The 213,541-nt window shown below is 42.7% G+C and overlaps 4 protein-coding genes and 1 pseudogene across 5 annotated transcripts; 4 read left to right on the top strand and 1 right to left on the bottom strand.

The window, feature by feature from the left end:
- The first annotated feature begins 11,364 nt into the window (after positions 1 to 11,364).
- Positions 11,365 to 17,626, top strand: LOC120055324 (V-set and immunoglobulin domain-containing protein 10-like). 2 transcript variants are annotated; one of them, XM_039003209.1, is made up of 9 exons: positions 11,365 to 11,708; positions 11,887 to 12,195; positions 12,736 to 13,041; positions 13,349 to 13,497; positions 13,621 to 13,771; positions 14,703 to 14,987; positions 16,540 to 16,653; positions 16,895 to 17,108; positions 17,301 to 17,372. In XM_039003209.1, the coding sequence occupies exons 1-8, from the start codon at positions 11,657 to 11,659 to the stop codon at positions 17,062 to 17,064; spliced, it is 1,536 nt and encodes a 511-aa protein (XP_038859137.1). In that variant the 5' UTR covers positions 11,365 to 11,656; the 3' UTR covers positions 17,065 to 17,108; positions 17,301 to 17,372. The 2 variants fall into 2 exon arrangements, with proteins under 2 accessions (XP_038859137.1, XP_038859130.1); XM_039003202.1 differs by having other exon boundaries at positions 11,366 to 11,708; positions 16,895 to 17,053; positions 17,301 to 17,626.
- Positions 17,627 to 18,736: 1,110 nt separating this feature from the next.
- Positions 18,737 to 26,034, top strand: wsb2 (WD repeat and SOCS box containing 2). Its single transcript, XM_038988438.1, has 9 exons — positions 18,737 to 19,038; positions 21,447 to 21,615; positions 21,794 to 22,005; positions 22,111 to 22,242; positions 22,390 to 22,493; positions 22,641 to 22,837; positions 22,939 to 23,028; positions 23,111 to 23,227; positions 25,331 to 26,034. Exons 1-9 carry the CDS (start codon positions 18,999 to 19,001, stop codon positions 25,539 to 25,541), a joined length of 1,272 nt encoding a protein of 423 aa, XP_038844366.1. The 5' UTR covers positions 18,737 to 18,998; the 3' UTR covers positions 25,542 to 26,034.
- LOC120051653 lies at positions 25,932 to 44,273 on the bottom strand (annotated as a pseudogene).
- Positions 44,274 to 44,452: 179 nt separating this feature from the next.
- On the top strand, positions 44,453 to 45,381 carry LOC120043846 (glycine-rich RNA-binding protein 1-like). The gene has a single exon (XM_038988450.1). It carries the CDS (start codon positions 44,537 to 44,539, stop codon positions 45,008 to 45,010), a length of 474 nt encoding a protein of 157 aa, XP_038844378.1. The 5' UTR covers positions 44,453 to 44,536; the 3' UTR covers positions 45,011 to 45,381.
- Positions 45,382 to 47,782: 2,401 nt separating this feature from the next.
- On the top strand, positions 47,783 to 205,502 carry ksr2 (kinase suppressor of ras 2). The gene is given in 20 exon segments (XM_039003191.1): positions 47,783 to 47,959; positions 60,794 to 60,934; positions 62,077 to 62,227; positions 75,264 to 75,811; positions 117,879 to 118,044; positions 163,604 to 163,673; positions 165,414 to 165,497; positions 166,133 to 166,198; positions 167,109 to 167,223; positions 169,024 to 169,192; positions 169,638 to 169,679; positions 170,409 to 170,481; positions 175,200 to 175,257; positions 175,534 to 175,705; positions 177,391 to 177,586; positions 184,887 to 184,983; positions 194,061 to 194,194; positions 200,402 to 200,536; positions 204,369 to 204,498; positions 205,356 to 205,502. Coding segments are annotated over 20 exon segments (2,871 nt in total).
- The last annotated feature ends 8,039 nt before the right edge of the window (positions 205,503 to 213,541 follow it).

The raw sequence follows: 213,541 nt of genomic DNA, 5'->3' as shown, positions 1-213,541 counted from the left end.
CAATAATGCAGTTCAAGAAATAGAGTTAAGAAAATATTTACTCAATAAGCTAAAAAAAATAAAAATTTAAGTAACAAAACAATTACACACACACACAAAAAAAAGGCTATATACAGGGGGTACCAGTAGAGTCAATGTGCGGGGGTACAGGTTAGTCGAGGTCATTTGTAAAGTGACTATGCATAGACAATAAACAGCGAGTAGCACAGTGACAACCCCCCCAACCCTGTTTGATTTTACAATGTAAAAAAGGTCAGGGTGGCCATTTGATTAATTGTTCAGCAGTCTTATTGCTTGGGGTAGAAGCTGTTAAGGAGCCTTTTGGTCCTAGACTTGGTGCTCCGGTACCGCTTGCCGTGCGGTAGCAGAGAGAACAGTCTATGACATGGGTGACTGACTATTTTTGGGGTCTTCCTCTGACACCGCCTAGTATATAGGTCCTGGATGTCAGAAAGCTTGGCCCCAGTGATGTACTGGGTCGTACTCACTACTTTCTCACTACTTTCTGTACTCACTACTTTCCTTATGGTCGGATGCCGAGCAGTTGCCATAACCAGGCGGTGATTCAACAGGTCAGGATGCTCTCGATGGTGCAGCTGTAGAACCTTTTGAGGATCTGGGGACCCATGCCAAATCTTTTCAGTTTCCTGAGGGGGAAAAGGTGTTGTCATGCATCTTCACAACTGTCTTGGTGTGTTTGGACTATGATAGTTTGTTGGTGATGTGGACACTCTCGACCCGCTCCACTTCAGCCCCGTCAATGTTAATAGGGGCCTGTTTGTCCCTCATTTTCCTATAGTCCACGATTGTCTTGCTCACATTGAGGGAGAGGTTGTTGTCCTGGCACCACACTGCCAGGTCTCTGACCTCCTCCCTATAGGCTGTCTCATCGTTGTTGGTGATCAGAGCTACCACTGTTGTGTCGTCAGCAAACTTAATAATGGTGTTGGAGTCATGCTTGGCAACTGCGGGTGGGTGAACGAGTACAGGAGGGGACTAAGTATGCTCCCCTGAGGGGCCCCAGTGTTGAGGATCAGTCTGGCAGATGTGTTGTTTCCTACCCTTACCACCTGGTTGCAGCCCGTCAGGAAGTCCAGGATCCAGTTGCAGGGGGAGGTGTTTTAGTCCCAGGGTCCTTAGCTTAGTGATGAGCTTTGTGGGTACTATGGTGTTGAACGCTGAGCTGTAGTCAATGAACAGCATTCTCACATAGGTGTTCCTTTTGTACAGGTGGGAAAGGGCAGTGTGGAGTATGATTGAGATTTAGTCATCGGTGGATCTGTTGGGGCGGTATGCGAGTTGGAGTGGGTCTAAGGTTTCCGGCATGATGGTTCCTGATGTGAGCCATGACCAGCCTTTCAAAGCACTTGAAGGCTACTGACATGAGTACTACGGGTTGATAGTCATTTAGGCAGGTTACCTTAGTGTTCTTGGGCACAGGGACTATGGTGATCTGCTAAAAATATGTTGGTATTACAGACTCGGACAAGGAGAGGTTGGCCAGTAAGGAGAATTAAGTAAAACCACAGGTCCAAATCCCGATCTCCATCCATGGCTAATTTAGGAAAGGGACAATTTTAGCTATCTAGCCACTGGACAACTTTGTATTGGTGTGCCAGGACCATTCACAGTTGAGCTTGCTCAGTTCAGCTCAACGCTGGTTGGCTAATTTGTTATACTTTTTTGTTAAGGGGAGGCCAGATTCCTGGCTGACTTCCCTTGCCTTCAATGCTACGGGTGGCAACAATGTCATATTCGTTTGAACCAGACAGAATCATATAGACGGCCTATACGTACCGAGATAGAGGGGCGCTGTTTCGCTCGCTCGGGTGCTTTTGTCCTGTGATACATTCAGCCTCTTGAGAATTGAAGGAAAATTATGAAACACAGAAAGATGAAAGATAAATTATTTGATGTTTTCAAAACATTTTATTTGTCAAATGTTTTGGGAAGCCTGGCTTCCCTTGGCATCCATGAATACATGCCACTGCTGTAAAGTTTGGTGGAGGAGGAATAATGATCTATGCCTGTTTTTCATGGTTCACGCTAGGCCCCTTAGTTCCATTGAAGGGAAATCTTAACGCTACAGCATACAATTACATTCTAGACGATTCTGTGCTTTCAACTTTGTGGCAACAGTTTGTGGAAGACCCTTTCCTCTTTCAGCTTTAAAGAGGTGCCATTCCCCAGGTGCTCTCATTTGTTGGCTTCTGTAACCGTAAAAGCCTTGGTTTCATGCATGTTAACATTAGAAGCCTCCTCCCTAAGTTTGTTTTATTTACTGCTTTAGTACACTCTGCCAACCCAGATGTCCTAGCGGTGTCTGAATCCTGGCTTAGGAAGACCACCAAAAACCCTGAAATTTCCATCCCTAACTATAACATTTTCAGACAAGATAGAACTGCCAAAGGGTTTGGTGTTAGCCTGCAGAGCTCTGTCTTACTATCCAGGTCTGTACCCAAACAATTTGAGCTTCTACTTTTAAAAATCCACCTTTCCAGAAACAAGTATCTCACTGTTGTCGCGTGCGATAGACCACCCTCTGCCCCCAGCTGTGCTCTGGACACCATATGTGAACTGATTGCTCCCAATCTATCTTCAGAGCTCGTGCTGCTAGGTGACCTAAACTGGGACATGCTTAACACCCCAGCCATCATACAATCTAAGCTTGATGCCCTCAATCTCACACAAATTATCAATGAACCTACCAGGTACCACCCCAAAGCTGTAAACACGGGCACCCTCATAGATATCATTCTAACCAACTTGCCTTCCAAATACACCTCTGCTGTTTTCAACCAAGATCTCAGCGATCACTGCCTCATTGCCTGCATCCGTAATGGGTCTGCGGTCAAACGACCACCCCTCATCACTGTCAGACGCTCCCTAAAACACTTCAGCGACCAGGCCTTTCTAATCGACCTGGCCCAGGTATCCTGGAAGGATATTGACCTCATCCCGTCAGTAGAGGATGCCTGGTTGCTCTTCAAAAGTGCCTTCCTCACCATCTTAAATAAGCATGCCCCATTCAAAAATGTAGAACCAGAAACAGATATAGCCCTTGGTTCTCTCCAGACATGACTGCCCTTGACCAGCACGAAAACATCCTGTGGTGTTCTGCATTAGCATCGAATAGCCCCCGTGATATGCAACTTTTCAGGGAAGGTAGGAACCAATATACACAGGCAGTTAGGAAAGCTAAGGCTAGCTTTTTCAAGCAGAATTTGCACCCTGTAGCACAAACTCAAAAAAGTTCTGGGACACTGTAAAGTCCATAGAAAATAAGAGCACCTCCTCCCAGCTGCCCACTGCATTGAGGCTAGGAAACACTGTCACCACCGATAAATCCTGCCGTGTCTTTGGCTATGCCGGATTAAGTGATATGACATGCTATTCTATAAAATCGTTTCTCCGCAATTAATATTACCTGATTGAGCTAATCATGTAAATGTAATTAACTAGAGAGTCGGGGCACCACAATAATATTTATAGAGCTGTTATCTTCCGAATAAACTCTTAAAGACCTAGTAATATTTTACATCAATAGCAGTCAATATTAATCGTCACCTTAATTCAGTCTCATCTGAAAGTTGTAAATTCTTGGTTATCTTCACGAACCCTGGCTAACAAGTTGAATCAGCAATACAAAATTGGGTTAAATGATTTATTTACTAAATACCTAACTAATCACACAGAATTACATATACACAGAATGAATCATACCTTGATTACAAATTACGTCATAAAGGAAAACGTCCCTAGCGGGCGGAACAGATATGACAGCTAGTTACATAAAAGAAAAGGGGGCTGGGTTCATAATCTTATGAAAACCCAAATCTCTCATTTGGAAGCTAAAATTACATTTAATCTCTTCACCAATAATTTTATATTCAAACATTTAAATTGAACAACAATTCCATGTGACTCCGATAACTACAATGTGCCGACTTTCCACTGTAGAGTTTGTCATTCTATCATTGATCAGAATGTCTCAGATGACAACCAAACTGACATCATATTCATTAAGTATCACCGCATATGTTCAATTGGTCGGATTACCAGAATATAGTTCATTTCCCCCCCACCTTCTGATGTTCCCAGAATCTCTATGTTAACCAAAGGATTTTCAAATGTCACATCAGTAGGGTAGAGAGAGGGAAAAGGGGGAAAGAGGTATTTATGACTGTCATAAACCTACCCCCAGGCCAACGTCATGACAATCCACTATAATTGAGAATTTCAAGAAAGATTTTAATACGGCTGGCCATGCTTTCCACCTGGCTACCCCAACCCCGGTCAACAGCCATGCACATCCCACAGCAACTAGCCCAAGCCTCCCCCATTTCTCCTTCAGCCAAATCCAGATAGCTGATGTTCTGCAAGAGCTGCAAATTCTGGACCCCTACAAATAAGCCGCGCTAGACAATCTGGACCCTCTCTTTCTAAAATGATCTGCCGAAATTGTTGCAACCCCTATTACGAGCCTGTTCAACCTCTCTTTCGTATCGTCTGAGATTCCCAAAGATTGGAAAGCAGCCGCGGTCATCCCCCTCTTCAAAGGGAGAGACACTCTAGACCCAAACTGCTAGAGACCTATATCTATCCTACCCTGCCTTTCTACGGTCTTCGAAAGCCAAGTTAACAATCAGATTACCGACCATTTAGAATCCCACCGTACCTTCTCCGCTATGCAATCTGGTTTCAGAGCTGGTCATGGGTGCACCTCAGCCACGATCAAGGTCCTAAACGATATCATCGATAAGAGACAATACTGTGCAGCTGTATTCATCGACCTGGCCAAGGCTTTTGACTCTGCCGATAAGAAAGTGGTGATTAGACTCAACAGCCTTGGTTTCTCAAATGATTGCCTCGCCTGGTTCACCAACTACTTCTCTGATAGAGTTCAATGTGTCAAATCGGAGGGCCTGTTGTCCAGACCTCTGGCAGTCTCTATGGGGGTGCCACAGGGTTCAATTCTCGGGCCTACTCTCTTCTCTGTATACATCAATGATGTCGCTCTTGCTGCTGGTGATTCTCTGATCCACCTCTACGCAGACGACACCATTCTGTATAGTTCTGGCCCTTCTTTGGACACTGTGTTAACTAACCTCCAGACGAGCTTCAATGCCATACAACTCTCCTTCCGTGGCCTCCAACTGCTCTTACATGCAAGTAAAACTAAATGCATGCTCTTCAACCGATCGCTGCCCGCACCTACCCACCCATTCAGCATCACTACTCTGGACGGTTCTGACTTAGAATATGTGGACAACTACAAATACCTAGGTGTCTGGTTAGACTGTAAACTCTCCTTCCAGACTCACATTAAACATCTCCAATCCAAAATGAAATCTAGAATCGGCTTCCTATTTCGCAACAAAGCATCCTTCACTCATGATGCCAAACATACCCTCGTAAAATGGACTATTCTACCGATCCTTGACTTTGGCGATGTCATTCACAAAATAGCCTCCAATACTCTACTCAGCAAATTGGATGCAGTCTATCACAGTGCCATCCGTTTTGTCACCAAAGCCCCATATACTACCCACCAGTGCGACCTGTATGCTCTCGTTGGCTGGCCCTCGCTTCATACTTGTCGCCAAACCCACTGGCTCTAGGTCATCTACAAGTCTTTGCTAGGTAAAGCCCCGCCTTATCTCAGCTCACTGGTCACCATAGCAGCACCCACCCGTAGCACGCGCTCCAGCAGGTATATCTCACTGGTCACCCCCAAAGCCAATTCCTCCTTTGGTCACCTTTCCTTTCAATTCTCTGCTGCCAATGACTGGAACGAACTGCAAAAATCACTGAAGCTGGAGACACATATCTTCCTCACTAGCTTTAAGCACCAGCTGTCAGAGCAGCTCACAGATCACTGCACCTGTAACTTAGCCCATCTGTAAATAGCCCATCCAACTACCTCATCCCAATACTGTATTTATTTATTTATTTACCTTGCTCCTTTGCACCCCAGTATCTCTACTTGCACATTCATCTTCTCTACATCTACCATTGGATGCATCTTCGGCACATGTAAAATGGCGCCATAAGAAATGGCAGCAGTTTTACGGGCGCCCAACCAATTGTGCTATTATGTGTTTTTTTCACGTTATTTGTAACTTATTTTGTACATAATGTTTCTGCAACCGTATCTTCCGGCAGAAAAGAGCTTCTGGATATCAGGACAGCGATCACTCACCTCGGATTAGACAAATATTTTTTCAACAACAAGCAAGACTCACATGATATTCTCCAAACACCCGGCAGGGCCGACATCCCAGTAATTCACAAGAGGAAGCGACGCAGGTACAGAGGACGAAGAGCCGAATGCCTTGTCAGGACCCGCAGAAGGCGAGTTGGAAAGCTGCCGTTACCGTCAATATTACTCCCCAACGTGCAATCATTGGACAATAAATTAGATGAGGTACGACCACGAATATCCTACCAATAGGACATGAAAAACTGTAATATCCTATGTTTCACGCAGCTAGCAGGATATACGCTGCACCGGCAGGATAGAACAGCACACTCCGGTAAGACGAGGGGGGGCGGTGTGTGCATATTTGTAAACAACAGCTGATGCACGAAAACTAAGGAAGTCTCTAGATTTTGCTCGCCTGAAGTAGAGTATATTGTGATAAATTGCAGGCCACACTACTTACCTAGAGAGTTCTCATCTATACTTTTCGTGGCTGTTTATTTACTACCACAAACAGATGCTGGCACTAAGACCGCACTCAGTCAGCTGTATAAGGGAATAAGCAAACAGGAAACCACTCACCCAGAGGCGGCGCTTCGAGTGGCCGGAGACTTTAATGCAGGGAAACTTAAATCAGTTCTACCAAATCTCTATCAACATGTTAAATGTGCAACCAGAGGGAAAAAAATTCTAGATCACCTGTACTCCATATACAGAGACGCGTACAAAGCTCTCCCTCGCCCCCCATTTGGTAAATCCGACCACAACTCTATCCTCCTGATTCCTGCTCACAAGCAAAAATGAAAGCAGGAAGCACCAGTGACTCGGTCTATAAAAAAGTGGTCAGATGAAGCAGATGCTAAACTACAGGAATGTTTTGCTATCACAGACTGGAACATGTTCCGGGATTCTTCCGATGACATTGAGGAATACACCACATCAGTCACTGACTTTATCAATAAGTGCATCGAGGACGTCGTCCCCACAGTGACTGTACGTACATAACCCAACCAGAAGCCATGGATTACAGGAAACATTCGCACTGAGCTAAAGGGTAGAGGTGCCGCTTTCAAGGTGTGGGACTCTAACCCGGAAGCTTAAAAGAAATTCCGCTATGCCCTGCGACGAACCATCAAACAGGCAAAGCGACAATACAGGGCTAAGATTGAATCGAACTACACCGGCTCCAACGCTCGCCGGATGTGGCAGGGCTTACAAACTATTACAGACTACAAAGGGAAGCACAGCCGTGAGCTGCCCAGTGACACGAGCCTACCAGACAAGCTAAATCACTTCTATGCTCGCTTCGAGGCAAGCAACACTGAGGCATGCATGAGAGCATCAACTGTTCCGGACGACTGTGTGATCACGCTCTCCGTAGCCGACGTGAGTAAGACATTTAAACAGGTTAACATACACAAGGCTGCGGGGCCAGAAGGATTACCAGGACGTGTGCTCCGGGCATGTGCTGACCAACTAGCAGGTGTCTTCACTGACATTTTCAACATGTCCCTGATTGAGTCTGTAATACCTACATGTTTCAAGCAGACCACCATAGTCCGTGCCCACGAACACAAAGGCAACCTGCCTAAATGACTACAGACCTGTAGCACTCACATCCGTAGACATGAAGTGCTTTGAAAGGCTGGTAATGGCTCACATCAACATCATTATCCCAGAAACCCGAGACCCACTCCAATTTGCATACCACCCAAACAGATCCACAGATGACGCAATCTCTATTGCACTGCACACTGCCCTTTCCCACCTGGACAAAAGGAACACCTATGTGAGAATGTTATTCATTGACTACAGCTCAGCGTTCAACACCATAGTACCATCAAAGCTCATGAACTAAGCTAAGGAACCTGAGACTAAACACCTCCCTCTGCAACTGGATCCTGGACTTCCTGACGGGCCGCCCCCAGGTGGTGAGGGTAGGTAGCAACACATCTGCCACGCTGATCCTCAACACTGGAGCTCCCCAGGGGTGCGTGCTCAGTCCCCTGCTGTATTCCCTGTTCACCCACGACTGCATGGCCAGGCACGACTCCAACACCATCATTAAGTTTGCAGACGACACAACAGTGGTAGGCCTGATCACCGACAACGACGAGACAGCCTATAGGGAGGAGGTCAGAGACCTGGCCGGGTGGTATCCCTCAACGTAACCAAGACTAAGGAAATTATTGTGGACTACAGGAAAAGGAGCATCGAGCACACCCCCATTCTCATCGACGGGGCTGTAGTGGAGCAGGTTGAGAGCTTCAAGTTCCTTGGTGTCCACATCAACAACAAACTAGAATGGTCCAAACACACCAAGACAGTCGTGAAGAGGGCACGACAAAGCCTATTCCCCCTCAGGAAACTAAAAAGATTTGGCATGGGTCCTGAGATCCTCAAAAGGTTACAGCTGCAACATCGAGAGCATCCTGACCGGTTGCATCACTGCCTGGTACAGCAATTGCTCGGCCTCCGACCGCAAGGCACTACAGAGGGTAGTGCGTAGGGCCCGGTACATCAAAGCTGCCTGCCATCCAGGACCTCTACACCAGGCAGTGTCAGAGGAAGGCCCTAAAAATTGTCAAAGACCCCAGCCACCCGTCATAGACTGTTCTCTCTACTACCGCACGGCAAGCGGTACCGGAGTGCCAAGTCTAGGACAAAAAGGCTTCTCAACAGTTTTTACCCCCAAGCCATAAGACTCCTGAACAGGTAACCAAACAGTTACCCGGACTATTTGCATTATATGCCCACCCCCCCAACCCCTCTTTTACGCTGCAGCTACTCTCTGTTTATCATATATGCATAGTCACTTTAACTATATGTAACGGATGTGAAATGGCTAGCTAGTTAGCGGTGGTCCGCGCTAATAGCGTTTCAATCGGTTACGTCACTCGCTTTGAGACCTTGAAGTAGTGGTTCCCCTTGCTCTGCAAGGGCCGCGGCTTTTGTGGAGCGATGGGTGACGACGCTTCGTGGGTGTCAGTTGTTGATGTGTGCAGAGGGTCCCTGGTTCGCGCCCGTGTCGGGGCGAGGGGACGGTCTAAAGTTGTACTGTTACATTGATGCTGTTGACCCGGATCACTGGTTGCTGCGGAAAGGGGGGTGAGTGTAACGGATGTGAAATGGCTAGCTAGTTAGCGGTGGTCTGCCCTAATAGCGTTTCAATCGGTTACGTCACTCGCTTTGAGACCTTGAAGTAGTAGTTCCCCTTGCTCTGCAAGGGCCGCGGCCTTTGTGGAGCGATGGGTAAAGATGCTTTGTGGGCGACCGTTGTTGATGTGTGCAGAGGCGCCCGGGTCGGGGCGAGGGGACGCCGTAAAGTTATACTGTTACATATACATACATGTACATACTACCTCAATTGGCCCGACCAACCAGTGCTCCCACACATTGGCTAACCGGACTATCTGCATTGTGTCCCACCACCCGCCAACCCCTCTCTTTACGCTACTGCTACTCTCTGTTCATCATATATGCATAGTCACTTTAACCATACCTACTAACATACTACCTCAATAAGCCTGACTAACCGATGTCTGTATATAGCCTTGCTACTGTTATTTTCAAATGTCTTTTTACTGTTGTTTTATTTCTTTACTTACCTACACACACAGACACACACCTTTTTTTGCACTATTGGTTAGAGCCTGTAAGTAAGCATTTCACTGTAAGGTGAAACCTGTTGTATTCGGCGCACGTTACAAATAAACTTTGATTTGATTCCAGTGATTAATTGCTATATTGTAATTACTTTGCCACCATGGCCTATTTATTGCCTTACCTCCCTTAGCTTACCTCATTTGCACACAATGTATATAGACTTTTTTTCTACTGTATTATTTGACTGTATGTTTGTTTATGCCATGTGTAACTGTGTTGTTGTATGTGTCGAACTGCTTTGCTTTATCTTGGCCAGGTCGCAGTTGTAAATGAGAACTTGTTCTCAACTAGCCTACCTGGTGAAATAAAAAATTATATATTTAAAATGCCCCCATGGGAGATCCATACAGAAATGGTTTGTTGAGATCGGTGTGGAAGAACTTGAATGGCCTGCAGAGCCCTGACCTCAACTCCATCAAACACCTTTGGGATGAATTGGAACGCCAACTGTGAGCGAGGCCTAATCACCCAACATCAGTGCCCGACCTCACTAATGCTCTTGTGTGGAAGCAAGTCTCTGCAGCAATGTTCCAACATCTAATGGAAAGCCTTCCCAGAATAGCGGAGGCTGTTATAGCAGCAAAGGGGGTACCAACTCCATATTAATGCCCATGATTGTGGAATGAGATGTTCGACGAGTAGGTGTCCACATACCTTTGGTCATGTAGTGTAACTGTTAGTTGTTTTTTAATAAAAATGTAACGTTAAACGTTAACGCCCTAGTTGTACATTTTCGGTGAAAATCACTACAATACATGTGCTTTAGCTGTCACCCTGGCCTGATATTGGCTACACTAGATACTTCCCTACTGCGGGCACGCGAACAAGGTGTCCTGTGTTGTCGGCTTGCAGCGTATACTCTTATTGAGCAGTGTAGACTCTATCATGGTGAAATCCAGATAGTTAGGCCTACTACCATCTGTGTAGGCTACTATCCTACTCGAAATAAAATCAAGTGGGATGGAACAAATTGGAGATGGGGATCAAATCCAGATGGTGACCAATACTTATTGTTATTTTGCCTTCGCCCTAATCACTTTACAAGTTTTAAATAAGTGCTAGATAACTAGATTTAGCCAGATAACCAGCACTATGCGGCAATCGCGCCGCCATGAATTTCTGGATGCTAAAATTCTAATAGTTCGCCTAATTAAAGTTTGTGACAAAACAAGCAGTCATTGTGTAGAGATTCATTTTGCCATCTTAACCGGTGAGAAATATATTTTCCATAACCTAAAATATAGTATTTTCAGCAGTTTGAAGTTGGTGTACAAAGCCGAAAGTAAAAGATGCAAAAACGAAACAAGACCGGGAGGCATAGAAATAGAGCACATAGAACACATAATTGTTAGACTTGCTGTCAATGAGAATGACATATCTATAACTCTGATGTCTATGTGAATTTGGTCTGGTCGCACAAAAGGTTACATATTGCAGCTGGGTAGGGCTTATCGGGACAACTGACTGAGCCGTTTTGTCTACACACTCGACTCAGCTACGCGACATGCGTCATCCATTTGGGCACTAGGCGTGTCCATAATGCCTCTCCCCGAGTAAACAGCCAGGTAGTCAAATAGGTTAAAATATGTAGCATGTGGCAGTTCTATGGAAAAGAGACATGTTGAATTATGGCCTATGGATCTATTATTTACTCTAAGCAGTCTCATGTAAACTACGTGTAGAGTTTTCTTGTGTCATAGCACGTACAACAGGTAGTCAGGTTAACTGCTGACATTGGCAACCAAGCTTTTGTTTAACTTGAAATCAGGCTATACAGCAGGAATAATCATGAAGGCATTCTCAGTTGCAATTTTTCTTCTTCTGTTCATTCATCAGACAGGTGAGTGTCCACTTGTGACCTGTTTATGAATAGACTATGTAACCTAAAAGGTGGACTTAGCCTAATAAGTGATACAGTGAAATTCGTTTATATTAGGTCAATGTTTTTGATCTATGTGGTGCTCACTTCTACTATTTGATAATTGTCTCTCATCTCTTGCTTATTGTTTTTATGAAAGCTGCAGCAAATGGGCGCTCAGATAAAACTACTGTAATTAAAACTCTGGGGGCGAATATTCTACTTCCGTGTTGGAACACTGCGATGAATGCGACTCCCTCCTTCACGCGATGGATGAAGAATGGACAGTTTATCATTGGCCGTAATCATTCCATAATTCTAACACCTTCAAGTGAAGCGCACCTGACGATAATGTACAATCAAAGCTTGTACATCAATGGACTAGCTTTATCAGATGAGGGGATATATCTTTGTGATTCCTTACCCCATGACAACAACACTCAAACAAGTCTGACATTGCAAATAGTCAGTAAGTATATGTTTTCTAATGTAACAGTGTGTGTGTTGGTGTCATTCTTGTATAATGAATTGTATATACATTACATTGCCAAAAGTATGTGGACACACCTTCAAATTAGTGGATTTGGCTATTTCAGCCTCACCCTTTGCTGACAGGTGTATAGAATCAAGTATTTTGGTCTATTGCCCTGGCTCCAAATTCCTTGAAACGGGATCTTCGGGAATATTAGCTGCAGTGGCTAGTTTTGTGGATAACAGTTACTGTAGTAGTATGTCCATGTATCCTGTAGCCATTTGAATGAGCATGATAAGACGGTATTTGCGGGTGATCTTAAATACTGTACCTTGAAGAGCGTTGAACTGTCTGATATTAACCAATAAGGACTGAGAAGGATCTCTAAAGAGAATGCCTTGTGTGTATGTTGTGCTATCAGTCCACATTGCTCAATAATGAAACATTGTAACAATGCTTGATTGTTGCATAATGTGAAGACTGTATTCAAGTGGAAAGTGTATGCCTACTAAACCACCTTATGTTGACCTCTTACAGGTGGTCCTGGCAATGGCATCACAGACATCCACCCAGCCACAATCCTTTCCAATGGAACCCTCATCGTCCACAAGGGCTCCACCATGTTGTTCAACTGCTCCAGCTGGTCCTATCCCTCCCAGCGTCTGTCCTGGGGGTTTCAGGGTGTGGTGTCCAGAAATGACTCTCTGACAGCGGGCAGTGGGTCCTGGCTGGACTTCAGGATAGAGGACATCCAACCCACAGCTCAGGGGAACTACACATGTAGAGCCCAGAACTCAGTTTCCCAGAAGGAAGTTGGCTGGAGCAAAGAGCTGCTTGTATACTGTAGGTGGCTATAAGGGTAATAGACTCACTAGTCTCTGATACTGGGATCTGTCTTCTGTGATTGCCATGGGCTTAGTGATAATAAAATGAAATAAAATCTCAATGTCAATACTGTTTTGTATATCTGCAGTTGCCACTGGCTATATACCTGGTACCAAATGGTGCCCTAATTGATTAGATTAACCAAAATAATAAATATTATTATCATAAAAATCTAAATGGTACCTGATTTGTTATTACTGTGTAATTACTCAAATACCAAATCAATTCTATACCGTAAAATGAACTGCTTCCATTTCTCCTCTAGATTCCCCAGAGAAGCACCCGGAGTGTCAGTGGAAGATTGCGAAGGACCCGTCCCATGTCCAGTTTAACTGCAGCTGGTTTGGAGGCTACCCCTCTCCCACGTTACTCTGGGGGGAGAAACATCAAGTGCCAGCGAGCCAGGGGAACCAGGTGTTTATTTGTGTGTTTTTGGGGGGACAATTTAAAAACACAATTTAATGGGATACAATGCATTTAAAATCATTGATGGTTACACAAAAGTGTAACAATTTATTTCCATTGTGGTCCTCTTAGGTGGCTGGACAGCTAATGGAGTCAGAGGTGACAGACCGTCTAGTGGTAAATCTGAACAGGTCGTTGTTGTTCGAAGGGCAGACGCTGAAGTGTGATGGGTATCATCCTATGATTAGTACAGAAGACGAGAAGTTCTGCTCCTTCACGCTCAGTAAGAAATATAAGAGACACCCTGCAAACTAGTCAACATCTGCTATGCTTTATGTTTACTTTTCAGATTTATGGTTTTCTGTATTGCAAATACTGTAGAAAGACACCCTGAGACGTATCAATGTTTAGTTAACTTCAGTTCATGTCAACTCTTGTTTATTTCAGCTTTTAAACAACTGTATGGTTTCTGCAACTGTACAAAGCTCAGAATGATAGCCAGGTGTGAAACCATTCAGTGGCACACAGCAAGTGTGTTTTTGCAATTCCAGAAAGGCGTGCCGAGGGATATTTTGAAGCGTTATCTTAGCACCGTGAAAGGTTACTCATACAATGAAAAAGCGCCAAAGAACCTCTTACTCAGCCACACCTCTCCAGTGTGTGTGTGTGTGCATCCTTATATCTAATATAAATGTTTTTGTTTTTTTTATCCGTTATTTTAACGGGTAAGTTGACTGAGAACACATTCTCATTTACAGCAACGACCTGGGGAATAGTTACAGGGGAGAGGAGATGAATGAGCCAATTGTAAACTGGGGATGATTAGGTGACGGTATGAGGGCCAGATTGGGAATAAAGCCAGGACACCAGGGTTAACACCCCTACTCTTACAATAAGCGCCATGGGATCTTCAGTGACCACAGAGAGTCAGGACACCTGTTTAACATCCCATCCGAAAGGCAGCACCCTACACAGGGTAATGTCCCCAATCACTGCCCTTGGGATATTTTTTTAGACCAGAGGAAAGAGTGCCTTCTAACACTACTTCCAGCAGCATCTGGTCTCCCATCTAGGGACTGACCAGGACCAACCCTGCTGAGCTTCAGAAGCAAGCCAGCAGTGGGATGCAGGGTGGTATGCTTCTGGCTCAATTGTAATTGTGTGTAGTTATATCCCTGGCCCAGTCTAACACCCTGTTTCTTCTCATCTTCCAGAGTCTCCCTATCCTGAAGGGGAACCACTGGTCACAGCTCTCGAAGGCACCAACATCACATTAACCTGTAAAGAGTCCAGCTCCCTGCCTCCAGCCCTCACCACCTGGCAGAGGACAGCCCAGCAGGAGGACGTGGTACCCAGCCCCAAGTATGTCCTGTCAGGACAGGGCCCCACCTTCAACCTCACCATAGTCAACATCACCAAGCAGGACGAGGGCCTCTACTTCTGCAGGAGCGAGAACCCACTGATGGTCCGCGAGCTGGAGATCTATTTAACAGTTAAAAGTGAGTTAAGACTGAGTTGAGTGTCGGTGCGTCTGTGTGTGTGCATGCACCTAATTTTCCTTCCTGTAAGAAAATGTGGGACTATGGGAAATTGTATAGAAAACTTATCTAGAGATTGATTATGGCCCTAGTGATAATTTGTTTATAATCATAAAGGCCAGGTGTTGGGGATCTTTATCAGAACAAAACCATTTGTGAACATGCTTAGTGCATCACTGCCTGGTATGGCAACGGCTCGGCCTCCGACCGCAAGGCACTACAGAGGGTAGTGCGAACGCCCAGTACATCACTAGGGCTAAGCTTCCTGCCGTCCAGGACCTCTATACCAGGCGGTGTCAGAGGAAGGCCCTAAAAATTGTCAAAGACTCCAGCCACCCTAGTCATAGACTGTTCTCTGCTACCGCACGGCAAGCGGTACCGGAGCACCAAGTCTAGGTCCAAGAGGCTTGAAACTGCTGCTCCAGTTTCAACTGTTCAACCGTTCTGCCTGCGGCTATGGAACCCTGACCTGTTCACCGGACGTGCTACCTGTCCCAGACCTGCTGTTTTCAACTCTCTAGAGACAGCAGGAGCGGTAGAGATACTCTGAATGATCGGCTATGAAAAGCCAACTGACATTTACTCCTGAGGTGCTGACCTGTTGCACCCTCGACAACCATTGTAATTATTATTATTTGACCCTGCTGGTCATCTATGAAAATTTGAACATCTTTGCCATGTTCTGTTATAATCTCCACCCGGGACAGCCAGAAGAGGACTGGCCACCCCTCATAGCCTGGTTCCTCTCTAGGTTTCTTCCTAGGTTCTGGCCTTTCTAGGGAGTTTTTCCTAGCCACCATGCTTCTACACCTGCATTGCTTGCTGTTTGGGGTTTTAGGCTGGGTTTCTGTACAGTACTTTGAGATATCAGCTGATGTAAGAAGGGCTTTATAAATCAATTATATTTTATTCTAAACAGCTTCTACCCCCAAGCCATAAAACTCCTGAACATCTAGACAAATGGCTACCCAGACTATTTGCATTGTCCCCCCCCTCCCCTCACCACTGCCACTCTCTGTTGTCATATTTGCATAGTCACTTTAATAACTCTACCTACATGTACATACTACTTCAACTAACCGGTGCCCCCGCACATTGACTCTGTGCCGGCACCCCCCTGTATATATATATATATTTTTTTTTATTGCTGCTCCTTAATTACTTGTTACTTTTATCTCTTATTCTTATCCATATATCTTTTTTTAAGCTGCACTGTTGGTTAGGGGCTCGTAAGTAATCATTTCACTGTAAGGTCTACTACACCTGTTGTATTCAGCACATAACATTTGATTTGTAATAGAGGTATAGACACAGAAGACCATACTTATAAACCAAACCTAACAAAGGCAGGTGCAGAAAGGTAGCAAGGCAACACCTTCTTTGGAATGTCGATAAACCTGTTGCCTCTCCTTGTGAGAGATTCTTGTACATTCATGTCCCTTTAGCGACATGTATGCATGCCTAATGAGAGACTAAAACATGTCTAATCTAGTTTTTTTTCTTTTCTTCTCAGCCTCATCTCAATACACTGGAGCAATCATTGGGATATTCCTAGCCATTTTGATCGTAGGATCTGGGATTGTTATCGCTAAAACAGTATATTCCAACCGTGACCGAATTTGCCTGGGTAAAACCTTTTTTCCCCATGAATTGCATTGTCCCTTTTGTTACGAGAGCTTTTAAGTTAGCTCATCTGCCTTTGTTTATTATTGTGTAATTTCATGAAAGGTGAAAGAAAAAGATCCATCAGCCTAACCTTAAAGATAAGATATACTTTGATGATGACTGACTTGGAAAGTTACTGACTTGCTAAAATATATATTTAAATATTAACAACCAAATTTGAAATTGATACTATTTTATTACAGGTAATGGATTTGAGCGAATGGAGGAGGAGAGGGAAGATGTGTTGAGCCTGGTAGAGTCCGATGAAGAGGTGTTTCCTGAAGCAGTACCCAGACTGCCACCTCTATCTCTGACTAATGGACACAGCACTACACTTGTACAAATACATCGAATCTCATCCAGTAAGACATGATTCCAGCTGCTTCCTGCTTGTAAAAGAGGGGATTTCCCACTGGGGTACTAGCTGCATATATTTGTTTTGAAAAGGTGTAGGCCTGTTCTATATTACATTATGAAGGCAAGTAATGTGATTGTAATGTTGTAATTGCATGTATCCGTAATATACAGTGGATAGAACTGTAACTATTCTGTTTCTGTTTTGTATTGACCTCATACTGTATATGCAGCTCAAACCCATCTCTTTTTCAGATGACCATGAAGATGAAGAAATTGTTGAACATCCATTACAGCTAGAAAATACAGATATGGAAGAACTTGTCACATTTTAGGTGTTGGAAGATTACATAAAAACAATGTTTTAAAGAATATCAAAGATAACATTTTACTACCTATGAAACTGTGAAAAGATGTGTAATTATTGGTGGTTGGCTTTCACAGTAGCCTATGTAGATGTATGGGTCAGCTTTTTATCATCCATTTCACTTTTTTGTTTTTGCTTCAGGCTAATTAATTGATAATTAACAGGGTTATTTAAATGAATTGTTGCCATTTGTCTCAATAAATGACATTTTTCACAAGAATGTAACATTTCATAACATTTTGTATCACTCAAACACAAAATAAACCTGAATAAAAAAGCATAGGCGGGGTGAGTTGCACCCCCATTTGCCCTCAGCACAGCCTCAATTCGTTGGGGCATGGACAAAAAAAGCATTCCACAGGGATGCTGGCCCATGTTGATGTCAATGCTTCCCACAGTTGTTTTAAGTTGGCTGAATATCCTTTGGGTGGTGGACCATTCTTGATACACACGGGAAACTGTTGAGCGTGAAAATTCCAGCAGCGTTGCAGTTCTTTACACACTCAAACTGACTGGCACCTACAACCATGCCCCATTCAAAGCTACTTAAATGTTTTGTCTTGCCCATTCATCCTCTGAACGGCACACACGCAAACCATGTCTCAAGGCTTAAAACTCCTTGTTTAACCCGTCTCCTCCACTTCATTGTCACTGATGAAAGGGGATTTAACAAGTGACATCAATAAGGGATCATAGTTTTCACCTGGATTCACCTGGTCAGTCTATTTCAGGGGTACTCAACTCTTACCCTACGAGGTGCGGAGCCTGCTGGTTTTCTGTTCTACCTGATAATGAATTGCACACACCTGTTGTCCCAGGTCTAAATCAATCCCTGATTAGAGGGGAACAATTAAAAAATGAGGAGGCTTCGAGGTCCAGAGCTACATTTGAGCGGTCTATTTCATGGAAAGCGCAGGTGTTCCTAATGTTTTGTACACTGTTTCGCTCTTTCTTTCTCTTTTTATTAATGAACAACGTATACAATTTACAAGTTGGAATGAGCAGGGGTGCAACTTTAGTTTTAGAAGTGGTGAGAACATAATATTTATTTTTGTATCCAGTTGGATAAACACTCCAAACAGCCTACCCGACGTTCCGAGGCGCCCGCGTGGTCCTAAAGTTCACCGTTGCCCAATTTTGTATCACATTACAATGATTAAACTGGGGGGGACAAAAATGCAATTTCAAAATGTGGGGGTGACATGTCCCTGGGAATGAGTATGCTTATCGATAGACCAAACAAGCCCAAAACGAGTCCATGTTACTTAATAGAAAACAAGGGCACGTGTGGCAAGGTAGCCAATCCTATCGCATTGGAGGGATGGAATTTTACTGTACAGGAAATCAGATGAATTCTTCGTTGACTTACATTTCTCTACCGAAAGCTTTAAAAAAAATACTATTTGGCTATATCACGTCATTTAGCGATCCGAATATACAGTATGCGCTCTGTTTTTCTCTCGGAATATGGCATTTTAACATGGGATTATTGACTAGACGGCATTGTTAGATAATCAGGAAGTATAGACAGTAACCCGATCAAGAATGTGATAACCTGCTTCCGTCAACATCTACAATTTGCAAAAATGTGTTCATTGAAAGACAACATTCGGCGCATACGGCCAGGTACGTTCCATTTTATTTATAGGACTATAATAAAACTATATACAGGTAACTGCCAAAATAAAGGAAACACTTGAGTAAATTCGGGTTCTGGCGGTTCTGTTATGGTGTGGGGTGCATTTTGCTGGCATGGTTTAGGTCCACTGAGGGCAAGGTAAACGCCAATAAATACATACACAGCCATTCTGAGTGATCACCTTCAACCTATGATTAATAATTTCTATCCTGGTGGGAATGGTTTCTTCCAGGATGACAATGCCCCCAATTCACAGGGCACAAGTGGTGGTCAGTGAATGATTTGATGAGCATGAAAACGATGTAGACCTAGATTCACCTGCGGGACGATTTTCTCTTGAGCGGATGGTCAGGAGACGGGGACATAATTACCAATAATTTGTAGACTGCAAATTGACCGCAAGAAGCCCACACACATATAACGTTTAACTAAAACAATAATTTCAAACATTGCTTTCATGTATGATCACACATATCTCTGTATTATGGGGGGGAATACTTTTGAACAGATTTCCAAAATTAAAATCACTTGGAGCTGATTTGCTGGTATGTTTTGGGGGGGGGGGGGCAAAGAAAATGTGCGCTGCCAGTTGGGGAACCCGGATGTAAACCATATGCCATGATCTCAACTCAAATTAACACTTTGATTCTTGTGTAAGAATGGTGTAGTATCCCTCCAATAGAGTTCCAGACACTTGTAGAATCTATGCTAAGGCTGTTCTGGCGGCTCGTAGGGACCCAACACCCTGTTAAGGCACTTTATGTTGGTGTTTCCTTTATAGCTTTCAGAAACAGTCAATCCCATGTAGAAGTCGGGAGAAACGAAAGGGAAAAATTGCCAACTGAACAGCTGGCGCACTAACAAATATACTCAGCAAAAAACAAAACATCCTCTCACTGTCAACTGTGTTTATTTTCAGCAAACTTAACATGTGTAAATATTTGTATGAACATAACAAGATTCAACAACTGAGACATAAACTGAACAAGTTCCACAGACATGTGACTAACAGAAATGGAATAATGTGTCCCTGTACAAAGGGGGGGTAAAAATCAAAAGTAACAGTCAGTATCTGGTGTGGCAACCAGCTGCATTAAGTACTGCAGTGCATCTCCTTCTCATGGACTGCACCAGATTTGCCAGTTCTTCCTGTGAGATGTTACCCCATTCCTCCACCAAGGCACCTGCAAGTTCCCAGAATTTTTTTGGGGGGAATGGCCCTAGCCCTCACCCTCCGATCCAACAGGTCCCAGATGTGCTCAATGGGATTGAGATCTGAGCTCTTCGCTGGCCATGGCAGAACACTGACATTCCTGTCTTGCAGGAAATCACGCACAGAACGAGCAGTATGGCTGGTGGCATTGTCATGCTGGAGGGTCATGTCATGATGAGCCTGCAAGAAGGATACCACATGAGGGAGGAGGATGTCTTCTGTCTGCAATGACAACAAACTCAGTCCGATGATGCTGTGACACACCGCCCCAGACCATGACGGACCCTCCACCTCTAAATCGATCCCGCTCCAGAGTACAGGCCTCAGTGTAACGCTCATTACTTCGACGATAACCGCGAATCCGATCATCACCCCTGGTGAGACAAAACCGCGACTCGTCAGTGAAGAGCACTTTTTGCCAGTCCTGTCTGGTCCAGCGACGGTGGGTTTGTGCCCATAGGCGACGTTGTTGCCGGTGATGTCTGGTGAGGACCTGCCTTACAACAGGCCTACAAGCCCTCAGTCCAGCCTCTCTCAGCCTATTGCGGACAGTCTGAGCACTGATGGAGGGATTGTGCATTCCTGGTGTAACTCGGGCAGTTGTTGCCATCCTGTACCTGTTCCGCAGGTGTGATGTTCGGATGTACCGATCCTGTGCAGGTGTTGTTACACGTGCGATCAGCTGTCCGTCCTGTAGCGCTGTCTTAGGCGTCTCACAGTACGGACATTGCAATTTATTGCCCTGGCCACATCTGCAGTCCTCATGCCTCCTTGCAGCATGCCTAAGGCACGTTCACGCAGATGAGCAGGGACCCTGGGCATCTTTCTTTTGGTGTTTTTCAGAGTCAGTAGAAAGGCCTCTTTAGTGTCCAAAGTTTTCATAACTGTGACCTTAATTGCCTACCGTCTGTAAGCTGTTAGTGTCTTAACGACCGTTCCACAGGTGCATGTTAATTCATTGTTTATGGATCATTGAACAAGCATGGGAAACAGTGTTTAAACCCTTTACAATGAAGATCTGTGAAGCTATTTGGATTTTTACGAATTATCTTTGAAAGACAGGGTCCTGACAAAGGGACTTTTCTTTTTTTGCTGAGTTTATGTGGAGTATTCACTCAAATATACTGTATTACGGTAGTCCAACAACATACATTTTTTCTATTCTAACTTCTCGCCTCACAGCTTCCGATGGGCTGATATTGGAATTGAAATCCGCCCACCCTCCATCGCTGGAGGGGCGCGCTGGCTGCGAGACGTGGAGCGTTGATTTCTCTCCAGATGGATCCTGGTTCGCATGGTCCATGGGACACGGGATTGTGTGGGTGATTGCCTGGCCGCTTCGGCATGATAAGTATGTAGAGCCTTTAAAGACTATAGGCCTGTAAATATTCCTCCTTCCTTCCATCCATTCTTCCTTCCTTCCTAACATTCTTCCTTGCTTCCTCATTTGAAGGTCTTGATGTTATTCATCAGCTACTCTTGAGTTTTATTCTTCATTTGTTTACTGTCAATAATGCTTGTCCATATAGGGTCAATAGGGTTGAGATTGCCCTAGAGAGCAACAGACAGGACAAGACCCTGAACTGTGGTCAGACAGTGTGGGGGCTGGCGTTTGGACCACGTCCATCAAAGACACCAGCACCTGGAGAAAAAGCAGCATCCTGTGAGAGAGAATCATCCAGACTGCTTCTGGCAACTGGCTTAGACAATGGAGTGATCAAGATATGGGATGTTGTAACTGGTGGGATATCCAACTTATGACATTGCTCTATTTCATTTATTGACCACATGATGCCGAGTCTCTAATGTTAACGTGCAACTCACAGTGCCCTGATTAAATTTCCAGGTCAGCCTCGGTTCGACCTCAAAGGACATGAGGGTATTGCAAGGGACCTGGTCTTCACTCCCAACGAAAAGCTCACCCTTGTATCATCCTCTCGAGACAAAACCTTAAGGATATGGGATCTAACCCAGAAAGGTCAGCTATTGTTATACATCTAAAAATCATTCCTCCAAAGGACATTTCTCTCATCTTCTTCAATGCAGAAATTCATGGACATTTTTATTGCATATGGAATTGACCTTAAACTTCTATATACTGTATCTTTTTCTCTGCCCTCCATAGGTGAAAAGGAGCCACATGTCCTCTCTGGCCACAAGGACTGGGTCAGCTGCTGTAGTGTCTCACCAGACTGCAGCATGATCGCATCGGTCGGCAGGTTTGACAGAGTGAGTTGCCCCTCAGCAGAGGATTCTCCAAGAGAACCACAATAGTTGCTGAAACCGCACTGGAAAGGAAATGTCTGAGCCAGCAGAGTTTGGTTTGACTCAGCATGGTAGTATGAAAAGGCTATAAAAGTTTTTTTATTTTACCAGATGGTGTGTCTATGGAGCCTGCGGTCGTACACCTTCATCAGGAACTTAACGGGGATCAACCACAAGACATTCTACCTGTTAGCTTCCTGTGACTTCTCTCCCGATGGGGCACTGCTCGCCACCGCAGCCTTCAGTGGTTCCAGTTGGTGGATCGATCTGTGGGACCCCTACACTGCACAGAAATTGTCTTCTCTAATGTACATCTCTGTGTGGATAATGGTTTGATATGTGTAGCAGGATAATGGTGTGATATGTGTGGTGCATTAGTTGACACATTGTTGCTTTTTCTTTCCAATAGGGATTGCTCTGAGATGTATGGACAGAACCAAATCTCATCATTGAGATTCTCCCCCGAGGGTTTGCAACTGGCCATTGTTACTGAAGACAGGTAAGAGTTTAGTTGAGAGCTTTGCACCCTCAACAAATTTAAAAGAGAAAGTGCTAGGCCTTCTGTTTCATGTGTTTCACAGAGCCCTCCAGATGTGGGAGCCAGGACAGAGGGGTATGGTGATGCAGACCAAGGAGGACCGTACCTCCAATGGGCTGTGCTGCAACTTCCATCCACAAGGGGGAGTCGTAGCCACAGGGTAGATTTACTTTACTGGCTCATTCTCATTAGAATAACTTGATACAAACATGAGCCTCCTACAAATCAAATCAAACTTTATTTGTCACATGTGCCGAATACAACAGGTAGACCTTACCGTGAAATGCTTACTTACAAGCCCTTAACCAACAATGCAGTTCAAGAAAGATATTTACCAAATAAACTAAAGTAAAAAATAATAAAAAGTAACACAATAAAATAACAATAACGAGGCTATATACAAGGGGTACCGGTACCAAGTCAATGTGCAGGGGTACAGGTTAGTCGATGTAATTTTGTATATGTAGGTAGGGGTAAAGTGACTGCATAGATAATAAACAGTGAGTAGCAGCAGTGTAAAACAAATGAGGGGGTCAATGTAAATAGTCTGGGTGGCCATTTGATTCATTGTTCAGCAGTCTTATGGCTTGGGGGTAGAAGCTGTTAAGGAGCTTTTTGGTCCTAGACTTGGCGTTCCGGTATTGCTTGCCATGCAGTAGCAGAGGGAACAGTCTGACTTGGGTGACTGGAGTCTTTCACCATTTTTTGGTCTTTCCTTTGACACCACCTAGTATATAGGTCCTGGATGGCAGGATGTTTGGCCCCAGTGATGTAGAGCAGTACGCACTACACTCTGTAGAGCCTTACGGTCAGATGCCGGGCAGTTGCCATACCAGGCGGTGATACAACCGGTCAGGATGCTCTCAATGGTGCAGCTGTAGAACTTTTTGAGGATCTGGGGACCCATGCAAATCTTTTCAGTCTCCTGAGGGGGAAAAGGTGTTGTCCTGCCCTCTTCATGATTGGCTTGGTGTGTTTGGACCACTAACTCATTTTAGATGCATCCAAGCTCTGTCAGGTCTGGATATAATCAACTATGAATTATAAGGGTAGAGTTAATAACATTGGAGATGAGGGAGACAATACCCCCTTATTTTACACTGATATGAGACTGTTGAAAGCAATTTCCAGAGGGCTTTGTGAATACGGTCCTAGGAATTTGCCTTCACCTGTCTCTCATAGCAGTGCAGATGGGGGTCAGGAAACAAGGAAAGAAAGCTCCTTCAGATGCACCTCTAAGATCCTGGCCGTATCCGAATAACCGTACTTGCGTTTTCTAAATCGTAGGCATTTTAGGTATGCGAAAAAATGTAGTTTTATAGGTTTAAATGCCAGGATGTCATACTCATTTGGGCTTTTCATCCAGTAGAATTCGCTGCACACTATTAAGGGAATCGTCTTTTGAGACCCATGTGTGTCTGACATAGGTATGCAAAGGGAGGGTATATTACTGGAAACTTTCAGTTTACCAGTAAACTACTAGAATTTTGGTGTCTTTCAAGGATTTTATATAATATATCACAAGACATCTAGTGGCCCTTTTGAGTACTTCAGATTATCACAGGTGTCTGTAATTATATATAAAAAACATTTTTTACACATTTATTTTACTGTCTTTGTATTCAGTACACTGTTTTGGCGTCAAACTGGTGGCAGTTGTGAAAAAAGTCATTGTTGATAATGCCATTGTTAGTTAGATGCTTTTTTCATTAATTAGGCGATTTGTCTCTTGAACCATATGGTCTATCTACTAGAAACTCATGGACAATATGGACACAGATATAAAAAATGAATCATATATGAATACAGTTTTTAAAAGTTATTCAAGTATAAATTACCAAAGTTACGATAGATTGCCAAAAAATGTATGTTAATTACCAAAGATTCCGGTAACTATAGTAAATTACCAGTAGCTTTGCAACCCTAGTCTGACGACTGATAATCAGCTGAGGGGACGCGCTGTACCAAAATAAACTGTTGTTGGGAATGAATGCAATTGCGCATTAGATGACACATTCTTAGTAGGATGAGCCTAGTTTGCTGATATTAGTTGCTTACTACATACTAAACCGTACATTCTAAATAGTATTTAGTATGATTAGTACACAGTATGCAGTTTAAGTAAGTAGTGGGCAACACAGATTTTGGACACGACACCCAGTGTTGTTGCATAGAAATTAGTCTTATTTAGTTAGCATATCCATATAGGAAGGTTAAAACGAGGCAAACAAATTGGCTAATACCCTGTGTGTTATTGTTGCAGGACCAGAGATGGCCACGTGAGGTTTTGGATGGTTCCCAGGTCAGTGCCCAGTCTGTGCCACCTGTGCCGCTCCGTCCTGCGACACTCAGTCTCCACACACCAGGTGGAGGCCCTCCCCATACCACGCAGGATCCTGGAGTTCCTCACCTACAGAGACATCCCGGACCACTCAGAAGCACAATCTGACCGCTCCTCGGATGAGGAGGAATAGTGTCTTTGGGAATGGGTGGAGGGAATGTTTCTGGACTCCATTTGTAATGCATTTGAGTTGATGGATGTATTGACTGACTAATGATGGAACAGTCAAAGGAGGAGAGCTTATTATTTGCCTCGTTTACAAATGCATAAAAAGTTGGTGGGAATGTTGTCTGACTGAAATGATGGGACTTTTTAGGACCTTGAGTGGAGTGGATACTTTGTGGTTTACACAAAATCAGTCATGTCTGATCAGCTATTTGTCCAAGGAAATCTCTCAGGATGTCAAAATGGAAATTCACCTGGATGCAATTAGCTAGTGATTATACACAAACATAGATGAACTTAAAAAAATAAAAAAATACTAACATACTGGCTAATTTACATAAATTGCACCAAACAAATGGAAGTTACTAGATCTATATTTTGTGCTACTGATATATTATAGTATGTAAAGTGACATTTGTGTAATTTTGATGAGAGTAAATATACATTTTGTATTGTGTAAATTGGTCTATTAAATCATAATTCCATGACAGTCTAAAAAATACATTAATTACAATTATATTAAACAGAAATTCAACTTAATGTACATAAAGGAATATTGAGCAAACGGGGACAACACAAGTGTGTTTATATGACGTTAGTCTCAAGAGTTCTCTCCCCTCACGCTTTCATTGATAAATGTTAAATTTTAGTGAACAGGGTACGCGGGCCTTTTGTCCTAGCCCAACACTAACACACCTGACTCAAGTAACCATGGTCTTGACCAGCAATGTATTAATTGCATCAGGTGTGTTAAATATGGGCTGGAACAAAATCATGCACACCCCGTAGCTCTCCAAGAACTTTGTAGGTGACCAATGTGTACTAGATCAGGGGTTCTTAAACTTTTTCACTCAGGCCCCCCCTTCCAGCATTGGGGAACATCCGCCCCCTCCCGCGTTTGCGCCACGTCTACTTCTATGGGCACAAGCACTGTTCATGACACAAACTGTTCACACCCGTCTTGTTGGAGAGAAAATGTTGCAAGTTTAAAGCTTTTTTTCCTGCAATTCAAACATTTTGTCAAGAGGTGCAGAGAAAATGTTGCCGTTTTCAATCATTTTCTTGGAATTCTATAAAATGTTGCCATGTCTAATGTGTATTTATGTGATTTGAGTCTCAAACATTACAACAAAATCTATGCGCTAAAAAAACGTTAGCTGACATGGACATTTCTGACAAGTTATAAATAGCTCTAAGGTATGCAATGACTGAAATAACAAGAGGAAAATTGATGATGCACTACCCATTTTTGAAATTGCATCTTGTGCGTTCTACAATTACAACTTTCATGAGTAAGTTGAAAGCTGCACTGAGTTCCTGAAGAAAGAAAAAAATATTTTTTTAAATGTTGGGGGGGCGTGAGCACAGTTTGGGAAGCACTGTACTAGATGGTTGTGACTATTTTTGGACCGCTGGTCTGGGTGGCATCATTGACCCAGATCTCTCTCACTGCCTGAAAAGCCGCCACCATCGAACTCAACTGGGTCTTCTCGTTGGGTCCCGAGGCCAGCCGGTACCTATAGGAACAAAACACATTATCAAAAAAGTGTAACATATTAGTCATCCTAATTCACATTTAACAGATGCTGTTTTCCAAAGCGACTTACCCAACAAATTGTATATAAGCAACAGCAATACCGAAGACACATAAGCACTTACTCAATATCTGCCAACTTGATAAGCAAACCCATCCGAAACACAGGATGAAAGTCCACTGTAAGAAACCAAAATACATGGTTAATTTATACCAAAGAAGTGTTTTAAATACCTCAAAATATTGCATTGTAAACTGAACAGGTGTAGCAACGTCACGCATTGATCCTACGCCTCAGACCGACAGCATCGATGATACGGAACATTCAGCCGGGATCATACCAGTATCTCGATACTCGTTAGTATCATGGCAAGGAAACAAAACAAAGTGGATTTAACTTCTTCAGGAAAACAGCCCTAAAGTTGGTCTGGTTTTTTGGAGTCATATTTATTTATTTTCTAAGCTATAGCACACAACATTTTCCATAGGTTTTTAAAGTACCAAAGAGTTAGGTCTGCTTCATGGGAAAAAATAAATAAATAAAAATGTACGATACTGATATCGTAACAGCCCTAGTAGCTATGCAACTATACTGAATTAATGTATCTACCACACGTGTGCAGACGGTCGCATGTTTTTTGGGAAATGTACACATACAATTCAATGCATACCTTGGATACCTTTAGAAAGTATTCAGACCACATGACTTTTTCCACATCGTTACATTACAGCCTTATTTTTAAATTGATAAAATTATATTTCCCCCATCTACACACAATACCCCATAAATGACAAAGCAAAAACAGGTTTGAAATTGTATCTAATTTTTTACAAATAAAAAACAGAAATATCATATTTACATAAGTATTCAAAACCCTTTACTCAGTACTTCGTTGAATCCCCTTTGGCAGTGATTAGAGCATTGAGTCTTCTTGGGTATGACCCTACAAGCTTGGCACACCTTTATTTGGGGAGTTTCTCCCATTCTTCTCTGCAGATCCTCTCAAGCTTTTCAGGTCTCTCCAGAGACGTTTGATTGGGTTCAAGTCCGGGCTCTGGCTGGGTCACTCAAGGTCATTCAGAGACTTGTCCCAAAGCCACTTGTTTTGCCTTGGCTGTTTTGCCTGTGCTTAGGGTCGTTGTCCTAACAGTCTGAGGTTGTGGGCACTCTGGAGCAGGTTTTCATCAAGGATATCTCTGTACTTTGCTCCCAGTCCCTGCTGCTGAAAAACCTCCCCACAGCATGATGCTGCCACCACCATGCTTCACTATAGTGATGGTTCCAGGTTTCCTCCAGAAGTGATGCTTGGTATTTAGGCCAAAGAGTTCAATCTTGGTTTCATCAACTGAGGGACCTTATATAGACAGGTGTGTGCCCAATCAATTGAAATGTCCACAGGTGGACTCCAATCAAGTTCTAGAAAGAGCTCAAGGACGATCACTGGAAATAGGATACGAAATTTAGATCAGGTGTGTCTCATAGCAAAGGGTCTGAATACTTGTGTAAATAAGGTATGTTTTTTCCCCCACACATTTGCACACATTTCTAAAAACCAGTTTTCGCTTTGTCATTATGGGGTATTGTGTGTGGATTGATGAGGAAAATGTTTTATTTAATCTATTTTCAAATAAGGCTGTAACGTAACAGTGTGGAAAAAGCCAAGGCGTCTGAATACTTTCCGAAGGCACACACAGAACGCACTGCAACTGCCTCTGCAACGCTGTAAGGCAAATGCAGTTTTCCATTGGAAATGAATGTACTTCTGGTGTACCAAAACGCAATGGCGCTGTCGGTCTGACCCCCCCCGCACACCATCCTTGTCTGACCAGGAAGGACACCTTCTTCCAATCAAAATATATGAAATCTACAATCAAGACAGGGCTGAGGCATCAACCAATCTCCTTAAGTCCCAGGAGACACCTCTCCATGGGGGAGAAAGATCCCCATTCTTCTTCAATGGCTTCACTTCATCCAAGAAGACACCCAGCTAAGAAAGAACCCTGCCGTCAAATGGCCAGTTTGAATGTAAAAGGAATTAGCTTCGGTGGAGTCTGCCCCAAATGCTTCCCAATCAATAGTGGGTCCTTTACGTTTGCACGATGAAGAGACGTAGCAGAGTGAAGACCCTGGGTAATATCAAGGGACCAGACTGCTACAATGAAAATACACAAACTTACAAAACGACAAAGAGTATTTCTGATAGCCATCGTAACAAATTACTAGTTAGTCTTTCACTTTGTGTAATGTAATTAGTCTTTCACTTTGTGTAATGAATTTCAGATATTTTCAAGCAATCATGAATATTAAGTTATTGCCATGTCAATTTTGGTATGTACGGAACCACAAGGAAATTACATGAAATTTAAATAGGTTTTGTGACTGCACAAAGAAGGTACAGACCGTTATGGATATAATATATTATGAACAGAACCTAACTAAACCACACCTTCTTTCACACCTGGACTCAAGTGAGTGAGTGAGTGATCTGACGCTTGGCCAATCAGACTTCAACACAGATGAATAAGTATACAAGTGGATTGCCTTATTTTCCTCAAATGCATTGGTGTTAAGCTGTAGGCCTAATCTTATGATTTTGTGTATTGATTAATGTACTGCAGTTTTTAGGGACCGGAATGCTACAGTGAAAATGCTAATAGATCATTAGATCATCTGGGCTTCCGAGTGGCGCATCGGTCTAAGGCATTGCATCTCAGTGCTAGAGGCGTCACTACAGACCCTGGTTTGATTCTAGGCTGTATCACAACTGGCCGTGATTGGGAGTCCCATAGGGCGGCGCACAATTGGCCCAGCGTTGTCCGGGTTAGGGTTTGGTCAGGGGTAGGCAGTCATTGTAAATAAGAATTTGTTCTTAACTGACTTGCCTAGTAAAATAAAGATTTTAAAACATTTAAAAAATGTATGATGTACCACAGACGAGCCATTCTCTCTCAACTTCTTTCAAATCTATGCCTCTGCCTACACCTTTTGCCAAGTGTTGCACCTGTGCTGCTTTAGCGTAGACTACATGGAGCTATCCCATTCCTGTTTTCCATTCAGAAAACCCCATTCTTTTATTCTGTATCATTTTACAGTTTGCATTGTTTGTTTGTTTTATCTTTCAATAAATGTTGCGTGTTTACAAGCATGTGGTTCTGGTACCAAACAGTTCAAAAGAATTTACGATGCCTTCAGAATGTTGGATGATAATTGATAAAGATTCATTTAAGACCAGATTTTTTCATAGCCTCAGATTATGGACAGTGCCCCGTATATTTCATAACTAATAACCAAACCCCTTATCATCACATTATCACCATTGTCTCTTTATATATCGAGGGACACCTCTTTAATATACCCTACAGAAGTATATCAAATCAACGTATCATAAAATTGACTCGAATTATAAATAACTATAAAGTCCTCTATGGTAAGGCCTGATGAAGCTGCCAAGATGGTTACGTAAGAACAGAAATACATAACCTCAGAAATAAGACAATTATTCATAATCATAAAAAACTAAACTAAATTTCGCTATATTGTTCTTTTCAATGCTAAATCGTAGCAGTAGTGGTGTGCACCGGTAGCCATGGCAACCGTGAGGGGTCTCCCAGGACACCAGACCAAGAAAACATCTAGTCACAGTGCAGATAGTGTCAAATTCTGGCCTGGTAGGTCTTCTGTCATATACTGTGTCTGTTTAGAATAGATCTACCAAATATACCATGACAATACACATTGCCTTCAGAAAGTATTCACACCCCTTGACTTTTTCTAAATTTTGTTATGTTACAGCGTGAATTATTTTTATTTTTTTGATTTTGTGTCACTGTCCTACACAAAATACCCCATAACGTGAAAGTGGAATTATGTTTTTGGAAATGTTTACTAATTAATTTTAAATTAAATAAATGATATGTCTTAAGTATTCAACCCCTTGGTTATGACAAGCCTAAATACGTTTACGAGTAGAAGTGTACTTAACAAGTCCTAATAAGTTGCACGGACTCACTGTGTGCAAAAATAGTGTTTAACATGTTTTTTGAACGATTACCTCATAAAAAAAAGTATCTGTACGGTCCCTTAGTCGAGCAGTGAATTTCAAACAAAGACTTAACCACAAAGACCAGGGAGGTTTTTCAATGCCTTGCAAAGAAGGGCACGTATTGGAAAATGGGTAAAAAAAGCAGACATTATTAATAACCCTTTGGATATCAATACACCCAGTCACTACAAAGATACAGGAATCTTTCCTAACTCAGTTGCCGGAGAGGAAGGAAACTGCTCAGAGACTTCACCATGAGGCCAATGGTGACTTTAAACAATTTCATGGCAGTAATAGGAGAAAACTAAGCATGGATAAACAACATTGTAGTTACTCCAAAATACTAACCCAATTGACAGAGTGAAAAGAAGGAAGCCTGTACAGAATAAAAAAATATTCCAAAACATGCATCCTGTTTGCAATAAGCCACTTAAATAAAACTGAAAAAAATGTGGCAAAGAAATGTACTTTATGTCCTGAATACAAAGCATTATGTTTGGGGCAAATCCAACACAACACGTCACTGAGTACCACTCTTCATATTTTCAAGCATGGTGGTGGCTGCATCATGTTATGGGTATGCTTGTCATCGTCAAGGACTAGGGAGTTTGAGGATAAAAATAAACGGAATAGAGCTAAGCACAGGGAAAATCCTAACGGAAAACCTGGTTCAGTCTGCTTTCCAACAGATACTGGGAAAAAATAAAATCCCCTTTCAGTAGGACAACAACCTAAAACACAAGGCCAAATATACACTGGAGTTGCTTACCAAGACAATGTTCCTGAGTGGCCTAGTTACAGTTTGACATAAAATTAGCTTGAATATCTATGGCAAGACTTGAAAATGGCTGTCTAGCAATGATCAACAACCAACTTGACAGAGCTTGAAGAATTTTTTAAAAGAATAATGTGCAAATATTCTACAATCCAGGTGTGCCAAGCTCTTAGAGACCTACCCAGAAGGACTCACAGCTTAATTGCTGCCAAAGGTGATTCTACGCTATACTGAGATATGACACTATGTGAGATACCACATATTGGAGATATTATGCTAGATTGAGATATTACCCTATGTGTAGATTGTATTCTCAGATGGCCATTTTGCTATTTCTAGACACTGCATGTAGATATACAATGCATTGGATATATTGTTATTTGAAAGAGCTGCTTTAGAAAAACATAAATATACCCATTGTGGAGAAAAACAAGCATGTTCTTATGAAGATAGTATGCTAAACATAAATTGTGATAATACATATGGTTGTGAAAGAGAATAAAGGATACGGTTGTAAGCGGAGGTGAAGTCCTTGTTTAGGGACCAGCCCAGAATGTTGGCTATGTCTGATCGTAGTGGGTGACCAGTGCAGGTGTACACATTATCCTCTGTCACCTTCCCATATGCCATGCTGGTGCTCTGAGAAATACATGGGTGAGGAATCAGTCAGTCATAAAATATAACACAAATAAATTCACTTTAAGTAGATAGTACAATCTATATCTGTATTATATAGCTAATACTAGTGGTGAGCACCAATATTGATACTGTTTGATATCGATAAGAGAAAGGCATATTGTGATATCGGTTTATTCTTCCTGTGAAAAAAGGAGACTGGAGGAGGCTCCAGTCTCCTTTTGACCTCATTTAACACTCAATTTACTTAACAAAAGGTACATCTCAATAGGTGGTCCAGGTATGATCTGACACCAGTGGGTGGGCCTTTCCTATTTTGTCCTCTATTGTTCCTCAAGCAAGTGGGAGGCCGATGACATCACATCGGAACAACTCCTTGAATGCCTTACTCCTTAAAGTTTGCAGTTGTGTCTAAAAAACACTATTCTGCTCAAAACATATTGTTTTACCTTTAATGTGTACATTATTTAGGATATCGCTTTTCAACAAAAATATCACCTTGTTTTACTCCAATGTTTGTAAACAATGTAAATAAAAACTGTATAGCCTCAAAACATGATTAAAACTCAAATGTTGATATCATGGATGGTTAGTCCTTGCACCCGTAGACAGCTCGGTCTATGAATTCGACAGTGGTTACATTTATCCAGGCCCATCCCTCAGCTTTTTACCAAAACAGAGGCGGGGAAGAGCTTTGTTATTTTGAAATGAAGGATTCTAGCTTTAACCTACACTGTTCTGTAAAAAAAGTATTAATGACTGTTCCTGTATGCACAAAACCCTCTCACAGACCTTCTCATAAGGCAGGTTCTTGAATTAGCATATTTAATTGCCTGCTGATGGGCCATCAACTGTGGGCTTCCCATTGTATTCAAACTGGTTAGGTAGGTTTATGCGACCAGAACATTTTACACCTGTCCCAATGAGCAATCCACAAGCAGATGTCTAGACTTTACAGAAAAGTGAACATTCACACAGTTGCAATGTATTCTTTTTAACAAACTGATACATCAATATGAAATCGAAAAATGCTACTGATATCGATATTCCATATTGGTGACCATCACTAGTTAATACATGCATTAATTTTCATCAGCAATAAAAACTGAACACTGTGACGCAATTGACTACATTTAGCTACACACTGGTAATACGTTTTTTTCCGTACCTGCCGTATGTTGAGTGATCTTCTTATGTCTCCTGATGATAGGGTCACAATAGCTTGTATTCCATCTGGAGTTATATCAATGCTGCAGGGACAAGATCAGACATACATACGCCTCTGATTAAAAGGCAAGAATAAAACCCAGCACACAGTGTCTTTCTGGGACACTAAAAGCCTGCCCCTCCAGATACCCTCTGGCCTCTCTAGACCCCTTCACCTCTCCTGTTGGATAGCATACTCCAGCCTGGGGATCATCTGGTCCTGAGACAGGACGGAACCTGGTGCGTCTGGACTGCAGGGCCGGGATCATTTTAGACAGGTAGTTACAGAGCAGACAGAACGCGTGTTCTCTGTGTATTTCTCAATGACTGTAGGAGAGGAAGAGAGAGGTAGAGGGGGAGGAGATAGATAATGGAGAGGAAGCAAGAGGAGAGAGAGGAAGGGAGAAATGGATGTCAATGTTTTGAAAATCAGCGGACATAACCTAACCAAAATATTAACCCGCTGTTAAATCAGTGAGATCTATTACAAGCAATTGCAGCACATTAATATTGTAAATCATTAGCAGTAATAACAGGGTAATATGCAGTATCCCCCTCCCAAATACATTCAACATTTTGTTTGTCGTCTCAAATCTCATGTAACAGTAAGCACATCTTTTAATCAGTGAGAATGACTGGAAATGACTGGTTAGCTGGCAGGCAGCTCATTTGGCCAGTTGGTACACAGCAGGTGAGCACATCAAAACAGATGGTTACCTCGCCGCAATGCAATCTGGGCATCCCGGGTCATAGCATCGGCCTCGTCCAGTATCACCAACTTGAAACCCTTCCTGGAAGACAAAGACAAAAAAATAAACACACATTTTGTGAATTGAAGTAAGGGTTGCCTGTGTAGGATACGGGGACTTTAAATAATAATTTGTGTACAAATCAAATCAAATTTTATTGGTAGCATACACATGGTTAGCAGACGTTCTTGCGAGTGTAGGGAAATGCTTGTGCTTTTAGTACCGACAGTGCAGCAATATCTAACATGCAATCTAACAATTCCACAACAACTACCTAATACACACAACTCTAAGTAAAGAAATGGAATAAGAACATATACATATAAATATATGGATGTGCAATGACAGAGAGGCAAGATGCAATAGATGGTATAAAATACAGTATATACATATGAGATGAGTAATGCAAAATATGTAAACAATATTAAAGTGGCATTATTAAGGTGACTAGTGAACCAATTATTAAAGTGGCCAATGATATAACGTCTGTATGTAGGCGGCAGCCTCACTGTGTTAGTGATGGCTGTTCAACAGTCTGATGGCCTTGAGATAGAAGCTGTTTTTCATTCTCTCGGGCCCAGCTTTGATGCACCTGTACTGACCTCGCCATCTGGATGGTAGCGGGGTGAACAGGCAGTGGCTCGGGTGGTTGTTGTCCTTGATGATCTTTTTGGCCTTCCTGTGACATCGGGTGCTGTAGGTGTCCTGGAGGGCCGGTAGTTTGCCCCCAGTGAATCGTTGTGCAGACCGCACCACCCTCTGGAGAGCCTTGTGGTTGTGGGCTGTGCAATTGCCATACCAGGCGGTGATGCAGCCCGACAGGATGCTCTCATTGTGCATTTGTAAAAGTTTGTGAGGGTTTTAGATGACAAGCCAAATTTCTTCAGCCTTATGAGGTTGAATTACGCTTTTTTCACCACACTGTCTGTATGGGTGGACCACTTCAGTTTGTCCGTGATGTGTACTCAGAGTGCTCACTCTGCTGTTTCCTGAAGTCAACGATCATCTCCTTTGTTTTGTTGACGTTGAATGAGAGGTTGTTTTGCTGAAACCACACTCCGAGTGCCCTCACCACCTCCCTGTAGGCTTTCTCGTCGTTATTGGTAATCAAGCCTACTACTGTTGTTTCGTCTGCAAACTTGATGATTGAGTTGGATGCGGGCATGGTCACGCAGTCATGGGTGAACAGGGAGTACAGGAGGGGGCTGAGCACGCACCCTTATGGGGCCCCAGTGTTGAGGATCAGCAAAGAGGAGGTGTTGTTTCCTACCTTCACCATCTGGGGGCGGCCCGTCAGGAAGTCCAGGACCCAATTGCACAGGGCGGGATTGAGACCCAGGGCCTCTAGCTTAATGATTAGCTTTGAGGGTACTATGGTGTTGAATGCTGAGCTATAGTCAATGAACAGCATTCTTACATAGGTATTCCTCTTGTCCAGATGGGATAGGGCAGTGTGCATTGTTATGGCGATTGCATCGTCTGTGGCCCTATTGGGGAGGTAAGCAAATTGAAGTGGGTCTAAGCACTTCATGATGACAGAAGTGAGTGCTACGGGGCGATAGTAATTTAGTGCAGTTACCTTTGCCTTCTTGGGTACAGGAACAATTGTGGCCATCTTTAAGCATGTGGAGACAGCAGACTGGGATAGGGAGAGATTGAATATTTCCGCAAACATACCAGCCAGCTGGTCTGAGCATGCTCGGAGGACGTGACTAGGGATGCTTTCTGGGCTGGCAGCCTTGCGAGGGTTAACACGTTTAAATGTCTTATTGATTCCGATTGGTCAGACCAGCGTTGAATATTTCTTAACACGGGTACATCCTGTTTGATTTTATGCCTATAGGAAGGAGTAAATTGGAGTCGTGATCAGATTTGCCAAAAGGAGGGCGGGGGAGGGCCTTTTATGCATCGCGGAAGAAAGAGTAGCAGTGATTCAGAGTTTGCTGATAGAATTTAGGTAGCCTTGTTCTCAAATTTGCTTTGTTAAAATCCCCAGCTACAATAAATGCAGCCGGAGTATATATGGTATCCAGTTTGCATAAAGTCCAGTGAATTTCATCGAGGGCCGTGGTAATGGCTTGAGGGGGGATATGCACGGCTGTGACATTACCAGAGGAGAATTCTCTTGGGAGATAATACGGTCGGCATTTGATTGTGAGGAATTCTAGGTCAGGTGAACAAAAGGACTTGAGTTCTTGTATGCTGTTACAATTACACCATGAGTCGCTAATCATGAAACATACATTTCTTTGTCCTTGCTGAAAAGACTGGGGAAATGATTGCGATGTGGTAGCTAAAAGACCTACTTCTCTAAAAGGATTATTGTTAGGGATTGTAACGATTTACCGATATGAGCCCAAACCGATCCAAAAGTCGCAAGCGTCATCAGAAAATTAATTCAAACATTATGAATCGCCAGTTCACTAAAATGTTTTACTCATTTAATTGTACCCCACCTGAAAATACCTCTAATCTTTTGTGACTGAATTTATGCGTCATCTCAACCATTAGCCAATATTGAATTAAGCATGTATATGTGTATGACAGTCACTGATCTCGAAGTCAGATAACAGCTGTGCGCACAGAGCATAGCTACTCGTGCCAGCGAGAGGTAGGCACATCCCTGATCTAATATTCGTACATCTGTGCAGCACCTTCCGCATTCAAATGCTTGTAAAATGGCTTTCGCAATATCAAATCATAGGCTTTATTAGTTGGGTGACAACCAATGTAATTTGCTGGGTCATTGTTACCAAATGCGGTGTAGAAAATTGTGTTTTACCAGTGGAGTTGTGTAGGCTAGGCTAACGGAGTGGACGCAACTCACATCTAACTGCTGATTGTGGCTTTTCGATTGGCGTGTTCACCATAAGCAATAGCTTTGGTAGTTGTGCTTTAAACAGTCAGTGCATTGGTCATTTGCACATGAACAGGGTAAAGTTGTAATTTCACAAGAAAGACAGCAATCATTTTTGCAAGCTGCACTCGGTTGGAGCGGGAGAAGAGCTCTCCTCCATAAAGTTTCAAAAGGTCAAAACCCTTCACTTTTGAGAAGGGCCGAAATCCAAAGCTGGTGTACCAAAACGCAATGACGCTGTCGATCTGATTGAGGCGTTAGAGCAGAGTCGCCCCCCCACCGACCTCGTCCACACCGTCTGACTAGGAAGGACACCTCAGGTAGCCTAGCGGTTAGAGCGTTAGGCCATTAACCGAGCCAACAAGGTGAAAAAACTGTCGATGTGCCCTTGAGCAAGGCACTTAAATCTAATTTGCTCCAGGGGCCCCCTACTACCATGGCTGACCCCATAAAACAACACATTTCACTAAACCTATCCGGTGTATGTGACAATAAAACTCCTCAATTCACAGGAGACACCTCTCCATGGGGGAGAAAGAACCCCATTCTTCTTCAATGGCTTCACGTCATTCAGGAAGACACCCAGCTGAGAAAGAACCCCGCCGTCAAATGGCCACAGTTTGAATGTCAAAGGAATTATCCGTGGTGGAGACTGCCCCAAATGGTTCCCAATCAATGGGAGGTCCTTTACGTTTGCACGACAAAGAGATGTTGCAGAGTGTAGGCCCTGGGTGATACCAAGGCACTGGACTGCTAAAGTGAAAAACTGCAAAAAAAACAACAAAAACCTTATATTGTACTTTTTCCAAAGTACACAGAGTTCCAAAGAGTATTTCTGATATCCATCATAACAAATGAATAATTGTGTAATTATGCTATGCCTCTCACTTTGTGTAATGAATTTCAGATATTTTTGAGCATTCATGAATTTGAAGTTATTAGCATGTCAATTTTGGTATGCATGGAACCACAAGGAAATGACAAGAACATTGAAATAGGTTTTGTGACTGCACAAAGAAAGTACAGACTGTTATAGCCATAATACGTTATGAAAAGAACCCAACTAAACCACACCTTCTTCCGCAACTGGACTCAAGTGGGAGTGATTGATCTGAAGCTTGGCCAATCAGACTTCATCACAGATAAATATCTGTGTTATATTAATTGGCTAAGTCAAAGCTAATTTCTAAAGATAAATATTGACATATTACTTGCTAAAAAAAATGTATCTGCTAAAATGGCAAGTGAATCAGTGGGTGATGGGGATTTCAGATTGCCTGTCCCCCACCTAATCTGATAGTGATAGATGCTCAGTCTGCCCTAATGCTCAGCTCAGGTTCATACACACACCATACACTGTGAAGCACTCACTCACACAAACAGTGTCACTCAGCTCAGAGAAGTCAGATCAGATAGATCCAGTTTAGAAAGGCCCAGCTCCTGAGCGCCATCAGCATTTAATATAGAATGTAAAATGAATGTGTTCATGCAACAAATGTTAGTGCATCGAATCGTTTTGAATCCCGAACCGAATCGCATTAATTCCTTCCACTAATCAAACTGTATTTCACTGAATCGTTTCAAACTAAAATAATTGTTATTTTATCGTATCGGAACCCATGTATCAAGATGCGTACCGAATTGTGCTTGAAAGGAAAGATTCACATCCCCAATTATTATTGTCTTACTTGAATATGGTCCTGGTGCCGGCAAAACTCAGGATGGGTCCTCAAACAACATCAACACCTCGGTCGTCGGACACGTTTAACTAAAATAAATGCATTAACATGTAAGAACAATAATTTGTTATAATAACAGATACAGTGCATTTGGAAAGTATTCAGACCCCTTGACTTTTTCCACATTTTGTTGCGTTACTGTAAGGACCGACGCCAGAGATGAGAAGCAGGTACAGGGAGTTGAACATTTAATACGGAACAGACAGGTAACAGGACAGGAACAACGTCAGCACACGGGTATACAAAGACATACAAACATTAATGCAGAAGCAGGGAACAGAGCAGGGAACCAGACAGATATATGGAAGGTAATTACAGAGGTGATTGAGTCCAGGTGAGTCCAATAATCGATAATGCGTGTGACGGGGGAAAGGCAGGTGTGTGTAATGATGATAGCAGGAGTGCACAAGGCTGGGGAGCCTGGCGCCCTCGAGAGCCAGGGGGGAAGAGCGGGAGCAGGCTTGACAGTTACAGCGTATTCTAAAATTGATTAAATTGTTTGTTTCCCTCATCAATCTACACACAAAACCCCATGATGACAAAGTGAAAACAGGTTTTTATACATTTTTGCAAATGAATAAAAAATAAAAAACAGAAACATCATATTTACATAAGCATTCAGACCCTTTACTCAGAACTTTGTTGAAGCACTTTTGGCAGAAATTACAGCCTTGAGTCTTCTTGGGTATGACGCTACAAGCTTGGCACGCCTGTATTTGGGGAGTTTCTCCCATTCTTCTCTGCAGATCCTCTCAAGCTCTGTCAGGTTGGATGGGGAGCGTCGCTGCACAGTGATTTTCAGGTCTCTCCAGAGATGTTAGATCGGGTTCAAGTCCGGGCTCTGGCTGGGCCACTCAAGGACATTCAGAGACTTGTCCCGAAGCTACTCCTGATTTGTCTAGGCTGTGTGCTTAGGGTCGTTGTCCTGTTAGGAGATGAACATTCACCCCAGTCTGAGGTCCTGAGTGCTCTGGAGCAGGTTCTCATCAAAGATCTCTCTGTACTTTGCTCCGTTCATCTTCCCTTGATCCTGACTTGTCTCCCAGTCCCTGCCGCTGAAAAACATCCCCACAGCATGATGCTGCCACCACGCTTCACTGTAGGGATGGTGGCAGGTTTCTTCCAGACGTGTTTGGCATTCAGGCCAAATAGTTCAATCTTGGTTTCATCAGACCAGAGAATCTTGTTTCTCATGGTCTGAGAGTCCTTTAGGTGCCTTTGGCAAACTCCAAGCGGGCTGTCATGTGCCTTTTACTGAAGAGTGGCTTCCGTCTGGCCAATCTACCACAAAGGCCTGATTGGTGGAGTGCTGCAGAGATGGTTGTCCTTCTGGAAGGTTCTCCCATCTCCACAGAGAAACACCTAAGGCTGTCAGAGCGACCATCGGGTTTTGCTCTGACATGCGCTGTCAACTGTGGGAACTTATATAAGCAGGTGTGTAAGTTTGCAAACCATGTCCAATCAATTGAATTTACCAGAGGTGGACTCCAATCAAGTTGTAGAAACATCTCAAGGATGATCAATGGAAAAAGGATTCACCTGAGCTCAATTTTGAGTCTCATAGCAAAGGGTCTGAATACTTACGTAAATAAGGTATTTTTTTTATTTGCAAAAATTTCTAAAAACCTGTTTTTGCTTTGTCATTATGGGGTATTGTGTGTAGATTGATGAGGAAATACATTAATTTAATCAATTTTAGAATAAGGCTGAAACGTTACAAAATGTGGAAAAAGTTAAGGGGTCTGAATACTCTCCGAATTCACTGTAAATTGGAACATAACATTGATTGCACCCGAGAACATTTCTTTATGCCCCACACTAACATTAAATGTTAAGAATCAGTCTAGCTGACTGGAAAACATGACAACCCTCAAGTACAGTGTTATGAGCGTTACATTTATTTCTGATAATTCTACTGTACCTGGAGGTCCATAGAAGAGATGCGGCAGTCTGTCCTCACTCATAAACTTCTGGACTGAAGAAAGCCAGGGTTGTTACATAGAACTTATGCAAAATATGTTATAGTTCATTTGAGCATGAAAACATTATTTGGAATACATTCACTTGACCATACAATTGAATTGTTGCTGGAATGGATAAGGGTCAGGTTTTCAACAGTAGTTCCATCCCTGCTGTTTCAAAGACTAACAAAACCATACTTACTGGTGCTTAATATGTCCTTTTGAGAAATCAAGTCATCTAGGGTCTGTGGCCTGTATTTCTCAACCCTACAAATATGTACAAAAATGTCAGCCAGCATCCGCGCATAGTGGCTACATTAGAGTCAGGGAAGAGGTGGTGGGAATAGAGAGCTACATTCCTGCTGAAAATATGAAAAAAAAAAAAATGTGTCCCACAGATTAATTCAAACGGTTGTCTTTCTGTTCAGCATGCATTATCTATTGTATTAAAAGCACATCTTTGTCGTTCTGCTTCAAGTTCAGTAGCCTACCTTTCTTCTCTTTTGTTGGGTGTGCGAGATCATGTGCACCTATATGTGTGGTCTCACTTAAATAGTCTGTAGACTAGGCTATATGGGCGGAGAAGCACGGCGCAGTTGTCTTTAACTTCCTAAATATGCAGGGCTTTTTATGCCATGTAAATCCTTGGGCGGGCCTCCTAAGTGTTCTTTTGGGTCACTTAAGTCCAGATAGTGTAAAAATAAATAAATAGAAAATATTTTGGATTGAAACACTTTCATTGTCAACATTAACGACTACAATAAAGTATGCAGAAAAGATAATGGACCTATATTTTGTGACCATTTTTTTGTGACTCCCCGGATTTTGTATTAAACTTTCTTAGTGCCCAACAAGCTTGCTATGCCCTTAACCTTGTTCTGAACACCTCCAAAACAAAGGTCATGTAGTTTGGTAAGAAGAATGCCCCTCTCCCCACAGATGTGATTACTACCTCTGAGGGTTTAGAGCTTGAGGTAGTCACCTAATACAAGTATTTGGGAGTATGGCTAGATGGTACACTGTCCTTCTCTCAGCACATATCAAGGCTGCAGGGTAAGGTTAAATCTAGACTTGGTTTCCTCTATCGTAACCGCTCCTCTTTCACCCCTGCTGCCAAACTAACCCTGATTCAGATGACCATTTTACCCATGCTAGATTACGGAGACATCATTTATAGATTAGCAGGTAAGGGTTCTCTCGAGCGGCTAGATGTTCTTTACCATTCGGCCATCAGATTTGCCACCAATGTTCATTATAACACACATCACTGCATTCTATACTCCTCTGTAAACTGGTCATCTCTGTATACCCGTCGCAAGACCCACTGGTTGATGCTTCTTTATGAAACCCTATTAGGCCTCACTCCCCCTTACCTAAGATACCTACTGCAGCCCTCATCCTCCACATACATGACCCATTCTGCCAGTCACATTCTCTTAAAGGTCCCCAAAGCACACACATCCCGGGGTCGCTCCTCTTTTCAGTTTGCTGCAGCTAGCGACTGGAACCAGCTGCAACAAACACTCAAACTGGACAGTTTTATCTCTATCTCTTCATTCAAAGACTCAATCGTGGACACTCTTACTGACAGTTGTGGCTGCTTCGTGTGATGTATAGTTGTCTCTACCTTCTTGCCCTTTGTGGTGTTGTCTGTGCCCAATAATGTTCGTACCATGTTTTGTGCTGCTGCCATGTTGTGCACTAGGCTGCAGTGCGTTCTGTGTACCCCATGCCTTCAATATTTTCAGCTCGTGTGTGGCATTACCATGCGGTGGTACAGATGGAAGTAAAAGTTATCCATTGGGAAGGACCATACAGAGGCCAAAATTATCATGCCGATTGTGTAATTACGGGCAATGGAAATGTGTATCTTGTAAGAATGACACTGGGACAATTCCTCATTAATACACTTGGGTACCCGCAAACCGGCCAACTTAATGGCGTGCAAAATCAATACACACATAACTGTTCTGTGCATAATTTAGCATGCCATCATGCTGGGCAAGCTAGTGATTTGAAATCAGTACTCTATATGAAAACCACCAGTTCAATTTATTGATGTTGCTAGAGATGAATGTGACAGAAGAATATAAATACATTAATTGTTGTAATGCGCCCTTGTACGCGCCAGTCTGTTGGTAGCTCTGCCAGCCTATGAAACCTGTAAAACGACCAAAGAATAACGTTCATCTGTTCTAATATTAGCTTTGGTCGAACAGGGCTCAACTGATCTTCGCCATGCTGCAAACGTTTCTGCAACCTTGCGAAGCACGTGTGTGCATCACGTACGGAAAATGGGGGTTAGACATCCGGCAAAAACAACATACTGCAAAACGCATGTGCATCTGCAGGACATATAGCGACTGCGCCCCTTGCCACGCCCACCTAAATCCCGTTTTGATTCAGAAAAACATTATATGAATATTAATAACACATATATTTTACTCAGCCTGCAAATTGTTCCGCTTCTAAAGGTTATGCAAAATGTAGCTCAAGTCAAGTGTTTGCTCTCCTATATTTCTTCGCAACTCTACTATCTTTCAAACTACGTCTACCCTATTGGCTGATATAGCCCAATAATACCGATAGCCTAATACATTTGACTACGTGAGAATCTCTTTTGAGCATTTTGATCCCGACTAAGGGTTGAAAATTTTCTGGGACCGGGACTGCGTCACATACATTTAACATAACATTGCGGGACCGCGGTCGGGCAAGGGACCAGTTCTTGCTTGAGCTGGTGGGTGTCGGACAATAAGTCAGCGGGAACGGTACGAAAAGTAACGTTATATTCATTGACATCTTACATGCATGGTAAGATGTCCATGACAATAACGTTTACAAGTCAGCGAAAATACACATCACACACAAGCGAAACATTGATTGAAGTTCGGCGAGCTACAGTACCTAAAGGTTTCCACTAGATAACACAACCACAGTCATTACACAGCCACAAAATAAACATTGGCTTAGCAGTGTGGTTAGGTCTAAAATCATTTTAAGAAGATAAATTGTCGAAATGGGCGGGGTTTAGCCAGAATGATGACTTTGTGGCTGTGTTAACTAGTGACGACCCTAGCTAAATCCTGCTAAACGTAACGTAACTACCTTGCTGGCAACACGTAAACTAGCTAGCTAGTTGATTCAACTTACCACGGCAAATTTCTTGACTGCAACGGTATCTTGCTAGTCGATGCCATTTGAATCGTTGATTTAGTTAGCTAGAAAAGAGTGCTTCACTAATCGGCAAAATTTTCTTGGCGCGCTCCACTTCAACAAAATGTGCTTTACGTCACGAAACTGAGTTTACGGCAGGTTTGCAACCAATCGCATCCGTTGATTTAATGTGGGCGGAGTCAAATTAATCTTTATAATATTTCGCGGCAAGCCTCCATTTCTTTTCCGACGACGTGCCTCTCCAAGCAGCAGCTTTTCTCGTTCTGTTCGTAAAAGACAAAGAAACATGTCCGACGAAGGAAAACTTTTCGTCGGTGGCCTCAGCTTCGACACCACAGAGCAATCTCTTGCGGAAGCTTTCTCCAAGTACGGAAACATCGCTAAATGTGATGTCATCATGGACAGAGAAACAGGAAGGCCTCGTGGATTCGGCTTTGTGAAGTACGACAATGCCGAGGATGCTAAGGACGCAATGGAGGGAATGAACGGTCAGTCTCTTGACGGCAGAACCATCCGTGTGAATGAGGCAGGTCAGGGTGGCGGTCGTGGCGGTGGAGGAGGCGGTGGATTCAGAGGTTCCCGAGGCGGTGGTGGATATGGTGGCGGCGGTGGATATGGTGGCGGCGGTGGTGGCCGTAGCTATGGTGGCGAAGACCGGGGCTACGGAGGTGGTGGCGGATACAGGAGCGGCGGAGGTGGTGGTGGTGGAGGCCGAGGCGGTGGATACTCCTCCGGCGGTGGCTACAGGGACAATAATTAGGGCCTAGGAAGGCTACGGGTACCTCTTGAGGATCCTACAGGGACAGTTACGACAGCTATCTATGCTGTAAACGAGTAACACTCCGATTCAATATCATTTGGCTGACCCTTCAAGAAATTTCCGTGTTGACCGAAAGACTTTTGTTGTAATCTTAGTCCTATTCTGTGTTTAAGTATCTAGCTCGAGCATCTTTACATTTAGCCACGTGTGTCGGCCATTGATTTACAAACCATGTTCATGGTCTTGCCCAATAACATTCCACCTGGGGGCGATTTTGTACTTCTGGTCTTTGTATCATCAACATTGAATATTATTTTTTGTTGTCAATTGTCTTCAGTGCGCCTATTAAAATGATTTGTTGAAAAAAAAAATCTCACCAGTCATTAATGAAGCCCTTTTGCCATTTCAAATTAACGAAACAGCGTTGATATATGATGTATTAACGGTTTTTGTGCATTCATTTATTCACTGCAGATTACCACATTCAAGAGACCGGTCCTTTAGCGACGAAAATGATTACTCACTCGAAAGTAGTACATGGGGTAAATTCTGACATGGTCATATTTTAGCTTAATGACCACGCGGTGTTCATGATTTTTACATACTCTTGACGCCCATTCTCAAACAATACGAGCCTCAATACGGAAGTAAAGCGGAAGTGGTCATCACTTTCAGCGGGACTAGGGTCATTTTCAGTTAGAAACGGAATAGCAAAAACACGCCAGACGCCACTCATGTTTTGATAAGATCGTGTTTGTCTTGTTTCCTACCGAAATGCCAAAGGCTTTTAAAGTTAAGTTAATCCTTTCTTTCTAGAGTGCATTGGTGTGGAAAGGTAACCACACGATTGACTTTCTTACATTTAGTTGTGGCCCCCCTGACAGTTTCCCCTAGTTACCAAAGGCAAAATTGGGTATATTGTGACCATGAATGCAAACAAATTGCTATTTGGTCCTTGGTGACGTATGTTAGTGCAGTTAAGTTTCAAAACCAATTTTATGAAAAATTCTAGACCACAATGTATACTGCCATTTGGATTGTACAGAGGTATGCTAATTATCAATCAATAGTTTGGGGATAACTGGCTCACTGAAATTACATGCAAATGTAGCCTAGTAGCACTCTTAGATGTGCTCTAATCAAAAACTGAGTGACATGTCTTTTAATATGGCAGTTGAATTAAAGTATTTAAATCAAGAGACAAAATAGGTTGCCAAAAATCATTAACCCAGAGATTTTGTCTTATTGTTGGGGGCTTAGCCTACAATAAACCTTTTATGATTGCCTGTTTGTGCTTCATTAGCTGTATTTCTGGTCACATACTGTACATTAGGCACAACACAGACTTCATTCTAGAATTCACTAGAAACTGCACAACATTGTAGTGTAGCCTTTAGAAGCCAAGTATCTCTCTTTTTAATTGTGTGATGAGGGATTTCCAGCAGGCAGCACAACACACAGCACCATGCCTGTTCAGTCCAGCAGTGAGACACAATGCTGTCTGATGTCTCTGCAGGTGATGGGGGAAATGTCATAAAAATCACTGGTTCTCCACTACCTGCCTCATTCAAGATGACACTCACTTGTAACGCTCTATCGCCCCCCTGTTTATTTCCCCCCACCCACAGAAGAGAAAGAGCTGTCATAAAGTATAATTCAGTGAGAGATGTTGGCCTGGCCTACTCAGGCTCACTCAGTGTTCTGTAATTTAATTTGGACAGACAGGCAATAACTGTTGCAGTTCATTTGGAGTATACAATTGTAACAATATGTATGGTTATTGTGTGTGTGTGCAGTGGAGGGTAAACACAAGTACTTTTTTTGCACAACAGCTTGCTCACCTTTTGTTAAAAGAAATTATTAAAAGTATAGAGAACTTTTTTCACTGTGAGCAGTGATCAGTTATTTTTTTACTACCACATTACTGTGTGTGTGTGGATTGACCAAGATACAAGTAGCCTTAAAAGGGCACATGTAGAAAAGCCTAGATAAAACAATTATCCCAATTCGGTTTGGTGAAAAATGACATACTGACTGACAATACATTACAATTATAATGTGGAGCTGATGATGGAACCTACTGGTATGAAGTTAAAACTGAGTTCACGCTCACTGCACTGATATAATCTCGCGATAACTCCTCCCACACGCAGCATCACTCGTTGGTGGTGCCCCAAACAGTGCCCCTCCCACCTTCTCCCGCAGCTTCCATGGGCAATGCTGTTGCTGTGGATTTGATTGACTTGAAACATGTCGGTGTGGTGGTGGGAGCGAACCGGGATGCAGCTGCTGGCATGTGTGACGGGTAGAACCTGTACCCAATCCACACAGCATCACTTTTAAAATGATTATACGAAGCTGCTTTAGTGTTATTGATCAGTTATGATTTTATTTTAAATGAACAAACAGAACGCTGACTGGATTTATTAGATAAGGCTTGATCGGTTGTGTTCTGACTTGTATTTCTGTTGAGGAGGTATAGCCTAGGCTATCTGCATAATGTGTTTGACGATATAGCCCTCAGCATCAGTACCAGGCTCAATCAGAAACACCTTGATGAACCACAACCTGGAATACAAGGACTATTACAATGAAGTCGACTTTCACATAGATCACATCTCGTTTCTAAACCAGTGTATATAATAGATTATAACACCACGTTGGCTGGCGTTTTGCAGGGTACTTTATTACATGGAGCTATTTCCACCTTTTTGTCCCCGAGTAGAATATTTTTGTTGAAGTACACATAAAAACGACCACTGCTCGCAAACTATGGACGAGGAGAATATGACAAAAAGCGACGAGCAGCATTTGAGTTTGCAAAAAGCTTTGCAGCAGTGCGAGTTGGTTCAAAATATGATAGACATAAGCATTTCCAGCTTGGAGGGTTTGAGGACTAAATGTGCCACATCCAACGACTTGACACAAAAAGAAATACGAACGCTGGAGGTAAGCAAAAGCACCCATTCTGTAGAATGAATAGGCTACGGCTACATTGAGGCTAATCTAGCTATGCGTTTTGATCAAAATCAACGTGGGGTTGGTTGTCACGTCTGTCAATCAACATCAATGTACATTATTCAATGTCGTTGAAACGGTTGACTACTATACAATTGGAATACTGTGTTATTTATATGTTATATGCCTACAGCCTAAATGTGTTTTATGCAGTGTAATAAATCAAGAAGCTGTAGCTGCAGTGAGCGAGCTGTTGTGGGCTTGCGCATTCTGCAGGTGGTGGAAAGAAGGTGGAATGTTCAGCTTTAGCACCGTGCACTCTTCTCCACCCGAATTCTCCATGAGAACGTTGAGAACATTAATTGTGTATGATTTATATTATTATCGTCATCATTGCCATTATCATCAGCTCGCGCTTCTATCATCAGCCAGGCTATATGGCCACGACTGTTATGCAAGTGTGTATTAGTGAAATTGCTTCAAATTGTCATCTCATTTAATTGGCCCACAGGGTATTCCGTAAATTGCGTTATGTAATGGCCAGGATATTATCCAAATCCAATGTTGTGTTTTTTATATCAAAACATAGATATATTTGTTTGTCAAGTTAATAAAATAGGGTCTGCATACCCTGTGTACATTTCAGATGCACTTAGGCCCCAATGTGGTTTAGACTACGTAGACATTCCCTGGTGTGTTCCAGGCGGTGATTTCAAATGGAACTATATAAACCGAGGCCCAATGTGACGGGACTTGATGTGTGTGAGTAAAATAGGGAAACTTCATTATCCTAAACATGATGAGATGACATTGGCCTGCAATAAATGTATAATGACGTTTACGTGACCACAGATGAAGGAATAGTATGCATATACTGTTTGTTTATTAACTTAATCATGTAGTGTCCCTTTCCCCACTGATACAAGGGAAACAAATCCACATCTGTCACTCATATGGACTTCATATGTATATAGGCACACCATTTTACAATATACTTTTAGGGATACTGTAAGTAGGCCTAAAGGCTGGAGTTGAATTGAATTTCAGAGTGGTGTAGATATTGAAAACATACAGTATGGCCCTATAACTAGGCCTGCAGTATGGCCACAAAGGAACTCATTAGCCTACATGTTAGTGTGAATAGAACATGCTGAATAGATACCATGATATGTCTAGCTGTCACAATTATTTGATCTAACAAAAGTTCACAGTGTGAAGTTCCTCACTACCTAGCTACCAACCAAAAACACCACTTTGAAATGTAGGGCTAATAGTTTGACTCAGCGAAACTGTGCTGTGTCATGCAGGTATCTTCAGTCAGGAAAAACATGGTTGCATTAAAAACAAAAAAAATGATTTCTACCATTGACATGGGGCCCCTTAAGGCCCATTTAGGTGTAGTGTATGTGCAGGTGTTTGCATGCACATTGTTTGGGCCTTCTGAGGCAGAGGGCACAGTAGATGATTTACATAAAGTTGCTCTTCTTCCTGATTAGTTCTAATAGCATTTCATTAGCATGATGTAATAATGTATTCACAAGTGGTCAAGCAGTTGCCTGTCTCGCAGGCTGTTGATGTAAAAACTTTATGAATACATTTCATTGACTTATTTTTTTTTTTATTGATTGATTGATTGTGTTGGACAAAAGCTTTAGATTGTATACATTAAGAGGACAATCTGCGATTGGTACATCCATTTTTGGACTTTTCAATTAATGACATACAGTGCCTTCGGAAAGTATTCAGACCCCTTTACTTTTCCCACATTTTATTACGCTACAGCCTTATTCTAAAATGGATTAAATCGTTTTTTAACCTCATCAATCTACACATAATACCCCATAATGACATAGCAAAAACAGGTTTTTAGACATTTTTGTATTTGGGGAGTTTCTCCCATTCTTCTCTGCAGGTTGGATGGGGAGCATTGCTGCACAGCTATTTCCAGGTCTCTCCAGAGATGCTAGATTAGGTTCAAATCCGGGCTCTAGCCGGGCCACTCAAGGACATTCAGAGACTTGTCCTGAAGCCACTCCTGCGTTGTCTTGGCTGTGTGCTTAGGGTCATTATCCTGTTGGAGGGTGAACAGTCTCAGGCCCTGAGTTCTCTGGAGCAGGTTTTCATCAAGGATCTCTCTGTACTTTGCTCCGTTCATCTTTGCCTCGATGCCGACTAGTCTCCCTGTCCCTGCCACTGAAAAACATCGCTACAGCATGACGCTTTCACCACCATGCTTCACCGTAGGGATGGTGCCAGGTTTTCTCCAGACGTGACGCTTGGCATTCAGGGAAAAGAGTTCAATTTTGGTTTCATCAGACCAGAGAATCTTGTTTCTCATGGTCTGAGAGTCTTTAGGTGCCTTTTAGCAAACTACAAGTGGGATGTCATGTGCCTTTTACTGAGGAGTGGCTTCCGTTTGGCCACTCTACCATAAATGCCTGATTGGTGGAGTGATGGTTGTTCTTCTTTCTGGAAGGTTCTCCCATCTCCACAGAGGAACTCTGGAGCTCTGTCACAGTGACCATCGGGTTCTTGGTCACCTCACTGACCAAGGGCATTCCCCCCGATTTCTCAGTTTGGCCGGGCGGCCAGCTCTAGGAAGAGTCTTGGTGGTTCCAAACTTCTTCCATCTAAGAATGATGGAGGCCACTGTGTTCTTGAGGACCTTCAATGCTGCAGACATGTTTTGTTACCCTTCACCAGATCTGTGCCTAGACACAATTCTGTCTCGGAGCTCTACAGACAATTCCTTCGACCTCATAGCTTGGTTTTTGCTCTGACATGCACTGTCAACTGTGGGACCTTATATAGACAGATGTGTGCCTTTCCAAATCATGTCCAATCAATTGAATTTAGGTTAACTCCAATCAAGTTGTAGAAACATCTCAAGGATGATCAATGGAAACAGGATGCACCTGAGCTCAACTTCAAGTCTCATAGCAAAGGGTCTGAATACTTATGTAAATAAGGTATTTACTGTCTTTTATTTTTAATACATTTGCAAACATAAAAAAAAACTGTTTTCGCTTTGTCATTATGGTGTATTGTGTGGAGATTGCTGAGGAAAAACATTTATTTAATGAATTTTAGAATAAGGCTGTAACGTAACCAAATGTGGAAAAGTGAAGGGATCTGAATACTTTCCGAAGGCACTGTATACCCATAATTTTTTAATAATATAGCTGTTGTACCCCTTCAAGCCCTAAATATAAACTTGTTTTACTCCATTGTTTGTAAACAATGTAATGTTAACAAACATTGTAGGCCTAGCGTAAAAACATAGTTGAAATACATGTCATGGAGTCCTTGCATCTATGGCTTTGTCTATGACATTGGTTACATTTCTCCAGCCCCATCCCTCAGCTTTTTACCATAACAGTGGCAAAAAGTGGTGGCGGTACAGTATGCTTTGTTATTGTTTGACCTGCAGATTGCCCCTTTACATTGTCTCCTCCAAGTCGGGTCAAGTGTGTAGACTCATTGGCAGGTGACTTATGCACTTATAGCATAATCATGCACCAGTTGCACCCCGTAGATCTTTGCTGCACTTGTTGCTTCTTTGTCGAATTTCAGACAAAGTCCTGTGTTAACCCTGATATATGCATTATTATAGAAACGACTATTTCGAATATGAAAGCATCTAACCATTGCAATTTTGGGATATTACTTAATTAGTCAAATGTCCACCTGCACTGTTCAATACATTGAACTTGTTCGTACATCACAGGTTTGAGGAGCTTTGGGTTCACTTAGATTTTTTAAAACTTTTGCACAAAAGAGCTGTCTTGACCTTTTGTGCAATGCTAATTTGAAGGACAACTTAACCATTGTTAAACCAAAGTTATCATTGTACAGTACAATTCAATGCAATACAACTTCTGAGTGTTTGGATGGCTCATCTAATGCACTGTGGGGCGGTTTCCCTGACAGATTAAGCCTATAGTCCTGGACTATATAGCACTTTCACTGGGGATTCTCCTTTGAGCTTGCTTTTTAGTCCAGAAACAGGCTTAATGTGTTACAGAGTGTGTTTCGCAGTATCTCTCTGTTTTAATGTAAGATGCACGTGGGACAGGTTTGACTATACTGTATCTCAGATGCCTTTTTTCATCATATAAGATTTTGATTAGGTTCTCAGAATCACTTTTATTCGCCAAGCACATTTACATATACCTGGAATTTGACTCAGTGAATTGGTGCCGCTAGCAAATAGACAACTGTACAGACAATACAGACAGAACACAGACAGATGAATTTACACAAATTCAACAAACCGAATATACAATATAAACACAAACATAAAACATACAAATCTAGAGTATAGGCTGATTTACAGTGAGGATATACAATTTGCAGTGGGGATATATTTATATATGCAGAGGGAGGGGCGCTGCCATGACGTGTATATATCCAGTGCATATACAGTGTTGTGCAGAGGTGTATAGTGAAGTCGTTCGTTTTGCAGGTCAATGATGGCAAGGTGCAGTGTTCGGCACAGAGTGCAAAGTCTCTTTATCCCTATGAGCCCGATGGCCGGTTGGGTGAGGGCCACAGCACAGGGGAAGAAACTGTTCAGGTGGCGGGTGGTTTCGGTCATGATTGACCTGAACCATTTGTCAGAGGGGAGTTTTTGTAATAGGGGATGTCCGGGGTGGGCGGGGTTGATGATGATCTTTACTGCACGCTTCCTTGAAAACTCCTCACCCTAGTTATGACCAGCACTTTCTCCCTAGTGTAGACAACAAATGACTGGCCTTAGCCATGGGATCAGGTAACGTATCAGCTCTCCGTAAACCCAATTGTAACCATAACCTTCGGCGCTCAAACACACTCACTGGGACCTAGGATTAGTGTGAAAAGACAACCTCCACACAAACCAGTGTTTACTTCTGTTTCTCTGGTGGTTCTTGACTGCTACTTACCCACTTTTGCCATTCATCCCTTGAATAACGGAGTCTTCTCCTATTGAAAACAAGCTTTTGACCTAGTCCTAAAAAAGTAGCATTGGACAGATTATGATTCATACACCACTATCCATGCCCATGAACAAGAGCTTTAAAACGTTTTTGTACAACTAAAGATTTGGGTAGAAACTGTCTAACCCAAAAAGTATTCTCATGACAATGCGAACACAGGAACAAGTGTCTATGAATCGGGCCAAACTCCTTAGAGATCTACTGACATATAAAAGATTCACATGGGGAGGTTTAGTGTTTTAGACTTAGATAATTCAATTTATGTGTGTAATGAGTTAGAGATAGCAGTCCTCCTTCCTCCCATGAGAAATGTCATGAAATGGAATATTGCTAGATTGTTTATGTTTTTGTTGGTGAGTATCCATGTCAAATATTTACTTTAATGACACTTGCTCTATGCACTGTATTGTACAATAGCTTAGACCTGTTTCAGTAATTGTAGTGCTAGTGGCTAGTTGTTGCAGTTAATTTAAGAATGTATTTTGTAGTGCACTGTATAGGAAATAGGGTGCCATTTGGGACGCAAACATAGCTTCACCAAAGGGACATAACCATAGCTTCACCAAAGGGACATAACCATAGCTTCACCAAAGGGACATAACCATAGCTTCACCAAAGGGACATAACCATAGCTTCACCAAAGGGACATAACCATAGCTTCACCAAAGGGACATAACCATAGCTTCACCAAAGGGACATAACCATAGCTTCACCAAAGGGACATAACCATAGCTTCACCAAAGGGACATTTCATTATTTACGATTCAGACTTTGTTTTCGAATGGTTAAAAATGGAAATAGATGGTAATCAGTGTGTTTATCAATATCAATCCATGCCATGGGCAGTGTAAAGTGGAGAGATGTACCATCGTTCAGTTTGTCCAGGAATTTGTTGTTGTTCTATTGATATATTGGCACAGCCAGTATAGGACATTTAATTGAGAGTGAATTATCTCAAATTGCTTTGAACAAATAAATAATAGTTTCATAAAGGCCTAGAGAAATTCTGTTTTGGTTTAAAGTTTATACATTTTGACCAGGTAAGTTTACATAGAACACATTCTCATTTACAGCAACGACCTGGGGAATAGTTACAGGGGAGAGAACGGGGGAGGAATGAGCCAATTGGAAGCTGGGGATGATTAGGTGGCCATGATGGTCAGATTGGGAATTTAGCCAGGATGCCAGGGTTAACACCCCTACTCGTATGATGAGTGCCGTAGGATCTTTAGTGACCACAGAGAGTCAGTACACCCGTTTAACGTCCCATCCGAAAGACAGCAGCCTACACAGGGAAATGTCCCCAATCACTGCCCTGGGGCATTGGGATATTATTTTCTGGACCAGAGGAAAGAGTGCCTCCTATTGGCCCTCCAACACCACTTCTAGCAGCACCTGGTCTCCTATTCAGGGACCGACCAGGACCACCCCTACTTAGCTTCAGAGGCAAGCCAGCAGTGGGATGCCGGGTGGTATGCTGCTGGCAAAGTGGGTAGAGACCTTTAATGTGGTTCTGCAAATACACCAGAAGTCACTGTCATTATTTTATATATCTAACTTCCTGCCGTATATCCTGTTCACGGAACTGATATGGAAATATTATTATAACCATTATTTGCAGTAGTAGGGATTAGAAGGTCCTGTGTAGATTGTATTTTCAACCAGCAACTACCAGGAAATAACAATGATCACATTTTTTCACACTTTTACAGTGTTAGTTTCATCAGCTGTTGTCCAATATTACACTGCTCAAAAAAATAAAGGGAACACTAAAATAACACATCCTAGATCTGAATGAATGAAATATTCTTATTAAATACTTTTTTCTTTACATAGTTGAATGTGCTGACCACAAAATCACACAAAAATTATCAATGGAAATCAAATTTATCAACCCATGGAGGTCTGGATTTGGAGTCACACTCAAAATGAAAGTGGAAAACCACACTACAGGCTGATCCAACTTTGATGTAATGTCCTTAAAACAAGTCAAAATGAGGCTCAGTAGTGTGTGTGGCCACGTGCCTGTATGACCTCCCTACAACGCCTGGGCATGCTCCTGATGAGGTGGCGGATGGTCTCCTGAGGGATCTCCTCCCAGACCTGGACTAAAGCATCCGCCAACTCCTGGACAGTCTGTGGTGCAACGTGGCGTTGGTGGATGGAGCGAGACATGATATCCCAGATGTGCTCAATTGGATTCAGGTCTGGGGAACGGGCGGGCCAGTCCATAGCATCAATGCCTTCCTCTTGCAGGAACTGCTGACACACTCCAGCCACATGAGGTCTAGCATTGTCTTGCATTAGGAGGAACCCAGGGCCAACAGCACCAGCATATGGTCTCACAAGGGGTCTGAGGATCTCATCTCGGTACCTAATGGCAGTCAGGCTACCTTTGGCGAGCACATGGAGGGCTGTGCGGCCCCCCAAAGAAATGCCACCCCACACCATGACTGACCCACCACCAAACCGGTCATGCTGGAGGATGTTGCAGGCAGCAGAACGTTCTCCACGGCGTCTCCAGACTCTGTCACGTCTGTCACATGTGCTCAGTGTGAACCTGCTTTCATCTGTGAAGAGCACAGGGCGCCAGTGGCGAATTTGCCAATCTTGGTGTTCTCTCGCAAATGCCAAACGTCCTGCACGGTGTTGGGCTGTAAGCACAACCCCCACCTGTGGACGTCGGGCCCTCATACCACCCTCATGGAGTCTGTTTCTGACCGTTTGAGCAGACACATGCACATTTGTGGCCTGCTGGAGGTCATTTTGCAGGGCTCTGGCAGTGCTCCTCCTGCTCCTCCTTGCACAAAGGCGGAGGTAGCGGTCCTGCTGCTGGGTTGTTGCCCTCCTACGGCCTCCTCCACGTCTCCTGATGTACTGGCCTGTCTCCTGGTAGCGCCTCCATGCTCTGGACACTACGCTGACAGACACAGCAAACCTTCTTGCCACAGCTCGCATTGATGTGCCATCCTGGATGAGCTGCACTACCTGAGCCACTTGTGTGGGTTGTAGACTCCGTCTCATGCTACCACTAGAGTGAAAGCACCGCCAGCATTCAAAAGTGACCAAAACATCAGCCAGGAAGCATAGGAACTGAGAAGTGGTCTGTGGTCACCTCCTGCAGAACCACTCCTTTATTGGGGGTGTCTTGCTAATTGCCTATAATTTCCACCTATTGTCTATTCCATTTGCACAACAGCATGTGAAATTTATTGTGAATCAGTGTTGCTTCCTAAGTGGACAGTTTGATTTTACAGAAGTGTGATTGACTTGGAGTTACATTGTGTTGTTTAAGTGTTCCCTTTATTTTTTTGAGCAGTGTATATCAAACACAGGAAAATGCATTTTTACTGCACTGGGCCTTTAACACGTGTGCTTAATGAACATGGGCTGAGTATTGCATAGATGGATCTCACTTTTTGAGAGTGCAGTTTTGGTAGTTGGTAGTTAATCCAAACTACACTATACAGAGCATTCAGAAAGTATTCAGACCCCTTCCCTTTTCCCACATTTTGTTACCTAACAGCCTTATTCTAAAATTGATGAAATAAAAAAAAATCCTCATCAATCTACACGCAATACCCCGTAATGACAAAGCCAAAACAGGTTTTTAGAAATGTTTGCAAATGTATTAGAAATAATAAACAGAAATACCTTATTAAAATAAGTATTCAGACCCTTTGCTATGAGACTCGAAAATAAGCTCAGGTGCACCCTGTTTCCATTGATCATCCTTGAGATGTTTCTACAACTTGATTGGAGTCCACCTGTGGTAAATTAAATTCATTGGACATGATTTGGAAAGGCACACACCTGTCTATATAAGGACCCACAGTTGACAGTGCATGTCACAGCAAAAACCAAGCTATGAGGTCAAAGGAAATGTCCGTAGAGCTTCGAGACAGGATTGTGTCGAGGTACAGATCTGGTGAAGGGTACCAAAACATTTCTGCAGCATTGAAGGTCCTCAAGAACACAGTGGCCTCCATCATTGTTAAATGGAAGAAGTTTGGCTGAGAAACTGAGAAAGCGGGGGGAATGCCCTTGGTCAGGGAGGTGACCAAGAACCCGATGGTCACTCTGACAGAGCTCCAGAGTTCCTCTGTGGAGATGGGAGAGCCTTCCAGAGGGACAATAATTTCTGCAGAACACCATCAATCAGGCCTTTATGATAGAGTGGCCAGACGGAAGCCACTCCTCAGTTAAAGGCACATGACAGCCCACTTGGAGTTTGCCACAAGACACCTAAAGGACTCTCAGACCATGAAAAACAAGATTCTGTGGTCTGATGAAACCAAGATTGAACACTTTGGCCTGAATGCCAAGCGTCACATCCGGAGGAAACTTGGCACCATCCCTACACTGAAGCATGTTGATGGCAGCATCATGCTGTGGGGATGTTTTTCTTGAACCCGATTAAACATCTCTGGAGAGACCTGAAAATAGCTGACAGAGCATGAGAGGATCTGCAGAGAAGAATGAGAGAAACTGTCACGCCCTGACCTTAGAGAGCTGTTTTATTTCTCTATTTGGTTTCGTCAGGGTGTGATTTGGGTGGGCATTCTATGTTTTCTATTTCTTTGTTTTTGGCCGAGTGTGGTTCCCAATCAGAGGCAGCTGTCTATCGTTGTCTCTGATTGGGAATCATACTTAGGCAGCCTTTTTCCCACCTAATGTTCTGGGTAATTATTTATTTTCTGTGTGTGTTTGTGGCGCCACGGTTGCGTCACGTTTGTTTCTGTTAACCTGTTCTTTTTGTGAAGGTTTCACTACGATTAAAAGAAATGTGGAATTACATGCACGCTGCGCCTTGGCTCATCTATGAGAGGGAGTTTGAAGACAGTGAACGTGACAGAATTACCCACCACAAAAAGACCAAGCAGCGTGCGCCAACTTGGAGGACAAGCTGGACCGGGGAGGAGATATTGGCAGGGGACAAGACCCGGTCACGGAAGCCTGAGAGGCAGCTCCAAAAAATCTTTTTTGGGGGGCACACGGGGAGATTGGCGGAGTCAGGGTTTAGACCTGAGCCAACTCCCCGTGCTTACCGTGGGGAGCATGTGACCGGTCAGGCACCGGGCCATGGATCATCACTGGAGGCGTCATGCCATGGATCATCACTAGAGGCTTCGTACGTGGAGCCGGAACAGGTCTCACCGGACTGAGGAGACGTCCTGGAAGCCTGGTGTGTGGAGCTGCCACAGGGCTTACCAGGCTGGGGAGACATACCGGAGGCCTGGTACGTGGAACCGGATACACTGGGCCGTGGAGGAGCACTGGAGGTCTCGAGCGTAGAGCTGGCACAACCTGTCTTGGCTGGATGCCCACTTCCGCCCGGCAAATGTGGGGCGCTGGCACAGAGCGCACCAGCCTGTGAATGCTCACTGGAGACACAGTGCGTGTCCGGTCCGGAGTCTCTGGCGACGATCCACGGTACGGTTCCACGGAAGCGGAGGGATCAGCGTGCGGAGCGGGGGCTACGTCCCGAACCGGAGCCGCCACCGAGGATAGATGCCCACCCGGACCATCCCCTATAGAGTCAGGTTTTGCGGCTGGAGTCCGCACCTTTGGTGGGGGGTGGTACTGTCACGCCCTGACCTTAGAGAGCCATTTTATTTCTCTATCTGGTTAGGTCAGGGTGTGATTTGGGTGGGCATTCTATGTTTTCTATTTATTTGTTTTTGGCCAAGTGTGGTTCCCAATCAGAGGCAGCTGTCTATCGTTGTCTCTGATTGGGAACCATACTTAGGCAGCCTTTTTCCCACCTAATGTTGTGGGTAATTATTTATTTTCTGTGTGTGTTTGTGTGCGCCACGGTTGCGTCACGTTTGTTTCTGTTTACCTGTTCTTTTTGTGAAGGTTTCACTACGATTAAAATAAATGTGGAATTACATGTACGCTGCGCTGCACCTTGGCTCATCTAGGACAGGGAGTTTGAAGACAGTGAACATGACAGAAACTCCCCAAATACAGGTGTGCCAAACTTGTAGCGTCTTACCCAAGAAGACTCGAGGCTGTAATCGCTGCCAAATGTGCTTCAACAAAGTACTGAGTAAAGGGTCTGAATACTTTTTATTTTATTTTTTATTTCACCTTTATTTAACCAGGTTGGCCAGTTGAGAACAAGTTCTCATTTACAACTGCCAAGATAAAACAAAGCAGTGTGACAAAACCAACAACACAGAGTTACACATAAACAAATGTACAGTCAATAACACAATACTTATGTAAATGTAATATTGCATTTTTTTGTTTTTAATACATTTGCAAAAAATTCTAAAAACCTGTTTTTGCTTTGTAATTATGGGTTATTTTGTGTAGAATAATGAGAAAATAAACTATTTAATCAATTTTCAAAATGTGGAAAAGGTCAAGGGGTCTGAATACTTTCAGAATGCACTGTATATAGAAAAGTATGTGGCCACCCCTTCAAATTAGTGGATTCGGCTATTTCAGCCACACCTGTTGCTGACAGGTGATTAAAATCGAGCACACAGCCATGCAATCTCCATAAACAAACATTGGCAGTAGAACGGCCTCACAGAAGAGCTTAGTGACTTTCAACTTGGCACCGTCATAGGATGCCACCTTTTACATCAAGTCAGTTCGTCAAATTTCTGCCCTTCTAGAGCTGCCCCGGTCAACTGTAAGGGCTATTATTGTAAAGTGGAAATGTCTAGGAGCAACAACGGCTCAGCCGCGAAGTGGTAGGCACACAAGCTCACAGAACAGGACCGCCGAGTGCTGAAGCGAGTAGCGCATAAAATCGTCTGTTCTCGGTTGCAACACTCGCTACCGAGTTCCAAACTGCCTCTGGAAGCACAAGAGCTGTTCGTCGGGAGCTTCATGAAATGGGTTTCCATGGCCAAGCTCGCCACCGTTGGACTCTGGAGCCGTGTAAACGCGTTCTCTGGAGTGATTAATTACGCTTCACCACCTGGCAGTCTGATGGATGAATCTGGGTTTGGTGGATGACATGAGAACTGTACCTGCCTGAATGCATAGTGCCAACTGTAAAGTTTGGTGGAGGAGGAATAATGGTCTGGGGCTGTTGGTTCAGGCTAGGAAATCTTAACGCTACAGCATACAATAACATTCTAGATGATTCTGTGCTTCCAACTTTGTGGCAACAGTTTGGGGAAGGCCCTTTCCTGTTTCAGCATGAAAATGAGGTCCATACAGAAATGGTTTGTCGAGATTGGTGTGGAAGAACTTGACTGGCCTGCACAGAGCCCTGACCTCAACCCCATTGAACACCTTTGGGATGAATGGGAACGCCGACTGCGAGCCAGGCCTATTCGCCCAATATCAGTGCCCGACCTCACTACTGCTATTGTGGCTAAATGGAAGCAAGTCCCTGCATCAATGCTCCAACATCTAGTGGAAAGCCTTCCCAGAAGAGTGGAGGCTGTTACAGCAGCAAAGGGGGAACCAACTCCATATAAATTCCCATGATCTTGAAATGAGATGTTCGACGAGCAGGTGTCCACATACTTTTGGTCATGTAGTGTATATTATTCCATTGTTTTGGAGGTCATTAAGTCTTTGTAAACAAACAATGTATAGCTTCACAATATGTTTTATTGAATGCAGCCTACTTCAAACCTGTCCCAGCTGTTACATCTATTTGAACAATTCCAGAGATAGCACACCTGATTCAACTCATCAACTAATCATCAAACTAGTTCAGCACTACAACATATTTGTGAAACATCTGGGGGTCCCAAAAGTGAGATTTGAAAAGTACTGCTCTAATGGACTAGGATTCCATGCATCCATAGCTATCCGAAACTTTTGGTTGTGCTCCTCCGTCTCTAACTCACACATGTCCCTCTGTCTCCCCCTGCAGGGAAAGCTGGTGAAGTACTTCAGTCGCCAGCTGTCCTGTAAGGTGAGAGTGGCCTCACAGGAGGACAGCACTGAGCTACAGGACTTCCCCAGACTGGGACACTGGTTCCGCATCGTCAACCTGAGGAAGGAGGTCACTGAGGTACATTGATTTACATCCACGTATCACTATCATCGCAAGGAAAGCCTTCTTACAAATAGCCGATGGTCTGCACAATTTGTGCAAGTAAGACTAAGGGAAAACAAGAAAATAGTTATGTTTTTAGTATTGAAATTCCTCTGGCAATAGGATGAAAGACACTATATGGGTCTGGGCCAGGGGTGTTACCCTGGTAGTGTAGCCGATGTGAAATGGCTAGATTAGTGCTCTATGCAAGACAGAGGCTGAAACATGACCTTTTTCATGGGAGACTTTTCTTAACATTGAATAAAACATAGGACTAGAATAAGGCTCAGACGGCATTCGCTTCTCTTCATGAGGATTGAATGGATCTAAATGCATAACTGCTATAGGCCATACATTCAGGTAGGCTGCCACCAACAAGGTTGCGTGTTGTCATAAATGCGACATATCTGTGCAGAACACTTCTATATGGGAAAAATCAAACTGACGCATTAAAATAATTTGAAAGAAATGATGGGGTGCAACATGGTAATGTCAGGAATTTGACACAAATATGTTAGGTATAACAGTAGGCTATAACCACTTGATCAAAAGATTCAAATTGGGATTTCAGCAATGTAATAATCAAGACTTTATTTGACAAAGGAGAAAGATTTGTTGGGGCAAGGAGAGGGACGGAAGCAACACGGTTACAATAGGAATGGAGCCACTCAGTGTGACTAGACCAGGGCCTGTATTTACCAAGTGTCTTATGGTAGGAGTGCTGATGTAGGATAAAGGATTTCCAAGTCCATGTAATGATAAGCATGTAAGAGGCAAACCTGGTCTTATATCAGCGTTCTCTGATACTCTTTGTAAATACGGGCCCAAATTTACTCTTTGTAAATACGAGTGTTAGTAGTCTGCTGGTCTCCCTTTAAATTAGTGTCTGATTTAGACCTGGGAAACCAGGTATGCTGACTCCCTGTGTGGGAGAAATTTAAACCTGCAGTCGCTATTGCCTGCCATAACTGGAATTTGACTCATAGTACTTGAGTGTTACCCAGGGTGCCAGTCTGTTTCTGCTTTTTTTGCCAGCTCCTTATGGAGTTGTCCATGACAACGGAGTAGGCAAAAGTACAAACAGATCTGGGACCAGGTTACTTGTGTGTGTTCTGTAGGAGATGGATCCGGGCGACGTGACTCTGGTGGGGCTGCTGGAGATGAGTGATGAGCAGGTGTGTGAGGCCATGGAGAGGTTCGGAGCCAACGACGAGGAGTGTGCCCGGCTCAACGCCTCTCTGTCCTGCCTCAGGAAAGCCCACCAGTCAGGTAGGAACCCGACACACACGAAGGGAGGGAGAGAGAGAGGGAGGGAGGGAGGGAGGAAAGGCGAGAGGGAGGAAAGGCGAGAGGGAAGAAAGGCAGACAGTGGGGACAAGTCAGGTAGGGCCCTAACACATGCAATCGCTGAGGAAGGAACAGAGAGAGGGAGGGCACTCTGGAATGTAACCGTGACTCTTCTCCAGGTTGTTATTGCCTCAGCAAGGCCCACAGCCAGTTCTTGGCAAGCTTTCAGTGAGTGTACTATACAGTAGCCTCATACTACCATCCTGATCTCGCGAGCTTACGTATGTTTCTCTACAAGCTACACGAAAAACATATTTATGCAGCTCGTGAGATCAGGATTGTAGTACTAGGCTATCTATACGTACAGTTCATGAGGAGTTTTCATAATATGGTGAATGTCGCCCCCTGTTGACCAGATTTTGCAGCACATTATAAATTCAGTAGGATGCAGTCTCAGAAATGTGCCTTCAGTGTGGAAACTGTCAAATAAAACATTTAGAAGTGGGTCATTGTTTGATATGGGGATATTATGTGTTTGTTCACAATGAGGGCTGGAGTTTACAATGAATGGTAGGATTGAATCTGTTGATTCTGCTAGTTTATTGTGTTGTGTTAGTGCTGGACTAGGGCAAAATCCTGCAAGGTTCAAATAATACAAGGCTTGATTTGGCAAAAGCCCAGAATAGAACAGAAAGGGAAATATCTAGAAAATATCTTGGAGATAAATGATCGATATTGAGTCATTAATAACTCTTGCCATTATTGTATTAATTAAGCATTAGTCTCTCTGCCCTCATATACTGTAACAACTAGAGCTAGTCAACCCCTTATCTGTGACTGAGTGATATTCTCATAGTAGTCTTGTCTCCTCATTCCTCTCCATGGGTGTATCTCAATTGTTAAAAGGCTCTCCTCGCCTCCTTTTCTTATCTCCACCGTGGTAAAATAATCAGACAGGTAAAACATTTTGCTTTCACCTGTCCAGTGTTTTCAGATTAGCATAGATGAAGGGTGGATACGAGGAGAGGAGGCTGCTGTAGATCAGTGGTTCCCAACCAGGGTTACTAGGACCCTGGGGGTACTTGGCCTATCCACAAGGGGTACTTGAGAAGATTAATGAGACCATAGGCCCACTGGTAAAATGCACATGAGGGGGTACTTCAGCGGTACTCAGGGCAGAGCAACATTTTGTTGGTGGTACTGTAACTGAGAAAGGTTGGGAACCACTGCTGTAGACTATTGTGATGCACACTCTGAGCACACAGGGCATTTAGTCCAATGCTACTTTGTCCAATAGAGGGCAGCACAGACCACGTGTTTATTTTCTGAACTGAGCAGCATAGTGTTGTAGTGTTGCGGGCTGAACAGAAGGGGGCACTAGACCATCAGGAAACCAGCACTATCACTAGGTTTGATAACAAGGTTTGATAACCTGTCATGTTATGCGTGTGTGTTCCTCCTACACACACATACACACACGCACACACACCTACATGTTTGAATTAATGCCCACCAGATGTGTCTCTCATATGTTTCACTGGGAATACTTTAGGACATGTTGTCAAAGCCAAGTTGAGCATAGTTGCATTGTCACTGCAGTGTTCTCCTCATTAAAGCCATAATACACAGACCGTTTTCTTTTCTCCAAATGAAAAAAAGACTGCAGATCTTGCTTCAGGAAAACCTGTTCACGTACCAAACTGTTGTCAGATAACACAACGCCCCGTCGGCCCAAATGCTCATCATCGGCTCACTTCCCTTCTCTCCTTTGATTCTACACACAGCTAACTCCAGTAATAATAATAATAATGAATTGGATTTATATAGCACCTTTTTACCAATTGAGGTGCACAAAGTGCTTTACATACTGTAGTAAGGGGGAAACACACCTCATTCACCACTAATGTGTGGCACCCACTTGGGTATTGCACGGCAACCATTTTTTGTTCCAGAACGCTCAGCTAGCATGGTGGAGCGGTAAGGAGTGATATATGTCAATTAGGATTGAGGGTAAGGTTAGGTGGCCATGATGGAATGGGGCCAGGTCACCGGGGTTAACACCCCTACTTTTGTGTGTGTGTGTGTGTGTGTGTGTCATATATGTGTATCCAGCCACTATCTCACCCCAGCCCAGAGCCTATTCAACACCCACAGGTTACAATGAACCTGCCTACTGCCCTGCGTAGGGTGCCATGGGATTTTTAACAACCACAGAGAGTCAGTTTAACATCCCATCCGGAAGATGGCACCCTACGCAAGGCAGTAGGCAGGTTCATTGTAACCTGTGGGTGTTGAATAGGTTCTGGGCTGGGGTGAGATAGTGGCTGGATACACACACACACACACACACACACACACACACACACACACACACACACACACACACACAGACACACACACACACACACACACACACACACACACACACACACACACACACACACACTGGTCTGGCCTGGTCTGTGTGTCTGTTCCTGAGGCATGATTAGATTGCAGCCGGTAGCTGATTGGCGGCTGAGTTCTGACTTCCTCCACAGGAGCCGGCCAGGCGGTAGGACGCCCATACAGGGTCCAGCTGGGTGTGTGTGTCCTTGTGTTTGTCCTTCTTCTGTGTGTATGTTTTGTGTGTCTGTGTGTTTGTCTGTCTCTCTCTCTCTCTCGCTCTCTGTGTGTGGGTGCATGCGTGTTTGTGCGTCAAGCCTGAAAGATTATCACACATAGGCTAGGTGTATACATGAAATAGATCCAACCCAGCCCAACTCACCCCAGGTATACATTAGATAGCAATGCACAACATGGATAACTAAGACTGTAGCTCTGTGTTATACAGACAGTTCCATTAGAAAATGCTGCTACTACTGCTGTGCTTGTTCTCCAGTCCTCCTGGTTCACAAAGGCAGCACAGGCGCTGGACACACACAGGCACACACACACACACACACACACACACACACACACACACACACACACACACAGACACACACACACACACACACACACACACACACACACACACACACACACACACACACACACACACACACACACTAATGGGCTCTTTTCAAACGAATGGCTGGAGAGAGGTGTGAATGTAATAGCAACACCACACACTGCGCTGCTGCTATAAGGGCCACTCATACTCAGAGCGAAGGGGAGAGAAAGGCCTATTCTATCTCCCAGCCTCAGCCCTTTCTTTAAACCTGAAGGGAAAGAATATAACCACCACTACACCATCACGCTCAGCCACCACTTTTAAATATTACATTTTTAAATGATCTGAGAGGAACGGGGTCCGTTGGGAGGATTCGTCATCGTCCTCTATGGAAGCCTGTCTTTGTAACTCCTACGCAGAACATGAGTACGCAGAATATTCTCTTGCCTCGAATCACATGAAAAAGTAATAATTGTCACATTATTTTGTAATGACTCTTAAGGCCATCGCAGACTTTGTTGGCCAGCACTTCTGTTTTTTTGACAAGACAGTGACTAATAAAGACTTTGCGGTGTACAGGATTTGTAACCTCACTCGGACTCTTCAGCTTGAAATGTCTCCACCCGCACAGCTGAATTGCTAGCTTTTTGGTGGCGTAGCTGGTTAAGATGTTTGCAAAGGGATGGTAAACGCCCCACTGGGCACACTACATCATTTCAATGTGGCTAATTGGGTCATATTTAGTTGAGACGTTGATCAATGAGATTACAACCTATATTCACCCACTGAAAAAGACAGCTAAAAGTTAGATGAATATCCAATGTGTTGGTCTAAAAGAAAAACCAAATTCCATTGGAAAAACAATGTCAGATTTTTGGTTTAGTTGTCACCAAAATATCTATTACTGCTCTTTCAACCATTTTAAAAGCACAGCAAAGTTAAAATGTTTAGATATTAGAGATACTCTGAGATACTCTGAATGATCGGCTATGAAAAGCCAACTGACATTTACTCCTGAGGTGCTGACCTGTTGCACCCTCGACAACCACTGTGATTATTATTATTTGACCCTGCTGGTCATCTATGAACATTTGAACATCTTGGCCATGTTCTGTTATGATCTCCACCCGGCACAACCAGAAGAGGACTGGCCACACCTCATAGCCTGGTTCCTCTCTAGGTTTCTTCCAAGGTTCTGGCCTTTCTAGGGAGTTTTTCCTAGCCACTGTGCTTCTACACCTGCATTGCTTGCTGTTTGGGGTTTTAGGCTGGGTTTCTGTACAGCACTTTGAGATATCAGCTGATGTAAGAAGGGCTTTATAAATACATTTGATTGATTGATTGATTGTTCAATGCCATAAGAGATTCTGTGCAGATTATTACCTTTAATTGTGACGATCTCTACTGACCTGCGCTTTATATGATTAGATAAGAAGAAATGTAGTTACTGTAACATCAAAATGTGGCCGTGGATGTGTTATTCATTTTAAGGTTGAATGTTACATTAGTTTGTAAGATAGCCTTAACTTTAGGCTATCTACTGTAATCAAAGGTAATATTGAGTTGTGTTTGGTTGACAATGCAACCACATATCAACATTTACATTTATCTTCTGCTTGGATAGTTCCATCTGTGCCACTGACTTAGTCTGGATTTAATTCCAGTTTGTCTACAAATTAATAATTGATAGGTTCGATTCAAGTCTCCATCTCAACCAAAAATCTAAGTTATAGAATATGACTAAATCAAATCAAACTTCAAATGAACTTGAAAAAAACTTTTCTTCATATGTTGATATTTGTTTGCGTTGACAACCAAATATAATTAAATATCCCTAAATATCATTACATTTGAAATCAACCAGAGGTTGAAACCCTAAGCATATTGTATTGTCTATTTTTAGTTGAATTCTTGGTTTAATTCCAACAATTGCTGTTGATGACTTTGCAAATGCTATATACAGTTGAAGTCGGAAGTGTACATACACATACGTTGGAGTCAGCAAAACTTGTTTTTCAACCACTCCACACATTTCTTGCTAACAAACTATAGTTTTGGCAAGTCAGTTAGGACATCTACTTTGTGCATGACACAAGTAATTTTTCCAACAATTGTTTACAGAAAGATTGTTTAACTTATAATTCACTGTATCACAAATTCCAGTGGGTCAGAAGTTTACATACACTAAGTTGACCGTGCCTTTAAACAGCTTGGAAAATTCCTGAAAATTATGTCATGGCATTAGAAGCTTCTGATAGGCTAATTGACATCATTTGAGTCAATTGAAGGTGTACCTGTGGATGTATTTCAAGGCCTACCTTTCAAGGCCTACCAAAGTGCCTCTTTGCTTGACATCATGGGAAAATCAAAAGAAATTAGCCAAGACCTCAGAAAAGAAATTGTAGACCTCCACAAGTCTGGTTCATCCTTGGGAGCAATTTCCAAACACTTGAAGGTACCACGTTCATCTGTACAAACAATAGTACGCAAGTATAAACACCATGGGACCACGCAGCCATCATACCGCTCAGGAAGGAGACGCGTTCTGTCTCCTAGAGATTAATGTACATTGGTGCGAGAAGTGCAAATCAATCCCAAAACAACAGCAAAGGACCTTGTGAAGATGCTGGAGGAAACAGGTACAAAGTATCTATATCCACAGTAAAACTAGTCCTATATCGACATAACCTGAAAGGCCGCTCAGCAAGGAAGAAGCCACTGCTCCAGAACCGCCATAAAAAGCCAGACTACGGTTTGCAACTGCACATGGGGACAAATCGTACTTTTTGGAGAAATGTCCTCTGGTCTGATGAAACAAAAATAGAATTGTTTGGCCATAATGACCATTGTTATGTTTGGAGGAAAAAGGGGGAGGCTTGCAAGCTGAAGAACACCATCCCAACCGTGAAGCACAGGGGTGGCAACATCATGTTGTGGGGGTGCTTTCCTGCTGGAGGGACTGGTGCACTTCACAAAATAGATGACATCATGGGTCAGGAAAATGATGTGGATATATTGAAGCAACATCTCAAGACATCATTCAGGAAGTTAAAGCTTGATCAGAAATGGGTCTTCCAAATGGACAATGACCCCAAGCATACTTCCAAAGTTGTGGCAGAATGGCTTAAAGACAACAAAGTCAAGGTATTGAAGTGGCCATCACAAAGCCCTGATCTCAATCCTATAGAATATTTGTGTGCAGAACTGAAAAAGCAAGGAGGCCTACAAACCTGACTCAGTTACACCAGCTCTGTCAGGAGGAATGGGCCAAAATTCACCCAATTTATTGTGGGAAGCTTGTGGAAGGCTACTCGAAACGTTTGACCCAAGTTAAACAATTTAAATACTAATTAAGTGTATGTAAACTTCTGACCCACTGGGAATGTGATGAAAGAAATAAAAGCTGAAATAAATAATTCTCTCCACTATTATTCTGACATTTCACATAAAATAAAGTGGTGTTCCTAACTGACCTAAGACAGGGAATTTTTACTAGGATTAAATGTCAGGAATTGTGAAAAACTGAGTTTAAATGTATTTGGCTAAGGTGTATGTAAACTTCTGACTTCAACTGTAGGCCTAAATATCATAATTGATGTGTGATGAAGTATGGTAACATTTTACTTGCTCCCTTGACTTCGATAGCAAAGGTGAATCTATTTAGTTTTTAAGGGGAGATTTCTCAACAATCATGCTCATTGCTAATAGTTAGTAATAAATATCAAAGCTAAGTAGGGCTGGGCTTGGTTAAAACCTTGGATGGGAGTCTAAAGGGTAGCAGTTGATAGATCAATCCTCCAGTAGGAGATGCTGCCCAGACTGTCTTTTCTTCTTCTGATAGTGTGTATAAAAAAAATCTGACATTGTTTTAAAGGTACAAATTCAACATATATATAACATTTTATTACCATGATGACATAATCCTGTGGTTGAAATTTCACCCTCGAAGAACAGCAGTTTATGTTGATGACTTTTTAAAAATCCGACGTATTTTCCACGTAGATTCCACGTCACAATACATTGAGAAATTACATTGAACCAACGTTGATTCCACCATTTTGTGCCCAGTGGGGTGTGTTTGCGAGACAGAGGTCCCGCGTTTCAGTCTCTGTGTGAGCTTGTTAGTGGGGAAGATGTATGGTTAAGGAAGTACAGTGATGTCTGTCACAGTTGCATACATAAAAAGGTTTTAAAGGTTCAAATAGAGAAACGTAACGCATAAATGCATAGTAAAAAGTGAGCTAAGTAATACACTTAGAGCAAATGAGAATGTCAGCTATTAAGAACACTTAGAATAGTTTATTACGTTAAAAACAAATGCAAGGTGATTGTCGCTTTCAACCAAGCTCTTGGTTTGTATTTCAGCGCACAAGTTGCTTTAGTAATGACTCATATTATTCCAGCTAGGGGCTCGTCAGTTGGTCCTCTGTGTTGCTGCAATATCCACACATTCTATGACCCAGCATGCCCCTCTTCACGCACGCACGCACGCACGCACGCACGCACGCACGTACGCACGCACGCACGCACGCACGCACGCACGCACGCACGCACGCACGCACACACACTGTAAACCAGACATCCTGCCTTGTCCTTACTAATAGTATTGATCTAGCCCTAACGCTGAGAGCTAAGTTTACATGAGAGAGACAATTCGTGCCCTGAAGTTAGTCTCAGATTCAGTATCTGTCCTCACTCATCTTTTCATCATTAAACGGACTGTCCCCACGCTTGCCATGCCTTAAGACCGGTTCAATTACACTCACCATTAATTGGCTTCAAATGCCATCTTTGAGTATAGAAAAAAAGGAGAGGAGGAGAGAGGAGAGGAGAGCAGAGGCGTATGGGAGAAGAGACAAGGAGAGGAGATGACAGTACAGGAGAGGAAGAGAGGAGGAGTGAATGGGGAAGGGAAAGGAGGGAGCAGCGAAGAAAAGTGGATAAGAGGAGAGGGAAGCATTATGGTAGAAGAGGAGAGGAGGAGAGGGAAGGAGTATGGTAGAAGAGGAGAGGAAAGATGTATGGTAGAAGGGATGAGAGGAGTATGGCAGAGGAGAAGAGGAGAGGAGGAGAGGGAAGGAGTATGGTAGAAGAGGAGAGGAGGAGAGGGAAGGAGTATGGTAGAAGAGGAGAGGAAAGATGTATGGTAGAAGGGATGAGAGGAGTATGGCAGAGGAGAAGAGGAGAGGAGGAGAGGGAAGGAGTATGGTAGAGGAGAAGAGAATAGGGGAGAGGAGAGCAAGTTTCTTCCAGTTATGAGAGGAGAATGAAGCGTGAGAATAAGAGAGAGAAATGAGGGGATGTTCACAGATGCCAGAAGGTGGAGCAACAACTTTTAGGTTACCTATCATCTGGACAATGATAGATTAGTTAGCCAACATAAAGTGCTGTCTAGCTACTGATGATGCCGTAAGAACCACCGTCGTCCACAGTCATCCCATTCAAAAGACAAATTAAAAAACAATCCTTCCAGGGATTCTTCCCGAGGAGCATATGGCATCCTTTCACAAAGGGTTTATCCCAAATGCCACCCTATTCACTACTTTTGACCAGAGCCCTATGGGCCCTATGTAGGGAATAGGGTGTCATTTGCCATGCAGCCTTATTATGGCAGTTTAATGGACCAGATAGAATCCCAGTGGCCTTTCTCTGCCATTTACCACACAACAGCCAAAGCCTGGTCCTAATTAGTCCAATTAGTATGCTGTTAACCACCTTTTCTCCCAACACTCTCCCCATGTAAAGATCTCCTATTGACAATGGGGATGTATAATGTGTTGGCCATTTACCAAAAATCATTATCTTGGATAATTACTCATACAGTACATCTCCTCTGACTGGTGTATTGTTGGGCTAAAGTGTTGTGAAGCACTATGGAGATAATTCAGGCTACTGTACTGTATAGGGCCTCTGCTACTGCAAAGTGACAACACAGAAAAAACTGGCTGCACATGCCACTCTACAGACAGATGGAACCAAAGTACTAGAATGAATGGGCTTTGGAACATTTGTGAGCTATGGGGACTCATAGGGTGCAACATAACGTAATTGTAAGCTATGGGGGAGTCTGGTTGGGCAATAGGGAGCCCCATAGAGAAGGATTAGATGGGATAAAGAAGAGCTAAATAATGAACAATATATATATATTTTGTTGTTGTTATTACAAGTGAGATCACATGAACTAACTGCAGTCAAGTTCTGTTACAATTTTGATAAACCATTTGCTAAGACTCATATTGAATTTTATGCCACTGTTCTATCTATTACTGCATAGATTGTCTGAGACTCATCTCTTACCAATCAGAGGATCAAAGCCATTGACTAATTTCCCGACAATGGCACGTTACCAGAGATACTTTGGAGGAGATGGGTTACTCCATTGGAATCGTATTAACAGCCATTTTGTAAGTTGCCCATGCGTCATTAATAGGCCGCGTGGTGCATTCTGGGCGATTCTGGGATAAGGAGAGCACTCCTTCAAGGAGTGAATGGGACTCAATTGGGCGTAAACTCAAAAACCCAACATTAGCATGAATTTCGTGAACAAGTACATTACACATCTTTTCTGAGATGTGAGATAATTAACTTGTTGTAATATCATATAGCTTTGGAATGGTGACATTAGTTACTTTAGAGGAAAATAGGCAGATTTCTCAACTGATAGCCTGACTTTGAGAAGGGATTGTGTGACGATTAGCTTAGCAACTGAATGATGCAGCATGACAACATGAATGCGATTGGTCGACAGTGTGATGGGTGGGGTGTTATATGTTCCTTCATTCATTGCCCAATAGGATTCTTATCTCCTCCAGTCTCTATCTCAGGCTTTACACACTTGTGTTCAGGTTCTGGCCCAACTCATTGGTTTCTGGGATGAATCAGAATAGTTTTTTGAATGTGTTCACATACACACGACGAGGAGATAAATTCCAGACTCATCGTGGAGAAGAAGCGTTAGTGGGCTTGGCGTTTGGCCAGAGCGAAGTGGATGGGTAGCCGAGCAAGGAAAATACTAGTATGGTTAGGAAAATTAAAGGGAAAATAAGCAGTTGAAACAATAACAAAGCGATTCCCCGCCCCTGTTTCGGTAAAAAGCTGAGGGATGGGGCTGGAGAAATGTAACCACTCTCAAATTCATAGACAGCGCTATGGATGCAAGGACCATGTTTTGAGGCTATAAAGTGTTTGTTTACATTTACTTTGTTTACAAACATGGGAGTAAAACAAGCTTATATTTTGGGTTCTGATGGGGTACGACAGTTAAAACAAAGCTCGTGTGGCATTAATAAATGATACTCTTCAAGAATCAGTGGGTACATATCATTAATGGATATATTCAAAAATGGATGTAGCATCTGCAGATTGCCTCTTTAAGTCATTAATGAGGCAATGTTTTTATGTATCTGATTACACTCCATTGTCTCTCTACTGTATAGGCCTTCCCAGAACTGTCACTTCACAGGGTTCTAGCCCTGACAACAGAATGAAAAGACTCCAGGGAAATGGATACTCTAAGACGTGGACTATTCACACTATTCATCAGTTACATGGATGTCTGCAAACAATATTGGATTATGCAGGTCTTGTGTTTAATTAATGGCTGGGCTGTGATTTGATCTGAAGCCTTTGGTAATTTGACTAAAATCCTCCTCAGTATTGCGGGCTTTGTGTGTGTGTGTGTGTGTGGGGGGGGGGGCGGGGGGTGTTTCGTCATCATCTATATTTACAGACCTAGTGTCAGTTTACTGGCATTCAAGGGTGAAGAAGGCTCTTTGATGATTTCGAAACATTTCAAGTGAGGAGGTGCCAAACTTTTTAATTTTCGAGTGGCTTGTTTGTCGTACGTTTTTGCTAATGAAGGAGGCTTGATCGTGCGCCCTTCTATTCCTTTCTGAGCAGTTGAGGAGCGATCCGTCTGGTTCTTTTCCCGTTGCATCCCGGTCTTGTCTGAATAGTTTGGTGCACTGTGCAGCACACTTTCAGAGTCCCCACAGTGTGTCCTTGCGTGTGTTTGAAGTGCAGGAAGGAGGCTGGTGCCTCTCCAGGAGAGAGTAGAGCACAGAGGTACTCCATTAAACAGGCCGTCTCCCAATACCACCCCAATACCCCTGTATACTGTTTAACCCCGTATACAGTTCTCCTCGATCATTAGAAGTCTCTCTCATCTCAGGGGTTAACTCATGTGGCCTTGCTTATGCATGCAGTTGATTCATATGCAACACTATGAGTAACTATGTGCAAAGTTGTATTATTGTATGTTGAGACTGAGTGCAGCACTGATAGTGATTGTGTGTAGGAGATCCATGCAAGCAGACAGTAGCCTATATGATCAGATCGTAAAACTTTCCATAGTGTTGTTTATCTGAACAACAGATCATTACGTCCACCATAGAACTGCAATGACTAATTCTAATGTCCAGTGCAGTTTGAACTCTGGCCTGGCTGTAAAATACCCCTCTAAAATACAGACGGGACCACTAGTCGTGAGGGATGTCTTTTAACAACCAACCCGTCTCCCAGTCCCAGTCTGTGCCTATGAGTGGACACATCCCTTAGGACTCCTATAGTCTATGTACACTGAGTGTACAAACATGAGGAACACCTTCCTAATATTGTTTTGCACCCCCTATTGCCCTCAGAACAGCCTCAATTTGTCAGGGCATGGAATCTACAAGGTGTCGAAAGCATTCCACAGGGAATCTGGTCCATGTTGACTCCGCACAGTTGCTGGTCCATGTTGACTTCCCACAATTGTGTCAAGTTGACAGGATGTCCTTTGGGTGGAGGACCATTCTTGATACACACAGGAAACTGTGGAGTGTGAAAAAACATTTCTTGACACACTCAAACCGGTGCACCTGGCACCTACTACCTACCATACCCCGTTCAAAGGCTTTAAAATCTTTTGTCTTTCCCATTCACCCTCTGAATGGCACACATACACAATCCATGTGTCAATTGTCTCAAATCCTTCTGTCTCTTCCCATTCATCTACACTGATTGAAGTGGATTTAACAGGTGACATCAATAAGGGATCATAGCTTTCAGCTGGTCAGTCTTTGTCATGGAAAGAGCAGGTGTTCCTAATGTTTTGTACACGCAGTATATACTGTACTCTACTATGCCGGGGACACTGTTTGTCTCTCGCTGTGCGTGGTTGGAGTGTTGTGCGTGGTGTCTGTGTGTGTATACTGTACTGTCCTGAGGAGTGTCTCAGTCAGACGCGGAGGGAACATGTACATTCGTGCTGAAGATAAACATTGATCCCTGACCTAAGACGAGAGGCCCTAAGAAGACGCTTAGTCGCTCACTCTTGTTACTTCAGCCCTCTCCCTCTCTCTCTCCTCTCCCAATGTGTCTCCCTCTACTCCACATCTCTCTATCCCTCTCCTTGTCCCTCCAGAAGTCTCTGGTGGGCTTGTTTTAAAACATCACAGGGAAGAAATACTCCGAAGGAATACTTTTTTTCCTTCAAGACTTTCGGGAGAATGCATAGGCATTAGTGTTGTTGAGCTAATTCGGATACTGCGTTCACATCAGAGTTGAGTTTTAGAGACTGTGATTAGTACAATGGCTGGGTCTCAGAAAGAGAGAGGAAACAAACAATATTTTCGCCATCTTTTTATCGAATCAATTAAACGTTTGTTTCCTTCTCTTTTCTTTCAAGAACAACTCGAGGATGACTCATTGCCCAATAACGGAGGTGAATATTTCCATTTAAGCTGAAAATATAATTTCTCTCTTCTCTGCTCTCCCAAACCAAACTCCTCTGTCTCACTTATTCAACATGAACCTCATCTCCAGCTTATCATCTAATGTTTAGGGATCAAGGTGGCTGTGGTTAATCAAGCATCACTCTCCTCTACTCCTCTCCTATCTGAGCCCATGCTACAGTACATCTGCTATTGATGTCAGATCCATGCTCTCTCGCTTTTTTGCTCTATCATCAGGCCATTTCTTTCTAATCAAATTTGAGTTTTTATTATCCTTAAATGACATGTATAAATGTAAATAATTAAGCAGAGTCAAGGTATCAGGTAATTGTTTGTGGTTAAATGTTATCTGTAACATGTTCCTCCTCCACAGCAGGCAGCCATGCCAAGCAGGACTGGTCCATCCAGTGGCCCACCTCCGAGTCTGGCAAGGAGAACACTCCCTTCCCCTCTCCAGAACCCAGCCAGTGGGTCCGCTTCCAGCTCTCCCAAAGCCCCATGGTCCAGGCAAAGTACAACCAGCAGCACCACAGCCAGTGCCACAGCCCCCAGTCATTGCTACCCTATCCGTATGGCCCCTATGTCCAGCCAGACCGCCTCACCGTGGACAGCCACCTGGGACTGGGGGCCTTCCCCCCCATGGACACGGGTCATCGATCCCTGCCACCCTCGCCCCGTCAGAGGCACTTTGCCCACACCCCTCCCCGGACTCCACTGGTGGTGAACACCATGACCCCCCCGGGCACGCCCCCCATGAGGCGCAGAAACAAGGTGAAGGCCCCCGGGACGCCCCCACCCCCCAGCCGAAAGCTCATCCACCTGCTGCCGGGCTTCACGGCGCTGCACCGCTCCAAGTCACACGAGTTCCAGCAGGGCAACCGCATAGGCCTGGAGGCAGCTGACACGCAGACACTCAAGTGAGTCTTTTTTTATTTTAATTTTTTTTACATCTGGATCCTTTAGGTTAGAAACCTATTTTGCAAGGCACCACACAGGGTGACCTGCCCACATGATACAACAGCCATTTTGAGTAAATTGTCAGTAATGGCAACTATTGTGATAAAGTGTTTGACTTTTGTGGGGCTGTTAGTCGACTACAATAACAACAATTGTGCTTTTGGTTGTGATTTTAGAGCAGTTTGTTTGTTGTACCAACAAGTTTGATTCTGCTGGGGGACAAGGGTTTCAATTAGTTTATGGATAAAGAGAGAGAGCTTGCAGTCAGTACAATAAAACTAAAGCATGGGCCTTTGAGTGGCATAGTGGTCTAAGGCACTGCATCGCAGTTGCTAGCTATGCCACTAGAGATCCTGGTTCGAGTCCAGGCTCTGTCGCAGCCGGCTACGACCGGGAGACCAATGGGGCAGCACACAACTGGCCCAGCGTCGTCCAGGTGAGGGAAGGGTTTGACCGGCAGGGATGTCCTTGTCGCATCGCGCTCTAGCGACTGCTGTGGCGTGCCGGGACATTGGTGTGGCTGGCTTCCGGGTTAGGCGGGCATTGTGTCAAGAAGCAGTGCGGCTTGGTTGGGTTGTGCTTCAGAGGACGCATGGCTCTCGAACCTTCGCCTCTCCCAAGTCCTTACGGGAGTTGCAGCGATGAGACAAGACTGTAACTACCAATTGGATACCAGGAAAAAGGGGTCAAAGTTACAAAAATGTTTTATATAATATATATATGTTTTTATAATAAAGCATGTACAATTATAAATAGTGGAGTTTAACTTGCTTCAAGAGGTGGTCCACTTGAGGCACACTTTAAACTTTCAGAATCTGATTTCTAGCCCTCTGACACAGCAATTATTTAAAAAATAGTAAGATTAAGTTCTATTTAAGACAGAGGCCACTCCCAGGAAAACAACTCAATCTTGCATTTACTGTCGAACTGTTTTAATAAAGTAAGAATAATATTATGATAGACTTCTATATAAAAGAGAGGAAGAGGGCACTCATAGGAAATATTGTATTGTCTCTAACTGCATTTAATAAAACACTTAGACAATAAATGCAAGATGGAGCTCCTTTCTGCTTCTCTCTCTCTCTCTCTCTCTCTCTCTCTCTCTCTCTCTCTCTCTCTCTCTCTCTCGCTATACTTTATTTACTCCTCTATCTTCCTGCCCGAGGCCCAATCAGCTTAATTCGTTCAGTTTAATTCACGTCCACCAGCGCCCGTAGAAAAACAATGGCCTGTCAACAGAACAGAGATAACAGAGAGCTTGGCTGGGAGCAAGGCGCTGAGTTCCTGACCAAACCGACCGTGCGTCTGGTCTGGTGCAATGCTGATCAGATCAGCTTGTATCCTCTACTAACGGGCCAGGCCAGAGAGGATCCACCAGAGTACCTAGCGTAATCAGGAACCATCAGCAGTCAGGAAAGGAGTGCCCCTCAGGAGAGTAACAGTCATTTTTATAATACAATTATGACAGTGGCCCATCGTTGCCTACTTGGTGAGTTAATATTTGGAGGTTATATTCCTTCTTTATGACCGCCATCTGGGTTGTGTTCTGCCCCAGTTTGTGTGTGTTTGTTTGTGTTTGTGCACGTACTTGTCTTTCCTGTGAGGTAGTGTATAAGCAGGGCAGTGAATAGGGACTCACACAGCATTAGAGAATTGATTACCGGTCCCTAAGCACTGATAGACTGCAGGCTCAGAGTTAAGCTCTCTAATCAATGACTGTACTGGACTATGCCTGGAAACACTAGGATTCATCTGGACCAGACCTGGGTTCAAATACTATTTAAGGTATTTCAATTACTTTCAAAGACATTTGGAAGTAAGTCTTTTTGATATTTTTTTTATTTGAAAAGACAAGTAGTTGAATATTCGGAATGTATTTGGAAATACACTTGGAAAGTATTTGAAAATACTCAAATATACTGAATCAAATACACACCTATGCATTTAACCCAGGTATTTGAAAATAGTATTTAAAAGTAGCATTTAAAAATACTTTCAAGTAGAAGGCTATTTATAGGAAATTATTTGAAAATAGTTGATTCCAGCCACATTATTAGGAAATACTCAAATATACACTACCGTTCACAAGTTTGGGGTCACTTAGAAATGTCCTCGTTTTTGAAAGAAAAGCTATTTTTTTTTAGCTTTTCTTTCAAAAAGAAGTACATTTCTAAGTGACCCCAAACTTCAGAACGGTAGTGTATGTACATAACTAAAAAAAGAACTCAATTACCTCGTACCCCTGCATATCGACTCGGTCCTGGTACTCCCTGTATATAGGCATGTTATTTTTACTTGTTATTCTTATTCGTTATTCACTGTGTGTTTATTCCTCCTGTCACTATTTCACTTTTTAAAAATCTTTAACTCTGCATTTTTGGAAAAGGACGCGTAAAAGTAAGCATTTCACCTGTTGTTTACGAAGCATGTGACAAATACAATTTGATTTGATTTAATAACAAATTCTCAAATACACATGTATTTGAACCCAGGTCTGATCTGGACAGAGTGGGGAGTAGCATAGTGCAGTGTTTCACTAACCTCTCCTCAGGTTCCCCCAGCCAGTTATACTGTTCCAATCTATTCCTGAACTAGCACACCTGATTGAACTAGTGGACTAATCAGCCAGCCCTTGGTTTATTGAAGGCAAAGGAAACACTGGCTTAGTGCTTGCTGTCCCTCTGCTTGCATTATACATGGCACCCAGGATAAGTAGAAGTCTACATTTGGTTCAAATAGCTCAGTTGTTTCTTCTAATCTGATTTCATGTTTTATTCTACCTTTATTTTTCAGTCTCTCCTTAGAATAGTAGGGGCAAACCTTGGGCAGGTACAAAGTAAATATGGCCTCTTGTTCTTCAGTGGGTTATACACTGAGTATACAAAACATTAGGAACACCTGCTCTTTCCATGACATAGGCTGACCAGGTGAATCCAGGTGAAAGCTATGATCTCTTATTGATGTCACCTGTTAAATCCACTTCAATCAGTGTAGATGAAGGAGATGAGACAGGTTAAAGAATGATTTTTAAGCCTTGATCAACTGAGAAATGGATTCAGAAGGTAAATGGGCAAGACAAAATATTTAAGTGCCTTTGAACAGGGTATGGTAGTAGGTGTCAGGTGCACCGGTTTGAGTGTGTCAAGCTGCTGGGTTTTTCACGCTCAACAGTTTCCCTTGTGTATCAAGAATGGTCCACCACCCAAAGGACATCTAGCCAACTTGACACAACTATGGGAAGCATTGGAGTCAACATGGGCCAGCATCCCTGTGGAATGCTTTTGACACCTTGTAGAGTCCATGCCCAACGAATTGAGGCTGTTCTGAGGGTTAAAGGCGTGCAACTCGATATTAGGAAGGTGTTCCCAATGTTTTGTACACTCAGTGTAGTTGCTGCTGTCATTATCAGAGGATTCTGTTTTGAAAGTCTCTGAAAGTGTTCTATTGAAAAAGTTGAGTTACTAGCTAGCTACCTTTGGATCCCACGACACGATTGGCATCAGTTGCTGAGACCGCTGCTATCTGCCCAGGGATCCTGCCAACCAAGGGTCTGATGAGCTGCTTGGCTTAGAAGCTAGCCTAGCTGCCACTGTTAACAGCCAATCAAGCTAGCAGGGTTTCCTTGAGGGCTTGAACGCAACCCGTGACACGGTTAGCCCTTGTGGCTGCGACCACGACTTGTCCCGGGCTTGAGACTGTCTAGATCCCTGCTGTTTGTTGCTGTTTCCATCTTCCCTGAGACCTGCCCCATCTAGAATTGTGAGGAGTAACAACATAGCCTACGTTGCTACTATGACAAAGACCAAAGCCAGTGGAAGTAACGTTGAAAACATTGGTGTCTCTCTATCACAGGTGATCTTTTAACAGTACAAATATACAGTATCAGTCAAAAGTTTGGACACAACTACTCATTCAAGGGGTTTTCTTTATTATTTTTTTACTATTTTCTACATTGTAGAATAATAGTGAAGATATCAAAACTATGAAATAACACGTATGGAATCATGCAGTAACCAAAAAAGTGTTAAACAAATCAAAGTTGTCATCAAGGCAAAGGGTGGCTACTTTGAAGAGTCTAAAATATCAAATATATTTTGATTTGTTTAACACTTTTTTGGTTACTACATTATTTTATATGCTTTATTTCATAGTTTGGATGTCTTCAAAATTATTCTACAATGTAGAATAAAGTAAAAATAAAGGGAAACCGTTGAGTAGGTGTGTCCAAACTTTTGACTTGTAGTGTATATTCTACAAGCAGTTGTTACATTAACAAGAAAATAGCTTCAAGTGTTGTGTCCAAATACTGGTGGAGTCACCTAATAAAATACCTGACCATAGAGGTCCAGGACCTGAAGAACAGTTTGCTCTTCTCCCAGGGTCAGCTCGATGAGTTTAAACAGGAAAACGGCAAGGTGACAGCAATCTGTAAGTCATTGAGAAAGGACATCAGTTCTGAATGTGATTCCATGATAACAATGATGGAGAAATCTGATTATCTAAAGGGACAATCAAGGTGGAACAACATTGTTGTGGACAGAATTGCAGAATCTCCACATGAGACCTGAGGACAAAGTGAGGGAAATTATCTTGAAGTGGAGCACGCCCACAGGATTGAAAAACCCGCCACTGGCCCAGGTGACAGGCACGACAGTGGTCAAGTTCTTCAGGTTCAAGGACAAGGTATCTGTTCTGGAAAGAACCAAGAACTTGAGAGGATTGTACATCTTCCTCAACGAGGATTATCCTGAAGCTGTGCGCAAGAAGAGAAAATAACTTATTCCGGCCATGAAAGCTGCCAGAACGCGTGGGGACATCCGCTATGACAGGCTCATTGTCCACCCTTCCTCCCAAAAGTCTGGAAGGGATGAGAGAGCCAAGCCTATGGGTTCTTAGGTTCAACCCCACAGCACACACACCTACACACATCAACTCTTGCTTTGTTTGTTCTTCTCCCTAAGATGTCTATCTCTGAGAAGCTAGCCAGAAAAGGGCTGAAAATAGCCCATATTAATATATGTAGCCTTGGAAATAAGGTTCATGAAATCAATAACTTGTTAACATCAGACTGGCTGGCTGACTTACTGCAAATTGAGAAATGGTGTGACTAAACTCAATAAAAAGGAGAAACTGTATTATTAAGCCAAGATCAATTATATAAAAACTTTTGATTACTTTAAATAAAATGATGGGCAGAAAGACAAATTCCAATCCATCTTTCATCGAATCAGATGGCTTATTTATCACAAAACCATTTGATGTTGGCAATTATTCTGATGATTAATGATTCATTGGAAAAATGGCCAAACTTAGGCAGGAAATGCCAACAACGAATATTGAGCCATTGTATTCATGGATAAAAAATTAATAATGAAAGAAAAGCAATGTACGTAAAAAATTTGTAAAGTTAGTGTGGGAGAGGTTTTAAAAATGATTGTTATTGATCAATAATGACAAACCTCCTGGCGTTGTCAACTTAGATTAAATGCTACTGAGGATGGTAGCTGACTCTATGGCCACTCGTATCCGTCATATCTTTAATCTGAGTCTACAGCGGTGGTCACCAATGATCACTTTCGCAGTAATAAAGCAAGCCGAGATCTACCGCTCAGATTTTTTTGAAAACATGACTTACATTTTTTTTTTTTTACATTAACCTAATATAAACAGTTCTGTAAGAATGACGTTTGTGAAGTAGGCAGGCCTAATACATTATCACAGCATATTGGCTATATGCCTGGCATGTCAGTATTGTTCTTCTCAGACCATATTATATTTCAAAACTCAAGCTTCGATAACAAATAGATCAGTTCAGGGCCTGAGACTAACCTTTTGATCCACCAGCCTGTCAGATTTTTACCAGCCCAAAAATGTTTGCACCATGATTATAACAACAACAAAAAAATGGATGAGCATGCTTTGTAATGTTTCTAAAACAATACATGTATTACTGGTAAGAAGTGAAGCTACAGTTGAAGTCGGAAGTTTACATACACCTTAGCCAAATACATTTAAACTCAGTTTTTCACAATTCCTGACATTTAATCCCAGTAAAAATTCCCTGTTTTAGGCCAATTAGCATCACCACTTTATTTTAAGAATGTGAAATGTCAGAATAATAGTAGAGAGAATGATTTAGTTCAGCTTTTATTTCTTTCATCACATTCCCAGTGGGTCAGAAGTTTACATAACTCAATTAGTATTTGGTAGCATTGCCTTTAAATTGTTTAATTTGGGTCAAACGTTTCAGGTAGCCTTCCACAAGCTTCCCACAATATGTTGGGTGAATTTTGGTCCATTCCTCCTGACAGAGCTGGTGTAACTGAGTCAGGTTTGTAGGCCTCCTTGCTCGCACACACTTTTTCAGTTCTGCCCACAAATTTTCTATAGGATTAATGTCAGGGCTTTGGGATGGCCATTCCAATACCTTGACTTTGTTGTCCTTAAGCCATTTTACCACAACTTTGGAAGCATGCTTGGGGTCATTGTCCATTTGGAAGACCCATTTCTGATCAAGCTTTAACTTCCTGACTGATGTCTTAAGATGTTGCTTCAATATATCCACATAATTTTCCTGCCTCATGATGCCATCTATTTTGTGAAGTGCACCAGTCCCTCCTGCAGAAAAGCACCCTCACAACATGATGCTGCCACCCCTGTGCTTCACGGTTGGGATGGTGTTCTTCGGCTTGCAAGCACCCCCTTTTTCTTCTGAACATAACAATGGTTATTATGGCCAAACAGTTCTATTTTTGTTTTATCAGACCAGAGGACATTTCTCCAAAAAGTACGATCTTTGTACCCATGTGTCACGCTCGTTGAAAGATGGATTGGACCAAGGTGCAGCATGGTAGACGTACATTTTACATGTATTTTAAATGACACCAAAAACAATAAAAATAACAAAGAGCAATGAAGCGTGAAGCTATGTAGTGCTCGCAGGCAACTAGACATAGACAATATCCCACAATCTAAGGTGGGAAAAAGGGCTGCCTAAGTTTGATCCCCAATCAGAGAAAACGATAAACAGCTGCCTCTGATTGGTAACCATACTAGGCCAACAAAGAAATAGAAACATAGATTTGCCCACCCAAGTCACACCCTGACCTAACCAAATAGAGAATAAAAAAGTCTCTCTAAGGTCAGGGCGTGACAGTACCCCCCCCCCCCCAAAGGTGCGGACTCTGGCCGTAAACCGGAACCTATAGGGGAAGGGTCCGGGTGGGCATCTCATCTTGGTGGAGGCTCCGGTGTGGGACGCAGACCCCGCTCCGCTTGAGGCTCCCCCCACTTCGGTGGCACCTCTGGTGCGGGGATTGTCGCCGGGGACTCCGGACCGTAGATCGTTGTCGCGGACTCCGGACCGTAGTTGCGGATTCCGGACCGTAGATCGTCGTTGCGGACTCCGGACTGGGAACCGTCTCTGGAAGCTCCGGACTGGGAACCAACGCTGGAGGCTCTGGACTGGGGACCGTCGCTGGAGGATCCGGACTGGGGAACGTCGCTGGAGGCTCCGGACTGGGGACCGTCGCTGGAGGCTCCGGACTGTTGACCGTCGCTGCAGGCTCCGGACTGGGGACCGTCGCTGGAGGCTCCGGACTGGGGACCGTCGCTGGAGGCCGAGTGCGTGGAACTGGCACAGGACGCACCGGGCTGGAGAGACGCACTGGAGGCCGGGTGCGTGGAGCTGGCACACCGCGTCCTGGCTGGATACGCACTTTAGCTCGGTAAGTGTGGAGAGCTGGCACAGGATGCACTGGGCTGTGAAGGCGCACTGGAGGCATAGTGCGTAGAGTCGGCGCAGGATATACTGGGCCGTGGAGGCGGACTGGAGGTCTGGAGCATAGAGCTGGCAAAACGCGTCCTGGATGAATACCCCCTGTAGCACGGCAAGTGCGGGGAGCTGGCACAGGCCGCACTGGGTTGTGCTGGCGAACTGGGGATACCGTGCATAGAGCTGGCGCAGGATATCCTGGGCCGAGGAGACGCACTGGAGACCAGGACCGCTGAGCCGGCACAATCCGTCCTGGACAGATGCTCACCTTAGCACGGCAAGTACGGAAAGCAGGCACAGAACGTACCGGGCTAAGGGTGCGCACTGGAGGCACGGTGCGCAGAACCGGAAAACATGGTATCTGAACCGTGACCAACTCCTCATCGTATTTACAGGGAGTTGGTTCTTGTTCCCACCTTTGCTCCGGTCGACACCCCGTGTGCCCCCTCCCAATTTTTTTTTGCCTCTTCTGCTTCCGTCGTTTCCTTGATTCCTGGTCTCGTCGCCGTTCCTCTCTCGCTGCCTCCGCCTGCTTCCATGGCAGGGTCTTGTCCCCTGCCATTACCTCCTCTCAGGTCCAGGATGTCCTCCACTCCTGGGCACGCTGCTTGGTCACTTGGTGGTGGGATCTTCTGTCACGTCCGTCGTTAGATGAATGAGACCAAAGCGCAGAGTGGAAAGTGTTCATGATTTTTAATACCGAACTCCGACAAAAAAACAAAATACAAAACCGAACGTAACGTTCTGCAGGGCTAGACAGCAACTATGCAAAAACAAGATCCCACAATCTAAGGTGGGAAAAAGGGCTGCCTAAGTATGATCCCCAATCAGAGACAACGATAAACAGCTGCTTCTGATTGGGAACCAACAAAGAAATAGAAACATAGATTTGCCCACCTGTCACACCCTGACCTAACCAAATAGAGAAAAAAAAAGTATCTCTAAGGTCAGGGCGTGACACCATGTGCAGTTGCAAACCGTAGTCTGGATTTTATATGGTGGTTTTGGAGCAGTGGCTTCTTCCTTGCTGAGCGGCCTTTCAGGTTATGTCGATATAGGACTCGTTTTACTGTGGATATAGACACTTTTGTACCTGTTTCCTCCAGCATCTTCACAAGGTCCTTTGCTGTTGTTCTGGGATTGATTTGCACTTTTCGCACCAAAGTACGTTCATCTCTAGGAGACAGAACGTGTCTCCTTCCTGAGTGGTATGACGGCTGCGAGGTCCCATGGTGTTTATACTTGCATACTATTGTTTGTACAGATGAACGTGGTACCTTCAGGTGTTTGGAAATTGCTCCCAAGGATGAACCAGACTTGTGGAGGTCTACAATGTTTTTTATGTGATCTTGGCTGATTTCTTTTGATTTTCCCATGATGTCAAGCAAAGAGGCACTGAGTTTGAAGGTAGATCTTGAAATACATTCACAGATACACCTCCAGTTGACTCAAATGATGTCAATAAGCCTATCAGAAGCTTCTAAAGCCATGACATAATTTTCTGGAATATTACAAGATGATTAAAGGCACAGTCAACTTAGTGTATGTAAACTTCTGACCCTCTATAATTGTGATACAGTGAATTATAAGTGAAATAATCTGTCTGTAAACAATTGTTGGAAAAATTACTTGTGTCATTTTCAAAGTAGATGTCCTAACCGACTTGCCAAAACTGTACACTTATCCCAGCAGACATGCCACCAGGGCTCTTTTCACAGTCCACAAATCCAGAACAAATTCAAGAAAGCGTACAATATTATAGAGTCATTATTGCATGGAACTCCCATCTCATATTGCTCAAATTAACACCAATCCTGGTTTAAAAAAAACAGGTAAAGCTGCATTTGCAACAGCAAATGGGGATCCTAATAATATACCAAATACCTCATTCCTCACCTTCTACCCTTTGTATCTCTACAAGCTGTCAACACCCCTCAGCTTGTTCCCTCTTTCGTAATTACAAAGTTGTTATACCTGGTAACAGGTTCCTCATGTCTCACCTCCTATCCTTAGTATATGAAAGAGCTCTCAACACCTATTAGCTCATCCTCTCCTGTCCTAATTACATGGTCTTGTGGACAGGACACAATATCCAGGATTAACCTTTAACCCCTCCACATTCCTGTTAATGAGATAGTCGTACTGACAGACTTCAGGCATGCACTCCAAATATTCCCACCTCCCGGCCACCATTAACTCATTGTGGACCCCAGGAAGAGTAACTGCTGCAGCTAATGGTGATGCCAATAAAATACTAAATCGCATAGACAAAAGACTTGAATGAACAGCGGGCGCTGAGAATGTTGTGCTGGCCTGAAAGGAGATACTCAGATTCATTAGGGAGAAATTAGAAGAATGTCCTTCTGTTTGTGTCACAACATTGATGGTTGCCTTGCTTATTATCCTCATTTGAGAACATCTTGAGGTATTTCTTTGGTATTAGCTTGGTTTCCTCATGCCATAGAAGCAGCCTGTGACTTGATGTGGAGAAGGAGGAGCGTTATTGTGCACATAAACTGAACATGACAGATGTTTTGTTGTCTGTGGCATATTTTGCACAGAACCACTAAAAATGGGAACAGCAGGGAAAATTGTGTTTGTGTTAGGATATTAATCTCCCTCCATACTCTACGTACAAACCTGCAAAAACAGTTATTTTGGGTGGCAGTGTAGTTCTGTATGGAGGGGTTAAGCTATATGTGCCAGAACTCAGTACAATGTCAATATAACCCTCCATCCCCATGCATACTGTATGCACAAACCAGCAAAAAGAATGCAATTATCAGAGGACTTGTTGGCAGGTTGTAGCTCGTTGCTTTGTGAAAGTCTGGGAAGAGATTCTAGTCAAAACTTTGACAGGTGGAGAGATGCTGGAGAGTATCATGTCACTCCCTGAATGGGGACAGAAGGCCCTGAGCAGCCTGTCTGCTGACCTAACAATGGGGACATTGTTACAGCCATGATAAAGTATTACATTTTACAGAGTATTTGGAAAGTATTCAGACCCCTTGACTTTTTCCACAACATTTATTAAATTGTTTTTTCCCCTCATCAATGTAACGTTGACGCAGGGAGTCAGAAAGCAAGTGCAGTTAGTTTAATAATAATGAACCATACAAAACAAGAGAAACGTCTGACAAGGAAACATAACCAATAATGCCTGATAACGAAAGAGCGCTATATAAAGGGTAAGTAATCAGGGAGTAATGATGTCCAGATGTGACTGATGATGAGACGCAGGTGTGTGTAAAGATGGGGTGCCAAGACTGGTGGTTAGTAGACCTGTGACGTCGAGCGTTCCATACCTCTTCTGTGCGCCTGAACCACTCGTCTAACGCAGGAGCTTCGGTCTGGCTCAGACTCCATGGAGCCAGGACCAGCTGATAACCCAGAACACACTGGAAGGGAGTCAGCCCACTAGAGGAGTGTCACAATGAATTCTGGGCGTATTCAGCCTAAGGAAGGAATCGGGCCCACTCCCCCTGCCGGTCCTGGCAGTGACTCCTCAGGAACCGTCGCTGCTCCTGGTTCATCCTCTCCCCCTGCCCGTTAGATTGAGGCCGGTACCCAGAAGTGAGTCTGACTGTGAACCCCAGCTTCTCCATGAAAGCCTTCCATACACGTGATGACAATTGTGGGCCACAATCCGAAACGATATCCTCCGGAAGGACATAGTGCCAGAAGACCTGCTGGAACAGTGCCTCAGCAACCTGGAAAGTGGTAGGAAGACCAGAGAGAGGGATGAAATGGCATGATTTTGAGAATCTGTCCACAACCACCAAAATCGGGGTAAAACCAGGGGAGATCAGTGACCAAATCAATGGACAGATGAGAACAGGGATGCTGAGGCACGGGAAGGGTAAGGAATTCTCATGTTGGAGTGTGTCGGGGAGATTTAGATTGAGGACATACTGAACATGAGTTGACTTAGTGTGCAACGTCCTGCGCCAAAGTGGGCCACCAGTATTCCTCAGAAAGGGATTGAGTGGTGCGGGTGATACCTGGGTGTCCAGCGATGAGGGATGTGTGCCCAGGTCAGCAACCGATCTCTGACCCCCGTGGGGACGTAGATACGCTCCGGAGGGCAGGTGGCAGGAGCAGGTTCCCTCTCCAGAGCCTGGCGGATGTCCATATCTACATCCCAAAACACAGGGCCAATGATACAGGAGGGCCGATTGATGGGCTGGTGGACACTCACAGGGCCCCCCCCCCCCGCCGACGTGGAACCACAGGGAGCCGGAAAGCCGATATTTCGGCATCCTGGTCCCCAGGCGGTAATCCTCCTCTCCGACCAGGAGATGGTGGGATTATGGAGTTGGAGCCACCGGAGGCCAAGGATGACTTTGTGCACGGGTGCGGAGGTGATGACGAAGGGAAGGATTTCCTGCTGCTTGGGTCCCAGGGTGAGGTTGAGTGGAGCTGTAACGTGCGTAATAGTGCCGGATCCCAATGGTCGCATATTCAACGCTTGGACCGGAAATGGAGAGGAGAGCGGGTATGAGGTGATGTGCAGGGAGGAAGCAAGTGCCTGATCAATAAAATTCCCTGCGGCACCGGAATCCACTAGAGCTGTAGAAACAATAGATGTACAGCCAGCGAAATAAATACTAAAAAAGGTTTGGTGGAAAGTGATGATGGATTACTCACGCCTAACCCAGGAGACGGATGATCACAGGGCCATCCCTCGTGGATTCCGGATTGGGACGTACCGGATCCCGTTGAAGCTGGTGACCCACCTGGCCACAATAGGGACATATCCCCAACTGTCTCAGATGGCGTCGCTCAGCCACGGGGAGGCGTGTGGCCCCTACCTCCATGGGTTCAGGCTCTGACTCAGAAAGGTCAACGAAGGAGGGAGTGAGGTGTTGGGGATGCCGATGGCCATCGCAATGAGTGTGTCCAAGGTCAGTTTGTCGTCTCGGAACGCCAACTCCGTCTGGACCTCTGCGTAATCCTCTTCTGAGTAAGGCGTTGAGCGTCTGCTCATTCCATCCGCTGGATGCTGCCACTGTCCGAAAGTTGAAAGTGTACACCGCCGTGGTCTGGCCATCCTGCCGTAGTTGGAATAGGTGCTCACCCCCCTCTCTGCCCTCTGGTGGATGGTCAAAGAGCCCCCTGAACCCCTCATAGAAACCCAGCTCCTCCTCTCCTCTCTCCCAGATGGCCGTAGCCCACTCCAACGGCCTTCTGGTCAGCAGGGAAATAACCGTGGCAACCTTGGACCTCTCGGTGGTAAGGGCTCCCAACTGATGAGTGAAATAGAGGGAGCACTGGCGTAGGAAGCAACGGCATTTGGATGGAGACCAGTCATTTGTCCGGGAGGGACAAACGGGCATCGCTGACCTGGGTGGACTGTTTGATGGGCTGGGGTGCTGGGTCGACTTGTGGTATAGAATCCTCCGCTTGTTGGACGTGACGCCTCTTGGGGATTGTAGAGACGTTGAAGAACGCAGAGGAACTCATCCATAGACGTTCCCAGCTTGTCGTGGTGTTGGCGAAGTAGGTGTCCCTGTTCGCTGACCATCTGGGAGATGTCCTGATTGCGTCCATTTGTTGAGGTACTATTCTGTAATGTCGACACAGGGAGTCAGGAAGCAGGTGCAGTTAGTGAGTTTAACAATAATGAACATAGAACACTACAAAACAAGAGAAACATCTGACAAGGAAACATAACCAATACTACCTGATAGCATTATTTTGTTATATAAAAGGGTAAGTAATCAGGAAGTAATGAAGTCCAGGTGTGACTGATGTGCAGGTGTGCGTAAAGATGGGTTGCCAGGACCTGTGGTGCGGGAGTAGATGTAACAATCAATCTACACACAATACCCCATAATGACAAAGCAAAAACAGGTTATAATTTTTTGCAAATTTATTATAAATAAACCTGAAATCACAGTTACATACAGTGGGGAGAACAAGTAATTGATACACTGCCGATTTTGCAGGTTTTCCTACTTACAAAGCATGTAGAGGTCTGTAATTTTTATCATAGGTACACTTCAACTGTGAGAGACGGAATCAAAAATCCAGAAAATCACATTGTATGATTTTTAAGTAATTCATTTGCATTTTATTACATGACATAAGTATTTGATACATCAGAAAAGCAGAACTTAATATTTGGTACAGAAACCTTTGTTTGCAATTACAGAGATCATATGTTACCTGTAGTTCTTGACCAGGTTTGCACACACTGCAGCAGGGATTTTGGCCCACTCCTCCATACAGACCTTCTCCAGATCCTTCAGGTTTCGGGGCTGTCGCTGGGCAATACGGACTTTCAGCTCCCTCCAAAGATTTTCTATTGGGTTCAGGTCTGGAGACTGGCTAGGCCACTCCAGGACCTTGAGATGCTTCTTACGGAGCCACTCCTTAGTTGCCCTGGCTGTGTGTTTCGGGTCGTTGTCATGCTGGAAGACCCAGCCACGACCCATCTTCAATGCTCTTACTGAGGGAAGGAGGTTGTTGGCCAAGATCTCGCGATACATGGCCCCATCCATCCTCCCCTCAATACGGTGCAGTCGTCCTGTCCCCTTTGCAGAAAAGCATCCCCAAAGAATGATGTTTCCACCTCCATGCGTCACGGTTGGGATGGTGTTCTTGGGGTTGTACTCATCCTTCTTCCTCCAAACACGGCGAGTGGAGTTTAGACCAAACAGCTCTATTTTTGTCTCATCAGACCACATGACCTTCTCCCATTCCTCCTCTGATCATCCAGATGGTCATTGGCAAACTTCAGACGGGCCTGGACATGCGCTGGCTTGAGCAGGGGGACCTTGCGTGCGCTGCAGGATTTTAATCCATGACGGCGTAGTGTGTTACTAATGGTTTTCTTTGAGACTATGGTCCCAGCTCTCTTCAGGTCATTGACCAGGTCCTGCCATGTAGTTCTGGGCTGTATCAGAACACTTAGAAAGGTATCAGAACACTTAGAAAGGTAGTTCTAACCTTAAATATGACTGGGAGAAGTGTCAAGAATAAGAAAGCAATATATTCCATAGTACACTAGAACACAGCAAAACATGAACAACAGTCTAAACATAGCTGATTGCCAATTAAGCAAAAAGTCCACTAGATGACAGCAAATGGACTTATCACGACCCTACAGGAAGGGTGAGAAATCCATATCTTCATTTAAACCAGGGTATTTAGTGGCCTGTAGTTTGTAAATCCAAAAACGTTCCCTTTGGTCTAGCTGTTTAAGACGGTCCCCTTTTCTAATAGAGGCCGGAATATGATCAATACCCATAGCTTATAGGGAGCCAGGGTTGCCATGGGGTAGTCTTCATTGCCTACCCGTATGGCGTACTTGTGTTCCGCTAAGCGGTCTTGAAGGCGTCTCTTTGTCCGTCCAATGTAGAACACCTTGCACTGTGGACATTCCAATCTGTAGATGACATGAGTGGTTTTGCAGTTAATGAAATGCTTGACGTAATACTCCATTTTGGAAGCTGTGTCAACAAAATACTTTTGCTGTGCAATATTTCTGCAATGGTTGCACTCGTTACATTTAAAAGAGCCCTTGGGTTTGTGGTCAAGCCAAGTTTTTTGAGAGTCACCCGGAAGATAACTGTAGACTAATTTGTCATTTAGGGTATCTCTTAAAGCTTATGACTGGTGGCTCAGGAAAGACTTGGCGTAGTAGCGTATCACTTTGGATGATTCCCCAATTATTTTAAATGATTATTTTAATGTTCTCTGCTTCAGTGCTGTATTTTGGAACAAAATGGAACAAAATCTTATTCTTGACACTTCTCCCAGTCATATTTAAGGTTAGAACTACCTTTCTAAGTGTTCTGATACTTCTAGCTTGGAGTTGTATTTTATGATAACATAGCTACAGTATTTCACTTTTTAATGTGTATAGTATTGCTTACTAGGTGTGTATATTTTGTAACAAAATACACTCTCTCTGATGTATCACGAGGCACTCCCCTTCGCAACAAGTTCTCTCTGTCAAGTAATCCAGCCCGTATACCTGCATCTTTCAGGACCTGAGCGCTGTAGCCCCGATTCAAGAAGCGATTCTCCAATTCAGCAGATTTGACCCTGTAGTCTGTTTCCTGATCGCAAATTCTGCGGACTCTTTGGAATTGGCCATATGGAATATTGTCTTTTAGCCTTTTGGGGTGAAAGCTGTCTGCCCTCAGAATGGTATTCCCATCTGTAGGCTTCCTTAAAGATTGATGTGTGCAAACAACCTTTGTCATTTTTACTAATGTCGAGGTCCAAAAAATGAATGTTATCCTTGCTGTACTCCCACCATATAATCCGGTCAAAGAAATGGTTATTAGAAGGATCCAAAATGAAGTCATTTTCCCAAGTACAAACCAGCGTAGGAAGGGCAAGCTCCCATGGCACATCCTTTGACCTGTTTAAAAATACAGTCCTGAAAGATAAAGATGTTATGATTAAGAGTCCATTCCGTCAGTGAGACAATGAATTCTGTAGGAGGCATCTCAGTTTCAGGTTGGGTACTCAAGAATTGATGCATAGCTGCCATAGCTGGTTCATGTTCAATGGTGGTGTATAGAGACTCCATGGTGGCTAAAAAGGAAGCTGTACCTATATTGTTCAATTCATTAATTTTGTTCAACACATCTGTGGTATCTTGAAGATAGGCTGGGAGTGAAGTCAGAAAAGGCTTAATAAAGTAATCAATGTACTTAGAGATGGGTTCTGTCAGACTTTCATTACCACTAATGACTTGTCTGCCTGGGGGATTTTCAAGATTTTTGTGGACTTTTGGAAGAAGGTAAAAAGAAGCCATACGCGGACTGCCATTGAAAAGAAATTTGAACTCATTGTCTGAAATGTAGCCATTCTCCTTAGCTTCTGTGAGGATCCCTTTCAATTCAGTTTTTAGGTCCTCTGTAAGGTTGAAGGTAAGAGATAGGTAAGAGGTAGAATTCATCATTGTCTAATTGACGGTAGGCTTCTGTCACATATTTGTCTTTACTCCACACTACTGTAACGCCATCTTTGTCTGCTTTTTTAACCACAATCCGTTCATTTTTGGACAATGATTCAACTGCATCCCTCTCTGTCTTAGAAAGATTACGTAGTGTTTGGTTGGAGTCAATTTTACCATTAAACAGATTCTCCACATCAAAATTCACCTTCTTGGCAAATGTATTTAGTGTGGCATTCTGGACGATGGGACAATAGGTGGACTTAGGCTTAAAAGGTGTTTTTGGCAATAGCAAAGGGTCTGGATACTTATGTAAATAAGGATTGATGTGGAAAACAATGAATTAATTAATTTCAGAATAAGGCTGTAACATAGCAAAATGTGGAAAAAGGGGAAGGGATCTGAATGCTTTCCAAATGCACTGTACAACCTTAAGAAAGTTGCACACTCAACAAACCAGTGACCAGTGAATCACCTCGTCAACTAGCCATGATAACATTACCCAATAATACCCAACTCTTGGTCATTTTTGAACACTTGTTTTTAAATGGCAATGACAATCTCCTCAACTGTACTGTTGCTAATGAGAAGTATGCCAGGTAGTCTAGTGGTTAGAGTGTTAGACCAGTAACCAAAGGGTTGCTAGTTCAACTTCCTGCGCCAACATTTACCCTTGAGCAAGGCAGTTCGCCCTAATTGGAAGAACCTCTGGGGTGCTGTTAATAATGTCTGACCCTGGCTGTGACCCTACTCTCCCAGGGAGAGTTGGGATATGCAAAAAATGCATGAAATAGAGACAAATAAGCACCCACACAATTTAGAGTTGAGAATGACAAGGCTGTAGTCTCATACCAAAACAATTTTATAGTTTTGCTTAAATTAGAAGAAGTCTATTTAGCTAGTTTGAAATTCATTCAGTATGCACCGTCTCAAAAACCGTCATTAATTTGTTAGTGAAAAAATGACAACACCCAGAACAAGTAATTGGCTAGCTTTTTCAATGATTTGATAATTGGTTTTAGGGAAGGAACGTTGCTAGACTGGCTTGTCTCCTGATTGAATTTGCATATTTGTATGTCTTGAGGGACAGTTAGGAAAATGTGTCTCGTTTGGGCAATTGATCATGAATATGTCTAGTTTGGGTAAGTGGTCCATGTATTTCATGGTGGCGTAATGAGAGGAGAATATAATATATATAATCTGTCTCTCATCAATCAACCACAGGCCAATTAGAAAGGATTCATGTAATCCACCTGCTTGATACACTAATCAGTTGTAATTCTCTCTTTCTCTCTCTCGTCTATCATTCTCTTTCTTTCTCTCTCTCTCATGTACACAAAATCAATTAAGTCAACATTTACTTGTTTAATTTTTCATACAATGAACAGGGCTTACCTGCATGATTAGCTCAGCTAATCTCTATTCTGTACACACTCAGTCAGGGAACAGAGTAGTTGTACTGTAATGGTTGGTTAGCTAGTTAGTTACAGAAACCACTCCCTTATCCATGCCTCAGCCAACTAGCACCACCCCACCCACCCCCCACCCACCCACATATGGTGTGTGTGTGCACAAAAATGTAAATAAATTCACTTTGTCAACACAAGTGTCTTAGGTACCTACCCCACTTAAACTTTAGCGTCCTAGGAGCAGGGGTGGCGACGTGCAGTGCGAGTACCCATTAATTTAGCTTACGTTGCCTCTCTTGTCTCGTTGCCCTTTTCAAAGTGAGTGTCTCTCTCAGCTTAAGTGGTAATGAATGAGGCTTCTTCGCTATGGTAATGATGAGCAATTTGTGTTGTGGAAAAGGCAACAGAGTTTTGTCATGGAGCCATCGAGTTGAGTCCCATTGGGCTCTGACACAGACTAAAGTGTTCTCCAGAAGTGTTGTGCTGTGTCTGTGTGTCTTTGTTTATGGGTGAAAACTTTGTTGGTGTATCGCTATGGGATACTAATGACAACAGAACCCTGTAAGTTTGTATTTTGTGTTCGCACATTGAGATTCGTGGTTGCAAATGCTAATTGAATTTCTCAAGCTTGTGATGTTGCGAAAAATTTAACAATGGTCACAAACTTGTAGCTTTGAATACATTCAATAACTCCATTTACGACTTCTGCTGTGAATCAAAAATAAACTTGCATATTTTTTATCTGTACACGCTTGGAGTTCTGCCACTGTTGTCACGTTACTAAGAGATTTGTAAGCTTGTAGAAAGTTTAGTAAATTTGTAGAAAGAGATTCGCAAGTAAAAAAAAAAGTGGATTGAGCAGCTTTGGGGGCAGTATCTTTTACTCCTGACCATTCAGCCAAAACCACATCTGCCAATTTCTGCAACCATTGACTGGATTGTTCCGTCAATCAAATCTCAGGAAGTAGTTTAAAGAGCAGAAGAGAAGTAATTTCTACAAAGTAACAGTACTCGGCCTGAAGTGAGGGAATAAAATTATCTACTTTAAGGTAATCATCTCTTTTATGTGTGTACATACATTTTTTTGTGAAAAGGCATGACAGTAGTTTTTATCATGTGAAATATAAATGGTACATTTCAGACGGGGAAAAAAAGTGAATATAAATGCCATTAGCTATCAGCATGTAGCTAGCTAAATTGAAACTACTGAACTCCCACCACCATCATTAGGTTTCAAGAAAATAAAAATGATGCACACACCTACTCGTTCCAGGGTTTTTCTTATTTTCTTGTACTATTTTCTACATTGTAGAATAATAGATAAGATATCCAAATTACGAAAATCCAAAAAACACATATGGAATCATGTAGTAACCAAAAAAGTGAGATTCTTCAAAGTAGCCACCCTTTGCCTTGATGACAGCTTTGCTCACTCTTGGCATTCTCTCAACCAGCTTCATGAGGTAGTCACCTGGAATGCATTTCAATTAACAGGTGTGCCTTGTTAAAAGTTAATTTGTGGAATTTCTTTTCTTCTTATTGCATTTGAGCAAATCAGTTGTGTTGTGACAAGGTAGGGGTGGTATACAGAAGATAGCCCTATTTGGTAAAAGACCAAGTCCATATTATGGCAAGAACAGCTCAAATAAGCAAAGAGAAATGATAGTCCATCAATACAGAAACTTTCAAGAACATTGAAAGTTTCTTCAAGTGCAGTCGCAAAAACCATCAAGCACTAGGGTGAAACTGGCTCTCATGAGGAACGCCACAGGAACGGAAGACCCAGAGTTACCTCTGCTGCAGAGGATAAGTTCATTAGAGTTAACTGCACCTCAGATTGTAGCCCAAATAAATGCTTCACAAAGTTCAAGTAACAGACACATCTCAACATCAACTGATCAGAGGAGACTGCGTGAATCAGGCCTTCATGGTCGAATTGCTGAAAAGAAACCACTACTAAAGGACAACAATAATAAGAAGAGACTTGCTTGGGCCAAGAAACACGAGCAATGGACATTAGACCGGTGGAAATCTTTTTGAGATTTTTGGTTCCAACCGCCATGTCTTTGTGAGACGCAGAGTAGGTGAACGGATGATATCCGCATCTGTGGTTCCCACCGTGAAGCATGGAGGAGGAGGTGTGATGGTGTGGGGGTGCTGTCCTGGTGACACTGTCTTTCATTTATTTAGAATTCAAGGCACATTTAACCAGCATGGCCACCACAGCATTCTGCAGCGATACGCCATCCCATCTGGTTTGCGTTTAATGGGACTATCATTTGTTTTTCAACAGGACAATGACCCCAAACACACCTCCAGGCTGTGTAAGGGCTATTTGACCAAGAAGGAGAATGATTTAGGGCTGTATCAGATGACCTGGCCTCCACAATCACCCCACCTCAACCCAATTGAGATGGTTTGGGATGAGTTGGACCACAGAGTGAAGGAAAAGCAGCCAACAAGTGCTCAGCATATGTGGGAACTCCTTCAAGACTGTTGGAAAAGCATTCCCCATGAAGCTGGTTGAGAGAATGCCAAGAGTGTGCAAAGCTGTCATCAAGGAAAAGGGTGGCTACTTTGAAAAGTCGAAAATATATAATATTTAGATTTGTTTAACTTCTTACGGCTGAAATCCCGCTAACGGGATCGATATGACAACAGCCAGTGGAAGTGCAGGGCGCCAAATTCAAACAACAGAAATCTCATAATTAAAATTCCTCAAACATACAAGTATTTTACACCATTTTAAAGATAAACTTGTTGTTAATCCCACCACAGTGTCCGATTTCAAAAAGGCTTTACGACGAAAGCACACCAAATGATTATGTTAGGTCAGCAACTAGTCACAGAAAAACACAGCCATTTTTCCAGCCAAAGAGAGGAGTCACAAAAAGCAGAAATAGAGATAAAATTAATCACTAACCTTTGATGATCTTCATCAGATGACACTCATAGGACTTCATGTTACACAATACATGTATGTTTTGTTCGATAAAGTTCATATTTATATCCAAAAATCTCAGTTTACATTGGCGTGTTATGGTCAGTAATGTTTTGCTTCCAAAACATCCTGTGATTTTGCAGAGAGCCACATCAATTTACAGAAATACTCATCATAAATGTTGATGACAATTCAAGTGTTATACATGGAATTATAGATCCACTTCTCCTCAATGCAACCGCTGTGTCAGATTTCAAAAAAACTTTACGGAAAAGCACACCATGCAATAATCTGAGTACGGCGCTCAGACACAAAATCAAGCCATACAGGTACCCGCCATGTTGTGGAGTCAACAGAAGTCAGAAATAGCATTATAAATATTCACTTACCTTTGATGATCTTCATCAGAATCACTCCCAGGAATCCCAGTTCCACAATAAATGTTTGTTTTGTTCGATAAAGTCCATCATTTATTTCCAAATACCTCCTTTTTGTTCGCGCGTTTAGGTCACAAATCCAAATTCATGAGGCGCGAGCACTAGGTCCAGACGAAAAGTCAAAAAGTTCCTTTACAGTTCGTAGAAACATGTCAAACGATGTATAGAATCAATCTTTAGGATGTGTTTAACATAAATCTTCAATAATGTTTCGACCGGAGAATTCCTTTGTCTTTAGAAATGCAATGGAACGCAGCTAACACTCATGGGAGCGCGCGAGACTGATCTCATGGCACTCTGCCAGACCTCTGGTTGAAACAGCTCTCATTCCCTCCTCCTTCACAGTAGAAGCCTCAAACAAGGTTCTAAAGACTGTTGACATCTAGTGGAAGCCTTAGGAAGTCCAATCAGACCAATTTTCCACTGTATCTTGGATAGGCAAAAAGTTGAAAAACTACAAACCTCAGATTTTCCACTTCCTGGTTGGATTTCTTCTCAGGTTTTTGCCTGACATATGAGTTCTGTTATACTCACAGACATCATTCAAACAGTTTTAGAAACTTCAGCGTGTTTTCTATCCAAATCTACTAATAATATGCATATCTTAGCTTCTTGGCCTGAGTAGCAGGCAGTTTACTCTGAACACCTTATTCATCCAAGCTACTCAATACTGCCCCCCAGCCATAAGAAGTTAACACTTTTTTGGTTACTACATGATTCCATATGTATTTCATAGTTTTGATTTCCTCACTATTATTCTACAATGTAGAAAATAGTAAAAATAAAGAAAAACCCTTGAATGAGTAGGTGTGTCCAAACTTTTGATTGTAGTTGGCACACCTGTGTGATGTCTTATATACATGAATAAAAATGTATTCACCCTGGACATACGACATACCAAGTGTTGTCTTGATGTAGAATGTCTACATGTTGTTTAATGTTCAAGTTACCATAGTAGTTTAGTAAAAATGTGAAGAACAACAGGCCATGAGAAATGTATTGTTTTGAAAAATGAACACGAGTAGTTTATACAACTTTATTGCATTTGGTGGTCATCCCACAATTTTGGCCATTAATTTGCTGCTCTACAGATCCATGACCAAGAGACTCACCTGGGGATAGGTGGATGTTAGTTTGTCTGGGAGACTTTTAGAGGGAGGAAATAGCATGAGTTTTGGATTGAGTACAGTAAATCCAATCCAACCAGTGGCCCTGGACAATATGCAAATATGCCATCACACAGACAGACGGCCATAGTGAAGGAAGTTTACATACACCTTAGCCAAATACATTTAATCTCAGTTTTTCACAATTCCTGACATTTAATCCCAGTAAAAATTCACAGTATTAGGTCAGTTAGGATCACCACTTTATATTAGGAATGTGAAATGTCAGAATAATAGTAGAGAGAATTATTTATTTCAGCTTTTATTTCTTTCATTACATTCCCAGTGGGTCAGAAGTTTACATACACTTAATTAGTATTTGTTAACATTGCCTTTAAATTGTGTAACTTGGGTCAAACGTTTCGGGTAGCCTTCCACAAGCTTCCCACAATAAATTGGGTGAATTTTGTCCCATTCCTCCTGACAGAGCTGGTGTAACTGAGTCAGGTTTGTAGGCCTCCTTGCTCACACACGCTTTTTCAGTGCTGCCCACACATTTTCTATGGGATTGAGGTCAGGGCTTTGTGATGGCCACTCCAATACCTTGACTTTGTTGTCCTTAAGCCATTTTGCCACAACTTTGGAAGTATGCTTGGGGTCATTGTCCATTTGGAAGACCCATTTGCGACCAAGCTTTCACTTCCTGATTGATGTCTTGAGATGTTGCTTCAATATATCCACATATTTTTCCTTGTTCATGATGCCATCTGTTTTGTGAAGTGCACCAGTCCCTCCTGCAGCAAAGCACCCCCACAACATGATGCTGCCACCCCCGTGCTTCACGGTTGGGATGGTGTTCTTTGGCTTGCAAGCCTGCTCCCATTTACTCCAAACATAACAATGGTCATTATGGCCAAACAGTTATATTTTTATTTCATCAGACCAGAGGACATTTCTCCAAAAAGTACGATCTTTGTCCCCATGTGCAGTTGCAAACCGTAGTCTGGCTTTTTTATGACGGTTTTGGAGCAGTGGCTTCTTCATTGCTGAGTGGCCTTTTAGGTTATGTCGATATAGGACTCGTTTTACTGTGGATATAGATACTTTTGTACCTGTTTCCTCGTGAAATAATCTGTCTGTAAACCAATTGTTGGAAATATTACTTGTGTCATGCACAAAGTAGATGTCCTAAACGACTTCAAAACTATAGTTTGTTAGCAAGAAATTTGTGGAGTGGTTGAAAAATGAGTTTTAATGTCTCCAACCTAAGTGTATGTAAACTTCCGACTTCAACTGTATATACACATACATACACATATACAGTACATACACATATGTACACATACATACATATACACACATGCAGTGATTTGTGAATTCCTTGCCATATAGCATAACATACAAACTTTCAATGTACATTTTTATGTAACTTATAATGTCTGAGTCTGAGAGTAAATATTTCAGTGTGGTTACCCTATTACTTTTGTGTTCTGTAACACTTCAATTATGTTTGTTAATTTAAGAACCTCAAATTACGCAGTCAGCACTCTATGAAAAGGAGAGGAAACAAAACTCCCTTAAAAATATAACAATAACGGACAGATTTGAGTATACTATAACGTGCCGCAATTCACAATAGCCCCTTTCAAATCACCCAGTTCAACCCACTCTTATTGCTAAAATAGCAGGGCTATGCAGGACAATAATTATACCATTAAATTGAATGCCCTCTCGTGTATTTTGTTGGTATGACATGTAATGCGTAGATTTTTAGAAATGTCGCATGGCTACAGGCTACACTGAGCTACAAAATAACGGAGGGGAATTATGACCTCAAACTAAACCAATGAAAGTAGAGATCCCATGATCTACAATAATAGCTTAGATGTATAACTCCAAACTATGGAGGTGACAGATAACAGCTATGGCTGCGTTGCGCTTGTACCATGGATTAACGACATGGGTTAGCTACAAGGTTCGTTCAAACAGAAGCAAAAGACCAGCATTAAACCAAAAAAAAGGGAAACTCGGCTGTAAATTATACGTAAACTACTGGTAATGGTTGCCTCAAAAAAATGACAGCAAAAAAAAAAAAGTGAGATCCTTAGATGTACATAATTTGCAATATATGCTCTACTAGGTAGCCATCAAAGTAAAATAACAAGATTACTCAAGTATTATTTCACTTTTGGTCAAAGCATCATGAATATTAATGCAGATGTGCTCTAGTCCGAATTAGCTGAGATTGAGAACAAGTGATGTCAGCTAACGTTAGCTAAAAAGGTCAGCTCTGTAACATAAATGTTAGCTTCGGATTAGTTTTTTCCAAATCTCCGAATTGTCCTCTGGAATAATGGACATTCTGGAGTAATACAGTGAGGGGAAAAAAGTATTTGATCCCCTGCTGATTTTGTACGTTTGCCCACTAACAAAGAAATGATCAGTCTATAATTTTTTTTTGAAAACTCTGTTTATTAAGTTTTACACACACACACACAGACAAGACAACACAAAGCAATATAAATAATATACTCAACTAGAAAAAATACAAATAATACATAAAAAAAAATAGCTTTAAAGATACCATACTTTAGACAAGTTAAACACACCAGGCAGAAGGCTACAAAGGTTAAAGGGCAATCTATAGTACAGGGACAGAGCAAACACCTCACCATTGTTCCTGTAAACAGTCAAGGGATAGGGGTGGAGAAATGCAACCACTCACAGACAGTCATGGCCACAGACCGACCATCCACTGGACCAAAAATAAAAAGTTAACAATGCTTTAAAATAAAAAATTAATAATAATAATTTTATGTAGGCGTGTACAAAATGTAAAAATAAAAATAACTGGGAAAAACAAGCTCACACTTTAGTCTCTGCCCGGGCAAGATGAACAAGGCATCCGTAGGTCACAATCAATAATTGTCAATAATCACAACCCCCCCCCAGAAAAAAACACAAAGAAATGCTCATCCAACCCCTAAGTCACAGGGGGGTCAAATACAGACTTATTTTGGTTTTAATAGGAATGCCATCAGAGGATGGACTGTTTAAAGTAAGACCGGAATGGAGCCCAAGCCTCATTAAACAGTTTGGGGTTCCCACGTGAATTGAATTTTTTCTAGTTTCAGAGAGCACAACACATCTCTCACCCAATATTTATAAGATGGGGGAGCTGCCATCTTCCAGTTCTGTAGTATTAGCCGTCTAGCTAAAAGAGTTGTATAAGCAACAGTGTCCGACTGGATTCTTGACAGGGGGGTACCTATGGGCAGTACTCCAAAAAGGGCTGTAAGGGGAGACGGATCTATAACAGTGTCATATATATCAGAGAAACATTTAAATATTAATTCCCAGAAACCTGACAGTTTATGACAGCCCCAGAACATATGCAACAGTGTGGCTGGTTCCACTTTACATCTGACACAGGTAGGATCAAAATCAGAGAATATTCTTTTAAGTTTGGCCCCAGACCAGTGGATACGGTGACCCATCTTGAATTGAATGAGGCTGTGTCTAGTGCTAAAAGAGGACGAATGCACCCTGTGCAGCACAGATTCCCAGGTGTCTTCCCCAAGTTCCTCCCCCAAATCCTTTTCCCATCGAGTCTTTAAAGGCACCAAAGAAGGGTTCTGTAAGTCATGAATGATTGCATATACATCTGAAATTGCGCCCCTAGGAAGCTTGTTCAGCTCCAAGATGCTCTCTATAGCTGTATTCGCAGGCCTATGGGGAAATTCAGGTGTGTTAGCTCTGACAAAATTCCTAGTCTGGAGATAGCGGAAAAAGTGGGATTGGGGGAGGTTGAACTTTTCCTGTAGCTGAGCAAAAGAGGCAAATGTATCATCAAAGAATAATTGGGCTAGTGAGGAGAGGCCTAGTGAGTGCCAGATGCCAAAAGCCCCATCATTCAAAAATGAATGTTTGATCCAGTGAAATAAAAAAAGATTTTGGAATAAAAATGGGTAAACATTGAAATAAATATAAAAATTTGGGCAACACACTCATTTTAATGACATTAATCCTTCCGATAAGAGAAAGAGGTAGCGAATTCCAAAAAGTAAAAGATTGTTTCAAACTGTCTGCTAGAGCAACCAAGTTTTCCTGAAACAAATTTGAATATTTCCTTGTCACTTTAACTCCCAAGTAGGTGAATTGATCCCGGACAATCCTAAACTGAGAACTTGTAAAAGAGCACTTTAAAGCAGCCTTGTTTACAGGAAAAAGCTCACTCTTGCCTAGATTCAGCTTGTACCCTGAGATTGATCCAAACCTTTTAAGAACAGATGAGGCGCGTGGCAATGAGATATCAGGGTTAGAGATAAACATAAGGAGGTTGTCCGCATATAGCGAGACTTTCTGCTCTAAGCCCGTCCTGATTATTCCTTGAATGGCATCATTAGAGCGTAGTGCAATGGCGAGAGGTTCGATTGCCAAAGCAAACAACAAGGGGGAGAGTGGACAACCCTGTCTGGATCCGCGGTGCAAGGGAAAATAGTCAGAGGACAAGTTGTTAGTCCGTACCGAAGCCAGGGGGGAAAAATAAAGAATCTTTATCCACGCAATGAATTTGGGGCCAAAGCCAAATCTATAAAGGGCAGCTGTTAGGTAATCCCACTCAACGCGGTGAAACGCTTTTTACGCATCAAGTGAGACCACCACCTCCGGGTCCTCCGACGCTGGGGAGTACAGTATATTCATAATGCGCCTAATATTGAAAAACAAATGCCTATTTCTCACAAAGCCAGTCTGGTCAGAGTGTATTACTTGGTGCAGCGAGCCTTCCATACGGATGGCTAAAGGCTTGGCTAGGATTTTGTAATCACAGTTTAAAAGCGAGATTGGGCGATAGGATCCACATTCCAGGGGGTCTTTGTTTTTCTTTAATAGTAATGAAATTGAAGCCTGATAAAGACTAGGCGGTAGCTTTGAGGTATTAAGGCACTCTGCAAATAGTCGAGACAAGAATGGGCAAAGCAGACCAGAAAACGTCCTGTAAAATTCGGTTGGAAAACCGTCCGGACCCGGTGATTTACCACTTTTCATTGCGGACACTGCTGTTGTAATCTCCTCAGGTGTAAATTCTTCTTCTAGACAGTCATGGGAGTCTGTATCAATTGAAGGCATATTCAGGCCATTAAAGAAGGAATCAATCAGCAAAGGGTCTTGAGGGGATTCAGAGGTGTATAGCGCAGAGTATTTTTTTTTGAATTGATCATTGATCTCTTCGGGGTCCTTATTTGTGGGATTAAACGTGAGGCCTCAGATTTACGGATCTGATGTGCAAGGAGTTTACTGGCCTTGTCGCCTTGTTCATACACTCTGTACCAAGCTCGCAAGAGTAACTGTTCAGCTTGCCTGGTAGAAAGCTCATCAAATTCAGATTGGAGTAGTTGGCGCTCTTTATGCAGATCAGAGGAAGGATCCGTAGCATACTTCTCATCCAATGTGGCTATGGACTCGCTCAGGTCCCGCAGTCGCTGAGAGCGAACTCTGTTTTGGTTGGCTGTATAAGAAATAATTTGGCCACGTAGGTATGCTTTGAGAAACTCCCATATGGTAGAGCAGGACATACCTGGTGTTGAATTAGTTTTTAGGAATAAGGTGATTTCAGAAGAAATGAAATTGACAAACTCCTTATCTGAGAGTAAAATGGGGTTAAGACGCCATTGATAACACATAGGAGGTCGCTGGGGAAACTCTAGTTCAAGCACTAATGGTGAATGGTCAGAAATAACAATACTCTTGTAAGTACACTGCCGAAGGTTAGGCAGAAGTTTTTTGTCCAAAAAGAAGTAATCAATCCGGAAGCATGTTTGGTGAACATGAGAATAAAAGGAATACTGTCTATCTGTAGGATGTAGGAAACGCCAGGCCTCAAACATGGCATATTTCTGAAGAAAGGATTGAATAAGTAGGGCACATTTAGATGGGCCTGTAGTTGTTCGTGAGGACTTGTCAAGAACTGGGGACATTTTACAGTTGAAATCCCCCCCTAAAATCAACAAATGAGAATCTAAATTGGGTATAGCAGACAAAAGGAAGAAATGAAACTTGTGTCATCCCAATTGGGAGCATAAACACTAGCCAAAACAAGAGGGGTAGAAAACAGTTTACCGGTTACTATGACGTATCATCCCTTAGGATCAGCAATAACCTCAGAAGCTACAAAGGGTGTAGCTTTATCAACCAAAATGGCAGCACCTCTTGATTTACTATGAAAGTTAGAGTGGAACACTTGACCAACCCAGTCCCTACGCATCCTAAAATGCTCACCAGTCCTCAAGTGAGTCTCTTGTAGAAATGCAACATTTGCATTCAAACCCTTTAAGTGTGTCAACACCCTCTTACGCTTCACCGGGTTATTAACCCCTTTGATGTTCCACGAAATGTACTTGATCGCATTATTTCGGCCCCTCTGGGCCTTCCCGTTATACAACCCTGTCATTAGAGCATAGAATGGAAAAGCAATGAGCGCCCAAAAATCCCAGAATAACTTGTCTCAGAGTAATAATGTACGGTGGTAGATGTTTGGAAAAAGTACAGAAAAAAAAACTAAAAAGACAGAATGACAACATTAGAACTGAAAAATGCAACCCCCCCACCCCCTCCCCCCATCCCAGACAATACCTCCCCAAACGAGGTACAAACCTAAATAGAACATGTTCTCTTCGCACAGTATGTCTGTGAGAGTGCGGTTTTAAACCTAAACCCACAGTCCCGCTCTTTAAAGTCACGTTTTGTTAGTGGATCAAACAGCAAAAAGAGATAATAATTTTTTTAAATAAAAAAAATTAAAGTGAATCCCTTGTGCAAACGAAATTACAAAAGCGCCACTTGTAGATGTATATAATTATATTCCCAGTCTTATAACAGGCATTGAGAGAGAAAATAAATAAAAATGTATAAAGGCTCTCAGCCAAAAACCCAATTTGAAGTAAGGAAATCGTAGTAAGACAATCAAAAATAATAATAATAATAATTATTATAATAGTTGTCTACTTGACGCTGAGACAGCTTACAACCAAGACCAAAAAACTACGCGTGCGCAACATTGAACGTTTGCTGTGTATGAATGATGCTCAAAACTTTTAAAATTGAAGTGAAGACCCCAAAAAACGTGTAGCCTCGGGAAACATTTACTGTTTACTGGGTCGATGCAGTAAACAAATAACCAATAATATTTTGAGTCACTGAGACACTATGTAAACAAACTGAATAGGTGAGCGAGACAGCCTAGAAACACAGGAGTTAAGTAAAACCTTAATACACAGGTGTCAAACTCATTCCACGGGGGGCCGAGTGTCTGCGGGTTTTCGCTCCTCCCTTGTACTTGATTGATGAATTAACATCACTAATTAGTTAGGAACTCCCCACACCTGGTTGTCTAGGGCTTTATTGAAAGGAAAAACCAAAAACCTGCAGACACTAGGCCCTCCGTGGAATGAGTTTGACACCCCTGCCTTAATACAATGAAATTAAAATGACTGAATGCTTGTAAGGCAAGCACACTAGATGATCAAAACATTAGATCACATCAAATAAGCCTGAATGGGTTCGCCAACTCCCCAACTATAAAAGACTAGCATGTTATAACTAAACATAAATTGTACCACAGGTGGGTTACTTACTATCCACAGTTCGCAAGCAACAGTTGCTGAACTGTGAGCAAGTTCAAGACTTCTTGATGTGACGTTGAATGTGAGACATAGCCTCATCCGGAGACTCAAATGTGTAGTCTTTACCATCATGAGATAGCCATAAACGGGCCGGGAATCGCAGTCCATACCTCACACCTGGATGGTCCCAAAGTAGTCGTTTGGCCTGTCCGAAAGCTGCGCGCTGCCTGGAAACAGTGGGGGAGTAGTCCTGGTAGATGGAGAAGCTCTGTCCTTGAAAGCTCACAGTGGTATTGCGGGCTCGTCGGAGAATCTCCATCTTCTCATGGGAAAAAGTGCACTCGAAGAATTATGTCACGGGGCCTCTCCCCATCCCGGGGCTTTGGGCGCAGCGACCGGTGGGCACGATCAATCAGGGGCTTTTCATCTAAGGCAAGAACATCCTTCAGCAGCCCAGAAACAAAATCCGTGGCGTGAGGCATTTCCGCTGACTCTGGGACCGATACAAGTCTCAGGTTGTTGTGGCGAGAGAATCCCTCTAAACTCACACAGCTCTCCTTCACCTTTTTCAAATCCGCAGCTGGGCGTTTCACGTCAGCCTCCAGGGATGTAATTAAGTCGGAGACATTGGTAGCGGAGGTCTCCAGTGCTGCAATCGTTGTAGTGTGCGACGTTGTTGTTTTGAGTGATGTGATTGCTGGCACCGTCTCGTTCCGCAGGATGGTTAGATCTGCTTTTAAAGTATCAGAAACCTCCTGTATTCGGGCCTCAATCGTAGCAACCACCTCCGTTTTCATTTCAACTATCTCGGAGCGTAGTAGTTTGATGGCCTCGAGAATGTTCATTTCAGCGCTGCCAGGCCAAGCCGCACCCCCGGGTAAAGTGTGAGTCCCCGGGCCCTCAGACTCAGGAGAGGGCGGTGATGAGAGTGGGTCTTGTATGCCGGGTTTTCTCAAAGTCATGCTTTTGGCCTTATGTTTCGTTGACATGCTGACATTCGGAAGCAAAGTAGTCTTGGTTTTTACGGAAAGGGATCACCAAAATAATATTTGAAAATAAATACGGTTCTGCTGCAAAATTCACATAAACTTTAAGAATACCACGGGAGCAAACGGAAAACACGTCAGTCGCACATGGCGTCCCTCCAATCCCCCCGTCTATAATTTTAATGGTAGGTTTATTTGAACAGTGAGAGACAGAATAACAACAACAAAATCCAGAAAAACGCATGTCAAAAATTTTATACATTGATTTGCATTTTAATGAGGGAAATAAGTATTTGACCCCTCTGCAAAACATGATTTAGTACTTGGTGGCAAAACCCTTGTTGGCAATCACAGAGTTTTCTTGTAGTTGGCCACCAGGTTTGCACACATCTCAGGAGGGATTTTGTCCCACTTCTCTTTGCAGATCTTCTCCAAGTCATTAAGGTTTCGAGGCTGACGTTTGGCAACTCGAACCTTCAGCTCCCTCCACAAATTTTCTATGGGATTAAAGTCTGGAGACTGGCTAGGCCACTCCAGGACCTTAATGTGCTTCTTCTTGAGCCACTCCTTTGTTGCCTTGGCCGTGTGTTTTGGGTCATTGTCATGCTGGAATACCCATCCACGACCCATTTTCAATGCCCTGGCTGAGGGTAGGAGGTTCTCACCCAAGATTTGACGGTACATGGCCCTATCCATCGTCCCTTTGATGCGGTGAAGTTGTCCTGTCCCCTTAGCAGAAAAACACCCCCAAAGCATAATGTTTCCACCTCTATGTTTGACGGTGGGGATGGTGTTCTTGGGGTCATAGGCAGCAATCCTCCTCCTACAAACACGGCGAGTTCAGTTGATGCCAAAAAGCTCAATTTTGGTCTCATCTGACCACAACACTTTCACCCAGTTGTCCTCTGAATCATTCAAATGTTCATTGGCAAACTTCAGACGGGCATGTATATGTACTTTCTTGAGCAGGGGGACCTTGCGGGCGCTGCAGGATTTCAGTCCTTCACGGCGTAGTGTGTTACCAATTGTTTTCTTGGTGACTATGGTCCCAGCTGCCTTGAGATCATTGACAAGATCCTCCCGTGTAGTTCTGGGCTGATTCCTCACCGTCTCATGATCATTGCAACTCCACGAGGTGAGATCTTGCATGGAGCCCCAGGCCGAGGGACATTGACAGTTCTTTTGTGTTTCTTCCATTTGCGAATAATCGCACCAACTGTTGTCACCTTCTCACCAAGCTGCTTGGCAATGGTCTTGTAGCCCATTCCAGCCTTGTGTAGGTCTACAATCTTGTCCCTGACATCCTTGGAGAGCTCTTTGGTCTTGGGCAAGGTGGAGAGTTTGGAATCTGATTGATTGATTGCTTCTGTGGACAAGTGTCTTTTATACAGGTAACAAGCTAAGATTAGGAGCACTCCCTTTAAGAGTGTGCTCCTAATCTCAGCTCGTTACCTGTATAAAAGACACCTGGGAGCCAGAAATCTTTCTGATTGATAGGGGGTCAAATACTTATTTCCCTCATTAAAATGCAAATCAATTTATAAAATTTTTGACATGCGTTTTTCTGGATTTTTTTGTTGTTATTCTGTCTCTCACTGTTCAAATAAACCTACCATTAAAATTATAGACTGATAATTTCTTTGTCAGTGGGGAAACGTACAAAATCAGCAGGGGATCAAATACTTTTTCCCTCACTGTAATTACATAACCAACGTTCTCTAGTAATACTAGTCCTGTAACGATGTGCGCTGAGAGTCGGGAAGCATGTTCAGGGAGTGAGGGTTTTAATAAATAAACACAACATAATACAAAATAAGAAACAAGAACAACGCACAGACATGACACAGAAACAGAAACAATAACGCCTGGGGAAGGAACCAAAGGGAGTGACATATAGGGAAGGTAATCAGGGAGGTGATGGAGTCCAGGTGAGGCTGATGATGCACAGGTGCGCTTAATGATGGTGACAGGTGTGTGCCATAACGAGCAGCCTGGTGACCTAAAGGCCGGAGAGGGAGCAAGTCTTTGAATAAGTCTTTGGTCACTTGCATGCGATGCATACTTGTGTCACGTAAAGAGAGCAAGGGTTGAGGGGAAAGGGAATGTTTTTCCTAAACAAATGACGGATTTCTGTAACAGAACTTTTCAGTCAGAAATGGCTGTAATTATGTTGCAGTTTTAGCAACACAGACAGCGCGATAAACACTTTGATGTTCTGTGGAGGTCACTGCAGCAGGGAGGAGAGAGAGACAACGGGTGCCAATCACAGTCATTCGCTGTCTTTTTTTAACACAGTGCAGCAAGTCTGAGCCCGGCGCAGCACAATCAGATCAATTGCTGGTCGGACTCCCTCTAGTCATTTGTGTCTTAATTACTTAATCAAACAGTGTGGTCATATATGGAAAAATACACGTTTTAAAATTTCTACCAATCAATTGGTCGAAAAAACAGACGACTCTTGGTCGACCTAATTTTTTTTTAGTCGGGGTCAGCCCTAGTTAGATGTGCGTAAATACTTTGAGATGTTTGTTTAATCTTAGTTCTGTGAGGGAAAGCCAGAGAGTTTCTCATCAAGCTTGTGAATCCCATCAATTTCTTCCTATGACAGGCTGCTCCAGAAGGGTGTGACAATTACCTCTACCTCAGTTTCCTTTTCTCCTCCATTTTTCTTTTCACCATAATTCCGTATAATGCTTCTTTATGAAAGTTCCTATAAGCCTCTCCTCCTCACACTTCTCTCCGCCTTAGAGGTGAATGTTAAGCACTTTCTTATTGAATTTGATATTTGCTAATAAATCACACAGCACTGGGTGGGAGGTTAGGGAAGATGAGGGAGGGATTGGAGAAGGCATGAGGGAGAGGGGGAGTCAGGGAGAGGGGGCAGGGTAGGCTATGATTCACCAAGTCTGTGCCTTGGTAAGGGGAGAAATGTGAATCTATTCCATGGTCAATTTGAATCTTTGCTTTAATTAAAATGTCTTATAGATATTACTAATCTATTTCTCTCTCTGTCTCCCTCTCCTCATGCATGTCTTCCTGGGTTTTTTGTTGAATTTTTTGTTTACTGTGATCTGTGGAATCCCCCAGTTCAGCCTGAATTGTATTTATTTATTGGATTTCTGTTCAGTGACGCCAAGGGAACTGTATAGCCGTGGATGGTGATAGCCAAAATACAATCTCTACTCTGTCAGATGCTCTAGGTGGAGAGGGAAATACACAGTCACCTGAATAACTTATGTATCAGAGGATATAATGTGGTGATGTGCAACAGCTGTTCTAGTGGTGGAAAAAGTACTCAATTGTCATACTTGAATAAAAGTAAAGATACCTTAATAGAAAATGACTCAAGTAAAAGTAACCCAGTGAAATACTAGTTGAATAAAAGTAAAAAATTATATCGTACAGTGGTGGAAAAAGTACTCAAACGTCATACTTGAGTAAAAGTAAAAAGTAAAAGTAAATGCTATTCATCAAATTCCTTATATTAAGCAAACCAGACGGCAAATATTTAAAAATAAATAAAAAATATGGACAAACAGGCACATACTAAACATTTGTGTTTAGTGAGTCTGCCAGATCAGAGGCAGTAGGGATGACAACACGTTATATTGATAGTGTCAGGACCCGGTGCGAGAAACAGTCACTATTAATCGTCAGAACCCAGAAGATGAGGCAGACACAGCAGTACTAGAGATGGTGGTTTAATTAAAGAACAAAATCTTCAGGCAAAGAAACTAAATCCACAATGTCCAAAAATAAAGCCAAGAGGCACAAAGTGGAAATCCTCCAAAATACAAAAGAAACTCCACAAAGTGGGAAAAAACAAACCTCAAAAGACTACTCAAATAATACACAAGAACTAAACCAGAGAACCTCTGGAAAAGCCAACAAGAGAAATATCTATATAAAACAAGGCTTGGGCTGGGGCTGGGTGCTAACTTACAAACACTGAGCAAGGAACTGAGGAACACACAGGGTTTAAATACTAACAAGGGAATGACCTACAGGTGCAAACAATAATTAGAGCAAGAAAAACAAAAGGTACAAAAAAGGTGCAATGGGGACATCTAGTGACCAAAACCCGAACAGTCTTGGCCAAAACCTGACAGATAGGTGTGTGAATTGGACAATAAATCTGAGTACTTTTAGGTGTCAGGGAAAATGTATGGGAATACAATGTATATATTTTATTTAGGAATGTAGTGAAGTAAAAGTCGTAAAATATATAAATAGTAATGTAAAATACAGATAGTACTTTCAAATATTTTGACTTAAGTACTTTACACCACTGAACAGTTCTTAAGTTTTTAAAGTCCCTTTGGTCTCACTTTGTTTATAAGTGCCAATACCGTGTTATTATATAATACTTTGCTGTTACTTTGTACTTACATAGGTATTGTTCATGGTATATAGTTTATTTCATATAAAGCGCAAACACACTTCCAGTGTGGAAAAAGAAGCTCTAAATTCACAGAGAGAGATTTATTAAATTATAATGTCTAACTCCTAACTAGGCTATGTGTTAATGTTGTTGAATAGTCAATGCCTCCCATTAGAATACAGATCAGAGCTACAGCTATTCCCTTGACAGAAACATTAATGCTTTACTACCTGACCCCTGACCTCTTGGTTTATTAGTGACACACAACACTGCTATATTGTCTGCCCATAACACCCTTAAAAAAGACACTCGCAGTGCATAAAGACACATCACGTCAGGAGGAGCAGCTTCATGGGCGGACGTACGGTGTATGTGTATGTGTATTGTATGTGTGTGTCTTCTTCTCTCTCTGCTCTTCTTGGCTCTCAAGGAAAGCTCATCCATGTTAATCAGGTTTCTGGCCCCCTGCCATTAATGACGAGTCAGGAGAAAAGGGGTGTACACACACACACACACACACACACACAACCTAATGCCCCTCTCAGTGTATTCAGCGGTAATGAGCGCTCAGATGCCTTCCTGCACCACACCAGAAAATTGGAAGCATGATTCTGAATTTATATGAGTATTTAGGAGTGCAAGGCAGAGGCTGTGCTGGACTGAATGCCATTGTTGCATAATTGATTTATCAAGCCATGGTGCCGGGGAAGGGGTGAGCGGGGATGAGCGCGGGCCAGTGGGGGTTTGGGTGGGTGTTGAGATGACTCTTGAGACCCCAGGGTGGAGAGCCGTAAGAGAGAGGATTTAACGGCAATGCAGGGGGGGGGGTTGATACCCCGCCTACGTTCAATGTTGAGTTTTATTTGTTTTTCACAGCCGACGACCAAGACATAAATTCTTTCTGCAATTTATCTTGAAGACCATAGGTGAGATTTATCTCTGATGTGTGCTTTGGTATTGAAATCATCTCAGTGAGTTTTAAGGCGTCATTTTTATTTGGTTTTGGTGCAATATTTCGCGGACCCTTTGTTCCTTTGGTTAGTCTCTGCTCTACTGTTCTCCGTTCCCTTCACCGCGGTCCTAAAGCACCACTTAGAGAACACGGCTATGCTTTTCTTGTCTCCAGCAGCATTGTTTAATATGAAGGTTTGCTCATACAAGGGTTGAGGTATGGTTTCATTTTGAAATAATAGGAAAATAAATGTGGATCTAGATAGGTAGAGCTCTGAGTTTAAAGCCGTTCTCTTCTCGCATGCTTCTCCCACTGGGACTGTTGGTGATATTGACACACACACACACACACACACACACACACACACACCTCTAACTGGGGATCACCCTCTGAAATTAGTTAGACTATCTCTGTGTTATTGAACATAGCGCGTGTGGGATTGTGTGTGATTATACCATGAAAGCATATTCGTTTAGGCACCAGGCCAGTGTGCCAGACACTGTCATGTTTGGTATTTGAAAGTGTGTGTGTTTCAGTGATATCATCTTGCTGATGGACTAACTACAACCCTTTGATCTTCTGTGTGGTCAAACAGTTTCAGGATTAACCAGAGATGTGTATATTCATTAGCTTATTTAGTTTTGTCGACATTTGGAAAGTTCACCACCAAATTTGATGTTTCCATCAGGCTTGTCCTGACATTATGAATGGGAAACCCACGTTACACCAAGAAGTTCTTAACTATTTCAAAAGTGAAGTCAGAGAGAGAGAGAGAGGGGGGGGGGGGGGGGTTGGAAAGCACAAATTGACAGGAGAGGAAGTCCTTTGCATTGTGCTATTTCTCTCTCTTTCTCTCCCTCTCGCCCTGTCTTTTTCTGGGCTCACTGCACCTACTGGCTTCACTGCCTGCTGTCACCCCTCCAACATGTTCAGCTTTAAATGCACTTGTTCCCTGTTTCCCCTCTCTCTCTCGCTCTCCTTCTTTCCTCCATGCATCCCCACTGAGGGCTGTGTGTCTCAGTGTTTCACCCACTACAGCCTCTGACAGCACTGACACACATTGGTCCCACAGGGAGAGGAGGACAGAAGACACAGAGAGAGACAGAGAGAGAGAGAGACAGAGAGAGAGAGAGACCGAGAGAGAGAGAGAGAGAGAGAGAGAGAGAGCAAGAGAGAGGGAGAATATCACAGCAGAATATTGACTATAGATCAGTATGGGAATAATGGCTCACTGTCAGTAGCCCACCTCTGAAGCATTTGCCTCATATATTTTTTATCTAATCTCTCTCCAACCTCTATTAAAGCTGCATAAAGATGTCAGTGAGAGAATGTTAATATCCTGAGGGCATTTGCAAAAAAAAAACTGGTCGCTTCTTTCACATATGGGCTTAGTGAAAACATAAGAATATTTCTCGTTAGCGACATAAGTCACACCTGGGTTCAAATACTATTTGAAATAATTTAAAATACTTTATCTGGACTTGATTGACCCTGCCTGGCGCAATGGAACCAATAGATTAATTAACCCTGCCCATCTTATACTAGCGCAAACGGTAAAAATATTCGAAAGGTTTGAAATAGTATTTGAACCCAGGTTCTCTGACGTTAGTTAATTAGTGCAGAGGTATGTAGATGGAATCTCTGCAGGGCGTAATTACAGGCTGTAATTCTTCAGTGTACATATTCCAGCTGGGTTGGGATGATGCACACGTAGAGACAGGAACCTGTGGAATATGCATGACCTACGCCTTTTCACTTTCTTCCTTTAATTTATCCGCAAAAGATGTTTGTTTGAAGTGCCGCCTTTTTCACTGCTGTATTCTGCCTGATCAAATGAGAATTTGTTCTGTTTATATCAACATCATTCGGGTGTGTGCATGTTTGCTTGTCTGTGTAACATCCACACCAGATCATGTGGTGTTTGTGTTTATCTATTCCCTCCAGCAGTTGATGACTTGCCAAAAAAGGGAGTTGAACATTTAATGAAAATCAAAGTGTTGTTGTGTTGCATCAGGCTTTGAGTTACGGTATAGAAACACAGACACGAGACTGGACCATGTGATTCTTATTCAACTCGCTTAATACACGGCCAGGCACGACTCCAACACCATCATTAAGTTTGCAGACGACACAACAGTGGTAGGCCTGATCACCGACAACGGCGAGACAGCCTATAGGGAGGAAGTCAGAGACCTGGCCGGGTGGTGCCAGAATAACAACCTATCCCTCAACGCAACCAAGACAAAGGAGATGATTGTGGACTACAGGAAAAGGAGGACCGAGCACGCCCCCATTCTCATTGACGGGGCTGTAGTGGAGCAGGTTGAGAGCTTCAAGTTCCTTGGTGTCCACATCAACAACAAACTAGAATGGTCCAAACACACCAAGACAGTCGTGAAGAGGGCACGACAAAGCCTATTCCGAAAAAGATTTGGCATTGGTCCTGAGATCCTCAAAAGGTTCTACAGCTGCAACATCGAGAGCGTCCTGACTGGTTGAATCACTGCCTGGTATGGCAACTGCTCAGCCTCTGACCGCAAGGCACTACAGAGGGTAGTGCATACAGCCCAGTACATCACTGGGGCTAAGCTGCCTGCCATCCAGGACCTCTACACCAGGCGGTGTCAGAGGAAGGCGCTAAAAATTGTCAAAGACCCCAGCCACCCTAGTCATAAACGAACCTCTCTACTACCGCATGGCAAGCGGTACCGGAGTGCCAAGTCTAGGACAAAAAGGCTTCTCAACAGTTTTTTACCCCCAAGCCATATGACTCCTGAACAGGTAATCAAATAGCTACCCGGACTATTTGCATTGTCTCCCCCCCCCCAACCCCTCTTTTTACACTGCTGCTACTCTCTGTTTATCATATTTGCGTAGTCACTTCAACTATACATTCATGTACATACTACCTCAATTGGGCCGACTAACCAGTGCTCCCACACATTGGCTAACCGGGCTATCTGCATTGTGTCCCACCCACCACCCGCCAACCCCTCTTTTACGCTACTGCTACTCTTTGTTCATCATATATGCATAGTCACTTTAACCATATCTACATGTACTACCTCAATACTACCTCAATCAGCCTGACTAACCGGTGTCTGTATGTAGCCTCGCTACTTTTATAGCCTCGCTACTGTATATAGCCTGTCTTTTTACTGTTGTTTTATTTCTTTACCTACCTATTGTTCACCTAATACCTTTTTTGCACTATTGGTTAGAGCCTGTAAGTAAGCATTTCACTGTAAGGTCTACACCTGTTGTATTCAGCGCACGTGACAAATACACTTTGATTTGATACACAGTACAAATAATAAGGTAATGAACAGACCCTGGCCGAGACCCCACTCTCCGAGATCATCTCAGTAGGAGTTGGGATATGGAAAAAACACATTTCCAATTCACACATGCGTATTAATACACACTTGTATGTGAAATTGGACACATATAATAACCCACCAAATTCTTCTTCTTATTATTGTTAATTGCTTGTGTCCCATTATCCACAATATAATACAATGTACTGTAGTGTGCTACTTATGCTAGTATGGAATCCATAACATGGACATTGGAACTCCCGCAAATGTTAAGTCCACTACAGATTACCATGGTTGACAGTATGATGGCATACTTACCAGTAGTAGTATGCTTATTGCGCTAGCTATTTCATGGATTCTTTTTTTGGGCTCCCCTCAAAGACTTATGATGGAATTGTACAGTAGCATGTGTTTCGTATTCCACATAGTAGTGACACAATGACTGAACAGATTGCCATGCTGCTGATCTGAGCAACAGGGTACAATTATGCACATCTTACTTGACACCTGTCCTCCCCCATCCACTCTCTATGTCTCTCTCTACCTCTTTCCCCCTCTGCAAATAATCTATCCATCACTGGAGGTTCATCTATAGACACAAGGAGAGATGAATGGGACAAATTAGATTTGAATGGCATAATGTGGTTTTAGCATTATTGCCAAACAAGGCTTGAGTGAGAAAGGGATAACCTGCAGGGAGCTTCCTTATTGCAGGAGAGTGATTGTGATGATGTGTCGAAGGACTGCTTTAAAGGTCTAATTGTGTGACTTGTGTGTCAGTGATTGAGGAAGTCTTGCAGGCTTTAATACCAACCAGAAACTGACTGCAGTCCAAATGAGCAGTCTCACTCCGCCTGTCCATCTCTGTCTGTCTCCCACTACGGTACTTCCTCACTCTTTTGTTTCCTCTCTCTCTCCCTGCATCCCTCTTGTATACTCTCTCTCTCTCCCGGCATCCCTCTTGTATACTCACTCTCTCTCTCTCTCTCTCTCAGCCCCTCATCACCTCTCTCCCTGCATCCCTCTTGTATACTCTCTCCCCTGGCATCCCTCTTGTATTCTCTCTCTCTCTCTCTCTCATATACAGTATATATATATATATATGTATATATATCTGCCCCCCACCACCACCCCAGTCCCCCAGGTGCCACTGCAGGCTCATCATTAGCAGTGTCAAGGGGAACTGAGTGATACATGTGTGATGAGTGTTCCTGTCTCGTTTGTGATGGGTTACACAAGCACCCCTCAGTGAGGCTTGAAAGAGGCTGAAGGGCCACTGCTCTGGGCCACTCTGGGGGTGTGTACACCCATTATGGACTGGTTAGGTGGCAGAGCCCATACCTAGCCTAGTTTTACAGCCTGTGTCTTGAAGAGCCTCTCTCTCTCTCTCTCTCTCTCTCTCTCTCTCTCTCTCTCTCTCTCTCTCTCTCTCTCTCTCTCTCTCTCTCTCTCTCTCTCTCTCTCTCTCTCTCTCTCTCTCTCTCTCTCGATGAGTCACTCCCGTTGGGTGGCAGCCATGTTTGCTGTTGTTGTCTGTCAGGCCTTAGGGTTAATTAGTGGGTTGTGTACTAGGTATTACCTAACTGCCTCTTCCCCCTGGCATTTCTGTGGGGGGAGGCTGAGGCTTCAGGGAGAGTGATGATTAATGTTGAAAGTTTAACACTATTACCCTTGAAGTGATATAATTTCTCAGGATATCTGAGATGTCTCAAGTTGTTTGATTTTCCCCATTTTCAAAGTAAAATATGACTCTTTTTTTACTCTGGATAACCCTTGCCATGTTCTACTGTATCTTTCAACTAATGGCTATGGTTTTATAACTGTACTTTATAAGTTGTATAAGAAATTGTATTATAAGAGCATTTTAACGGTATAATATATTATTATTATTTACATATAAATATGGGTATCGTTTAAGTATAAATCTTTAATTGTAGTTAATAACCTTTTTATTACAGTATAAGACCGCTATAAGAGCTTTATTACTGTAGATTATAGCTGTTTAATAACAGTATATCTATTGTATAAGACCTATAAATATACCGGACACTTAACTGTATAATAGAAGTCTATAACTATTTTCTAACTGTATACTTGCAGTATAAACTCTTTAACTGTAGTTTATAACAATTCATAACAGTCTAATGGTAGTATAACCATTCTGCTATGTGTGTGTGTGTTTCAGAGTGAAGCAGAAGAAGTCCAAGCCTCAGCACCTGAAGATCAACAGCAGTGTGGGGAGCTGTGAGAACCTCCCTACCCAACGCTCACCCCTCCACTCCTCTGACCATCGCTCACTCCGTTCCTTCTTCTTCCCCACCTTCATCCCCTCCACTCCCCCCGTCCACTCCGATGCAAGTAAGTGCCCTTTCTAGACTACCTTGGTCACTAACAAGTTATGATACCCAGGTATGCAGACAGCTTTCCTAAATCATAAGTTTCAGGCATTATACGACTGTATTGACTTCAGTTTGTCCACTCTTTTATCTGTTCAAGTGTCATATGACCGTTGTCTGTGTCCAGTTTTATGGTAACTCTATGGTAGTACCACATAATATAGTTTAGTGTCTTAGCCATACTTAACACAAAACCTTCACTTCCCATTCACAGTCTCTCTCTATATTCAGCCCTAAACCCAGTGACTGCTCTCTCTCTCTCTCTCTCGCTCTCTCTCTCTGTGAGATTATACACATAGACGAAGACTAATCCTTCCCAGATCACATACATGTATCCCAGAATACCCAGAGGTACCGTGTCAGCGCATACAGCCACCTTATTGGCTGTTGCCTTCTTAGTGCCCCCACCGGAAGCCATTAGCGCCTGAGCGGTACGGAGAAAGAGAGTGAGGGGAAGACGATGCGAGGAGACTGAGAATGACGGAGGCAGGGACAGGGGTGTCGGGGACAGGAGTGAAATATGGCCGTCGATAGGGGACCTGAATGGGTTTAGACCTTGAGCGGATGGTCGGGGGGCCGGAACATAATTACAAATAATTTGTAGACTGCAAATCGACCCCAAGAAGCCCAAACATATATAATATTTGACTAAAACATAATAATTTGAAACCTTGCTTACATTTGTGTACGATCACATACACTGAGTGTACAACACATTAGGAACACCTGCTCTTTCTATGACATGAATCCAAGTGAATCCAGGTGAAAGCTATGATCCCTTATTGATGTCACTTGTTAAATCCACTTCAATCAGTGTAGATGAAGGGGAGGAGACTGGTTAAAGAGGGATTTTTAAGCCTTGAGAGATTTGAGACATGGATTGTGTATGTGTGCCATTCAGGGGGTGAATGGGCAAGACAAAAGATTTAAGCGCCTTTGAATGGGGTATGGTAGTAGTTGCCAGGTGCACCGGTTTGAGTGTGTCAAGAACTGCAACACTGCTTGGTTTTTCACCCTCAACAGTTTCCCCTATGTATCAAGAATGGTCCACCACCCAAACAACAGCCAGCCAACTTGACACAACTGTGGGAAGCATTGGAGTCAACATGGGCCAGCATCCCTGTGGAACACTTTTGAGACCTTATAGAGTCCATGCCCTGACGAATTGAGGCTGTTCTGAGGGCAAAAAGGGAAAGTGTTCCTAATGTTTTGTACACTCAGTGTATATCTTTCTATTATGCATGTGACACACTTGGAGCTGATTTGCTGTTGGGCCGCAGAGTGCATCCGTACACAGACTAGGCTAGTGGCAATGCCTCCAAACAATTGTGATACCCCTACCCGAGGTACAACAAAACACAACCATGTTTTTCACTCCCCTAATGTTTCCCATTTATGATATTTTACTGAAAAAGTGATTGCATTGATAGATATTGTTACAAACCCCCTTAACAAGAAAATGTAGAATAATGCCTGGATAGAGGGGGGATGGAACCCAATATTACAAACTCTGATATTGCTCAAAATGTGGAATACAAGTAGTCAGTTGTCTGCCCATCATACACAACAATAATTAGAATATCTTAATGCATCATGGAAATATAGACCTGTAAACACAGAGATACAATAGGTGGGAAATATCAACTATGTATATTTAAGATGAATGTAAGCTTGGCTTTTTGGTAACTGATTAATCGACTACTTTCCAAGTCAAATGTTCTGTCATTCAGTGCGTTATGGTTCTGCCTGATGAAAATACATGCAGTTGCACATGTTGTTTTTGTTGATGTTGTGGCTATTGTATATAACTCTTAAGCGTAGCCTATAGGCCTAGGACAGGGTTGCAGAGCCCATGCATAGCCGATAGAGCCAAGTGAAACGTGTTCTTATAAGCCCAGTCAATAAGCAATCGAGTGTGAAAACAGAGTTTTGGGTGGACACTTTTTAAAAGAGGATCCCAGCTTTCTCCTGCTGCTATATTTATTGCTTAGTTCTTAAAATGAAGCAGATAAATCCGCTTTACAACCGGTGTAGCCTATCTGGCATAAAGGGCCTTCAGAAAGTATTCACACCCCTTGACTTTTTCCCCAAAAAATTGTGTTACAGACTGAATTTAAAATGGATTAAATTGAGATTGTGTGCCACTGATCTACACACAATACCTCACAATGTCAAAGTGGAATTTTGTTTGTAGAAATGTTTACAAATTAATTAAAAAAAATGTAAGCTTAAATGTCTTGTCAATAACTATTCAACCCCTTTGGTATGGCATGTCAAAATATGTTCAGGATACATTTCAGCACATTTTATTGAACAAGTCACATTAAAGGTTGCATGGACACACTGTGTGCAATAAGTGTTTAACATTATTTTTTTTATGTTTACCCCATCTCTGTACCCCACGCATACAATTATCTGTAAGGTCCCTCAGCCGAGTAGTAATTTCAAGCACAAGTTCAACCAAAAAGACCAGGGAGGTTTTCCCCCAAAAATGCAAACATTGAATATCCCTTTGAGCATGGTGAAGTTAGTAATTATGCTTTGGATGGGCTTTCAATACACTCAGTCACTATAAAGATACAAGCGTCCTTCCTAACTTAGTTGCCAGAGAAGAAGGAAACCGCTCAGGGATTTCACCATGAGGCCAAAGGGGATTTTTTTTTAAAGTTACACAGTTTAATGGCTGTGATAGGAGAAAACTAAGGATGGATCTCAAATATTGTTGTTACTCCACAATAGATACACACGGCTCGGCGTGGCTTAATGTGACCATGCCCCCAGTAGGGTACAGCAATAAGGTACTCGCATTACTCCCATGTATTTAGCCAAACTTTCATGGCATCCTCAGCAAACTGACACTTTTTTGTAGTTTCAAAAAATAAACATTTTCAGCAGGCTCACGTGTCGTTATTAACATACTTGGCTGTCACAACAACAAATGATTTGCATGATACTTATTCTGACACTACATTTTTACACGACTGGCCAACACTGACAGTAAAGCTAGTAAAGCTGTCCCATTATACTTACGTCAATGTTTGTTTACCCCTAGCTTTTTTGCCGGTTAGTTGACATCTAGCTGGCTAGCGAGAGAAGTTCATCTCAATCTAATTTGCTAATCTTAAATATGTCGTGTAACTTCTTCCAGTCTTTGCCTGTCGCTGAATGGTCGAGGTACATATTTAGAAAGTTGATTATTCTTGGCTTGCCTATATGTCCTTTCAACTTGCCAGAGACCAGCTGTGCAGACAACTCTACCAAATGGCCCAAGTATCCTATGGCAATATCTACACCTACTTGGTGGAATCTCCAGGTTTGCATAAATATCCAAATGCAGAAGAATATTATAGTTGTTATTTGGATGGATACAGTTCACTAGTCCTTCTTGTAAGCTAACTAGCAAGCTTTGAGCAATACACATACAGTTGAAGTCGGAAGTTTACATACACTTAGGTTGGAGTTATTAAAACTCATTTTTCAACCATTCCACAAATTTCTTTTTAACAAACTATAGTTTTGGCAAGTCGGTTAGGACATCTACTTTGTGCATGACACAAGTAATTTTTCCAAAAATAGTTTACAGACAGATTATTTCACTTATAATTCATTGTATCACAATTCCAGTAGGTCAGAAGTTTACATACACTAAGTTGACTGTGCCTTTAAACAGCTTGGAAAATTCCAGGAAAATATGTTACGGCTTTAGAAGCTTCTGAAAAGCTAAGTCAATTGGAGGTCTACCTTGTGGATGTATTTCAAGGCCTACCTTCAAACTCAGTGCCTCTTTGCTTGACATCATGGGGAAATCAAAAGAAATCAGCCAAGATCTCAAAAAGTCTGGTTCATTCTTGGGAGCAATTTCCAAACGCCTGAAGGTACCGCGTTCATCTGTACAAACAATAGTACGCAAGTATAAACACCATGGGACCACGCAGCCGTCACACCGCTCAGGAAGGAGACGCGTTCTGTCTCCTAGAGATGAACGTACTTTGGTGTGAGAAGTGCAAATCAATCCCAGAACAACAGCAAAGGACCTTGTGAAGATGCTGGAGGAAACAGGTACAAAGTATCTATATAGTCCTATATCGACATAACCTGAATGGACGCTCAAAGCCACTGCTCCAAAACCGCCATAAAAAAGCCAAACTACGGTTTGCAATTGCATATGGGGACAAAGATTGTACATTTTGGAGAAATGTCCTCAGGTCTGATGAAACAAAAATAGAATTGTTTGGCCATAATGACCATTGTTATGTTTGGAGGAAAAAGGGGGATGCTTGCAAGCCGAAGAACACCATCCCAACCGTGAAGCACAGGGGTGGCAGCATCATGTTGTGGGGGTGCTTTTCTGCAGGAGGGACTGGTGCACTTCACAAAACAGATGGCATCTTGAGGATGGAAAATTATGTGGATATATTGAAGCAACATCTCAAGACATCAGTCAGGAAGTTAAAGCTTGGTCGCAAATTGGTCTTCCAAATGGACAGTGACCTCAAGCATACTTCCAAAGTTGTGGCAAAATGGCTTAAGGACAACAAAGTCAAGGTGTTGGAGTGGCCATCACAAAGCCCTGACCTCAATCCTATAGAAAATTTGTGGGCAGCACTGAAAAAGCGTGTGCGAGCAAGGAGGCCTACAAACCTGACTCAGTTACACCAGCTCTGTCAGGAGGAATGGGCCAAAATTGACCCATCTTATTGTGGGAAGCTTGTGGAAGGCTACCCGAAACGTTTGACCCAAGTTAAACAATTTAAAGGCAATGCTACCAAATACTAATTGGGTGTATGTAAACTTCTGATCCACTGGGAATGTGATGAAAGAAATAAAAGCTGAAATAAATCATTCTCTCCACTATTATTCTGACATTTCACATTCTTAAAATAAAGTGGTGATCCTAACTGACCTAAGACAGGGAATTTTTACGAGGATTAAATGTCAGGAATGGTGACAAAACTGAGTTTAAATGTATTTGGCTAAGGTGTATGAAAACTTCTGACTTCCAACTGTAGCTAACATCGCGGCGTAAAAGCCTGAAACCATGATGTTAACCTGGTCCTTGGGCAGTTGATGAAACTTAATTTGGTAGTATTTTTCTCCTAACATTGTTCAAACAGAACAGTACGCAACAGCTTATCAGCGTCGTAAAAGGAGAGTTAGCTAGCTAATTAATAAAGTCTGTTGGAATCGTTTTTTTGGCTGATAATCGTGACGTAAGTTCCATGTGTTCATCCTAACATTTTTACGTTTAGAATTCAAATGTTTTTAGGTATGATGTCGTTTGTTGATTAAGACGGCATGGAAGAATGTTAAGAATGACCAACCAAGCATTTCCGAAATGTTTATAGAATGATAAAAAAAGAATACAGCCGTTGTCAGGTTATGAGTAAGGTAGGCAATTTAACATAGGAGTAATGCGAGTACCCCTACAGCTGTACCCTACTCGGGCGTGGTCATGTTAAGCTCTGCCTTGCCGTGTGTATCTATACTAAACCAGGGGCGCAACTTTGGTTTTAGAAGTGGGGGGGACGTAACCTGGCAGGGGGTCTGGGGGTCCTCCTTCAATTTTTTTGAGGCATCTAAAGCAAATTTCCTGCATTTCTACTAGAGCTGTAGCTGATGGAAAAAAATCTTGGTCGACCAAGGGTGGTCTTTTCTTTTGACCAATCGATTGGTCAACATTTTTAAACATGCATTTTTCCATATATTGACACACCCTATGTGTTTTACTAAAATCAACTATATGTACTGAACTTGTGTGATGCTTTAAACATGCTGTTTGATTAAATAATTAAGACACACAAATGATTCGAGGGAGCCAGAGAAAAAAAACTGTTTGACCCTTTTTCTCCCGCTGCTGCTTGCCTTCGCAGATTCTGCCGTTAAGCTCCTGAAATTGCCGGTAATAGGCTACACCAGCGATCGGCAACCTTTTCCATTTGGAGTGCCAATTTATCTTACCATTTCTACCAATCTGCGTGCCAGTTATGTTTTTCATATGCACATTTTTGTGGAACAGTTTAATTTAATTTATAATAGTCTTTGTACCTTAAAATCATTGTCTGTGGTTCTATCTAAATTAAAATTATACAAATCTAAAAGTAACTTATTGCCATTACCAACTATGTAAAATTAGTCTACATAAAGCCAACATAAAAACATTGCAGCCTGCAGGCAGAAAATATCCTGATGAAAATAAATATCCTATAAATCACATTGGCTCCGCATGGCCTGTCTGCAACAAACTCGAAACATTGTATCAACTGTCAACTGGGTCGCCCAGAAACTCACACTAGCAAACTTGAAACATTATATAAAATATTCTGGGCCCTCAGAGTTTCCTGTGCCAGTGAGCTCGGGACAGACACAGCTGTAGGCTATTTGTGTAAGGGATAAGAAGTAATCAGGTATTTTATGTTTCCACTGGATCAGAGCATTACATTTTCCCCTTTTATGCCGAGTGGTAATCGAAAAGGGGCGAACTGTAAATATTGTTCAAATATTTTGAGGAACTATTGTCATTCTCAATTGATTCTAAAAACAGACTTTGTTTAGTTGCTGTTTGAGGTGAAGAAAAAATACTTTGAGAAGCTCCACAGCTCATTAGTGGTGGTGAGTTAAGACAATCAGAAATAATATCAGACATCCCCAAATGGGCACATCTATAGGCCTACATTTGCATGCAGGCCAGGTAGACTAATCACACTTTTATATGCGTAATCAGGTGTAGCATAGGTTGTGAGTTCTGCAAAACACATGTCCACTCCGACAATAAGAACGGTAAATGACTGTAATAATAATATATTGAATCCACTGAAACAGGCACAAATCCAACAGGTGTCTCGTGTGGCATAAAAAAATAAAAACATTTGTGACTGCTTGACCCCAAAAAATATGTTTTCAATACAGACCCCTTTTGTCATACAGTATTCCATATAAGGCACCTAGACCCTATGAAAGTTGCACAGTATACCCTTAATCTTGTAATATATCAAATCTAGCGATTACATAACTTGACATTTCTGCTGTCCATTTTGACATTGTGGGAGGATAACCAACCTTCCAATTAATGGTAATGCATTTCTTAGCCGCTATAAATGCTATGGTTACACAGTTTCTTCTTATAACAGTCTCCAGTATCAACATTTCCAAGCAATCAAAAACAGGGAGAAGGGAGAATCTATAGACATGCCAGAATTCATCCAGCCTTCACAAGATCATAACATATGCAAATATGTGCCCTTTTGTGTTTTACAACTCCATTAGAGGAATTACATTCCTGAGTGCATGCTATTCAGTTTCACTGGCATATAGGTATGTTCTATTAAAACATGAAAACATTTTGTCACTTATCCAGAGCGACTTTTTTCAAATATTTGGGCGGGTACTCTGCTGTCCTAGCTTTAGGGGGAAGCTGATTCCACCATTGGAGTGCCAGGACAGAGAATAGCTTTGGCTGAGCTGGAGCTGGATGGTCTTACATCTGTATCCATTCATCATCATCAATAGTGTCTCCCAGGTTTTCCTCACAACTTTAGAGGTTTGTCTGACTGCCATAACATAGTTTTGATCTTTGAAGTGTTTCTGGTTTGTCCAGTGTTTGCTGCACAGAGGGAATAAAGTGTTGCATCTGAAAAATGTCACGTCAGTGGTCACAGACTGGTCTTTACTTGCTGCCTGACCCTGCTGAGACCCCTGTCACCATCTGATCCTGCTCAGATGAGGCATGACAAAGAATTACCTTGGTGTGCATTTATACATTATATTATGCAAGAAAAGAATCAATGCTTCAGTAATTGAAATGACCATTATTGTAACGGCTGTCCTCCTCCTCTTCAGACGAAGAGGAGGAGTAGGGATTGGACCAAAGCGCAGCGTGATAATTGGACATAATGATTTATTTAAACAAACGACAAAACACGAAATAACACTTGATAATAAACAAAATAACAAACTACGTAGACTGACCTAAAACATGTGAACTTACATATAACGAAGAACGCACGAACAGGTACAGACTACAAACAAACGAACGAACAAACCGAAACAGTCCCGTGTGGTGCACATATACGGACACAGGAGACAATCACCCACAAACAAACAGTGTGAACAGCCTACCTTTATATGGTTCTCAATCAGAGGAAACGTCAAACACCTGTCCCTGATTGAGAACCATATAAGGCTAATTACCACTAACCTAAACATAGAAACACAAAACATAGAATGCCCACCCAAACTCACGCCCTGACCAACTAAACACATACAAAAATAACAGAAAACAGGTCAGGAACGTGACAATTATTCACAGATCTCTTAACTGTAGCCTACCAATCAACTCAAGATGGAACTTCATATCCATTCACTGATTGTTATAATATACTGCAAAATTCACCTGAGACCCTGCTGGGATACTCATCACCATCTGATTCTGCTAAGACATGATGAGCATAGTGTTGTGCACTGACTGTGCACCATGACAGTGAAACATGTAGCTGTTTATACCGTGTCATTGTGAAAAGTAGGGAATTACTTTGGGAAACTGACATCAATAACGTTACATTGCTATACTGACACTAATAAAAACTCACATTGCGCTGTCAAAAAACGTCAGAATATCGGTGTAATGGGTGCGTGCTGGTGGCTGGGAAGTCAGGCGCAGGAGAGTGAACTTGGTATAAACGGATCAGTTTAATAAATATTCAAAAACTCCGGAAACCAAAATATAAAAAATAAAATAAGAGGGCGCAAAACCCGTCGCACACCAGAACATAACTTGCACCAATACATACAACAAACAATCACCGACAAGGACATGAGGAGAAACAGAGGGTTAAATACACAACATGTAATTGATGGGATTGGAACCAGGTGTGATGGAAGACAAGACAAAACCAATGGAAAATGAAAAATGGATCAGTGATGGCTGGAAGGTCGGTGATGTCGACCGCCGAACACCGCCCGAACAAGGAAAGGGACCGACTTCGGCGGAAGTCGTGACAATCGGTCTTCAATATCGGCTGCTGGTTTCAATGTTTGATTCAGGTCTAGTGTGATCGAGGCAAAGATAATAGTTCAATTTAGTGAGCTAGCTAGCTAGGAATTAATACTTTTTGTCTGCTAAGTCAAACAGCAGTTGTCACGCCCTGACCTTAGAGAGACGTTTTATTTCTCTATTTGGTTAGGTCAGGGTGTGATTTGGGGTGGGCATTCTATGTTATCTGTTTCTTTGTTTTTGGCCGAGTGTGGTTCCCAATCAGAGGCAGCTGTCCATCGTTGTCTCTGATTGGGAATCATACTTAGGCAGTCCTTTTTCCCTCTTTCATTTGTGGGATCTTATTTTTGCATTGGTTGTTATTTTGCCCTGCAGAACATCAGGTTCGTATTTGTTTTATTGTTGTCGGTGTTCATTAAATAAATAAATAGAATGAACACATACCACGCTGCGCTTTGGTCCACTTCTTCCCATGACGATCGTGACAGCAGTTACCTTGCCAGCTTCATCAGTCAAATAAAGAGTAGCCAGTTTCTGCTCTGCTTGCTTTGACAACTCTGAGAAAAATCACAACACACACAGACAACATCTGACTCTGTTCGCACGCACTGTGGTGTCCGCGCGGTCCTAAATCCAGCTGGCTGAAACTGCCAAACAGCCCACCCGACCGCTCTGAGGCGTCTGCATGGTCCTAAAGCACACAGTTGCCGCATTTTGTATCACAGTGCAATGATAAAACTGGGGCGTCATGTCCCTCCCATCCCCAGTGAAAGTTGCACCTGTAACGAGTGCGCTGAGAGTCGGGAAGCAAGTTCAGGGAGTGAGTGTTTTAATAAATAAAATAAATAATGAACACAAAACACAAACAATGCACCGACATGAAAACAGAGTCAATAACACCTGAGGAAAGAACCAAGGGGAGGGACAGATATAGGAAAGATAATCAAGAAGGTGATGGAGTCCAGGTGAGTGTCATGAGGTGCAGGTGCGCAAGACGATGGTGACAGGTGTGCGGGATAATCAGCAGCCTGATGACCTAGAGGGCGGAGAAGGAGTATGCGTGACAGCGCCCCTGTACTAACCTAAATGACAAGAGTGAAAAGAAGGAAGTCTGTAAAGAATAAAAATATTTCAAAACATGCATCCTGTTTGCACTAAAAGTAATATCACAAAAGATCTGGCAAAGACATTCACTTTTTGTCCTGAATACAAAGCATTATGTTTGGGGCAATACAATATATCACTGAGTACCACTGTTCATATTTTCAAGCATGGTGGTGGCTGCTTGACATCAGCAAATACTGGGAAGTTTTCCAGGATAAAAAGAAACGAGATGAAGCTAAGCACAGGCAAAATCCTAGAGGAACACCTGGTTAACCTGGCTTTCCAACAGACACTGGGACACAAATTCACATTTTAGCAGGACAATAACCTAAAACACCTTGCCAAATATACACTGGAAGTTCTTACCAAGACGACATTGAATGTTCCTGAGTGGACTAGTTACAGTTTTGGCTTAAATCGGCTTGAAAGTCTATGGCAAGACCTGAAAATGGCTGTCTAGCAATGATCAACAACCAATTTGACACAGCTTGAAGAGTTTGAAAAAGAATAATGGGAAAATATTGTACAATCCAGGTGTCAAATCTCTTACAGATTTACCCAAAAATACTCACAGCTGTAATCGCTGCCAAAGGGGATTCTAACATCTATTGTATCAGGGGGTTGAATACTTATTTAATCAAGATATATTAGTGTTTTATTTTTCATTAATCGTAAAAAATATATACACTACCGGTCAAAAGTTTTAGAACACCTACTCATTCAAGGGTTTTCCTTTATTTTTACTATTTTCTACATTGTAGAATAATAGTGAAAACATCAAAACTCTGAAATAACACATATGGAATCATGTAGTAACCAAAAAAAGTGTTTAAAAAAGTGTGATTTTTCAAATAGCCACCCTTCGCCTTGATGACAGCTTTGCTTGGCATTCTCTCAACCAGCTTCATCAGGAATGCTTTTCCAACAGTCTTGAAGGAGTTCCCACATATGCTGAGTACTTGTTGGCTGCTTTTCCTTCACTCTGCGGTCCGACTCATCCCAAATTCTCTCAATTTGGTTGAGGTCGGGAGATTGTGGAGGCTAGGTAATCTGATGCAGCACTCCATCACTCTCCGTCTTGGTCAAATAACCCTTACACAGCCTGGAGGTGTGTTGGGTCATTGTCCTGTTGAAAAACAAATGATAGTCCCATTAAATGCAAACCAGATGGGATGGCGTATCGCTGCAGAATGCTGTGGTAGCCATGCTGGTTAAGCGTGCCTTGAATTCTAAATAAATCACGGACAGTGTCACCAGCAAAGCACCCCCACACCATAACCCCTCCTCCATGCTTTACAGTGGGAAATACAAATGCAGAGATCATCCGTTCACCCACACCGTGTCTCATGAAGACACGGCAGTTGGAACCAAAAATCTCAAATTTGGACTCCTGACAAAAGGACAGATTTCCACCGGTCTAATATCCATTGCTCGTGTTTCTTTGCCCAAGAAAGTCTATTCTTATTATTGGTGTCCTTTAGTAGTGGTTTCTTTGAGGCAATTTGACCATGAAGGCCTGATTCACGCAGTCTCTGAACAGTTGATCTTGAGATGTGTCGGTTACTTGAACTCTGTGAAGCATTTATTTGAGCTGCAATTTCTGAGGCTCGAATGAACTGCAGCAGAGGTAACTCTGGGTTTTCCTTTCCTGTGGCGGTCCTCATGAGATCCAGTTTCATCATAGCGCTTGATGGTTTTTGCGACTGCACTTGAAGAAACTTTCAAAGTTCTTGAAATTTTCCATATTGACTGATCTTCATGTCTTTAAAGTAATGATGGACTGTCGTTTCTATTTGCTTATTTGAGCTGTTCTTGCCATAATATGTACTTGGTCTTTTACCAAATGGGCTATCTTCTGTATACCCCCCTACCCTGTCACAACACAACTGGTCAACACCTCAACCCTGGTCAAAAAGGCGCAGCAGCGCCTGTACTTTTTGAGGAGACTGAAGAAGGCCCGTCTGTCTCCTAAGATCCTGGTGAACTTTTACCGCTGCACGGTCGAGAGAATTCTGACTAACTGCGCCACAGTGTGGTTTGGCGGATGCTCCGTCGCCGACCGTAAGGCCCGCCCAGCACATCACTGGTCCCCAGCTCCATGCCATCGTAGACCTCCAGCGCAAGCAGTGTCTGCGTAGGGTGCGCCGCATCATCAAGGACCCTTCACATCCATGCCACAAACTGTTTGCCCTCCTACCATCAGGCAGGCGGTACAGGTCTCTACGTTCCCGCACTAGCAGGCTCAAGAACAGTTTCTTTCCAGCTACTGTAACCCTGCTGAACTCTGTGACACGGCACTAGCCATACCCACCCGCCCACCACTTAGTACTGCCTCTGAGGGACCTTTTTGCATTACTCTCTTTGCACTCTTCACGGTACTACTGGACTCTGATATTGCTTTGCAAAGTCTGATTAAGGACATTATTCAGTTGTACATGTACATGTTTACCTCGGTAAGCTCATTGCTGCTATCCCTGTATTTCAGTTGCATGCCTCCTTGCACTTTCAATTTGCCTTCATTGCATATTTAGACTTGCCATTTGTACTTGCCATTTGCCTTTATTTCACAGTTATACATCCCACTTAATAACATACATTGTACTTAATTGTTTCACTTGTACATTTTTTGTACTCTTTCATTTGCACTTCTGGTAAGATGCTAACTGCATTTTGTTGTACTGTACTTGTACTTGTTCAATGACAATACAGTTGAATCTAATCTAATCTAATTGTCTCAAACGCATTAAGAAGGGGAAAAAATCCACAAATGAACTTTTAACAAGGCACACCTATTAATATAAATACATTCCAGGTGACTACCTCATTAAGCTGTTTGAGAGAATGCTAAGAGTGTGCAAAGCTCTCATTAAGGCAAAGGGTGGCTATTTGAAGAATCTCAAATATAAAATATATTTTGATTTGTTTAACACTTTTTTGGTCACTACATGATTCCATATGTATTATTTAATAGTTTTGATGTCTTCACTATTATTCTACAATGTAGAAAATTGTAAAAAATAAAGAATAAGTAGGTGTTCTAAAACTTTCGTCCGGTTGTGTATATATCTTCCACTTTGAGTATTTTGTGTGGATAAAAAAAAGACAATTAAATACATTTGAATCCCTATTTATAACACCACTAAATGTAGAAAAGGTCAAGGGGTGTGAATACTTTCTGAAGGCACTGTATTACAAATGTAAACGTACGAAACGCTTCCTCCATTCGCTATTCGAGTGCGGCCTATGGGTTACATGTTTTTTTGTGGGCCATTCTAACTCAAAATTAATTCTACACATATAGTATATTAGTAGGCTGTATGTACGTAAAGACCAGATTAAATTGAGAAGAGTCTGATAGGTGAGAATATTATCAAGTGCTTGTTAAATTGTGTGTTAGAGATTGATGAAATGTGTGCAGCCTGCACAAGAAACCGAGCACAGCACATGCCTTTAATGGAACTTTTTCTTCATCATCGTTAGTTGCATCATGCAGTCTTAGGATATATGTTTTGATTTCTAATACATTCTAAGGTTTGTATCACAACTAAAGTTGCATAAATAACTATAAATTAATCATATAGGAGGACATGTTTCAAATAATCACTTTATTAAACGCTCAACACAGAATAGCCGCATGTGCTCACTCCCTCGGGAAATCGTTTGGGAAAAATATCAGCTATTGTATCAACCTTATTCTTCTTACTAGAAAATAATATAAAATAATGCCACGGTAATTAGAAGTACATCTTGTCTGCTTAATGAACTAGTGTAGCCCACAGTCATATGGCATAGCCAGATCAGGGTCTAACATAAGGACGACTCAGAATATGCTATTCTGTTCTTCTGAAATAAAGGCTACATTTTCTTCATGTCATGTTTCTTTAGACCTGCCTAAAATAAATAAAGGATTTATTGTGAAGGTGTAGGCTATGTTAAATGGAATTATTAGACTTTTTAAAATGTAGATGTTCCAAAGGTCCGCATCAGTGGCTTGTAGGCTATGCGTGGTAGCCCGGAAATGCCAAGTGTATTTATGTTAATTAACGTGAGCATGGCAGTTATTTACATGACATTTACCGGCTGACAAAATGTCATGACCGAAACAGCACTATCTTGGTACGGTATATCTAGGAATATAAGTGGTACTGCCATGCCTCTGTTGTGCTTGAATAGCCAAATAACTTTTCAATGTTTGTTCATGTTTAAATCTCATTCACACACTTACAGCATATCAACAATGGGCATTTCAGCCAAATATAATAACACGTCTTTCACGACACAAGCACATAGTAGCGTAACTACAACAGTCAGCGCAAGCCTTTTCCCTCTTTTCCCCACTGAAATGAAGTGTGCTAAGTTGATACAGAGTGTGTGATACATGAGTGTGTCCTAACAGGTCGAGGATACAAAGTAGCCAGTGGTGGTTATGGTTTTGGGGCCTGAACAGCTTGTCCAACATATTCCTTCATATTCCTTTGGAAGTTGGGTAGGATGAAAATTTGGCCGATGATGATGTGGCCAGCGACACTGCTTCTTGAAAGTCCAATATTTTGAGAACTTGACTGCTGACATGCAAAACATTTTGGGACTGTATCAACAGTGAACTAATGAAAAAAAACACCAACAGATTGGAACTGTGGGTGGTAGGCTGTGATAACGGTCTGGGGCAGGTCCAGCAGGAGATAAGGAGAGTGACAGAACAGCTGACGGTGACCTCAGGTTAACTAGAGGTTACTTAGAGGATAGGTCCTAAACTATATGACTAAGAAGCGTTTTGAGGGACGTAGTCCAGACACATACTGTACATTTGAATATGATCCCTGGGCTTTGAATTTACAGTAAAGGGGTTGCAACGGAGGTGGAGCTGGTCAAGCATGGTGCACAAAGGCCACTATATTACAGTTAATCCCCAGCCACCATACACAATGACATACAGCATCTTTGTTGAAGTCTGACCATCCTATTTGTCATAGATGGCATTATGTCCTTAAAAGGATGTTGACATTATTGCACAGTTTCTCAGACCAATGCAAGAGTCATCCCAACATTTACATAAGTGTTTCAACAGTACTTTGTTGCAGCACCTTTGGCAGCAATTACAGCCTCGATTCTTCTTAGGGTTCTTGGTCGACCTCCCTGACCAAGGCCCTTCTTCCCCGATTGCTCAGTTTGGCCAGACGGCCAGCTCTAGGAAGGGTCTTGGTGGTTCCAAACTTCTTCCATTTAAGAATGATGGAGGCCGCTGTGTTCTTGGGGACCTTCAATTCTGCAGACATTTTTTGTACCCTTCCCCAGATCTGTGCCTCGACAAAATCCTGTCTCGGAGCTCTACGGACAATTCCTTCGACCTCATGGCATGGTTTTTGCTCTGACATGCACTGTCAACTGTGGGACCTTATATAGACAGGTATGTGCCTTTCCAAATCATGTCCAATCAATTGAATTTACCACAGGTGGACTCCAATCAAGTTGTAGAAACATCTCAAGGATTATCAATGGAAACAGGATGCACCTGAGCTCAATTTCGAGTCTCATAGCAAAGGGTCTGAATACTTATAAGGTATTTCTGTTTTTTATTTGTAATACATTTAATATGGGTTATTATATGTAGATTGATGCAAATTATATTTTATTTAATACATTTTCGAATAAGGCTGTAACGTAAAATATGTGGAAAAAGTTAAGGGGTTGAAGCAGTGGAAATACGTTCTCTGGTGTGATGAATCACGCTTCACCAATCTGGGTTTGGTGGATGCCAGGAAAACGCTACCTGCCCGAATGCATAGTGTCAACTGTAAAGTTTGGTGGAGGACGAATAATGGTCCGGGCCTGTTTTTCATGATTCGGACTAGGCCCCTTAGTTCCAGTGAAGGGAAATCTTAACGCTACACCATACAATGATCGAATCCCCGAGCTGACAAGGTAAAAATATGCCGTTCTGTCCCTGAACAAGGCAGTTAACTTCTACTTGGTCACCATCCCGGATCCGGGAGCATCCTCATCAGTAAAAAAGCTGACTAGCATAGCCTAGCATAGCGCCACAAGTAAATACCCACTGTTCCTAGGCCGTCATTGAAAATAAGAATTTGTTCTTAACTGACTTGCCTAGTTAAATAAAGGTCAAATGTAAAAATAAAAATAAATGAAAACAATTCTAGACGATTCTGTGTTTCCAACTTTGTGGCAACAGTTTGTGGAAGGCCCTTTCCTGTTTCAGCATGACAATGCCCCTTGCACAAAGCGAGTGTCGAGATCGGTGAGGAAGAACTTGACTGGTCTGCACAGAGCCCAGACAGCAAGCCAGACCTAACCGCCCAACATTAGTGCCCAACCTCACTAATGATTTTGTGGCTGAATGGAAGCAAGTCCCTGCAGCAATGTTCCAACATCTAGTGGAAAGCCTTCCCAGAAGAGTGGAGGCTGTTATAGCAGCAAAGAGGGGACCAACTCCATTTTAATTCCATGATTTTGGAATGAGATGTTCGACAAGCAGGTGTCCGCATACCTTTGGTAATTCCGTGTGTTTTATTAAATCAAATGTTTGTGTGTGTAAAAAAATGTACGTTAAAATACCCATCACATTGAACATTTAATAGTGACAGAATCTTTTGAAACTTCACACATAGTAACATTTGTGTATGACTTAATACATTTATTTTATCGATAGGAGTGGGGGGGAAAAGTGCTTGTGCATTGATAAGCACACCAAAGATGGCATTAACGATAATAAATCAAATAAAGACGGCATTTCAACAAGCCTATTTCAAATAAATTCAAACTTTATTTGTCACATGCGCCGAATACAACAAGAGGAGACCTTAGCGTGAAATGCTTACTTACAAGCACTTAACCAACAGTGCAGTTCAAGAAAGAGTTATTTACCAAATAAACTAAAGTAAAAAATAACAAAAAGCAACACAACAAAATAAAAATAACGAGGCTAAATACAGGGGGTACCGATACCGAGTCAATGTGCTGGCGTACAGGTTACTCGAGGTAATTTGTACATGTAGGTAGGGGTGAAGTGACTATGCATAGACAATAAACAGCGAGTAGCAGCAGTGTACAAAACAAATGGAGGGGGGTGGATGTCAATGTAAATAATTTGGTGGCCATTTGATTAATTGTTTAGCAGTCTTATGGCTTGGGGGTAGAAGCTGTTAAGGAGCCTTTTGGTCCTAGACTTGGCGCTCCGGTACCAAGAGAAAACAGTCTATGACTTGGGTGACTAGAGTGTCTGACAATTTTTGGGACTTTCCTCTGACACCGCCTAGTATATAGGTCCTGGATGGCAGAAAGCTTGGCCCCAGTTATGTACTGGGCCGTACGCACTACCCTCTGTAGCAATTTACAGTCAGATGCCAAGCAGTTGCCATACCAGGCAGTGATGCAACCGGTCAGGATGCTCTCGATGGTGCAGCTGTATAACTTTTTGAGGATCTGTGGACCCATGTCAAATCTTTTCAATCTCCTGAGGGGGAAAAGGTGTGGTCCTGCCCTCTTCATGCCTGTCTTGGTGTGTTTGGACTAGAGGTTTGACCGATTATGATTTTTCAACGCCGATACCGATAGCAATTATTGGAGGACCGATTAATCGGCCGATTTTTATATATATATATTTGTAATAATGACAATCACAACAATACTGAATGAACAATGACACTTTTATTTTAACTTAATATAATACATCAATAAAATCAATTTAGTCTCAAATAAATAATGAAACATGTTCAATTTGGTTTAAATAATGCAAAAACATAGTGTTGGAGAAGAAAGTTAAAGTGGAATATGTGCCATGTAAAAAAGCTAACGTTTAAGTTCCTTGCTCAGAACATGAGAACATATGAAAGCTGGTGGTTCCTTTTAACATGAGTTTTCAATATTCCTAGGTAAGAAGTTTTAGGTTGTAGTTATTATAGGACCATTTCTCTCTATACCATTTCTATTTCATATACCTTTGACTATTGGATGTTCTAATAGCTACTTTAGCATTTCCAGCCTCATCTCGGGAGTTGATAGGCTTGAAGTTATAAACAGCGCAATGCTTGAAGCATTGCAAAGAGCTGCTGGCACTCGAAAGGAAAATGCTGTTTGAATGAATGCTTACGAGCCTGCTGCTGCCTACCACCGCTCAGTCAGACTACGCTATCAAATCATAGACTTAATTATAATATAATAACACACAGAAATGCGAGCCTTAGGTCATTAATATGGTCAAATCCGGAAACTATAATTTCGAAAACAAAACGTTTATTCTTTCAGTGAAAAACGGAACCGTTCCGTATTTTATCTAACGGGTGGCATCCATAAGTCTAAATATTGCTGTTACATTGCACAACCTTCAATGTTATGTCATAATTATGTAGAATTCTGGCATTTTAGTTTGCAACGAGCCAGGCGGCCCAAACTGCTGCATATACCCTGACTCTGTTGCACAGAACGCAAGAGAAGTGACAGAATTTCCCTAGTTTAATATTGCCTGCTAACATGAATTTATTTTAACTAAATATGCATGTTTAAAAAAATATACTTCTGTGTATTGATTTTAAGAAAGGCATTGATGTTTATGGTTAGGTATATTCGTGCAACGATTGTGATTTTTTTTCGCAAATGCGCTTTTGTTAAATCATCCCCCGTTTGGCGAAGTTGGCTGTCTTTGTTGGGAAGAAATGGTCTTCACACAGTTCGCAACGAGCCAGGCAGCCCAAACTGCTGCATATACCCTGACTCTGTTGCACAGAACGCAAGAGAAGTGACACAATTTCCCTAGTTAAAATAAATTCATGTTAGCAGGCCATATTAACTAAATATGCAGGTTTAAAAATATATACTTGTGTATTGATTTTAAGAAAGGCGTTGATGTTTATGGTTAGGTACACATTGGTGCAACGACAGTGCTTTTTTCCTGAATGCGCTTGTTAAATAACCCGTTTGGCGAAGTAGGCTGTGATTCAATGATAAATTAACAGGCACCGTATCGATTATATGCAACGCAGGACAAGCTAGATAAACTAGTAATATCATCAACCATGTGTAGTTAACTAGTGATTATGTTAAGATTGATTGTTTTTTATAAGATCATTTTAATGCTAGCTAGCACCTTACCTTGGCTCCTTGCTGCACTCGCATAACAGGTAGTCAGCCTGCCACGCAGTCTCCTCGTGGAGTGCAATGTAATCGGCCATAATCGGTGTCCAAAAATGCTGATTACTGATTGTTATGAAAACTTGAAATCGGCCCTAATTTATCGGCCATTCCGATTAATCGGTCGACCCCTAGTTTGGACCATGATAGTTCGTTGCTGATGTGGATATCAAGGAACTTGAAACTCTCGACCCGCTCCACTACAGCCCCGTCGATGTTAATGGGGGCCTGTTCGGCCCGCTTTTTCTGTAGTCCACGATCAGCTCCTTTGTCTTGCTCACATTGAGGGAGAGGTTGTTCGCCTGGCACCACACCTCCAGGTCTCTGACCTCCTCCCTATAGGCTGTCTCATTGTTGTCGGTGATCAGGCCTTCCACTGTTGTGTCGTCAGCAACTTAATGATGGTGTTGGAGTTGTGTTTGGCCACGCAGTCGTGGGTGAACAGGGTGTACAGGAGGGGACTAAGTACACACCTCTGAGGAGCCCCAGTGTTGAAGATCAGCGTGGTAAACGTGTTGTTGCCTACCCTTGCCACCTGGGGGGCGGCCCGTCAGGGAGTCCAGGATCCAGTTGCAGAGGGAGGTGTTTAGTCCCAGTGTCCTTAGCTTATTGATGAGCTTCGTGGGCACTATGGTGTTGAACGCTGAGGTGTAGTCTATGAACAGCATTCTCACATAGGTGTTCCTTTTGTCCAGGTGGGAAAGGGCAGTGTTGAGTGCGATTGAGATTGTGTCATCTCTGGATCTGTTGGGGCGGTATGAGAATTGGATTGGGTCTAGGGTGTCCGGGAGGATGCTATTGATGTGAGCCATGACCAGCCTTTCAAAGCACTTCATGGCTACCGATGTGAGTGCTACGGGCGGTAATCATTTAGACAGGTTACCTTCGCTTCCTTGGGCCAGGGACTATGGTGGTCTGCTTGAAACATGTAGGTATTACAGACTCGGTCAGGGAGAGGTTGAACATTTTGGAGAAGACACTTGCCAGTTGGTCAGCGCATGCTTTGAGTACACGTCCTGGTAATCCATCTGGCCCCGCGGTTTTGTGAATGTTGACCTGTTTAAAGGTCTTGCTCATATCGGCTACCGATAGCATTATCACACAGTCATCCAGAACAGCTGGTGCTCTTGTGCATGCTTCATCATTGCTTGCCTCGAAGCGAGGATAAAAGGCATTTAGCTCGTCTGGTAGGCTCGCGTCACTGGGCAGCTCACGTCTGGGTTTCCCTTTGTAGTCTGTAATAGTTTAAGCCCTACCCCATCCGACGAGCGTCAGAGCCGGTGTAGTAGGATTCAATCTTAATCCTGTATTGATGCTTTGCTTGTTTGATGGTTTGTCTGAGGGAATAGCAGGATTTCTTATAAGCGTCTGGATTAGTTTCCCGCTCCTTGAAAGCGGCAGCTCTAGCCTTTAGTTCGATGTGGATGTTGCCTGTAATCCATGGCTTCTGGTTGGGATATGTACAGTTGAAGTCGGAAGTTTACATATACCTTAGCTTAATACATTTAAACTCAGTTTTTCACAATTCCTGACATTTAATCCATTTGCGACCAAGCTTTAACTTCCTGACTGATGTCTTGAGATGTTGCTTCAATATATCCACATAATTTTTCTCCCTCATGATGCCATCTATTTTGTGAAGTGCACCAGTCCCTCCTGCAGCAAAGCACCCCCACAACATGATGCTGCCACCCCCATGCTTGATGATTGGGATGGGGTTCTTCGGCTTGCAAGCCTCCCCTTTTTACTCCAAGCATAATGATGGTCATTATATTTTTGTTTCATCAGACCAGGGGAAATTTCTCCAAAAAGTACGATCTTTGTCCCCATGTGCAGTTGCAAACCGTAGTCTGGCTTTTTTATGGCTGTTTTGGAGCAGTGGCATCTTCTTTGCTGAGCTGCCTTTAAAGGTTTTGTCGATATAGGACTCCTTTTATTGTGGATATAGACAATTTTGTACCTGTTTCCTCCAGCATCTTCACAAGGTCCTTTGCTGTTGTTCTGGGATTGATTTGCACTTTTCGCACCAAAGTACGTTCATCTCTAGGAGACAGAACACATCTCCTTCCTGAGCGGTATGACGGCTGCGTGGTCCCATGGTGTTTATACTTGCGTACTATTGTTTGTACAGATGAACGTGGTACCTTCAGGCGTTTGGAAATTGCTCCCAAGGATGAACCAGACTTGTGGAGGTCTACAATTGTTTTTCTGAGGTCTTGGCCGATTTCTTTTGATTTTCCCATGATGTCAAGCAAAGGGGCACTGAGTTTGAAGGTAGGCCTTGAATTTTCCAAGCTGTTTATAGGCACAGTCAACTTAGTGTATGTAAACTTCTGACCCACTGGAATTGTGATACAGTGAATTATAAGTGAAATAATCTGTCTGTAAACAATTGTTGGAAAAATGACTTGTGTCATGCACAAAGTAGATGTCATAACCGACTTGCCAAAACTATAGTTTGTTAACAAGAATTTTGTGGAGTGGTTGAAAAACGAGTTTTAATGACTCCAACCTAAGTGTATGTAAATTCCGACTTCAGCTGTACGTACGGTAACTGTGGGGACGACGTCGTCGATGCACTTATTGATGAAGCCGATGACTGAGGTGGTATACTCCTCAATGCCATTAGATGAATCCTCGTCATCTGACCACATCCGTATTGAGCGAGTCACTGGTACTTCCTGCTTTAGTTTTTGCTTGTAAGCAGGAATCAAAAGGAGGATGGTCAGATTTGCCAAATGGAGGGCGGGGGAGAGCTTTGTATGCATCTCTGTGTGTGGAGTAAAGGTGCACGTGCACACGCAGTTACAAGCCTGCTAGAGTTAGCGGCAGCAATATCCACTGTCGTAGTACGGATGAAGCCTGAGCTGTTATGTGAAGCTAACTGAAGCTGGTTAGCTTTCGAAAACCCTGAGCAGATCTAGCTTCAATCGTAGTATACCCCTCAGGACAGACTGGGAGATTCAGGACGGCATTCCCATTGGAGAGAATGCAATTCCTATGACATGTGAAGACCCACTGAGTTTCAGGTTGTGTTGGTTCATTGTTGTGAACACCTGCCTTATGCGCTTGTCATCATATGTGGTTACATCCTCCACATACACTGTCACGCCTGCTCCCACTCCACCTCCCTGGCACTCGAAGGCACCAGGCTGCCCAGCATAACGCACTCCTGTCACCATCATTACGCACACCTGCCTTCCCTCGTCACGCGCATCAGCAGTTATTGGACTCACCTGGACTCTATCACCTGTGTCATTACCTCCCCTATATCTGTCTGTTCCCAAGCTCTGGTCCCTGCTTCAGGATTAATTGTTGTATGTCATTGTGTTACCCGTGTGCTGACGCTGTTCCTGCCTTGTTCCATGTCTGTTCCTTATTAAAATGTTTACTCGCCGTACCTGCTTCTCTACTCCAGCGTCAGTTCTTACATACACCATAATGTCACCAAGTTGACATATACGGCAACTCCAGGGCAGACAGCCAGGATGGTGGACATGATTGTCTGGAAGAAGCAATGTGCCAGCTCAACCTGAACAGCATAAGAGTGCACCGGAACATCCCAATGTGCATCACAAATGCAGTGAGCCAGCAGAAGGTCATGTTGGATTCAGGTAGCCATATTGGACTAGCCATGAATCAAAGCTCACATCTAAATGATAAGGAGGTGACTGAAGAACCCAATCCTGGTGGTACAAGTTATACCACAGTGGGGGCAAGTTGTAGAGCTAGGGAGAGGGTGTTGGATTCTCTTTCATTTCATTGGAGCCTCTGAGATGCCTCATTGATCTTCAAAGAGTCTTGTGACTTGGAGTACTTGGTGGTGCCATGCCAAGCAGTCTGCCGCCTTTTCTATATCCAGGCAATGGTGTTTGAGTGTAATTATGGCAGGCATATTGAATTTCAAACCTAGTTGAATTGCACACAAAAGAAACATGTTTATATACAGGTGATTAAACCACCATTTAATGGTATTGTGGCAGCCCTATTTGATTTGGATTAAAATCCAGGGGAGCCCCCTATCATAATTGCATGAGTAGGGGGTGAAGAAATAAAAATCCACAAAGGAATGTTTGACTGAAAAAAAATACAGTTTTCAGTGTCTGAGCCCACTTGTTTTCCTTAGAGCCAATCAGATTACAATAGCCACAACGTCAAAAAACATGTTTAACTGAATGTATTTTTGTCAGACAGGACTATACAGCACTGAATGAGAGCAAATTTGGCTTGGAAAGTTGTCTATTAATCAGCTGTCAAAAAGTCAAGCCTACTGTAAAGTTGACACAGGGAGTCAGGAAGCAGGTGCAGTTAGTGAGTTTAATAATAATGAAAGTAGACCGATACAAAACAAGCGAAACGTCTGACAAGGAAACATAACCAATACTACCTGAAGAGTGATGTTAGGAAGTGCTTGTCACGCCCTGACCTTAGTTATCTTTGTTTTCTTTATTATTTTGGTTAGGTCAGGGTGTGACGAGGGTGGTATGTGTGTTTTTTCTTGTCTAGGGTTTTGGGTATGTCTAGGTGTGTGTGTGTGTAGTCTAGGCATTATGTAGGTCTATGGTGGCCTAGATTGGTTCCCAATCAGAGGCAGCTGTTTATCGTTGTCTCTGATTTCTGATTGGGGATCCTATTTAGGTTGCCATTTCCCAGTTTGGTTTGTGGGTGATTGTCTATGAGATGTTGTATGTCTGCCATCGTTATACTTAGCTTCACATTTGGTTTGTTGTTTTGTATTAGTTTATTAAGTGTTCTTCGTTTCATTAAAGAAGATGTATTCACATCACGCTAGATGCTAGTGCTAGATAAAGGGGGAGTAATCAGGGTATGGATGGAGTCCAGGTGTGCCTCATAATGGGCCGCAGGTGTGCTTAATGAGGGGTTGCCAGGACCGGTGGTTAGTAGACCAGCGACGTCGAGTGCTGGAGAGGGGGAGTGGGAATAGACGTGACACCTACATTCATCATAAATATTCATAATTGATATTTCCACCTATTGTATCTCTGTGTTTACAGGTCTATATTTCCATGATGCATTAAGATATTCTAATGCTGTTTGTGGTGTAGGGGAAGGCAACTGACTGCTTGTATTCCAAATGGTAGCAATATCAGAGCTTGCATTTCTGGGTTACATGAGCTCATGCAGCTGATTCCATCTCTAGTCAGGCATTATTCTGCACTGTTTTAGTTTAGGGTGTGTGTCACAATATCGATCAATGTAACCACTTTTGTAGTAAAATATTGTTACACAACCATCCATTTCATAAATGTGAGACATAACAGAGGTTAAAAAAACATGGTTGTTTTATTATACCTCTGGTAGGGGTATCTCAAAAACTAAAGCCATTTTTGAAGATTGGCCAATAGCCTAGACTCATGCATAGGGAGGGACAAAGAAGAGAGAGAGCAAGAAGGACAGGGGAGTGAGAAGAAGAGAGAGTCAGACATACAGGCAGACAGAGAAATAGAGGGAGTGAAAGAATGAGAGAGAGAGCAAGAATGATGATGCTTATCCTCCCTGCTGCATGATTGAGTATGACAAGCTCCTTGTTAAGTCATGTTCCATTCTACACCAGTTGCTAAAAAATGAAGTGCTCTTGGCAGTCTATCTCCCTCAGTAATTTATGTCTTTGTAATTGGCTGTTATTTAAAAATCACAAATAAGTATATATTTTTTTGTCAGTATAAGTGGTTCTAGCCTCTAGATATTCAGAACTATAAACTAAGTGTATTTAACTCCAATATTTAAGGACCACTGATGGTTATGTATTTTCTTGCTGTCGGTGACTAACTAGACGACTTCAAACCTGGCAAAGCAGATGTGTCCATTCTCTGTTCAGTGAGACTAATCGACTAAGCAAATACCAGGGATACAATAGAACACTTAAAGATGCAGTCCGGGATCTTGAGCGCAACAAATTTGTAAAATATTGTACGAATTGGATTCCTTACTACACACATATACATATATATATATATACACTGCTCAAAAAAATAAAGGGAACACTTAAACAACACAATGTAACTCCAAGTCAATCACACTTCTGTGAAATCAAACTGTCCACTTAGGAAGCAACACTGATTGACAATAAATTTCACATGCTGTTGTGCAAATGGAATAGACAACAGGTGGAAATTATAGGCAATTAGCAAGACACCCCCAATAAAGGAGTGGTTCTGCAGGTGGTGACCACAGACCACTTCTCAGTTCCTATGCTTCCTGGCTGATGTTTTGGTCACTTTTGAATGCTGGCGGTGCTTTCACTCTAGTGGTAGCATGAGACGGAGTCTACAACCCACACAAGTTGCTCAGGTAGTGCAGCTCATCCAGGATGGCACATCAATGCGAGCTGTGGCAAGAAGGTTTGCTGTGTCTGTCAGCGTAGTGTCCAGAGCATGGAGGCGCTACCAGGAGACAGGCCAGTACATCAGGAGACGTGGAGGAGGCCGTAGGAGGGCAACAACCCAGCAGCAGGACCGCTACCTCTGCCTTTGTGCAAGGAGGAGCACTGCCAGAGCCCTGCAAAATGACCTCCAGCAAGCCACAAATGTGCACAAACGTGAGACAAAACCACGACTCGTCAGTGAAGAGCACTTTTTACCAGTCCTGTCTGGTCCAGCGACGGTGGGTTTGTGCCCATATGCGACGTTGTTGCCGGTGATGTCTGGTGAGGACCTACCTTACAACAGGCCTACAAGCCCTCAGTCCAGCCTCTCTCAGCCTATTGCGAACAGTCTGAGCACTGATGGAGGGATTGTGCGTTCCTGGTGTAACTCGGGCAGTTGTTGTTGCCATCCTGTACTTGTCCCGCAGGTGTGATGTTCGGATGTATCGATCCTGTGCAGGTGTTGTTACACATGGTCTGCCACTGCGAGGACGATCAGCTGTCCGTCCTGTCTCCCTGTAGTGCTGCCTTAGGCATCTCACAGTGCGGACATTGCAATTTATTGCCCTGGCCACATCTGCAGTCCTCATGCCTCGTTGCAGCATGCCTAAGGCACGTTCACGCAGATGAGCAGGGACCCTGGTTATCTTTATTTTGGTGTTTTTCAGAGTCAGTAGAAAGGCCTTTTAGTGTCCTAAGTTTTCATAACTGTGACCTTAATTGCCTACCGTCTGTAAGCTGTTAGTGTCTTAACGTCTGTTCCACCGGTGCATGTTCATTCATTGTTTATGGTTCATTGAACAAGCATGGGAAACAATGTTTAAACCCTTTACAATGAAGATCTGTGAAGTTATTTGGATTTTTATGAATTATCTTTGAAAGACAGGGTCCTGAAAAAGGGCCGTTTCTTTTTTTGCTGAGTTTATATTCATTCTCTGATCCTTTGATTGGCATGTCAGTTCATGCTGCAAGAGCTCTGATAGGTTGGAGGATGTCCACAAGAAGTTGTCATAATTACTGTGTAAGTCTATGGAAGGTGGTGAGAACCATGAGCCTGCAAGGTTTTGTATTGAAGTCAATGTACCCAGTTGGAGGACGGCAACTAGTTGTCCTCCGGCTACCCTATGGTGCTACCCTACAGAGGGCTGTTGAGGTTACTGTAGACCATCATCGCAAAACAGTGTGTTTTAATCAATTATTGGGTGATTTTGTACAGTTTTGTATAGTTTTATCTAAAAAAGATAACTTTTTAAATGTTTCAAAATTATCATTTTTATGAAATTCACTGAGGAGGATGGTCCTCCCCTTCCTCCTCCGAGGAGCCTCCACTGGTAAAACCGAAGAATTTCTGTACACACTTTTAGAAACCGCCTCAGGGAAACTCATCTGCATGCTCGTCGTCCTCACCAGTTACTTGACTTGACTGCAGTTCGGCGTCATAACCGATTTCAGTGGGCAAACGCTCACCTTCGATGGCCACTGGCATGCTGGAAAAGTGTGTTCTTCATGGATGCATCCCGGTTTCAACTGTACCGGGCATATGGCAGACTGCATGTATGCCGTCGTGTGAGTGAGCGGTTTGCTGATGTCAACGTTGTGAACAGAGTGTCCCATTGTGGCGGTGTGGTTATGGGAAAGCATAACCTATGAACAACGAACACAATTGTGTTTTATTGATGGTAATTTTAATGCACAGAGATACCGTGACGAGATCCTGAGGCCCATTGTCGTGCCATTCATCCGCCACCATCACCTCATGTTTCAGCATGATAATGCACAGCCTCATGTCGCAAGGATCTGTACACAATTCCAGGAAGCTGAAAATGTCCAAGTTCCTTCATGGCCTGCATACTCACCAGACATGTCACTCATTGAGCATGTTTGGGATGCTGTGGATCGACGTGTCACGTCTGCTCCTGCTCCTCCCCTCCGGCGTACGACGTCGCCAGAGTACTAACCCCCGGTCCTGGGATTCATCATTACGCACACCTGGCACTCGTCATTATGCGCACCTGTTAATCATTATGATTCACACCTGGACTCCATTACCTTCATCATCTCCTCCCCTTTATATGTCATTCTGCCATGTTCACTCACCAGTTGGTATTGTTTTTGTGTATCTGCGTTCCGCCTTATGTTAGTGTCGTGTTCTTGGTTTTGTTGTTTTATTAAAACGTTGCACCTGCTTTCGACTCACTGCCCCATCATTACAACGACAGTGTGCTTGTGTTCCTGGATATTGGCCAGTTCCCTCCAATATCTAGGAACTTCAAAAGGATTGGGACAATATTCCACAGGCCATAATCATCAGCCTGATAAACTAGGTGAAGGAGATGTTTTTTTTGTTTTTTTATTTCACCTTTATTTAACCAGGTAAGCTAGTTGAGAAGAAGTTCTCATTTACAACTGTGACCTTGCCAAGATAAAGCAAAGCAGTGCGACACAAACAACAACACAGAGTTACACATGGAATAAACAAGCGTACAGTCAATAACACAATAGAGGGAAAAAAGAAAGTCTATATACAGTGTGTGCAAATGGCGTGAGGAGGTAAGGCAATAAATAGGCCATAGTAGCGAAGTAATTACAATTGAGCAAATTAACACTGGAGTGATAGATGAGCAGATGGTGATGTGCAAGTAGAAATACTGGTGTGCAAAAGAGCAGAAAAGTAAATAAAAACAATATGGGGATGAGGTAGGTAGATTGGGTGGGCTATTTACAGATGAGCTATGTACAGCTGCAGCGATCGGTTAGCTGCTCAGATAGCTGATGTTTAAAGTTAGTGAGGGAAATATAAGTGTCGCGCTGCATGAGGCAAATAGCAGTGACCAACAGATGCATATCTGTATTCCCAGTCATGTTAAATCCATAGATGAAGGCCTAATGAATTCATTTCAATTGACTGATTTGAAATTATAGCATGTGGCATTTACATTTTTGTTCAGTAAATAAATCAATAAATACGATACAGTATCAAGAAAGTTCCCGTAGTCATGGGTATGATCAGGGTTGTTGCACAGCTTGCATATTGGATGGTCAGCCGAGGAAATATCAATGGTCTTGAGGAGGGAGCAGCTCAGTCACAGCCAGGGAGTCAGAGACAGACAGGTCCGTAGCTTCAGCAGCACACCTCGCTTTCCCCAACATCCTCTCCGTGCCCTGGGCTTTGTAGATAGCTTACTACTATTCCTCCAGATCTACCATTTGTGCAGTACCCACTTGGTGTGATGCCACTGCTGGCGCACAGGCTCATACATTTGGTCATATTAATAATTATTTGATAATTTTTTGTTTTTGCTTTCTCAAACTCTTTGAGATTCTTTGAAATGCGCTATAGAAGTTGAATAAATTCTTATTATTAGTTGTAAAGGGCAAAGTCCACCCGCTCCAGAACATCCAACAGGGCTTGGCCCTCAAGCACTGCAATATAGTGGAATTTCCCTGGTACAGGCAGGGAGAAACGTCTGGTATGGCTTATCATCTTACTGTTGTCCTGACAAAGACATTAGAGATTAAGACAAATGCCAGTCTAAGGCAGTTAGCCTATTCCTAGTAAAGGAATGATTTAATGATTTAATTGTGTTGTGGCGGCATCCCTAATACTTTTATCTGCCTGCCGAGCATCCACCTGGGGTCCCAGTAAGTGTCATAGCAGCAAAGAGCAGGCCTGGTGTTTGTCGTCAATCTGGTAATGGGTCTGCTTGGGTTCCGGAAGGGGAAAAAATATACCCACACACTGTTGAATGCTCCCACAGTTTTATTGAGCAACGGTGTGCACGATTCTAGCTTTCTTTCAATACTTGATTTTTTGTGCCCTGCATCTGCAATTTAATGGAGGTGCATACACTCCTTGTAAAGTATCCGCTCAGCATGTCTCATCTGCATGGCTCAAGATGCTTTGGCACAACAAGAACCAACTAACTTCCTCTGATATGTGTATCAAAGACGAAGAACCCCATGAAGATAGCTGCCCGAGCCGAAGGCGGTCAACTGGTGCCTGCTCAGAATGAGTCAGAACGGAGACTGAATTGTTGTTGCCCTTGTCTGTGTTAGTTTGCGATAGTAAAAGGAGTCATGGTTCTTTGTGTGAATTGTTTTTAGTTTTCTTTTCGACAGTGGCATCTGTATGTGAATGTTTCCCAATGGAATGCTGTTCAAAAGACCTACTCGCAGCATCCATTATGTCTCTTCATGAAGCTGAAAGGTTTGTTAGTTAGCCTGATTGATGTGGCGTGTGTGTGTGTATGTACAGTTGGAGGGCTGCCCCTAGCCTGCGAACAAAACACAACCCACCTGCTGGGCCTAGAGAGCCTGTTGCTAGGTTAACAGACACCACCAGGCTCATTTTACTATCACTTTTAATGAAGAAGTCTACTCCCCACATAGCAATATCAATTCTAGAACAGACATTTCTATTCAATGTTGTGGTCGGCTGTGGTATCTCTACAAGAAAAAAGTAATATAAACATTATTATCAGCACTAATGGCCACTAGACCAGACAATACTGCTTAACAAACTATACAAGTTACACTAAGTACAAGTGTTGTATTAATGGGGACCAGGTTAAGTAGAACTTTTGTTGGGACCCAAGCACGGTGTCTCTAACCTTCTCCAGAGGCAGAGATGACATCACCTCCTTAACCCACTGCATAAAGGATGGCGGCTTTGCAGACTTCCAGTGAAATAGGACAAGGCGGCGAGCTAGCAGCTTTCGCATTTGCCTGATGCGTGGTAGCATTCTGGTCTCGGGGAAGTATCCCAAAAATGCCAGTGACCGGTGTGGGGCTAGCAGTTATATTACACATATGTGAGAATGCCTCAAAAATGGGGTCCCAGAGGCCACTCAAAGATTGGCATGACCAAAACATGTGTCCCACAGTTGCTGGAATCTGGTGGCATCTAAAACACTTGTGGTCAACATTTGGGTATAATTTTTCCAATCTGTCATTTGAGTAATGGGGACAGTGCAAAACCTTAAGGTGAATAAGCCCATGCCTTATGCAAAATGATGATGTGTGGATACGCTCAATACTTTGTTGCCATATATCATCATGTAGCTCTCCCCCTATGTCTTGCTCCCATGCAGATTTTGTATTTTCAAAGGAAGGCGGATTAATGTTATGTTAAGATCTAAGGGTTAAGATCTAAGCACCTCTCGACTGGAGTCTTAGTAGGCTTGAGTGGAAATTAAGGGAAATGTTTTTTGGCAAAGCTGCGAGCTTGCAGGTATCTAAAAAAGTGGGTATTGGAAATATTATGGTCAACTCTCAGAGTATCAAATATGACAAATGTGTTATCAACAAATAGCTCACAAAAAAAACACCGGACCGTTCCTATGCCAGAACTGGAATACCATGTCAATCTGTGAAGCTGAGAAGAGATGATTAGATGTTAATGGAGAGAAGCAGCTTGCTTGTTTAAGACTAAAGTGATTTCGGAATTGGGACGAGATTTTAAGGGAGTTCTTAACAATGGGGTTCAAAACATGGGTGCCAAGTTTCATAGGCATTGAGGAGCACAGGAGCGAGATCGGAGAAGTTGGAAGGCTTGACTAACTCCATAATGGCCCAAGTTGGGCCATCCTTGTTTTCAAATGTAGAAACCCAATAAACACATTTAGATATATTTGCTGCGGGCTTAGGTCTCTCTAGATATACCTTTCTCATTTGTGGATTTGACTTATTCCAAATGAAGTTGGAAATGTAGTTGTACAGTTGTTTGAACATTGACTTTGGCAAAAAAATGGGAATCATTTGGAATATGTACAAAAACCTAGGTAGTACAGTCATCTTAACAGAATTAATGCGACCTGCTAATGAAATGGGAAGAGACGACCACCTTATGAAATCCTGCTTAGTGCGCTCCAGAAGTGTTTTGAAGTTGTTTAAACAGAGCGTGTGACTGTCATCCCCAAATAAGTAAAGACCTGACGCTCCACCTTAAATGGGAAATTGGCATACCCAATTCCTTCTGCTAACTGATTAATGGGGAGGAGCACACTTTTTATTAGGTTTAACTTCTAACCAGAGAATGTCCCAAAACGTTGTAGCTTGTCCAAGAGATAGGGTATAGACTCCACAGGGTTAGGCGGATTAATGTTCTGTTAAGATCTAAGTGGGCAGAATAAAGAACATTAAATAGCTGCCGCATATTATGGAAAGATTGTCTACCTGAGATACATCCGGTTTGGTCAGAGTTAATTATATTAGGCATCACTCTCTCTAAACGGCGCGAGAGGACCTTAGTGAGACTTTTATAATCGCAGCACAAAAGGCTTATAGGGCGGTATGAGCCACAGTCTAGGGGATTATTGTTTTTTTTAAGCAAAACCGAAATAGTCGCCTGGGTAAGTGTCTGTGGGAGTTTCTGACTAGAAAGGATTTCATTGTACATTGAGCTGAGGATAAGGGATAATTTAGAGGAGAATGCTTTATAAAATTCAATAGGGAAGCCATCAGGCCCAGGGGTTTTACTGCTCTTCATGGAGTGGATTGCCAGAGTAGCTTCATCATCACTTATTGAGGCATCCATGTTGGTTTGTTCATCTGAATTGAGACAGGGGATGTCCAGATTGTCTAGAAATGCATGCATGCGAGCTGTGTCAGGAAGAGCCTCTGATGAGTAAAGAGCAGAGTAGAATTGCTTAAATTGATTGTTGATTTCTTTGGGATTGGTAGAAGTTACATCAGCTACAACACAGATTTCAGGTATGGTGCTGCGAGCAGGGGATTGTCAAAGCTGATGAGATAACAACTTGCCAGCTTTCTCTCCGTGTTCATAGAATTTTTGCCTCGACTTAAACCGAAGCTGCTCCGTTTGTTTGGTGGGAAGATTGTCAAATTCCGATTGGTGTAACAGTCTCTCTTTGTAGAGTTCAGGAGTTGGAGAAGAGGCATATCTGTTGTCCACATATAGAATGAGTTGAGATAGCTCCGATAGGCGCTGTTTGTTGTCATACGCTGTGTATTAAATAATTTGGCCTCTTAGATATTATTTGAATGACTCCCACACAGTAGAGGGAGACACATCAGGGGTGCAGTTGATCTGTAAAAAGACATCAATGTGAGTTGATATGTATTTTTTAAAGACACTACAGGATAGTAGTAGTGGGTCAAGTCACCGTGTTCGTTGTGACACAGTACTGTCCGGAAAGCGGATATCTAGCTGGACAGGGCTATGGTCTGAGATAACGATGCTATTATATTGGCTATTAGTTATAAAAGGAAGAATTCTATTGTCCAGCAGGAAAAAGTAAATCCTAGAGTATGTGCTGTGGACTGGAGAAAAAATGGAGTACTGTTTAGCAGTGGGATTGCTCCTCCTCCATGGATCAGACAAATGATAGGAATCTAGAAATGAGTTGATTACTGCGCCTGATTTTGAAATGACATTGTTGGGCTTCGGTCTGGATCTGTATGGACTTGGATGCAATACACAATTGAAATCTCCGCCCGATATCAAATGATGAGAGTTAAGGTCAGGAAGTGTTGTGATGAGGTCAGAGAAAAATTGAGTGTCATCCCAATTAGGACCATAGAGGTTAGCCAGAATAACCTGTGTGCTAAACAATTTCCCCATCACTATAATATATCTTCCATTAGTATCTGAAATTACTTTGGAGGAGACAAACGGGGTGCCTTTGTAACAGTTTTAGCTTCTGTCCCTCTCCTCGCCCCTAACTGGGCTCGAACCAGGGACCCTCTGCACACAGACAACAGTCACCCACGAAGCATCGTTACCCATCGCGCCACAAAAGCCATGGCCCTTGCAGAGCAAGGGGAACAACTACTTCAGGTCTCAGAGCGAGTGACGTCACCGATTGAAACGCTATTAGCGCGCACCACCGCTAACTAGCTAGCCATTTCACATCAGTTACACCTTTTCTGATAAGGATGGCTGCCCCTCTTGGCCTTAGCACCAAAGTTAGAGTGAAATATTTGGTCTACCCATCCTCTCTTTAGTTTATCATGGTCGCTGGACCAGAGATGGGTCTCTTGGAGAAAAACAATGTCCGGACGTAAGGACTTAAGATGAGCATACACTCGGCTACGCTTGACCACCTGGTTAATTCCTTTCACGTTCCAGCTGATAAAGCATGTGGAGCCTAGAGTATGTGAATTAGGCATAGTCATAGTAATCAGAAATTAATGTTAGTATGCTCACATGGCCAGTGTACTGAAAGGTCAGAGTAATAAAATATAAAGAAAATAAAAAACAGCTAAAAACAACAAAATACCCAGAAGAAAACCTTGGACCCCTATGCTGGCCTTCCCCCTGTTGGAAGGCTGCCTCTACCTCTCCTAGACTAGGGCAAAATGCTACCATGTTAAACTGAACCTCAGTAGAGCTATATATAAAAAAGGAGGAATAGGTATATGTCCCCCTAGACCAACCCCATCCACTTAGGATGACTTAAAAAAAGAATATATATATACAGTGGGGCAAAAAAGTATTTAGTCAGCCACCAATTGTGCAAGTTCTCCCACTTAAAAAGATGGGAGAGGCCTGTAATTTTCATCATAGGTACACTTCAACTATGACAGACAAAATTAGAAAAAAAAATCCTGAAAATCACATTGTAGGATTTTTAATGAATTTATTTGCAAATTATGGTGGAAAATAAGTATTTGGTCAATAACAAAAGTTTATCTCAATACTTTGTTATATACCCTTTGTTGGCAATGACAGAGGTAAAACGTTTTCTGTAAGTCTTCACAAGGTTTTCACACACTATTGCTGATATTTTGGCCCATTCCTCCATGCAGATCTCCTCTAGAGCAGTGATGTTTTGGGGCTGTTGCTGGGCAACACGGACGTTCAACTCCCTCCAAAGATTTTCTATGGGCTTGAGATCTGGAGACTGGCTAGGCCACTCCAGGACCTTGAAATGCTTCTTACAAAGCCACTCCTTCGTTGCCCGGGCAGTGTGTTTGGGATCATTGTCATGCTGAAAGACCCAGCCACGTTTCATCTTCAATGCCCTTGCTGATGGTAGGCTTTGTTACTTTGGTCCCAGCTCTCTGCAGGTCATTCACTAGGTCCCCCCGTGTGGTTCTGGGATTTTTGCTCACCGTTCTTGTGATCATTTTGACCCCACGGGGTGAGATCTTGCGTGGAGCCCCAGATCGAGGGAGATTATCAGTGGTCTTGTATGTCTTCCATTTCCTACTAATTGCTCCCACAGTTGATTTCTTCAAACCAAGCTGCTTACCTATTGCAGATTCAGTCTTCTCAGCCTGGTGCAGGTCTACAATTTTGTTTCTGGTGTCCTTTGACAGCTCTTTGGTCTTGGCCATAGTGGAGTTTGGAGTGTGACTGTTTGAGGTTGTGGACAGGTGTCTTTTATACTGATAACAAGTTCAAACAGGTGCCATTAATACAGGTAACGAGTGGAGGACAGAGGAGCCTCTTAAAGAAGAAGTTACAGGTCTGTGAGAGCCAGAAATCTTGCTTGTTTGTAGGTGACCAAATACTTATTTTCCACCATAATTTGCAAATAAATTCATAAAAAATCCTACAATGTGATTTTCTGGATTTTTTTTCTAATTTTGTCTGTCATAGTTGAAGTGTACCTATGATGAAAATTACAGGCCTCTCTCATCTTTTTAAGTGGGAGAACTTGCACAATTGGTGGCTGACTAAATACTTTTTTGCCCCACTGTATATATACATATACACATATATAGATACACACATGTACTTTAAAACATTTAATTAAATAAGTAAATAGGAAAACAAACCCAGTCAAATTCAACATTTGTATAAATGTAACTCTCTGTTGAACATTCTAACAAGCCAGAATATCGAAAATTGACAAACACTTGGCATTTAATACCCGTCCTGCAGTGTTCACTCGGCTGTACAACCTGCAAACCCGTGCCATCCGCCACCAAGCACCAGGGCGGACCAATATGAGAGCAGAATTGCAAGATTACGTTATAATGCTGTAATTCCATCAAATTATTGTTTTATGCAACAGAATAAGGGGTTGTTAGAATGCTCATCTGTCTGTGTTCTACTGAGGATGGGCCTCTGGAAAATGTACGATGTCTTTGGGTGATACCGCATTCCAGAGCATGAGTTAATGGGGTGGCAGGTAGGCTAGTGGTTAGCGCGTTGGGCCAATAACCAGAAGGTTGCTAGATCAAATCCCCGAACTGACAAGTAAAAAAAGTCTGTTGTTCTGCCCCTGAACAAGGCAGTTAACCCAATGTTCCTAGGTCGTCATTGTAAATAAGAATTTGTTCTTAACTGACTTGCCTAGTTAAATAAAGGTTAAATAAAGAAAGTTATGTTTCTGTTATAAAAGGTACCAGGGAGAGATGACTCCAGGGCCAGCCATTGGAGTCTACACAATGAGAACTGATTTTACAGCAGATACTGTCTGCTGTGAATTCTAAGTATCTTTCATACAAATCTTAACCTTGTGACCCATTCCATTTATCTGTTGTTTGTCATGTAGACTGAAGGAGGATGGACTTTGCTATAAAATGCTGTGGCTCAAACCAGCTCGTTGAGTTCTCAGTGATCACCTCCAGGGGTGATTACCGACCAGCTCCATTACTGCAGTAATTAAATAATAAAGTTTGATTGTTTTGAAGAAATCTAAAAAAGTCTCTCCTTTTGATTACAAAAGTTCCACCACACCAACCAGTCAAATAGTAAAGAATAATACACATGGTCCTTTGGGAGTATAAACTTGTATGTATTAAACATGTCTAAAGAAGGCCAGTTGAATTGCTTCTTTAAGCAGGACAACAGTTTTCAGCTGTGCTAACATAATTGCAAAAGGGTTTTCTAATGATCAATTAGCCTTTTAAAATGATCAACTTGGATTAGCTAACACAACGTGCCATTGGAACACAGGAGTGATGGTTGCTGATAATGTAGATATTCCATAAAAAAAAAAAACTGCAGTTTCCAGCTACAATAGTCATTTACAATATTAACAATGTCTACACTGTATTTCTGATCAATTTGATGTTATTTTAATGGACAAAAAATGTGCTTTTCTTTCAAAAACATGGACACTTCTAAGTGACCCCAAACTTTTGAACGGTAGTGTACATACCATCATTGTTCATAACGTTAAGTTACTGGATGAATAATTGTCATTTTTTTGGCAGCATGGTGGAGGCACATCTCTAAACAAGATATGAATTCCCTATTTGGTCTACTTGACTAGTTGATTAGTCATTTGGGTTCGATTCCAAATTAAATGTTACAAAATGAACACGGTGGGGGAGGTGTTTGTCAAGAATTAATAGTAAATTGTTCGCCCTGGATCGGAGCACCGAGAAAATGCGTCTTCACATGTTACTGCTCACCAGCGGCCCCTAGGCATTCTATTTCTATGGCTGGCTTCTCCCCTGTCTGCAATTCAGCTTGCCACCAGAAAACATTTGTCTCATTGCTTCTCTCCATTTTGAATTGTCCAAATGAGAGACTGGTCTGTGCCATCCGCTTCAGGCATAGTATGTCCTACTGCAGTCCCTCTCTCGTTGGCATGTTTCATTGGTTAGAACAAAACACTTACGGGAAAAAGTGGTTTAGTTTAGTTTAGTTTATTAATTCGACCATTTAAAAAAACAAGCACACAAAACTTAAAAGCCATACATGCACATTAATAAAATCATCGAGGATAACACACAATAAAGTCTGGGACTTATTTCCATTTTGGTCCTCTTCAGTGGTGGTGTGGATATTTGTTTCATATCCATGATAATAGTTTCTAATGATCATCATCATGATGTGTAACAACGGAAAAGTAAGATGGCACTTGGTGATAGGTGAGGAGAGGAAGGGGTGTTCTCTTCGTCAAAGATGACAGCAGATCAAAGATGACAGCAGAATGATATTCTGTTGAAAAGGTTGTTGAACCCACGCGTTGAGTGTTTGTCATGGAAACAGCGTTGGCAACAAGGCTCTTTGTCTCGAGTCGACAGAGTTTATTTCACACCGCAAAAATGGCAGTTAAATTTCACCACACTTTGTGTTTCATAAATATATACAGTACCGGTCAATTTTTAGAACACCTACTCATTCAAGAGTTTTTCTTTATTTCTACTATTTTCTACATTGTAGAATAATAGTGAAGACATCAAAACTATGAAATAACACATATGGAATCATGTAGTAACCAAAAAAGTGTTAAACAAATGAACAAATTATCAATTAGCCACCCTTTGCCTTGATGACAGCCTTGCACACTCTTGGCATTCTCTCAACCAGCTTATATATAGTCATATATATACACCTGTAGGCATCATGCTGTAAGAAGTATAAGTCCATGCCTTGTCTTTTGACACCTTTTACCATGCCACCTTTTGCCGTGCCTGTCATTTGCCGTGCCTGGCACTAGATATGTATTTTTGGCAGAAATGGTTTAATATCCTCCATGTACATGTCTCTACTCTCTCCCTTCCTGTGCTGTTGTTGTTTGGTTGTTTGTCATGTCATTAGAGGATAGAGGACAGCGAGTGGAGGGGGAAAGGGGGATGAAGGGATAGAGGGATAAGTGGAGGGGGAAGGAGAATATGTCTCCATCCTTATTAAACAGAAAGGATGGAGGAGGACACTGTAGTCTGGCGCCTTTGGGTTACTCAGACCTCCGGTTGTGTGTGTCTGTATCAAATCAAATATTATTGGTCGCATACATATATTTAGCAGTGTGTGTATTTGCGTGTGTGTGTGTGCTTGCGCACATGCTGAGGTGCACTCACAAAGATCAATCAGGCCAGGCTAATATACTGTACCATCGTACAGAGGTTTCAGGACATGACCTCTGTGTGAGAAACAACTAGCAGGTCACAGAGATGTCAACATCATCTGATGGTTGCTCTTGTGTTATGAGGCTGTTAGTGTAAACAGACAGAACAATAAGCAGATATATCAGTTCCCGTTCTCTATTACATTATCAGGCCGATTGAGTGTAATTGAGTGATGTATTGGACTGTGAACCACAGATACAGAGTCACAAGCTCCAGGGATGGGGTGACTTGTAGTTGTTAGCGTTGGATTTTGTTCGCTCAGGAATGTGAGTGGTGATTTACGACCTAAAGGTCAGGTCATAGATAATGTACACTACCGTTCAAAAGTTTGGTGTCACTTAGAAATGGCCTTGTTTTTGAAAGAAAAGCAACATTTTTGTCCATTAATATAACATCAAATTGAGCAGAAATACAGTGTAGACATTGTTAATGTTTTGTTGGATTCGACATTTTGAACATTGAGATATTAAAGACATGATAGATCAGACGCATAGTATATTAAGGAGTGAAAGAGACTGGGTCTCTATAGAAAGACAGATAGCTGTGGAATGTGTTGGATGAGAGGAGAGCAACGTGTGAAACAGGGGAGACAGAAGGAGGGGTTGAGGTCAGGAGGTGAGGACAGAGCAATAAAGGTTTGGTATCCTGTTACCCTCTTTATTAGCTTCCTGTAGAGCCATAAACTGTAAGGATTGGAGAGAGGGAGTGTCTTAAGTAAGATGAATATAACTATGATGGAGGGAAATGTTTTGCTGTCTGAATACAGCTGTGCAGAACCTTTGGGAATAATTAAACTTGGTTAAAGCTTCTCTAGTGTCTGTGAGTTATTTACTCTGATAAATAAGAACCTAACAGTCGTAAATGACTATTGTAGCTGGAAACGGCAGATTTTTTATGGAATATCTACGTAGGCGTACAGAGGCCCATTATCAGCAACCATCACTCCTGTGTTCCAATGACAGGTTGTGTTAGCTAATCCAAGTTCCTCATTTTGATCATTAGAAAACCCTTTTCCAATTATGTTAGCACAGTTGAAAACTGTTGTTATGATTAAAGAAGCAATAAAACTGGCCTTCTTTAGACTAGTTGAGTATCTGGAGCATCAGCATTTGTGGGTTCGATTACAGGCTCAAAATGGCCAGAAACAAAGGAGTTTCTTCTGAAACTCGTTAGTCTATTCTTGTTCTGAGAAATGAAGGCTATTCCATGCGAGAAATTGCCAAGAAACTGAAGATCTCGTACTACGCTGTGTACTACTCCCTTCAAAGAACAGCGCAAACTGGCTCTAACCAGAATAGAAAGAGGAGTGGGAGGCCCCGGTGCACAACTGAGCAAGAGGACAAATACATTAGAGTGTCTAGTTTGAGAAACATACGCCTCACAAGTGGTATGTGGTTGCAAAGGGCATCAGTGTCTTAACAGCACGATTTGCCAAGGCAGGAAACTCTGAGCGCAGCCCAATCCAGAAATCTGTCAGTGGCTTCTGATTAAATAAAATTTTCACAGAACTGCTTGTTGAAATTTCGATGAGGCTCTTTTGTTCAGAAATCAGTATGTGGGCTGGAGGCAGGGCATGAAAGGGATAACGAATCCAGTTGTTTGTGTCATCCGTTTCGGGAAAGTACCTGCGTAATTGCGCACCCAACTCACTCAGGCGCTTCACCATATCATATTTGACATTGTCCGTAAGCTTGAGTTAATTTGCACAAAGGAAATCTTACAATGATGGAAAGACCTGTGTGTTGTCCTTGTTAATGCAGACAGAGAACAGCTCCAACTTCTTAATTATAGCCTCAATTTTGTCCCGCACATTGAATATAGTTGCGGAGAGTCCCTGTAATCCTAGATTCAGACCATTCAGGCGAGAAAAAACATCACCCAAATAGGCCAGAAATTCGGTCAGACAAGTTAAAATTATCGTCAGTAAAGAAAACTTTAAACTTGTCTCTCAATTTTAAAAAAACGTGTCAATACTTTGCCCCAAATCGTTACATGGTCACTGCCCATATCATTGCATAGTGCAGAAAATACACGAGAGTTCAGGGGCCTTGCTTTAACAAAGTTAACCATTTTCACTGTACTGTCCAAAATATATTTCAAGCTGTCAGGCATTCCCTTGGCAGCAAGAGCCTCTTGGTGGATGCTGCAGTGTACCTAAGTGGCGTCGGGAGCAACTGCTTGCACGCGCATTACCACAACACTATGTCTCCCTGTCATGGCTTTTGCGCCATCAGTACAGATACCAACACATCTTCACCACCAAAGTCCATTTGATGTCACAAAGCTGTCCAGTACTTTAAAAATATCCTCTCCTGTTGTCCTGTTTCCAGTGGTTTGCAGAAGAGGATGTCTTCCTTAATTGACCCCCCATAAACGTAACAGACATATACCAGGAGCTGTGCCAGGCCCGCCACATCTGTTGACTCATCCAGCTGTAACGCATAGAATCCACTGGCTTGTATGCGAAGCAGTAATTGTTTCAAACATCTCCTGCCATGTCACTGATGCGTCGTGAAACAATGTTTGCGTCGTGAAACAATGTTGTTTGATGAAGGCATTGTCTGTATAGTTTTTTGGGCCTTTTCCATCAGCATTGTCATAGCCATATCCGCGGCAGCCTTGAAGAATAAAGTCCTCCACAATAGTATGGGGCTTGCCTGTCATAGCCACTCGGTAGCTCACCATATAAGATGCTTCTAGCCCCTTCTTATTAATAGTATCTGTTGCTTTTATACATGTCGTGCTACTCAAAAGTCGTCTTAATTCTCGCTAAAAAAAACTCCCGTGGCTTATTTTTCAAATTGGCATGTTTTGTTTTTAAATGTCTGCGCAAGAGTGAAGGTTTCATTGAGTTGTGAGCTAGTACTTTTGCACATCTAACACACTGGCTGAGGAAAGGCACTACTCCCAATATAATTGAACCCCAAATCAATGTTGTTCTCATCATATTTGCGCCTCTGAGATGGTCCAACGTCCTTGTCTGTTGTTCGGTGCTTTCCCGAGTAAGGAGGCAGTATCTCTTCGGCTGCATCAGATTCACAACTGTCAGTGTTCATGCTAGCTGGGCTAACAGCAAATGTAGAATTACTGATGATAGCATTGGATGTGCTTGTGGAAGCAGAACAACTTGTGTGGTCGACAGGTGCATGTGTAGTACTGCTGGTAGTAACAGTACTACCAGTAGAGCTGTTATGTGTCTCTATGGACACGGCCTTACCTTTTTTGACCATTTATCCAAGTTCCTCGGCGTACACATCACAGACAAATTGAAATGGTCCACCCACACAGACAGCGTGGTGAAGAAGGCACAACAGCGCCTCTTCAACCTCAGGAGGCTGAAGAAATTTGGCTTGTCATCTAAATCACTCACAAACTTTTACAGATGCACAATCGAGAGCATCCTGTCGGGCTGTATCACCGCCTGGTACGGCAACTGCACCTCCCTTAACCGCAAGGCTCTCCAGGGGGTAGTGAGGTCTGCACAACGCATTTTATTTTTGGCAGTGAAACGAGGCTACTCAGGCGAGAAGAAAATCTCACCCAAATGTATACCATTATAAAATATAAATGGACTGTTTGAAAATGGAATAATTATTATTATTATTATTTTAAAATCTGAATCACATTTTTATTTGGCGTACTCCCAAAGGCATTGCGTGTACCCCTGGGGGTACTGTTTTAGACAATTGAGACATGGATTGTGTGTGTGCCATTCAGAGAGTGAATGGAATGGGCAAGACAAAATATTTACGTGCCTTTGAACAGGGTATAGTAGTAGGTTCCAGGTGCACCAGTTTGTGTCAAGAACTCCAACGCTGCTGGGTTTTTCAAGCTCAACAGTTTCCCGTGTGTATCAAGAATGGTCCCCCACCCAAAGGACATCCTGCCAACGTGACACAACTGTGGGAAGCATTGGAGTCAACATGGGCAAGCATCCCTGTGGAACGCGTTTGACACCTTGTAGAGTCCATTCCCTGACAAATTGAGGCTGTTCTGAGGGCAAAACTCAATATTAGGAAGTTGTTCCTAATATTTTGTACACTGTGTATAAAACATTGAACGCAGTGATACAGTAGTTCCAAAGAAAGTAGTTCCAAAAAAGTAGTTCCAAAGAACATTTTCTCTGGACAGGGGATAGATCATATTGTACATTTTAAGCTAAAATCATTATTCAGTATGTAGGTTCATCCAACAACTTTGACCTGAAAATAAGGGATAATTGTCTTACCAATACTCTATATACTTTCCACTTGGACTCGGTCTATGAAGCTATTTTATAAATATCTGGCATTCTCTCTCTCTCTCTCTCATTGTTCAAGCATTCCCATCCAGAACACAATGTGATTCCTCTTCATCCTCTTCTTCCTCAAGGCCATGTGATTGAGTGGAGGAGCACTGAAGGCCACCTCTGCTTTCATATTAAGATTAGCTTTACTGTATGGATGGTGCTCCAATGCATTTAGGAGAAGAATGGGGCCGACTCTCTCCTTCGCTATTGCTGAATCTTTCTCCAAGTCATCTTTTTCTTTCTTTCTGTCTCACACACACACACACACACACACACACCAGTGGCGGTCGGTGCCATTTAAGATGAGGGAGGATGATCATTTTTTTGTGAGCATGGTCTTATTTCTATTACAGCATATTGGATGACTGACATTCATATTCCATTCACCCAGCTCAATGTAACATCAATAGGTTTAGGCTACTACATGATTCTCAAATGTTCCCTGTACCCATCACGAGGTTGCTACAACCTAGCCTATGAATGAAAGTTTACAACGTAGGTGCACAGGTTGAGAGCATTTTGAGTAATCAAGGTGGCAGACCGTGACACATTCACATACCGTCTTCTTGCCTTCATCTAGCTGATCTAGGGTGTAATCATTAGTCCAACAGCTTCAAATGTCAGTGGAAGGAATCGGTGGAATGAATACACCCCAGATCACACGCAAACACAGTTCACTTTCATAGCAACCACATACAAACAGCCTCATCACTTTGCTCATTGTATAGATAATTCCTTCTCGCACTCTCCTCCTCTCACCTTTTCCCTTCGCTTGTGGACTTCAGTGTACAACACATCAGCTGTCTTTGACCAAGCCAAACCTTCATATCATGACCACTAACCTGAATTTGTAAAATTTTATTTTATTTGATACACACGGCCTACATTGTTGTCAAGGCATAGTCAACATAAATACTAACGTGTAAACCCGCTATAATCATGCAGTACATTGTACAGTCATAATGTGGTTTAGCAGTTACACCGGCGGGCCCCGTTGGCAATACATTTCTAAAACCAAAAGCTTACTTTGACTTTGAAGAGTTACCATGTTGGATAGCCATAGCCAGCTAGCTAATATACTGTAGCATCCCTCTCTGTTTGAGCAGGGTGTTTGAGTAGGCTAAACTAGCTAGCAGCATTGCTAGCTAGGTGAAAGTACAAAAAAATACAACCAAATATAGCTGTGTATCTCTCTTGCTTCTCCTTCATTTTGGAAGAATTGTCTTTCTCTCTGAGTCAACTACTCAACACATTTTATGCAGTGTTACCTGTAGCTTATGCTTTCAGTACTAGATTCATTATCTGATATTTTGATTGAGTGGACAACATGTCAGTTTATGCTGCAAGAGCTCTGATAGGTTGGAAGATGTGCTCCGGAATTTGTCATAATTACTGTGTAAGTCTATGGAAGGGGGCAAGAACCATGATCCTCCTTGGTTTTGTATTGAAGTCAATGTACCAAGAGGAGGACAGAAGCTAGCTGTCCTCCGGCTACAACATAGTGCTATCCTACATAGTGCTGCTGAAGCTACTGTAGACGTTCATTGCACAACAGTGTGTTTTAATCAATTATTTGGTGATGTGATTATATTTAGTATAGTTTTATCTGAAAAGGAAGGTTTTTCATGTTTCACTATTAAAAAAAATGAAATTCAGGAGCATGGTCCTCCCCTTCCTCCTCTGCGGAGCCTCCACTGACACACACACACACACAGAAATACAATACACAGATACTCTATCCACACTCCTCACTATAGCTGTACTGCATGTGGGTGGACTGGGGCTGAGTAGTGGCACACAGTGCATTGAGAGGTGCATAATGTATTAGATGCTACTGCTACCGTTGCTGCTATTAATGTGTTCACTAATGGACCTACCGGAGGTTCTATGTTGGAAATACCTTTTGAAGTAAGAGGGTCCCTCTGTGCACACCCTCACAATGGAACATCTGCAAACACACAAAAGCTTTTTATATGGACGATATCATTAACATACCACCTATTATTGTCTATATATATATATATATATATATGTGTGTGTGTGTCTATATAGCGGGGGTAAGGCCCTTTATCTACTTCCCCAGAGTCAGATGAACTCATGGATACCATTTTTATGTATCCGCGTGCAGTTTGAAGGAAGTTGCGTGAGCGCAATTGCTAACAAGCGTTAGTGCAATGACTGGAAGTCTATCGGTATCTGCTAGCATGCTAGTAGATACTGTACCCACAGACTTCCAGTCATTGCGCTAACGCTAGTTAGCATTGGCTCATGAAACTACCCCTAACGTCCTTCAAAATGGACACAGAGACATACAAATGCTGATTACATTCAATCTCTATGATATAAGGATGCTTGGAATAAAGAATAACACTTTTATTTTTTCTAGAAATATCCATGAGTGAATTATTCAAACCCATGACTTTTAACGTAGATCAGATTTTTGTCACTTTATTGTTTTTGAATGTCAGGAAGTGTTAGTCGAAATAGGTAATTATGATTGATTGCGGTAATGGCCAAAGACACATCTGAGCATTTGGTACAAATCTATTAATACGCTGAAATGACATGCAGTGCACAAATCAGTGTTTGATTTAGCCCAATCACAATCAGTGGTTACCAGCAGGGAACTATTCAATACCACGGCATGTGTTAATATTTAGGCCTACCCTCCATTGTCCAATGACGAGAATGCATTTGGCGGCAATGCATTGTTGATTCAATCAACCCTTTTGTGTCACTGGTTAAATATCTAATAATGCCTATGTTCTTATACATCCATCCATTCATCCATCCCTACATTCATCCATCCATCCCTCTTTCTCCCTCTCTTCCTTCAGATACTCTGTCAGTGCCTCGCTGGTCCCCACAGATCCCTCGGAGAGACCTGGGAAACTCCATAAAACACAGGTAACCTGTGTGTGTGTGTGTGTGTGTGTGTGTGTGTGTGTGTGTGTGTGTGTGTGTGTGTGTGTGTGTGTGTGTGTGTGTGTGTGTGTGTGTGTGTGTGTGTGTGTGTGTGTGTGTGTGTGTGTGTGTGTGTGTGTGTGTACTTGAATGAAGGTATGAGTGTTCAGGCATTCATTTGTGTGTGTGTGTGTGTCTTAATGTGTGTCTTCCTCTACCAGAGACAGACAGAATGTCAGTCCAATTTAAGGGGGCGCTAGCATAACTCCACTCCCTGTTCTATTCCTGTTTGAATGTCTGATGAATCCCAAATGCCACTGATCTCCAAATTAAACAGTACACCTCCGCTATTGGTCATGGGAATCTTCCAACCTACCGACTTTCTCTCTCCTTCTCTCTCTCTCTGTTTCTTTGTCCCTCCTCTCTCTCTTATTCTCTGTCTTTCTCCATCTCCCCCTCCCCTCTTTCTCTCAGCCTCAGAAGTACGTGGGTGTTAGCTCACTGCTGAAAGTTAATGACGAGGAAAGACAGTGGTTGTGCACACATGTCTTAATGCTTCATCAGCCAGAGACGAGCGCAAATGTAATTTATATTGGCATTAAATCTCAAGCTGTTATTAAAAGGACAAATGCTAGTTTCTAGGGAGATGGACAACTTTATTTCTCTTTATACTCTTTCTGACATGGTGATTGTCATAGATCTCTATTTGTGCCTCGATGTATCTTCAAAGATATCGCTCTTAGCACAGGTTATTATTCGTAAGTAAATCATAGCAATGCAATAAACTACTGGCTATAGCAACATCTCCCTGGGAATGAAAAAGATCTGTCAAATCATATCTCACCTTTAATGTCAGTCTCACGGTAACTTTGGCAGCGTATGTACGCCTGCCAAAACAATGTATCATTTAGGCCCCGACCACCAAAATTAGAGCGGGATGCCAGATTGAATTGTGCCCTCCCTGATTCTGTTTAGCACAGTACGAGGCAATACGAAGGTTCCTAATGAAGAGATTTGGATTCTGTCAACCCATTCCTATTCCATTACTCCAGCCAGCCCGCTGCTGGTACCCAGATGTCAGATCTATCAGAAAATAAACCCAGAGTTTTTCTTAAATTGGGCACTCAGATACTTCATCCAACCCCAAAGTAGGGAATTGCTTTTTATCATTCAAGACAATTGAGACACACTGTAGTCTTGCTCTGAACGCGGTGCCACGGGCTCTGCTGGGCTCCATCTTCATCTCTGTGAATGATTGCTGTGTTACTGTGTTGATGTAGCAGAATGGCCTCTGTCACAGCCTTTATTCACAGAGCTCACAGCCACAAACTGAACATTGGTGCAGAATATTGAAAGGAGTGGGGGCCCCCAAATTGAATCAAGGTGCATTGGAGATTGGAGCTAAAATTGTTGCGCGGTGGGGAAAGATGAGCCCTATAGGCGTCCATCTTTCTTATGTCATGGAAACGTTAACCTCCCAAAGAAATAATAATAATATAATATTTTTTATGTGACTTGTGAATATGAGGCATTCTATGACAAAAGCCATTTGTCATCACAAGGTGAATGGGAATCATAATCCAAAAGGTCACAAGCAATCTGTGATGTTTTTCTGCAATGATCCACACCTGGTGGCTTTTGTTTGCACTCGTTTATGCATGAACAAACAGGTAGAAGAGATGTCTTGTTTTGTTGATGTGCTCTGATCTCGCTCTCTTCCTCTCTCTCTTCTTGTGCTTGCAGGTTTTCCACCAAGTACTGGATGTCTCAGACATGCATAGTGTGTGGAAAAGGAATGTTGTTTGGACTTAAATGTAAAAACTGCAAGTAAGGTCCTTCCTAGTATTTATTCTAATCTGTGTTCAAAAAACATTACTACGCCATTAGAAAAGTGTATTGCCGTGCATAACTTGTTTATAAAAATGTATTTTGGTGTGCTTTAACAGAAGATAAACATCAATCAATGATCATCCTGGTTGGTTATAGGTGATAACCAAATCTCAGGCTATAAACTCTTTCTTGTTATCCATATTTGTTCATCCACATTATTATTAGATTTCTGGAAAGGGAATTTGTCACCGTATACTTGGGAAAATCTCTGAAAAGAACAAGCAATTATCATTATCATTTTAAAACCGATTACTTGAGTAAATTAACCAATTTTACAACCAACTGAATGTGACATTTTTGACACAAGGGAAATAATTGGGTGGAACTCAGACTTTTTATTTCCTTAATGACCCAGACTATTACAAGTTCAAGAATGGGTTTCTTTTAACTGTTTGGAAAATGAGTAGCAGAGATTCAGTGATGTCTGGGGTTGCATCCGAAGTGACACCCTATTCCCTATATAATGCACTACTTTTGATCAGACTCTGATCAAAAGTAGTGCACTATGTAGGGAATAGGATGCCATTTCTGATGCTGCCCTGGTGAGTGTTTGATTCTGTTGTTTCAAACAGGCTGAAGTGCCACAACAAATGTACCAAAGAAGCCCCACCTTGCCATTTACTGATCATCCAAAGAGGAGGAGGAGGAAGTAACCCCCTCAAAGGTAAAGGACTGTTGGACCAGCAGCTTACTGTAGGACTGAAGACTGACTTCATATACAGGTCACATAACTTCAAGGACGATTTCACCACTTGTCTTTCAATTCATACATGTTATGTCATTTCGCTGATTATTTTATCCAAAGTGACTGAAAGCAGTGATTGCATACATTATGTACCATTTTAATCGCAGTATAACTTCTTGATACACATGCCACAAAACTTTAGTATTATTCTCATTATAAGCAGTAACACAAACTGCACATGCATATCAAGCTAGGTGACACATATATAGCCCTACTGTAATTCCGCAGCGCAAAACATATTCATATTAGGTATACTTATTAGGATTGTTAGAATATAGGTGCTTTTGTTATTGGAGTACTATTTTAAAAGCTCCTCATTCTCTATTATAGTGCTTTTGTTATTGAAACTTTACTTTAAAAAACGACTCATTCTCTGTTATAGTGCTTATGTTATTGAAGTATTACTTTAAAAGACTACTCATTCTCTGTGATAGTGCTTTTGTTTGAAGTACTCATTTAAAAGATTCTCTGTCATCTAAAGTGAGCTTTAACTGTATGTTCTTTACACCTTTCTCTTTTTCACCCAACCGGTATGACAGATCACCAAGGAAATCAAGGTAAAATAATCCATTTATGAACCTTTCTTTTGTTTAGTACGGAACCTTCAAAAAAGCAAGGGAAGATTCAAGTCTCTGCTACTTGAAGTTGGCAAGCTACAGTATCTTAGGGAGTTCTTAAGTGTTCCCTTGCGAGAGCAAAAAGGACCATCTTCAAAGAAGAAGAGTTTGTCATATTTTCACATTCAGAATTTCGAGAAAATAAAGACTTTCTCTCAGTGTTTTGTTGTTTGTCTGATTTGGTCTCTCCCCAGCTCGTTTGGTACGGACTGAATCGGTACCATGTGACATCAACAACCCGCTCAGGTACACAGACCTGCACATCAGTCAGACGCTGCCCAAAACCAACAAAATCAACAAGGTAGGAACTACCAGACGCATGAACGCATGCTCACATGTACGTGCGCCCACACACACACACGCACCCCCCGTTCCGTGCTTCCACATCTGAGCTCTGTTGTCTTGATATCTGTTATTTTGGTCTGTTTGAAATGTTTTTTGGGCTGTTTGAAATGTGCATCACCTGAAGTCCAGTCAGACGGACCAGTATTACTGGACCAACCACCGTCAACTGGATTATATAAAAACAAATTCATTTTCACACTTCAAAAGTAGCAGCTCATCAATCCCACTGTCACGATCGTCTTTGGGTGAGAGAGAGGACCAAGGCGCAGCGTGTGAAAAATACATATTCTCTTTATTTAGAAGAAGAACAAACGAAACAAAACAACAAAATGACGAACGTGAAGCTATAAATGACTAAGTGCAAACATGCAACATAGACTAGACATAGACAATTACCCACAAACAGCTAAAGCCCATGGCTGCCTTAAATATGGCTCCCAATCAGAGACAACAATAACCAGCTGTCTCTGATTGAGAACCAATTCAGGCAACCATAGACTTTCCTAGACACCTACACTGAACACTAACCCATCTACTCTACTTAACCCCCTAAACCATACAACCACCCTAGACAATACAAAAAACACATACCTTCCCCATGTCACACCCTGACCTAACTAAAATAATAAATGAAACAAAGAATACTAAGGCCAGGGCGTGACACCCACAGATACTTTTCAATTCTTCAAACATTGTTTGGGATTTCCGCAAATACCCCTACCCCATTTTTAAGTTTGCAAGTCCTCATAACTTCATAAGGGAGGTATTTTGTTTGGAAACCCACACTATAGCGTTTTAGACAACTTTTAGTGGATGAGAGTTATAGTTTTATATATAATAAGATTATATTTGTCTTATTTGGTCTTCATCAGATGTCCTGTCACATGAAATATAACCCATTTGATTGCTTTGAGTCTTTATTTAAACAAGATAGAACCTTTTTTTTAATTCACTGTGACCATAAGTAGTTTGAGACGAGATCTCCCTTACTCTACCACATCAATACAACCACAAAAAGTTCATGGTGTGTATGTATGTGTGCGTGTGTGTGTGTGTGTGTGTGTGTGGGGTGGGTGCTATTAATGAACACACATAGCAGCGCTCCATAATAAGCAAGTGCAACCAAGGCCACTTATTTATACCTTACAACGTAATAGAGCTTTTATCTCTCAGAGAAAAGCCAGCATATCTCTCCCCTATCTCCTATCTTGAGCAGCACTATCTCTATAGACCCGTGTCATAACAACACAATTAGTCGACAGGTGCATTGTCAGGTGTTATCTTCTGAATGAGGAAGTCTGAAAAGAGACAGAGTTCTACCTGCTCTAGGCCATAGAAATGCATTATAGTACTGGTATATTTAATTCTGTGCCCCAGGCACTGAGGTGGATACAGGAGAGAGGTGCCTGAGAAGAAGAGAGTGTGTGACTCACAGGGGGATGAGCTGTCTGTCAATGTTCTACTGAAGGGCACCAAAAAAGCTATCATGTAAACAGCAAGTAAACTCACAAGCCTAGGAAAATGAAATTATTTTGGATTCACAGTCAGTTTTGAGACTTTTTTCACCTGTAGGTCTGTATTCATTTTACACCTTGAAATTGACTCCCTCACTCTCTCTCTTTTTTTGTTTTTTTGTTTTACCCCTCACTCTCTCTCTCTCTCGTCTCTACCTTTCTCTCCCCATGTCTCATCTCTCCTCTCTCCACCTTTATCTATCTCTCTCTCACTCTCTCTCTCACTCTCTTTCTGTCCTCAGGATCACATCCCTGTCCCGTACCAGCCAGACTCCAGCAGTAACCCCTCCTCCACCACCTCCTCCACCCCTTCCTCACCCGCTCCACCCCTCCCTTCCAGTGCCACCCCTCCCTCCCCCCTACACCCCTCCCCACAGTCAGCACGGCAACAGAAACAGTTCAACTTCACAGGTACAGGATGAAATGAAAACCTACTCGTCTCATTTTCACCCCATTTTACACCTGATGTACTTAACAAAAGGCACATCTCAATAAGGGGTCCAGGTTTGACATCATATCAGACCAACTCTTGAATGCCCTACTCCTTGAAGTTTATTGTTGTGTCTAAAAAACACACATTTGCTCAAAAAAATTTGTTATGCTTAATAAGTGTGTGTACAGTACATTACTGTATTTATACTTGGGAAACTTCAAAAATTGCTGGAGGATGTCTTTAAAGTGCATTTAGAAATTGTATCTGATAGTAGTAAATGTAGTGTCACTACTCTTTGATTTTTAGAGCTGTCTGTCCTATATCTCTGCTTTAGGAAAGAAATATCATTATTGTCATTTCAACCCTTCTATGAACCCAGCTCTGTACCACTCAGACCCATTCTCCCTCTCTCCCTCTCTGCAGCTTCTTCTTACTTCAAATACAAGCAGCAGTTCATCTTCCCAGGTAAAAGCCTCTTAATTGATCATTACGCCTAACCAAAATGCACTGCACTAGGCCAAAGGAAGAGGAGGAGGACTTTTTTGATGTTGTGATTTGATGATTCTGTTCTCTCCTCCTTGACAGCTTCTAAACTCTTAGCCTTTTTTCTCTCGAAGCCTGTTTTAGTTTTTGGTCCCTTAGTGTGGAGACTTTGGAGCCTCTCCTGGCTGGACCATTTCAGAAGGGTCTTTTAAAACAGTGTTTCTTAATCCTGGTCCTTTTTGGTTTTGGCCCTAGCACAACACAGCTGATTCCATTTATCAAGCTTTGATGATTTTAATCATGTGTGTAGTGCTAGGGCAAAAACCAAAATGTGCACCCCTTTGGTTCCTTAGGACCAGGATGAAGAAACACTGTTTTAGAGAGATATTTGACAAGAGGGGATGTGACTGAAATCATATGGGGGTGGGATAGAACATTTAGGAGATACAGTATGGTGGTATAGGATTGGTCCTGATAGAGTATCTCAAGTCCTGAGTAGTAACAACTTCTAATGCTTATTATTTATTATTTACAGCCCCTGTATTGTTGTTATGATTTAGCATGGATCTCACTCCCCAGGCATGGCCCTTGAAGCCCCCAGCAGAGCTCAGTAGACTATTACAGGGTTATTACATACATAGATTATTACACTATAGTTACCATGGTATAAGAGCTATTTTATGATTTACCATATACTGTATACTGCTCCAGACGTGGCCCCGGCACCAGAGGGCCCCAACAGAACACCCCAGGTCATCCTTCACCCTGTCCTGTCTGAGCCTGGGTGAGTAGAACTCTAGATCAAATCGTATTAGTCACATGCTCCGAATATAACAGGTGTAGACCTTACAGTGAAATGCTTACTTACGAGCCCCTAACCAACAATGCAGTTCAAAAAAAATACGAGTAAGAGTAAGAAATAAAAGTAACAAGTAATTACAGAGCAGCAGTAAAATAACAATAGTGAGACTATACACAGGGGGGTACCGGTACAGAGTCAATGTTTGGGGGCACCGGTTAGTTGAGGTAATATGTACATGTAGGAAGAGTTATTAAAGTGACGATGCATAGATGATAACAACAGAGAGTAGCAGCGGTGTAAAAGGGGGGGGGGGGCAGTCTATGACTAGGGTGGCTGGAGTCTTTGACAATTTTTAGGGCCTTGCTCTGACACCGCCTGGTATAGAGGTCCTGGATGGCAGGAAGCTTGGCCCCAGTGATGTACTGGGCCGTACGCACTACCCTCTGTAGTTCCTTGCAGTCGGAGGCCGAGCAGTTGCTATACCAGGCAGTGATGCAACCAGTCCGGATGCTCTCGATAGTGCAGCTCTAGAACCTTTTGAGGATCTGAGGACCCATGCCAAATTTTTTCAGTCTCCTGAGGGGGAATAGGTTTTGTCGTGCCCTCTTCACGGCTGTCTTGGTGTGCTTGGACCATGTTAGTTTGTTGGTGATGTGGACACCAAGGAACTTGAAGCTCAACCTGCTCCACTACAGCCCCGTTTATGAGAATGGGGGCGTGCTCAGTCCTCTTTTTTCTGTAGTCCACAATCATCTCCTTTGTCTTGATCACGTTGAGGGAGAGGTTGTTGTCCTGGCACCACATGGCCAGGTCTCTGACCTGCTCCCTATAGGCTGCCTCGTTGTTGTCGGTGATCAGGCCTACCACTGTTGTGTCATCGGCAAACTTAATGATGGTGTTGGAGTCATACCTGGCCGTGCAGTCATGAATGAACAGGGAGTACAGGAGGGGACTGAGCACGCACCCCTGAGGGGCCCAAGTGTTGAGGGATCAGCATGGCGGATGTGTTGTTATCTACCCTTACCACCTGGGGGTGGCCCGTCAGGAAGTCCAGGATACAGTTGCAGAGGGAGGTGTTTAGTCCCAGGGTCCTTAGCTTATTGATGAGCTTTGAGGGCACTATGGTGTTGAACGCTGAGCTGTATTCAATGAATAGCATTCTCACATAGGTGTTCCTTTTGTCCAGGTGTGAAAGGGCAGGGTGGAGTGCAATAGAGATTGCATCATCTGTGGATCTATTAGGGCGGTATGCAAATTGGAGTGGGTCTAGGGTTTCTGGGATTATGGCGTTGATGTGAGCCATGACCAGCCTTTCAAAGCACTTCATGACTACAGACGTGAGTGCTACGGGTCGGTAGTCATTTAGGAAGGTTACCTTAGTGTTCTTGGGCACAGGGACTATGGTGGTCTGCTTAAAACATGTTGGTATTACAGACTCGGACAGGGAGAGGTTGAAAATGTCAGTGAAGACACTTGCCAGTTGGTCAGCGCATGCTCGCAGTACACATCCTGGTAATCCGTCTGGCCCTGCTGCCTTGTGAATGTTGACCTGTTTAAAGGACGTACTCACATCGGCTGCGGAAAGCATGATCACACAGTCTTCCGGGAACAGCTGGTGCTCTCATGCATGTTTCAGTGTTATTTTCCTCGAAGCGAGCATAGAAGTAGTTTACCTCGTCTGGTAGGCTCGTGTCACTGGGTAGCTCTCGGCTGCGCTTCCCTTTGTAGTCTGTAATGGTTTGCAAGCCCTGCCACATCCGACGAGCGTCAGAGCCGGTGTAGTACGATTTGATCTTAGTCCTGTATTGATGCTTTGCCTGTTTGTCGGAGGGTATAGCGGAATTTCTTATAAGCTTCCAGGTTAGAGTCCCACTCCTTGAAAGCGGCAGCTTTAGCCTTTAGCTCAGTGCGGATGTTGCCTGTAATCCATGGCTTCTGGTTAGGGTTTGTACATACGGCCACTGTGGGGACGACGTCATCGATGCACTTATTGATGAAGCCAATGACTGATGTGGTGTACTCCTCAATGCCATCGGAGGAATCCCGGAACATATTCTAGTCTGTGCTAGCAAAACAGTCCTGTAGCTTAGCATCTGCTTCATCTGACCACTTTTTTATTGATAGTCACTGGTGCTTCCTGCTTTAATTTTTGCTTGAAAACAGGAATCAGGAGGATAGAATTATGGTCAGATTTGCCAAATGGAAGGCAAGGGAGAGCTTTGTATGCGTCTCTGTGTGTGGAGTAAAGGTGGTCCATATTTTTCCCCCCTCTGGTTGCACATTTAACATGCTGATAGAAATTTGGTAAGACGGATTTAAGTTTCCCTGCATGAATGTCCGCGGCTACTTTGAGTGCCGCCTCTGTGTGAGCGTTTTCCTGTTTTCTTATGGCGGAATACAGCTCATTCAGTGCGGTCTTAGTGCCAGCATCAGTTTGTGGTGGTATGTAGACAGCTACGAAAAATACAGATGGAAACTCTCTAGGTAGATAGTGTGGTCTACAGCTTATCATGAGATACTCTACCTCATGCGAGCAAAACCTCGAGACTTCCTGAGATATCGTGCACCAGCTGTTACAAAAATACATAGTCCGCCACCCCTTGTCTTACCAGATGCCGCTGTTCTGTCCTGCCGATACAGCGTATAACCAGCCAGCTGCATGTTGATAATGTCATCGTTCAGCCATGACTCCGTGAAGCATAAGATATTACAGTTTTGAATGTCCCGTTGGTAGTTTAATCTTCCGCATAGGTCATCGATTTTATTTTCTAAAGATTGCATGCTTGCTAGCAGAATGGATGGAAGTGGGGGTTATGGAAGTGGGGGTTTATTCGATCGCCTACGAATTCTCAGAAGGCAGCCCGCCCTCTGGCCCCTTTTTCTCGGCCTTCTCTTCATGCAAATGACGGGGATCTGGGCCTGTTCCCGGGAAAGCAGTATATCATTCATGTCGGGCTCGTTAAAGGAAAAAAAGGATTCTGCCAGTCCGTGGTGAGTAATCGCAGTTCTGATGCCCAGAAGTTATTTTCGGTAATAAGAGACGGTAGCAGCAACATTATGTACAAAATAAGTAAAAAAACAAGTTACAAACAACGCAAACACAATTGGTTAGGAATACGTAAAACGTCAGCCTTGTTCTCCGGTGCCATTTTTGAGTTAGACTGTTGACAAATACCTCTGGTTCTTCCTCCGAATCCTTTTGCCAGTGAAGTATGTCAGAAAATGACCTAAATGTTCTTTTTTAATGATGTGCTGAGAAATGTTGTCAAGCGATGCGGTCGCAGAGTAATGTCCGCATGATCGTGTGGGCAAAAAACAGACTGTTTCAGATAACCCTCATATCACATCTTGTCTGTCTATCTCTGTCCCTTCATTGGTTAAAGAGGATAGGGACTTTGAATTATTTGAGCAAAGATGTTTTGGTGACAATTTCAATGAGAGATGAAGGGCTAGACAAACACTCTGGGGCTAATATTAGTATGGCCTTCACTTCACGCTACAGTTACGATGCCAACTGGATTCCGCTTGGTTTTTTGAAAACCACGGCTGTGGAAAACAAGCAGAAGGAGGAGACAAGGAGTGATGGAGATGTCTTTGGACTACTCATCTAATTAGATTAGAGTCTCAATCGATCACAAAACTAAACCCAAAGTAGCACTCAGTAACTTTAGCTTTCAGTAACTGCATATGTACCAAGATGTTCAAATAAACCTAAACTAGCTTTCATAGACGATTTTCAATTTTGATGCTTATTGAAATGGTCATTCCTTTTTTAGTATCGCTCCCATGGATATCTCATCCCCCTACTCAATTGACGTCTTTGGAGTCCAGCTAATTACATTATAATCTCAATCAATCACAAAACTAAAAGGTAGCGTTCAGTAACTCTAGCTTTCATAGACAATTTTTATAGTCAATTGCTGGTGGTGTTTAAGCTGATAGAAATAGGTGGCTGTTTGAATGACTTGTTTTTGACTGACACGGGTGTTGTTTCAGTGTCAATATGACAGGGGAAATTAGTTTAAGGTGCAGCCAGCAACAGTCGCTCTGTCTCTCTCGCTATTGCTCCCTTTTTTTCCTCCCTATCTCTCACTCGGGCACACACACTCTCTCTTTCTCTCTCTCTCACCCCCACTGCTCTCTCCCTCTCTGTCTTTCCCCTCTCCTTCTCTGCCTTCTGACAAATATGAATACATTATCTTGGTTATGAAACACACATTCTCATGATTTAATTAAAGCCAGTCTTCTCTGTGTGCAGCTCCACGCTCTCCCTCGCCTAGCCAGCACCCAGTGGCAGCTGGCTGATTCCCCTGCCTTAATGGCCTCTTCCCTGGTTTAATGAGGGCCTCTCTCTGGCCCCGGCTGGATCCTCTCATTAGGAGACAGAGGCCCTACCAGGGGCCCCACGCGCCACAGGGACCACATATAATTTCATACACATATCGTCACGACACTGAGCTGCCAATCAGTGTCTCTCCTCACACAGATACTGTGTGTGAATCTGTAATGATGATACAGAGAGGTTAGGAAAGGTTAACTGCAACTAAATGGACGAAAAGGATGGCTCACTAAGTGTATGGTGTTTAATCAATGTCCATGATGCATGATTCAACACGGTTCAGTGCATATATGTATAATGCTAACGTGTGGGATGTAAAGTGCTCATAATTCCCGTCTGCATGCCACGCTCTTGTTTTCAGAATCGAGGTGAACCCTTTAAACCCTTTACTACAGATTGAGGTTGAACCGACATCAGACGTGAGTCCCCCATCTGAGGGCTTTGTATGATTTCTTTCTGAATAAGATCTGTGTAGCCTTTGTCATGTCTGTTATAGTTTGGCATGCTGACGCATCCAGATGGTAATCCTCTGCAACCCCACAACAAGGCTGTCCATTTTCACCGTTTCAATTTAATCTAATTGGATTTTATTTGAATATAATTGTACAGTAGAGGACAGCACATTCAATAATTATTATAAAACAGTTATTGTTAACCTGGATGGAAATTAGTCTCACTCTTCCTCTCCTGAGCAGAACGAGGAGGGCAACGACGAGGCGGAGTACTCGGAGGATGAGTTTGAGGAGATGAACCTGTCTCTGCTGTCGGCCCGTAACTTCCCCCGTAAAGCCAGCCAGACCTCCATCTTTCTCCAGGAGTGGGACATCCCCTTCGAACAGCTAGAGATAGGGGAGCTCATCGGGAAAGGTAATAGACAGACTTAAATGAACAGCCTCTGACAAGATCAGCAGACTCCATCACCATCATCTGACCAGCTCTCTCCGCTCAAGCCATGATCTGACCCTTTCCATCTTCGGAGGATGCAGCTTTCAAAGACTTGGCCTCTATTGGTTGACCTGTCATGATATATTGCTTGCTTCTTTTTTGTTCTTGAAGCGCTTAGCGATTCTATGAAAAGCGTTATAGAAATGTAATGTATTATTATTATTCATACAATACTGTGAGAGAGCTGGCCTATGCTCTACCACTTAAAAGGCATTAAAAACCAACAGAAGTAAAATGTGCAAAAATGCTTAATTTATTGTAAAACGGCAGGATAAACCAAGTAAACAAGTAACTGATGGCTAAAACTGTGGCTCACCTTACACACACAAGGATCTCTTAAACAATGACACACCTGCTGTTAAAAGCGTTTCCTTCAATAATTAGGTCACAGGGACCACACCTGTGTTCAAACAGCCGCTCAATGAGCTAGCCTATCAGGATACAGAACCAATTAACAGGGAAGAGGTACAATTGACATTGTAGCTATAGTATTGCCTGGAATGATGAATGGTTCAAATGAAAGGGATTTTGCAGTCAACTTGTTTTATCCAACAAATAAGCAATAAATACATTAATTGAAATAATGTCAATGAGATACAATACCATACAATAAAATTGTATTAGTCCAACTCTTACAGTGGAAATTGGTCCACCTAATTGCTTCACCCCCCTGAAAACGGCAGCCCTCCAGTTACCAATTCAGACCCCACTTTTTAGTGTCAGGCTTGAAACCTCTGTGGCGGAAGAATCAGAATTAGTTGTGTAACATAGATAATAAAGATGTCTTATCTGCATAATATGCTTATGTGATATACTTGTTATTAGAATGTATCCCTTCGGACTCTGGTGTTGGCAGTTGCACTTCTTCCCTCAGCTGGGGCTCAGTCACCTGGGGCCCAGAGAGGGGAGAGGTCAGGCTTGTCTTCCACATGTCCCTGGTGCTATGCAGAATATCAGAAAGGGAAGAGGACAGGAGGGAACATTGTCTTCATATGTGAATGTGTCTACCTGTTCTTAAACCATGTGAAGGGATGGCGTGATTAATGGGGAACCAATTACTTGTCTCCACAATGTCTGTGCGCCAGTCACTCCCTCCCTTAGCATTGGGGGATGTGTGTGGTAGTGTCTGGAACCATTGTATGTCATCTCTGATGTTATCCTGGGTTAGTGTATGACCTAGAGGCTCACTCCCCTCAGTGAGCTTGTCCAGGAGTGGGGTCAAGAAGGAGTTGTCTGGAGTTGACAATTGATTTATGCCATTGGATGAGTTGGTGTTTTTGTGCTATGAAGTACCAGGAACGAGATTGGAACCTCGTCTTAGGGACCAAACTGAACAATAATTTATAGCGAATGCTATCTGGCTACAGGATACTCCTTTCTCATTTAAAAAGTCTGACCTTGTGACCCGTTCAAAACATCTGTTTTCATCAACAGAGACACTGATTCGTCGACAAGCCATTTCTATTGCAAATCTCTCACTATGAAAGATTTAGTTTAAGTATAACTCTGACTTGTGTGATACGTTTGTCTCTCCTCATTTGATAGTAAAGAAATTAACCACCACACCTCTCTAACCTCTAAGTTACAGTACCTTCTGCCCTCTTCAGGTCGCTTCGGCCAAGTGTTCCACGGGCGCTGGCATGGCGAGGTGGCCATCCGCCTCATCGACATCGAGCGTGACAATGAGGACCAGCTCAAGGCCTTCAAGAGGGAGGTGATGGCCTACCGAAACACTCGGCATGAGAATGTGGTCCTCTTCATGGGCGCCTGCATGAGCCCTCCACACCTGGCCATCATCACCAGGTGAGTGATGATGTTTGTAATTCCTGAGCTCTGTTCCAACATGGATTACAGTCAACTGAAGACTTAATCAGCAAGCATGTTGTTGCGTGCGCTCTTCAAGCACAGGAGAGGTATTGGGTCAGACAACCCTGTAATAAACATACTTGACAGCTTAGGAGTGGCAATGCAATAATTAACATATTTTGTGTTTATTACCAGCAGCTGGTCTTGCAGTATAGGGAAGGAGCCCAACCCTTTTCCTGTCAAAGTAGCCCCCTCCTTAAATTCACCTCTCCTGCTCCTGATCCTCTTGTGTTCACCTCATAGAGTTGTGAAGTGGAATACTATCGCAACATTTCTCCGGAACGTTAACATCAAAATGCCTGAAAAGCTATTGTAAAACAGTTTAGCTCTGTAGGAAAAAGTTCCAAACACTCATTGGTTTGAATGGTGTCAGCCATTTTTATTTTGTATTGTTTTTTTACTTAACATGAATTTGAGTATTTAGAGCAGTGGTCACTAATCTTTTCTGAGTCAAGATCACTTTCGCAGTCAAAAAGCAAGCCAAGATCTTTAAAAAAATTAAAAAATGTAACATTAACTTAATAAAAACTGTTCTGTATGAATGAGGTTTGGGCAATAGGCCTAATACATTATCACTGCATATTGTCTACATGCCTGGCCTGCCAATATTGTTATTCTCAGACCATATTATATTTCAAAACTCAAAGCTTTGATAACAAAATAGATCAGTTGGTGTAGCACTTGTGAGGCACTGTGGAGCATGAATTGAAATAATTAGCTTTTTTTATTTTACTGGACTGAAGGTACTTGCATCTGGCCAATGTTGAAAGTTTATCATTTTAAGCTTGGAAAAGAGACCCTTAAAACTTCTTACGGCTGAGATCCCGTTAACGGGATCGACTTGACAACAGCCAGTGAAAGTGCAGGGCGCCAAATTCAAACAACAGAAATCTCATAATTAAAATTCCTCAAACATACAAGTATTTTAGAACATTTTAAAGATAAACTTGTTGTTAATCCCACCACAGTGTCCGATTTCAAAAAGGCTTTACGATGAAAGTACACCATCTGATTGTTAGGTCAGTACCTAGTCACAGAAAAACACAGCCATTTTTCCAGCCAAAGAGAGGAGTCACAAAAAGCAGAAATAGAGATAAAATTAATCACTAACCTTTGATGATCTTCATCAGATGACACTCATAGGACTTCATGTTACACAATACATGTATGTTTTGTTCGATAAAGTTCATATTTATATCCAAAAATCTCAGTTTACATTGGTGCGTTATGTTCAGTAATGTTTTGCCTCCAAAACATCCGGTGATTTTGCAGAGAGCCACATCAATTTACAGAAATACTCATCATAAATGTTGATGACAATACAAGTGTTATACATGGAATTATAGATCCACTTCTCCTCAATGCAACCGCTGTGTCAGATTTCAAAAAAACTTTACGGAAAAGCACACCATGCAATAATCTGAGTACGGCGCTGACACAAAAACAAGCCATACAGGTACCCGTCATGTTGTGGAGTCAACAGAAGTCAGAAATAGCATTAAAAATATTCACTTACCTTTGATGATCTTCATCAGAATGCACTCCCAGGAATCCCACTTCCACAATAAATGTTTGTTTTGTTCGAGAAAGTCCATAATTTATGTCCAAATACCTCCTTTTTGTTTGTGTGTTTAGTTCAAAAATCCAAATTCATGACGCGCAGGCCAGACGAAAAGTCAAAAAGTTCCATTACAGTTCATAGAAACATGTCAAACGCTGTATAGAATCAATCTTTAGGATGTTTTTAACATAAATCTTCAATAATGTTTCAACCGGAGAATTCCTTTGTATTTAGAAACAAAAAGGAACGCAGCTACCTCTCACGGGGGAGCGCCTGAGTGAGCTCATGGCACTCTGCCAGACATCTGGTTGAAACAGCCCTCATTCCCTCATCCTTCACAGTAGAAGCCTGGAACAAGGTTCTAAAGACTGTTGACATCTAGTGGAAACCTTAGGAAGTGCAATATGACCCCATAGACACTGTATATTGGATAGGCAAACCTACAAACCTCAGATTTCCCACTTCCTGATTGGATTTGTTCTCTGATTTTTGCCTGCCATATGAGTTCTGTTATACTCACAGACATCATTCAAACAGTTTTAGAAACTTCAGAGTGTTTTCTATCCAAATCTACTAATAATATGCATATCTTAGCTTCTGGGCTTGAGTAGCAGGCAGTTTACTCTGGGCACCTTATTCATCCAAGCTACTCAATACTGCCCCCAGCCATAAGAAGTTAACACAGTGTCCAAAGAAGGGCCAGATGTATACAGAATGGTGTCGTCTGCGTAAAGGTGGATCAGAGAATCACTAGCAGCAAGAGCGACATCATTGATATATACAAAGAAAAGAGTCGGCCCGAGAATTGAACCCTGTGGCACCCCCATAGAGACTGCCAAAGGTCCGGACAACAGGCCCTCTGATTTGACACACTGAACTCTATCTGAGCAGTAGTTGGTGAACCAGGCGAGGCAGTCATTTGAGAAACCAAGGCTGTTGAGTCTGCCGATAAGAATGCGGTGATTGGCAGAGTCAAAAGCCTTGGCCAGGTCGATGAAGACGGTTGCACAGTATTGTCTTGTATCGATGGCGGTTATGATATAGTTTAGGACCTTGAGCGTGGCTGAGGTGCACCCATGACCAGCTCCTAAACCAGATTGCATAGTGGAGAAGGTACGGTGGGATTCGAAATGGTCGGTGATCTGTTTGTTAACTTGGCTTTCGAAGATTTTAGAAAGGCAGGGCAGGATGGATATAGGTCTATAACAGTTTGGGTCTAGAGTGTCTCCCCCTTTGAAGAGGGGGATGACCGCGGCAGCTTTCCAATCTTTCGGGATCTCAGACGATAAGAAAGAGAGATTGAAGAGGCTAGTAATAGGGGTTGCAACAATTTTGGCGGATAATTTTAGAAAGAGAGGGTCCAGATTGTCTAGACCAGCTGCTTTGTAGGGATCCAGATTTTGCAGCTCTTTGAGAACATCATCTGTCTGGATTTGGGTGAAGGAGAAGCGGGGGGGACTTGGGCAAGTTTCTGCAGGTGGTGCGGAGCTGTTGGCCAGGGTAGGGGTAGCCAGGTGGAAAGCATGGCCAGCCGTAGAAAAATGCTTTTTGAAATGATTGATTATCGTAGATTTATCTGTGGTGACAGTGTTTCCTAGCCTCAATGCAGTGGGCAGCTGGGAGGAGGTGCTCTTATTCTCCATGGACTTTACAGTGTCCCAAAACATTTTGTAATTAGGGCTAAAGGATGCAAATTTCTGTTTGAAAAAGCTATACTTAGCTGACTGACTGTGTATATTGGTTCCTGACTTCCCTGAAAAGTTGCATATCGCGGGGGCTATTTGACGCTAATGCAGTACGCCACAGGATGTTTTTGTGCTGGTCATTGGAAGTCAAGTCTGGGATAAACCAAGGGCTATATCTGTTCTTAGTTCTACATTTTTTGAATGGGGCATGCTTATTTAAGATGGTGAGGAAAGCACTTTTAAAGAGCAACCAGGCATCCTCTACTGGCGGGATGAGGTCAATATCCTTCCAGGATACCCGGGCCAGGTCGATTAGAAAGGCCTGCTCGCTGAAGTGTTTTAGGGAGCGTTTGACAAGGATGATCAATGGAAACAGGATGCACCTGAGCTCACTTTCGAGTCTCATAGCAAAGGGTCTAAATACTTATGTCAATAAGGTATTTCTGTTTCTATTTTTAATAAATTAACAAACATTTCTAAAAATTATGTTTTCGCTTTGTTATTGTGAGTAGATTGATAACGAAAAACAATTATTTAATCAATTTTAGAATAAGGCTGTAACATAACAAAATGTGTAAAAAGTCAAGGGGTCTGAATACTTTCCAATTGCACTGTAAACTGGTTAGAGCAGTAACAATAAATGTTTTGTCATACACATGGTATACAGTCTGATATACCACAGCTGTCAGCTAATCAGCATGCAGGGCTCGAACCACCCAGTTTATAATTAAGAACAGCATCTTGCAGGATTCAATAGTTGGAATTTTATTAGTTCTTGCCCTGTCCCTTTCTTTCCTGACAATCTAGGTTTTAACCTGTAGACTTTCCAATGAAGAAAAACAATGCACAATACAGTAATTGAGTACATTGAGAGATCAAGTGGTTTGTGATGATGTGGCTCAGTTGGTAGAGAATGGCGGTTGCAATGCTAGGGTTGTGGGTTTGATTCCCATGGGGAGAATGTGTGCACTCACTACTGTAAGTTGCTCTGGACAAGAGTGTCGATAAAAATGGAAAAGGAATGAATAGAACATTTCAGTTGTCACAGAAATAAGTTGCAATTGCAAAAAAAAAAAATTTAACTCGAAAAAATATATCAAGCAACATTTTAGTAGATGCTCTTATCTAGAGCGACTGGCTACTTACAGTAGTGAGTGCAAACATTTTCTTTTTTTTGTTTGTACTGGACCCCCGTGAAAATCGAACCCACAACCCTGGCATTGCACGTGTTATGCGCTACCAATTGAGCCAGTATTTTGATAATCCGCAATTAACTGTTTTGTACAGATAATTATCTGACTCAAGTTACAAATGCTGGTAAACACTCAAATACATTTAGTTTTTAAAAAATCTCAAAAGTAGTACATTGGGCCTTTACTAGTCCTGTATTAGCGGACCGATATAGACGCCTTCTGTGCAGCCCCCCCCCCCAAAAAATCTGCAAAATCACTGTACCCCACCCCCAAACTACTTCCCGCAGCTATGATATTGGCGCAGTAGAGCTTCTAAATCGGCTACTTAAACGTCAATGACTTTTCAAGTACCAAATACTTGCAGCGCAAGTGATTAAATAATCAACATAACTAAAAAACAGTTTATTTTTGAAAAAATAAAGTTAAGCATTATTACTGTATTTTCTTCACTGGCCCAAGCATGCTACTGACTGGGATGATCTGCTGGATTTGCATGACTTGAGACCGCATTAGCTCTTTAGCTAAATCATATAGGCATTATCTCGAGGAGCTTTCAGGGAAGTTTACTCATCAGCGAACCACCAACACTCGCAAACAATAGTTAAGAGCACTCAAAGTCAAAGTGTATGCTTTGCCTTGTACAAAAACACAGTCATCCCCGGCAGATGTGGGGTTAGACTGTTGCTCTGTACTGTACTTCATTCACCAAAATGGAAATTATAGCATGTTCTTCACAATTGTTAATTTGCAAATGATTCCAGGAGAGTAACATGTTTGGGATTACACATCATATATGGACTACCCCTATTATATGTGGCTATGGAGGAAAATTATCTCTGCTGTGGGTTTACATGTGCAAACTGAATAATTCATTTATGTGCTCTGTTCCTCTTAAATACATGTCATCATGAATAAAAAAAGGACATTGAATGGCTAATAATGGGAACTAGAATAAAGATTCAATATCATACAGATACCATGTCATGTTGTCTAAAGTATAAGACTGAGCGTAGGCCAAACATGGCTCATAAGGTTTGACTGCTTGCCTAGAAATGTGGATACAAATGATCAATCTATCGTTCTCTGAAGTCCTGAGTGCTAGAAATGAGTGAGTGCATGAAATCAAAGTAAATGACAATGTCAGAGGAATACTTGTATTTATTAGTCATAGCTAGCCGAGCTTGCTCTTATTATAGCTAGCGGAACAGGAGTCTTAATTATTCTATTCAGGCCCATTACCCCAGAAAGCATCAGGACAAACATAAAAAATGTAACCTGAATGAGGTAGAAATGGGCTCATACCAGGTGGGGATGCAGGTTTCGTCAGTGATTGGGAAAATATAAATATTGATTGTTTGTGTTTGATTCTTCCTGAGTGGCTGTGTGTGGACTGATTTGCAGGAGCGTCCGCAGCGTGGAATAATATTTTCTCGTCACTGTAGGTTTCTATCCATACAGAATAATTACTCAGCTTTCAAAGTTAGGCCCTCTGATTGTTTTGGTGACTTTATTTGCTTTTGATAAGAAAAGAGTGCCATCCCTGGCTGTTTTCAAAACCTTCAGTACACACACATGCATGCACGCACACACATGCATGCACACACTTACACCCGTACGACACACCCACTCTTCAATGAGGTATGGCAGTAATTGATGAGATCCCTGGATCTTTAACGATACCTGAAGTTGTTGACGGGGATGGTGCATCATCAGGCGACATAAGGCCCCTGCCTCGTCATCTGGAACCACAGAGGGCCCAGAGAGATGCTAAAAATGGCTCCTGTCACCTTACGACTTGGTATGAATGAATATGCATGAAGCTCCGGTATCAGCTGGCCCTCAGGTCATCTGGATGTCACCTATCTGCGTCGAGCCGTCACAGTCGGGGTGAGGGGAAAGGCTCAGGGGTAAGAGGAGGGGGTAAGGAGGTGAATGGAAGGGGTGAGGGGGATGGGAGGATGAGGTGAGGAGGGTGAGGGGGAAGGCTTTGGGGTGTGAGGGTTAGGAGGGGAAAGGCGCTATTGGGGTGAGAAGATGTGAGAGGGTGTAATTCTGCACTCTGGGATGAAACTTCCATTGATATCTCCTCCCCCTCCTCCTCTTCCCCTCCCTATCCACCTCCCCCCTGACCTCTCATGCCCAACCTTGACAAGAATCAAGGAATCCTTCCACATTTGAATGACAGTGTAGCTCTATACTTTCACAAGGGCCATCAACATGACAGCAAAATGGTCTGGTATAAAATATGGCCTACGCTTGTTAGGATTAAATGATAATGACATACTGTACAGTTGAGTAGTCGGCGGCTCAAAATTATCAGAGGACATTGCTTTCGTGGAACCATTCTATGATTCACCAGTAGTGGATAGAAAGATGGCAGGCAGCCCCTGGCTTTAGTTGTTTTCTACTCTCATCCATCGCCTTCCCTCTGAGCCCAAACACGGGGCCTTGGAGATAGATGTCACACCAGTTATTCCTCCACTACAAAGCCAAATGCTCCGTTTGTGGTCAATTGGCGATATAATGTAATGTGATTAGAGGATATATCACCAGTAGGGGTTGGCATGACAGGATGGGTTTTCCCTACGCTAGAAGTGATACCATCATCATTGTTGCATATTTAATTCATTTAATTTAATTAACAATGCCCCCCTGGTTAAAAAAAACAAAAAACATAGCATATGATTTCATGAAGCAATGCATCTCTTGCTGTGAAGATGAATATGTTATTCTACTCTACTCTATTCTAATGTATAGTATGATGTGTTGTTAAGGTGTAATGTCTATCTCTCTCTCAGCTTGTGTAAGGGAAGGACTCTATATTCGGTGGTGAGGGATGCCAAAGTCATCCTGGATGTCAACAAGACCAGACAGATCGCCCAGGAGATGGTTAAGGTCAGAAAAATGAAACATGCAATATATACACTGAGTGTAAAAAAAACATTTAGAACATCTGCTCTTTCCATGACATAGACAGACCAGGGGATTCCAGGTGAGAGCTATGATCCCTTATTGATGTCACTTGTTCAATCCCCTTTAATCAGTATAGATGAAGGGGAGGAGACAGGTTAAAGAAGGATTTTTAAGCCTTGAGACGATCAAGTCAAATCAAGCTTTATTTATACAGCACAAAGACAATGTGCTTCACAGGAAAAATAAAACTGAAATATTTACTACACAACAAACATAAGAGGATAAAAAACAAAAAAATAACAATAAAACTGAACGACTAAAAAGCACCCTAAGGAAAAGCAAAGCTAAAAATGTGTGTTTTGAGATCTCTTTGAAAAATGTCCACAGTTTCGGCCCCCCTCAGGTTCTCCGGCAGGCTATTCCAGAGGCTCGGGGCATAGTAACTAAAGGCTACCTCTCCATGCCTCTTGGTCCTAGGCTTTGGGATTTTTAACTAAAAGGCCAGTGCCAGAGGACCTGAGGGACCTACTGAGTACATAATTTAAAAGCATGTCTGGCATGTATTGGGGTCACAATCGTGGATGGATTTAAAAAACATTTGAAGTTTAAAATGAATTCTAAAACTCACAGGCAGTGTGCTCTCCGTCTGGTCTTGGTCAGTGCACGTGCTGCAGCATTCTGTATATTTTGCAGTTGACCAATGGCTTTCTTGGGTAGATCAGACAGGAAAGCATTACGGTAGTCAAGCCTGCTTGTAATAAAAACATGGATGAGTCTCTCTGTATCAGCCTGAGAGAGAAACGGCCGCATCTTGGTAATGTTCCTCAGGTGGTAAAAAGCTATTTTGGTCACATTCCTAATGTGTAATTCGCAATTGATTTCAGATTCTAAAATAACACCTAGGTTTTTTGTTTTGTCTTTATTGCCTGTGAATTCAAATGTGCCGGCCAGATTCTCTCTATGTGCTTTGGCTCCAACAATAAGTACCTCGGTATTGTCTTGATTTAGCTGGAGGAAGTTGGGAGCCATCCAAGTATTTAAATCACTAATACAGTCTAATAATTTATCAGAGGAGCTCAAATCCTCTGGTGACACAAATGTAAAGTTGTGTATCGTCTGCGTAACAGTGAAAATCAATACTGTGCTTTCTGATAATGCTGCCAAGGGGTAACATATACAGTATAAACTGAACAGTACAGGACCCAAAATTGAACCTTGTGGAACGCCGCATGTGATATGTATTTTCTCTGAGTTATGTTCACTAATGGTGACAAAACTCTCGACCGGTTAAATAGGTCCTAAACCAATTAAGAACTGTACCTAAGAGACCAACCCACCTCTCCAGTATGTCCAGAAGGACATCATTACATTTACATTTTAGTCATTTAGCAGACGCTCTTATCCAGAGCGACTTACAGTAGAGTGCATACATTTTATTACATTTTACATACTGAGACAAGGATATCCCTACCGGCCAAACCCTCCCTAACCCGGACGACGCTATGCCAATTGTGCGTCGCCCCACGGACCTCCCGGTTGCGGCCGGCTGCGACAGAGCCTGGGCACGAACCCAGCCCAGCCTGGGCGCGAACCCAGAGACTCTGGTGGCGCAGCTAGCACTGCGATGCAGTGCCCTAGACCACTGCGCCACCCGGGAGACCGGCATCATGGTCAACAGTGTTGAATGCATAGAGCTGTTTGGCATTTGTGTTGGCTCTAAGATAATTTACCACTTTAACTAAGGCTGTCTATGTTGTGGTGGGCCCAAAAACCGGATTGGAATTTTTCAAAAATACAAATACAAAATAATTTGGTTGTTTGAAAACCAATTTCTCCAGAATTTTGCTTAAGAATGGTAGGATGGAGATTGGCCGAAAATTGCTAAGAGCTGAAGAATCTAGATTACTTTTCTTCAGAATGGGTTTCACCATAACCGTTTTTAGTGCAGTGGGGAAAGTGCCTGTAAACAGGGAATGATTAGCAATAGCTTGCACTTCTGCAGATATGCAAATAAAAGCTGTTTTGACAAAGGTGATAGGATCGAGAAGGCAGGTCGAAGGCTTTAGTTGTGATAGCACTTCAAATCAAATCAAATGTTATTAGCCACATGCGCCGAATACAACCTTACAGTGAAATGCTAACTTACAAGCCCCTAACCAACAATGCCGTTTAAAAAAATACCAATAATAATAAGAAATAAAAGTAACAAGTAATTAAAGACCAGCAGTAAAATAACAATAGTGAGACTATACACAGGGGTATACCGATACAGAGTCAATGTGCAGGGGCACTGGTTAGTTGAGGTAATATGTACATGTAGGTAGAGTTATTAAAGTGACTATGCATAGATGATAACAACAGAGAGTAGCAGCGGTGTAAAAGAGGGGGGGGGTGCAATGCAAATTGTCTGGGTAGCCATTTGATTAGATGTTCAGGAGTCTTATGGCTTGGAGGTAGAAGCTGTTTAGAAGCCTCTTGGACCTAGACTTGGCGCTCCGGTACTGCTTGCCGTGCGGTAGCAGAGAGAACAGTCTATGACTAGGGTGGCTGGAGTCTTTGACAATTTTTAGGGCCTTCCTCTGACACCGCCTGGTGTAGAGGTTCTGGATGGCAGGAAGCTTGGCGCTAGCGATGTACTGGGCCTTTCGCACTACCCTCTGTAGTGCCCTGCGTTTGGATGCCCGAGCAGTTGCCATACCAGGCAGTGATGCAACCAGTCAGCACTCGATGGTGCAGTTGTGGAACCATTAGAGGATCTGAGGACCCATGCCAAATCTTTTCAGTCTCCTGAGGGGGAATAGGTTTTGTCGTGCCCTCTTCACGACTGTCTTGGTGTGCTTGGACCATGTTAGTTTGTTGGTGATGTGAACACCAAGGAACTTGAAGCTCTCAACCTGCTCCACTGCAGCCCTGTCGATGAGAATGGGGGTGTGCTCGGTCCTCTTTTTCCTGTAGTCCACAATCATCCTTATAGGCTGTCTCATCGTTGTCGTGGATCAGGCCTACCACAGTCATTTAGGCAGGTTACCTTAGTGTCATCACTAAGGATCTGTTAGGGCGGTATGCAAATTGGATTGGGTCTAGGGCTTCTGGGATAATGGTGTTGATGTGAGCCATGACCAGCCTTTCAAAGCACTTCATGACTACAGACGTGAGTGCTACGGGTCGGTAGTCATTTAGGCAGGTTACCTTAGTGTTCTTGGGCACAGGGATTATGGTGGTCTGCTTAAAACATGTTGGTATTACAGACTCGGACAGGGAGAGGTTGAAAATGTCAGTGAAGACACTTGCCAGTTGGCCAGTGCATGCTCGCAGTACGCGTCCTGGTAATCCGTCTGGCCCTGCTGCCTTGTGAATTGACCTGTTTAAAGGACTTAATCACATCGGCTATGGAAAGCTTGATCACGCAGTCTTCCGGGAACAGCTGATGCTCTCATGCATGTTTCATTGTTATTTTCCTCGAAGCGAGCATAGAAGTAGTTTAGCTCGTTTGGTAGGCTTGTGTCACTGGGCAGCTCTTGGCTGCGCTTCCCTTTGTAGTCTGTAATGGTTTGCAAGCCTTGCCACATCCGACGAGCATCAGAGCCCGTGTAGTACAATTCGATCTTAGTCCTGTATTGACGCTTTGCCTGTTTGATGGTTCGTCGGAGGGCATAGCAAGATTTCTTATAAGCTTCTGGGTTAGAATCCTGCTCCTTAAAAGGGGCAGCTCTAGCCTTTAGCTCAGTGCGGATGTTGCCTGTAATCCATGGCTTCTGGTTAGGGTTTGTACGAATGGTCACTGTGGGGATGATGACTTATTGATGAAGCCAATGACTGATGTGGTGTACTCCTCAATGCCATCGAAGGAATCCCGGACATTTTCCAGTCTGTGCTAGCAAAACAGTCCTGTAGCTTAGCATCTGCTTCATCTGACCACTTTTTTATTGATCGAGTCACGTGTGCTTCCTGCTTTAATTTTTGCTTGTAATCAGGAATCAGGAGGATAGAATTATGGTCAGATTTACCAAATGGAGGGCGAGGGAGAGCTTTGTATGCGTCTCTGTGTGTGGAGTAAAGGTGGTCCAGATTTTTTTCCCCTCTGGTTGCACATTTAACATGCTGATAGAAATTTGGTAAAATGGATTTGTTTCCCTGCATGAAAGTCCCCGGCTACTAGGAGTGCCGCCTCTGGGTGAGCGTTTTCTTGTTTGCTTATGGCGGAATACAGCTCATTCAATGTTGTCTTAGTGCCAGCCTCTGACTGTGGTGGTATGTAAACAGCTACGAAAAATACAGATGGAAACTCTCTAGGTAGATAGTGTGGTCTACAGCTTATCATGAGATACTCTACCTCAGGCGAGCAATAGCTCGAGAGTTCCTTAGATATCGTGCACCAGCTGTTATTTACAAAAATACATAGTCCGCCGCCCCTTGTCTTACCAGACGCCACTGTTCTGTCCTGCCGGTACAGCGTATAACCAGCCAGCTGTATGTTGATAGTGTCGTCAGCCTCAACTCCATGAAGCATAAGATATTACAGTTTTGAAGGTCCCGGTAGTAGTTTTATCTTGTGCGTAGGTCATCGATTTTATTCTCCAAAGATTGCTCGTTGGCTTGCAGAATGGAAGGAAATGGGGGTTTATTCGATCGCCTACGAATTCTCAGAAGGCAGCCCGCCTTCTGGCCCCTTTTTCTCCGCATACTCTTCATGCAAATCACAGGAATCTGGGCCTGTTCCCGAGAAAGCAGTATATCGTTCGCGCCAGGCTCGTCAGACTCGTTAAAGGAAAAAAAGGATTCTGCCAGTCCATGGTGAGTAATCGCAGTCCTGATGTCCAGAAGTTATTTTCGGTCATAAGAGACAGTAGCGGCAAAATTATGTACAAAAAGAGTAAAAAAATAAGTTGCAAATAAACGAACAAAATCGGTTGGGGACGTGTAAAATGCCTGCTTTCTTCTCCGGCGCCATTGGTCTTTCCTGAGCATGTCTGTGTCAACCAGGGAAAATTAATCCATAGTGCCTTTGTGTGGTAGGCTAGGGCACGTATCATCAAACTTCTCATCAGGTCTTGCTTGACTGATACCCAGCCCAATGTTTGTTATCTTATCTCTGAAATATGCTACAAACTCATCACATTTAGATGGGGAAGAAAGTTCACATAGGTTTGCGGGGGTAAGATTTATCAGGCCATCAATGGTCGAGAAGAGCACTCTTGAATTATTCTAATTATTAGTGATCAAGTTAGAAACATTTGCCCGTCTGGCATTTATAATTGCATTGTTATATATGCCAAGTTGCTCTCTCAGAATATCGTAATGGACCTGCAACTTTTACTTTTTCCTCTTCCGCTCTGCCTTTCTGCAGTTTCTCTTTAATGTATTAGTTTCCTCACTCATCCAATGGGTTCTCCGTTTGGATGTGGCCTTTTTCAACTTTATTGGAGCTATGGCATCAATGGTTGTCTGTAACGCTCGTCGTATGAAGTAGAAGGACACCAAGGTAAGCGTTCATGAATTTTTATCAAACTGAACACTGAAACAAAATAACAAAGTAGAACAAAACGAAACAGTTCTGTCAGGTGCAGACACAAAGCAAAAAACAACTACCCACAAAACACAGGTGGGAAAAATGCTGCCTAAGTATGATTCCCAATCAGAGACAACGATAGACAGCTGCCTCAGATTGGGAAACGCACTCAGCCAAAAACAAAGAAATAGAAACAGAATGCCCACCCTAATTACACCCTGGCCTAACCAAAATAGAGAATAAAAACCTCTCTATGGCCAGGGCGTGACAGTACCCCCCCCCAAAGGTGCAGACTCCGGCAAAACCTACGTCCCGCAAAACCTGACTATAAATGGGAGGATCCGGGTGGGCATCCATTCACGGCGGCGGCTCCGGTGCGGGACGTAGACCCCCCCTCCGCCCGCAGATCCCTCCGCTTAGGTGGCGGCCCTGGTGCATGGACCCCCATCGCCGACCCCGGACTGGGGACCGTTGCTGCAGGTTCCGAACTGGGGACCGTCGCGGCAGGCTCCGGACTGGGGACCCTCGCTGGAGGCTCCAGACTGGGGACCGTCGCTGCAGACTCCGGACTGGGGACCGTCGCTGCAGACTCCGGACTGGGGACCGTCGCTGCAGGCTCCGGACTGGGGACCGTCGCTGGAGGCTCCGGACTGGGGACCGTCGCTGGAGGCTCCGGACTGGGGACCGTCGCTGGAGGTTCCGGACTGTGGCCCGTCGTTGCAGGTTCCGGACTGTGGCCCGTCGTTGGAGGTTCCGGACTGTGGCCCTTCGTTGGAGGTTCCGGACTGTGGCCCGTCGTTGGAGGTTCCGGACTGTGGCCCGTCGTTGCAGGTTCCGGACTGTGGCCCGTCGTTGCAGGTTCCGGACTGTGGCCCGTCGTTGCAGGTTCCGGACTGTGGAATGTCGTTGCAGGTTCCGGACTGTGGCCCGTCGTAGGAGGATCCGGACTGTGGAACGTCGCCGGAAGCTCTGGACTGGGAACTGTCGCCGGAAGCTCTGGACTGGGAACTGTCGCCGGAAGCTCTGGTGTGTGTAGGCGCACTGGAGGCTTGATGCGTGGGACCGGCACCGGTGGCACCGGGCTGATGACACGCACCTCAGGGCGAGTGCGGAGAGGAGACTGGACTGTGGAGGCGTTCAGGAAGCCTGGTGTGTGGAATCGGAACAAGTCTCACCGGACTGGGGAGATGCACTGGAAGCCTGGTGCGTTGAGCAGGAACCGGATACACTGGGCCATGGAGGCGCACTGGAGGTCTCAAGCGTAGAGCTGTCACAACCCGTCCTGGCTGGATGGTTACTTTCGCCCGGCAAATGCGGCGCTAGCACAGGACGCACTGGGCTGTGCAGGCGCACCGAAGACACAGTGCGCAGAGCCGGCGCAGGATATCCTGGGCTGTAGAGACGCACTGGAGGCCAGATGCGCTGTGCTGGCACCATCCGTCCTGGCTGGATGCTCACTCCAGCCCGGCCGATGCAGGGAGCTGGAATATAGCGCACCGGGCTATGAGTGCGCACTAAAGACACCGTGCACATCACTACATAACATGGTGCCTGACCAGTTACACGCTCCCCACGGTAAGCACGGGGAGTTGGCTCAGGTCTCCAACCTGACTCAGCCAATCTCCTCGTGTGCCTCCCCCCAAAAAATTTGGGGGAGCTGCCTCTTGGGCTTCCGTGCTAGCCGTGACCCTTTGTAAAGTTGCTCCCTCCTTGCTGCCTCCGTCTGCTCTCATGGGAGGCGATCCTTCCCAGCCAGGATCTCCTCCCACGTCCAGGATCCTTTCCCATTCAAAATGTCCTCCAACGTCCATTCCTCCTGACCACGCTGCTTGGTCTTTTTGTGGTGGGTAGTCTGTAACGCTCATCGTATGAAGTAGAAGGAGACCAAGGTGCAGCGTCGTACGCGTTCATGATTTTTAATCAAACTGAACACTGAAACAAAGTAACAAAGTAGAACAAAACGAAACAGTTCTGTCAGGTGCAGACACAAAACAGAAAACAACTACCCACAAAACACAGGTGGGCAAAAAGGCTGCCTAAGTATGATTCCCAATCAGAGACAACGATAGACAGCTGCCTCTGATTGGGAACCACACTCAGCCAAAAACAAAGAAATAGAAACAATTACACCCTGGCCTAACCAAAATAGAGAATAAAAACCTCTCTATGGCCAGGGCGTGACAGTTGTCCTTAATTTGCTATTAAAGTTATCAACTAAATCATCACAAAAGGAAGGCAGAATAGGTGATGGAGTATTGTTCATACACTCAATAAAATCTGTAGCAACTTCAGAGGTAAGATAGCATTTCTTAATAATGTGTTCAGTATTACCCTGTGCTATGGGCAACAAGGTATTAAAAAATACACAGTGGTGATTAGATAAAGCAACATAAACAATAGAGGATATGTCAATAGAAAGCCCTTTGGTAATAATCAGGTCCAGAGCATGGCCGCGGTTATGAGTGGGCCCAGTAACATGTTGGATAAAGTCCATAGAGCTCAAAATATTCAAAAATTCAATGGCCTTGGAGTCAGTCTCCTTGTCAACATGAATATTAAAATCACCCAACACAATGATTTTATCATAGTTCTCAAGGACAATAGACAATAGTTCAGAGAAATCAGTAAAGAAAGTAGGGCAGTGCTTTGGTGGCCTATACAAGGTTATGGCCAAGACTGGTGGCTGACATTTAAACAGTATAGCATGATGCTCAAAAGACCCAAAGTCGCCAAATGAAATGTCCTTACATTAGTAATAATAGAGGCTGTCCCCCCACCCTTTTTCCCTTTTCTGATAGAGTATGAAAAGCTGTAGTCCGGGGGGGCTTCGAAAAAAGCGACACTACAGTCTGAAGACAGCCATGTTTCCGTGAGAAACATGCAATTAACTTTGCGCTTAGTAATGAGGTCATTCACAAGAAAGATTTTACTATTGATTGCTCTAACATTTAAAAGTGTCTGGGGCATCTGCCTAGAGGTAACCAATTGAATAACACCCAAATTATTAGCGTCTCCAATCTATCAGAATGGTAGGAGATGACAGTTTGTATAAACTCATTAGAAGGCGGAGTTAAAGGAACATAAATTAGCTTACTTACAATAACCATAGTTGAGACATGGATTGTGTATGTGTGACATCCAGCTAACTTGACACAACTGTGGGAAGCATTGGAGTCAACATGGGCCGGCATCCCTGTGGAACGCTTTCGACACCTTGTAGAGTCCATGCCGTGACTAATTGAGGCTGTTCTGAGGGCAAAATGGGGGGATGGGTGCAACTAAATGTTAGGAAGGTGTTCCTAATGATTGGTATACTCTGTGTATATGGTTTATACGTAACATCATGAATAGTGTTTCAGCGTTATTTGTAGCACAGCATGGTCAATACATGTCATAGAGACTGTGGTTGGAATGAGATCAATCAAGCAACTTCAGTCAGGTTTATTGTGACATTGGTCACAAAATTCTTTACAGTGACTCAACCTAGACTCCTATGAGTTATATTGTTTGTGTTTGTTTGTTTATTTGTTTGTGTTTGTATTGTTTTAAGGGGATGGGCTATCTCCACGCCAAGGGGATCCTACACAAGGATATGAAGTCCAAGAATGTCTTCTACGACAATGGCAAAGTGGTCATCACCGACTTCGGACTTTTCACCATATCTGGGGTTCTGCAAGCTGGCAGGTGCGTAGCTACTGTTGTACTCCATTTATTTATTCTTTGGGTTCAACTAAGATCTCCCTCAGAAAAGTGATTTTTTTATCTGAAGGGACTTCCTGGTTAAAAAAGGATACATAAAAAACAAAAAATCAGCACTAAACCACACAGGGAGGCGCATCGTTAGTAACCCCTACTGTTGTGACAGTTATTATATTGCAGTGATGATTATACTCTTTAGTGGCTCATTGGTCAGTATTAACCAGAAAATTATATGGATTGGTGCTAATCTCTTTTTAATTTTTTCTGCCAGAGAGTGATTCAAGTCTATCTTGGCTGCTACCGCTGTGCTGAAATGACTGCTCACTGACATGGCTTGTCCCTGAAATGCCAACAGCCACAACTTTCACACAGCAAGGAATACTAATCCAACTTAGACATAAAACTATATAAGCAGCAAGGAAATGTAATAAATCTTAGATCTAGAAATGGAGCAACTCAACAGGTTATCAACGTGTTGTCTGTGTGTGTGCATGCTTTTGTGTGTGTGTGTGTGTGTGTGTTTTGTTCTCTATGCAGTACGTTTATGTGTCTATAGATTTTGATTGACATGTATGTTGAGAACTGCTATACTTGACTGGATCTGATTTGTCATAATGGATTTTTGTATTGATTTAATTGCGACATCAATTAAAAATATCTAGCAGTAGGTGTGAGATGCTTTCCAGCTAATGAATGTGAGAGGATTACACATGCTTTGTACTACTAATTATTATAATCAAAAAAGATGTTGATTATATAACTGACTTGCATAGTGTGTTTTCAACAAGTTCGCACAACACAGTTTAACCCTGGGGTTGCGGAGGAGTGCATTGCATCACCATGGATGGAAGAGTATAGGTGATGAACAATAGTTGTTGATGTAAAATGAAGATGGATGGTTTCATAATGGCATTCTTATCAGCTCATTAAAACCATACGCCTCTTTCAAACTAGATGCTGAGGAGTTGCTGTAGACAGACAGTTATGCAATGCATTGAAATGATGCAACATGCACCTAGATCTTATCCTGTCTATTGTTCGTTCCCAGTGTAGCTAGCTCCCATTTCAGGTTTGCTGTGAAATCTATACTTTGTATAGTGAACATCTCCCACGACTAGACACAAGCAGAGAGCCATAGAGCATTCTGTTTATGGACAAAGGCACACTAAGAATACTAAAGATTCTAAAAAATAACATTTAAAGATTCTAAGATTTGTAAAGACTTTGTGAATCACTCTGCTCATTGTGTTAGGATGGTTTTCAGGAACTGTTGGTACCGCAATGCAGAACAAAGAGAAAACCTGGAGATGGTTGTTTTAGTATTTCCTCTTGTGCTAGTTGACTTGCAGTGTACAGTTGTGGCCAAAAGTTTTGAGAATGACACAAATATTAATTTTCACAGTCTGCTGCCTCAGTTTGTATGATGGCAATTTGCATATACTCCAGAATGTTATGAAGAATGATCAGATGAATTGCAATTAATTGCAAAGTCCCTGTTTGCCATGCAAATGAACTGAATCCCCAAAAAACATTTCCACTGCATTTCAGCCATGCCACAAAAGGACCAGCTGACATCATGTCAGTGATTCTCTCGTTAACACGTGTGAGTGTTGACAAGGACAAGGCTGGAGATCACTCTGTCATGCTGATTGAGTTCGAATAACAGACTGGAAGCTTCAAAGGGAGGGTGGTGCTTGGAATCATTGTTCTTCCTCTGTGAACCATGGTTACCTGCAAGGAAACACGTGCCGTCATCATTGCTTTGCACAAAAAGGGCTTCACAGGCAAGGATATTGCTGCCAGTAAGATTGCACCTAAATCAACCATTTATTGGATCATCAAGAACTTCAAGGAGAGCGGTTCAATTGTTGTGAAGAAGGCTTCAGGGCGCCCAAGAAAATCCAGCAAGCGCCAGGACTGTCTCCTAAAGTTGATTCAGCTGTAGGGTCGGGGCACCACCAGTACAGAGCTTGCTCAGGAATGGCAGCAGGCAGGTGTTTGTGCATCTGCACGCACAGTGAGGCGAATAATTTTGAAGGATGGGCTGGTGTCAAGAAGTGCAACAAAGAAGCCACTTCTCTCCAGGAAAAACATCAGGGACAGACTGATATTCTGCAAAAGGTACAGAGATTGGACTGCTGAGGACTGGGGTAAAGTCATTTTCTCTGATGAATCCCCTTTCCGATTGTTTGGGGCATCCGGTAAAAAAGCTTGTCCGGAGAAGACAAGGTGAGCGCTACCATCAGTCCTGTGTCATAACAACAGTAAAGCATCCCGAGACCATTCATTTGTGGGGTTACTTCTTAGCCAAGGGAGTGGGCTCACTCACGATTTTGCCTAAGAACACAGCCATGAATAAAGAATGGTACCAACACATCCTCCGAGAGCAACTTCTCCCAACCATCCAGGAACAGTTTGGTGACGAAGAATGCCTTTTCCAGCATGATGGAGCACCTTGCCATAAGGCAAAAGTGATAACTAAGTGGCTCGGGGAACAAAACATCGATATTTTGGGTCCATGAACAGGAAACTCCCCAGACCTTAATCCCATTGAGAACTGGTCAATCCTCAAGAGGCGGGTGGACAAACAAAAACCCACAAATTCTGACAAACTCCAAGCATTGATTATGCAAGAATGGGCTGCCATCAGTCAGGATGTGGCCCAGAAGTTAATTGACAGCATGCCAGGGCGGATTGCAGAGGTCTTGAGAAAGAAGGGTCAACGCTGCAAATATTGACTCTTTGCATCAACTTCGTGTAATTGTCAATAAAAGCCTTTGACACTTATGAAATGCTTGTAATTATACTTCAGTATTCCATAGTAACATCTGACAAAAATATCTGAAGCAGCAAACTTTGTGGAAATTAATATTTGTGTCATTGTCAAAACTTTTGGCCACGACTGCAGAATGTTTTCAATAGCCTCTATGAAATCACTGCCTGCTAATGCTCACAATGGCCACAATAGGGCCTACAATTTTTCAGGTTATCGTTTGACGTTCTTGGCATCTCTCAGTGGATAAAGAAAGCAAAAAAACATGTTTTTGTTGCTGTTTTTAGATGGTACACCCACCACCTGGCTTCTTACTGCACACTCATTGGACCTTTTGTATTGTCATAAATACCCAGAACCCTCTCTTTTCAAAGTTAAATACATTTCTGAGAACAGATATCTTGCTGTGACGTGGGTAGCATCACTCGAGCCTCAGTCAGTTCTGTGAATTGTTTGTGTTGTTGTTAATTTACTTATTTCTGCCTAAATGTTTTAATTGGACGGCAAAATGGCTAGCTAATTAGTAGGACTGACAGAATGAAAAGACAAGCATTTATCGACCGCCCCACTCTGAGCAGGAACATTATGTTCAATTCAATTCAATGAACTTCATCATCTGAATAACATGGCTGTTTGCCATAGCAGAGGAGGGGAGAGCATTGAGAAGCTGTACAAACAATCATGTCCCTGAATATTATCCTGCACACGCTGAGTGTACAAAACACGCCTGGCACCTACTACCATACCCTGTTCAAAGGCACTTATAAATCTCTTGCCTTGCCCATTCATCATCTTAATGGCATACATACAGTGCATTCAGAAACTATTCAGACCCCTTGACTTTTTCCACATTTTGTTATGTTACACCCGTATTCTATAAAATTGATTAAATTACATTTTTTACTCATCAATCTACATCTAAATACCCCATAATGACAAAGTGAAAAAGTTTTTTCTATTTTTTTCCGAAATGTATTAAAAATAAAAACTGAAATACCTCATTTACATAAGTATTCAGACCCTTTGCTATGAGACTCAAAATTGCATTCTGTTTCCATTGATAATTTTTTAGATGTTTCTACAACTTGATTGGAGTCCACCTAATTGATTGGACATTATTTGGAAAGGCACACCTGTCTACATAAGGTCCCACAGTTGACAGTGCATGTCAGAGCAAAAACAAAGCCATGAGGTTGAAGGAATTGTCCGTAGAGCTCAGAGACAGGATTGTGTCGAGGCACAGATCTGGGGAACGGTACCGAAACATCTCTGCAGCATTGAAGGTCCCCAAGAACACAGTGGCCTCCATCATTCTTAAATGGAAGAAGTTTGGAAGAACCAAGACTCTTCCTAGATCTGGCCGCCCAGCAAAACTGAGCAATCGGGGGAGAAGGGCCTTGGTCAGGGAGGTGACCAAGAACCCGATGTTCACTCTGATAGAGTTCCTCCAGTGTTCCTCTGTGGAGATGGGAGAACCTTCCTGCAGCACTCCACCAATCAGGCCTTTATGGTAGAGTGGCCAGACGGAAGCCCACCTGGAGTGTGCCAAAAGGCACCTAAAGGATTCTCAGACCATGATAAACAAGATTCTCTGGTCTGATGAAACCAAGATTTAACTCTGTGGCCTGAGTGCCAAGCGACACGTCTGGAGGAAACCTGGCACCATACCTGGCGATATGATGATAGAAAAACATCTATTGGTTCATATTATGCTGTATCTTTTATTTCGTTGTGCCGCAAATCACGTTCTTTACGTCAATATTTTTTGTCAATTGGATAATGCTTTGTGTTCTTCCACACGTGCCATGGCAGCATCATGCTGTGGGGATGTTTTTCAGTGGCAGGGACTGGGAGACTAGTCAGGATCAAGGGAAAGATGAACCGAGCAAAGTACAGAGAGATCCTTGATGAAAACCTGCCCCAGAGTGCTCAGGACCTCAGACTGGGGCGAAGGTTCACCTTCCAACAGGACAACGGCCCTAAGCACACAGCCAAAACAACGCAGGAGTGGCTTCGGGATAAGTCTCTAAATGTGCTTGAGTGGCCCAGCCAGAGCCCAGACTTGAACCTGATCGAACATCTCTGGAGAGACCTGAAAATAGCTGTGCAGCAACGCTACCCATCCAACCTGACAGAGCTTGAGAGGATCTGCAGAGAAGAATGGGAGAAACTCCCCAGATACAGGTGTGCCAAGCTTGTAGCGTCATACCCAAGAAGACTTGAGGCTGTCTTCGCTGCCAAAAGTGCTTCAACAAAGTACTGAGTAAAGGGTCGGAATACTTATGTAATTTCTAAAACCCTGTTTTTGCTTTGTCATTATGAGGTATTGTGTGTAGATTGATGAGGGGGAAAAAATGATTTAATACATTTTAGAATAAGGATGTAACGTAACGTGGAAAAAGTCAAGGGGTCTGAATACATTCTGATTATACTGTACACAATCCATGTCTCAATTGTCTCAAGGCTTAACAATCCTTCTTTAACCTGTCTCCTCCCATTCATCTACACTGATTGAAGTGGATTTAACAAGTGACATCAATAAAGGATCATAGCTTCACCTGGATTCACCTGGTCAGCCTATGTCATGGAAAGAGCAGGTGTTCATAATGTTTTGTACACTCAGTGTATATCTCCATTGTAGAATAGAGAACAGAATAGAATAGATAGAGTTATAATAGAATAGAATAGACATTAGAGTTAAAATATCATCAGATTCAGTTGGGAGTTAAATTAAACCATAGGCTTTATGACTCAACGGATTGTTAACTGTCATCATGACAATACTGTTACTATGAATACTCATGGGCTAGACTGGACAAATACAGTACCATTGGATGGACATACCCACACCAGTTCTCTACTGTGTTGTGTTAGAGAGCTGGCAGTGTGGCTGTCTGAGTGAGCACTCAGGATGCATTTTGAAGTAGTTGTGAATGTCATAATGATAGAGGGAGAGAGACAGCAAGAGGGAGGGAGAGAGAAAGAGAGAGAGAGATAGGCAGTTTGGAACATAGTGGAGACAGAGTGGAGAGATTGACTGAGTCATCAGGAATTAGAATTTCTAATGGGGTTTGATTGCATCCAGGATTTTTCAGTCATGGATCGTTTGGACTAACGGGTGAGGAAGGAAAGGACAGATTCAACCTTGAGACAAAATGCTGCTTTAATTCCATTCGATGTTTCCCAGTGTCTGAATGAACTATAAGCAGTTATTCTGTATTTAGATCAAAATTACATGGCACAAAAATGTAACACAGAAATGTTTAAACATTTGACTACAACTTCTGTGGAGGGATGAAATGTGGAAATCCTGAACAATTAGAAAAGGAAAATGGCCGTCCTAAACATTGAGATAAATATGAACAATCATCACACATCACATCACAGAATTCAGACTGTGTCCTGTCTCTTTTCTGTAGCCGTAGAGAGGACAAACTGAGAATCCCCAGTGGATGGCTTTGTCACCTGGCCCCTGAAATAGTCTCTCAGCTCTCCCCTGAAACAGAGGAGGACAAGCTGCCTTTCTCCAAACAGTCAGATGTCTTTGCTTTCGGGTGAGTACAGCTACATCTCAAATGGCACACTATTACCTATTTAGTATACTACTCTTGACCAGGGCCCATAGCTCTTCTCTTTGTTCTGAGGAGTGTTTTAGGGGCCTCTTTACTCTGATGGTTTTTCCAGAGTCTCTGTCTTGTTTTCATTGGATTTTCAAGCATGATTTTATTGAATTGAATTCAATTGAATCAAATGTATCCCACAAGGGGAAATTGGATTTGACACCAGCAAGACACATACTATGATGCTTTTTGTTTAGTTTTTTTAGGTCCTAATCCATCTCCTGGTCCCTCCCTGGATTTTGTGTTAAATTCTCTACAACAAAGCTTTCTTAGTGTCCAACAAGCTTTCTCTACCCTTAACCTTGTTCTGACCACCTCCAAAACAAAGATCATGTGGTTTGGTAAGAAGAATGCCCCTCTCCCCACAGATGTGATTACTACCTCTGAGGGTTTAGAGCTTGACCTCATACAAGAACTGGAGAATGGGAGTATGGCAAGACGGTACACTGTCCTTCTCTCAGCACATATCAAAGCTGCAGGCTAAAGTTAAATCTAGACTTGGTTTCCTCTATCGTAATCGCTCCTCTTTCACCCCAGCTGAAAACTAACCCTGATTCAGATGACCATCCTACCCATGCTAGATTACAGAGACATCATTTATAGATCGACAGGTGAGGATGCTCTCAAGAGGCTAGATGTTCTTTACCATTCGGCCATCAGATTTGCCACCAATGCTCCTTATAGGACACATCACTGCACTCTATACTCCTCTGTAAACTGGTCATCTCTGTATACCCGTCGCAAGACCCACTGTTTGATGCTTATTTATAAAACCCTCCCAGGAGTCTTTCCTCCCCCTATCTGAGATACCTACTGCAGCCCTCATCCTCCACATACAACGGCAGTCACATTCTGTTAAAGGTCCCCAAAGCACACACATTCCTGGGTCGCTCCTCTATTCAGTTCGCTGCAGTTAGCGACTGGAACGAGCTGCAACAAACACTCAAACTGAACAGTTTTATCTCAATCTCTTCATTCAAGACTCAATCATGGACACTCTTACTGACAGTTGTGGCTGCTTTGCGTGATGTATTGTTGTCTCTACCTTCTTGCCCTTTGCGCTGTTGTCTGTGGCCAATAATATTTGTACCATGTTTTGTGCTGCTACCATGTTTTGTTGCTACCATGTTGTTGTCATGTTGTGTTGCTACCATGCTGTGTTGTCATGTGTTGCTGCCTTGCTATGTTGATGTCTTAGGTCTCTGATGTAATGTCCTTAAAACAAGTCAAAATGAGGCTCAGTAGTGTGTGTGGCCTCCACGTGCCTGTATGACCTCCCTACAATGCCTGGGCATGCTCCTGATGAGGTGGCGGATGGTCTCCTGAGGGATCTCCTCCCAGACCTGGACTAAAGCATCCGCCAACTCCTGGACAGTCTGTGGTGCAACGTGGTGTTGGTGGTCAGAGCGAGACATGATGTCCCAGATGTGCTCAATTCAGGTCTGGGGAACGGGCGGGCCAGTCCATAGCATCAATGCCTTCCTCTTGCAGGAACTGCTGACACACTCCAGCCACATGAGGTCTAGCATTGTCATGCATTAGGAGGAACCCAGGGCCAACCACATCAGCATATGGTCTCACAAGGGGTCTGAGGATCTCATCTCGGTACCTAATGGCAGTCAGGCTACCTCTGGCGAGCACATGGAGGGCTGTGCGGCCCCCCAAAGAAATGCCACCCCACACCATGACTGACCCACCGCCAAACCGGTCATGCTGGAGGATGTTGCAGGCAGCAGAACGTTCTCCACGGTGTCTCCAGACTCTGTCACGTCTGTCACATGTGCTCAGTGTGAACCTGCTTTCATCTGTGAAGAGCACAGGGCGCCAGTGGCGAATTTGCCAATCTTGGTGTTCTCTGGCAAATGCCAAACGTCCTGCACGGTGTTGGGCTGTGAGCACAACCCCCACCTGTGGACGTCGGGCCCTCATACCACCCTCATGGAGTCTGTTTCTGACCGTTTGAGCAGACACATGCACATTTGTGGCCTGCTGGAGGTCATTTTGCAGGGCTCTGGCAGTGCTCCTCCTGCTCCTCCTTGCACAAAGGCGGAGGTAGCGGTCCTGCTGCTGGGTTGTTGCCCTCCTACGGCCTCCTCCACGTCTCCTGATGTACTGGCCTGTCTCCTGGTAGCGCCTCCATGCTCTGGACACTACGCTGACAGACACAGCAAACCTTCTTGCCACAGCTCGCATTGATGTGCCATCCTGGATGAGCTGCACTACCTGAGCCACTTGTGTGGGTTGTAGACTCTGTCTCATGCTACCACTAGAGTGAAAGCACCGCCAGCATTCAAAAGTGACCAAAACATCAGCCAGGAAGCATAGGAACTGAGAAGTGGTCTGTGGTCACCACCTGCAGAACCACTCCTTTATTGGGGGTGTCTTGCTAATTGCCTATAATTTCCACCTGTTGTCTATTCCATTTGCACAACAGCATGTGAAATTTATTGTCAATCAGTGTTGCTTCCTAAGTGGACAGTTTGATTTCACAGAAGTGTGATTGACTTGGAGTTACATTGTGTTGTTTAAGTGTTCCCTTTATTTTTTTGAGCAGTGTATATATTTTAAATCCCAGCCCCCGTCCCCACAGGAGGCCTTTTGCCTTTTGGTAAGGCCGCCATTGTAAATAAGAATTTGTTCTTAACTGACTTGCCTAGTTAAATAAAGTTAAATAAAAATAAATAAAAATCCATCTTCCCTCCCAAATCATGTATGGAATGGTTATAATAACCACGCCCAGGAGTCTTTCCAGGCCACCTGTCTGACCAGGAACAACTCTGGTATCCTAGTTATAACACTCCATGCTCCAGGTCAGCCTTTCCATTTATGTTTTTTTTTATCGTCTGTGATCGTCACAGATGCATTTGCGTGGCTGGATCCTGCTCTGTTGACTCCTAACACAATTGCATTTTCAGATGCCCTCCCATATGGAGGGACTGTCACTGAATCAGTCTGAGGGGGACGGATGCAGCATTCACACACGCTGGATGAGTCCCAAATGGCACCCTATTCCCTATATAGACCAGAGCCCTATGGGAATAAAGGGAGTAGGGTGGCATTTGGGATGCATCCACTGTCCAGCTGGTCTGTTGGTGCCTTAGTGTTACCTAGAGGTGACCCCTGAAGCTGTTTTACATATTCAACAATCCTCCATGTGTTTTTCTGTCTTGCCCCGAATGCTATTTTTATGCTACTCAAACCCGGGTCGTTGACATGGCAGTGGAAAAAAATGGCTGCTCATAATGCTAAGAGAGGATGCTGTGACGATGTTGATGACGTATGATAATGTGTTAATGGACTGTTTATCAGACCATTTACATCTAACAGGTTTGATATAAAGTTAGTTCCTCAGCATTGAAGGGTTGTTTCTTTAAAAAAAGCAAACTTGTGCTCTGTCTGTCAGACTCATTGTGGGGGCTTCTGGAGCTTTTAAATGGATTCAGACAACCACAACAGACATACAGTATAGAAATCCACGTTTAGATATTCAACTTGGTGTGATACCCCTTGTGTGTGAACATCTGTTGTAGTATTTTTGGAATAATGTCAACATTATAGGAAAACATTACATGCATACATCCAATCTCTCTGAGCAGGTGCTGGATATATATATTTTTAGAAGTGACGCGGCACCCCACATGGTATGCTACCATGTGGATTTATCTGTGACAAAGTTAAATGCACAATGCCATCATTTCCATTTTGTAAACCATGGGATATTTCATACATCCGCTCCAACTGATTCCCCCCTGTACTGTCCCTGCAGCACTATCTGGTATGAGTTGCATGCACGTGAGTGGCCTTACAAGAACCAGCCAGCAGAGGTTATCATCTGGCAGGTGGGCAGTGGGATGAAGCCCAACCTCACACAGATCGGCATGGGCAAAGAGATATCGGTGAGTGTTCCTCATATACAGTAAACTGGTTGTACCACACTTCAGGTAGAAGTCGCTCAGTAGTTGTAGGTGTACATATTGTATGTCTATTGGCAAAGAGTTATCGCTGAGTGGTGTTCTTCATAATACTGCACTGTTGACTGTTTTTCTTCACAGAGCGAAGCACCACACCTGGTTGTTTTTATGTGTGATCTGCATACTTATTTATTTGTATTTATTATGGATCCCCATTAGCTGCCAATGCAGCAGCTACTCTTCCTGGGGTCCAGCAAAATTAAGGCAGTTTATACAATTTAAAAAAACATTACAATACATTCACAGATTTAACAACACACTGTGTGCCCTCAGGCCCCTGCTTCACCACTACTACATAGCTACAGTACTAAATCCATGTGTATGTATAGTACATATGTTATCGTGTGTGTGTGTGTGTGTGTGTGTGTGTGTGTGTGTGTGTGTGTGTGTGTGTGTGTGTGTGTGTGTGTGTGTGTGTGTGTGTGTGTGTGTGTGTGTGTGTGTGTGTGTCTGTGCCAATGTTTGTGTTGCTTATTAATTCCCAGGTGTTCAGAATGAGCATCTTCATTCCTGGAATTTTCTTAGAATAAGACTAAATTATCATGTACACCTGTCTAGGCGATCTGGGATGTTTTTGAGTTTTCTGTTGGCTGTTGTTTAGTTATTTGTGTTTTCTGAACCACTCCACACAAGAAGTTCTCTCACAGTGAAGAATACAGTTATCTGAGTCTGGTGGCATTCATCAATTTGTCCAGTTACACTTGTGGCTCTTTCGCTCCAGTGTTTCCTTTATCGACCTGGGTCTCTAAAGGGGAGTCTGTTCTGTCTCTTTCTCTCTCCAGGACATCCTGCTCTTTTGCTGGGGGTTCGAGCAGGATGAAAGGCCCAGCTTCTCCAAGCTGGTGGATCTGCTGGAAAAGTTGCCAAAACGGAACCGTCGCCTTTCCCACCCAGGGCACTTCTGGAAGTCAGCTGAGTATGTCAAATGAGATAGACGCTAAACAACAGCAACTTTTACTACTACAACACCTACCACTCACAAAACCACAACTCCCTTAGAGTGCACTGAATCCAAATACCAATCAATGAGTAAAACTGTCTAGACTACAGTATGTATCCTCATGGAGTGTGTGTGTGTGTGTGTGTGTGTGTGTGTGTGTGTGTGTGTGTGTGTGTGTGTGTGTGTGTGTGTGTGTGTGTGTGTGTGTGTGTGTGTGTGTGTGTGTGTGTGTGTGTGTGTGTGTGTGTGTGTAAGAATAGGTGCAGTTGACCAAGACCCCCTGAATCTAGACTTCTCAACATCCTCTGAAATCACATTTTTGGTTTATTGTTTAATCACATGGAATATATGTTTTATTTGATTACTCGAATGACCTGTTCAGTTTGTTTGTTAGCTTATTTATTTTGGAATGTCTTTTTCTCAATGTCATGTTTTTTTGTGTCATAAATCACTTAATTATCTATGGAAAATGCATTTTTATGAACAAATGTGTGTTTTGTGTTTTCTTTTCGGAATGAAATTGTTTTCATAATGAAAGTAATTATTTTACGAATTGTGAAATGTACATTTTTAAGTCATTGTCTTGCCATTTCCCTTGTATGTCAACTGTCTCTGTCATGTGTTTGACCCTGGTTACCTCATGGTCTCTCATGTGTTTGACCCTGGTTACCTCATGGTCTCTCATGTGTTTGACCCTGGTTACCTCATGGTCTCTCATGTGTTTGACCCTGGTTACCTCATGGTCTCTCATGTGTGAATGTCTACATGTTTGTGTTTTCTACGTTTTTCTCAAAGCTTTTATCTTATAGGCATTATTTACTATTGAATGTGATCACTCCTGCCAATTGTAGGGCTGGATGATGGTACAGTACCTTGGTAGGAAACTGTTCTCCAATTGGCCTGTGCTTTGATTATCAGCTGTGAACACTGTTGAGCATGCATCAAAAATGGCATCCTGTTCTATACATGGTGCGCTACTAAGGTCAAAAGTAGTGCACTAGATAGGGAATAGAATGTGAGCTGTTTAAACAACAGCCTTTTTTCCAAACTGTGCCCTTTGGCTGTTGGTTCAATCAGTAGGCCTACACTGACTGACTAGAAGTCTCTCACTCTAATGTGAAAACGCTGACACTTGAAATGTATCTCATTACAGTACCTACTATGAACTTGCTTAAACACCTTGGAGAATTGCTGTTACTGAGCCCATGGAGAAATAGGTGTATAGTGGTTACTTTATTGTTTTAAAGTGGACGAGGGTAATCACAGATGTACAGCTAGCTAAGCTCACTATTTACCTCCATTAATTATGACACAATCGATTTACTTCAGGAATTCGTCAGCCCTATAATTGACAAAGCACTTTCTGAACAGACACCATGATACAGTATATTCTAGTAACATGACTGTGTCCATGACCTGGCCATTTGTGTAATATATTTCACTACGATATTTTAAATATAGCTAGCTAGAGCCCAGTCAGACTGAATGATATCATTATGGATGGAAAGAAGTGTCTCAGTAAGAACTGTATAGCAACTGCTTTGCAGTCTGTACAGCCATGTCTTATATAGATGCAGACAAACCAGTCATGTATAAAGCCATTTCTACTACACTATATTATACAGTTTCCGACAGTGTTGGAAATGCATACAAACAATTTGCTGCTGTTTTTTTTGGAGTACATCTGTCTATTTTGGATTTGCTGGGATTCCGATATTGTACGTGGTCATTTATATTTGTACTGTTTACAACTTCTAAGTGCATGAAATGGACTATAAAGGATCTATTCTTGTTACTCCTTCAACTTTATGGGGTGGCAGAAAGGTAGCCTAGTGGTTAGAACAATGGGTCAGTAACCGAAAGGTCGCTGGCTCGAATCCCCGCGCTGACAAGGTAAACGTCTGTCGTTCTGCCCCTGAGCAAGGCAGTTAACCCACTGTTCCCCGGGCGCCGAAGACATGAATGTTGATTATGGCAGCCCCCCGCACCTCTCTGATTCAGAGGGGTTGGGTTAAATGCAGAAGACACATTTCAGTTGTACAACTGATCACTGGGGTATTTTCTGATTGACCTGTTGTAAGCATAGGGCCGTCAAACGATACGGACACAACAGTTATACTGCTGGCTTTGCAAAAAGGAAATGTTAAAGAAGGATGTTTAAGAGAATGATTGTAATATTATATTTATACATTATAATAGCCTATCGTGAAGAGGAATAACAGATTGTGCTCAATTCGACAAGAATCTGACCAGAAAACGATTCAACATTTAGTGTCAAGTGTACATAACAGATTATAGACCTACAATCTTTATCATCAGTTGCTGTAAATCAATATTACGGCAGCACTTTATAAAAACTCCACGTAATAATGCATTTATAAGGAATTTTAACATAATTTATTCATAATGTATTAATCATTACTTCCACATTTGTAAATGTTATTAACCTATTTATTCACACATTTATAAACAACTTTTAAAGTATTTCATAATGGTTTATAAGATCATTCAAAATATGTTTAATATCGGTCCTTATAAACATTTACTAATCATTAGTTAAGTCTTTTTTTATAAATACTTAATAAACGTTTTGCATGGCTAGTGTAATTTCCATCAAAAAGATGGACATGCCATTGAGAGACATTCCAGCAGTACCTGGTGCTCCTTAAGGTCTCAAAATGTCCCCTAGAACACATCAATGGTTAAAAAATCACACAATGCAGAGGATGGTTAAGAAAATATATTGGACATGTTATTCCAAAACAGTCACACTGTTGTAATAGTGTGATGTGGAACTTCAGAGTAAAATAATGTCTTTAGTCAGAAAGTGCTAACATAAGCGTTTCTTGGCCGTGACTTTTCTACCAAAACCAAAGTGTGGATTTCAGTCACTCCTTAGAGAAGTCTAATCTCGGTTAACCCAGAACTAAAATTGCATGTAATTTGGTCAGAAATTGGGAGAACTACTGCTGCTCGTTATCCTACACATTCCATCCCGCTGTCACAGATTCCTCAGTGCAGGACCTGTCTACGAGAGATTAAGATTAGTCAATAGACTGTTTGCAAATATCTGTATACATTATTTGTCTTAACTATCCCATTACCTTACTACCTTTAAAGGTCCAGTAAATGTGCCGCCAGACGAAGCCATGTGTGAAAATAGTGCAGTTAAAAGGCTAAAACACTGCCTCCCGAGTGTTGCAGCTGTCTAAGGCACTGCATCGCAGTGCTAGAGGCATTACTACAGGCCCGGGTTCATTCCCGGGAGTACCCAATTGTCATACCCTTGATGCAGTGGCGGTTCTAGCTTGTATGGCTCCCTGGGCGAACTGGGCTTCAGCGCGCCCCGCCAACAAACAAAAAAAAAGCACCATTCTACACTAACTGTAGTTTTTATTCAGACATTTGGAACAACACAAATAAATAATAATAACATTTGAGATTATATAAATATACAAATATATAGACAAATAAGACTCATAAATATCAAAAAGAAGTAACAAAGATAAATAGAAACAAATTTGTGTTGATTTGGCACTCGAGCATCAATACATTACCCATCCCCCAACACTGTCAACCAAGAGTCAAGACTAAACCAATTCACCTTGGTGGTGTGCAGACTGGTTTTATATTATTCTTAACGATTTCGCACAAACCAGAAAAGAATGCAACAATATGGCTGTGAAACTATATATTCACAGTATTATGAATGAATTGTGGTTTATTTGGTAGCATTTCATTGAGTGATTTTACTAATTGCATTAGTACTGTACAAAGTTAGATGTGCACTATTTGATAGATTCCCCCGCTCTCGCTCCCCCACCTCGGGCTTCCAGTGGGGAGATCTGAGGTCAACCTACACCCGCACCCCTCCCCATCTCGTACTTCTGAGTGGGAGACCTTCCCAGGCAGTAAGTAGCCTGCCTAGCTCACAAACTAGAATCAGTGCGCCCACTCCGACAAGGTTAATTGACCCACAGTCCCACACAGTGACATGATATCATTGGCGTGACGTGCAAATGAGCAATAGATATCTCGCAAATGTCACCAATCCGAATTTTTGTGTGTGGGCGACCCGTGCCGCCTCCGGCAAGATGCCACCCTGTGCGGCTGCCCATGTCGCCTATACCTAAATCCGCCACTGCCCTGATGTAAAAATACCTTAATAGAAATTGACTCAAGTAAAAGTGAAAGTCACACAGTAAAATCCTACTTAAGTAAAAGTCTGAAAGTATTTGTTTTTAAATATACTGAAGTATCAAAAGTAAATGTAATTGCTAAAATATACTTAATTATCAAAAGTAAAAGTATAAATAATTTCAAATTCCTTATATTAAGCAAACCAGACATTTTCTTGTTTTTTAAATTTCCATATAGCCAGGGGCACGCTCCAACACAGACATCATTTACAAACAAAGCATTTGTTTAGTGAGTCCGCTAGATTAGAGGCCATAGAGATGACCAGGGATGTCCTCTTGATAAATGCGTGAATTAGACAATTTTCTTGTCCTACTAAACATTCAAACTGTAACAAGTACTTTTGGGTGTCAAGGAAATTGTTTGGAGTAAAAAGTACATCATTTTCTTTAGGAATCAAATCAAATCAAACTGTATTTGTCACATGCGCCGAATACAAGTGTAGACCTTACTGTGAAATGCTTACTTACAAGCCCTTAACCAACAGTGCAGTTCAAGAAAGAATATAGTGAAGTAAAAGTAAAAGTTGTCCAAAAAAAACGACTTAAGTAGTCCTTTCAAGTAGTTTTACTTAAGTACGTTACACCACTGCCGGTGGGGCTTTACTTGGCTCATCGCGCTCTAGCAACTCCTTGTGGCGGGCCAGGTGCCTGCGGGCTGACCCCGGTCGCCACTTGACCAGGTTTTCCTCCGACACATTGGTGTGGCTGGCTTCCGGGTTAAGATGGAGGGTGTTAAGGAGCGCGGTTAGGCGGGTTATGTTTCGGAGAACTCATGACTGCACTTTCGCCTCTTCCGAGCCGTTGGGGAGTAGCAGCGATGAGACAAGATTGAAAATTGTGGAGGAAAAGCGGGGTATTTTTTTTGTTATAATCACTAAAGCACTGGAAGCATTTCTATTTGCAAATCATACATGTAACATTTCTACCGCAATCACATATCAGTAGTAATGGAGGAATAAAAATCCACTAGAGAAAAACTGTTCGGTCAGGCCAGCTGTTGTTTGTAGGCTACATCTCCCTGTTTTATGATTAGTTTGTGTTCGCAAGGTTGACAACATTAGCTCATTAACTCTTCGTTAAGTCCTTGCAACAGTTGCTTTTGTGAATAAAATGTTCAATATATTTCCTTTAACATCCTGTGTTGTGTGCTTATTATTTTACCATTGATATGTTCTAGGCTATTTTGAGACCTTAAGGAGGATCAGGTACTGCTGGAATGTCCTCCAATGGCATGTCCATCTTTTTGTGAGAAATTACACTGGTCACTCAGAACATTTGTAAAGTATTTATAAAGTATAAATAGCCTACACTTTTTACAAGGTCACACAAAATACTTAACTAATGATCAGTAAACGGTTTGTAAGGACCTATATTAAACATCTTATGACTGGAGTAATGATTAATAAATGATGAATAAACTATTTACCAACCATTAGAAATGCTTTATTATGTGGAGATATTTTAAAGTGGTACCAATATTCCATGTGAACTAACTAAAGCAGTTTTGGTGTACAGGATTTTTGGCTTACTTTATGAATTGTGTTGTTGTGATTTTGTCTTATTTTTTGTTCATTCAGATGTATTTTTCTCCATATACCTTCTTATATTACGTAATCATTGATGCTGTGTTTCTTTTCTGATTCAGTCCTTGTATTGTAGAGTATAGCTCCAACAGCTTGTATTTATCGATGCCTTACGGTCCATGGCTTAGTGACGGGTAGATTCATCAGAAGCTTTTTATTTGCTCATCCTCAACGAAAAATGTATGACAATAAAAATACGTTTTCATTTTGGATGTTTTTTGTTCGTTTTTTACTCATCTTATTATCTTACCCTCTCCTTTTTCCCTTGTTTGCACTTTTTACTTTGAAAACTTTTAACACACCCAAAGATCTTTATTTAAACTGGGCCAAAAGTCAGTTTCTAACATCAAATCAATTGACATTAAAAGGTCTATAAAATCTATTAAAAAATATAACTGAAGCAGTTAAACACACATCTGGATTAAAGGTATCAATCAGGAAAAGTTTGAGTCGCATCAAATGCAATGGACTTCAATGGCATCAATCTCAACCAACAACCCATCAATAGTCCTTCCCAGTATTTAAACAGTAACGAGCTTCAAAATGGCAAGCCTATCATCCATGTTTTTTTATGGACATAACACCTAAGCTATGTGTGTAAACGAGATTAGTGAGATATACTGTAATTGCATTTTGCAACATCTTGAAAACTTGATTGCTGACATTGCAAAACATTTTGGGACTGTATCAACAGTGGATTAATGGGGGGGGGGGGGGGGGGGAAATATATATATGTCCTTTTAGCAAATTGGCAGCAATAGTGTATTTGCCTGGGTCTCTTTAGGTCTGTAGGGACCTGGAAGGTTGACTGTGCCAGGGTCCTCCTTTACATATCCCAGAATTCACGTAGAATGGATCATTCTCCTCATTGGCTCTTCCCGTTGTATTTTGATGTATTTTTTGGCCACACATTCCTGCCTGCCCCAAGAGAAGGAATGGTTCAAGACCATAGTTCAGGGAAAACTCATACGATGCTGTGATGTCGCATAATTGTTCAAATAGCGCATTCCCACTGAGACTTCAGGTTATCTTGTCTAAAGCCCTGCCTCTGTGAGGGAAAGTCACAACGCCTTTGTGTAAAGGGTTCTACCCTTTGTGTAAAGGGTTCTACCTGGAACCAAAAAGGGTTCTTCACAGGGTTCTCCTATGGGGACAGCCAAATAACCATTTTAGTTTTTTTCTAAGAGTGTGGGGAGAGGAGAGAGGGAAGACCGAGAGACGGAAGGGGGAGGTGGATGGGTGGGTGGGAGCACTGGGTCCTCCATACATTCCCTTCTTCCATCTCTACCTCCTGTCTTCCATCTCTACCTCCTGTCTTCCATCTCTACCTCCCACTCCACTACTTCTGACCACCCCCACTCAGGTGTAAAATTCACATCAATTCTGGAGATATCTTTCTCAATGATGGTGTAGTCAAGTCTTTTGAGGCAAAGAAATAGCTGTCTACTTACTCAAAATAGTTGTTTTTGTTGCTGCTAGGAGATCATCTGCCTTGTTGAGTGTGTGGGGAGATGGGGGTTAGGCGGGGTGTGTGGAGAGGTGGAGAGAGAAGGGTGGAGAGATGGTAAATTAGGAAATACCAGTAACACCACCGGATCCTGGGTTCTCCACCTCTAACGGGAATAATAATTAACTCATCATATCCTGATCCTCACACAATTAGCCCAAATGAGCTTGATTACTTTTCTCCTGTTCTGTACGTCAAACACATGTACATAATTTCCCGGTAAATCCCCTCTAAACGAGGAAGATCTGGCGGAGCAATTATCCCATAGATTCTAGAATGCCGTCATTAGTGACGATGTCATGCCCTGGTGATGAAGATTCCATTTGCAGGTTCATCAGGGGTATATTGTTCTTTCATGCCAAAAATCTGGGAATAACAAAAATGATATACACTAAAAACCTGTAGACTAGACTAAAACCTAAACCCCACTTGAATGAAATGTATGTTTCTTTGGTGTTGTTTTTCCTAATGTTTCGCATGATGTTTCGTTGGAACCTTTGGATCTGTCCATGACCATCTTCTCTCTCCCCCATCATGTATATTTTGCTTCGTCCATTGTAAAGTTGTCATACAGAGAGCTGAACACAGAGCAACACAGGCTGCAGGTAAAGAGACCTTATTTCTAAATGCTGTCCCTGTTGTACCAATGGCTTCAGTATGGTTTCTATACCAATAGGTATAGGTAAAGTATGTAAGACCCAAACATGATCCAAGGTCTTGCATATCTCACTAAGAGAGA

This window comes from Salvelinus namaycush, chromosome 1, assembly GCF_016432855.1.
Source record: "Salvelinus namaycush isolate Seneca chromosome 1, SaNama_1.0, whole genome shotgun sequence".
Classification (NCBI taxonomy): domain Eukaryota; kingdom Metazoa; phylum Chordata; class Actinopteri; order Salmoniformes; family Salmonidae; genus Salvelinus; species Salvelinus namaycush.
Note: the sequence above shows the minus strand (reverse complement) of the source record. Positions and strands in the feature narration are given on the sequence as shown.

Coding starts and splice junctions, on each gene's coding strand:
- LOC120043846 (XM_038988450.1), top strand. CDS start 44,537: ATGTCCGACGAAGGAAAACTTTTCGTCGGTGGCCTCAGCTTCGACACC.
- wsb2 (XM_038988438.1), top strand. CDS start 18,999: ATGTGTTCATTGAAAGACAACATTCGGCGCATACGGCCAG. Junction 22,006..22,110: donor GATATGGGATGTTGTAACTG/GTGGGATATCCA, acceptor TTAAATTTCCAG/GTCAGCCTCGGTTCGACCTC. Junction 23,228..25,330: donor GGGGGAGTCGTAGCCACAGG/GTAGATTTACTT, acceptor TTATTGTTGCAG/GACCAGAGATGGCCACGTGA.
- LOC120055324 (XM_039003202.1), top strand. CDS start 11,657: ATGAAGGCATTCTCAGTTGCAATTTTTCTTCTTCTGTTCATTCATCAG. Junction 13,498..13,620: donor CAGCGAGCCAGGGGAACCAG/GTGTTTATTTGT, acceptor TGGTCCTCTTAG/GTGGCTGGACAGCTAATGGA. Junction 17,054..17,300: donor AATACATCGAATCTCATCCA/GTAAGACATGAT, acceptor TCTCTTTTTCAG/ATGACCATGAAGATGAAGAA.